Source organism: Anabas testudineus, chromosome 21, assembly GCF_900324465.2.
Source record: "Anabas testudineus chromosome 21, fAnaTes1.2, whole genome shotgun sequence".
Taxonomy (NCBI): Eukaryota; Metazoa; Chordata; class Actinopteri; order Anabantiformes; family Anabantidae; genus Anabas; species Anabas testudineus.
The window spans coordinates 10,444,944-10,698,809 of NC_046629.1; the positions used below are offsets into that span (position 1 = coordinate 10,444,944).

Below are 253,866 nucleotides of genomic sequence, written 5' to 3' on the forward strand. Positions count from 1 at the left end.
AGAAACACTTTGTAGATGCAACACTCTGCAACGTTTTGTGTCTAACTATAGAGAAAACGTTGTCAGCACAGTCGGGGCCTCAGGTGTGAGTTAAAGGGGTGTATCCACAGTAGTACAAAGGGACAGTAGAGGGCGCTATGAGGCCAAGACACCACTTGCGGCTCTGCCTGTATTTAGAGCCCCTCTGCATCCAGTGAGGTGAAGTCGTGGACCGCTGCTGTTCATTGTTGGTGCGCAGATTAGAAAACAGTAAAAATAGTTTCTCGCTTTCTGGAGGGATGGAGTGAGGATTATAGGAATGGAGAAGATGTTGCAGAGGTAGAACAGCTTCAACATTTGGCTTTAACCTTTAGTGTCAGGACATAATTAAAGGTGAGTGGCTCAGTTTCTTGGGTGTTTAGTTTATATGACACAATAGAAACGTGACAGATGATTCAGTTCTCCTCAGTTCTCTTGATGAACTACAGATGATCTCAGAAAAAAATGTGAAATAGGCCTTTGGTGTGAAAATAGCTCTAATAGTAGTCTAAGCATTGATCTATTTTGGGGGGTTATTGCAAATTGTTGTATATTTTAAATCACCCTAGATTCAGCAGTGGTGAAAGAAGTAGTCAAATGTTTTGCGTGAGTAAAAGTAAAATCAGAACCAGAGTGTTTTGTGTTAGTAATGAGAAAAACTAAAACATTGTGGAATATAGGTACAAAATGTGTATAGATTTGTTTGTCAGAAATAGGTTCAGGAATGAGTACAACAAAGGAACAGCTTGTTTTAAAGTTAAAGTATTGATAAACAGATGCTGAGGTTGGAGCTGCCAGGCAGGAGGTCTAGAGGAAGACCAGAGAGATTTATGGATGTAGTGAGAGAGGACATTAAGTTAGATATGTGACAGAAGAGGGTGCAGAGGAGAGGGTTAAATGGAAGCAGACGAACAGCCAAAAGGAAAATTCAATTCAATTCAATTCCATTATATTTGTAGAGCGCTTTTTACAATTGACATTGTCACAAAGCAGCTTTACACAACCAAAGAACAGTACATGAACAGTGAATGTGTATGAAAAGAAGAGGTTTGTCAGAAATTGGTACACTGGGTGCTGGTAGATAGATATTTAGCACTGTTTTCTCCACAGTTCAGTGTAATTAATCATAATGGGCATCTAGTGACCACAGTAGATTGGGCTCTGAGATTATGCAAAATGAAGTTAGCTTAGCTTATCAACTTATCTTATTTTCTTTCTGATGGATCACCAGCTGTATAAACTACTGGAGAGTTTGTGTCTATGTTGGATTGACTCATGACAACTGAAGTTTCTCTGTTTTCTGTGTCCTTGTTAAATGAGCAGTGAAGAAAATGATCCATGCCTCCTGTAGCAAAGCTGTGCAGGTGTGTTTACTCCTGCTGATGGTGGGACGGCTACAGGGTGAGTAAGGCAAACTAAGAACACAAAGAAAAACTCGAACTGAGAACTCCTCTCCATCAAATTGTAATTTGGTTTTTAGGCAGAGTAACCGCACCAGAGCATCTGAAAGCTCAGGTGGGGGAGTCCTTCGCTCTGACCTGCATTGTAGTGAGGGAACGAGGTGAATCCCTGAGGCAGGTTCGTTGGCTGGATGTGAAGAACCAAACTCTCCTGACTTACCAACCTGGCAACAGAGACAGCGTGAGCGGACAGCAACATGTGGAGCTCACTGTCTCCCCTAAGGACACATCGGTTATCACTATCCAAAGGGTGAGCTTTCGCGACGAAGGCTGCTACACCTGCATCTTTGATGTGCATCCTTCTGGTTCAAAGCAGGGTCAGACCTGCATCACTGTTACCTGTAAGTAAGACAGTTTGTGACACAAGCTTGATTTTATTTACAAAAAAAAAAAACTTCTGTCAAAAAGAAGAAAAAAACAAATGTTACTTTCAAACCTTTAAGGATGAAAGATGAGTTATCAGCCCTATACCAGACAGGAAATGACAGGAATAAACCAGGTGGGAGACAGGAGATTAGATATTCACAATTTTAAAAAACCCTATCCGTTTTATACAACATGAGGATTCCTTGTGTCAATGTGCTACTGAGCTAGTATTTTAGAGATTTGTTGGAGTAAGCTACCAATATATGTGAGGAATTACGTGTCCTAACATAGATCAGAACTATAAGATTCGTGAAATGAGAGCTGTGACAATAACATTTCTACTGTTTCTGCCCCTGTTGCTGTTTCATATCTCCCTGTGAATTCAACAAAACCAACTCCAGAGACAGTTACTCCTGCTTATGAATTTCGATCAGAGAAAAATAGAAAATATATATGAATATAGATATCCAGCCACCCCTAGCCTCTGAACACACTTTGGAGTGCCTCTTGAGGCTCATGTTGATAAAGAGCTGCGGGTGAAGGAGGGTTTATTCTACTAACTAGAAACAGCTGGGGCAGATTCCAGTGACTGCGTTTTGTTTGGGTGCCTCATATTTCTGATTATTAACATGGTCGTGTCTCCATGTTCTTTCTTTTCTCTGTCTTTCTTTCCTTGGATGGTGATCTTTCTCTTTTTTACTTTCAGCACAAGTAAGTGTTGACAGGAACAAGACAGCAGTGAGTGGCAAAAAGGCATCTCTTTCGTGCTCATATGGTTTGCCTGAAAAGGTGCAGCAAATCACTTGGAGACACACTTCTGCACTAGGAGTCTCCACAGAGGTGGCTTCTTTTGCGAAGCAGAGTGATCCCATGATTGAGCCACCGTACCAGGGAAGGGTCTGGCTCAGTGCCTCCCTGTCTGATAGTCAGCTTACCATCCAGCCTGTGGCTATCCAGGACGAGGGCTGCTATACCTGTCTGTACAGCACACATCCTGAAGGACCAAAGAGCTCCACGGTTTGCCTCTCCACCTATGGTAAACCTCTTTTTTCCCAAAGAGCTATTGAATCATCACAAGTTATTTAGGTACAGTACAATATCCATAAAAGCCAACACCCAGAAATACAGAGGGCGTTTGAGACTCTCTGAGATGCAGAATATGTACAATTTAATGACCATACATTTTTTATACTGTCTTAATACAGCTTGTGTGTATGTGAAATAGTTATTAGTGGTTTTAGAAATAGTTATTTCTTCTTTTCTTACTGGTTGTGAAATTACCTCTTCCTAGAATTGTAAGAGATAAAGGATAAAATTTATACTGTGCAATAGCAGGGGAATAATCTTCTTTGGTTTCTTACCAAGATCAGAGCCAAGATCATTGATACTACTGAATATATGTAGATATGAAGCAGCCTCTGGCAAGTGCTTAGCTTAGCTAGACTGGAAATGCTGGGAAATGCACAGAGGTTTTAGCAGTGACACATGTTTTTTTAGCCTCTGGGCAAAATCCAAACTGATGTCAGTTTATTTGGTACAAGGAGACTTATCCTGGACTATGTGGTTATTGGAAAGGCCGGTACCTGGGATTTAGGGAGAACTGTTCTGTTCTTTTCTTTTACTTTTCATGGTAGCACAGCAAGGCCAAGTTATCGCCTTATTTGTTAACACACAAACACAGAGCAGTGTGTCCATGTGAAGAATGGACCATTTGGAAAAATGATGGAGGCAGGGTGTGAGGTCCTGATGCATGACTGTGTCAGTGTTTGCCTCGCACAGTGATTCCCTCTGTGCTTTGTCTCTCTCTCTCTTTTTGTTCGTTTGCTGGTCCACTTTCCTCCCTCTCCCTTTCTCTCACATTTATCTCAACAAACAAATATGCATTTGTTTCAAACTGAACTGTACAGTACAGTAGGTATTTTCTACTAAGTGAAGCTTAATTAGCATTAATGTTTTTTTTTTATTCTGGCTGCTCATTCCTGCCAGTGGTCTTTCGCCCACACCCCGCTCTGGATGATGTGATGCCCCCCGCCTTTACAGTCCCTCTTATAAATGCAATGCTGTGTTCTGTCCATCGGCTGTGTTAACCAGCACATGCACCAAAGCACATTATTCCTGGCATTTGCTGTAATAGGTTTTTCTTTTTCTTTCTTTTTTATGATATCATCTATCAACTTGGAAAAGTTTTAAGTTATAGTTATAACTAAAAGTTATAAATTCTAAAGTAGGTCATGTAAATCTTCCACTATTTATCCAAATCCACCTCTAAGCCTGGACATGTCTAAGCAGGCTGTCTCCACCACAGCCAGTGCCTTTCCTCCCTAATAGTGGGGAAAGCTAGTGTAAAGTGGATATGAAGGACATTTCTTGGGTGTGAGAATTTCTCATCTTTTTTGGTGCACGAATCAACGTATGTTTGTTACAGTAGTACAGAATATTCTAAATTTGCCCGAGATGTAGGAGAAACAGGGAAGCTGCTATACAGAAAAATGTGAAATTTAAAAACTATAATTTCGAGTTTCATTTTCATTTTGTTTTTGTCATACGTTCATGCTCATTCATGAAGCATTATGGTTTGGATTGTTATCACATTTTTTTTCCTGCTGTGGTTTGACCCGCCCTAAAATCTGATGCTAATCAGACCTATAGTTGCTGACGTTCATCACCTAGAACTCTGAGAAGATGCTCCAACTACTGTACGAGGGCCAAATATCTGTGGCTCAACTTGCTCTTGCCAACAAAAATGTTCATGGTTCACATTCCTTGCTCAGCTCAGAGAACAGAGAATTGAAAACAGCCAGAGATTCGCTTATGGATCCCCAGTGTGCTGGAATCCACATACCTTAGCTGATCCAAACAAGTCAAGGTTTTACCCAGGTATCGTGTTAGCAGTTTATCCAAAGACGTAAGAGCACAGATTTTTAATGTCGTCCAATTTCTTTCTTAGAATGATATGTTTCATATGTCTGTACTCTGACATTATAATTTCCATATTTCACTAAGTGTTTTATTGTTACATTATGATAACACATCCAGAGTTCACATGCTTGTGTATTTTATGCACAGCATAAGAGAACAAAGTAAAACGTATTAATATCACTTTGCATAGTGCATTTCAGAGAACTTGTCATGTTCCATATACTGTACATCCATGTGCAGCATGTCTTCATTTGTGTGCAACTATGGTCGTTGCAGCTGTTTCTGTTTTTTCCCACAGTATTACCCAAACCCCAGGTGAGCTACAAGACCACCTCTCCAGGTGTGATTGAGGCCAACTGCACCTCTGTTTCACGCCCCCCAGCGGAGATTGTGTGGAACGTGGAGGGAGATAACCGCACCATGGGCTCCCCTGTGACCACGCAGCTCCCACAGGGTGACGGCACTACTCTGGTCATCAGTACACTGACTGTCCAATCGGGGCTGCTTAAAGATGTGTCCGTCAAATGCTTGGTGCATCACAAAGGGCTTGAGTCACCAATTGCTGTATCCATGAACACTAAAAGTGGGTTGGAGTCAATGAACCTTCACCTTCATATAGATCTCCACTATAAAACATTTTCATAGCATTGTGTCTTTATTTGTCCAGCCCGGCCACCAGGAGGTATAGTTTTATACCTTTAGCTGAAGAATAGACTTGGTTACAGTAATTCTCATAATTCCACATTCCACATATGAGCCTCTGTTTACTTGCCCTTGTTAGAGCCATTCATAAAAGGTTTGGCTTAAAGCCAGAAAACCAGAAACAGCTAGCCTGGATGTGTCCAGAAACTGATCAGCCAGCATTTCTAGCTTGCAATGGATTAAACATCCATGCAAAAACTCAGACAGTGACTTCCTGGAGTTGCTGCTTGTTGTTTTGCATCTGCTCAGAGCTACAGGAGAATCTTATTTTGTTTCGTGTAACTTTAACCTGGTGTCTAAGGCTAGGATTTAGGTTTATTAAAAATAAACATTTACCCAGAAATGGACTTGATCATTTCTAATCAGCTCTCTGTGTTTCTCTCTCCTAGTTGGGACAGCTCTCACCATCCTGATCTCAGTCACCACTGTAGCAGCTCTTTTAGTCTTGTCCCTCTGCTTCTGCCTTTGGAAGTGTTTTTTGCGCAAAGAAGGTGAGAGTGTGTGTTCCTTACTGAATACTGTGTGTGTGGCTAAGGTATATGTATGAGAGGGATGAAGTCCTTCAGTTCAAAGTGTATTACTAGAAATGATAGACATGGAGACACAGAAATTTTCAGAGCAGTAAACATTAGAGTAGACATACTGAGCTGTGGCTCATTGAGGGGTGATAATTAAACATTTAGTTTAGTAATTGAAAAGTGCATTTATTTTTGTGTGTCTTTAAAGTAGTTTGCAATTTTGTGGCACAGATAAAAATGTACGTGTTTGTAGTCCTGAACCCTGTTCCCATGGCTTACTCAGAACATTTTAAGCAAATATCCATCCACACCACCATCACTGTCTTGCACTTGGGAAAAACAAGGTCATAGTGACAAACCTACAGATTATCAACGGACCCTTGCAGCTTTACAGAATCTTTTAGTTTTTTTGATACCTGCACTCCATCTGCACTTTACTCACACATCCAGTCACAGTTTCCTCTCTGTGCATGAAGGAAATCATGTGCTGTAGTGCTAAAATAAAAGGGTAACATCTAAACATCAGCGAAAAGAAGAACTTCAACAGACGGGATGAGGGTTGATGTGCACCACGCAGTCGTGTTTTTTAAGCTTTTAGATTTAGACAAACAATAAATTAAATAAATACAATAAATTAAGGCTATTAGCTTTTATGCAATTGTGGCAGGAAAGCGAGTGGGTACTATAATCTCCCACTGCCACTGTCTCTTCTTACTCTGATGAAAACAAGCTTCATGTTAAATGTTATTTGCTGCACCATGTTAAAGTGCTGATCCAGACCTCATCACTCCACATCACAATGCACAAGCTAAGACAGTGTAAGTACGATATCCCAGATGTTTGAAGTAACATTTTCCATCAATAAACAGCTAAATGTAAATATCAAATATCATTGAAGGGTCTAAACATTTTACAATGCCTACTGCTATTTTCTATCATTACTTCTCCCGCTCTCTCCATGCATTTCTTCTTAGCGGATTAATTTGGAAGAGACCAGGGCCTAAACAGATGAGGCAGTGCTTCTCAGAGACAACCATGAGAACCAATTCCCTCCATCATCATCATCATCATCATCTCGGTACAAAGAGAAGACACACCTCTCCAGCTGTGTCTAAAACAATCCTATTTATGAGCATCAACAATAGGACACTCAAGTCTGATTTTCTGCTTCTTCAGCTGACTCCTCCATTATCTCCAGGCTGTCCTCATATGGAATATGTGAGGAAATTTGGATTGGATTTTTGTGTCTGTGTCTGTAACTGATGCAGACGATGGCCACAGCACACAGGAGAGCCGCTGTAAGCCGGTTCGCTATAGCATTCTGTGAAATACTAGAGTTTTTCTCTGTCCTTTAACTGGTACATAAAAAAATAAGTCTGTTGATATTTTCTATTTTTCTTACTCAGCAAATCCCATAAAAAGACAAAGTCTTCTTCACAGTGGAAACTGTTGTGCCCTGTTTTTTAAGATTCTTGTCTTATGTTGTCTAAATTAGTTCCACAACTAAACCAGTATTGTAGAGATATGAAGTCTTTCTCGTGGGATTTTTGTCAATAGGGAAAGTATATAATATAATGCAATATCACCAGATTCATCCTTAACACCATGAGCTTCCCTTCACAATTTACCTTCCTCTTGTACCTCAGTTAATGACCTCTATCACTTCTGTTTTGTGAAAGCTCAGTGGGGTCATGGTTTGTCTTTATAAGATCATCTCAAAGGCTGCATACTTGTGTTTTGATTCAATATCAAGTGCAAATGTTTCTGCATGTTTCAAGGACTGTATGTGTCGTGTGCGTGTGTGCATATTTGTTAGAGGTTAAATTCCACAGTCTGAAAGATTTAATCTATTCCCTGAGGAACTGAAACCTCTTCGCTGCCCCATAAAAGGAATGTGTGTCATGTTGCCCGTCTACACCACAGAGCTGGATGTGTTTGTGTGTGAACTCAGCTTGGGCTGCTATGGGTTGGCTTAGTGGTTCAAGAAATTACCCAAGGGCTACAGGTTAAACACCCCAAAGAACTACTCTGCACTTTAAACAAAACCTTTTATTTTGCTATGGATCATTTAAGTGGCACCTACGTACATCCATCTATCCACTATCTCAACGGCTGTCACTGGGCGAAAAGGCAGGGCACAGGCTGGAAAGGTCACCAGTGTATCACAGGGCTGACATACGAAGACAGAAAACATTCACACTCACGGAGTACCCAGAGAAAGCCCACGCAGACATGGGGAGAACACGTAAACTCCCACACAGAAAGGCATCTGGCCGACTTGTGCATTTAAACCCCGGTTCTTCTTGCTGTGAGACGACAGCGTCTTCAGTACTACTACACCACTGTGCTGCCCACCCACATATATACAGGTCCTAAATTTAATACAATAAGGCTGCTGACATATGTTTCACTTGCATCCATCTTTACATGCATTTACAAATGGAAACTTCATGCTATAAGTATTTTGCATGTCAAGTCATAAGATTAGAATTTAATCAGTTACTTTATTAACATTTTGACCTGCAGATTATGAGACTTAAACTCAGTATTGTCCAATCAGGGCTACTGAAAGACGTGTCCACGAAGGGCCTGAGTCACCAATTGCTGTATCCATGAACACTAAAAGTGGGTTTGAGTCAACGAACTCAGTCACATTCCTCACTAATATGATTTTGAGAAGGATTCCTCTGCCTGTGGAGTACCATTACAGGCATGCAACACAGATTAGGAGCTCATCTTACATTGAAATTATTCTGAAGTTGTTTTAGATTATTTTTTAAATGCGGGAATGTTTTGAGAAACTAGCCGAGAAATAAGAAGACAACTGATGAAACTATGTAAACTTGATATAATAATTGCAACAGAATAATAAAACCATGAAATGTATGTGTTTGAATCATTTTAAAATCTTGTCACCCTTTTCAGTTCCTGTTTGTAATTCTTACATTGTTTACAGACAGTATTTTTCTACCACACCTGCCAACCAGATGCTCATTTTTTGGAGCCTTTTTCATCTTAAGCCAGACGGGTTATGGCGGACCCTGCAGAGCAACAACCCACACACATGTTGTGCACACAAATAGAGCTTATTGCATGTCAGTCCTGGTCTGAGTTTAAGCTCTTGAATAACAGTTCTGTTCTACTTATGTTTGTAGGAACTTGTGTAAATACATTGACTGGGTATCGGAGCTGTTGTAACACAGGTCAGGCATTAAAACTCAACCATCTCACTTTATTAGTTATTGTGTTGATGAGAATGGGGCTCACACAAAGTCAGAGAGACCTCTGTCCTCTGACCTTTCACCTCTAAAATCTAATCTATCCTTCATCCAAGTTTTGCCAAATTTGGAGATATCCCCACAAGGCGTTCCTGAGATATTGTATTCACAAGAATGGGGCATGAAAACATCTCTGTTGTCATATTTTCGCCAGATGTGTGATGTATGGACTCATGTCCAACAACGTTTCAGATGTTTGTGTTTAGACTGTGTAGAGTACATTTTAAAGTAACAACATTTGCGCCGTTTACTTCTTACGATTTAAGGTTCTACATCTGCAGAGCTTATGGCCACTAATTCAGACTCAATCAATTCATGCCTGTCTCCATGATTTCTCAAAGTTTCAAAGTCTGTGTTGTGAGAGAAGCATGTGTGTGTCAGATGTCTTAAAAGGTCATGCAGGGCTTTTGAAGTCTAATCCTGACTAAAGCATTTATTCACGTCAAACTATGCTTATTTGGGTTTAGTTACACAGGTTCATTTGAGTGTCAGGCTGTTGTTGGTGTTGAGCTGTGATGGATTAATGGTTTCATATGTGAACATTACAAGCCTACCTAAGACCAAGTCATATATCTGAGCAAATTATCCTACTACTGCCTCAGTTTACTGTGCCAGTACTATGTAAAAGCTGAAATTAAATAAGTTAAATCTCAACCAAATCTGAATTCCCAACAAATTTCTTACATATAAATGCCATAGCTACTCTACTTCACACGTGACCTACTAACTGTCTTAATTATCTTATTATTTACCTTAGATTTTTTTCTTAGCAGTATCACAAGTAGGGTTTATTTTAAATATTTTTCTTTCCACTTTCTGAGTGGCTCCAGACTCAATCTAATCTGGTCTGTCTCAAACACTGCTTTTGCACAAGCCTCCACATTTTACAGTCTGAACCAGGGCTTTGTCCACAAGAGAAACAATACAATTAGTGATGTGTGTGAGAGTGGGGGGGGGGGGGGGGTTATCACAGATGTTGTGTGTGGGCTGTGAGCACTAAACATGAAAAATTTCCAGTCAGAGACATGAAAGAAGTTCCCCGACTCATTTAACATAACGCTTTGGACTCACATACAGTATGTAGGCTACATATCATTGCTTCACCTACCTCACCTACCTGCCAAGTCACAGAAGTCGGGGGCATGTTTCAACATTTTCCATATGCTAGGTTTTGGTCAAAGGAACGTGTGACTGTAAATGGACAAGAGTGTCAGGGTTTCCAACTAAGGAAATGATGTGCTCTACTGAACAACATCAAAGAAAAACTGAATAATCAGCTTGTATGACATATTGTATGTGTCGGTGGTTATGAGTGATTTGTAGACAACATGTCTACTTTCCTAAATCTGAATGATGAACTTACTACAGAAATTATTTAACTTAGTACCTCACTGGCAACATAAAATAAATGTTTTTAAGAAACTCACATGTATTAAGAGCATTAGGTGAATAATAATTAACATTTATCACAAAACAAATCACCAAACCAAGTATATAACAGAAAACAATGTATAATAGAAGTAGTTAGTAGTCTAACTGTTAAACTGTCTTTCTATTTTTTTATTCAGTACAAGCTCCTTAACGTCAGTGTTTCCGTTTTCTTTTTCTACTTTTATCAATACATCTGGCAATGTCAACAGTTTTACCTGAGTCTTACTGAACTACATGGACCACTGTCCAATCAACAGTAGAGTCTTGTCGTATGTAAAACCATATGTGGTGGAGCAGAGGCAGAGCATCTGCCACCACACATGATGCTGATGTCAGGCATCTTTTGATTTTTTTCTTCCTTCCTGTGCATCTGAGCTGAACCACAATTCAGTGCCTGACGGGCCAGGCTTCACATTTCCGCTGGTGGCAGTGAAAAACACAGAGGTCCCCATGGGGGACAGAAAATAAGATGAAATAATAAAATTCTAAATACAATGGGTTTGCTCATAATCTCATCTCTGAGTTAGTTTTTTTTTTTCACAAAGAGTAAAAGTAAATTAGGACACAGCATGTACTACAGGTACAGATCACAGATTTATTTATTTTTATTTAGTTTATCTAGTTTTTCTCCTAAACTTCAGTCTCATACTTCTAAATGAGACATAAACATCCACAGTATTCACTGAGTTTGTACTATACAGACAAAATCCTTTTCACAAAAGCCACCAAATCTTTGGCTGACAGACTTCAATAACTCAAAACATCACCCAAATCTAACGAAACGACTAACATGACAAGAGAGGAACAGCAGAAAAGAGCAACTGACTGTAACAACCACAGAGGTAAGAGAACACATTCAACGCTTCTTCTGCTACAGCTGGGTTAATTTAAGTCATCTGAATGACCACCAGCCTCCTCCTTTCTCGCTTCTGCACTGTGGTTTCTTCTTTAAACCTCTGTGCTTGTTCCACGACACCAACACATAACCTAGTTGTTTACATTTTTCCATCCATGTTTTAACCTCAGGGTGTCTATGACAATTCAGAACTGTTCAAGAAACACAGACGGCGGCATATTCTGGGTTTTTAGCTGAAGGCTGCTGTTTTCTGCCAGGTAACGTCGCCTGTGTGTGGTTGATGACAGCATACACTGAGCAGTCCGACACTTGACTTTTATTTGCTATGTTTGCCAAAGGTTGGTTACCATTGATGATTTGGAAAGGTGGTGACAGAGGTATTCTCGCAGTACTTGGACAGTAGATGTCATTCAGAACAGTGAAGTGGGTTTGCAGGACAGGAGTGGTAGGATCACTTCTCTTCGGAAGGCCAGGTATCATACAGGTCGGCATTTCCTTTGACACGAAGGCACCAGAGCACAGTTAAAAAACTATAACATCCTGCTGCTTGACACTGTTTCGACTTCTGAACATTTCAATTCAAGGACTAGTTCAGTATTTTAAGAAATAAACCTAATCGTACTGGACTGAGATGCAAGAGGAAGAAAAGGATGCTCTCCTGGAAAGAAATATGGAGGAATACAAAGGTAAAATCAGCAGCTGGTCAGAATAGCCCATGATATAGACTGGAAAAAAGGGGGGGATTGCTATTTCGGCAAAGGAAACAAGATTTGTCTGTTGCTTTAGTCTGAATAAATAAACAAGATGCGCTGATTAGTGAGCTTGAGATATTCTAATAGGCATAATGTGTTAGTTTTAGACCCAGATTAGCACTAGGTTAATAACTCTGCATCACATTACCTGTCCATTTGTTGTCTTGTAGTATGTCATTCCTGTGAGGAAGACATTATGATGTGTTTTATTATTTAAGTAGTAAAATTCACAATAGTTACAGTGAATGTAAAATGTGAAAACATCTTACGTTTCTGGCCATGAAAACACAGGTGGGTGAGCACTGTTAATGCAGCGATTACAAAAGCTATGCTAAAACAAATGTACAAGTAGGGCAGCCAGGACGACTCCAGATGAGCAGGAGAGGTCTGTGACTCAGCTATAAAAGAAGAAGAAGAACCACATCAATAATCCAGCCTGTATCTATGAAAATATAATAAATATAATAAAATATATCATTTAACCCATAAAAGTTATTACCTGCAGTGTTGTCTGACTGTTGTCTGTCTGTCCTTTCAACCTCCTTGTTTAAGTCTGTAGTTAATAATAGATAACCATCAGCAACATTAACTCATGATATTTTGACATAAATAAATATTTCAGCACTGATGGAGATTAAAAAGCTTCTTACCTGAAACTGAGATGTTGATGGTGTGACTGATTATGTTATTTTTATATTCCTTTAAACCACATCTGTACAGGCCGTCATCATTAATGGAAATCCGTTTGAAAGTCAAGTATGAAATCAGTTCATTCTTACTGTAGTTCTGTATTATTTCTACATTCTCTGATCCATTAATCCATTCACAGTGGTGCATTTTGAGTACTTTACACCAGGTGACAGTTACTGATTCGCCGCAGTGTTTGACAGGACACCCGACTGTCACAGATCGCTGTGGGGGAGTTTTCCATGTCGTGTGTCGTTGTACCATGAGCACAATTTCACATGATGGAAATAAATCTGAAATATAAAGAAATAAAAATTCATCAACCTTTTTGTATAATTGACAAATTCCTGTAAATAACAAGTAAGGCACAACCTAATAAAAACAGTACTACATACCATTAGTTTTCTATTATTATTATTATGTACTGTGGAAATAGTGTGTGCACCTGGGGTATCAATAAAAGAAAAAGCACAGAGAATTTTGAGATGACCAATTCCCTGTGAGTACACGTGAACTACTTGCTGATAGAAATATAATAATTAGGTTAAAGATGAAGTACCAGCAGGCTTAGCCAATACAGTACGTACTTTGTGTAGTTCAGTTTAAAGCCAGTGCTTTTCCCTGATCAAAGTAAAATTAAAACCAATGACCTTTACTGTGATAAGTGCCTTTCAAGAAAGGTAAAGAGCAAAGAAGTGGGTGACAACACAGGATGTAATGTGGTGAATTATTGAATAGCTCACACCATTCTTTCTAACTTATCTACGTCATCCTATACAATAAAATTAAGTTTATTTGTCAGGGAAAATGAAGGTGTCTTAGTGACCGTGTAACAGGACTTAAAAGCTCGTCTTTGTTCTCTGAAAGGAGTTTTGAAGGTGATAAGACTCAGACGTTAGATCACAGAACTAAGTCTCCTAATACGTTCTCATTTTTAAAACAGGAATATTTTTTGTCAAGCTTTCCAGTCACATCCTTCTTTGTTTTGTTTAACACCAGCAACTAAAAAAAATATTCAAAAGTGTAACAAATGTACATACAAATGTGTTGTGCTGATGAAATAAATTCTTTCAATCCAATGTCAAGACCGGTGTTTTCAAAGTACTTCTCTTGTTATACTATTAGTTCACAGTGGAGTTATTTAAAGGTGCTGTGAAAAAAAACACTTGCTGCCATTTAATTCTCCCTTGTTTTTGTATATTTGTACCCTACACATGTTCTGCCATGACATAAATAATTATATGTTAAGCTCAGTCATTATATTCAACTCTCTTAAATCCAATCCATTTGAAATGCTTCCTCGTATCATGAGATAAAAGACTGTTAAGACTTACCCTTCTCTTTTCCATAGATGGACACTAATGTCAACCAATAAAATATCATCAAACATGTGAATCGTAGTCGATCCATTAGGCTCAACGTTTTCAAGACCTGCTACTTGACAAATGACCTTAAACACTTGTAGCTGCATGGACTCACTTCACTCACATGCTCACCACTTCCTGTCCTCCCACATACATTTTAAGACCCTTCTGCATGTGAGCATTTCAGGACGTCACGAATTACACAATTTCCGATGTGCTACATGTGTGAAAATTGCACATTGTGTTGCAGCTTCTCATTTTGTGATGTTATATGACTTCCTTACAGAAACACTTATTTATACTGATCTACTTCACAGCTGAGACTCATCAGGCTTCAGACAGGGTAGATTATTAACTTTGTCACTTCTTGTCAGGAAACCTGGGATCATCATGGTAAGATGAACAAATTCATCTTGAAGCCATGGGAGCATAGAAGTTCTACCAATAATGTAAGGGATCACATGTACTGTATTCTACCTGAAACGTATTTCCAGTATAGACGGAGATCATACTTGCTCAGCAGAGCACACTAGAGGCCATCTGAATGTTCTCATCATCTTAATTAATTATAGAGTAGATCAGAGCAGAGTAAAATAAAGCTTTAATGACCCCAATTTAACTTACAGACACCAGCCAATAAGAATACACAAAGAATTGATTATTACACTAGTGACTATAATTAATTTATTTTTGTCATAAAAATAAAAAAAGATGTAGCGAGAGGGGATGTTCTACAAGCCATAACATAATACAATCACAATAATCAAATTTACTTTAAATAGTTGAGATTTTTCCCTTTTTCCGATCTGTGCAAACACCTGTAGCTAATGCAAAAACAGTCTGCAAACAGCTTTGGGAATTTATTATTTTATTTAACATTTTAGAGAGTGGACAGAGAAAAGTCTAAAACATTTGTATATAGAACATATCTGCACAAGCGACTGTGAAGTACACTAATGAATAACCGGTCCATCTAGATCACTACTCTAGATCTGCAAATGGCATCATGTGGTCCACCTGCTTATAAGTGGAGCTCAATCAGATAAGACCACTTCACAAACTACATTTCTTCAGCACATGAACCACAGAGTAGAAACAGGATGACGTGAGTGTTAAATCTCTCAGATTTTCTGTCCATTTATACTAAACCACACTGATGTGGTCATGATGACAGGTGATGTGTTTGTGCTAATGGGTGTAAAAGTGTTATTTTAAAAGTTTTATCTCAATTATCACATTTATTACTGGCCTAGTAAAACACTGTGTATGACACACCGTGAATTAAACTTTCAATATATATAAATATGTTTGTATTTCAACACTGCTCTTTGTTACATTATAGAAACCAACAACTTTACTTTAGATTTGTACATATTTATACTCTTTCAAGTCATATAGGAGAAACACATTAAGAAGATAATGACAAAATATCCTGTGTTCACATCTTGATTAGTCACCATATGCTGTGCTGTGGCAGGTATCCCATCATACACTGCGCAGGTTGACACTTGGCTCTCTGTTTTCTCTGCATCTGCTGTGAAGACAGAAAATAAAATTACAATGTGCTTTCTATATTAGGTGATAAGGAAAGAAAAGTGACACTATTAAATAAAGTCTTACATTTACATCCATAAAAAGCGATGAAGACTATCACTGCCAGTGTGGTGACCAGCAGAGCTGAGAAGGGGAAGAGCAGCCAGGACATATCCTTATTGTCAGAGTTCAGTGACTCAGCTACAAGAGAAGAACCACATCAATAATCCAGCCTGTATCCATAAAAATATACATTTTTCAACCCATAAAAGTTATTACCTGCATCATTGTCTGAGTTTTCAACCTCTTGGTTTAAGTCTGCAGTTAATAATAGATAACCATCAGCAACATTTACTCTTGATATTTTGACATGTTACATAAATATTTCAGCACTGATGGAGATTAAAAAGCTTCCTACCTGAAACTGAGATGTTGATGGTGTGACTGATTAGATTATTTTTATATCTCATTAAACCACATCTGTACAGGCCGTCATCATTAATGGAAATCCGTTTGAAAGTCAAGTATGAAATCAGTTCATTCTTAATGTAGTTCTGGGTTTTTTCTGCATTCTCTGATCCATTAATCCATTCACAGTGGTTCATGTTGAGTCTCGACCCTAAGAGATCGCTGTCTATGTCGTGCGACTTACCTTCCTTTTTTTTCATAGATGGAGACTAATGTCAACCAATGAAATATCATCATAGTCGATCCATAAAGCTCAACATGTTCAAGACCTGATACTTCATAAATTACTAAACCCCAGTAACTGCAAATTCACTGTCACGCTCACCACTTCCTGTCCTCTCACATATAAGACCATCTTGTTTGTGTGTTTCTTCAAAAGCCATGAAATACATTTTTGTTTTTTGTAATGAAGGCTCACTGAAAAGCTGAAAATTTTATGAATGGCTTCCTCCATGCCATGCATACTTTGCCTGTCTTCAGCTGTTCCTCACTGGTTCTTTTTACTGAGCATTCTGCGCTGTGTCTTTGGAGTGTTCTTGGCTGGGAGTTCACTTCAGTACAGAGCAACTTATAGACAATTTAACTTTGTACTAATGAATTTCGAATCTGTTTGCGATTACTCTTTAACTCTTTCCAGCCTCATCCAAGTCAGCAACTCAAAGGTAGTTCTCATCAGCTGATGCTGTTTGTGAATAGCACACTGACACTGTTAGGGTGTTTTCCTAAGTCAACTCCAATGTCTGTAGGTTAATTTTAATTTAATTTTAAAATGATTATACTTATTTTTAAAGCACATGTACTCATTTGTCTGGCAGTATTAGTTGTTCCAAAGTGCAGAGAAAAAAGATGTGGTGAAGCAGCAACATTTTTAAGTTCTTCTTTTTCTTTTTCTTCTTCCTCTTCTTCTTCTTCTTCTTCTTCTTCTTCTTCTTTATCACATTCTTCTTAACTCACAATATGTGGATCACAAGTTTTGATGTGTCAACATCAAAGTCAGACTGAGGTTTAAGGTTCATGTAATTCTTGAGAATGGAGAAAAGGAAAACCCCAAACACATTGTACACAAAACCGTAATGTATTTCTACCATAGAGAGGCTACATCCAGTCTTGTAAACAACCCCGATTATTCAGCATGTCCATGTTCTTTCTGCATATCATTAACTATCTGCAGTTCCACCACTACAACCACCAGAGGGTACCACCAGTACGTGAATCTACCGGTATGTGACTCATACAATCAAGACTTTTCCAACAGCGACCCAAGTGTATAACACACAACTCACTAGCGGTTGAGACTGGCATGACTGTCTTTAGAATAGATGAACATATTGCTGATCTTTTTTCAAAACAGCGTTTACTCCTTCGTGTACAGAAATATCATTAACCTAGAAAGGTCTGTTTTTACTCTCAACAAAGATTAGTTTGTAAAGTAAACTGGATTTTCCCCAAGTGATAAAAGGTCAGTGACTTCCTCATGTTGCTAATCAAGAAAATTTGCACCATCATGCAAATTAAGCTGTGTAGCATCAATAGCAAACATAGAGGGTTTGCTGGCCACACCTAGATCTCCACAACACATGCACTAATCTAGTAGTGCAGATAGCTTCGGTTTTATTTGCCAGTTGTTACAGTGGGGGAAACACAATGTCATTTTACAGGGTTCAAAGCATTGACATAGTATTTATTAGAACTCAACAACATGTTCTTTAAAAAGTAAAGTGTGGGCTGCCGAGGATAATCCACAGCCACAACAAGTTAGGGTGATGTTTGTGATTCAGGAGAATTGACCCTTTAAAGGACAACGTCATCACTTTCAGATATGTCTTAAAAGAATAGTGAGGTCCCCCTATGAGCACCGAAACATGTTTTAACCATCAAGGATGCTTCCTTAACTACAGCTACAGTCCTTCATCTCTGCAAAACAGTATTAAAGTGTTGAATATACATTTAACAGGAATAATTAACCTTTAGTATGATGTTTTATTATGCTATGCACTAATGTTATAATACTTACATCGAAAGAGCTTGTGTGCATGTGGTTTGTTGTTTTATACAATTATGTTTTTTTTTATATGTCCCCTTATATCTGATAATGCACCGCAGCAGTAGCCGAGGAAAAACTTTCCCATGGGTACAATATGATTAATTTAATAACCTTTATGAATCCTCATATTAGCTTTAGAGACACACTTGAATGCATTTTTTCAGAGAACAAGGACTGTGTATGCTGGGCCCCATCGTCATCACAGTGAAAGCGCTGTCCAGTTGTCTAATATGAACAGCAGGAATAGTTACAGCATGTAAGACATCTTTAGTGTTCATAATGACACCTGTTTAGTGTTTCATAACAAACTGTGAAACCTATTCTTTAAAACCTATCCTTTAATGTACTTAAGGTTTCTTATACAGTATTAGTATATGCACATGCGTGTGTTTGTTTTTAGAAACGAGGTAATCATTGCTGTGTCCTCTCTCTCTTTCTCGCACTCTCTCTCTCCCCACCTCTCTCTCTCTTTCAGCTCTCCCTCTCTGCTGTGGCCTCTGTATACTCAAACGGCAGCAGTGAGATCGGTGACATTAGTGCCTACTACAGTCTCAGACTCAGGGTTGTGCTCCAGGCACTGGTTCCTGCCACCTGCTGACAGATAGAGCGTGAACATCCAGGTTCTGTTGATACAGCATGGGAAACTGCACATCAGGGTAAGTAATCATCCTTAGGAGCATGCAGTAGCTGTCACTCTCAGATGCTTCAAAATAATAGAGTTTTCACTCTCGTAAGCGTTCCTGCAACTGCTACAGAAGGAGCAGGAAGAATTGCAAAAAAGAAATAATATAAGAAAGCTTTTTGCACTTGTGTAAATTAAATGCATTTTGGCCCTGTCACTCAGCTTTAGCACTTCCTTTAGTAAGGAAATAGTGGTTACAGGCTAAGAATAGACATACAGTAGTTTCGGCCACCGTCTCGATCAAACAAACAAAAAAAAAAAAAAAAGTCAAATGTGAAGAATCAGAAGCTTTGCAGCACAGCACAGTATGTATTTGTGACGTTTTGATCTGACATGTCCTAGAGGCATAAAAGTTCCACGTTCTGTGCTAGGGTTAGTCAGACATAGACAGTTGATCATAGACAGATGTCAGTTGTAGGCGTATGTAAAATGTTTCCTGTTGCAGCACACATTGCTTTGTTAAGCTGTCAAGGAAATACTGCTGGGACAAAAAGCTGCACCTCTAAAAAAGCTGCTGCCCACATTATTTAATTATATTTTTGAATTGAAAGTAATAATCACCAACTGAGTGGAAATGTAATCAACAGTTCCAGCCTTTTAAGTTAATTTACTGGTTTTACTGTTCTGCCTAATGCTATGTTGAACTCCATAACTGTGCCCTTCCTGGGGTCTCATCATTTCATTTTATTTCTACTGTCAGGATAAAGAAGAAAAAGAAAGGTAAAGGAAGATTTACAATGATATTTCTTCATTTGGCATTCATACTGTAAATATTATATAAAAAAATGAATGCATATTGATGTTTTCTCTTTCAGGGGATTCTGCAGTAGATGATAAAAAGGTAAACCTACTAACATCAATGTTGAGTCTAATTTTGTTGGACATGCAACTTCATATTTATCAGATGTAGCTTTTCACGGGCCATGGGTATGTTCCTGTGCTTTTTATGATCAGTCAGAGGTGCTGCCTCGTCCACTTTGCATACTGGGCGAACATTAGTGTGAATCTTCTGTTGTAAAAGAAACTATGAGCCTGTTTGTTTCATCCACAGGAAGTGAATAGTCACTAACCACATCAAAAAAGTTGTACCAACACTGTATGAAAAAAGAATCTGCCGTTATAAATTATTCACTTGATACTGTCTTATAGCAGCCTACCGAGGACGTAATGTATGCCTCAATTGACCATACTTCGAAAGGAGCAAGACCATCCAGAGAGACCAATGATGATGATTGTGACTATGCCATAGTTAATGTCCCAGCAGCACTTGAATCTGAGTGCTCATCTAAAGACGAATGTACAGATGACTATGTACTAATGGGATAAAAATAAGCAAGATCAACTGTGAGGTTCAAGACTGAAAATATCATTTACACAAGAGATGTGTCCAATATTCTGTTGTGGCGTGCAAGATCGTTTACAGTTGAACTGTAGAGTTTCCAGTAGTACTCTTGTCAAATCTTGATCTTCAATCAAGAAACTGTAACAAAATGAAAAAAAAAGAAAAATTCACAGACCCCAGCAGCTGGTTGTGGAAACACCAAGCGTCTCTCCACTTCTGAGGGTACATCAGGCCTGCACACGACTGTGGTGTTCCTTTCTCAAGAACACAAACTTGCGTCACATCTTCCCTCTTTACAGACGAAATTCAACCTTACAATGTTGAAGCTTTGTACTCTGACGTGGCCGAAGTCCTAACATCATCGACATTACCAAAGTTTTCAAGTAATAAATCAAAGGAAATTGAACCTAGTGTTTGGGTTTGAAGACTCGAGGAGGCAAAAAGTTCTGAACATCTGCAAGAACAGCAAATTCACTAGTTTCTGACACACTACTGCTACTGTAGTTACACAATTCCCTGAATGACTGAAATCCAAATGCCACTGTGTTTTAAAATGGCTATTCAACAATAGTTCAATAGTTAATGTAGCCATTGTGTCTATGTGTGTATGTGTGTGCTGGTCACGGTCGCTGCACACTACTGAAATATACAACACAATATGAGATGTTTCAGGGTGAACTATTCACAACACATATATTGTTTTTGTGTTGTGCTTGCCATCATGATGTCAACATATTGCCAGGAAGTAGTAATTTAAAGAAACTGCAACTGTTGACTGGGCTCAAAGCTGTTGTGATATTAATACAAAGAATTTAGTCAGTTCCATAATCTCCAAATCTGGTAGTTTCTTTTGAAAAACTATTGCTACAGTAGTTACATATGCCGGATGACTGACATCTTAAAGTCACAATCTGTTACAGGACGTGTCATAATTATTCTAATATGCTGTAGAAAACACATCTATTAAAAGTGGTGCATCGGATGTGATGCTTTATTTTTAGCTATGTATGTCTTATATAAATATTTTTTCCATCATTAGAGGAAAAGGACAACAGCTCTGTAGCCCTGTAAACTGAAAGTGCAAAGTAGAGGGACTTTCTAGTCAGACTAGCTAATGCAAGTTCATCTGCTGTCACGCTCTGGTGTGATGAAAGTTTGATCTTTATCTTATCTATGTTTGTTAGAACAGAACCCAAGCTCTCTTCCACCCTAAAAAAAAGTTTCAGTTACACACATTAACTCTATGTTAACCTGTATTAATGAGCTTTTACTAATATTTAAATACAAAAACAAAAAATATTGCTATATAGTTGTTCCCATAAAGAAATTGCAAAATTGTGTGTGCAATTTGTGCCATGCTATGAAGTTCATGATGAAAGAATGTATGACATGAATCCAAAACACATATTCTCTGCTCACTTTTACCACAGAATATAGTCAGGACCTAAGGAGAAATAGCTACTGTTCACCAATTAAACATACTACAAATACACATTTAGGGCTTGAAATGTAATAGTTTATGTTTTGTTTGTGCAGGAAATGTGTATATTTTTGTCTGAGCATGTATCCAACTACCATAGATTATTTATCTGTTTGTGTGTGTATAAAATAGTAGTGTAGTGCAATGAATTGCATTTGTTTCACTGTGGTTTTATTCATTCTTTTATTGATTAAACGTTTACTCAGTTTCATTCGTTATTCTTTCACGTTAATCAGTTTCCACTGCGAGAAATACTTGAAAGAAGTCATGCAGCACTCTCCTGGACTTAACTAAGTAAAATATCAGTGTTGAAATCATGTTAATGTGTTTAAGAGGAACAGGTAGCAACAGCAAGTAGAGTCCACAGAACATGAGTGTGTTAAACAGAAATTCTAAAAACTATTCTAGACAACAAATATAATCTATTTGAAGTTAAGCCAGGTAGCAGGAAACAGTCAACACATCTCCTCCCATAAATAAAATATTCATCACATCCAAATAACATGCACACGCGAATGTGCATTTACAGTATTTCTTTCTTCACTTCCTGTTCATATTTGAGATTAAGAAACGTCTTGCAAACATGTTTCCAGTGTTAAAGATGAAGGTGGAAATCTAGGATTTTAACACTTTCCAGTGTTACTGAAACAAAACTCCATAAAAGTCTATCTTATCTTATTTTATCTACATCACTTTGTATATTGGAATGAGGAATGAATTCTGATTTCCACCAGCAGATGGCAGAACAGTCACTTTTCCAGTATCTATTTCCTATCCTCCTCGATCTTCTTCTCAGGAAACCTGTTTGCACTCATTGTGAGAGCTGTGAGCCAAATTTAGAAATGTTCCTTTTGTGTGGACGTCCTTATGCTGACAATCAGTGAGAGGAGGTGGATGTATAACAACGTATCTGTTACCTCTTGGCTGAATGTCTATAACAGATGTGAAAGTCATCTTGACATGTTTTTACCCACAGTATAATATAAAGAAGTGACTGGTCACACTTTGTGTCACAATGTCGTCGTTTTGAACAAATTATCAGCACTGAAAATTTGAAGTTTAACAGGTACTAGTTTTATTCCCTAACTTTAGTGTTTTTATTTATTCTGTAGAGCAGTGCTAAAATTACTGTCTTTAGATGTAACTTGAATATGTGCAATAACATAGTTATACATTAACACATGACCTGAATACTTATCATAACTATCCACATGGCAATTTGTACTTCAGCATTATACCTAATTCCTGCCCATGTATTTCATCAGCAACACCAAGAGTCAGTAGTTCTGTTGGCTTGGCATGCTACGTGTGGCTGAAGTTTTCTTTCGATTCAGCAGTCACATCTGTAGTTAGTAATAACTTTCTCCATGCGACCCACACACAGAGAGTAGTAGGCTGCAAGTATTTTGTCTATGAGCCCGCGTGTGATGTACGGTACATCCCCTGTTCCATCAGTCGAGCGTCTGATAGGACAGAACTGAGAGGCTTCCCTCTCTTATCGGAAGTCTTTCATTTCACTCCTCTTACTTTACTATTTCACCACTTCTCAGTTTCACAGCCTTCAGTTTCTCAGAGCACGCCATGTGCATTTAAGTGTGTGCATGTGATGCATGTGCAGAGCTTTTATGTGAAAAAAAATCTGCAGATGAGTTATAGAGAGAGTTCTCACGTTGAACATAACTGGCATAGGGCTGTACTTCCTCCACATCCTCTGTCTGAAAAAACAAAGAGCTGTGGTGAGCAAAGCTTTAATGATGTGCAGAGAACTATAAAATACAGAATAAGTAACAGAAAATTAACTCACCGAAGAAGATTTTGATGTTGAGTTATTTGGCTGTTGGCATTGTCTGTCAAAATTCAAGATACAAAAACCAGCTCAGTGACTCAACAAACAGCTCAACAGCTTGAAAATATTAATTGCAATTGATTTCTCTCAAATTAAACTTTATACCTCAACATTACTAGTTTCTTTTGTGCAAAAATGAAGAATCCCACCAAAAATACAAAGCCAACTGCAACACCAGGTATCCACAGCCAAGGAAAATAACCTGCATTAGGAGAGAAGATCCAAGGTTTGTTAACAACATAACAGCCATCAACGTTACATAAGGTATTTACAAAAGATAACATCTTCTTAGTGTTTAGTTAAAAACATATTAAACATTAGCTAAAATTCTTCAACACAAGACGTACTGGGTTTGAGTTCCAGAATGACGTCGTCTTTCCAGGTCTGGTGCTTGATGATGCAGCTTAGGTTCTTTGTGTCCGTGCCCTCAGGGAGTGTCAGGCGGCTTTCTACTGTAAAAAATCCATCTGAGGCCTGTGTTGTCACAACTTCACTTCCTTTGCGACTCCAGCTAATCGAGGCAGCAGGTTTTCCTCTGTCAGCTCTGCACACAGCTATCGTGGTGTTGTCTGTATGCTCCAACCAGCCTGTCACTGTGGGAGAAACTTAACAAACGAAAGAAAAAACAGGAGAAACATGGTATAAATGATTAAATTTGCCCCTTGCTCCAGGCTGCTATATTAAAAGTTCAGCCAAGTCACAGAAAAATGACTTTGGGCTTGTAACTACAATATTTACCCACCTGTAAAAGACAAGTTGATCACATAGTTTTCATTTCCTCCGCTGTAAACCGACTCACATTTGTAGATCCCCACGTCGTCAGCTGATAATTTTGGGATGTACAGGTATGAGTGGGAGTCTGATGTGTTTTGAAGTGACTTGTCACCACTGCAGTTATTCTGGCTTTGGCCATCATTACTAAAGGCTATTTTACAGTCTTTGTTGTTTGAATGTATTTTCCAGATAACAAACATCATCTCGTTCCATGTCTTGTTGCCGCATGTCAGATTAACTTCACTTTCCAGGTTATAAGTGAAATTTATGGTAACTGAAAAAAGGAAACAATAGTTGCATTGTGAATTCATTTGTTTATTGTGATGAAAAAAAGATAAAATAATCCTATTAAACCACATGATGTGATTTTAGACTTACTGACACAGGACAAAAACTAACCAAAAAAAGATATAATAAATCATATTTAAGTTTATTTCTCAAAATAACAAGATGAAGGTTTGTCCTGTGAGCAAGCCTTCTCAGTAATTATCCTGGATTATTAACAATCAGTCTAAATATAACAATTATTCACATTAATTTGGATAAAGAGAAACTTTAAAATCAGCATTGCAAGGCTAATATCATTTTTAAAAAGCATTTTAAGACATACCATGGAAAACGCTTTGCAATAATTGTTCAATTAAGGTTAGAAATAAATGGGATGTTATTTCATTTTCTACTCATCCTGCAAAAAAGCTAGAGGAAAAAAAGGGGAAATTAGTTTACCATAAAGTTTAGGTTGTACAGTAGTGCTGAAGTTCAAAGAGATGCTTTGATTAGTTCCTGAGAGAGATGGAAGAGGATGTAAGAAAAAGGTTAGTAAAATGTTGTGATTATTTTCAGTTAAAAGGCAGCAAAAGTGTTCAATCAAACCAGCAATCGGTTAATTATTTGTTATTATGTTTAGTTAGTTAGATAGTTAGTTAATATGTCAATCAATCAGGACTAAATAACATATAGTTGTGATAGAAAGCACATTATTTGCTGTTGTTGGAAAAAAAGTGAAGTTTCTTGAGTTCTTGTAAAACAAGCTGTAAAACCAAACCTTAAAAAAACAAAGCTCATGACATAACCATTATTATCTCAAAGAAATGAAAATGAAATTTCACTGTTCACTGCATGATGTAAACTGAGGGGTGTTGTGGGGGTCTGAGATGTGTTTACTTGTGAATGCAAAACACCAGTGGGATAGTAAAACCACAAATCAGATGTGGGTCCTGCGAGACCCCACAGGGGAGAAAAGCTGCATCATACTGCGAACTCCATCTGACACCATAATTTCCACCGCAGAAACAACTTACAACAACTTACAACACTCATTCAAAAGGCCAACCTTTTTCATACATCTGTTACTGTATAGCACATTTTCCACTTCTGTCAGCCTCAGCATTAACCCCCCTACTCATATGTTCTTCCTACTATCTACACTGTGAGTCACACCACAATACTTTAAAACAAATCTTTTAAAACCACTTAAACGCACAGATTTCTATTTGTTACATCTATTACTTCATCCAGCTATTATGGCAGCATAATATTTTACTTACAGTGCAGAAAATTCATTCACACTAAATACTTACACTACATACAGTGTAAAGTACAACATACATTGTACAGTATAAAGAATTGAAGTTACTGTAACCGATGCTCAGACCTGTTTCCATGCTACATGTTCCAGAAACCCACAGGATGATTGCAGCATAAATCCACATCATGTCCATCGTCTCCGGTTGTCTTCGGATTCCTCTGTAATCTTGCTGCTACAGCGTATCCCGCGCCAATAAGCGAAACATCAAGGCTAGTATTTTAGCAACTTTTAGTATATCTTCAGTCCTGAGTGCTATCTACAGGGGTTCCTTACATATTCATGCCATTTACCCCACTTTTCAATCTCACTTTCTCTAAGAATTCAAAATAAGCTCAGAGTTTGAGTATTGCGGGTTCTCTACCCCAATCCAGACTGAGTGAAAAACTTTGGCACAGCTTGTGATAAAGAAATATGAAGCATGTGACTAACAAAACCCTCCCTCATTTTCTATCTTCCCCCTCTCCAAAGCAGTTTCCACCCCAAAATCTGTCTTGTTCTCCCACACAGGATGACGTCTGTTTTTAGGTCAAAACAGTAGTTTCCTTTTCTTGTTAGTCTCATGATCACCCTCTTTCATAGCATGTATGAACACTCGAAGTCAGAAATGTAACGTTTCAGGTAGATAATGCACACTCAATAAATTTACACTATTACCAGAACCGTATACCGCGATCTTGAATTAAGTACACTCACAGTTAGTATTTATGTATTAATGTATGTATTATGTATTTATGCTTGGCCTCATTTGTCCATTAGTCATTAGTCTCTGTAACAATGTCTTTCTACTTGGACTATCGCTAACTAAAACTTATGCAGTAATTTGTTGAAACCGAGATAGTGATCTTGATTTTTATGGACATTTGGAGGCTATAGTTAGTTGTGTTGAAGCATTGAATTAAATCTCATTTTATTGAACTTATAAACTTTCTCAGTGACATTAATAGAGTGGACAAAATAGCGGAAGCCTCTCTTAGTGCACAGTAAAGTATTACTTGTAAACTAGGCCCAAAAAAACCATACCATATCATAAAGTAAATCAAAAGTAGCACAACCACCTTCATGAAGGTCAGCTTTATTGCAACACTGTTTAAATTGTTAGTATCAGCTGGGTTGTGGCTAATAAACTAGTCACTAAGTAGGCTATACTATATATGTATTATACATTATAGGAAATATTTCAGTTGAATTTGATCTGAGTGGGTGGTTGTGGTCTCATATTTGCTGGTGTAAGAACTTCTTCTGTAAGAGTTGCACAGAACAAAGTTGCTTACACAGCTGCTTATGAAGCGTTAATGTGGGTGCATTCAGTTATTACTGACTCCGTCCCCTGTTTGCAGACGAGAGATTAACTGACAACAACACATTTAGTAGTTATCCTGCATATCTGTGGTTTTAATCTGCAAGCTCTATGCGGCGTTTGTGGCTCACCAGTCTTCAGTGCAATGACACATCTTGATATTAACTGTCCTATATGCAACCAGATAGGGTGGATGAACAATAAAAACTAAGCATTTTCTTGTCTTTTTACTTGTGTTAACGCCAACTCTGCTACAGAACAACTGTAAAAACAGTCAGTGAAGGTTAATAACTTGTGAAAGGCAAGTTAAAGCTTCCATTCGTTTGCAACTCATCATAAAATCTATTATAGCTGATGGTTTTACGATTAAAAAAAAAAACAGTACTGTTGTTGTTAACAAGTATGTCTCCATCTATAACCAGCCACAAGCCTGTTCCCCTTTTCTAAAAATCCATTATTAGATAAAGTTTGTTTAATATAGAGGCAGAAGAAGCTCAGCTGACTTTGAGCTGGCACACTGGCTGTCACAAAGGAGTCAGCTTTTCCACAAAATTGCAAAACGTTCCAGCTGTTAGTGAACTTAGTTCTTCAAATATGGGATAATGTGATAAGGCAGAGGCAATAAGGAGAAGAGAAATACTCTCTTTGACACATTGGGTATGAGTGTTTGTGTGCACTGTTTCCCCTAGATAATGCATACTTCCTGTAGATGTCAAAATGAACCTTTTTAGCTGCCCAAAATATGCTTTGAATTGTAAAAAGACCTAGGTGTGTACAAAAATAAGTATGTGTTCTGAATATTATTAATAGTTTTGGTTTTTTTTTAAAGGCTCATTCACTCTATGCAACATGCTTACCAAGAAGTGACTTAAGTTTTGTGATATCAAAGTACATTTTACTATTAAAATTCAATTTAACCACTTAAAGTACTTCAGTACTTAAAATGTTTTCGTTTGAGATAAACACACCACTCCGCCTCCTGGTTTAGGTGCAAAACCACTGCAGCCAACATGCGCTGCTTTGTATGAATTTGTATGTATTTGAATTGAACGCTATAGACTACAGTTAAAATTACCCTATCTAGCACCTATCTGACTGAACTTCTTGAACTTTCCGTTCAGAGTTTTCTGCATGACTTCGCTGTTTTGTTTGTTTTGTGCCTCACTTTTTAAGTCGCTGTGGAAAAAACCCATCATCCGAACTGTCTGCATGTCATATTCAAAGTACGGCTGCGGAACTGTGGGTCCCGGAAGTATAGTCTACACAGCGTATAACACTATATTTTAAAATCTCTACAAGACGTGTCGTATAATATTTACACACAGTCATATCACAGTCATTATTTTGAATAAAATTGCATTTCTAAGAAATTAGTTTTTTATCTTTATCAGTTTGACATCGACAGTAGCTCTAAGTACTACGATACCCATGAGCCTTAGCTGCTGTTGCTATGGAGATGAAGCTAGTCGGAAGTACGGAGCGCTTTATCCTCACAGTGCACAAAACACACACACCACACTTACTGAAATGGACTTTGGGAGGTGAAGTCGCCTTTTTCTTCGTTGCTTCCCTATAAATTTTTTATTTTAATAAATCACACATTTATTTTTTCGTTTCATATCCATTTCAACTGGAAGCCCCAACTGTCAATCAGTGCAGAGACTGATTAACCCGCCCCCCAGCGGAAGTTTACCGTTTCCATGGTTACATCGTTAAAACTGCAGAAGTCACTTAGCTAACGTTAATTCTACATCGTTGTCGATTGAAAAATACGGCTTTTAATTAAAATACGATATGAGCGTGTCTATCACTCGCACATTTACTAAGAAAAATGATGCGGATAAAGTTGTTAGGCAGCAACGGGTTTATGACCACTTGTATGGTGAGTAAACGAGCTAACTTTGCAAACTTGCTAGCTTACCTGGTAATTACCGAGCTAGCTGTTAGCTGACCTGTTAACCTGTCGCCACAGATCCAGTCTATACGGTGTCCTCGGAGGTAGACCACGCCAGGTCCAGCCTCAAGGCCTATGCGTCTAAGGACCGCATCGTAAGTGTCGTCCTCATTAGTCCCACATTTTAGTGGGTCAACGTTAGTTTAAGCCCAAGCGAGATGCTTTAGCCTCTTATTTAAAAGACTAATTAACATTACATTACTACAAGTAAGTTTAAGACGACAGTTTTTTTGGCTTACTAACGAAATAATAGTTACAAATAACTTCACTAGACAACAGCTATCCTGTATATTATAAGATTAAAAAGTAGAGTAAAGCAGATGAACACTGAACATACCCACTTTCTGTTTACCTCCCCCTCACTAGTCACAAGTTGTTAACTGAATGTCCCTATTGCCAAACAATAAGCAAACCCAATATAGTTTCTTAGTTCTTCCTGTTTACATAAAGAACAACAAAATTAGCTCTCTCAAAAATACTGAGCGTATTTCTCTTACCCTTGCTCAGAGGAGGGTGCCAGAGTTTGGGTCTATGTTCAGTAACCTGTCCCACTACCCACGGTATACTGTTCGGCTGGACCCAGCAGACCCAGTACCAATCTCTATTGATCGTAGCTGGCGAGGCTACACAGAACAGCGCAAGGAGGCATTGCAGCAGTTGGCTGGGTAACACAAATAGACATTATTTTAATGAGCAACTACAGTTACTGCCATGAGTTGTATAATTCAAGATCAACAGTATTAATCACAAAAACAGAAACTCTGTTCCTTTCCTGTTTATCATTTTTGACAGGGTTGTTCCAAATGCTCAGTCATGGCTTACAAGAGAGGAGGGTCAAGTGACGGGAGCTGATCGCTGGAAATACTTTAAACGGTTTGACTAGCTGGTCTACAATTTTGAGTTGTATGGTGCAATATAGTCATATGAATTTAATTTGTAGTTGTTATCTCTTCCTAGCACTATGACAGTTTGTCTATGACTATGACAGTTTGTCATAGTGCCATGCTGCCCACAGTTCTATTTACATTATCTCTGATACAGTGTTCACCTCTTTTTTCTTTAGCCCACTGATTCCTTTTGCACAACAGGTTCCATCGGATGTGATTTTTGCTTTGCCAAAGTAAGTTTAACAGGTCCCTCATATAAATGCATTTTTCAGCTGTTTCTACTTTTCTTTTTTGCTGGAAGATTTGTAACTTCTTTCTTTTCTTTTCCTAAGAGAAAACCTTATCACTGGTGCAAAGAATGCTGAGCTACAACTCACCCACACAGTGGGGGTCCAGACAGACTACCGAGAAAGTGAAACACAGACTGACCCATACAGTCCTGAGTATCTGATACAACCTGGGGCAAGTCCCTCAGAGCTTCTGCAACTGGCAGCTTTGAGTTGGGGTACTGTTTGTATCTTCATCAGTCATAGATAGTAATGTATGATTACTGGTGCTTTCAGCAGAAAAGTCTACATCTACCTTTCAGTTACATAGTATACTTGTACCTCTTCTCACCTCTGCAAGTTGAAATAGTCATTTAAATAGTCTCTGATGACCTATTCCCACAGGTCATGGTCTGCCTGCAGGCCTGGCAGAAGTGGAAATGATTGCGCGGGCACGTGCCAAGCGTGTTTGGGAAGCCAGCCTTCCTCCATTGGATGACCTGAAACAACTCGACAAGAGGAGGCGCATGATGGAGGAGATGGAGGCCGAAGAATGGGCTTTCAGAGAAGGACAAATCCAAAAGTGAGTGGTACTGCACCTCAGCAAATTTTTTTTTTTTTTTTAAGACAAGTCATTCACACATATATAGAATGTTGGGAGAACCAGATCTGGACAATGTGTAGAGTTGTGCATACACACGTGTAGCGCACAGCAGGAGATTGTCTGAGTCAGGTGTACTCTCATGGGGAGAGGGGATCATATTCCGACATTTTGCAGGATAAAGTCCAGGGGATAAAGAGATAACTCACTAATTATCTCAAATGTTTAAACTACCATGTATACCTGTCAAACAAGTAGCAACCCAAAGCTGAACATGTCAAATTTCTAAATCATTACCACAGCTTAATTAATTTTGTATATATTTGCAATGGATGTGTAAACATGAAACTTACAGAGAAGCTATAACCTTCTCACATCTCTCAGCTGTCTTGGTTTCCTGGCTGCAACTTCACTATTTTTGTTTAACCCTTACTGCTCTCAGTGAGTACAGTCAGTGTCATTGTTGTGCTTATTGGTTGTTTTTGCTGCTCCCAAGTGGTCATAAATAGTTAGTGTACATTGAAGCAGAATGAGAACAAGTTGACACAATTCCTCTGTTGTAAAGGCAGTTTTTTAAATCAAATGGCCACAACCATATAATACTTGAGACTAATAGGTATGTGTACCTTGTTATAAACCAAGTATGTAGGACATATCAAGTTTTTGGCTTAGTAAGTAATATTGTTGAACCCTCTCGTCCATGCAAGCCATGTTGTCCTGTAATGATCTTTTTTTCTGTGGTGGTGGACAGGTTGCAAGAGGCTCGTCTTGCTGTGCTGAAGGACCTGCTGCATCAGAGAGATGAGGCACAGAAAGAAGTTACAAATGAAAGACTGAATCAAATATATTCTAAGCATCAAAAAGAAAAGGACACAAAGTTACACAAAATCCACAAAGACTACATCAGGTGTAAGTCAACCGCTGCCTATGCTCTAATACAATACTTAATATAATGACTTCAGTCCCTCTGATCCCTCTCTACTTTTTTATTATTGATTTGTCCATAGCTTTGAGAAAACTGGAAGCTAAGAGGAGAAACGTAGAGAGGAAACCAGAGCGTAGTGGTGTTCTCAAAGAATTTACAGATTCTCAGGTCTGCGCCTCCCAGACACACAGGAACACACTCACCAACAGGAATACCCGGAAGAACAATGAATCTAACAGTCATTATTTAGACACATATGAAGGTCTGCATCTACAGTAAATGTCTGTGGACAAATGGAACTGAGTAGTTAATTTTCATAATATCACCTTAGAGACAACGGTATTTTACTTTTATAGGTTTGTTAGAGCTGGAAGCAGGACTCTCTGCCTCAGCCCTAAGTCCCTGGGTGAAAAGATCCAAACCCAAAGTCTGCAACATCAAAGATGTTATCAAACCCCCTGTAGGTAAAGCAGTAGAACTGATGAAGAAATACAAGGTAAAGAAAAAGGAAATATGTTCACTAAGCATATCAGCAAGTTCTAAGTATACATTGATTAACGATTGTGGCTCCACAGGCCCTGAGGGAGGATGATGATCAAGTGACAAAGACGTCTTTACGTTTTCTTGTAAAGAAGGAGAAGCCTGTTCCACGTCCTGTCACTCCCAGAATCGAGGAGCCACCAGAGGTTAGCCAATGTCTCTGATTGATACCAAACCTGTTCATCCTATATAAAAAATAGGTGCTGTTTCTTAACTAACTTAAATGTGCTTCATTAGAGGGATGAAGAAACAGATCTTGCAGTTATCCACCTTCAAAAACTCCTGAGAGGAAGAAGTATCCAGTACAAGGTCTGAACATATTGTATCTGCTTGTATACAACATGCAAGTGTGTGTGTTTACCTACAGGAGATGCTTTCCTGTGTTTCAAATTGTAAGGACATCTTAATTAATTACTTTCTGTTGTTGTTTTACAGATGTTTAAGGGCAAGGAGAACCATTTGGAACTGATCCATGAACTGAGGACTGTCCATGCATTGCAGAGGGAAGAGCAGGAGCTACAGAAAGCTGACAAAGGGCTTTTAACCACCCTGAAAAATCAGAGAGACAAACGTGAAATCAAGGTGAAACACAAAGACTCATTCACATGATCATTTTCAGTTTCTACAGTTTTTACAAACTTCAAACAACCTGTTTACTCCTTTCCTCTCCCCTCCCAGACCTCTCAAGAGGAGGCATTTCAGGCCAGAGTAGTAGGTGCAGAGCTTGAATACCTGTTTGACACCTTTTCCAAGGAGCTGATTCGTCTCCAGGAGGAGCGAAGGATCCATGCCTTTATACTGCTGGCTGAGAGGGACCGTCGCCTACGAGAAGCTGAGGAGAGTGGAAGGAGACAGGTGGAGGAGCGCAGACGTAAAGAGGAAGATGAGGTCTTCAGACAAGTGAGTGTATACAGTATGTGTTTTGAGCATAAGTGTGCTAAGAATACTGAAAATAATATGTGTGTGCAAGTAATACATGTATATTTATACCTAACATGTGCAGCCATATCAATGTGTTACAGGTTGTGCAGGTACACCAGGAAACTGTGGATTTGTATTTAGAGGACATAATCTTGGAAACCTTGGAGCAGACGGCTGACCAGCAGGCCAGAGAGGAAATCCACATGAGGGCAAAGGAGGTCAATGACATTGCTTATGCGATGGAGGAAAGGTAATGGAGACCTAAAGGTGTACAGTAGTCAGAATCAAATCCAAGTATGGTAAACAAAAATCTTTTACATCTGTTTGTGTGTAGCCGGAACAGTCTTCAGTCAGAGGAGATTGTGTCAGAGCTGGTGTACAGTTTTCTTATCCCAGAGGTCCAGAAGATCAGTGTCAGGCAAAGAGGTTTGGGAGATTTTATGATTTCACTATATTCACACAATGTCACTGAATCAAATATCAAATGAATTAAAGTTAATACAGATGTAGTGAGAATGAACTTTGTGATTTCCTTTGTGTTGTGTCCCAGTTCACCAGAAGCAGCACAGACACTTGCAGGCAGCTCGGAGTATCATTCAGGAGGCTGCAGAGCATTCTGGGACCCTTTCTAGCACCGTGGAGGCTTCACAGTTTACCGGTCCTTCTGACAGGCGCTCCAGTCAGGTGGACCAGGAACAGAGAAAGGAAACTGAGAAACATGGCACTGTTTAAAGTCTAAAAAAAAAAAAAAGCAATATAATATAAGTGTAGTTAGAAGCAGCCAAGTCTTAATTTTAATTTATTGTACATTTCTAATAATCAGTACTGAAGTATAAGGTTCATTATTTATAATATAATATACAGTGCAGTGTATAAAGTATAAATTATTGTATATACTGAAGACCCAAGTTCAAGCTACATTGCTGTCTGGGAACTTCACTAACCTGGACTACAATGAGGGTTATAATGTAGATATCTGCGAGCTCAGTGTTGGTGTTTTCTATTCTATTCATCAGCCAATGTGAAGCATTTGTCATTTTGATTTGAGAGAGAAAACCTCTTGGGTTGTCTTTGGTTTATGGAAGTGACCGACTCGTTTAATTGGTGATTTGTTGAAACAAGAAAATATACTCCAGAATTATAAGACATTGTCCAGTCCTCATTCATCAGTTCTTTCCTTTTTTATTTTACACCATGAACTAACCAGGAAAACTACTCCCAGCTACAATTTTATTATGTACATACAAGTTAAACCTAAGTCAGTTTAATACAACAATCACATAATAAATGATGTTAAGTCAAGTTCATGCTAAGTCTTTGGTGAAATTGATTTAACGGTGTGGTTATTTTAGAAGATGTACTTTGTGGTACTTCATTTCATTGTACAGTGAGCTACAAGCCCACCTTATCTTCATTAAAATAAGTAGAAACACCTGACACCACCATCTACACCACTAGTGTGTATCAGTAGAAAACAAACTCGTGGCTGATTTAAGTCCATCAGAATGAAATGAAGTTTGAAACACTAGAAGACAAGGACGTCAAATCAAAATGTCACTGGTGAAGTAAAAGGTAAATTCACACAATAATAATAATAATGATAATGAATACTGAATACACAGCTGCAGTCTGAAAATCCACGAGGAGAACTGTTAACTATGACAAATGACAAAATGTCAGATCGGCAGCACAGCACACCCAGCCCCGTATGACTTCAGCACGGCCGGCGTGACGTCACCTTTCACAGTGATGAGGTCACGGTTGGTGCCAAGGTGATAGAAATGAGGTGGGTGGTGCTGGACGTCTAACCCCGCCCTCCCCGTGAGCTGCAGCCAGGAGTGTTTGCAGCGACCTGCCCGCCCGGTATCAAACCTCTGACAACGCGTCCACCTGTTGAGCTGAAGAGTAAATCCACGGGGATTAATCGCTGAGAGACGACAACCTGCGGACTGTCTGCAGCTGTTTGGACATCTGGATTCACCGAGTCAGTGAGTGGAGTGATCTCGATCACTGTTTGATCAAAACTCGACCTTTAACCAGGTAAAGGAGAGGAGAGAGAAAGTGTCTGTTTCAGGTCCTGTCAACATCAGCACAGCGTTTTTATGTCTGTTGTCGATGTTACAAAGTTACAGGATCACTGCAAAGTGAGATCCGTGACGATAAAGATGCACAAACAAAAACGGTTTTACCTCTGGGGTCCGGACATACAGCAAGCTGCTGGGTCTGACGTGGTGCGAGTGCAGGTCAAAGACGCACAATGTGCAACCAGGAGTGCACATTACATCAAGCTTGTGGTTTAAGAATAATAATATATTAATAATATAACATAAATGAATTGAGCTATAGTGGTTTATAGATGAGTTTTAAAATGCATCACCAGGGTTTGTTAAAGATTCAAAAAATATAAATGTCACTAAATGATCAGCCTTGATTTATCCCTTTGACACAGTTCATGTTGCCATATTTAGGTCTACGTGATTTTACTGTTTGAGGTTAAATCACTGTCACCTAAAATGACAAGTGACACACGGGCCTGACATCTGCAGGCCAAGAGTAGCCAGCCTTTATGACCACAGAAAATATCACTTGTTGTTGTTTGTCTGGGTCGTGTTTGTCCTTTAGTAATATATGAGCTCTGTGATTCTTACTATATCTCTCCTCAGACACTAAACAGATTCCAATATGTACATATTTAGCACAAATCAACATGCCAGCAGCCGTAGTCCTGATGAAGTGCACTACTGCATGTAAATTTAACCCCCAGGAATATATTTCCATATGATGAATAGTGTCCTACAGGCGCTATTCACCCTACATGCGAACTAGAATAGCCTGTTCTGAAGTGTTAGATAAAATGTGATATCAGTGGCAGACTCTCTTCGTGCCTTCTCTGAAAGAGAACTGACTAAATCTAACCACAATATCCCACCAGATGTCCCCGGTGCCCACCCACCACACGATCTCTGGCTCTGCTACTGCCTGGCATCATTGCAAAACATCATAGTTAAGTCTAATTGTTGGTATTAACAGTCCCTGCAGAGTCCTGAAATTGTGCACTATTCACTGTACTGCTGCAACACTTCAGAGCACTTGACATTATTTAATACCCACTGATAGACTGTGAGCATTTAGTCAAGGTGTCACTGCAACTTTATTCAAATTATAACAGAAGAAAATGATTTGAGCACAGTTTAGTTTTCTTACTTTTATTTTTAAAGGCAGGGACGGAACGGCTTCTCTAAATGCAGAATGATAAAAACAAAGAAAACAACCAACTTGTTTTGCAGGAACTGGTTGACCTTGAAACTCGATGTCACACTGCTGTGTGTGCTTGTGTTTGTCAACACTGAAAACCTCACTGCTGCCACTTTTCACACTAAACTAAGCAACATGAAGCTACGATGTTGTCTTATCGTCCGTCAGGTGAGGATGAGCAGGGACGCCGCGGGAGTGGAGGGCGTGCATGATGTTCTCACCGGCCAAAACGAGGAGGACGAGGACGAGGAGGGGAAGGTGACTGAAGATGAGGAGCCCAGAGCTTGTGGTGTGTGCGGAGACTTGGCCAAGGGTTACCACTTCAACGCCTTGACATGTGAAGGCTGCAAGGGCTTCTTCAGGTGAGGAGGTTTCACTGGCCCTCTTCACGCGTCTCTCCCTTCACCTGTCGCAGACTCTGTTCTTTATTTCTACTTTGTCGTTGTGGCTTTAAGTATGATAATCAACATGAATGCTGTGTAGTAGAGAGCTGACAGTGATTCTTCTCACGGTTTTTTTCTCTTTATTGTTGCTTAAATGAAAAATGTTAATGAAAGACTCCAGGAAAAGTGTTTTTATTTCAGTTCTCATTTAGACATAAGAAACTCGAAAACAAGTGTCCTTGCATCAGACAAATGTAACGTCATCAGACCCTTCAGACATGACCCCTATTCATTAACGATAATGAAGAATACGTCAAATTAAAGCTTTTAGTATTGTGCACTAAAACCACATTACTGTGGAAATGATACTTAACTGTAAAAAAAATAATACATACTCAATGAAATATGTCTGAACAATATACATTAATATATATATATATTGTTCAGACATATTTCTTTCAGTATGTAGTATTTTATATATATATATACATATATATATATATATATATATAGTGTTCAGCTTTCACATATCCATAGCGCTCTCTGTGTTCCATATCTAGGAGCATGAACTGTTTTCCCCCACAGAAACTGTGGCCCCCAGTTGCCAAACCGCAAATGCTGTTGATGAGTGTTAAGACGATGTCGTGCTCTCAAGGCTTTTCATATAATCAATAAAATCACATAATGGTGTAATGATCGGAAAGTAGAAAGACGGCCGACATCAAACATCTTTTCTGACACAGTGCATCAAATGAAAGCTCTTGTAGTCGCTCATTGGTGATAAACAAAACTGAGAATAAAATGACCAAAATGGGTTTATGTTTATGTTTTCGTGCTCCATTATGTTTGTCTGCTATTTACATCAGGATATAGATTTTTATTCATAATCACAAACCTTGAAAAACCCTGTACACACACCTCTACCTATATACACTTAAGATGCATTGTACATGGATCAAGAGTAAACAAGTGGAAGGTAAACACTTAAACATCTCTCCTAAAACATCAAGGCAACGAAGCAAGAACTAAATGAGAAACTGTTGAGAAAGAAAAAAAAGAAAATACATTTTCTAGTCCACTCGTTCAACTATAGTTCAGATGAGTTACAAATAAAGGAGTTGAGGAGGAAAAACATTTATAAATATACATATATAAGGTTATTATTGATCTGTGGCTACTAATGTAGGCACATTATTGGAACATTAACATTAAGACTGTTACCAGATTCACCTTTGACTCACTTATTCAGATGTGCTGGAGTTACGTTGGACCTGTGTGGTCAGCTGACATGATACCTCTGAGATAAATAGTGTGATGTTATCATCTGGTTCCACCCGTGCAGTTAGTTTTCCTGTATCCTTGTTTTTCTCAAGAGATCTGAGGAATGCTGTACGTATGTGTTTTCATGCCTGTGATTTCTAACTTCAGATTGATGTTTGTAAGCTGTTACTAAGCGGATTTTTGAATAACTTCAGACGGGCCATAAAGAGGACAACAGAGCTTCGCTGTCTGTTCCTGAATAAATGCATTGTAACCAAAAGCAATCGCCGGGCGTGTCAAGCCTGCCGCTTCCGTAAATGCCAGGCCATAGGCATGCGCAGAGAAAGTAGGTAACATTTACCTGTTACAGGTAATCTGCTGTTTTTAAAGCCGATGTGTGTGATTTAATAATGTCTGTTTCGCTGTGCATAAAATAATACTAACATTACTGAATGTGGTGCGAGGAGTTCACCATTCAACCATTATTATAATCTTCACATCACAGTACATGCAGGTGTCTTTGTTTCCCTGTAGTGGTCATGTCTGAGCAGGAGGTGCTGGAGAGGAGGATCCGAATCAAGAAGAAAAAGATGAGAAAGATCCCCCCCCAGCTTTCGTCCCAGCAGGAGGACATTATTCAGGAGCTGCTCTGTGGCCACCGCAGAACATTTGACTCAGCATTTTCCCGCATTAGTGGCTTTCGGGTGTGTGAACGGCTGCATGCTTGTTTAAGGTGTTCATCATCCTCTCGTCTTAACTTCTTGTCTGACTGACGGATTCTTTCTGCAGCCGATGGACAGAGTCATCTTTTCTGAGAGCGAGTGCAGCCGGTCTGCAGCAGAGCCCTTTAACCCACTGACCGACTGCCCAACAAACAGTTGCACAACAGCCAGGAAATCTGCCACTGACCCCAGAACATGGCTGCGCGCCTGCTCCCTGTCCTCCTCCTCCTCTTCCTCTTCGTCTTCATCCTCCAGTCTGTGTGGTTTGTTTGAAAAACAAGAAACACAAGAAGGAGAAGAAGTTGGAAAAAGCAGTGTGTTCACCGCCCTTCCACACGTGATGGACCTCACCACGTACATGATCCAGGACATCATTAGTTTCTCCAAAGGTCTTCAGGACTTCAGGTAAATGTGTACCTCTGTGCGATTCCAACATGTCACAGTTGATTTCTTGCTTAAGTAATGTTTATTTAGAGGAACATCTTGCTGGTCTATTACAGGTCTTTAACGATAGGGGACCAAATTTCTCTGTTGAAAGGAGCCACGTTTGAAATTATGCAGATTCGCTTCAACATGGTGTTCAACACCAAGACGAGCATCTGGGAATGTGGCCACGTGGCGTACTGCATAGATGACGCAGTACGAGGTGAGACTATCAATGCAAACACTTACGTTAAGAGGATAAGTTTTAAAAATTTAAAAAACATCCAGCGGAGGAGGGACGAAACAGTAAAACTGCAATCTTTAAAATGTTTAACATATTTAGCCTCATGTGCTTATGTGAATGATAATGTCATAACTGTAAAGCGTCTGCAGAACATAGGTATTAAAATAAACCTTTTGTTGATTATTGCAATGTAGACTAAAGAAGCAACAGAACAAACGTAGCCTACATGTATGTATCAAGGTTGTGTATGAATGTAATCAAATCAGAAGCAGCTTCACTCAAATCAAGTCCCTGCTATTTTTACTGTAGATCCACAACATTTGATTAAAAAGTCAACAACTGCAGGTTGACATTTACACTGCCGCATGATCTTTGCTCACGTCGTTTGAGCCGAAGAAAGGGTCAAAGTGGAGGTGTTTCCACCTCACTTGAGTTGTTTTCCATTAACTTTGCACCTTTTGAGTCATATGCTGTAAGTCCTATGCTGTGCTCGTTATTTGTAACCTGTCAGACATGTGATGGCTTGTTTGTGCTCAGGCCTATTATCACATCCTCAGACGTGTGACGTGGAGGAACAGAATGCTGTCAAACTGGTGTTTTCTGCTCCTTATTCCACAGATGAAACAAAAAGCGGCTGGTTTTCAGTCATTGTCTTCCAGCTGTGTGCTCACTGTTTGCAGCTTGTGTGTTTTTTTTTTTGACTGGCTGAATTTTCACACGTTAAATATAACTCTGGTTGGTAATTTTTCCATCGGCCTGGATCAATAAACAAGGTTTATTACTGCACATAACCATAGCAACAAAGCTTGTTCCTCATGCGACATTACCATTAAATCACTGGCCACACACCGTGAATCAAACATAGATCAGATAAATCAATTAATTAATAATACAGATTTTCTATTTGTACAATTTGCACAAAAGAGTTGTAATAAATCTTTTATTCTCAAATACATACTCACACACACAGTGCACAGGTTGTACACAGGTTGGTCCAATTAATTATTAAACATAATTAATATTACATATTATCAGTACAACAACACAGTCACTAATTAATTAACAGAACATTTCCTCCCATCCAGTGACTGGTCACATTATTATTAGGAGGTATTCTTTCACTCATCCTGCTTCCTGTCCTTTCATTGACTCCTGCTGTTTTGTGTGTTGTAGCGGGATTTCAGCAGCTCCTGCTGGAGCCTCTCTTCAAATTTCACCACACTCTGCGTAAACTGGGCCTGCAGGAGGAAGAATATGTTCTCATTCAGGCCATGTCCCTGTTTTCTCCAGGTAGCAGCGAATCTTTGTCAGTTTATTGCTAATCAGTCGTTTCTGGAGTCCACACATTTAAAAAACGATTTCATACAAATATCTTTTTTAATGTTGCCACGTTTGTGTTGTCTTGAATTAGTAAAGCTTTGGTTTTTATTTGATCCATCAGATCGTCCAGGTTTGCAGCAACGCGGTGTGATTGATGAACTTCAGGAGAACTTGGCGTTGACACTACAAACCTGGATCGACTGTAAAAGAACAGCCCCAGACAAGCAGTGAGTGGGAAGCGCCACTTTGAGCCCATTAGGTCTGAAACCTTTGACTTATCAATCTGTGTTTCCTCTGTGCTTCCTATGTGTCTCCAGCTTGCTGTTCCCCAGACTGATAGCCTGTCTTACGGAGATGAGAACGATGACGGAGGAGTACAGTAAACAGGTTCTGCAGATCCAGGACATCCAGCCCGACGATATCTCTCCTCTCATAATGGAGGTGGTCAGTAAAAGCCCCTGTAGTGACCTGTGACACGGACATTTCCTGTACATAGACTTCTGAAGCACTCTGGGACCTCTGTTATATAATAATGGAGACCCAGAACAGCTCAGTGTTCTCATGGATTTTAATTTAATGGACAATATTCAGTTGTGGTGGTTACAGTTCTGCTGGACTTGTCGTTTGTGTTATTTGTTTAGTAGATATATTGCGTGTCTATGAATCTTTCTTTCAGGGACTGAATTGTTGTACGTTTTCGTACTGGCAATCTTTTCTTTTTACACGTTACCTCAGGTTGTGTTTGGTTTTGTGTGTCGACGCCGAAATGAAAAACGAAAAAGCCTCAAACATATTTTATATGAAACTTCACTGAAGGTGTCGTCTGAATGAAAATGTTTAAGTAGTTCCTCAATAGCAAGTCAAGCGACGCCACCGTGTGGTTATTTATTTGTGATGTATAAGTGGTTGTGACTTTCCAAAGACAGTTTCATGTACTTAAATCATACATGCTGTACAATTTTCTGTTGGTTCCATATTTTTGTATAATAACTGATTAAATATTGTTCTTCGATGCAGGTAACGGGCACTAAATAAGTATGTAGTGTGAATTTGGGGCAGCAGTAACACCAGGTCAGAGGTTTGATTCCTGTTCACTTCATGTTGAGAGGTGATGTGCCATAGATAAACAGATGTGAACATCTGACTGTATTTTCCAGTGTTTGAATGAACTACTCACAGTGTCTTCATACACACCAGCCTTGACATCAATTTTGCTTGAGAAAGTTAATTTAATTTGACTTATAAAGAGACAAACTCACGAAAATAAAACAGAACAGACAAAGAGACTTTGATCATTTCCAGGCTATCCTACTCTTTATTTAATGCAAATTACAGTACCAGGGAACTATTCCTCAGAGCACGCAGAGAGAATATTTACAAAGGCGCACATTTAGCATACCTTCACAAAACAAAAGAAAAAAAACAAAAGAAAACAAACAAAAAATAAAATAAAAAATAAAAGTTCAGTCACAAACATAGGCATTCAAGTAGTAGTACTGTAATACAGGATGTTTGTAGTATTTTCTGTAATTTTTTTTTTCTTCTCTTCTTTAACCCCAGGTAAAGTATTAGCATATTAAACTAGTATATATGCTAGTATAATATACTAGCACATGTACTCACTTGTATTCTTTTTTGGTAATTTTATGGTGTTTTTATTGTACTGGAGTTGGGGGTGGGGTGACGTGGTCTGTCTTTCTGATGGAGGGTAACAACATGTTCATGAATGCAAAACTACAGCAAGCAGGAGACAGGAGAAAGGCTACATGACTCAGCCCCTTTAGGTGCTACTGAATTCCCCCCCATATAGACGGGGAGAAGAAACAAGCAAGAGGACAGAGGAACGACAAAATATTCAGAGAGAAGAAGAGTCAGAATACATTATTGCCTCTGAGGATGGCTCATCACAACCACATTATTGTTTGGCTTTGGTAACAGAACCAACACTGTGAGTAATACAGAATCTGTACTGTACTGTATATATATATACATACAGTATATGAGGCTTTGTTTTTTTAACCCCTGCTGCCATCCACAACACCCCCCACACCCACTTCATGCGCCAGGTCTGTGATTTATGTGTTTGTGTCTCCGTCCAAGATAAAAACATCTATTAAAATAAACACTTGTCTACTTTATCTTCAGTTAAGGAAAATCCTTACAATTCACAACGTCTGTATATTACAGTAAGTGTGCAATGGGGGAAGAGGTGCAAGTGGAGGGAAATCGAGTGGAAGAGCGTGTGTGTGTGTGTGTGTGTGTGTGAGCGTGTTGCAGGATAGCAGGACATTCAACAGCACCAAAGGGAGAGTCACAATATCTGAAAGAGGGGAGAAGGGCAGGGTGAGAGGGGTGAACAAGGTGAAGGTGTATGAAAGCAAAGGCACTCCAAACTATAGTTACACTATACATGACTAGTTCTTGTTACAATAATACAGCTGTCATCTACTGTACTGTACAGGTAAGATTGAACATATGGCTGGATAAAGCTGATCATTATCATCATCATCATCTACAATATCCATAAACAACATCAGTTTTGTCCTGATTCTGTTTTTTTAATCTTTTTTATTTCCTTCCCTACCCTTCGTCATCTTTGTTTTTGCTCATAAACAGTACATGGGTCTGCATATATACACATACCTTGAACACAACATGGAAAAAAAAAAATTAACGTAACAACATAAAAAAACAACATACAAGTCATACAAGTCAGAATTTTGGTAAGGAGCATTTATACTGTATATACAAATTCAGCTTTTTTCGTTTCCTTTTTCTTTTTCTTTTTTGTTTTTTTAATGTAGTGAGAATTCTCTGTAAATAAGACGCTTCAACAGACTGTACCAAGTGGCTCTATGTGCGACAGGTGGAGGAGAAAGAACGCTAGGCTAACACTTCAGTCAGTGGTCACAACACATGAGAAAGTCAGCGGCGGACCAAAAATCACCGCCAGCGCTTCTCAAAGAGTTGAAGAAAGAAAAGTGTTAAGAAACATCTCGAGTCTTTTTTTTTCTTTTTTCTTCACAGAGACAGAGAGAGAGGAAGATTTAGACAGGGGAAGAGGTTTGTCTAGACACTGCACTGTCACAGAAACACTGTTACAGACAGAGTCGGTACGAAGACAGGGAATAGAGCAATGCCCTAAATCCATCTACAGCCTTAATACAGACAACACAGGAGAACGGAGAAGTGGCTGCTGGAATATTAACTCACTCCAGCAAAAAAAAAAACAAAACAAACAAAACAAACAAAAAAACAAATAAAGACAAAAACAAAAACACCACCTTATCTAAATCTATTGTCTTTAGGCAGCAGCAAATATTGCCACTGCTCTGCCAGATATGAGCTCACCATAAATGATTTCTGAACCATTGTAGTTAATATACATATATCTATATATACTTTTTATACATAATGAAAAGTAATATATAAACTGTGTATGTATGCATGTTTGTTTTGTATTGTATGTATATATTATACAAGCACACAGGACCAGATACATGTCACATCCATCGCACATGGCAATCCAAAGACATCTGCCCAGGAGTACAAAACAAAACTTAAAAACAAAGTCGAGTAAAACAGCTTGCTAACCATTTAAAAACAACCCCAGGCAAAGGAAAAAAACAACAAAAAAAAAAAACAACAACAACCTGTCCGGACATTACCCCCCCCCCACCCGCGAGTAGACTGTGTCTTTCCACATACATCAGGATCATCATGCATCCACGTGTGTGAGGATGTGTGTGTGTTTCAGTGTGTGTGTGTGTGTGTGTGTGTGTATACGCGTGAGCCTCATGCCTTGTCTGCTGAAGTGGAGGTGAGAAGTGAGAGGGCGTGGTGACCCCCAGGTGATCCTAACCATACTCAGGCCATGCACTACAAGAGGAACCAAAGGGATGGGGGAGTGGCCAGGGGACACAGAGGTCAGAGGTCAAGGGATGAGGATGCAGAAAAATGGAACAATGCAGGGGAGAGGGCCGAGGGGAACAGCTTAGGACTTTTTCTACAGATTGTCCTCTTACAAACATTAGCAGGCTAGCATTGTTTATACATGTACAGTGTATTTTTATTAACAGTACAGTCAACAACACCTCTGGACCTGCACTTTGCTTCCCCGTTGAAAGAGCATGGACAGACATCTTTGACAGACGGAGGAGTAGAGTTCAAACAGCTGGATGAGGGCCAGTCGAAGGTACAATAAGGCAGATCGGGGATGCTTGGTTTGTGGTCGTGGCATGGGGCTGTTGGCTAGCTGCTAAACCCGGACTGCGTCAGCATCGCTCCGCTGCTGTGAGGGAGGAGAGCAGGGCAAAGCAGAGCTCACCCCCTGGCCGGGGCAATGGAGAGGCCGTGGGCTGGGGCTGAGACCGGGACGGGGAGGGTGTACTGTTGGCTCAGGAAGTGGAGTTGGAGGCCGAAGCAGAGGCGGTGGTGGTGCTAGGACCTCGCTCTGTGCTGCTGCCATCTAAGGGCAAAGAGAAGACAATGTTTTTGTTAGGTAGAGAAAGAGAGAGCATAGGAGAAGTTCTGTGTGTTCATTAGAAGAGAAGCTTTATAGCACCCTCAAAGTGCAGACTGAGAGGTAACAGTCCTCCCTTTCTCTACCAACCACTGCTGTGAGTTCAGGCTTGTATTAACAGTAATGTCGTCAACACATACATGTGAGGCCCTTTACACCCAACTGGAGCTGCTCAGTCAGCAGTTACAGGCTGTACCGAGCTTCTCCCAGGTGTTATTGTAGGAAACTGAATTCGTTAGGTAGGTTAACTCTCTCTGCTCAAAGCAAAAACTTGCAGCATTTAGTGCTCACAGTGCTTTGCAGCGTGATGTTAAGATATTAAACCTTTTAGCACAAGTAGAGTCTGCTCAGTTTTAATTTAAATACATTAGGGGATGAAATGTGTTGTCATGTAAGCAGCAGCAGATGTCACCACCAGCCTATTAAACTAATAAATGCAGCCAGCCACAGAAAACAAAAGTCTGGTGGCGGAGCTACAGTTCTAACCTGTGGTGGCAGAGGTGTTAGTTGGGGTAGAGGCGGCAGCCTGGCTGCGGGCGTGGGCAGGGATGAGTATGGAGGCCAAAGAGGGATTACTGGACAACTCTGAAAGAGAAAATAATGACATATGTTGATGTGTCGTATCGTATGGAGACAGGAGAGGTTGCAAGATGCAAAACAAAGATGGCGCAATAATAAAACTGACAGAAAATTAACACCGTTAATGTCCATGGAAAATGGTATCAGTAAATGTTGATCAGGGATTTTTTTTTATTGTCTAGGTGTTAGTGACACATTTTTCTGAGGTTTGTATCTGATTAAGGCAGAGCAAGGCAGTGTTCTGATTACCATTTTCTGAAAGACTGCACAATAGTGAAATTTACAGTGCCAAACACTGACACTACAAGCTCTGGTTTCCCTCTGACTACAAGTTAATGACACTCGCGTGTGCATACCCTGGGTGGTGAAGTTGAAGAGGGAGGGCTTCTCTCTCCCGTTGGGCAGTTTGACGTTGGGGTCACGCAGCTCATCAAAGAAGGAGTGCGCGCAGGCCTCTAGAGGAGTGAGGCGGGCTGTGGGTGTGTACTCCAGCAGGCGAGAGCAGAGGGCGATGGCCTCTGGAGGCGTACGCGGCCGGAACACCTGAACACCAATTACATACAAAGTCAGATGTTGACAGAGATCATATGAAGTCTTTTTCCACACACACACACACTGACAAAACACACACAAGATTAACATGTTTTCTCCATGAAGAGCTCACGTTTAGTAGCATGGGAATGTTTAGTAGTGACTACTGCAGTTTGTATGACAGGGCATGAATGAATTAATGAATGCGTCTGATTGTTGCAGCAGTAAACAGCAGTTGACCCTAAAAACAGCTGCAGAGAGCGACCACAGCAGGGCGCCTGAAGACCAACAGAAGGTCCTGCTACTGTGCGCTGATTGGATGACTCAGGAAAGATGATGTCCTTTTTATCTATTTCATACATCATATGTGTTTAACATGCACCAATGTAGCAGCATGCAGTGGAAATCTAATTTAAGAGTTTATCCCACACATGCAGAGAGAGTTACAAGCACGATATAGCCCAGTATATTCACCAAATTTGTGTTATCAAATGTTATCAAGTTTAGAGTGTTCATAGGAACTAAAGGTTTTATGATGTAACACTGAGTCTTTGGCATGGAAATTGGCTTCTTTGTACTAGTCCCTCTTCATGGGCCTAAAAATCAGATTCATTCAGGGGTTACATGCAGCGCTGGTGGGTGGAGGTGATGAGGTTGGATGGCTGCAGAGCAGCAAGCAGGCATGTTGGCATATTAAGCATAATGAGATGCTGCAGCCATGGATCTTAAAGAAGTAAAAGGGCTCCTGTACCTGTTGACTCACCTTAGTCCATGGGTGCGCCTTGATCTGGGGAAATTTGAACTCAGTGTAGTTGGGGTTCATTTCGCGGATCTGCTCCCGGGTTGGGGTGCCGAGAACCTGGAAGGAACACAACAGATGGGACCCAACGTTATGTCTTTAAGTTAAATTGCTTTACTTGTTAAAACTAAATCATTTATGAAGTCTATACACCCCCAGGGTCACTCCAGTCATTACCTTGATGATTTCAACCAACTGATCCACTCCACTGTCACCAGGGAAGATCGGTTGCCCTAGCAACAGCTCTGCCAGTACGCAGCCAGCTGACCACACGTCTAAAGGAAAAGACAGGTCACCAAAAGGAAAAGGAAGTGAGACATCACCCTACTAATGCACCGATGCACAGAATATCTGCTAATTCTCTGTTCCCTTTATCAATGTGTGTTTATCCTTCACCACTAAAATTAATAAGAGTAATATGTAATAATAAAGTATAACTTGAGGTTATGATAATAGAGTGGCTCAGGGGTTAAATTAAGATTACCTATGCTTGAAGTGTAATCGGTGGCACCAAAGATGAGTTCAGGGGCTCGGTAATAGCGAGAGCAGATGTAGGACACATTTGGTTCTCCACGGACCAGCTGTTTAGCACTGCACACAAAATGAAAGCACATTATCAGCATCATCACCATCACTATACTCTGCCGCAAAAGTGGAATGTGAACCTGAAGAAGAACCTCGTCATATAAATATATAAAAATTATTCCTGCTTGCTTGTTCCAAATTGTGCTGGATAACTGTATAAATTAACTGGTCAAACTGCAGCAGACCAGCATAGTTTAGCATTACGTTATCCAAAGGTAAAAAAAATCCACGCAGCATCCCCTTTATAGCTTCTTAATTTACACATTATATCTTTACAATTTAATCCGTATGAAAACTGAAGTATAAATGTGTTTGGGAGAAGGATGTGGGGGAGAACAGCACATACACAGTAATTCCCGAAGCCCTGTCATCATATTTCACAATGATGTTGCCAAGCAACCAGCAAACACTTCAGGCAGAAAGAGGAAACTGGATAATGTACTAATTAGTGATCTTTGGTGGGGCTCACAGTTGGATTTTGTTAGCTTTGGACAGAGCTAGGTTAGCCATTTCCCCGTTTCCACTTTTTAAACTAAGCCAAACTAACAGGCTTCCACTGCTGCTAGCTTTGTATTCGTCTCTTCACATGAAAGTCTCACCAAGAAAGCAAAGAAGCCTGTTTTCCAACCCATCAAACCACTTCTTTAAATACTAAGAAACACAGGAGTGCTGTTGATTAAACCAGACAAACTGTGGCTAACGTGTGAGTCTCACCTGCCAAAGTCACAGAGCTTGAGCACGGCAGTCTCTGGATCGAGCAGCAGATTCTGGGGTTTGATGTCCCGATGGCAGATCCCAAAAGAGTGGATGTAGGCCAGGCTCCTGAACAGCTGGTACATGTAGAGCTACACAAAGAAATGAACACACTCAGGTTATAACAACACAAACAGCAAACTCAGTTTCCATTACAGGGTTTAAGTTTGGAACCAACCACTGAAGAATTCATTTCAAGCCCAGTCAGCAAATGTTTAGATGACAGTATCACAAATAACTGTCTGAACTTTGTTAATCGGGCCTTGTAGAGAGAAAATGAAGCATGGTGCATGGGATATAGTGTAGTTTTCAACAGTGGAGAATTTAAAATATTCCATTTATTCTTTTAAACGTTGCATCTCAGTATCAATCATTACATTTGTACAAGATGATGAAAATTGCTCCTCTGTGTTACTGTGGTGATCTACAGTAATACTTTCAAGGTCTTTTCATCCCACAGTTCCTGCGCTGAATGATGAATATTTATATTGGTGTGTGTAGTTACAAAGGTCACTGTGAGTGCTTCCTCCGCTCTGTGAAACTGATTAACTGTAGGTGTTTTTTTAATTATTTCACTGACATAGAAAAGATTTTTATTCTAAAAGACGGCCAATGTGTAATGAGGTTTTTATTTCGCCTTCACAGATCATTCACACATTTGTTTCATCTGTCACGGCCGCAGGTATACCACTAAGTACCAACTCATCTGTGTGCACCAAATGCAAACACACTAAACTGAAAACCCATTAGAGTTCTGGACGTTTTTCACCTGAGATCTTTCTTTAACAGGAAAGCAATACAGATTAGTTTGTGTTCATGAAGTTAATTGAACTGAAACAAATGTAAAATTGTGCGAGCAAAAGTCAAGCTGCCCTTTTGTAACCAGAAGCAGTAGTGATACAAAGTGGATTAACGCAGCAAAGTCAAGTAAAGTGAATTTAAATGGATTTAAACGTGTCTGCAGAGGTTAATTTGTTACATGGCTTTTAATTCACTCAGGTGTTGAACTGAGTTTCACACACAGAATATTATTTTTCATCTTTAAAGATGATAACAGACCGTAGTAGAATTTCTATGGATTCATATTCATAAAACACAATAATAATATTAAACAAGTGGTCTTTACACCCGATTCAAAAACATACACGGAGAATATTTAGGTGTCTTTGTGAGAGTCTCTGAGAAAATAACCTCAGTGACACAATATCATGTGTAATGTTGGATGTTAATTTATTTTATATCTACAATTACCATCGAAAAGTGAACCCCACATTACAAACTACCAGATTCCATAAGACTCATTTGTTGTGTGTTGAGAAATAGTGTGTGAGAAATTCGATAAATTCTCTCCCTGCTCCTGAAAATATATCACACCATTACTTGTTATGATGGTTTCAGACACACAAAAAAAACAACCACACGCTTGTATGTACCTTGACATAAACCATGGGCAGAGTCTGTTTGGCTCGGCTGTAGTGTCTGGCCACTCTGTAGACCGTCTCAGGAACGTAGTCCAGAACCAAATTCAGATACACTTCATCCTTCTGTTAGAAAGACAGAAAAAAAAACCCAGAGGTCACACATGCAAATTGAGAGAATATACCACGTAGTAAGAAAATCAGTTACTAAAAGACACAGAACAGACTCTTCAAGTGCCAACGATAAGAATTCTATATAAGTAAAAATAAAAATCCCATTCATGACCAATGAACACACTACACATGCACATATTCACACATATACCAGCTGACTTCTATATCAATTTATAATTTTGCACATCATCATCTTCCCATCCCTCCCTCTTTGCGCTCTCTGTTTGTGGCATCTCTTTTTAGCTGTCAATCTCTTTCCCCGATAAAAGACGCTGTTTTCAATCTTCCCTTTCATAGCACTTGTTTCCATGTCTCACTATGGGATACGCCACCTCACACATTCTTCTTCACAGTCTAACTGGGGATCTATTGTGTAGGACTCTTCCCCGAGGGCAGGAAACACACAAGTATGCGTCATAAAGGCCGACGTTTAATAGTGGCCACAGACAATGATATCATTTCCTCATTTCCTAGTTGGACAAGGCCTGTGTCAGAGGGTGGGGTTGTGCACGGTCTATTCTGGAGAACACCGACCCCGAAGGAAGCAGTATGTGAGGCTTCTCAAACCAATTATTCTAGGACTTCCTTTTTCCTTTGATTCTGACCACAGTCTGACCAGCACTGAGTCACAGAGTGCGCCTTGTGAAAGCATTCTTTTAGACCTTTAACTCCTCACTGCAAACTGATAACTTGTACTTCTCAAGTACTTTTAGTTACAATTTACCTCAGAGATGCACATTACATAATCCTCATCACAGTATGTGTTCACTGTCTCAGCATATAGAGGATTGTTCTAACATCATATGTCAAATAAAGACCGACATCAACCATTAAGCAAGCGTGTCACACAACCCTTCGGTGTGTGACACGCAGTGAACCATTATGCCGTAATGGCTCAATGGTTCACATCAGTGATTTTGTAAAACAGCTGGGCACTGTAGGTCTTAATAAATGTTACTTAAAGAGGAGTAAATACTGCATTTTTAGAGTCCACTGTCACTGAAGCAGCATCTTGTACAACAAGATCACCCTTTAATATTGTTTGATCATTTCTGAACAATAGTGTTTGGCACAGAAATAAGTTTTAATAGGATTTTGAACAGATTATACTTGTTAATAGGATCCATTACCTGTTGATTCTGATTGTAAAACTAAACTGTACTGCTGTACATGCCACACAGCACATGTTGCACATCTGCTATCAGCAACTGAAGGTGTAGGTGGCCGCCTAGATACTGTGGCTCTATCATGCAATCTTATCATCCTGCAAAATTCTTTATAACCACAAGTGTTAGTTTAGAGTCATTCTGGCCTGCAAGATCATAAAGGGTTTAATGGACCCTAAATCTTTGAGCTGGTATTGCCAGAGAGCTGGACGGCACCAGTGACACGTGGACATTAGCGCTGCATGTCATTGTGTAAATGACCAACAAACACACACTTGTTAGTCATAACGCTTTGGGATAATAAAGTAGGGCTTCCAAATTAAATTTCTCTCTGTGGTTTCTCTTTCTTTTCCTTCAGTTTAATGAGGGAATCAGTGTCTGTATCCATTTGCCTCCTCTCCCCCATCTGTGGTGTTAACAGTCTGTCCAACATGCAGCTTAGGTGGTGAACAGAGCCGACTCCCAGCAGGTCTGCAAAGCACAATGAGAGAGATGAGCCCGTGAAGAGCTCCCAAACAGACTGTGTGGTACACTTCTGTCAGCTCAATGCCCTGCTTTGTAGTAACCGCTCTCTCCCACTCACACTCAGACAATAGCGTAGATCGCTGCCCTCCATGTGGCTGCAGTCTACCTCCAGTAGGGGTCCTAAGGCAGGACCTCCTTATGGTTACCCTGCCTTTGGCTTGTACCTCACTTGTAAGTCACTAATGTCTGCCAAGTGACGTAATGTGAATTAGATACATACTATATAGGGTGAGCAAGTGGTAAAAGAGTCATGGTTAGACTGGGAGACAGTCACATACAGTTATGTTGGTGACGAAGAGCAGCGTTTTCTAAACAGGTACACTCTCATCTGTCAACCCATTACACTCTTTCTCTAGATCTCTCTTCTCTGGCTGTGTGTGTGTGTTCCCATTCCTCCCTCACCAGCAAAAGTCCCATTGATAACATTTGTGACGGCTAAAGAGCCCGCTCCGCCTCCTGCTAGCGCCACTAACGCTATATTTAGCCTAGCAACAGGGATGACTCACTTCCTGCATCACTACAAAGCCACTTCCTTGGCTTGTTCCCAGATGGTTAGCTTGGTGGGAATCTGATTGGCTCCTCGTTCGCTCCTGTTCACTCAGTCTCTTGCTTTCACCGGAACAACTGGCTCAGCTGTGTATCAGCAACAATCACTGTGCTATGGTGTGTGTAAAGATGGGGATTGATGGAATCTGTGCCGTAGTAATGTGCGGTATCCATGTCAGTATCCACAAGTGTGAGTGTGTGACAGTGATTGAATTAACCTCATTTTGACACACACTAATGAAGGCACTTGCAACATCACACTATGCATCTGTGTCTATTAAGATGTTCAGGGACCACAGCCAGATTCACTACGTGTGAGGCACTGCCATACACACTCACTTGTCTCTCACTGTTTCTTGGCAAAGCTTGTGGCAGCTCTACCGACTACTTCATTACCCAGAAGCAACATTGCTCAAGCACAGCCACTCTATTAAGATCTGTGCATATGCTTATATTCTGAACTACACTTCCTATATGTGGTGTTTAACAGTAAAGGCTGTCTGACAGCTCTGGTCAAAAAGCTACAGAGGGATGTTCATAGCCCATGTGCACTGTGTTTTATGTGTTCACAAAGACCTGGGAGCGCAGACTGATCCTCCCGCCACACAAGACTTATTTACCATATGGACGACTAACCTCTAGGGGCCACAGAAGCTCCAGGGTCACTGTCGCTTTAGTTTGAGGGGGGCTGCATTTGTACCTTATCTTGTGATCCTGTGTTTACAGAGCTCGACTCTGTATCAGCTGAATGTTTTACATGCGTTCTCTTTGCGACTAGTTATTTAGAGGTAAAGTCAACCGGGTATTTGCTGACCTGCCTACGCTGTTTGTACCTGCGGCCAGTATTATACAAGTGGTTAAAGGGTAAAAGCAAAGAGTACACTGTGTATGTGTCAACCACGCCACATGCCAGCAGTTAGATAAGACCTGTGCAAATGCTGGAAGCTACAGTAGCAGTAGTCCCAGTCTGTCTCCCAGCTGTAGTCGGCAACTTTACATCAGGACACAAACAGCGCCTACACACACCTGTCCTCATCTCGTCTCTTCGTCACATTCTCCTTATTTACCCATCTGCCATCTATCCATTAACTTGTTTGTACCAATGTGATATTACCTTTTGCCTAGTTCACAAGCCCCCCTTTAGCATGCCATGGGTGGTAAAACCTCATACCATCAATACAATGCCAGTCTCCATAATTAGCTTGAGTGATACGGTCAGAGGGAAGAAGAGGAGGGAGAAGAAATGGATACCTGAAAGGGAAACTGAGAAACTGAGAGGAATGTAAAAGGATGTAAAAGTGAAAACATTAGAAGACATAGCAAAATGTTACGATTCATCAAAATAAGTTGCAAAAGTCAGGTTGTGAAGGCGTAGGGCCATTCCAACGTCAGTGTGTCAGTACACCAAGAATTAGCAGTGATTCCCAGAGGTCACTGATCACATGGTGTGAGACAAGGGGTGGGAACAGGATGGCGCTTACAGAATGAAGGGGAGGGCTCGGGTGAATCTATAATTAACTGACACCCGCTAGTCTGGCAAATAAATGCCCCATATCCATCCCCCAGTCTTCTCTCCTCCATCATCTCTCCCCTAAAATCCCTAACAGCCTTTATTGGCTTCGGTAAGTGTGCAAGATTCCTAACTGCAGTGTCATGGGCATAGGGCCGACAGCATGTGTGCCAGGTCTATGTGTGTCTATATTTGACACATGGACCTCTGCCTGTTTGTCAGCTAGTCGAATGACATAGTGCAGCCTGGTAGTCTCCAGGGGACCTCCATCGGTCAACAGAGCCAGACAGCAAGGCAGAGAAAGGGGGCTTCCCTGTCACAATGTAGTCAATGTACTGTGCTTATGAAGGACAGAGAAACCAAGAGGCAGACTCATGATCAAACATGATAGAGCTGACTATTTAAAAGAACATAAGTATAATACAAATTACAATAAAATAAGTCTCAGGAAAACCTAGTGTAACTATTCCTAATCATGCCCCATGAGAGAAAGCTGAATTATTTAAGTACTCCAGGGAATCGTAACGCACTTTAGAAGATGACCAAACTAGCACTAAAAGAAAATGTTGTTCAAGGTCTTACGCAGATGTACAGAGAAGGTAATATGCATCAAGCAGCTATTTAAAGAGCAGGGACTAAAATAAGCCAGAGACACAGAAAAGGAACAAGGTCCACTACGCTTCGTACTGTAAAAACATTCACCACAATTATGTCATGACTCATTTTACCCATGCTTTTAAAAATGATACAATAAAGTTGATTTAATTGTTTTAAAAGCCAATAAGATCTTAATGAAATATTGTCAGAGGTTTCTTTCTTTCTGAGATTTCAAAGCTTGTCATTATTATCAAGGACAAGTTAATGCACAGGTACAATCAACCTGAAAGGAGAAAATAAATGGATAATGAATAAATAATGTTTGCTTCCACTGTAATGTCTGTATGGTGCCGCGTGTAATCAATTTCATATCTGTTCATCAGTGCGGGTGAACCCTCTGAACTGTTCTTAACTATTTATACACATTTAAACATGCACTTTCTTTCTTTCACAAAGTTCTCAAACTCTACACAAACTTCTTATTTGAAAAATCGCAATATGGAGTCATTCACTACTAATTATACTCAAACAAGCAGATGAAGATTAAGATGAACAAACTCAGCCAACTGACCTTGTCTCCACTGGAGTAGAAGAAGTAGCGCAGGCGGACTATGTTGCAGTGGTCCAACTTCCTCATAATCTGCAGCTCGCGGTTCTGAAGAAAACAAAACATGAAAGACATGTTAGATTTGAGCTTCAGATATATCTGTCATGCTTGAGTTTCTCTAAGGAAGCTTGTGGACGTGGAAAGTTTTCAACTGGACCCTCTGCACAAAGACAAATTTTTACTTTCATTGTTTATTACCTGACAGGAAAGTGGAAGTGCTATCAGCGTCAGTACATCAGGGTCCAGCCATAAAAGTTTCAGTATGACCATAACAAACCCTGATTAAAATACATCATTGTCTTAGTGCCCAAAGAAACAACAACAACACACACACACACACACACAGACACACAGTCGTCTTGTTTTCAGCCCCATCATCGTCACAAGCTCAATGTGCCAGTTTGTTAAGAATCAGGGTTAGGGAAAATTGGATGTGGTAGCAACACAAGAATGCTAATAAACAAAAAAATGGACATCCATTCTTCTATAGAAGGATGGATCCCACGAGATAAAACATGACGACACTATTATGTGCTATGTGGCACATTGTCTGTTCCCAGAAAATTCAGCATTCCTGTGCCCAAAAGGCACCTACAGAAATAAAAGTCCCCAGAAAACAAAAAGATCGTTTGCAACACACACACAGAGTACAGCAGAAACTGTTCTGAGAAGAAAGTGAAAATAAATTTGTTAAAGTTAATTATCTTGGGGCCTGTAGTGTGATGAGCCTTCACAGGGCCACAAGAACAAAATGTTAGCATTGAACCCTGGTGAAGAGCACTCCATCTATACTCATATACAGTCCATGCAGAAAATGGCTGTGTATACAGACTTCAAGGTGGGCAAGAATTCAAACATTACATAAAGCTTTAACAGCTCCATTATAGCTCGTATTCTCTCCCCTTCTCTGTTCTGCTTCCCTCCCCCCTCCTCTTTATCACCGTGCTTTGTGTTGACTTGATCTAAAGTGCTTGTGTAACATTTGGAGAGTGTTGACTCCACTGTGGCGACTGAATGGAGGATGGTCAGAACACAGAGAACAGCAAAGGGAAGCACAATGCAGGGACATGAGTGGAACGAAAAACACAGAATCTGTAGCAGAGCACATAGAAATCGGATTTTTAAATAGTCATGTACAAAACTGAATGTTACCGTGAGGATTCATCCGATTTATCGCAATGTTCACAATAATAAAATAGGACATGTAGAATGAATTTATATACTGTATAGTTAAATTTAAAAATAAATATTTCTGCCATATTTGCATAAATGAGAATAACTTTCTTCCTAAATTAATATGGAACTTTCATTTGGGTACTTTACTTAATATGTTTTTTGATTAAACGCTTATTAAACATGTTTATTCACTGTACGTCTATTGACTGTTTCGGTCGCACAGACACACGATTGAACCGACTGAGCTATTTGAATGGGTTGGCAAAATAGCAGGAGGGGAAAAAATTGGCTGGGTGACTAATTAGATCCTCCATTATGTGGGTCAGAACCATGCTGGCTGGCACAAGGAGATATGCTGCTGTTGTTCCACACTTTTCTGTCACCTTAAGAGAATTTAATCCCCAGACATTCATTGTCAACAGAGCAGACTGAGCTGTCTGTCCGCTAAACAGGACCTCATCATCTCAGCAGCAGCATCTTGCAGGTCAATAACCTGGTATAGATATCCCCTCCCCCCAGCCTAATTCACTTATAGGCAGGCACAAATGGGTAACCACAGTCCTCCCTTGTTTTTGACCAGTGTACAGAGCGACTACCACTACATACACCATACTTCATAAGGTCACATTATAGCTTGTGGGTCACAGACCTGCCATCGAACTATTGTGTACTCCAGGCAACGCCCTTGTCATCTTGCAGTGGCTTAGTGGGAGTATTTGAGTGCAAGTGTATGAGTGCGTTGTTATGTGAGAGGAATATTGTACCATATGGAGGAGGAGCAGCCGACAGGCTGTTCGCTGTAGCCCTGCCCAGCTCCAATTATACTACACTGCAGTCACTCCTGCTGACCTGTCATGCTACAGTGTGTCAGCAGACCGGGCAGCAGAGACAGAAAGAGACAGATGGAGTGCAAACGAAAAAGATGGGATGCCTCAGTTGCAGGCTGCTAGAAGTGCAACACCTGAACACTTCATTCTGCTGATGTACACTCTCAAACGAAACCACATCCACTTTCCAAAATGGTTATCAGCACACAGCAATTGTGCACCACCCACATACACTTTTACTGTAACAGCTTATAGATCTGTCTACTGAATATAGACAGTGGACCAACGCTGTGTAAGTACTTAAAGCCTTATTATATATATTTTATTGTCATTTCTTCAGCCTGTCTCTCACTACTGAGACTTCACTACACTGTCTGCAATCGAGCTTTGATTTCTAATAAAGACCAATTTTCTCCAATTTGTAGAAATTACATCTGAATATGTGTCCATTGTCATTGTAACATAGAAACACTTGACCCAGTGAAATGGTGTGGCTCAGCAGTATTTTGATTTCATTCTGACTAACATCTGTTAGTTGGTTTTTTTGTCCTCACTCAATGGGATTTGTTGACAATGTATAAAATCATCAGACTTCATCCCAAATACTTCAACAATGTTGCAGAGAGACAACCAGCAGACAGCCTCTCACATTATTTGAGAGTGTGTGTGTGTGTGTGTGTGTGTGTGTGTGTGTATGAGCGATTGTTGATTCTACAGTGAGCATCCATTTTCCAATAGGCTGATATGCGATCCCTCACATGGGAGTGGAGAAGGACATATCCCACAATGCACCAGGAGCAGACTGTGAACCCACTAAGACTGTTTTACACATTCATCAGCTACACCCTGAAAGACACAGTCTACACTTTATGGAACATTATTCCATTGAGAAAAGAAAAAACAAACTGGTCCAAATCATTCATCTACTGGTAAAAAACTGTGCTTGGGTCAGAAAAGATGTGCGTGGGATTAAACTTAAATGATTAGCCCACACACAGAACACATACTGATAGAATTGTGATGTTCGTGACAAAAATCCCACCAAAGGGCAACAGTAATAGTAACAATGATTCTGTTCGTCCAAGCTCAATCCAGTTGAACCCAAGTTATCTTTTAGCACCTGTAGCAAGCTTCTCACTACTAAGTTTACCATCATGCAAGCATTGCTGAAATGCCAATATAATCTTAACCTTTAATCTCACCTGTTCTTTGCTTTACGTAGATTAATAGATTAAAGTGGTTCTTTTGACTGGTGCTGTGAAGCCTGTGATCCAAATGGCAACTACAAACTATTGGCAGCATCCATGTGATTCTTTTACGACAGCCGGCCTACAAAACCTGACCAAGCATTCAACATGTCAAAAGTCCGTGAGCAGGCGCATACAGGCCCACACCTGCAGAAACCTACATATACAAGTGTAAAACTAACTGAAAGATACAAAATGTGGTGTCAAGCGCAGCTTTAGAATCCGATCATTTAAATGATTAGCCTGTTTGCTTGTGCATCTGTGTGTGTGTGTGCGTATAAGGAAAAGTAAAGCAGCACAAAACATTTGCATGGGTCTGCTCACACAGGCTCACTTCACAGATGAGCACTAAAGCAGACAGAAAAGGCTTTAGAAGACGACAAGAAAAAAAATAACAAGAAAGTAGAACGCAGGTGTTTGGGTATGCGTTTGTGTGAAATGGGGCACACACACATACACACACACACACACACACAATGGCGTATGCTTGGCAGTCATGTGAGGAGTGTTAGCATTCATTTGTCTTCTTTCAGGCCAAGCATGTGGAAGACAGAAAACGAGACACAGTGAGAGAAACACTTCTGAGGATGGGGATCTGCTTTAAAGTGGAAACTAAACCATGAAAGAAAAGAAAAAAGACTTCTCCAGCTGACCACAGAGCTGTTTAAAGACGCAACCTGCCATCGCGCTCACCATAGGCTAACCACACACAACAGGAAGAGCAGGATGTGACTTCATCATGTCCAGCACGCACATTACAAAATAACATATGGCGGACCCCCAGACTGTTAAATAACATCATTTATCTTGTCGGGATTGAGTTAGCAAAGGACTAGCACCTGCTGAAAAACTGTGTTGAACCTCCAAAAGGTTAAATCCAGGGCACTGAGCTGCTCAAGTATTTAGCTGAACCGGTTGGCTCAGCACAACATTCCCAAGGCGAAAACCCGACAGGCAAATACTTGTGTCTAAACTCTCACAGGAGATGGAACTGGAGGCTGGGAGTCGAGAAGACAACGGGAGACACCTAAGCTCGTCTTTCCATCATTCTTGTCGTCACTCGCTGACACTCCCTGACTCTACTGAGTGGACACAAAATAATGAACAAAAAGACAATGACTGCCCTCAGAGCTGAGGTCTAGTGAATCTAGTGAATCAAGAGTCGTGTGGTGTGTGTGGGTTTTTCAGTGCACATGTGGAAAACATTATAGTAACACGCTGGATTGCATCATCTTAAGTGTGCACTTGTTCTGTAAAACATGCAATATGAAAAAAAAAAAAGCAGACACTAATGTGTAGCGTGTGTGTGTAGGAGAGGTTAATATACCCTCAGCAGGGTAACATTTTTTTTTATAAGCATTGATAAATTCATTAATGGAATCCATGCAGAGGTGATTTTTATGTTTAGATGAGGGTCACATCAGATGCTTAGTTTGTAATGTACTAGGTGTGTGTATCTAAAACAAATGCTCAACTGTGACACTTATAAAACTTAATGAGAATCTAAGCAGCTGTCCTACAGGCTTGATAACCTCAGGTCTTTTATCTGCGAGTTGTGAGCAAACAGCAGGGACGCTCAGGCCTCTGGACCCAGGGAGTAGAGACAACGTCGCCCCAGTGGAGCAACAACAAGCCATCAGTCAAATCTATTCAAATCTCAGAAGGAGGATTCCAGCAGAGCTTTGCTCGGCAGGAAATATGACATTTTCACAGTGACAACTCAACTTGACAGATGACTGTGTATTAAGGGTTCAAGTGTGTTTGTGTGAGAAACCACACACACGCACTTCCTGCAAGAAAACACTCACATTAAAGCATGGATATGTCAGCATTTCTCCTTTGTTTTATCTTGTTTCGCAGATTTTCTGATCTCACTTTTCTTGTGAAAGATCACTACATTCATGTCTCTACACACAGCTACTCATTAATACAACAGCTCACTCTAGTTTGGTTACATTGTTGGAGAGAGCTGAGTAATTGAAAGGTGCCTTTTGGGTGTTTTACCTTAAACCTCTTGTCTTGTAGGACTTTCTTTATGGCCACCAGCTCTCCAGAGTCGCAGAGTTTAGCCTGGTAGACGACGCCGAACGAGCCGTTGCCGATGACTTTAGTGTCCGTGTAGCTCACCTCCTGTGGCCGGTCAGGGCCTTGGCCTGGAGTGGCCACAACTGTTGTTACCTTGCTGCCATCTTTGTCCCCTAAAAAAAGAGAAATGCAAGATAGTGAAGACAAAGCAGTGGCAATGTACAGTACAGATGTCAAGGGGTTTACAGGTTTGGGGAGAGAGAACTGGCACAAGAGAAAACATGACAGTGAAGCATTAAAATGTCGAACAAAAGCGAAAAATGTTGAGAGTCTCAAAGCCCAGGGCGGCATTTTCAAATAGCATTAAGGATCTAAAACGCAAAGGTATTCAGTTTCAGAAAGAGTAAAGGAAAAACATCTTCACAACAACTGAGGCTGGTCCAGCTTTATACCTTCCTTTCTAATCAGTTAGGAGCTGGCTCTGCTCCCCTGAGATCAAGCTGTGAAGACTTTTTTCTGTTTACTCAGGGTCTCTCCCTTTCCCTCACACTTCTCCTCCCTATAGAACTGTAGTGTCAAGGTTCAAAGTTCACATTAGCTGGTAGTTAAAGGACAGCCAGGCTAGGATGTGTGTTGCACAAATGTGTGCTGCATCTTTACATCCTCCAAACTTCTGCATATCCCCTGCGACAAATTCTCTACACAACACCTGCAACCCCCACTAAATCAAGTCTTATTAGCATATGCCTTTTTCACACAAATTGCGGCAGAAAAAACGATCGTACATGAGCCAAACCCCCCCCCCCACCCCCACGCGCCTAACACAGTCAAAATATCTTTGATATAAAATATGTCTAATTTTAGTCGAGTTGCTGAGACAGTCTGCCACCAACACATTTGTCAGCAGCTCAGTGTGGGTACAGAAATCATGCTGATGGATGGATGGGTTAGTGGTGCTTAATAACCGTGGTGTGGTTATTTCACAGACACTTTATGCAGCATGTGGGAGCAGACCACCTCCACGAGGAGGAAACTGACAGGCCACAGCATCCTTTCCAATAGAGGCTGATGTGACCATCTGACACTGACCTCTAGAAGTCTGAGACTAGTCTGCATGTGTGTTTTCAATTTTAAAAGAACAAACTCTACGCCTAATTAACCCGGCATGGCTTGAATTATTTTAACACGTGAACGTCAGGGTTTTGACGCAGACTGTAACATTAAAGAGGTCCACTGGTGCTAGCATTGTCATACTCACTGGCCTGCTGGGTTTATTTTCAACCACAGCTGTTAATTTCGACAAAAATAGTGCCTGCAGCAGCACACACACACACACACACACGAGTTAAAGGAGAAATAAATCTTTTCACCGTCCAACCCAGACATAAAATAATGATTTTATGTGTGTGTTCCTGTTAGTGTATGTCCTGTGTTACTGAAGATGTAATTACGATCAAAGAATGAGGAAAGCGAGGCTGGGGGGAAAGGTGAGGGGTTTGAGAGACCAACAGGATTTCACTCTCCAGGAAGGAGTCTAGAAAGAGAAACCGAGCACAGATTCAGTAGCGACAGAAATAGACCTTCCAAAAGAGAGAGTCTGTGTGAGAGACAGAGAGAGAGAGAGAGAGAGGAATAGAAGTCTGCCTACATATTCCAGCAGGGCCATTTCTATGACGCCTCTGCACTTCCTCAAACCGTGAGAAAAGACTGTGCGCACACACACAGTCACACACGCATACACGAGTCTCACTGAGATCTCATCCTTGTGCAAATAAAGAATTAGCAAACAGTCGGAAATGGCATTTCTGACACTGACTGGAAGTCTGTGTGAATCATGACCTTTCACAAAAATCTGCCAAAATTTCATCTGTCATTCTTCGTGCAGATTCACTTCAATTTGCCGGTACATGGCACAATCGCACCCATCGATGAGAGCAGGATTATCCTCACTTCACATGTGAAATGTATATTTTCATTAAAGTAAATGACCTCCAACAGAAACACCTGAAAATGAAATATTGAAAATGTTAAAATGGCCTCTCCTGACTTATGATGTTATGAAAGAAACACTATCAGAGAAAGTAGTCGAAGAGCAAACACCTTGCCACATGTGCCTGCAGAGTTGCCATGGTAACTTTGTCAATTAGCCACAATATCACTGACATAATAAATCAAAAAGCATGATTTCATGGACATTTGCTGCATTACTGAGCAACAAAGTGAGACATGAGAGAGAGAGAGCGAGAGCGGGTGGAACTTTTAGCCAGAGGCATCAATAGTGTATCCAGGTCACCAAGCTAGTTCAGGCCACAACTGAATATGGGTAAAACTACACTATTGTTGGGCAGTTGGAGGACACATGTTCGCTAGCTAGACTTAAAAGCTTGCAAAAGCATGCAAAATGCATGAAAATCTATTTCTTCTTAAGCTGTACCGGACAAAATGAGGACAATCGATCATGCAAAATTGGATGGTGTTGATTGCCTGGATCCATGTATGAGTAAACAAAACTAGATGCTGCATCAATTAGTTAATGAAAACAAGACAAGACAAGAGGTTAATGAACACAGTCATTAGTTTCGGCCTTAAACGAGACCAGAGCTTTGCACAATATTGTTGCTACTCAAAAGTGGGAGTATTTTCCTGAGCTAAATTTATGACTTTAATCAAATGCACTGATGATGGCACAATATTAATAAGACAAACAACACTAACACACCACAAATCAAAGAAACGTGCAGTGCATTTGTTGGTGATGTTACAAGTTTTTACATAAGAATTTAAGCTTCTTCAATGAGGATCTGAAATTCTAATTCTTGTTCACTGAAAAGGTCACGGTCATATGTATAAATTCAGTCTTGCACAAAGCGTGGGAGGTTTGAAGTTCTGCAGCTGTACTGCTGTTTGCTTTGTGTCGGTAATCAGAAATAAATCAGATATGATGGTTTTTTCTGTAACTACAAATATGCACATTCACAAAACTGAATTGTGCAGCATTTCTACAGAAGGTGTACAAAGGGGACATAAGGAACAATCACAGGCTTTAAACTTGTTTAATAAGCTCAGAATCTTACAGACCTTTATTTGAGTCCATAAATCTTGGGATTCTGTCATGCATATGACAACACTTCAAAACCTCGACTAAAATGACCTAAAATTAATAGTACTGCTGAGGAAATGATGTTAACATACAACTCTCCTGTTGAAATGTCAATAAGATTTAAAAATCACATTAGGGTTCAGGCAGGGTTCTGTCACATAAGGCAAACTTCAGCTCAACTGCGGCCAATTGATGCTCTACCCTACAGTTAAAAGGTTCTGAACAAGAAATCACTTTTAGTTTAGTAACATAAATCCTCGGGCTACATTTGAACTCTCTGGAGCTTAAACACATGTATTTTCTCTGATAGAGTCTAAACAGAAAAATAAATGGCTCAAGTCAAGCGATTTTAAACCATATTTTATTGATACTTTAGGGGTAAAAATATGAAATGTTACTAATCGCGACAGTACCAGGTTGTAGAGCTGAAATTATTCATTTAATTACTGCATGATGAGGGATAATTTTCACACTATTCATGTATCACTATGTGTAAATGTCACAGAAGCGGCAACTGCCAAATTGTCCATGTGTTCACTGATCCTTGAATTTGGCAAACAAATGGCTACAATCACAGGGACATATAGTGTATTTATTATCTGTGTGGCTGTCACAGTTAAATCATAATATGACACACAGCGTGAATTCAAACACAGAAACTAACTACCATGATATTACAAAAAAAAAGAAAGAAAAAATACACCTACGTTCTTGAGTGATGTGTTACCACAGTGTTAGTATGCTAGACATGTTAATAGGTCTCAAATACAAAATGTGCAGAACATTAATGGGTTTTGGAACATGGCACCTGTGCACTGCAGGTGAAAGTGACATTCGAGAGGAATGGTTTAAGAGGTTTGCTACACTGCTCATGGATAAAACATGCTGTACCACCAACAAAAGCATGTGTGCATTTTGTTCCACTGCTGCAAGGCTGATGAGATAATTCACTACACTGGAACATCCGGCCACAGTAATGCTACAGCTGAAATGCATATTTCCAGGAAAGCACGGACACCTCACAAAACACACTGAGGTATCAGTGAGTTTTCTGACCAGGCACCGCACAGACTCTTAAATATCCGAGTGGTGTTTAGCCTGCAGAGTGGTGGCTGCCCAGTCCTGCCACTGCACTCACTAGATGCACTGGACTGAGCGCAGATTGATCATCCTCACGTCCTTTTCCCTTAAAAAACAGCTCTATTTGAAATACTGAGGGATTCAAATGGTTGTCTTGTCTGCAAGTACTGCTGTTTCATTTGAAATCAAAGAGTGTAATTAGTTCATTTTGTTCCCATCATCACTTGCTAAATGTGTGAGAGGCACAGAAAGGATAGGGGAGAAAGGGGGGGGGGGAGAGAGAGAGAGAGACAGAGAGAGAGAGAGAGAGAGAGAGAGAGAGAGAGAGAGCTGCAGCTTTGAAATGCTAAACAAGCCGCTCATTGTTCTTGGCCAGCTGCCTCACCCCAAATCACAAAACCTAAGAGTGCTCACGTGGGTGTGTCAATGTACAGTATGTATGCATGGTGTGTGTGTGTGTGTGTGTGTGTGTGTGTGTGTTTCACTCTGCCTGTGTAGGAGCATTGGGTGCATTCACTCAAGGATCACGCACACCGGCTACAGCTGCTTGAGATCATCAGCCAAGTTATTCACACTGTGTGTGTGGGGACAAATGTGTGTATTGGGATGGTTAACACTAGGTGACATACGGGAGAAGAAAAAAGAACAAACGAGTGAGGTTAAATATTATAACACAGCTAACACTGTAGAACATCTACCTCTTAATTACAAACGTGATATTAGAGATGAGATACCACAAAGGTGTAGTGAAAAGATGGAAAATTAGTCTTTACTTTACATTTAAATGAGATTGTTTTCATTCATTTAATTAATTGTAATTTAACCAGACAAAATAAATGAAGACACAACTTCTGTGTCACACTTCTCATATTTGGTCTCTATGAATTTACGATGAGAAGATGGTAGTACCTGAAGAATCCTTTGTGGAACAAAATTAAATCAGCATAAAGGCAAAAGAAAATCTGAAGACTTTGACATTTTATCACTTAGTAATCAACAGCTCTCCATTTCTCCATGGGGATGAACAGCACACATAATTAATTAGGCAATTCCAGCCTCAGTCTTTAATACCAGAAGAGTCTCTTGGAGACGACTATTTTCAAGTTGAGAAATCACAGTTAAACTCATAACAACACTGACCACAGTGTCAGCCTCACATTTTCTGCTAATTCAATAATTTATGTCTCCACAACATTCAGATCCCAAAGACTCATCATTTTCCTCTGTTCATAGCCAGGATGCACTGACAGAAACACACTTCAACACTCATATCTAGGGTAAGACTAGTATTGGGCTTTATGGGAGTGTGTCTTTGTGTCCGTGGGTGAGTATCCCAGTCCACTCAGTGGCGTCTAGTGTGAAGGCTCGAAGGAAGGCTTCAGCCTCGGGCCTCACCCTACTAACACACATCATGGCCACGGCACAACCCAGAAGCATCACCAGGAACCTTAGCATCGTCACAGCCTCTGTTTTCACTCACACGCCCAAATGTGTGTCTACATGTAAGATAAGAAAGGAGTGTACAGTTGCCAGACAGTTAACACAGTAATGAGTCATTAATAATGTATTTCAATAAGCTAAAACAGTCTAACATGTTCTGTGCATGTGCGAAGCAGACTATTAGATAGAAAGTGTGCATTTCATGTGTTATTGTAATACATGTACTGCTATAGCACCACACCTCATATGCTTCATCTCCTATAGGAACACCTGGACCAGCAGTCTATTGGACCTGTATGTTTCCAAAGAAAATGATTGGCATAAAACACACACTGAGAGGTGAACTGCTGTAATATATGACTTGAAATGGCAGCAGAGGTGATATAAAGCAGCAAGTAACAGATAGGTGTGTATGGACCAAGCGGGCTCCCTTGTTCTGCAGCTAGGCCTAGTCAGTGGCATGTCTGTAATCTCTGCGGCTAGCCTGTAATCAGCCTTCTTGAATCGGATACGTGAACAGGGTCACACTCCCTCCAGCCGTCGCGATGTGTGATTTCGACACGGCTCACAGAAATCGGGATCAGTGAAGCAGCCCTCTCCCGCATCACCTCAGTTTCGACCGAGTCAACTATGGGCGCACCTTCCGCTTTGACAGTTGCGTAATAGACCGACCTATCGCTTCGGCTCTAATCCGTATACACGTTGCTGCTGTGTGGTGACACAGCTGTGAGCTCTAATCTACACCCAAAGAGCTAATAATCGAGCTGGATCATAGGTAGAAGTTGTTTTTTAACCTGGGCCGGTGCCAGCACCACCTTCTCCTGGCCCAGCCCTGCCCGGCGCGGCCTGCTAACCCAGGCTGGCCGGCCCCGGGACGCATCGTGTGTGTGTGTGTGTGTGTGTGTGTGCATGTGTGTGTGTGCATGTGTGTGTGTGTGTGCCACACAGCACCAGTGAATCTCAGTCAGTGACACAGATACATGACAGGGCTAAGCTATCCGGAGCTAACGTCATGTACTCGCTTGACACATTTTCAGCCTGGTCATCGAGGAGACATTTAGTGGGGTATGTAACGTTAGCCCCCGGTTAGCCCCCCGCCCGGTGCATGCAGAAAAGGTAAGCTACTCTAGTATTACAGGGCTGTACTTACTGCTGACTTTCATGCTGCCGAAAGCAGAGGGCTGCGGCACTGGTTTGCAGCTCTCCGCGAAGGATGTGGTCCTGGGCCGACCCGACATGATCCAAATCCCTTTGATTCTCTCGACTCGGGAGATTGTGACTTGCTAAACGGCAGGGCCGAACCTTCTCATCCAAAACAGGATGACAGTAAATGAATAATGGTGTAATTCACAGGGAAGACTGGCAGGTAGAGCCCCCCTTTTATCCCACGATCCTTCACGCTAGTTCGTATCTCCTAATAAGCTAGCCTTTCTGTCCCAGCAGCGGTCGATCACAGCATCGTTTCCTCCTTATAATCCAGGTTTTCTTTCAGCGGGCCTTTGAAGACACGTCTCCGACTAAAATAGTCATGAATCTGGCCTCTCCCTGTGGCCCCCCCCTGTTAAAACCAATCGCGATTTCTTTCTGGAGGCTAAATCAATTTCACAACGATGAAGAGGGCTGAGTTCAGGTCTTCGATGTGCAAGGAAATGCAGCGTTTTCTCGACGATTCGGGACACATGCAGTGGCTCTTCATATCCCGATGTGGAGGCTCAATGATCCGACTGCCATGGCGGCTCCCTCGCTATACCCTAGCCTACAGAGCGTCCAACGGAAAATCTGCCAGTTGCCACGGTCTTCTTCTACGACCTGAACGGCGTTACGGTGCCTCGGAACCCGGACTCGCCTCTGTCAAATTTCGGTATCTTTACCGAGGCCCCAGGGACGGCGAGCTATTCACAAAATGAGGGTCTTTAAGTAGAAGAGTGCGACGGTACTGAATTTCTTTTTTTATTCCTTCCCCATAGGTTTCGGGCTCGCCGTCTTTGTCACTGCGCACGTCAGCTACGTCATTACCGCAAAGGGTACAGGGAGAGCTGCGCTGTCGCGGCAGGACGTTCACGCTGCTGACGTAATTGGCGACGGAGAATGGGAAACTGTGAACGCGCAAACCGTGAATCTGGGGTGGCCGATTGAGCCAATCGGAGAGCGGATCCTTCAGGAATGGGCGTTTCCCGTGTTCCGGTCGTCCAATAAGAACGCCGCTCCTGAGCACCACATGGCATAATTTGCTTGGCCCCGCCCCCGCGACTTCAAAGACTTTTTCCCATGCCGAGACAGGATCAGTGGGCGGGTCTTCTCCCGGGATTGATGGGTCTGTCGACCAATGGAGCTGCAAAACGAGCCTGTCAGTTCAAATGGACCCAGCTGTCACAGAGTACCTGTGGTCATGCAGCACTGTTGCTATGTTAGATACTAAATCCTCTCCCCCTATGTCTCTCCTCGACTGTTTTAAATTCATACGGCCCTTTGGCACATTCATTGATTTGTATTTATAATAGTGTGTGTGTGTGTGTGTGTGTGTGTGTGTGCATATGTGCACAGTTGTTACTGCAACTCTATCCAGGTGAATTCCACCTTCACAAGTATGAATCTTGTTTAAATTGTCTATTCCTCTCAATATGGGTAGCGTTTTATGTAGGAAAGAAAGCTGTATTATTATTCATATGTTTCTTGCATGGACAATGTTGTAGCTGCATTTAACTGTGCATCCCCATATTAATGAAGATGAATAAAATTAAGGTGAACCTTTATAAATCAGTTTAATGTGAGTTTAATAAAAGCAACTGAAAATGTTTTTCATTTTAGCTGCTGCTTTTCAATTCTGCTTGGTAGTAATGGTGTTATAAATAGTGGTACGCCATTAATAAATGCTTAACAAGTTGTTAATACTACTGACCTTTTTGTACTAATTACGTAGCTAGAGGGTCCACTGAGTTACAGGGATTTTCACAATCTGGAAGCACAAAAAATATTCTTTAATAGATTTTAGCTGATAAACAAAGCATTAAGTAAGTAAGTAAATAATTATTAACCATTAATAAAACCATTAGTTACAACTTGAAAATGGTAGTTGCATTTCTTTGTTGATTGACTTGATGATCTATTAAAACTAATCTTTTTTCATTGTGTAATATATGTTGAATGATGCATTGGACTGAGGTGTATTTGGAGAAAGAAATGTCTTTGTATTATTTTTATTCCACAACTCCTCAATATGCCTCATCCTTATCTTAGACTGAATGCAGGTCACTTATCTTGGCTTAGAAGGAAAGTATTTCCTCCTGCTCAGCGATGCTAGGAGTCAGTCTTTTATGTGGTTTATTTATACTCTCTTATTCTCTGTAACAAAGGGAATTTCTCCCAGGCTGCCCTTCAATTGTTCGTCTGCAGAGCAGAGAGCAGCAACATCTCAAAAACAGGCAGCTGAGCAAGAGTAATGCAGGTCGCTGTTTTCCCTTCATAGCAACACCTCCCCCGGCAAACACACATTTTCCAATTAGAAGAAGAAAAAACAGAAGGACTGAGCAGAGATAGTGACACAGAAAAGGGTATGTCGGGACAGAGAAATATAAAGTAAAAGGGGAGCAGAGTAATGTTTTATCTGTGTTGCAGGGATGTTATAAAAAAGTCAAATCTGTCTTAAGGAGCTATTTTAGTCATGATTAAAGTCACATCACATGGAGGGTGGCAGTTATTCGTGGGAAGGCATGGAGAGGCACATAAAGGTCAGGTTTAGTAATGTGTTTAAAGTCGAGTCAAGGCTGAATTAAAAGCTGGGCAAAGTGGGCAACTGCTGCAGGGCAGCACACAAAAGTGCAATAAAAAGAAAAACTGGGGGAGACTTTTTTTTTTACCAAAATGTCCTGTGTAATTGTCTTTACATGTTACAACAATAACAGATACACTGACATACATCAGACCTACAGCAGGGTGGTATTCAACAGTTTAGAAATACTGGTTGGTTCTGGTATGTCATTTGTTCCTGCTGGAGGAATGTGAGAGAGTGGGGTGGAGTTATTAGGAGATCCTTTTTGCTCCCTTGGTCGCCTTACAGGTTAATCTATACTTGCATCAAGCTCTTGCATAGCTTTAAAAAAAAAGGAGAAGATTAAGAATGAGCATGGTGGTTTGAGCTTCTTATGAAAAACAAAACGAAACAGGGGAAGATTTGAAGATCAAAGGGCAACAGTCTGCTTTCTCTTTCACACACCTGCATTCAGATCCAGACACTTCAGTCAGCTGTGACCTTTGCATACTCTGAATGAATCACAACAATAATACTGAGAAAATAATGAAGTGTATAAAAGTAATAGCTGTGACCTGTTTTCACTAGTTGCTCTGACAGGGTCTCATAAACCAGCTATAGATGGGGAGCATGTGACAACAAATGTGGAGCAATGTACAGACCATTTAGGACATGATTGACAGGATTAAAGCAAAACTCAGGACAACCAAATGCACTTCTGTACACCAACACATGTACTAATAAATAATGGAATAAATATAGCATATGTATAAATGTTAATACTGTGCACATTTGAAGTGGTCTACAAAAAAAAAAAGTTTTCGTTAATCTACTATAAATGCAAGATTTATGTTCAGGTTTGACAGCAGAAACATACAAACAAGGTAATAAGTAATATTAAAAGGAACACAATGTTGTGTGAGCTACAAATGTTTTCACAAATCAAACTACTTAATCATAACTAGTCTTATACGTAAAAGAACCACTCAGTCCAACATGGCAAGATTCAAGAATACCAACCCTCTCTTCATACAGGATGCAAACATGTTGAAAGCTACAGTCAAACATCTCCCATTACATGTGCACGTGAGTTTTATGCACACTTTGAACTTTGTTTAACTTCAAATCAAATTTTCTAAAAACATGAATTCAAGTGGTGGAAACGGATGAACCCGTTAAAGTGCAGTGAAGCTGTGCTCATACAAAGGTGGGTTTGAGGTCTTCTTTAAATACCACAGGATGTGGGGAGCGGTAGAGGCTGCCAAAGCTTTCATACTCGCTGTCTGAGGAGTCTGAGGAGCTGTCTGAGGACAAGAGTGAGCCCCGCTGCAGGCAGGAGTCACAGTAAGGACGATGGTAGTAGCAATAATCCGTTGAGCTGCTAGAGTCTGAGTCCCAGTATCCACAGGAGTCTCGAATGTGTCTCCGGGGCTGCTTCTCATCACCGCCTGCTTTCATGTCAGGTGGAGTTGCGTGATCGTGGTCTGCACAACATTTGTAAGACCTGGAAACACAGCTCTGATATTTTCTAATCACTTTATGCCCTTTTACTTCCTCCTCCTTGTCCTCCTCTAGCTCAAGGCCACTGCTGTGAATCTGGGGGAGGGTACCATCCACAGTGGCCCTATCAGGATGCTCACATGGATTCTGCTGTTCGCAGTTTTCCCTCATTCTTCTACAACCAGTGTAGAAGCAGGGAGGGGTCAAACCTCTTCTAGATGAGTGGAAGGGCGGCCGACGTTTCCTCATTGCATATGGGGAGATGCTAGGGTGGAGAACAGGTGGATGAGGGGTGTGTGGTTTCCTCAGGGACAGGGGGGAGATTGTGGAGTTTTTTAGCTGAGAGGGCGTCCTGGCTGTCTGACCAGGAGATCGAAGTGTGGTCTCTGTGACTGCATCCACACACAGCTCTTGGAGAATCTCCTGCAACTGCTCATTGCTAACAAAACCAGTCAGTCTGGCATTTGGTCCCAGGTGAGATGTTAGTGCACCGTGATTGCCAAATGCATCAACCTGAAATGGGTTTAATCCTTTATGGCATTGTAGGGACGTGACAAAGTTAACTGTCTCCTCTGTTGTCCTGAGTAGTCCAGAGGATGGGAGGGACACACTCTGTTTGAGATCGTCTCCTGCTCTGGACTCAGCTGTGTCTTTGTCTAATAGGGAAGAGACACTGTTCTGATTTTCAGCCGCATACATGTCATCAGCTACAGCAGTGGGGTTTGAGGAGTCTAGAACAGTGGGATGCCCCGAACATGATGTGACAGCAGCAGCAGTGAGATGGGAGGGCGAGAACTGGGATTTAGAGTCTCTCTGAGGTAGAGAAAAATCTGACTGAATCTCTGTGGTCTGAGTGCAGGAGGAGTCGAGGTTGTTGGTAGAAGAGTCCATGTCCAGGTCCTCAGGGGACTGGCTGGTTGACATGAGTCGCAGGAGTTTATCCTTGGCATTGTTCACCTGCTCCTGCAGACTGTCAATCACAGCATTTTTCTAGAAAATTGTACAGAACCACACAAGAAAAAACATGATTTGAGATGCAGAGGAAATAATTTACATCTAAAAATAATTTATACACAGTTTCCTGGATGAAGGGAAAAACAGCGGCGTCACGCATAAAAAGAAAACGGTCAAGATATTGTTAAACAGCCAGAGTCATTTAGATTTATGTTTGCGTTCATTAGGATTATTCAGCCAGGTTCCAGTGCATGTTGTTGTAGATTGATCCCAGACTATTGTGGTCCACCTCCTTGGGTAAGATACTGAAACCCAAACTGCTTCTGTATGTGTGTGTATGTGTGTGTGTGTGGTGTGTGTGTGTGTGCATCACTTGTAAGATGCTTTGGATAAAAGCATGTTCCAAATGATTGAATATAATCCAATGCCTTAATCTACAGTAAATGCTACTGTCAGCATCACAATGTCAATGCCAAACTTGTTTTTGTTAAGTAGGTGATGTAATTAGCTTTTCACAGTATTGTGTTAAAGATAATCTAAATCAGTGAAAACAAATCAAATTGTAAAAAATCTGTATTTCTGCATTGTGATATAATTCAAACCTATCTTCCTAAGATGCAGTACCTCATTAAGGAGTTTTTTCATGGAGCTGTTCTCCCCCACCAGGTAGTGGATCTCGTCCTGGCTGTACACAGACGGCTGGCTCTTACTGGGGCTGCTGAAATACTTGGCCATCTGATTTGGGTTGTTCTGATCCTCTTCAAACTGGCGCCACTGGGTGAGCTGCATGGTGGTGAGTGTGATATGTTTGGGTGTAAAACGTCACACTTAACTGAAACTTGCAGCTATTGATGCCACACACACATCACTTGACATGGAGCCTTTTAACCAGGTGTGATCGTGCACATTGCTCATTATTAAAAAATGTCCTTCCTCTCCTCAGGAGATCATTCCTTCATTGTAACATAAACCCACTGCCAGACGCATGGAGAGTCATCAACCTGTTTTCAACAGCCTACGTAGTTTTGACTCATAAACACCTTCTGTGTGAGTCACACTCCATTCATTGATAGACATGGCGTCCTGACACGCATATGGAAAAGAAAGATAATTTACTAGTTGTGTCAAACCAGAAAGAGAAAGTCATAAACACGTTTGTCATTGAGCTGTCTGTTTATCGTAAAGTGTCAGCTCGAATGTTTTTAATGTTTGTTTCCAGGCGTAGTATCGCTTGATTAGATGACAGCTCTGGCTATAATAAAATCTCCTTCCCTAGTGATTTCTGCATTAAAGGAACTAGTGTCATCACAAGCAACAAGGAGAAGACTGAGTTGTCTTTCCAAGAATAAAAGTATCTTGAACCTTTTTTTTTTATATAGTAGCAGCAGTTTTGTGGATCTTGTACTGTATGTGCATATTGTGGTGTTTTTTCTAACCTGAGGCACAAACAACATGCAGTTAGTAACCAGTGTGCAGATGAAGATGGCTCCAGCCACTGTGCTGTAGACCAGGTTGGGCCAGGATTTAAGGAATATAGACACAGGGACAGCTACAGCCGAGGAGATGGTGACCAAAGTGACAGCGGTTATTATGGTGGGAGACTGGTTGACTGGAGGGTGGCTAACGTTGCTGGTCAGTCCAGCTAGATATGTGCCGTAGAGGAGAAGACCACCCTAAAAAAAAGATGTAGGACAAAGAACAAAGACAAGTTAAAGCAACGCACTGAAATCCATCATTCTGTTGACACTGTGTTTTTTAGTAACAGTCCTCTGATTCAATAAAACCTTATTTGCTGAGGGACTTTAAACAATGACCCTGCTTCAAACATGAAATATTCATACATTGTAATGTCCTACACATTCTTCTGACAAGACATTTATGTTATTTAATGCTGGATTTAAGTCACAGATTTTATTTTACATATTGATTACATTTGAGGAAACCTCTCTTACTAGGACATTCTTTAAGGTTACATACCTTCTGAACAGCAATAACAATAACCCACAGATATGAGTATACAGAGGAACAGGACTCTAGCTGAGACAAAGAGTAGGAGACATCCTTCTCCACCACCTGCATCAGAGGAAATTATTATTACTCTATTTGTTAAAACCTGATTAAATTCAGATGTGACGCTAAAGATGAGGGAGGCTGCCGTGTTGTCAAAGTCTTAAAATCTAGTTTTCTTACAATTTCACGGTTAGTTTTACACTACACCAAGAATTACTCATTAGAACAATACCTTGACAACAGCTCCCACAGATCTCGAACACCTGATGGGATCAGTGAGATTCCACGCAGTGAGAACCAGCATGTCCACCAGGATCAACAGAGCCACCATGCACACCAGCTGGATGTCTCTGATGATCTGAAACACAACATAAAGTCATCAGCAACATCGAAATAAGAGTTTCACCCATACAGTATCTTTCATCACTTTTTTACATTTAATTATTAAAATGTTCCATCTTTATAATTCTTTGTAGAAAATTAAACGGATTGAATTCACACTAAAAGCAAATGACTTTGTCTGTAGCCTCAAATTACTGCTGAAAATGTTACAAAACATTATTTGGCAAATATCCTGATAACTATTAAAGAGAGACATCCTATATGAATGTAATATGTAGTTAATAAGAACATTTTATTTAGGAATTACTGTACATAATACATGTAAACTAAGGTAGATATAAAAGTCAGCAACAAAAAATAAGATGAGTTCAGTGCAGTTTGGCACCAATTAAAACTAAACACAAAATAAACACATCTAAATTAAATATTTAGAACTTAACAAGAATGAACATTTATTATATCTTAATGTGTCCTGGATTGACTCAAATAGTGTGTAGAGCCTACCACTCTCTTGTCAGGCACTCTCTGCGTGAACACTCTGTATAGCCTCCAAGTCTTCCCCAAAATTGGGCCAAACACCAGAGTACTGCCGACACAAAGAGTCCACATCCGAGCCTGAGGAAGTGGGCAGAGCATCATTATCTAGCAATCATTATTCCAACTTTGCATCGGATCATTGATGGTGATGAAGGTGCTTACTTGTAGTACAGCTGTGGATGGTCCACCTTGTGTGTGTGCTCGTTCATCAATGGCAAATAGGAAGGCGCTGCTATATGTTAGAAGGCTTCCAATGAGGGTCAGGACGTTCAGGTTCGGACTAGACATCTTCACTATCCTGATAATGTAACATACACAAAATGACTCTATTCACTTGTGCAAATATATCTACGAGGTTATGTGTGTGGTGATGTATTCACTTTGCACATTACCTGTTGTTTTTGAAGCGCAGGGTGAAGAGGAGGAAGCACAAAGCTAACAGGATGCCACAGGAGAGCAGTGTCCACACCACAGCACTTAGCACAGGGGAAAGTGGTCGCTTTGGGACTGCCGTCTGCCAAACACATACACATACACATACACTTAAAATCACATCTATCTAGTGCTTATTGTTCGCATTTAAACTTAACTTTGATGTAAAAGCAAAAACACTTCATAGGTTTTATCTGAGTAAACAACTTTATTTAGGGCAAACAGAGCACAACACATTACAGCTAACTTTTATATGAAAAGGATAAACAATAAATATAGTTAAAAACATTCAAGCAGATTTCTTGACGGGCAGGATGATGAGAGGGTCAGAGTTCACCCCTCCATGATTACGATGGGGGTTAAAGTAGGGGAAAAGTCTTTCCCCGAATGAGAATCCAGTGAATGAGTAGATATGAGAGGCAGAGTCCGCGTCGTAAAAGGAAACCTGCCCCCACTCCAGATCCACATACACCCCGACCCTCTGGGGTTTCTCGACCAGCGGCACATGGACAGGAGTGCTGGTGAGGGCCCAGTAGCGCTTGTCCTGTCTCATCCCCAGGGTCCAATAGCCTCTTTCAGGGTTTAGCACGCTCCCTCCTTTTCTGTTTACGGATTCAAGCCCAACTCCAACATCCCACTCTGTCTTCCCTTTGACCTGGACCTCAAAGTAGAACCTGCCTGAGGAGAAGCCCTCCCTTCCCAACACGCTAATGCCAGGATAAAACCTCTTGGGGTTGTCAGGGAGGCTCAGCGCTACATCACCATGGAACACCTGTTTCTTGTTTTCAGACAGCACCAGTTTGGGGTGGGCTGTGTCAGGATCCAGAGTTATATCCACAGCACACTGCCGAGCCCTCTGAAATTCAGTCTCACACAGCCTCTTCACCTCAGCCTTTACTGTCTCCTCTAGCTGACATGCTACTTTCCTGACTGCTCTCCTCAGCAGGCCCACATATACGGCAGCTACACAGGTGTCAGGCCAGTCTTTAGTGGCTGGCAGTGTGGAGATTGTTGGAAAGCTCTTGACAAGGTAGAGATCATCTTCGGCACGTAAGAGATGCTCCAGCTCTGAGCGCCTGTGCCTCAGCTTGTCGATGTCCTGTTCTGCCTCCATGATTAGTCCTCTGGCATTGACTTCAACTTGCGTCTGATTTGCACCAATCACATCTAATAACTCAGCCTGGCCTCTCTGTACAAGGCGCATAAGTTTAGTGAAGACTTGCAAACTCTCCTCAGTCTCAATTTCAGTGTTTCCTCTGCTGAGCTCAACGGTTCTATTGATTTTGCTGATATTCTGCTGTCGGCTGTCAATTATTTTTCCCACCTCTTCATTTATCTTTCTAAGCTGGGCTCTCCTGTATCTGCTCTCATCCTCTATAGGTACAGTGTGATGGGCCTTGTGGTCGTTCTTGATGCACATCTGGCAAACGCATGTCTGGTCAGTGCTACAGAACAGATCCAGGAGCTTTACGTGTTTCTGGCACACTCTGTCTTGAATGTTCATCACCGGATTAATCAGATGGTGTTTCTTAAAGGTGCCTAAGACATGATGGGGCTCCAGGTGAGCCTCACAGTAAGAGGCATAACAGTCCAAGCAGGATTTTAGAGCCGTGACTCTTTTTCCAATGCACACATCACATGAAATGTCCCCTTTATGGCCGATAGAGTCGTCCCCAGTACTGGTTTCATCATTTTCATCAACATCTTCAACCATCTTCCTGAACTGAGAAGCAACCTCTGATATAAATGTGTTAACTTTGAGTTCAGGCCTCCTGTAGAACTTCTGCTTACACAAGGGGCACTGAGACACATTTGAATTCTGCCAGTATGTGTTAATGCAGTCTCTGCAAAAGTTGTGCCCACAAGGAGTGGAGACTGGTTGGTTGAACAAATCCAAACAGATGGGACACTGAAGCTGCTCCTTAGACAGCACACTGCCAGCAGAGGCCATATCTGGGAACACATCCAAAGTGAAAAGTAGGTGAGAGTTTATTTACCCCCTGCCCCTTTTATTTTTTTACTTTCCACTATACTATCAGGTTTAGATATGGTTGGGCATGGTGCGCGGTCTACATCCACAAATAGAAACAAATGCATGGTGTTACATTTCAACATAAATATAATATTTTAGCCGACAGTTTTCATCTGATTTGAGTTCAACCAGCTATAGAAAAAATGGATTGTTAAAATAAATAATAAATTAAAGCTGTAAGTTCAATTACAGTCTTGTCGCATAAGCAAACAACAACAAAGCAAACATGTTGCAGCTCACTGTTGTCTTCCCCCTTGGGTGAAGATCATATCTGTACGTTCAGACTGATGCAGGCATAAATTTACATCATAAATTATGAAAGAAATCAAAGAGATAACTCACCTTTTCTATAGCACAGAGGGAAAGGGAGCGTGTTTGTGTTGCCTGACACAGTGTCTCTGCTGCTGTAGTTTCTATTTACAAAGTCGCATTACGTTTTCAAATGCCCACCTCATGTTGCTGGTCTCCATTCGCTCTTCTCTTAAAGGCAAGATGGTACTAAACATAGTTTCACTAGTCCTTCCCCTTTACCTTTTTGGATCTCTACTACTGAACAGACTTCTTATAACGGAATAATCCCACATATCTCTAATGTCCATTTGAAAACATGTAACTATGACTTCATTTACCAAAATTCCCCAACAGCACCAGTAGAGAAATATAATTTGTGCTTATGTATGTAAACAATATGTGTGTGTGTGTGTGTGTGTGTGTGTGTGTGTGTGTGTGTGTGTGTGTGTGTGTGTGTGTGTGTGTGTGTGTGTGTGTGTGTGTGTGCATGCACTGCATTTTTACACCTCAGATATAGCTTGAGCACTATATTTATGTTACATGTGTTTATGTGGATGTGAGGTTACCGTGCTGAGACTGCATAGTCTCTGCAGAACGTCCAGACCCTCCCGCCTGTTGACTCCTGAGTGGATGAAGCAAAGTGGTGAATCACAGTGGGAGCTGCAGTTCAGCTCAGGCTCCATGACTGACCCCAGTCGGTCCACTTTTAGACACACATCCTGAGGTGTAAACAGATAATATGACATGCATGATGAAATTAAACATGTAAACACAGCAATTGAGAAAGCCTCTTAAAAGCTTTTAATCCAGTCTGCTTATAACACTGCACCTATATATCTCAATAATGAGAATACCCACTAAACTGTAAACACAAGGCACTGGAGACCAGCAAAACACACTTTCTGTAAAGTCCTGGTTCTGTCTCCAGGCCTATAATTCACTGTACAGCTGTAAAACTCTTTGCCACCACAGTGTGGTGCTCTCCCAGAAACCTCTGAGAGAATAAAGACTCACAGATGCAATTTTGTACTGCAATGACCAATAAAGGATGACGCCAGAGGCACAATTAAACCCAACTGAGGTTAAAATGAAATTAAGGTCACATTAAGAATGCAGCAATGAAGTTAAAGTTAATTATTTCCCACCACAAAACAAATTGAGAAGCCAGTTCTCAGCGTGTGTAAGAGGAAACTTTCCAACAAGCTCTACACAATCACGCAGGCGAGCCAGCCAACACAGGATCACACTGTACCGCAACACAACACAAAGGGCCGAGAAGGACGAGGAGTAACACTGCAAGAGTTGTCATTTACAGTTTCAGTGAAGATCGCACAATCCGTTAACAGCCTGGTTCTCTAAGACACCAGAGACTGATGTAAACTTTGGCAAGTCTCACAAAACAACTGTTTGTCACTCTTTGCACAGACGTTTTTATGAGGCTACCTGTGCTGCACTGACATGTTGTAGATTTAATTAGGCAGCATGGAATCACCCGATACCATGATTTGAGCTGTAACTAGTGCAGACTGAGAGTGTGATCACTGTAAACACTGAAATGACTCAGCTGCATGTTGTTGAGACTATGGTGGACCACTTGTATTGATACATAAAGCAGACAGGTGAGTGTTAATGTGAGTATCATTGCGTGTCTCATCATTGTCTGTAGAATGACTAAGATAACCTGAAGGAGTCTGGTATAGTGGATCATAGGATCCATCTGAAACTTATATTTAGCGACAGTGAAGTCTTCTAACCGAAAATTATTAAATGAAACTCATGGTAACCTATTTCCAAAAACGTCTGGCGTTAACAGAACAATGAAACCCGGAGCAGCATATCTGGGAAATGTCTGGGTTCCTGTTCATGTCCTTTTGTCACTTTCCAAGTTTAGATACAGCTCTGCTGCTTCCTGCAGGAAAAGCTGAGGCATTTCCGCCAGGATTTGAAAGTTCTGCCTTCATCAGGTCTCAACGTCGCCCTGTAGAGGTCCACAACAAAGGGTCAACAAAGGCTGGCCAGCATCCAGTGCGGGGGTCACCGTGTGAGCAGAAAGACGCGGCCTCATCCCCTGGCTGAGTTAGGTTTTATAGACATGTTTTGACAGTTCAGAATAGGAGTGTCTTTTGAAGTCCTGAAGGCTAAACCGCAACTAATACCTGAGCTACCTGTGGCCTTGAACGTTTTACTTAAATGTAGGGCGGGCCGTGGATGGTGTGCAGCTTAGCTTTCACTTGTTCCTTTACCTCTCTTAGCAGTTTTTCTTTCATTTACTCAACTTTCAGGACTATTTTAAGGATTTCTGACTCGCTCAGAGAGACAGGAGAGAGTTTTAGATCACTATAACCATGAAAACCTTTAATTAAAACGGAGTTAAACCCATTTATTGTCCTGTCAATCTCTCGGTTTCTCCTTTAAGATTAGAGTGTGACCACAGGCGATGCCACATATAAAGAGGTTCAGAGGCCAAAACTGAAACATTCCTCCTCCAGCAGTAATCCGTTTATAGGTTTATTCTTTGATCTGAGTTTGAATTCAATTACTGGCACTGAAAACTCGCCTGGGGCCTGACACACGTCATTTCTGGGCGCACGGTGCATTTTACAGCCAGGTTAAACTAATTTCTCACCTACATATCAACATTTCACCAAGATATGTTTCTGAGTTCAGGTGAGCAGCCCTGCCACTCTTTTATCCACTTGAAGCAAAATAAATAAATATAACTTATCAGAAAAACAGACACATATACATATCTGTATAGAAGAATAGTTTATTTGTGAATAACCAGTGTTATGGAGGTTTAAAATAGTTAATTTAAACGATTGTATTTGGCTTAAGAGCTGCGTAAAAACGTGCTCAGTCACTTCAGCTGCAATTAGCTCAAGGCGAAGTATCCCAGTTGCCATTACAACAACAATCATTATTATTATAATTAGCTAAATACACCCCAAAGGAAGTGTTTAAAGAGCAAACCTCGGTCTCCAAAGCGCACGGATCCCATCACCTCGTCCCACTCCAGGCTCCATCGCGCAAGACTCGCTTTGATATAAATAGAAAATAAATGACTCAGTAATATGCTGTGTATCATAGCTGCAGAGGTCCCATGGATGCACACTGGAAATGAATGTCACACATCGATATATCCATCAAACTGTGCGTCCACAGCGCGATAAGATCCTGTCACTCGGAGGAATAAGTTCCCCAGACTGCGAGAGTTGTCATTTGAGCGCGGAAGGAAGGAGGCGTGAGTCAGTGAGGGGAGGTGTGTGTGTGTGTGTGTGTGTGTGCTCTCTCTCTTTCTTTTTTATGCTTTCCAGCTCCAATTGCCCCACTAAGTGGGTTTCAGAGTGTGATGTGACCCATGTGGAGCAGGAGAATCGTAACCGGGGGATGTGTGCGCAGCGTGTTGCGCGGCTCCCCGGGGACTGGGTGGCACATGGGACAGGGCGGTACACTCGGTGTTCACAGAGCAAATAAATACGCTGAATAACAGCACTTGTTTGAATGGAAATACACATACACATCATCTCTGTGTTGTTTTTTCAACAGCAAAGCTTCAGTTTCAGCACGGAAACAGATCATAGGAAAAAAAAAAAAAGCTTCTATCTCTCAGTGTAATGTCTGAGTGCAGAGAGCGACCAGAGATATGTCTGCATTTGTTCCGCCAGCCATCAGAGGCATGAAGGTGTTATTAAGATGTCACAGAGATTTACAGTGTGAGCCTACACACAGGGTCATTCCTGATGAGGGAGTGTCACCACTGCTGGGAAACAGAGACACATGCACAGATACTTGTTGCAGAGATGATCACTGGATTTTCAATTTACAGTATTTTAAAGTGAATTGTGTGAAAATCGAAAGTGGTACATGTTGATTTCATAAACAGGAAAGTTGCCTTGCTGTCACTATTGGAAAAGTGAAACCAGCACAAAGTGGTGTAGTGATGAAGTGACTTTATTTTGCAGGATCTCGCCGTGTTTTTTAAAATGATGTTATTAGAATAGAAGAATAGAAACTAAAGCATTTAGGCTGGTTTTGTCACCAGGTCAAGTCTTAACATTGAATATTTAATTTTCTATTTAAAATCGAGTTACTTGCACATTTATATGTTTTCATGTAGGCAAACTGCTGTGACACTGCTAAAGTCCAGAGAGTTGGCTGTAAATTTACAAGATACTTGGGCAAACACGTCCCTACAATTTAACACTGACATGTCAGAAAGGACAATTGGGTGTTCATTAATAGCATGACAATATGATTTATTTGTTAGCTTTGCTAAGGAAACTCTGACTATTCCAATAATGTTTTAGGTCAAAAGTCACCAGAAACAACCATACTGAATAAATCATATATCAACATATCAAAGATGAAAAATTCTGAGACACAGAAATAGTCAACTCTAGCAGAAAGCGGGACACGAAGCTGTAAAGTTACCATTTTTACTTGTGACTTAACATCAACTAACATTACATTAGCGCCACACTGGACTCTGTTACATCTAAAGTGTGGCAATCACTCTCAGGTTTCCCTCAAGATCAAGTTCAACACAGACTGCACCGGTGGCAGGTGGACTGCACTGACGCTCACATTACTGTGTGCCTGAATATTTCATAAAGGGACACGAGGCTGTTACTCAAAAAGCAGGAGTCAAAGCGGAAAAGCACACAGGGAGGGTGAGCTGGATGAAACGGGACACCCGCCGTTCTACTGAGGTTACCAGGGATCAATTCTAACATTAAGCCGTTATAATTACAAAATACAGGTGTCACTTACAGTCTGTTTTTCTGCACCACCATATTGTGTGCATGCACCAGTTGGAAGTCCACCAAACAAAACAAATAACAAGCAAGGTTTTAAAGCCAGCGACACGCAATTTCCTGTTGAACCACTCCTGACAGGCAGCACCACTGTTTCCTGACATGGAAGCATCTGCGGCTGTGATCCACAGCGCCAGAGAGTCCCACCATTCTCTGCTGATTGAGACTATGTGGGTGGAAATACATTGTTCTGTGTGTGAAACATCACCAACCCCTTCCAGCCCTGCGCTATCATTGCCAGAGCCTGGACGCTCCCCTGTGACATGCCCAGGTTTGCCCACTAACATACCCACAGACTAATCCCTGTGTGGAACACTGCAGCTCCTGCTGGCTGTGTTGCCATGGACCTGGATTAGCAGAACTGGATCAAAGCTCCCCAGCAGGTTCCAGTCTTGGTTTAACTACTGACTGACAGACCTATGATAAATGTAGGGGCAAAGCATGCTTCTCTGTGTGTATGTATCATACAGTTTTTAGTTTATAGCATATAAACACAAGATTTATTTCAACTAATTTAGGTTGTCATAGCAATTATTACTAATAATGTGACAGTAGTATAATGATGACTTCATTTATTAATTACATTTCAATCACATCTTACCAAAATTACACCTAGTTGAAGGCAAATAAGTCCAAATACTAGTTAATCTGATATTTTGATGCCATAAAGCTGTTAGTTTGTGGTTTCCTTCTCTTTGTAGGCGGGCTGTGCAGATGAATGAGAAAGTGAATAATGTGGGAGCAAGTTTGAGACGGTAGAAGTAGAAAAAAACAAAAACATTTCAAGTTATTCACCATAGCAGGTAAACGTGGTTAAGGAACAGCAGATAAATATTTAAATACTTTTTACTTTACTTTTCTTTGCCGTCTCACCACTCACCTCAACTTTCTACTTGGAAGATTAACGGTGTAATTTTGGAGACAAGGTTTGATTGTTGCGGAGGTACAGTATCTGCAGTGTGTGGCTGGCGTGTGTAGCAGCTCAGCTGAGTGTAAATTTGAAACTTGTCATGTGTTATGTCTGGCATGTATATGCACACTGGCTATACTGTGAGCTGATTTGGGCTGGTATGCCTCTGACTGAAGGCAATAAGAGGATTAGAGGATCAAACAACCTTTATGTCAAAGCACCTTGCTCTTTGATCCACTGATCACCTAGGACACTGTTATGTATTGTTAACAGTTACTGGAGAATGTGACCAATCCAATAAAGCAACTAAAAGATAATAGTGTATGGATTTAAACCTCAAATACAGAAACAGCTAATCATAGAAATAGGACCTTGATTAACCACAGACAGTATCTCCCTTTTCTGAGACTAGACCAAATTCAGAATTCACCATTTCTTTTCTGACTTTGAGTCTAACCTCAACTAAAGATGATTTGTCTCTCGAGTGTTGGTAACAGCTGCTCTACAGTTGCCAGTCACAACCCGTTGCATTCAGTTTATCGTGGTAGCATCTCAGGTTGCATTGGTTCCAGCATCTTTGTGTCTAACACGTGTCCACGCGCATCTGCACATAAACCTTGGATGTAACATTATTCCATGCAACGTGCTGGAGTGTTTCCTAGGTGACTGCTGCTGGTACAAGGGTCCCGTGGGCACATGTTTGATAGAGTGGTAAAAAAAAAGACAATAAGGGAGAAAAGATACACTGCAAAAACACAGGACCCCAGCTGAGACTTGGTCAAAGACCATTCACAACAAACAAAATATGTGAAACTCATCATTGAAAGCATCATTCTTTCCAGCCAGACTGAATAAAAACAGCGAGGTGAAAAGAAATTGAATGAGACACTTAGAGAGGAACAGAAACTGTGAAAGGAGGCGAGAGAAGAGAAACAAAGTAGTTGGTGGCTCTTGGCGGTTGACGTTGAGGGATTAGCAGACTGTGTGAGGCAGAATGCGCTCGCCTTGGCATCTCTTGGTTCAGTGTTAAAGAAAAGATCACTCAGTATTCAGCATCGAGAATGAACTCACCTTCATATGCAAATGAAACCTGGACACATTCAAACTTTATAATGGTTGGATTGGTTCATGTAAACACACACACACACACCTACATACACACACGCTTCAAACTCTCCAGCAGCAGTACAGTATTCACATCAGTCATTTCAGCAGAACAGAATAAGAACAATATTTCTTCTATGTATACATATACACTCACAACATAATCAAACAACAATGAAAACAAAGATATTACAATCAGTCTTTATTGTAAGATATATTATACAATCTAAGTATGCTATCTGAATGGGGTTAAAAGAGCATACAATTAATAATATCTTAATATTACTTATATCGCTCACCTCATTTGCTACTCTGGGGACAATGCATCCAGCCTCCTCTTCTCAAACCATCCTACAATCTTTTCCTCTTGATTCCACCCCCTCTACTCTCCTTAAAAACAACTGCATCTTTACTAACCCCAGATATTAACACATCACAACAGGCACCTTTCCCACCTCATTTAAACAGGCCCAAATCACCCCACTCCGTACAAAAACAACTCCTGACCTCTCCCTTCTGGAGAATTACAGGCCTGTCTCTCTTCTTCCATTCCTGACCAAGACCCTTGACGAGCGGTCTTCAATCCACTGACTGACTTCCTTTCTAAGAACGACCTCCTTGAAGTCAACCATTCCATCTTCAAGAGTGGTCACTCCACAGAAACTGCACACCTGAAGATCCGGAGCTTCGGCTCAATCTTCTGTCTTAATTCTACTTTATCCATCTGCAGCCTTTGAGACAGTCAACCACCAGATCCTCCTTTCTACACTTTCTAATTTGGGCATCACTGGAACAGCTCTGGCCTGGCCTAAGTCTTAATTGTCGTACCATCAAGGTATCTCGGCAGGGGCAGGTTTCTTACTCTCACTGCCTTTCCACTGGTGTGCTACAGGGCTCAGTTCTTGGTCCACTACTTTTTTCCATCTATACTACATCTCTAGGTTTCATCATCCAGCAAGCCTCGCCGGCATCACTGCCTGGATAAGAGAAGCATCTTCAGCTCAACCTCTCCAAGACAGAAGTTCTTGTCTTTCCAGAAACCTGGAGGTGATCATTGATAATCAACTTTTACTGACCACATCTCCTCTGTTTTGTCTCCTGCCGATTTGTCCTTTTCAACATCAGAAAAATCAGATCCTACCGTTCTGACTATACAACACAATTAATTGTGTCATATCTCGACTTGACTACTGAAATGTCATACTGATGGGGTTACCATCCTGCACCATCAAACCCCTCCAGATGATCCGAAATGCAGCAGCACCTCTCATTTTTGATCAGCCAAAAAGGACACACATTACACCACTCTGCAAACAAATTATTACAGGCAAAACTTTTCAGCTCTGTGGTTCCAAGATGGTGGAAAGACTTATCCATCTTTTCACGCTCAGCTGCCTCACTCTCAACTTTCAAAAACTTGCCGAAAACAGTATCGGATCTTTTTTTGCAATTAAATTTTTCTCTACACTAAAAAGTAAATCTTGCACTTATTCCCCATTAAACTGAAACATCATTCCAGAGCACTTTACAGTCCATCTCCTTATCTTAGATATTTGCTTGCTTTGTATCTCACTTGTAAGTTGTTTTGGATAAAAGCATCTGCCAAATAACTAAATGTAAATGTAATATTTTTTCAGATTTCTGTGCCATCTATTCTACAGCTCATTTAAATATATATAGTGTTTAACATCAATAAAAGGATTTATATAAAAGCTGTTCCTTTTGTTATATAAAGGTCACTTATTCTCTTTAGTGTGGTTAAACTGGTGAGTGCAAAAATTATTTAAATTGTTTCACTGTTAAAAGTCACATTTAGAAAGGCACTTAGTAAATGTTCTAGTGTACAGGCCACTGTAGCACAGAGGAGCGCGCTTCTATTTTCTAAACATTAAGCTCTAATGTGAAACCAGGAGGAGCCTCTCCTCCTCACTAATTGCCACAAAAATAATAAAGTCCCCAGTTCTGCATAGGCAGGTCAAAGCAGAGATGTAACCAAGAGCAGAAACACTATCATCTCTGTAAAGAAATGAAAGAAATTCTGTCTCAGAATCAAACAATTCAGAAAATAACTATCTCTATACCCATACACATCTATACTACATACTTATGCTCAGAGAAAGTCATTGAACATAAACGGGTTGCCACTGTGTTTTGTTGAATAGCTATTGTTTCTGTGCTAACACTGTGAATGGTTTTCCCTGGTCCACCCCACATCCACTTCCTGTGAGTGAGCCTGGACAAGCATTCTTCCACATACACACGTAACTCTTGTTCTGGTTTCATTAAAAAAAAACAAACAAAAAAAAAAAAACAAAAAACAAACTGTGCCACCATGGCAGTTTTCATGGCTGGTGTGCAATAAAGTGTTGATGAAAAATAAAACAACAACAGATATACCTTGATCTTTTAACAATGTGCCGGTTAGCCTAGCTCCACCACACACGGTGTAAATAAAGGCATCTCACACATTATACTTATTGAGTACAGAGTAAAACTAGTTTCAGTTTCTGATGACATACTTAAAAAACCCTTTTATCAAAGCGGCTTTGATGCTCACTTGTTTAAAGAACTAGAAATGAATGAATGAGCTTGGTATGCATTTTCAGTAGTTGGACAAAAAAAACAAAATTTATATCCAACTTTTTAGAAAATACGGAGTAATGAAGTGCAGCTACTAAAAAGCACCAAGTTTTGTATCAAAGATAAACTGTGCCATCCTAGAATGTAGAAGTATTCTGTTGCTTTTCAGTCTTTAGTCCAAAAGAAGAGTTTTACTGCCCTCCTATGCTCGACCATGAGACCAGCAGTTTTATAGAGTCATGACTCACAGGCTGGATTTGCAGATTCGCATGGCTACATGGGAAATAAGAGGTTCCCTTTACTCATTATGTAAACTAACATATGATAAGATGGAACAAATTCCTTAAAATCCATAAAGTGTGAGTTGACATGTTTTAAGGGCCACTCTCTCACAGTGTGTGTTTTTGAGTGGCTTGTGTAAAACAGTATTTTTGTGTGTTTTGCGTTAGAGAGTGAGATAAGTCTGACAGCCAAGTTTATGTCAGCATGACATGGCTGGGCTTGGCCAGTGGATTAGAGATTCCTTGATGTCGCACTACCCCAGCAGCACCCTCTGCAGTCGGTCGGCGGGCACACTGCTCTCGTCCTCTGACTCTGCATCACTCTGGGGGTTGGAGTTGCAGGGTGAGGTGCACTCTGGGGAGCACAGGTAGTGCATGAGGGGCAGCCGGTACTTCCCACAGAAGTCCACAAATTTGATCTGACGCACACACGAATCAAAGTAGACACCTAGATAATGTTCAGAGCGACAAGAACAACAAAGGAGTGTTCAGGTGGCAGACCAGGGTGTGCGTATTCAATAACAATCATTAGCTCACATTTATGCTACAATTCTTTATTTTATTTTATTTTTTTATTTAAACACAATGTTCACTAATATTTGTCTTGCTTGTAAATCTCTAGACATAATAGTGTCTTACCAGCACACTTAGGGTTAGGGCATTTGCTGGCGAGATCCAGGTAACGCAGCAGATTTGAGGGCAGGTCACTGGGGAAGTATGGGATATTTCGGCTTTTAATTGTACGTCCTGCCAACTCTAGCAGTGAGGGGGGGTCATAGGTCATCTCCTTAACGAAGCGCACAACCAGTGGGTTACCTCGGAGACTGAGCTCCTGCAGGTGCACCAAACTAAGGATCTCCCTTGGTAGGTAGGTGAGCAAATTGTTGTGAAGACTTAAAGATCGGAGTGAGTGAAGCCTGAAAAACACAGAGACAGGAACTGTGTTAATATACAGAATAAGACTACAAGAATGAGCACGAGTCAATTGTGATCACAATCCAAGTTTTTGTATGATGTGAGGATACAACAGGTAAAGCCAGTAAAAGAGTTGTGAAGAGCTGCAGTTACCTGGTGAGTTGAGGTGGGACACTTTGGATGCGGTTGTCACACAGGACCAGGTAGGTGAGGTAGGGCAGGTTAGCCACTTCAGGAGGAATGGCTGAGATGAGGTTTCCACCCAGATACAATAGCTCCAAACTAACAATAAAATACAGTGAGGGGGTTAAATCTAATAAACACATACGTTTAGAAAGTACTGAATAATATTCACATTACATTTAGGTTTGTTTTAATTCTAAATTATGTTTGTTCAGGGCTTCACAGACTATTTGTGTCTAATGTTCTAATAATTTTGCATCCAAGCAGGTTCTTTTTTACTCCCAGTAAAAATGCATGCTACCACTAGAGGGACCTAGTGTCATGCTCAAGAGTTTGTGTGGGTATGCTTGCCTTTCCATGTGTCTACATTTTTTTCATTTAACAAACCTCATAAAGACAAGACAAAAATAAACCAACAAGAAACAAGAAATCTAAAATAACGTCAGTTCATCACATTTTTGTTCTGCACACACATTTATACATCACCCAATCTCAGTAAAGTGCAAACTAGACTGTATGTGTAATGACCTGAAATCACTGCATTTCATTTTTGCAGACAACAAAACAGATTTTCATGATTACTCCATTAAAAAGGACCCTGGTAGGTTAAATGGAGGCATGCATTACATTTGGGTTGAGTGGCTGGGGGTTAGTAATTGGGAGTGAAACACAGGGAAAGAGCAATGGATGGCTGGTCAGTGAAAGTGAGCTGTCAGGCCATCTGCCGGCTAGAACTGATGACACAGCAACTATGGGACAGGAAGCCATTATACTGTCCTTGGTGGCTGAGCACTGAGCAAACCCCCAGTGTGATGGGACTGGAGACATTCAGGGTCCCCTCACTGCCCTCACCAACACAGTGACACAAATCAGCAACCTTTTTTTTTTTTTTTTAAATTGATATCATATATTAACACCAGCTCATGGATTCTATGTACACTTAACTTTACCACTTACCAATTAAAAAAAAAACTACTGAATGACATGACGACGCCTGTGGAACCGCAGACTTATGTAACTGACGTGGGAATCACTGTGCACACAACATCTGTTTTCTCATGTTATTCAACAGCTACAGTTTTAAAAGGAATTAAGGGAAAGCAACTGTTAATAAAGAGCGTAATTATGGCTCTTTCATAAAGTAAGCTTCACTTCCTGCTTCTTCAGTGTTTCAGCATACTAGAGGGATTAAAATTAGTAACCGTCTTTCATAGCTCCTCCCAGCAGTCCCACATAAATGTAGTATTCTGAACAGATGTTGGAGTCGAACTACAATTTTATCACAATTTGAGGTGGCACTTTCTGTCTACACAACATCATCATTACATATTACCATGTGCAGAGCCAGTAGGTAGTCTAACCCATCACTGTAGCATCCTAATGAAAGACTTTCATTTAGTCTCACTTTCAACATCATGCAAGTAAAGTCCAAAGTTCCTTTAAGACATGCACTGGAACCCTGAACATATCTAGACATTACCCAGGTGTGCTGCGTGTGAGAATGCAAATATCTGAGTCAGATGGCCTGTAGATTACCCAGACTTTATTCTGCAAGTCCTCAGTACAAAGTCCAGGTAATGTTGGAATGTGATCTCCACTGTGTCATGTCATGCCTCATGCACGGTCTTCACAAGATACTCAATAAGCAAAAAATTCTATTACTCTTATTTGACTTACATCCAATATACAGCAGTGCTGAGATTATCTTTACTCATCTAGGACTTGTGTCTAAAGCGAACTTTTCATACAGTCCATTTATCTTAATCTGTTTTATAAACACCCCTCTGGAACACCAAGGTCAGAGTCCAAATGTAAATCTATTTCAGAATTTGGAAAATCAACATAGTATTAGTTGCCATGCAACTTAACATAACCTTTATAGTTTGCAAATAGGAACAGATAAACCCTACTGTGTCCAGACAGTTGTTACTAACTTAACATGCTGATTAAGAATGAGTCAATATGTATGCCATCAATTACTTTATGACCTTTAATCATAATTAAATTTGTTTGTCAAATGTTTTTGTGCCAATACCTGACCATGCCCAAAAAGAAAATATGTGAGCTCTGCAACAACTCAAGATGTCATCAGGTTTATGAGCTTGGCGACGTCTGATTAAAGGTTAAGTGGCCCTATTCATCCTTTAACTCTCATCATCTAATCAGACACACTGTGTGTTTGGATGTATGCGTTATAAAATGAAGAGGGTTAGACGTTTGATCTTTGGCCTAACACTGAGCCATTGAGACGTCTACTGTTAAACTCATGTCTCATAGCTGGCCTCAATTCTTTACAGAGGATAGCTGCAATCTTATCTTTAAAACCACTCCAAGTTAGTCATTGAAACAGCTTAAGACAATTATCTAGCACATTCTAGGAATCATTATGTTTACAGGATTAAAGCTGAAACGAATATTATGCATTTTTGTTGGCTGGATAAATAAAAGAGCCAAAGTCCTCAGACCCCTGGTAAACATCAGGTTAATTGGGACTACAGTACTACTACAGTACCTTTTTTGACACAAATGATAAAAAAAGAGACTAAAGGTAGATGCAGCATACAGATAAGGCAACACAAAGGTTCACTGTGGCAAATGCAAACCAAGAAAGCACAAATCATTTTGAAATGTCAGGATGAACTTGTTTCTGTTGAGGTTTGGCTGCAGGCCCGCACGCTCACTGAGATAACACAGAATAAATCCATGCTTAGTAAGGGCACTTTTACTTAGACTTGTTACAGTTCCAACTACATCACTGTTAGTGTATTTGCTGTTGGCTGCGGCACATAATTATTTTTGTTGTGCAGATTACTTTCTCAATGATTTGATTAATCACTTGGTACAGTATCAAAAACCTGAAGGGTTGTCAGGGTCGTCAGCCAGTCCAAAAACCAATATATATTAAATTCAACAGGTCTGCAACTAACAATTGCTTTAGGGAAGCAGCTAAATTTATTATATCACTGATAAATCTTTTGATTACTGTATTGATTTATTGCTTGCTCTATAAAGTTAAAAAAAATAAAATCCATATGCTTCTTAGTGTCCTACATAACATCTTCAGATTTCTTGTTTTAAATGTCCCAAACCTAAAGATATTAAATTTACAATTACATAAAACACTGAAAGAAAGCTAATAAACACATTCGTCATAGTGGAATTAGAAAACATCTTACATTTGCCGTGCCAAAAGGTGACTGATGGCATACCACTTCTGTTTCAGTGGTATATGGTAATTCTCTAGTGGTGTAGGGGTATTTCCCACCAAAGTATATTATTTTCTATGGTTAGATACTGCCTAAAGGTGATATGCCACCCCTGTGGCTCAACAGAAATGAATAACAGAACTGAGCTTAGCTAAAATGTTTGCCTAGCCATCATAGAAATATTAAGCTTCCAGGCCAAACTGTTATATTACCAGTGTTTTGGCATGTCCAATGTATTTGTGCAATGGGGTCATACACTGAATAGCATGGCACCACATGACCTGACCAGTCATTAGTTTGCAGTGTGTCACCTTTTGGTATCATGCCTCGGATTATACACTGTCCATCCAAAACAAAAAGTCACCATCTGGATTTAACTAAGCAAATAGGTAAGTGCTTCCAATCGGATAAGTACTGCATGGATGATTCTTTTTCAGCTTTTTTCAGCTATTTAACCCTAACTGATGCAGTGAGAAGCCTCTCCATTCTTAAACTACCATGTCGGAAGACACATCCTGTGGTTGTGAAGAAGATGTTGATCTGGGTCAACTTATTGGCATGCACCAAGCAAAGAAAACATCTAAAGAGACTGCACCAGAGCAATGGAATTGATGCATTCATCATGCCTACTGCCTACTGTACAAACATGTGGGGGCAATGCAATGATCTGGGGCTGCTGTAGTTGGTCAGGTCTAGGTTCAGCCATGTTATGTGTCCAAAGAATGAGGTCAGCTGACTACCTGAACATACTGAATGACCTGGTTTTTCATCAATGAGTTTTTTTCCCCTGATGTCACGGGCATATTCCAAGATGATAATGGCAGGATTCATCAGGCTTAAATTGTGAAAGAGCGGTTCAGGGAGCATGACACATCATTTTTACACATGGATTGGCCACTACAGAGTCCAGACCTTAACCCCATTGAGAACCTTTGGGATGTGCTGATGAGGAGTTCGCACAGCAGTCGGACTCTCTCATCAATACAAGATCTTGAATAACTTTTTGTCAGTATCAATACATATTTACTTAATTTACAGATTTAGTTTTTGCCATGTCAGAAAGTTCACTTCCCTCTGATCGGGTCTGTTCAAAGTAACCATAGCAACACCAAACTGATTATCGTTATGACGGTAAATGTTATTATTATTATTATTAACATAAACTAATAATTAAATAAACCGAGGAAAGGCAGGAGACACGTCGTCTATTAACTTTACTGTGCTTCCTCGGTACATGTGGTTGTGGAACACCATTAACGCTGAATTGGACTGCACACATGCTAATGTTAGCTAAAAAGAGTTCACTTCATTGGAGCGTTAGCAAGGCTAACGCTGCTGCTACTTTATCTGATGGTGCTAACAGTGTTATTAGCTAAATGTTGTCGTTATACCAACCTGACTAGACTTTCTATCTCCGCAGGTATACTTTTCAGTCTGTTTCCTCCGAGTGAAAGCGACTGCAGCCGCAGCAGTTTCATACACTGAAGCGGAATCTCCTGAAATCGGTTCCCACTAAAGTTCAACACCTCCAGCTGCAGAGAGCCAAACTCCTTGGGCAGGGAGAACTCATCCAGGCGGTTGTTCTTGGCTATCAGCGTCCTCAGCCTGGTCAGACGCGTTATGCCCTCACAGATGGTCGTCAGTCCGTTGTTGCTGATGTCCAGAAACTCGAGGTTGTAGAAGAGGCTTACCGACGAGGACAGCGAGGCGAGTCGGTTGTAGTTCAGGTAGAGCTGTTTGGTGTCCCTTTTCCTCTCGTTGCTGATACTGTCAACGTTGAAAGTGCTCAAACTCAAACGCGAGTAGTCGAGCACGCCGTCGCCCACCGCCGCTGCTCCTTCGTGAGTCTCCATTTTGGCAATTTTAGCGTCAATTTAAACTCCTTGCAAAAGTTTTGGCAGGAGCCAGGATGAGCCGCGGGTTAACTCCAGTATCTCTCTACTTTCAGCATGGACGACAGAAATATTGCTTTACACTCGCCTGCAGCATCAAATCGCATCTCCAGTGAAAATCTAGGTCACTGATTTAAAGAAGATGCTGTTCGTAACCATGCTGAAGTCCTCTGAATGCTGTGCAGCTGACCTGCACACGATCCTTCTTTACAGGCAATGTCTGCTCAGGCAGTCCCCGATTGGCTAATTCTTGTGATAACCCCGCCCACCACTGCGCTCATTGGCTACTCGACCTCTCTGTCACATTACAACATTTTAATTAAAGCATGTTACCACGTTTATTGTCCAGTTTATTGTCGTTTTTACAGCGGAACACGTCCACGTCACGACGCGCAGTTGCAGCGATTAAGTTTTTAAGTGTTGCAGAAGTGAATTAATAGCGCCCAGCCGCCTCACTCCGTATTTGCGCTATCGTAAAACAGCGTTATGCAACGGCCCCCCTCTGTTACATTGTGTAATGCTCTGCTGACTGCGTTCAATGTGAGCGTGCATTGCATTAGAAAAAGTTACAGGATAATTGGGTTCCCCTCGCTGAATTCAGGCCTGTCCATCGTACTGTCACAGCTCTTTTCTTTTTTTGTGCTGTTGTTGCATAATTTAGTAGTGATGTATTTTAACCATGTAAAAGTTTATTCATGTGGCATTGTTCTTAATAATATGTCAAAGTTATTCAAAATACAAAGCACTTTTCAAACATTATGGGTGCTAATGTATTCAAAAGCATCACAAGATAATTATATACACTTGTTATGGCGATAAAGAAATGAGCCAAACACGGGAACATGATTTTAAATTACTGTAATACTGTAACACTACTTCTTAATCCATACTAAGAAGGCATTCAAGCCAAAACATCTAGTTCTGTGTAAATAAAAGAAAGAACGCTTAGATATTCCTCAGTGCAAATGCCTCTATTTTCAATTTTATTGGTTTTCACTCACTATTTTAAATTTAATTTTGGAAGATGGAAGCACACACACTCACAAACAAACAACAAGCAAAGTGACAAAGCTGTGTTGTGGTGTATGGACTTTATTGACATACATACGTATTTCATACAGAATCTGCACCTTTAGTGGAATATAAAGATTTAGCTTGATCCTAGTAATGCAACTTTCACACAGACACTTATCAGGGACAGAATCACAAAGCACTACATTACTGCTAAACTTCAGCAAAGCACACTCATTCTTGCTTTGCCCCATGGCACAAAAGTCTATGTGCGGTCAAAGGTAGAGACCTATACTGTTTGCAGGTCTAAGGCACTGATTTTTGTCAAACCTCCCAGATTTGATTCAGGATTTTAACAAATAAACTCATTTCACAAACCTAACTACTCTCAGCATCACACACACACACACACACACAATCACGCACATACACACACGCATATGCATCTGGTTATCGATGCATCTAAGCTACTTAAGCTGACAGTGAGGCTAGTCCTTCTGTTAGAGTGATTTTGAAAGCACAGGTATAGTGTTGTTGCTGGGTCCAGAGTAATGTTTTACCTGGAGAATTCAGTACATCATTCAAACACTTTATTAAGACTTTGGTTTCATTTTCCCCATGCTATATTCAGATCAGGTCTCACCGGGTGCAGCTGTGCTGCTTCACACTGAAAGCTGGACCATTATGTCACAGATAATGTCAGCAACAGACGAAGAAAAGCACCAGAGAGACTTGTATGAGCATAACATGGGAACAAGATGAGATCCGACTCAGTCCCATAACATATTGTACATAGAAGCTTTTTTGCAGAACTTTTTTTTTGCAAATCTATTACTTTAGCACTAAAATACAAACAAATTTCAAGCCTGTGATAAACTAAAGTCTAAGGAAGCTAGAAAGAAAGAAAGAAAGAAAGAAAGAAAAGTGCATTGGTCAAGTGGCCTACTGTGGCAGTTCTAAATGGCAACATAAATCAAAATCACTAGTAGCTTTACCCTCTTATCCTTGTTCTGCAACCAACCTGACTGACTGTAAAATCAATGAGGGCTGAGGAGAAACATGCTGCACCAGGTGTCAAGAAGCCAGCTTTCACTGTGCCTCAACAGTTTCCTCATTTCAACAGGCGGATTTTCCAACTTTCTAACCTAACGGTCACCTACTTATTCCAAGACAGTGTCAGCTTGACAGTTTGTTTCATAATAATTGTAAAAATAGGATTGTAGTAAAAATAGCCCTGGAGCTAGTGTAGAGGTGCAGTAATACAATCAAATATGACAGTACTGAACACAGGAGAATCCTATAATACTCGTTGCTAGCCCCTGAATCTAACAAACATCAACACAAACACTTAAACAATGTAAAAAATGTATAATAATTAACATAGCAGAGAAACGTGAACAAGTCAGTTCAATAACAACACATGGCTGTAAGGTAAATCAAGTATGGAGGAAGGGTTGATGGTGTGCATCCTCTCCTTCATTGCATCTTTATTTAGGCCTCCTTTGTGCTGGTCTTCATCTTTTCAACTGTTTCCTGTATAAAGATAATGAAAAAAGTGAGATATAGTGCGTCGTATAACATCAACGGTAGCAGCACACAAACCACTTGAGTGATTTATCCACTAGGAGGAATTTTGTATTTTGGAGCAAGGTCTTCATGACTGAATTCGTGTACACCTGGTCCCACCAAGCTCACAGAGCTACATTTGTTTACAGCTGCAGTATAAGCTGCCTATCTGGAGTATAGAGTACATGACCTTGCTGATTCAGCCATGGCTTCAAGCCAGAGCTCTGGTGCTACCTTATGAGCTTCGTGCAGTCATGCATACAGTAAATATTAGCAGGCATAGGTACAACAAAAATAATAAACTACTCTTTATGTAGGTCAGTAAGACGAGATATTGGGATAGAAATCTGTCTCTTACTCTGTGAATGCAGAGGTTTACTTAGAAAAACCTGTTTGGATAGGATAGGATGTTATGCTGACAGACGTTCAAGGTCTTACTGTTTATACTATACTATTCAAGCTCTAGTTAGTCTGTCTGTCAGTCTAGTAGCCTTTTACAAATATAATTTAATTCTACAACATTTAGGTTTTGAATAATTTATCTGAATTTTTTTATGACTCTGTACTTTTGGTCATTGCTTTTGCTTGTTTGCACAACACTAGCATGATTATTCCATTATGTTGTGAACAGGCGAGCATTTTCTAGGCATTTTTAGGCTTGTGTTTCTTTCTTTGCTGTACCACATAACATGCTGCATAATGTATTGTACTGTAATGAGTACCTATTTAGCATCGCAATCATGTAGAAAAACATTGCTCCTACATTAACCACAGTGCAACCTGACATGACATTTCAGTCTGCAGTTACAGGGTGTTGTGCCAGTAGTTAATGTAGCCTTATGTAGTTGAGATGAAACACAGAGATCTGCTAAGCTTACTTCTTTCTGACACCAAATAACTGATTATTTACTGCACAGTAACTTGAAATATCAAAATCATTCACAGCAACTCCTTGACTGGGGACATCCCTACCCTTTAACAGTGTACAATAAAGAGGAAAATGCTGATAATAGTTTGGTAATTTTCTCTCCTGCTCTCTTACCATATTGGTCATTGCCATTTTATAGTTTTATTGATCTAATTCAGAAAGGATTTCTTTATTTCATAGTTTTTCATTCAGCGTTTTAACTTTCATGCCAGCTGTTATACGGTTGCTGATACCCTGGCTGTGTCCATTTGGTTCACAGTCACATAAAAATGCACACCTACCAATTCCTCTGTGGTTTGTATTGTGCCTGCTGTGCAGTTCGATTCGAACGCACTTTGTCCAGAAACACAAAACTGCAAGTAATCACTGTTATATCCTGAAGGAATCTAAAAGTAGACACTTGGGTTATGGCTCATGTCAGTGATATTTCATGGACCTTATAATCAAGTGGAATCCTATGAGCGGCGGGGAGTGAGGACGTTTTAAAACACACTTTTAAAGTCGGGGACGGATCATTTGTCATTTTGGGACGCACATCTGATTGATGTTGATATTACTTATGGATTATATAACATTTTTATTGTCTCCACAGGTTTCAGGTTGCAAAGACAAACCTGGTGCTTATTGAGCTCGGCCACACGCAGGTTCCACTCCTCCTCAGTCATCTCAGCCCCAACATCTGCTGACTCATCCACAGTTGCTGTTTTGTCTGGACAGATAACAGAATAGTCAAGGGCGCAGTGGGCTCTTACTTGAATGTGTGTGTTATCAAAACAACAAATAGTAGAAAGATCTTTTCCAATATTTTAACTCACCAGCACAGGTCATGGCGGTGCAGACCCAGTTGCCACATGCACAAACGCAGCGGTTACACTCCACCTGGGTCTCTGCTCCATCTTCATATGTCTCATCCTCCAAGGCACATTCTGCAGAGAGTCACATGACAGAGCATGAAGCCAAAACCACAGATGATAGATTGTAGCATGGTTATAACAGGAACAGTGTTACAGAGGTATCAGTTTCTATGACCATGACTTATCAAAATGCCACATCTTTCATCCAGTACTGCACGTTCATTTCAAAGTCACATACCTTACTATTGGCTGTTGGTTTTGCTTACTAATGAAAAACCAGAAGAACCTACAACAACTTCAGCTGAGCAGAACTTAAGCATGTGTGTCAGAGAAAACAAGGAGCTTGACTGTGATTTGTGATTTCTATTATCAAACCGGCATGTGTGTTTGCGCACGTCATTCTATAATGATGTTAAAGAAAATTATGTTATAAATAACCGTTGAGGTTCTCACAACTTCAAAGGCTAGTTTGTGGGTTCAGATCTGGTTTTCAGATTAAGGTTATGAGGAGTGCATTATGTCAGCAAGTGTCCTCACAGTTCTCGTAAGACCGGCGTGTGTGTGCGTCCTTGACTGTGGTGAAGCTCCGAGGTTCAGTGCTCCGCAGTGAATGTTTTCTCTGTGACAAAGCAATACTTCTGCTTCCTGTGAACTTTATCCCAGATATACAGACGGATGACTGAGCACACTGAAGCGGTTACCACAGAACTCTAAGTATGTCTCAAACTATTCACAAAGAGTAGCAATTTGTACAGTTCTCTGGGAGTCAGGCCTGTCTTACTAAACTTATGCCAGTGCATCCACACAGCCTGCTACGTTTCTGGTCAGTGTAATGCTGTTAAGTAATGTTAAATAATGGCAATGTGCCAACTAAAGCTCACTCTTCTCTGGGGGATTGAAGCCAGGCTTCAGGCAGTTGAGAAACTCTGCGAAGCTCAGTTTCCAATCGGCGTTTTCATCAGAGAGCTCAATGAGGGCATCAATGCACAGGCTCCTGTAAAGCACACACACAAAGTTACACTGAACAGTACAGATAAAAAGCATACTGTGGAAACAATAATTACTTTTGAATGTGTTATGCCACCTAGCACAGGTGTTCATGTCAGTGTGGGCTCCCACCAGAGGCCTTGAGTAAAGTTTGCACAGGCCCAGATAGGGCCAGAGACTGCATAATTAAAAATAGCACCACAGCACACAGATATGGGTCTACACTGTACTGTATGTACAAGCCTTACTACAGATGAAAATGTTCACATAGTTTGAAAAGAAATGCCGACAAAAAAGAACACAAACAATAACTGTTTTCTTTCCATCCTGCCCTTTCATACCCTCTTCGAAGCATGCAAACCCACAAACAAACACACCAACCTGAGCAACTTGTTGCTCTCCTGGTCTGCATAAGACTGCAACTCAACAACCGACTCATTGTGTTGGATGAATTTGAGGAGCTCTGCAGAGTCCAGCTGAGAATCACCATTGTCATATGACTACAAAAACATGGACAGACATAAGAAAAGACAAATTTCACAATGAAGTTTTAGCCTGGCAGAAACAAACATTATATAATCATGAGTGGCAGTGTTTGTGTATTCTGCAAACATTACTCTGAAAGAAATCATTGATATTTCTGTAGAACAGGTCACTCCAGGCTGCCAGGAAACTAGAATGCTAATACACGAATACTACACCTCAAGTATAGACCTATATAGTCTGCGATATTCTAAAATGGGCTGGAGAAAAAATTATTACATGATTGAAAATTAATGTAGTAGTTCTTAGCATCTTTATTTGAATTCATATACATTGCTCACATTGAATTTACATCTGAGCTACTTTGTGACTATTAATGTACTGAAGACTTTATAGGGAAACCTAAAGTTGTTTTAAACAAAAGTAAAGGCAGTGGATGTTTCAGATACAGACTCATTATGTGACCACATGGTTTGTTTCAGACAGAGCAAAGACATGTTTTTATAATGGCAAAGCCAAGAAATACCACTTTTTAAAAATAAACTATTCAAAGAGCAACTTTCTCTTTTGAATAAAAATCAATCATGTCAGTCTATAGAATGGCAGTGGTCCCTGATCACAGGAAAGAGATATCCTAATGTATTATAACCTTCATCTTTGAAATGTCACATGAATAATTAGACACAGTTTAAGGAAGATCAGAGTGGTTGGAAGAGGCCCACACAGATACATAACTTGGGGAATTCTGTGTATAGATCTGACAGTGAAAAGAAGCCCACCTTAAAGTATTTGAGCAGGATGTCAGAGAAATTGGATCCTTTGACAAACCAACCGTCTGGAACAATTTCAGTCTGCAGCCATTGGATCACACGGCTTCTCAGCTCATTGCGATCAGCAGCATAACATACGACTGCAATGGGTGGGAGCAATTCCATAGGTCAGCAGCATCAATATATAATCCAAAGGATAAAAAACATCATGCAAGCATTTTATCACTGACCCCTGTCCTTATGTCCACTCACTATGTCCCCTCTATTAGACTATAAACTACTTAGTCTACAGACTTAGTGGCCAAATCTTCATATCCAAGAAATCACTAAAAAATATCTAAAAATAACCCTGAAATTGTAAATTCATATATAACTAAACATTTATGAAACATGAGCAAATATGCACACACACTAAAACTTACCTGGGCTGGCAGCTGCCTGCTCTGTTTTCTTTTCTGAATTTGATTAAAAAGAGGAAAAAAAAGAGGAAATTCACATTACTAACTTGTACTTGCATTGTAACTTGGTGTCTCTGTAAAGAGGACAGTGTGATATAACTTTTTTCCTTGACTACGTTTACTGCCGCAGCTCTGATCATGACCAGGTCAGTGAGGACAAGTGTGTCATCACCAGGTGTGAGCTGTGAAAGGTGACTTGAGATAAGGCACTGAAATGATCTGTAATAACAGATAAGTAAAAACCATGTGTCTGATATTAACAGTAAGCTGACTCAGTGTCGTGATGAATCGGTGGCCTTATATGGTTGACTATCAACCCGGTCACCTCAGATATCAGTTACATGAATATGGGCTAGTTCGGAGATCCCTTCTGTTAACTCTATTCATATTATCAGCACTTTTTGTCAGGTGAGTCAAATGCCACCCTACGTAAAAGGTGCTAAAGTGGCATTCTGCCTCTCTAACATGATGTATTTTAAATTTGGAAAAAAGAAATCGTTGGTGTCAGTACTCGGTATCAGCAGATTTCAGGTGGGATGGGTCTGAGAATCAGTATCTCTCAAATCATGTATAGATAACACTGTAAGATTGTAGGGACATGGTTCTCTGTGGAGGCCCAGAACTGGGCCTTTGCACTCACTTCAGATTTGGCACGTTCTCTCTAGTCAAAGTGTTCCCAACTATCTCTATTTACTGCCCTTGATAAGAAAGTCTGTGTAATTGGCTATGATATCATTTCTGTTACATTACACGTTACTGGGACTGTAAAAGGGACCTTGGAATAGTACTGCCATTTTTAGCTCGACTTTTAAACCAGCATCGATCACAAATCCTTAAATTCTCCAAAAAAGAACATTTTAACATCCACAATCACATGGAAAGTAGGCAAAGTTAATTTACTAAGACATATTTTTGTCAACAGGTGTTTTGTGTACCTGTGCAGTGTCCATCATGAGCTACTTGAATCTTCAAACCAGTCAGACAAGCATCTCTGTGGAGCTCGCAGTGATTTCTGTAGGTCTTCCCATTGCTGCCACACACTGACCTCTTGTGGGGCTTACAGCTCTGGAAAGAGAGAGGAGAATGAGAAAAGACTATTCCTTTTTTCAAGGAAATGATTTCACCCTCAATGCTAAGTGAATCAGACAAATGTCCCCAGGAGCCTCAAAAGCCCCAGGTTCACTTATTTTGTGGCCATTTGATTAACTATAATTTAGAAGAGTAGTCTTGGGAATGTTGGCTACTAAAGCAATCGACCCTGATATAGTAATGGTCCTGTTTTAAAAGGGTTGCTATCTCAAAACCTAGTTTTAAAAATATATTGATTCTTTACTTAAACTGTGCATATTACAATTGTGCATATGTTTATGTTACCACAGAGCAAATCTGAGGGTGCACAATATTCCAGTATAGGAATCCACATATAGTGGTTGCTTTTGAGCTGCAGTCATGCACCAAGCCCTCACCTCTATACAGAGACAGCTGGGCTCCCCCTTCTCATTAACAGCACACTCTCTGCCGGCTCCACAGAACACATTGGCACACACTTTGCTCTTGCTCTGCAGCTCCTGAAAGAAAAGAAAGCACAGTGTTGGCACTTTAGGAATAGCATTCTCCTTGTTAAACACATAGGGCACTGTTTCATTTATAACAGGTCCTTTTTAAAGCAGCATGAAAACAAATTTGCATGTAGGGCACAAAATTGGAATATTGGACAGTGACATTAACCCATTTGTGACCATCTCTCACAGATATAGGACGTTTTCCCTTTCACTGTACTGACAGCGAGTTTCTTCTGGTGACATGAATGAGCTCACTGATTTTAACAGCCCACTTCCCTTTTAAACTAACAAAGAGTTTATGTTCTTGTGTGTTTTTGTGTTAAAAAAAAACAGCTTAACAGACTTTAAAGATGTTTATGCCAAGATCAAGGAACAAATAATGAGAAAAGATTTTGATAGCTATTTATATAAACATATTTTCGATCATTGTTTATGAATGTTTGGTTTGGTTTGGTTAAACACATACTTCAGTAGATATCGTCTCTATTTTGATTTTATTTATGTATTTATTGCAAGACACCATTTTCCTCACTTGTTCAAATTCCAGCTAAACAGTTTGATCTCTTATGTCCTCCAGGTGGCGCTATGTCACCAGCACGATGCATAGAATTAACTTTGTGGTGATTATTCTGACTCATTGGCAATTTTGCTCAGGAGACAGGATTTAGTCTCTAAAACACTGGGCTGCAGTTTCTCAGTCTCTGACCACAGGTATTTTAATTTCTCTGGAACAAAACGTTCGTACAAAACATATTTTTTTTAAAGCTAAACACTTCTGTAATGAAAATCTTAAAATGTTAAAAGTCGCTTTTTCTATATGCTTCCTTGTTGGTGCTATGTTCCTGTTCTTTAGCATCTTAATGTTTTTTGAGTCTGTACTTACACTGAAGTAGTGGTTGCCATGTCAACAGACTCAGCTCAAGAAGTGACAGCTGACCATACTCCACTTCAAAACGAAATGACATAGCGAAGCGGATGTCTGAGATCTGTGTGTGAGTGCTACTGGCAGGCAGGATCGGTCCTCTCTATATCACCACCAATGTGTCAACGTAAAAATCCTCCTTTTCTAGTTTTTCTGTCTCATTTAATTATCTTTTCTAGTACATTCAGTTAGGCTCATTTCCTCTCATTGGTGTTCTCCTGTCTGTGTTTCTTTATCTTCTCTTCTATCTTTGTTGTGGAAAATCTCCAGTGGAGTTCACTGGAGCTGCAAACTAACCAATCTAAAGTCGCCAAGCGGAGCTCCGAGAGCTCTTTTATGACCCTCATTACCCCCTCCTTTCCCTATCTGTGTTTCTTTGTATATGTGTGTGTTTAAATGTCTGTATTTGAGTTTGCATGTGTATACAGGGTGTTTCCACATCTGGAGTCTGAGCTGTGTTTTCCTTTGGGCCCATTCCCATGCTTTGTGAAATCTTTTCTCCTCCCAGTTTCTCTCGTCTCCCCTCCTCCTTCCCTAAGCTGCTGTTTCCTGTAAGAGCGAGACAGAAAGTTGGTCTTCTGCGTATGACTGCACGTGAGTTGGCTTGCAAACTGCTGTGTGTTTGTGACTGCACGGTCTGGTATGTAGGTTAAAATTAAGGTGGAGGGGGGGTGATGAAAAAAATTGTAGAAGCCTTAACTCAAAACCGATGAGAGGACTGTAGGTTTCAGTTCACTCCTATGCATGATTTAAATACACAAACACACTTGGACTCCAAAGCTTAGGTCATGGAAAATCTTCAAAGTTATCCCTGTGGCCTTGAGCACGCTGAACAATTCAGTTTGTTAGACACAGATGGGAAAGAAGCCTGTTGAAACCTGTAGAAACCTCCAATGAGAACATGAATAATGTAAGGGCTCCTCAGATGAATCTGGTATAAATGTAAAACTCTGTCTGTCCATCTCTCTCTAAGTAGAACCAGCAGAGGATCCCTGACATTTAACTAATGAATACAGATACACAAGGTCCTTTATTCAGCTGATTTAAGTGGATTGTTGCTATGGTGAGAGCATGTACAAGCTCCTGTTGTGTCAAGATCACAGAGGTGCCAATCAAACAAGACAAATGAATCCAAGTGGCATAATGAGATCACAGCAGAGCGTGTTGTTCGGATTTTATGATTGACACAGACTGTAGAAAACAATGGGAAAAGTGACTGTGATGTCACCTAGCCTCAGCTAACCAGGGAAGTGAAGCTGAATTTTTGGAGCTGCAGCCTATCAGCAATTTGCGGTCGTAAATCATGTGTCTGTGTTTAGCCTGGAGCAGCCACTGTTGCCATGAAAAGGAGTGAGAGCACCGTGTTCCAGTACATCTACATGATTTTGATCCTGACTGGGGAAACGTGCAGTTTCCAGGAGCATTATGATTTTTGATCATCCATGACTGAGACTGTGACAACCCCGAGTCCTTGTCACACCCTGGTGTCATTTTTGTACCAACAACCAGTTACATTTCTGACTGTGCGGTCTTGCTGCATCTCTCATGCTCTGCCGGGTTTGACTGGGTTTGATTCTCACCAGTGTGACATAAGAGCAAAATGCATAAAACATAAACTTAGGGAATGAATTTGACATTTTCAGAGAACACTGCTTTGCCTTCTTGGCAACAAATTCAATAGCGCTGTCAGACCTGCACAGTAAATTAAAAGCCGAAGCCAGTTAGCTTATCTTAGCATAAAGACTAGAAACAGGTAGCATGTCAAACAATAATAAAATCCACCTACACTACTAGTACTACACAATATGTAATATCTCATCATTCCTATTTAATTGGTTACCACTGTGTCTTTTGGTTGCATTGATTCATTTAGAAAAGAAAAACACACCTTCGTGGCAAGTAACCAGAAATGTAAAATAATAAACATAGTCAAATTTAAATTTCAAACACATCAGACCTCTCTTTTTGCATTCACAAACTCCACCATAAATAAGAAAATACTTTGTATGTAAAGACACCAGGAACAATTGTCAAGTATATTACTGATAAACACAGCTCACATCTGATTTTCCTCTACTTCTTCTTTCTTTGTCTCTTTTTTGTCAAGAGGTTAGAATCACTGAAAGTTTTAAGAAGACCAAAAGGTTCTTTTCCCCTACAACGCCCATTTTCATCACCCTATGTGTGTGTGGTGCCGCTCCATTCCAGCCTAGTGTACTTTAATTTCTGCTGTGCTGTAATTTTCTCTATCTTGTCATCTTATTCCCAGTGCCATGCCCTTTTACGGCTGAAAGAGACGTGCCAGTAAGCCCCGACCAGCCTCGCACAGCTAGATGGAAGCTGGAGGAGGAAACTAAGTGAGCAGAGAGAGGAAGAATAAAGGGAAGAAGCTGTGAAGAGTCTATGACTTTTAAGAAACAGGTAGATGGTGAAGAAACAAGCAGCGGCAGAGCTGTGTGCACTCTGAAGTCAATTTTTCACCTGCCACATGTTGAATGGTTCATGCTGAGGCAGACTGGAGTGAAAGGCCAATGCATTTGTGCATTGCCAGGTATAAAAAAATATTAAAAAGCTTAGTGCTTTTACTTTCTATAACTGATAAAGATATAATCAGTGTGACAGCAGCGAGGCTAGGTCTGTACACCAACACGTGAACAACAAAAGAAAAACATCAGGACATCTATTTGCGGGTCTTTCTGTGTCCTTGTCCTTTCACACACATTCACTTACAACAGTATGAGTAATGAAGCCTACCTGCCTTTATGTGCATGCTTTGTGTTTTGCAGATGCATGCGTTAGTGTGTGTGCGTATCTCAGTGATGCACCATTGGTCTTGCAGAGCAATCAATGCTTCTCTCCGTGAGCGTCACTTTACAGCCACAGTGGATCCATTCCCACAATGAACCCTGCCCCTCATTAGCACAGAAAACATTGATTTATGGATTGTAAACACCCTGCCATGGATATGGCAACAGTGAGAAAGAGTATAAAGGAAGCTATTAAATACTGAATTCAACTTTTCTGTTCTGAATTATCCCACAATATGTGTTTCTTTCTGTAGTGATTACGATCAGTTTAATCAGCTTGATTGGTTTATTTGGCACACCAAGCTTCATTTAACACAATCCAATAAAAAATCTCTGCAGTAAATCCTTTTTTAAATTGAGAATGTGTTGGAGAGGTGTTGATTCAGCCTGTACTTTCCATTGTTGTTGAATTGTGTTGCAGTGTAAAAAGGTGAAAGGTGGTTCAGCATGAGTTGCATCAGCATCTCCATGACACGGTTTTAAAAATAAAAGAATGCTGTAATGTCAGGATTTGTTGCAGGGTTGTTGTGTTAGATTCAGTGGATACATCACAGCCAGCTGGTTCCTCACTGTGAAAAAACAAACGTCTGGCAGAAACATGCTTTGCTTTCCCCGGAGCTACAGTACATCCGATGTGTGTTTTCATGAATAAAATTAAATTGTGATATTTTATGCTTGAAATATTAAAACAAATGTATTCCCTCGGGGTCAAAAGAAATAGACAATGAATGCTTTAATTTAGTCTAAATTATTCTTCATGCCACCAAAGGACAAAAAAAGGATTTTAGTAAAACTCAGTAAACAAATATAAAAAGACAAATCTTTACAGAAAAACAATCATCTAAATGGACGCATTTTGATGATGAGGAACTATTGTTAAAATAATACTTAATTAAATTGAGTTTTCTGCTCACAATTAATTTGGAAACAAAAATTCACAGTTATTCATAAAATAAGTTATGTTTTAGAACTCATTAATGGCATTAAAGGAATAATTTGGCATTTTGGGAACAATCATTGCCACTCTTATGTCCCTATACTAAATGTTAAATGACACACAATAGCACGTTAGCTTAGCATGGACTCAGGAACAAGCTGTAACTTTAAATACACATCCAAGGTAGATCCGGTTTCCTTTTGACAAAAGCTGTTTTAAATAGTTTATAGGATCTTTTTGAAAAGATTTTTCTGCTACATCATCTACATTATGTACTGTCACCATCACCACAGTGATGACAGATGGATGGACAAATGCAGGCGCAGCCAGGCATTGTCACACCCTTCACCTCGAAATTCAACCCAGACATGTTTTAATTAAAACAAGGTGAAATAATGGGGAAAGAAAAAGGTGATATAAAGGCGAAGAATGTAGACAGAAGATCAGACAGAATCAAAAGAAAGAGAAAGTCGGGGAGGGGAGTGCATTCCTGAAATATGTTGTGCCTCAAATGGGGTCTGACAGAGTTCATCTTGAGCCAAAATTTCCAGTATCTAGGTCAGATAGGTGCCCCGGTTCTCCCCCTTTCTCTCATTTCCTGCGTTTCCCATGTTGTCTCTCCAGCTCAACATCGTCCAACACTCTTCAGCTTCACGAGATACGGGCTCATGCCAGCGGTGAACAGGCAGGGCTCAAGCTGAACAGCATGTCTCCTTTTGGCCAACGCAACAACCTCTTTTTTTTACTTCCTTTTCGCTCTAACCAGGCCTTACCAGAAGAGAGTGGAGCACAGCCAAAGAAGAATGAGCCCCACTATGACTCTACACCCCACCCAACATTAACTGTGATCCAGGAACCCATGCAAACATTACAGTCACTGTCATCAACTCTGGCTTCGAGTCATTACAGAAAGCTGTAATAATAATAATTCAAGTCGTGGCCTCCGCAAATTCTTCTCACCGCTTTTTCCGTTATGAAACCATCTTATCAAAGTGGAGACATTACAGTAAAGTCTTCACGAAGAAACACAAATATCCACACATGACACAATCTATAGATGTGTTCCCTGAACTGAAATCGATATGACAAACAATTGACAGTGGCATGATGTGGCCTTGTGCATGGTCCTAAATGGTCTCTGTGAGGCTAGATATTAAGTCTGCACAAGCTAAGGGATGCTGGGTAACGACCAGTGTACTTTACACTGCCCTGCCTGTTATTCTTCTCAGTGTTTCTTGTTCAATGTGAAAGGAATGCACCAACGGACAGGATGATGTCACCCCAGTCTGCAGCCTCTTAGTTTACACCCATAAGACTCGTTGTTTAAGAGCTGAAATGTAGCAGCTACACCATGAAACAAGTGACAAGAGGGAGAAAACAAAAACAAGAAAGAAAGACAGAAAAAGTGGGAGAAATGAAAGAAAGGAAGGATGGATGGAAGATAATTAAAGGCGAAAAACTAAGAATGTGAGAGAGAGAAAAAGAGAGAGAAGAAAAGCAGGAAACAAGTCACAATCTGGGCAGAGCCCCATCTGCTAGCAGTTAAAACGTCACAAGAGAAAATAAATGCTATGAACACAGCACCAGCCCCGGCCTCCCCTCCCCCATGTTCACCCTGTTGTCCCCCTGCTGGGACAACAATGTCCCCTGTCCCCACCACCTGACCCATGTCAGTCTCAGACCAACCGCACAATCCACATCCACATTTGTCATCCCATCTCAAACCCTGTCGTCTCATTTCACATTCTCCTAATCCTTCACTTACTTTCTGTCTTTTGCCCGCTTCGTCACATTTCTCCCCCCTGTCTCCTGCCCCTGCTCTGTTATGGGCATGTTTCCACAACCGGGAAAGGAGGGAGGAAGGGAGAGAAAGAGGGAGGGCTCGTGTTAGGCTCAGGCCAAGGGAGTGAACAGATTCCATGCCCTCTGCTTTGCTCTGTTTGAGGCCAGTATTGGGGCTAATGTCTGGAGCATGTTGGAAGAAGGAAAAAGCCCTGTTACAGACTGCAGGATATGTTATTTTGTGTGCAGCCACTTAAAATCCGTTTAATTGTAAACAGGCATGCTTCCACAACCTTTATCATCTCAGATATGGGACTGTGACTTCAGCTGACACAAACCAGATCCAATAAGCTCTAACGAAGCACGACGATCTTATTTTATCTCATGGTTCATAGTTTCATGTTTCAAACAGGACATGTTTCAGTCACAGTCGAACGGAAGTCCACAGGAAAATTTATCAGCAAATATGCTACGGTTCAAACTTTTGAGTATCGTGTTGCTGTGTTTGGGTAACTAACTTGATGATCAAATAGAACAAGCAACATGAAGAAGTTCTCCTGAACATATTAAACAATGATGATCTGCAAAATCTTAGGTAGGTATCACACACACAGTGTCTAATGCCTCACATTTACTGAGAGTGCTGTCTACCTGAGACACGGTTTTACTTATGGACACAGTCTGGTCCTGGTCCTGGACGAGTAGCCTAAATCTAAATATATTCAGTTTAGCGCCACAGATAAAAACTGTACTTCTGGCTGCGTAATACTGTACAACTCACTAACAGACTCAACAAGCTTTGGCTAATGGTAAACAAATAAACACATTCTTCCTGTATTTTACCAAACATCTCAGCTCTCATGCATCACAAGAAAATAAAAATGTGTTTCATAAACCACTTTAACATCGTAAAAAAATAAAAACATAGTTCTTGTCAAGTTGTCCTGCTCAGAACAGAAAGATTTAAAAAACAAACTGCATTCACAACTTAAAGTGCATCCTGTGCACATGCCGCTGGGCAGAGGTTGATCTCTGGTGGAAGTAAAGGGTCCGTTTGAGTTTTCCTTGTCAGTTTATGTTGGGTTTGGGTAATTTTGGACTGTGGTGAATTGACCTACCCTTGGAATGCAAACAATTTTTTAACACATCTCTCTAATGATGTTGATTTGTTGCCTCTGGCTGTGAGCAGCAAAAAACCAAACAATGGAAAATAGTCGCCCTTTATAACCTGCACTCGGGAGGCAGCGTTCCAGGCTGCATATACGTCGTCAACTCCCTAACCTCTTGTGTGCACGTTCGTATTAATTATGGCTTCATCACAAAACCTTTGAGTAGACTTTAGTGCTGATCTTTGTGATTTGTGTGTGCACACATTAATTTATGTGTGTAGTGCCTCCGAGTGCAGAGTGCTGGTAATGATAAGATACCAGTGCAGCTGGTAAGCTAAATGAGGACTCCTTTTAAGCCTAGCCAAGAGTGAAGAGAACACACTGCAGGGACATGAAACACAGTACACCCCCTCCTTTATTTTCTATCTACCCCCTCACTACACAGCCAAGTCTTACCTCACCCCTGGTCTCTCCTGCTATAATTGCATGATTGTGGCTTCATCTCCTCACTATTTTACATCACTCTATCTCACCACCCTCCACCGTCCCTGCGCAGTATCCATGACTGGATGTTGAGCTACAGTAATTAGAGCAGGCTGATACAGACAGAGGACACAGCGTCCCCTCATGTTCTCTCCACCTGGGCAGATATTTTTAGCCCACCTTGAATGAGAGAGAACAGGCATCAACATGGCAACATGGCAGAGTGCCTGAGAGGCTGTGGTTCAATCAGAGCCTGCTACAGATACAAGGACCCAAGAAGGGAATCAGCTTTTTCTTTCTGTTTCTCTTCTTCTTTATCTTCTCAACTCTTGGACTGTCCGACAGAAGACGAGGGGGGCTGCTTTTCTCTTGACGCCTGTATTTTTTTTAAGATCTAGAGTCATCGCAGATAATTTAATTAACCACTGTGTCATTCTACCCTCACCGCAAATTATTCATAATAATAAAATAACACATACCATTAGAAAAAAAACACTCTTCCCTCTCTCTGACAGGCTATTTGTGCACTTCCTTTGACACTAAAAACTCTTGTGACTTGCACCCATATCAACCTCCTTTGCATATCAAGCTCCGGATGCACAGTCTTTCAGTAACATAAACATTTTTTTCACAAGATGAATATCTGGTTTCCAGCCTGCTCACAACACACTCAGAGTCTAGACCCCGGCCACCCTGCCACACTACATTTCTAAGCCACTTATCTTCAAACTCTGCAATTTTTCACCTCAGGAAGCACACAGCCATTCTCCTTCACAGTAACCTATACCAGAAAGTAAAGACATCACATTCACACACAAACAATCCTGTTTTCAACAACTGTGTCCAGCTCTTTAATGCCGGGCAGACAGCAGAAACATGAGCTAAAAACACACCCTGAAGCCTCATCAGATCCACTCCTGTGAGCGCTTTGCTCCAACTTGTTGACCTCCTTTAGACAGCACACTGGTATGCCAGTACAGGCCCTTCCCACAGCCAGTCAACAGGCCATATATTATCAGGGTAATTACCACTGGAGGAATAAATGCCTTTCTAATGCATCCCCATTAACTTCTTGGATACTCTCAACAATCTCCGCTGTGTGCTTTGTCTTCACAGAGCCATACCTCACAGATCATGGTCATGAACCCAGTAAAGAAGCACACAATGGCACTTTTTTTCCCAGTAAACACTAGGTAGGTAGGGACAGCAGTGGAAGGACAGCTGGAAGGGCCTGCGTGTCAACCTGTGAGTGATGTTGATGCTGATGGTCATCTGCATGAAGCTATAAAAATACACTAGGCAGCAGACAATTGGTTTATCTTGTGTTTCCCATTCAGTTCAGCAGTTAAGTGCTTTTCAAATCGGATCTGTAATTAGACTGCAGCTTCTCTCTCATGTCAGTTCCCCTTTGTTTTCTTGCAACGCAACACAAAGCCAGGTGTTCAACAGCTGTGTCCGGTGATGTAAGGCCACCAAACACCACCTGGTGTGTTTATGTGTGTTTCTTAAAGGAGCAGTCCGGGGAAATGTAGTCACTTGTTGATGAGAAGATGATTATGAAGCCGCAGAGAGCAGCCAGTTAGTTTAGTTTAGTTTAGTACACAGGCCGGAAACAAGGAAGCAGCTAATAACGTGGGCAATTCACCGTTTTACGGCAGGTTATGTGCCAGACTATTTCTTGGCTGAAATCTGTTGCCAAGCAACCCGTGGAGACCCCAGGAAGTAATTGGTCATCCTGAACATGTCTCCTAATAACAAGGCAAATTATTGTTGTTACACAGATCAAACTAACAACCTGCTGATTAGTGAGCGGAGTTCGAGGTGTCACAGTTTGATTTAGATACAGTTGGACAGAACCAGGTTGTCTCCAGCTAATCTGCTGACTCTAGCTTTTGTAATTAACACAGAGACATGACCGCAGTTTCCATTTTCTCTTATAACTCTTGGTAATAAAGCAAATATTACAGGTCATTATGCTCACATCTATTTTTTATACTGTACAAAGGAAGAAACTAATAATTCTGTGCTGTTTGAATCGGCCCTCTGAGACCATCTAGTCTAACAGCACATCAAGTCTGTGTTTACTCAGAGGTTGGACTACTTAGCGCTGCAGTGTGATAGCCATAAGGTGAGTATTCTCACAACCCTTGAGCACACTCACCACCCCTGAGCACACAGACAAACACACATGGTCTCCAAGTGACCACCCAAACATTATGTTTGTACGCTGCAAGGGCAGCTGCCAGTTGGCGGAGCATTTTGCACTGAAGCATCCTACAAAATTGATGCTGAGGGCCATCAAACCACAAGCCGAGCAAGGGCATGTGAGACAAACACAAACAGTGGCCCTCCCTTCTTTTCTTTTCACAGCTGTCTGTCACTCCTGTGTCCCTCTTGTTTTCTTATGGCAGCTTTTGTAGTGTTTAAAACAACAAAAACAAAAAGCTTGTGTGTGTGCATGTGTGGTCCAGTGGAATTTGAAATATGAGGGTTTATTTCCTTATGTGTGTAACGATGTGTGGGAATAAGAGCGGCTTCCCTGGTTAAAAAAGATTAACAATAACTCTAGTTGTAATTTAGCCCAAGTGTGAGTCTCATTGTCTCCATAATGAACCCCATAATTGCGCAGAGTGCCAACAATAGCTCCATGGCTGTTCTCAACAAGCTGCAGACTCAGTACAGTCCTGAAAACCCAGCTGTAAATGACTCGTATTACCACAGCACCGTGATGTCTCAGATAACTGAGCGACTGAGATCTTTTCCAGATGTGTTGCAGCTGCTTCAGCTTGGTGAACAAAGCTGCTGTTTGTTAATCGATCAGATTAACAAACAGCGTTTAATATAAGTACAAGTCAACATTTAGTAACATTTAGGACGGATCTGACGCTATGTCAAACAGTATTTGAAGTTCACAGAGAAATTAAAGCCACATTTACCTGCGCGCTACAGAGAGCCACGGCCAGCACGAGCAGCGCAGCGACACCTCGCAACATCTGGACATGAAAAAAGAGAAAGTGAGGTTAAAGAGCGCAGGAGTTTCTCATCTCCACATCTCGAAAGCCCGAGAAAACTTCAACTTTACCACGTACCACGTTAGCGTTTTCTCTCAAAGCTGCTGCGCTCGGAAACCTGCGGGTCTGGATGGAGGTCGGGACGGAGTCGAGCTGGAGGTCCGCGGTTCCCAGAAATGTGAGGAGCGCTGAGGAATCCGAGCCAGTCCGACAGTTTCTCCTCCTCCTCTCTCTGCGCCGCGGCCAATGGAAACGTCTGGAGTCCGGAGGACGTTTACAGAGGAGTCGAGGAGGGGGAGGAAACTGGGAAAGTGTGTGTGTGTGTGTGTGTGTGTGTCCCAGTCCCTTCAAATTATGTGTTTACCTAAATAGTTGTAGAGACCTGTGTGTGTGTGTGGGCCACATCAGCATCAACCCTAACCCTAAAGCTTTTGGGTTCAGCGCGCAGCAAACAGCTCCGTACGCATTGTGGATTGTGTCGTTAAATAGAGATTCTTAATCAACAATACGTTATGCAAACAGTATAAATAAATCTGCAGTATCAGGAGGATCATATTTGTGCTATGCAGGTTTTTGGTTGTGTGCCCTTCATCTTATTCTCATCATTTCTGTGTAAAACCCTGTGCCAGCAATAAGTAAGTTGTCACTCAACTGATTTACAACTACACTGTGTCCATCTCCTGCAGCAGTGTCCTTCAGCTGTGTGTAGAAATGCCCTTTTCCCATGTATGGAAAGATTAGGATTCAAGAGTTCTTATGATTTCAGTATTTCACAATTACACACATGACCACTGACGTGCTTGTTCCAGCAAGGAGTAATTAAAGAGTGATTAGGAAGGACAGTGTGCGACATTGAACAGCACAGCTCAGTGCATTTGGAACAGAAAGAAGAGGGAGAATGGTTTTCTTCCTACTGCAAACCATCAATTATAAATGTCTTCTTCCCGTCTGAGGAAAGCTACCTGTTTAAATAGATGTTGTGATTATTTGACACCCCAGGGCTCTTTGTATGAGTGCGTATGTTATTTGTGAGTGCTGCATGCATGTCAGTGTTTCTCATTCTACTTGTATAATAAGCAGAGAAACGTAGTCTTACAGTCTGAGATGGCCTCACGCTTATTATTGTTCACAGATCTTTGGACTATTTTTTCCATATTGTCTCACTTATTCAGTAACCTTTGTTTGCCTCCCTGTTTTTGCTGGAATGGAGGAAGCAGTATGAAAGGAGACACACACAATGTTTGCGCCTCCCACTGCGAGATACAAAACAAAATTGTGAGTGAGAATCAACAGAGCAGTGCAGCAGATATGTTGGGGATATGACTAACCTGTTGACACTAAATGTTATAGCATCATCATCGTCCTGCTCTAAGCTCATTACTGCAGAAGCCACATGATGTTCTGTTGACAAAGAGTGTGTTTTTAGGCTTTAGTCAGAAACACTGATACAAATGTCAGTGGGAATGTGACATTTTATTTCCTCCTCTACAGAACTGGGGTGTTCTGGTTTCATTCTGGTTCTGTATACAAGGCGTAAAAAGACAATATTACCACATCTGCTGCAGTGTTTGATCACTTTGTGAAGTTGCTCATTGTGAGTCTGACGATGTTCTGTTAAGAAGTGCGATTCTGTATTCCCAAAGATTCACCGGCACACAATCTTGCTTACGCCTAACCAGATGGATAAGAGCCTCAATCTTCTGTTTTGTATGATTTCACTTTGACATCCTGTCATCTGCTTTTTCAGTTTTTCTTCCTATTAAGCTTTCTCCTGTGCATATATACGGGCATACACACACACACACACACACACACACACACACACACACCACCCAAGCGTGTGTAAAATCTTAAACAGCAACTCAGAAAAGGACGCACATTTACAGCAGATTTGTTTTCACCGTGTTCTGCAAGCGGTTGGGAGAAGATAAATACTTAATCAAACGATTTAATCTCTCTCCTTGCTACAGCATCCAACAAACAATACATCCTCCCTTTCCGAGCCGTCACTCTAAAGCTATATTCTGCTACCACTGATTTAAATTCATGTACTGCGCACGTACATGTGAGCAAATCATGCAGTATTCAGTACGGAGAACAGAGGTATTAGCTTGTCTGATGTCTTTCTGTGTTCTGCCAGGGGCTTTCTGAGCAGCAGCTCAAATATTCACAAACATCCATCAATGCCTGAAAGGGTCAGAGACTAGCCACAGACACATAGAACCGTACACCCATCCTCCCTCTCAGTCTCTCTCTTACACACACACACACACACACACACACACACTGCATAAAAACACACATAGCATCCACATTCAATTAGTTCCTTTTTTTGCTTCTTTAATCACATTTTTTCTCTTATGACTGAAAGGTGACCTGTGTGTGTCCCTCCAGGTGTGTGTGTATGTATGTACACTTCAAGGGTACAAAAAAAAATATATGTATCTAATTATATTTCTGGTATAGATTATTGTATGCTGCTCTAGGTGTGAAAGTGTGTGGTTGGGGTTGAGGGTTGAGGCTTCCTGTAGTAGCTGCATCTCTGTGTGGGAGGTCCCTGCAGAATCTGTTAACATGACCGTGCTTGATGGCTCTTGTTTTACTATTGTGCATGACATTTCTTTACCCCCATAATTTCACAGTTATACATATTGAAGGAGGGGGAGGAGGGATGATGATTAGAATCAAAACAGCTAATCAATGCTACTCATCATGAATGTGTTAAGACAGATGGCGTGGAGAGGTTTTTGTTTCCATAATGGAAACAAATGAGATGATGCTTAAATGATTCACATGAAGTCAGTGAATAGCAGCGTCTTTGTTTCTTCCTTGTTAGCTCAGCATCTTCTCACTCAGTCTCTAGTGAATATGGCCACGGGCGCCTGCTGACTGCCATTACCGAAGACCTCATTCATTAACCTGGCATTTGAAAAATAGCCCTTTAGTTCGGCACAGACACACATTTGCACAAACGAACACATACAGTAACAACAAACAAATGCTGTGACGGCTGGGAGGGACCATGTGTGACAACATGTGAGCATCACATCAGACATATGGTGTCTGTAAAGTACTGATGGGGCATCACACACACTAATGGATGAGTCAGAATCTTCCCCAACTATGAAATAGGTTAAAGAAGCTTGTTCTTCTCTCTTGTGGCTGTCTCAGCTCTCTGCAGACCTTTTGTCATCTTGAACCTCCTAATTAGATCTTCAGCCTATAATCAAATTCTGCCCCATCAGACCTGTGAGAGAGACCTGGACAGTGAAGAAGCTCCTACAGTGATACATCCCACTATTTCTAATGTAATTTTGTATGTACGACTCATTTTATGTTGTTACCTAAATGAGCTGCAGTGTTAAAAACAAGTCTCTGTAGCCAAATAGGAGTAAATGTAGGATTTTGTCTTTCTTCCTAAAGTATTGGGACCATTTTGTTTGTACACAGTGACCCCCTGCTTGGCCTGCTTTGCTATTGTGAGAAGACAGGAGTAGGAAGATGGTGGTCACAGCATCCCCTGCTGGTACACAGCACAAACTAAGAGCTTTTCCAGCTTTTTACTCTTTATCGACCTGCTTTTGTCTCATCGTGCATAATTGACTCTTATTTTGAAAAGCCTATAAAATGCACATATTGTTTATTGTCCATGTCATGATAGATACTGTGATATTGGGATTGCCACTTGACATTTTCGACTTAAACCTCATTTTTATTTTGTTTCAGTTTTTCAAGTTGTATGACTACTACTGATAATGAATGTTTTATTGATCCCCTTGGGGAAATTGCAGTTATACAGCTGCCAGACTGTACAGGAATTGAACCACTCACACTTGGGTTTGTAGACAACTGCACTGCCACCTGAGCTACTGCCACCTCGATCTGTTTGCCCTGACACCTTTGAAAAGTTTCTGTTTCCTGTTACACTTCTGGTTTGGAAGATAAGACTTAGGGCCCATGCATTCTGCTTCAAATCAGCATGTGTGTTGGACACTGACACACTAAAAACTAAAAAAAAAAACTTCACGCATGAAAGATCTTTGCTCCAGCAGGACCATTTTCCTACCGTGATATGTCCATGGTTGAAATGTAGTTTTTAAATTGTGCTTCGAAAAACAAAAGACAGAAGAAGTAACACCGAATACGTGCCTTGTGGCTACATATCTGTCACATCCGGGAAAACCACATTATAGTTATCTAATTACAATGAATATAATTATAATACAAGAAACACCAGTGCGATCAGCAGCCTGATGACACAGAGACTTTGTTTGTTGTGTTACATGTTACAGCCAACAAAAGAAGCAATAATTTATTTCAGTAATAAAAACTAAGCAGACAATGAGTACGCTCTGAGGAAAAGTCTCCACAGACTCTCAAAGTGTCACTGTATCATCCCAGAGATGACAAATAGTGAGTGCCATTGACCAACAGTAGCATTTCTTTGTAATGTCACTTTATTGAAGTTACTTTTATCATTTAAAACCTTGTCACGCCTCTGAACTATGTTTTCTTCATTCAGAGTTCAGTTTATTCACATTTCAAAACTACAGGTTTTGTTTCCAGCTATTAGACGGTTGACATTTGATCATTCTGACCTTTTGCAAAAGATAAAAAGATAAAAACAAATATGCGTGGCATGTGCTTTAACCACCAATGTGTGAAGATCCAAGAAGAAATGAAACTTCTGCCACGAATGAGCAAAGACTATTGACTATTTTGATAACTGGCTTATCAGTAATGCTGCCTATAATTATCTTTTTGATTGTGCAATGAGATATATAGAAGAATTGTTTGCTAGATGTGGTCAAAACAGGCTCTTCTAAGCTTCAAAGCATAGTTATAATGTTCAACAGCTGTCTCACATTGTGTGGGTTTGTAGCTCTATACAAAGGTGTTTTTCCTGTGAACGGTTTAATCTTGCACATCTCATACAAGCATTTTACATTTACGTTTCATTTTATTACATGATTGATTAAAACGTACTGGAAAATAACTTTGAACATGATAATTCCCATTTATGTTCAAGACATAGAGCTATTTTATTTGTATTCTTTACATTCACATTATCTAACTTTATGTTCCATGGAGGATGAATCACACACCATAACTGTAAGCTTAGCTAAAGCGCAACTAACCACTTCCTGCATGCCGACGCATCCTCCACAAATACGTTTAAAAGCTTATGGTTGGGTGCCACTCTGTCTCTTAAGTTCATGGTCATCATGTTTAGTAGAAAACAAGCAGCTCTGCTCTCCGTTCAGCTCATGGTGATATGCCATGTCCATGCAGGTACTGGGAGATTTGTATCTGTGATAAAAGCTTCTTTTTATAGTTAATGACAGTTTTCTTTTTCATAATATTTTGTTTTTTTTAGCGCCAGTTCAAGTTGATCACAGGAATACAGAAGCATCCAGAGGAGACTCCGTCATGCTCAAGTGCAACATATCGATAAACAATGCAGCACAAATCAACTGGAACAATGACAGATTTTATTTCACTTATTTAGTCTCAAAGAATCTGATTTTTTCCAATTTCACCTCTGACAGATTCAGAATAGATGTCAATTTAACCACAACGCTGAATATATTTAATGTTCAGTATGAAGACGCTGGACTTTATACATGTACTGTAACTGGTAAAGGTGATGGTCTAAAGACCATAACATGGAATGTAACAGTTTCTGAGAGCTCCAAAGGTGGGTACAGAAAGAAGCAGCACTGATCATTTCTCTACATGTTACAGAACATTTCAGAGCTCAAACTGCCTCTAATGTAAAATAATTCCTATCTGATTAGATCCAGGAATTGGCCAATTGTTGTATGTTCTCTACATAATGACACCTATACTTGGATTTATTCTATGTGGCTTCATATTAGCTGTTTACATCTGCAGGTGAGTAATGTTATTATTATTATTTCTTTGCCTTTCATTTGTAAATTTATACTATAAACAAATGAACTCACTTTTCACTTGTGGTGTAGTCGTCATTAAATCTCGGTCTTCATAACAAAAAATAATTTCTGAGTCACACCTGGTAGTATCTTATGTATTTTGCCATTTTTTGCAGTAAATGCAGTTTCCACTGTGGAGCTCGTAGTGACTTTCCAGAATTTCCACCAAAAGTTTGTTTCTAGTCTAAATGTCAGACGAAAATCCAAAAATATATCCTGTCCGAAACAATTATAAATCAATCAAAGCGTTCAATCACAGGAAGGGAATGCAAAAGACGTCAGGTTCAAGGTTGTCAATGAGGACACTGGGAAGTCAAACAGAGTTACAGTAAATACGTGTGTTTATGTAATGGGCTTAGTTTATTTCATCACTAATCTGCAGGGTAAAAACAATACTATGCAAGGCCCACGGCGCTCAACTCTTCCAAATTGTTTCACAAGTTAAGATAATACTGTCCAAAATTACTACCCAGTGGTAAATATAAAACTTGGAAAAGAAACACATTCTCACAACGGCAAAACTGTAACAACAGCTGCCTAAAGGTTTCTGATTTATTGAGGTACTTCTCTATACAGAGATAGTGTAACTGGTCATGTTTATCTCCGTAGAAAACTTGGGGCCAGGACTCAAACTCAGAATGAGTTTCAGCATCAATCAGAAGGAAGGGTGAGGAGATCTTTGTGTCTTAATCATCATCGTGTTTCTGTGCTTCAGTCTGTTATCGCCCTTAATTTGGGATTTCTGTATCTCTGCAGGTGGATCGTTCTCAAACACAAGGTGACATGAATCATAGGTCTAACAGGAGGAGTCAGTACATGGAGAGATTCAATTCAATATATGATTTCAACTAAAATGAAAAATCACTGAAACACAAGCTCCGGGTGGCTGAGACTCAGGACACCGGCTGCCCCCGTTGCAGAGTAGAGCGTTTCATGGCAGCTCTGCCACCGTTGGTCTGTATGTGAAAGTTGAATGAGAAGCAACATTCAAAGGTCTTTGGCTACAGATAAGGTAGAAAATGTTATATGAATGCACACGTTTCCATTTTAAACCAGGTGCACGAAGGGAAGATCAGCAGAGGGACGACAACAGCTCCAGTGGGCTCATCAGTAATTAACACAATAACACCTTCACTAGATTTGTGGACATGTTTTTCTATTCATATTGTTTTGTATTAATTCACTGTGTGATTAATGTTGTAGATATCTTCGTATGTTTTACTGATTGTATGTTTTGTTGAATGCTGTTCTGATGGCATCGAGGTCATAATAGGGTTTGTTCTGAAACAAAATAAAAGTAACTTCAAACTGGTGTTTTGTGCCCTCTATGGTTCAGTAAAGGAACTTTATGTTTCATGGAGTTGACAGTTTATTTTGAATCATTTCATCAACATTATAACATTTACTACTCATTATAAGATCACTCATATTTTTAGCCTAATTATGCAGACATATAAAAAAAGCTTTAGAACAAGCTGGTTATCATGTCATCCTTATGAAGGTCCTTAGTTTCAGGCATTAAAAGCAACCTTGAGATTCATGTAAAGGACCTTGTAGACAGACAAACCATTTTAATAAAATACTTCAAAGTGCTGTCTGCTCTTTAATTCACTTTGCAGGATGAGAACATATTTAACAGGATTTGGTTTTTAAGCTTCTTATAAGCATTAGAAAAAGGATTTGATAGGCTGTGAACAGTGTGTGAACCTGTCCATTGTGTGCATCTTATATTTCAGCTTATTACATGTTTTGTAGTGTACAGTTAATAACTGTATCAATTAGTTTTAAAAAGAACCAAATTATTAATTTCTCATTTGGAAAAATTCAGGGAGAGTAGTGGTCACAGCTGGAACTTCACCTTTATGTTTGTGATGCTGTTTATTTATCAGCATAAATTGCTTTAATAAAGTTCATATGTTCATAAAGATGGACAGACATGGAAACATTTGTAATTTCAGACAAAGGTGCAAAAGGAAACCACTGCATGATCTGTGATGACAGTTTAGGAATCAGTACTCAGGTCCAGCCGCCACATGTGTTCAAAAACCAGTTAAAAGGACGTTTGCATCTGATGGCCCCTTCAAGCATTAAAAGGTGTGAAAGACGTGTGAAAACATGTTGAGCAGTAGGATGACGCAATGAGGGTGTGTTCAGCACAATAAAGAGGTTGTTTTCCTGTAGATGAACGTGTCCATTACGTCCATTATATTTCAGTTTGTCATAGTTTTATGATGAACTTTCAAAATGGACCAAGCTTGAATTTTCAATTCAATTTGAATTCAGTTACTGTATATTAGATTTACCTGTGACTCAAATGTATGGTCCACGACAGGTGTAACACATATCTTAGTTAGTGAGCAGCCAGACAACAACTAACCACTTCCTCTTCTGTTGTACCTCCTCCACAAATACATGTAAAAGATGATGGTAAAGTTTCTCTCTGTCTTTATTTGATGGTCATCATGTTCTGTTTAAACCAAGCAGCTCTGCTCTCTGTTCAACTCTTACTCATTGTCCATGTTCATGCAGGTACAGTGGAGATTTGTGTTTGTGATACAAGATTTTGTCAACATTTGTTTACTGATTTAATTTTATATTATTTATTTCTTTGTTGTTAGGGACAGTTCCAGTTGATCACAGGAATACACTGGTGTCCAGAGGAGACTCAGTCATGCTCACCTGCAACATATCGATAAATAATGGAACACAAACCAACTGGAACAAAGACAGATTTTATTTACTTTATTCATTCACATATAATCTGAATTCTTCCAATTTTACCTCTGACAGATTCAGAATAGACGTTAATTTAACCACAACGCTGAATATATTTAATGTTCAGCATGAAGACGCTGGACTTTATACATGTACTGTAACTGATATAGATGGTGTAAAGACCATAAGGTGGAATTTAACAGTTTCTGAGAGTTTCAAAGGTGGGTACAGAAAGAAGCAGCACTGATCATTTCTCCACCTGTTACAGAACATTTCAGAGCTGAAACTGCTGCTGATGTAAAATAATTCCTATCTGATTTGATCCAGGAATTGGACAATTATGGTATGTTCTCTACATACTGACACCTATCACTGGAATTATTCTGTGTGGCTTCATATTAGCTGTTTACATCTGCAGGTGAGTAACGTTTTCTTTTTTTTTTACCTTTCAGATTTGTATACTAAAAACTAATGAACTCACTTTTCACTTGTGGTGCTGTTGTCATTGAATCTCAGTCTTCATAACAAAAAATAATTTCTGAGTCACACCTGGTAGTATCTTATGTATTTTGCCATTCTTTGCAGTAAATGCAGTTTCCACTGTGGAGCTCGTAGCGATTTTCCAGAATTTCCACCAAAAGTTGGTTTCTAGTCCAAATGGCAGATGAAAATCCAAAAATATATCCTATTTAAAAAAAATATAATTAAATCAATCAAAGCATTCAATCACAGGAAGGGAATGAAAAAGACGTCAGGTTCAAGGTTGTGAGGACACTGTGAAGTCAAACAGAGTTACAGTAAATAAGTGTTTATGTAATGAACTTAGTTTACTTCATCACTAATCTGCAGGGTAAAAACAATAATATGTAAGGCTCACGGCTTTATCTCCGTAGAAAACTTGGGACCAGGACTCAAAATCAGAACCAGTTTCAGCATCAATCAGGAGGAAGGGTCAGGAGATCTTTGTGTCTTAATCATCATCGTGTTTCTGTGCTTCAGTCTGTTATCACCCTTGATTTGGGATTTCTGTATCTCTGCAGGTGGATCGTTCTCAAAAACAAGGTGACATGGATCATAGGTCCAACAGGAGGAGTCAGTACATGGAGAGATTCAATTCAATATATGATTTCAACTAAAGTGAAAAATCACTGACACACAAGCTCCGGGTGGCTGAGACTCAGGACACCGGCTGCCGTTGCAGAGTAGTGCCTTTCATGGCAGCTCTGCCACCGTTGGTCTGTATGTGAAAGTTGAATGAGAAGCAACATTCAAAGGTCTTTGGCTACAGATAAGGTAGAAAATGTTATATGAATGCACACGTTTCCATTTTAAACCAGATGCACGAAGGGAAGATCAGCAGAGGGACGACAACAGCTCCAGTGGCCTCATCAGCAATTAACACAATAAAACCTTCACTAACTTTGTGGACATGTTTTTCTATTCATATTGTTTTGTATTAATTCACTGTGTGATTTATGTTGTAGATATGTTAGTATGTTTTACTGATTGTGTGTTTTGTTGAATGCTGTTCTGATGGCATCGAGGTCATAATTAGGGTTTGTTCTGATACAAAATAAAAGTAACTTCAAACTGGTGTTTTGCGCCCTCTATGGTTCTGTGAAGGAACTTTTAAAAAATAATTTATGTTTCAAGGAGTTTACAGTTTGTTTTGAATCATTTCATCAACAACTCATCATAAGATCACTCATAATTTTAGCCTAATTATGCAGACATATAAAAAAAGCTTTAGAACAAGCTGGTTATCATGTCATCCTTATGAAGGTCCTTAGTCTCAGGCATTAAATGCAACCTTGAGATTCACGTAAAGGACCCTGTAGACAGACAGACTATTTTAATAAAATATTCTTTGCAGGATTTGGTTTTTAAGCTTCTTATAAGTATTATAAAAAGTATTTGATATGCTGTGAACAGTGTGTGAACTTGTCCATTGTGTGCATCTTATATTTCAGCTTATTACATGTTTGTAAGTTAATAACTGTATCAATTAGTTTTAAAAAGAACCAAATTATTAATTTCTCATTTGAATTCAATAATTGTACTTTGAATTCTCACTTGACTTAATTGTATGCTCCATGAAAAATGTAACACAGGTCAAGTTCAGGTTTTGAGCAGCCAAACCACATCTAACCACTTCCTTTTCTCTGTGTCTACTCAACGAACATACTTAACAGCTGAGGATGTTTCACTGAGTCTTTATCTGGTTATATTGTCGTCATGTTTTGTCTAAATGCAGCAGCTCTTCTCTCTGTTCAGCTCTTACAGATGTTCCATGTCGTGGGATTTGTGTTTGTGACACATGCTTTAATAACTAACTTTGAACTAGTCACTGCTTTCTTCAATGCTGGGGAACGAATCAGTCGACCACAGAAATCTGCTGCTGTTCAGAGGAGGCTCCATCGTGCTAATGTGTAAAATACAACTTGAAAAACCTGCACAGACCCTCAGAAAAGCTAGGCTTAGCATTACATGGAGTCTTGTAAAAAAATATGTTTCATAAGTCACAATCAAGATTTATTTATTTATTTTATTCAAAATTATGCAATGAACTAATAATATTAATAGTGTAATTCTGCTGTCAGGGAACTTATATGAAGAAACACATTTTTTTTAATGCAAACATAACAGATGTGATTTTGTTAACAGCCAACAGCATGATTAAAACTGTGAAATATTTATGTATAAATTAAAAACTGGTTATTATATGATATCACAGCGTTCATATAAAGGGTGTTGTTAAGTTAAGTGATTTGGTTTTGTTAATAAAATCACTAAAATGAAAACAGGTGAAAAGGTGTTGACTCTTCTTTAACTGACTGAGCATCACAGAGGAACTTTTTCTCAGCACCTGGTTATAAAGTTTTTTAGAAGGGTCAAAGACTGTGTGAGATGCTCTGCAATGTGTGACAACATGTTGTGCAGTGTTTTCAAACCAAGTAACCAAAGTGTGTTCAAAGGTGAGATTCCTGCAGCTGAACATGTCTGTTATGTGCATTTCATATTTCAGTTTATCAATTTGCTAATTTATCATCTTTAATGCATGTTGTCTGAGAACTAAGCTTGAATTTTCAGCTTTCTTACTTTATTCAATAACTATCTAGTTGTCATGTCACTTAATGTTATATTAAATTAAAGGTGTAACACGTTATTAGCAGCCAGAAAATAACGACTAACCACTTCCTCTTCTAATGCAACTCTTCCACAAATGCATGTGAGAGATGAACATTAAGTTTCACTTTAATAGAGTTGTGGTACATTTACAAAATAGAATAATCTTCAATTTGAATTTACTGTCTATCTGTTTCTGAACTTTGCATTTTCTTTCTTGCCACTGAATTAGACACTGGAAACAGGATAAAGATTTTCTTACACCTTCATCCATCCAGCAAACACCAGAATAAAGTATGTTTTAAACATTGAACGTTGTTATTTTCTATAGTATTATGTTATCAGATACATGTAGTTGTGTGAAGTAACCAGCAGATGGTGATGAAGCTTTTGGTCACAACATGTTTATTGGCCTTTATTGCACATATGGAATTAAGGTGGTATATAAAGGCAGGTGACTGAAGAGAAGCTAAACTCTCCACAGGATTCCCAAACTGTTGCCAATCATAAATCCCTGTCAGCTCTAATAATTTGAGTGTAGTTTATGTTCTTTTGTTCTTGAAACCCACAAAACACTGTACTTACAAATTCTATGTACAAAGACATAAATGCATTGGAAAAATTCAGGGACAGTAGTGGTCACAGCTGGAACTTCACCTTTATGTTTGTGATGCTGTTTATTTATCAGCATAAGTTGCTTTAATAAAGTTCATATGTTCATAGAGATGGACAGACATGGAAACATTTGTAATTTCAGACAAAGTAGGTGCAAAAGAAAATCACTGCACGATCTGTCATGACAGTTTAGGAATCAGTACTCAGGTCCAGCTGTCACATGTGTTAAAAAACCAGTTAAAAAGGACGTTTGCATCTGATGGTACGTTCAAGCACCAAAAGGTTTTTGACGTGTGAAAACATGTTGAGCAGTAGGATGACAAAATGAGGGTGTGTTCAGCACAATAAAGAGGTTGTTTTCCTGTAGATGAACGTTTCCATTATGTCCATTTTATATTTTAGTTTGTCACATTTTTATGATGAACTTTAAAAACGGACCAAGGCCAAGAGTTTTCAATTCAATTTAAATTCAGTTACTGTTTATTAGATTTACATGTGACTCAAATCTATGGTCCACGACAGGTGTAACACATATCTTAGTCAGTGAGCAGCCAGTCAACAACTAACCACTTCCTCTTCTGTTGTACCTCCTCCACAAATACATGTAAAAGATGATGGTAAAGTTTCACTCTGTCTTTATTTGATGGTCATCATGTTCTGTTTAAACCAAGCAGCTCTGCTCTCTGTTCAACTCTTACTCATTGTCCATGTTCATGCAGGTACAGTGGAGATTTGTGTTTATGATACAAGCTTTTGTCAACATTTGTTTACTGATTTAATTTTATATTATTTATTTCTTCAGTGTTGGGGAAAGGTCCAGAGGATCTCAGGAATACACTGGTGTCCAGAGGAGACTCCGTCATACTCACCTGCAACATATCGATAAATAATGGAACACAAATCAGCTGGAACAAAGACAGATTTTATTTCTCTTATTTAGTCTCAACAAATCAAAATGTTTCCAATTTCACCTCAGACAGATTCAGAATAGACGTTAATTTAACCACAACACTGAATATATTTAATGTTCAGCATGAAGACGCTGGACTTTATACATGTAATGTAACTGATATAGATGGTGTAAAGACCATGGGGTGGAATTTAACAGTTTCTGGGAGCTCCAAAGGTGGGTACAGAAAGAAGCAGCACTGATCATTTCTCCACATGTTACAGAACATTTCAGATCTGAAACTGCTGCTAATGTAAAATTATTCCTATCTGATTTGATCCAGAAATCAGACCATCATGGTATGTTCTCTACATACTCAGACCTGTAATTGGATTTATTCTATTTTGCTTCGTGTTAGCTGTCTACATGTGCAGGTGAGTAATAATTTTCAGTTACATATATCTGTGATTTATTTAAAAATGTTTAAATTATATACATTATATATATTGTTTCCATTGCACCATGGAAATGATGTCAATAAATTACGAGTCTTTTCACAGCAGACATTTTGGTTAGTTAATAATGCACAGCTTTGGAGTAATTAATAAACATATTGATGACTCTATTCCATTAAATGACACAGTGATTGAATTTGCACAGTATCAGAACCATGAATCTGGTTCCTCTAAATGGTTTCAAACCTTTACTTATCTTACTTGTTCCACTAATGCTGTTCCTGCTGAGACGAGTCAAAATGTCTGCTGTGAATTTTCAAGTTTTCATTTCAACAAGATCCTTTGCAAAATTGCGAGTTAAAAATAAAATACCAAATATTTTATTATTATTTCATTATTTATCATTATAATATTATTATGTTTGTTATAACAACATATTTACCACAATAACTACAGTTAACGCTTTCTTAACTGAACCCTGAACTACCCCTCCCAAGTCAAATGTGTTGTTTCTTTTATGTTTCTGAATTTTTAAAACACTTTTACATTGTTGGTCGCAATTTTATCTCTGCAGAAAATACTGGAACACGACCTCAAACCAGGATTCAAATGATAGCAGGACCCTGACTTCTATCTAGTTTGTCCACTTGAAATGAGACGTAAGAATTAACCATAATTTAAACCATCATGTTCTCATGGTCTCTGCTATTTACTGTGCATCTGTTTCTTTTCTTTGCTTTTTTCTTTCTTGGCACTAAAGTTAAGTTATTTCTGTTTTCTGTCTCTACAGGTTGCTCCTCAACTCCAGAGTTGTGTCGTATACAGCGGGAAACACAAGCGGAGTCAGTCAGTACTCTGAGCAGCTTTACTCTGTGGTTTCAACTGAGCTGAAGAGCATGAAGTTCACATTCAGACTGAATTAGACACTTTGAATATAGACATTTTATTTATCAAACAAAAACCAGAATAAAGTGTGTTTAGCATTGAACTTTGTATGTGATTTTTTAATGTGCTTTTTAGTCTTATTCTATCAGATATATTAGTTAGTTAGTTATTGCTCATTATTTCATGAGCATGTCGGGCATCAACAAAAGTCCTCCACTCATTTCTGTTCTGAGCCAGTTTCTGAATAATACCTTAAATCAGATACATGTAGTTGTGTGAAGTAGCCAGCAGATGGTGATGAAGCTTTTTGTCACAAAATGTTTTTTGGCCTTTATTGCACACATGGAAATGAGGTGGTATTTAAAGGCAGGTGACTGAAGAGAAGCTAAACTATCCACAGGATTCCTAAACTGTGATCTGAGTTTAAAAGAGTAACAGTAACAGTTAATTGAAAATGAAAATCAGTTTACTTTCTGTGTGGTTATCAGCATGAGTTGCATTAATAAAGTTCATATTTTCATAGACATGAACAGACCTGAAAACATTTGTAATTCTGGGGACCAATCAAATATGAGGCTCCATCGTGCTAATGTGTGAAATACAACATGGAAAACCTGCACAGACCCTCAGAAAAGCTACACTTAGCATCACATGCGATGTTGTGTTGTTTTGAAGTTTTGTTAGTGCTATTTGTTTGTAGTTACTGTGTGTGTCAAATGGTCTGATCAGCCATTATATATGTTCTCTTGTGTCTTCATTTCGGTAGGTCAGTTGGTTTTGTTAGTTGGTCTATTCAGTTGAAGTTAAGTTTGTCTAGTCTACCTTGTTAAGTGTGGTTTCTTTTGTTGACCTCTTTTATGGGCCCTAAAAGTTCTTAAATATGTTGTGTAATTTTACTTCCATATTTTTGGATAAATAAACCCTTTTTTTTTTTGAAAATCCACCTGTGCTTCCTCTTGCCTGTGTGCTTGGGCTCTTACAAGTGTTTTCATACCAAGTAAGTAGTAGTAAGTGTGTTCAAAGGTGAGATTCCTGCAGTTGAACATGTATGTTATGTGCATTTCAAACTTCAGTTTATCAAGTTGCTAATTTATCATCTTTAATGCATGTTGTCTGAGAACTAAGTTTGAATTTTCAGCTTTCTTACTTCAATAACTATCTAGTTGTCATGTCACTTATTGTTATGTTAAATTAAAGGTGTATCACATGTTATTAGGAGCCAGAAAATAACAACTAACCACTTCCTTTTCTAATGCACCTCGTCCACAAATACATGTGAGAGATGAACATTAAGTTTCACTTTAATAGAGTTGTGGTACATTTACAAAATAGAATAATCTTCAATTTGAATTTACTGTCCATCTGTTTCTGTACTTTGCATTTTCTTTCTTGACACTGAATTAAAGTTATTTCTGCTTTCTGTCTCTACAGGTTTCTCCTCCTCAACTCCAACGTTGTGCAACTCTAGCGGAGTTAGTCGGTACTCTGAGCAGCCACTGAATTAGACATTGTTAGCAGGATAAAGATTTTCTTACACCTTCATCCATCCAGCAAACACCAGAATAAAGTATGTTTTAAACACTGAACTTTGTTATTTTTTATAGTATCAGATACATGTAGTTGTGTGAAGTAACCAGCAGATGGTGATGAAGCTTTTGGTCACAACATGTTTATTGGCCTTTATTGCACATATGTAAATGAGGTCATATTTAAAGGCAGGTGACTGAAGAGAAGCTAAACTCTCCACAGGATTCCTAAACTGTTGCCAATCATAAATCTCTGTCAGCTCTAATAATTTGAGTGTAGTTTATGTTCTTTTGATCTTAAAAAACACAAAACACTGCACTCACAAATTCTATGTACAAAGACATAAATACATTGAAAAATTCAGGGACAGTAGTGGTCACAGCTGGACCTTCACCTTTATGTTGTTGATGCTGTTTATTTATCAACATAAGTTACATTATTAAAGTTCATATGTTCATAGAGATGGACAGACCTGGAAACATTTGTAATTCTGGGGACCAATCAATTATGAGGCGAAAGACCACTGAATGATCTGTGATGACAGTTTAGGAATCAGTACTTAGGTCCAGTCCCCACATGTGTTCAAAAACCAGTTAAAAGGACGTTTGCATCTGATGGCCCCTTAAAGCACCAAAATGTTTTTGATGTGTGAAAACATGTTGAGCAGTAGGATGACACAATGTGGGTGTGTTCAGCACAATAAAGAGTTTTTTTTCCTGTAGATGAACGTGTCCATTATGTCCATTTTATATTTCAGTTTGTCATAGTTTGATGATGAACTTTCAAAATGGACCAAGCTTGAATTTTCAGTTCAGCTACTGTATATTAGATTTACATGTGACTCAAATGTGTGGTCCACGACAGATATAACACATATCGTAGTTAGTGAGCAGCCAGACAACAACTCACCACTTCCTCTGCTGTTGTACCTCCTCCACAAATACATGTAAAAGATGATGGTAAAGTTTCACTCTGTCTTTATTTGATGGTCATCATGTTCTGTTTAAACCAAGCAGCTCTGCTCTCTGTTCAACTCTTACTCATTGTCCATGTTCATGCAGGTACAGTGGAGATTTGTGTTTGTGATACAAGCTTTTGTCAACATTTGTTTACTGATTTAATTTTATATTATTTATTTCTTCAGTGTTGGGGAAAGGTCCAGATGATCTCAGGAATACACTGGTGTCCAGAGGAGACTCCGTCATGCTCACCTGCAACATATCGATAAATAATGGAACACAAACCAACTGGAACAAAGACAGATTTTATTTCACTTATTCATTCACATATAATCTCAATTCTTCCAATTTCCCCTCTGACAGACTCAGAATAGACGTTAATTTAACCACAACGCTGAATATATTTAATGTTCAGCATGAAGACGCTGGACTTTATACATGTAATGTAACTGATATAGATGGTGTAAAGACCATAAGGTGGAATCTAACAGTTTCTGAGAGCTCCAAAGGTGGGTACAGAAAGAAGCAGCACTGATCATTTCTCCACCTGTTACAGAACATTTCAGATCTGAAACTGCTGCTAATGTAAAATAATTCCTATCTGATTTGATCCAGGAATCAGACCATCATGGTATGTTCTCTACATAATCACACCTGTAATTGGATTTATTCTGTATGGCTTCATGTTAGCTGTCTACATCTGCAGGTGAGTAATAATTTTCAGTTAGATATATGTGTGATTTATTGAGAAAATTAAAAATGTTAACAAAAAACAAAACAATCAGATTTCTTTAGTTTTTGTTGACAGTAACTTTCTCTATCATCATTTGTCATTGAAGATTAACTGTGGTATAAGCCCAACATATATTGTTTCCATTGGACCATGGAAACTTGAAATGATGTCAGTAAATTTCTTTTCACAGCAGACGTTGTGGTTAGTTAATAATATACAGTTTATGAGCAATTAACAAAAATTTGATGACTCTATTCTATTAAAAAACCCAGTTATTGAATATGCACAGTATCATTAAACTGGTTCCTCTAAATGGTTTCAAACCTTTACTTCTCTTACTTGTTCCACTAATGATGTTCCTGCTGAGACGAGTCAAAATGTCTGCTGTGAATTTTAAAGTTTTAATTTCAACAAGATTCTTTGCAACTTTGCGAGTTAACACAAAATACCAAATAATTTTATTATTGTTTCAATATTTATCAATAAAATATTGTTATGTTTGTTATAACAACATATTTACCACAATAACTACGGTTAACTCTTTCTTAACTGAACCCGGAACTACCCCTCCCAAGTCAAATGTGTTGTTTCGTTTATGTTTCTGAATTTTTAAAACACTTTTACATTGTTGGTCACAATTTTATCTGTGCAGAAAATACTTGAGCACGACCCCAAAAAAGAATTCAAATGATAGCAGGACCCTGACTTCTGTCCAGTTTGTCCACTTGAAAGGAGAAGTAAGAAAGGTATCATCATTTAAACCATCTTGTTCTCATGGTCTCTGCTGTTTATTGTGCATCTGTTTCTTTACTTTCCTTTTTCTTTCTTGTTACTAAACTTAAGTTATTTCTGTTTTCTGTCTCTACAGGTTGCTCCTCCTCAACTCCAAAGTTGTGTCGTATACAGTGTGAGACACAAGCGGAGTCAATCAGTACTCTGAGCAGCTTTACTCTGTGGTTTCAACTGAGCTGAAGAGCATGAAGTTCACATTCAGACTGAATCGGACACTGTAAGCAGGAGGAAGAATTTCTAACCATTTTATTCATCAAACAAAAACCAGTTTAAAGTGTTTTTATCATTGAACTTTGTATGTGATTTTTTAATGTGATTTTTTGTCTTACTCTATCAGATATATTGGTTAGTTAGTTATTGCTCGTTATGCCACCAGCATGTCGGGCAGCAACAAAAGTCCTCCACTCATTTCTGTTCCTGGCCAATTTCTGAATAATACCTTAAATCAGATACATGTAGTTGTTTGAAGTAGCCAGCAGATGGTGATGAAGCTTTTTGTGACAACATGTTTATTGTATCGTTGTTTAATTAGATATGAGGCTCCATCGTGCTAATGTGTGAAATACAACATGGAAAACCTGCGCAGACCCTCATAAAAGCTAGAATTAGCATTACATGGAGTCTTGTAAAAAAACATGTCATAAGTCACAATCAACATTTATTCCCCTTACTCCAAAATTATGCAATGAACTCATAATATTTATAGTTTAATTCTGCTGTCAGGGAACTTATATGAAGAAACCCTGCAGACAGAGAATCTATTTTTTGAATGCAACATATCAGATGTGGTTTTGTTAACAGTCAATATGATCAAAACAGTTAAATATTTCAAAATAAAAGTTGGTGACTCCTCTTTAAGTCACTGAGAAATGATAGTGGTAACTTCAATTGATCACAGGAATACACCACTGCCCAGAGAAGATTCTGTTTTTGTGATTAATCTATTTTGTTTTTGTTGTTGTTTTAGATTTAACAGGTTTGTCTCAACCACAACAACAGTCAGTACACTCAGAGACTCATTGCAATACTTGGTCTTAGCTCAACTGACAAACCACTCAAGACCCATGGACAGAAGGGTCAAATGTGAAGGTCAAATGTGAAGATCATTATACTTCACATTATGACAGTAGGTAATTAAAGGGAAGGTCGTCAGAGTGGAGACAGTGATAGTAACTCAACAAAACCAGGATCTTCATGGTTATTGTGATATTGTTTTAACATTATCCTTCTGAATGTGTGATTTGTGTATTTAATGTTTATGTCTAAATTAAAAACTGGTTATTATACGATATCACTGCGTTCATATAAAGGGTGTTGTTAAGTTAAGTGATTTGGTTTTGTTACTAAAATCACTAAAATGAAAACAGATGAAAAGTTGTTGACTCTTCTTTTATTGACTGAGCATCACAGAAGAACTTTTTCTCAGCACCTGGTTATTAAGCTTTTTAGAAGAGTCAAAGACTCTGTGAGACGCTCTGCAATGTGTGACAACATGTTGTGCAGTGTTTTCAAACCACGTAACCAAAGTGTGTTCAAAGGTGAGATTCCTGCAGCTGAACATGTCTGTTAGGTGCATTTCATAGAGTATTTCACTTTATCAAAATGCTAATTTATCATCTTTAATGCATGTTGAACTGAACTAAGCTTGAACTTTCATCTTTCTTACTTTATTCAATAATAACTATCTAGTTGTCATGTCACCTAATGGTATGTTAAATTAAAGGTGTATCACATGTTATTAGCAGCTAGAAAATAACAACTAACCACTTCCTCTTCTAATGCACCTCTTCCACAAATACATGTGAGAGATGAACATAAAGTTCACTTTAATTAAGTTGTGGTACATTTGTAAAATAGAATAATCTTCAGTTTGAATTTACTGTCTATCTGTTTCTGTACTTAGCATTTTCTTTCTTGGCACTAAAGTAAAGTTATTTCTGCTTTCTGTCTCTACAGGTTTTTCCTCCTCAACTCCAACCTTGTGCAGAGTCAAGCAGAGTTAGTCAGTACTCTGAGCAGCCACCGAATTAGACACTGTTAGCAGGATAAAGATTTTTCTTACACCTTCATTCATCCAGCAAACACCAGAATAAAGTATGTTTTGAACATTGAACTTTGTTATTTTTTATAGTATTATGTTATCAGATACGTGTAGTTGTGTGAAGTAGTCAGCAGATGGTGATGAAGCTTTTGGTCACAACATGTTTAATGGTCTTTATTGCACATATGGAATTAAGGTGGTATTTAAAGGCAGGTGACTGAAGAGAAGCTAAACTCTCCACAGGATTCCCAAACTGTTACCAATCATAAATCTTTGTCAGCTCTAATAATTTGAGTGTAGTTTATAGTCTTTTGTTCTTGAAACCCACAAAACACTGTACTTACAAATTCTATGTACAAAGACATAAATGCATGGGAAAAATTCAGGGACAGTAGTGGTCACAGCTGGAACTTCATCTTTATGTTTTTGATGCTGTTTATTTATCAGCATAAGTTGTATTATTAAAGTTCATATGCTCATAGAGATGGGCAGACATGGAAACATTTCTAATTTCAGACAAAGTAGGTGCAAAAGGAAACCACTGCATGATCTGTGATGACAGTTTAGGAATCAGTACTCAGGTCCAGCTGCCACATGTGTTCAAAAACCAGTTAAAAAAGACGTTTGCAGCTGATGGTACGTTCAAGCACCAAAAATTTTTGATGTGTGAAAACATGTTGAGCAGTAGGAAGTTGTTTTCCTGTAGATGAACGTGTCAATTATGTCCATTTTATATTTCAATTTGTCATAAATTTATGATGAACTTTCAAAATGGACCAAGCTTGAATTTTCAATTCAATTTGAATTCAGTTACTGTATATTAGATTTACATGTGACTCAAATCTATGGTCCACGACAGATATAACACATATCTTAGTCAGTGAGCAGCCAGTCAACAACTAACCACTTCCTCTGCTGTTGTACCTCCTCCACAAATACATGTAAAAGATGATGATAAAGTTTCACTCTGTCTTTATTTGATGGTCATCATGTTCTGTTTAAACCAAGCAGCTCTGCTCTCTGTTCAACTCTTACTCATTGTCCATGTTCATGCAGGTACAGTGGAGATTTGTGTTTGTTATACAAGATTTTGTCAGCATTTGTTTACTGATTTAATTTTATATTATTTATTTCTTTGTTGTTAGGGATAGTTCCAGTTGATCACAGGAATACACTGGTGTCCAGAGGAGACTCCGTCATGCTCACCTGCAACATATCGATAAATAATAGAATACAACTCAACTGGAACAAAGACAGATTTTATTTCTTTTATTCATTCACATATAATCTGAATTCTTCCAATTTCACCTCTGACAGATTCAGAATAGACGTTAATTTAACCACAACGCTGAATATATTTAACGTTCAGCATGAAGACGCTGGACTTTATACATGTACTGTAACTGATATAGATGGTGTAAAGACCATGAGGTGGAATCTAACAGTTTCTGAGAGCTCCAAAGGTGGGTACAGAAAGAAGCAGCACTGATCATTTCTCCACCTGTTACAGAACATTTCAGATCTGAAACTGCCGCTAATGTAAAATAATTCCTATCTGATTAGATCCAGGAATTGGACAATTATGGTATGTTCTCTACATGATCCCACCTGTAATTGGATTTATTCTGTGTGGCTTCATGTTAGCTGTCTACATCTGCAGGTGAGTAATAATTTTCAGTTAGATATATGGGGATTTATTTAGAAAATTAAAAATGTTAACAAAAAACAAAACAAACAGATTTCTTTAGTTTTTGTTGACAGTAGCTTTCTCTATCATCACTTCTCATTCAAGATTAACTGTGGTATAAGCCCAACATATATTGTTTACATTGGACCATGAAAACTTGAAATGATGTCAGTAAATTTCTTTTCACAGCAGACGTTATGCTTAGTTAATAATATACAGTTTATGAGCAATTAACAAAAATTTGATGACTCTATTCTATTAAAAAACCCAGTTATTGAATATGCACAGTATCATTAAACTGGTTCCTCTAAATGGTTTCAAACCTTTACTTCTCTTACTTGTTCCACTAATGATGTTCCTGCTGAGACGAGTCAAAATGTCTGCTGTGAATTTTAAAGTTTTAATTTCAACAAGATTCTTTGCAACTTTGCGAGTTAACACAAAATACCAAATAATTTTATTATTGTTTCAATATTTATCAATAAAATATTGTTATGTTTGTTATAACAACATATTTACCACAATAACTACGGTTAACTCTTTCTTAACTGAACCCGGAACTACTCCTCCCAAGTCAAATGTGTTGTTTCGTTTATGTTTCTGAATTTTTAAAACACTTTTACATTGTTGGTCACAATTTTATCTGTGCAGAAAATACTTGAGCACGACCCCAAAAAAGGATTCAAATGATAGCAGGACCCTGACTTCTGTCCAGTTTGTCCACTTGAAAGGAGAAGTAAGAAAGGTATCATCATTTAAACCATCTTGTTCTCATGGTCTCATGGTCTCTGCTATTTACTGTGCATCTGTTTCTTTACTTTCCTTTTTCTTTCTTGTTACTAAACTTAAGTTATTTCTGTTTTCTGTCTCTACAGGTTGCTCCTCCTCAACTCCAAAGTTGTGTCGTATACAGTGTGAAACACAAGCGGAGTCAGTCAGTACTCTGAGAGGCTTTACTCTGTGGTTTCAACTGAGCTGAAGAGCATGAAGTTCACATTCAGACTGAATCAGACACTGTAAGCAGGAGGAAGAATTTCTAACCATTTTATTCATCAAACAAAAACCAGATTAAAGTGTGTTTATCATTGAACTTTGTATGTGATTTTTTAATGTGATTTTTTGTCTTACTCTATCAGATATATTGGTTAGTTAGTTATTGCTCGTTATGCCACCAGCATGTCGGGCAGCAACAAAAGTCCTCCACTCATTTCTGTTCCTGGCCAATTTCTGAATAATACCTTAAATCAGATACATGTAGTTGTTTGAAGTAGCCAGCAGATGGTGATGAAGCTTTTTGTCACAACATGTTTATTGTATCGTTGTTTAATTAGATATGAGGCTCCATCATGCTAATGTGTGAAATACAACGTGGAAAACCTGCGCAGACCCTCATAAAAGCTAGAATTAGCATTACATGGAGTCTTGTAAAAAAACATGTGTCATAAGTCACAAACAACATTTATTCCCCTTACTCCAAAATTATGCAATGAACTAATAATATTTATAGTTTAATTCTGCTGTCAGGGAACTTATATGAAGAAACCCTGCAGAGAGAGAATCTATTTTTTGAATGCAACATAACAGATGTGGTTTTGTTAACAGTCAATATGATCAAAACTGTGAAATATTTCAAAATAAAAGTTGGTGACTCCTCTTTAATTCACTGAGCAATGATAGTGCAAACTTCAATTGATTGCAGGAGTACACCAGTGTCCAGAGAAGATTCTGTTTTTGTGATTAATCTATTTTGTTTTTGTTGTTGTTTTAGATTTAACAGGTTTGTCTCAACCACAACAACAGTCAGTACACTGAGAGACTCATTTCAATACATGGTCTTAGCTGAACGGACAAACCACTCAAGACCCATGGACAGAAGGGTCAAATGTGAAGGTCAAATGTGTAGATCATTATACTTCACATTATCACAGTAGGTGATTAAAGGGAAGGTCGTCAGAGTGGAGACAGTGATAGTAACTCAACAAAACCAGGATCTTCATGGTTATTGTGATATTGTTTTAACATTATTATTCTGAATGTGTGATTTGTGTATTTAATGTTAATTTATAAATTAAAAATTGGTTATTATATGATGTCACAGGGTTCATATAAAGGATGTTGTTAAGTTAAGTGATTTGGTTCTGTTAATAAAATCACTAAAATGAAAACAGGTGAAAAGGTGTTGACTCTTCTTTTATTGACTGAGCATCACAGAGGAACTTTTTCTCAGCACCTGGTTATTAAGTTCTTAGAAGAGTCAAAGACTCTGTGAGATGCTCTGCAATGTGTGACAACATGTTGTGCAGTGTTTTCAAACCAAGTAACCAAAGTGTGTTCAAAGGTGAGATTCCTGCAGTTGAACATGTCTGTTAGGTGCATTTCATAGAGTATTTCACTTTATCAATTTGCTAATTTATCATCTTTAATGCATGTTGAACTGAACTAAGCTTGAACTTTCAGCTTTCTTACTTTATTCAATAATAACTGTCTAGTTGTCATGTCACTTAATGGTATGTTAAATTAAAGGTGTATCACATGTTATTAGCAGCTAGAAAATAACAACTAACCACTTCCTCTTCTAATGCACCTCTTCCACAAATACATGTGAGAGATGAACATAAAGTTCACTTTAATAGAGTTGTGGTACATTTGTAAAATAGAATAATCTTCAATTTGAATTTACTGTCCATCTGTTTCTGTACTTAGCATTTTCTTTCTTGGCACTAAAGTAAAGTTATTTCTGCTTTCTGTCTCTACAGGTTTCTCCTCCTCAACTCCAACATTGTGCAGAGTCAAGCAGAGTTAGTCAGTACTCTGAGCAGCCACCGAATTAGACATTGTTAGCAGGATAAAGATTTTCTTACACCTTCATTCATCCAGCAAACACCAGAATAAAGTATGTTTTAAACATTGAACTTTGTTATTTTTTATAGTATTATGCTATCAGATACATGTAGTTGTTTGAAGCAGCCAGCAGATGGCGATGAAGCTTTTGGTCACAACATGTTTATTGGCCTTTATTGCACATATGGAATTAAGGTGGTATTTAAAGGCAGGTGACTGAAGAGAAGCTAAACTCTCCACAGGATTCACAAACTGTTACCAATCATAAATCTCTGTCAGCTCTAATAATTTGAGTGTAGTTTATAGTCTTTTGATCTTAAAATCCACAAAACACTGTACTCACAAATTCTATGTACAAAGACATAAATGCATTGGAAAAATTCAGGGAGTGGTCACAGCTGGAACTTCACCTTTATGTTAGTGATGCTGTTTATTTATCAGCATAAGTTGCTTTAATAAAGTTCATATGTTCATAGAGATGGACAGACATGGAAACATTTGTAATTCTGGGGACCAATCAAATATGAGGCGATAGACCACAGGGTTTCAGATAAAGTAGGTGCAAAAGGAAACCACTGCATGATCTGTGATGAAGGTTTAGGAATCAGGTCAGGTCCAGTCGCCGCCATGTGTGTTCAAAAAAACAGTTTAAAAAGACATTTGCATCTGATGGCCCCTTCAAGCATCAAAAGGTTTTTGATGTGTGAAAACATGTTCAGCAGTAGGATGACACAATGAGGGTATGTTCAGCACAATAAAGAGGTTGACAAAGCTTTTTGTTACAACATTTTTATTGGCCTTTGATGCATATGTGTAAATAAGGTGGTATTTAAAGGCAGGTGACTATGAATGAAAAAGATAACTCCAAGGAAAACTCTTCACAGGATTCCCAAAGTGTTCTCTCAGTTAAAAAGGGCTGTACATAAAAATGAAAACCTGTTTACTGTTGTAAGATCACAATGATATATACAGTAAATGTGGCTAAAATATAGCACAAATACAAATTTTACACTCCCTATGCAATATAGTTAGAAGTTAATGAAATAAACAAAGAGTTTCTCGGTACAAATTAATGTAATTGCTACTTAAAGTTATTACATCTAAATTCCATATAAATGTGTTGGTTCTTTCAACACATTAAAAGCTCTCCAAGAAGCAAAACTATCAAACATGCTCGACCTGGTCATCATAGTTATTATTATCATCATGCATCATGTAGTGCTAACTGTGGTGTTACGCAGCTGTATGAATGGACATTCACATTGTCACTGTTCTAATTTGAATTCTCACTTTACTTCAGAAGGAACTTAGCTGTGAGCAGCCTCACAACTAACCACTTCCTCTTCTCTATACCTCCCCCAGAACTATAATAAAAACTTGACTTGACTTACTGCAAGTAAATCTACACGTCACTGTTCTGTTGCAGAGAAAAATTAAGTCACTGCTTAATTCACTATAGTTTCACTATAGTCACAATACAAAAAGTCTAAAATGTCTGTTACAAAACGGACGGACGGGGACCAAGCAGGTAAGAACAAAAAGAGATTTTATCATCAAAGCAAACAAAAACACTGCGGAACGCAGGCTGAACAGGAACAGACATACTAAGCAAACAAGACAAAGTAACAACGAAATTACTCTGCAAAAGGCAGGCAACTACAAACTCAAAAACAAAACTCACAGACGAAACCAAAGTCCAACAAACAGAAGTGAAGACCGGGGTGATCCAAAATGGCAGTGGAGTGACAAACTGACAAACAGACGAACTGAGACACTGACGTGGATCCAATGGAAGTGAGCAGCATGAATGAACAATAAAAGTGAACGGCAATGAGCATCAAACCAGCAAAATGCAGAGAACAGCGTGTATAATGTCAACAAACCAGCAATTCAACTGAGGACTGAGGAGTGCTTATAAACCAGAGGGATGACCGGGTGAAATGATGAGTCAGTAATTAGTCCAGAGTGTGGAGAGTGGGGGAAGAGGAAGTCCATATATGGGTGTGTGGCAGGAGAGTGAGACAGAACAAAACAAAACCAAACCAAAAGACAGGGGCAGAGAGAGGAACTGTAACAATGTCTATCTAGGTTCTCAGTACAAGGTTATAGGTATTTTATTATATCATAGACTGTGAGTCCATTAAGTAAATATAAGATAACAGATTTGGTTCCAATAATAATGTAAAACAGTAAACTATTAATTAAAACAAAAAAAACCTAATCAGGACCTGTTTAAAGGTTCTATGCAATGCACCTTTATAGCTGTTAAATCATGGTCCCTCTGTTATGCACATGCATTTTTGTAGAAATCGGCTTAGAACCCTGGTCACATGTTTACATAGCAGAGTATTCTGAGTTCTCCAGGAGAAGTTTGCCTCAAGTAATCAGGTTCCTCTAATCTCCAACCCTGATTACTGTAACCAGGTTTCCCGTTTACATGACAGTTAAGAAATCAGCTTTCTTAAATAAGCCGACTGTAACCAAGTTACTCAAGTGCATGTAAACACACTGTCGCCACCAACGGGGTTTGACCCAGAGTCAGACCACAAGTTTACCAATGAACAGCTGTTTTTTTATGCATGTGTTTTGCTATTTTTCACAGGTTGTTGAAGCTGTCGGTTGTAAAGTGGTTTCACCCACAAATGTGTATTTGCCCGCATTATCTGGAATTTTTACATCATAAATAAAACTCAACCATTGAGTCCTTACTTCACTTGAGTTTTGCTGTAGATAGGTGTGTTCTTTAGCACAGCTAATAACACCACATTTCCTGTGTTTTTTGTCCAGTAGCTTTAGTCTCCATGCTCGTTCTGCATGACAGTAGGCCTACAGCTTATGAAACTCTCCTCCACTCACTCCTGTGTTGTAGGTGGATCTCAGGGAAGAGGGTCATGATGATATTATGATGACACAATGTGGCTGTGTTCAGCTCAATAAAGAGGTTGTTTTGTATTTTATATTTTACTTTAACGTATGAAAAATTTAATAGTTTTTTTTTTTTGAAAACCACCTTTTATTGTATTCAGTTACTGTACGTTTGATTCTCATGTGACTTGACAATACGTTCCACATATCTTAGTGAGCAGCCAGACAACAACTAACCACTTCCTCTTCTGTTGTACCTCCTCCACAAATACATGTAAAAGATGATGGTAAAGTTTTACTCTGTCTTTATTTGATGCTCATCATGTTCTGTTTAAACCAAGCAGCTCTGCTCTCTGTTCAACTCTTACTCATTGTCCATGTTCATGCAGGTACAGTGGAGATTTGTGTTTGTTATACAAGATTTTGTCAGCATTTGTTTACTGATTTAATTTTATATTATTTATTTCTTCAGTGTTGGGGAAAGGTCCAGATGATCACAGGAATACACTGGCGTCCAGAGGAGACTCCGTCATGCTCACCTGCAACATATCGATAAATAATGGAACACAAATCAACTGGAACAAAGACAGATTTTATTTCACTTATGCATTCACATATAATCGGAATGTTTCCAATTTCCCCTCTGACAGATTCAGAATAGACGTTAATTTAACCACAACGCTGAATATATTTAATGTTCAGCATGAAGACGCTGGACTTTATACATGTAATGTAACTGATATAGATGGTGTAAAGACCATAAGGTGGAATTTAACAGTTTCTGAGAGCTCCAAAGGTGGGTACAGAAAGAAGCAGCACTGATCATTTCTCCACCTGTTACAGAACATTTCAGATCTGAAACTGCTGCTAATGTAAAATAATTCCTATCTGACTTGATACAGGAACCAGACCATCATGGTATGTTCTCTACATAATCAGACCTGTAATTGGATTTATTCTATGTGGCTTCATGTTAGCTGTCTACATCTGCAGGTGAGTAACTTTTTTTTGGTCCTCAGAACAAATTTGTTGGTTTTCAGCTTTTGAAAAACAATATCTGCATCTTAGTAAAAGAGGATTAAATGTAATCCCCTTTGTAGTGTTTATAGCATTGATTACATATAGCTGTAAAATGTCATTATGACATGGGATAAAACATATATAATAATAATATTAAAGATGTTTAAGTGATCACTTTACATGTGAGATGTAATTACAGCTACTGATGAGATTAAATGTAAAGTAATATACTGTAATCTTGAGTAAAGTGAAGAGACAGAATAATCAAATAAACAGTCTTAATACATCTAAACTTTTCTAGCATCAGTCGCTTTAATCAACGTTCAGACTGTGGTGGTTTCAAAGCACTTGAGCGGTTTCTCAAGTGCACTGAAACCACTAAACTGTTCATTGTTTTAACTTTTCACTTCTAAGATAATTTACTTAATTTTTGCAAAGCTGCATTTTCTCACTAAGAATTTAATTGAAGCTCCGGAACGACATAATGCTTCTGTGAGTGTTTTGTCAAATTAAATATAAATATGTCAAATATATATTTTGTATTTTCCCACACAGTGAAAAATAAAATTTAAAGTATAGTAATAAATGTATCGGAAATGGTCTAGGGTGGAAACTGGAATCTGTAAATGTGTAGTGTAGGTGAATTGACCCTGTTTGACTTTGTAGAAGCAAAGATATTTTACTGAGCTTGATGTTTACAGTGTCTCTATGCATGGTTGGAAAATTTCTTTGCACAGTGAATGTGTTGCAAAAAAGTAGAGGGCTATAACTGTAATTAAAAACATTAAAGCGATGTTCTGGTACTTGGGGGGGAAAATAAGCATTTAATACATTTTTTGGTTATTTTTGTGATGACTTTCTTTTAAGGTATAAAATGTCAGACAGTTACTTATAACCCTTCAATTTTTTGGTGATGTTTTCAGACAACTTGTTTGGTCTGACAACAAATATTATTTACACTTGAGCAAATCTATCTATTACTATTTTTCACATTAAAAATTCATATTAATTATTAGAATGTTTCTGGTTGACAACATGTGTTTATTGGAGTATTCACTTCTTAACAACAATCAATCATAGCTCCTCGACACATTTTAATATTTCAGCTACCGTTCATTCGACCATCTGTTAATTCGGCCCTAAACTATTTCAGACTAATTAAGACATTGAAATTGGTGAGAAGGAGGTGTAATCACTGGTAATGACTTTATCTCTGCAGAAAATGTGGGAACAGGACCCAGAACCAAGATCTAGTCCAGGTCCAGTTTCACCTTCAGTCACAAAGAGAGGTCAGAAGAACTTCATCATCATAGAAACTGTCACATTTCTCTGTCTTATTTTTTCTAGAGGCTGCATTAAACTTGATTTTCATTTCGATATCTATGGTTCTTTCTCAACCACAGGGTGACATGGATGATACGCACATGGAGAGAATCAATTCAATATATGGTCTGGAATAGAACTGACAGACTGACAGACAAAAACACTGATGCCTTTGTCTCATGTTGATATTATTTTATAACATATATATTTTATATGTGTTATGTTCTGGTTACGTTATCTTGTCCTGTCTTTCCTGCAAATATGAAAATAAAAAGTAACTTTAATGAACTTGACTCAAAAGACTTCAAAGTGGAATATGGTGTCCTCTATGGTTGTGTGAAGGAATTGGATTTTTTAAAAATAATTTATGTTGTATGCTGTGATACGACCTGTCTGAGTCCTTCCTTCACTCTAATTCCCAACAAATTGTCCAACAACTGCTTTATCACAAACTTCATTATAACTAGAATAATTGTGTTCTCATGTCTGACAAATCGTGTTTCAGTAATCTCTGTTATTTCTTGTGCATCTGTTTATTTTCTTTTCTTCTTTTTCACTGTAATGAAGTTAGTTCTACTGTCTGTTTCTGCAGGTTGCTCCTCTTTAACTTCCAAGTTGCACAGTTTACAGGATGAATCACAGGCACAGTTGATCAGTTAAGTCTGTGATGTTGACTGAGCTGACAAACAAGAGTCAAACTCAGAAAGAAGCAGGAGATGTAAACAGAATGAATCTAATCAATCAGGTTTATAGTTTTTAGAGAAACAAGTGAATGAATGAAGTAATATTTCGGTGAAGATTCTCAGTCGTCCAGGTGAAGTTATCTGGAAGTTGAGTCATGGCAACTGGACTTCCTTTAGTTAGTTGAAACGTTTCGCTACTCATCCAAGTAGCTTCTTCAGTCTTATGACTTTATCTCTGCAGAAAATGTGGGAACAGGACCCAGAACCAAGACACAGCTGGCTAAAAGTTTCTGATTTATTGAGGTACTTCGCTATACAGAGAAAGTGTGACTGGTCATGTTTATCTCAGTAAAAAAACTTGGGACCAGGACTCAAAATCAGAACCAGTTTCAGCATCAATCAGAAGGAAGGGTCAGGAGATCTTTGTGTCTTAATCATCATCGTGTTTCTGTGCTTCAGTCTGTTATCACCCTTGATTTGGGATTTCTGTATCTCTGCAGGTGGATCGTTCTCAAACACAAGGTGACATGGATCATAGGCCTAACAGGAGGAGTCAGTACATGGAGAGATTCAATTCAATATATGATTTAAACTAAAATGAAAAATCACTGACACACAAGCTCCGGGTGGCTGAGACTCAGGACACCGGCTCCCGTTGCAGAGTAGTGCCTTTCATGGCAGCTCTGCCACCGTTGGTCTGTATGTGAAAGTTGAATGAGAAGCAACATTCAAAGGTCTTTGGCTACAGATAAGGTAGAAAATGTTATATGAATGCACACGTTTCCATTTTAAACCAGGTGCACGAAGGGAAGATCAGCAGAGGGACGACAACAGCTCCAGTGGCCTCATCAGCAATTAACACAATAAAACCTTCACTAACTTTGTGGACATGTTTTTCTATTCATATTGTTTTGTATTAATTCACTGTGTGATTAATTTTGTAGATATTTTAGTATGTTTTACTGATTGTATGTTTTGTTGAATGCTGTTCTGATGGCATCGAGGTCATAACAGTGTTTGTTCTGATACAAAATAAAAGTAACTTCAAACTGGTGTTTTGTGCCCTCTATGGTTCTGTGAAGGAACTTTTAAAAAATAATTTATGTTTCAAGGAGTTTACAGTTTGTTTTGAATCATTTCATCAACGTTATAACATAAACAACTCATCATAAGATCACTCATATTTTTAGCCTAATTATGCAGGCATATAAAAAAAGCTTTAGAACAAGCTGGTTATCATGTCATCCTTATGAAGGTCCTTAGTTTCAGGCATTAAATGCAACCTTGAGAATCATGTAAAGGACCCTGTAGACAGAAAAAACATTTTAATAAAATATTTCAAAGTGCTGTCTGCTCTTTAATTTACTTTGCAGGATTTTTAACAGAATTTGGTTTTTAAGCTTCTTATAAGTATTATAAAAAGTATTTGATATGCTGTGAACAGTGTGTGAACCTGTCCATTGTGTGCATCTTATATTTCAGCTTATTACATGTTTGTAAGTTAATAACTGTCTCAATTAGTTTTAAAAAGAACCAAATTATTAATTTCTCATTTGAATTCAATAATTGTACTTTGAATTCTCACTTGACTTAATTGTATGCTCCATGAAAAATGTAACACAGGTCAAGTTCAGGTTTTGAGCAGCTAAACCATATCTAACCACTTCCTTTTCTCTGTGTCTACTCAACAAACATACTTAACAGCTGAGGATGTTTCACTGAGTCTTTATCTGGTTATATTGTCGTCATGTTTTGTCTAAATGCAGCAGCTCTTCTCTCTGTTCAGCTCTTACAGATGTTCCATGTTGTGGGATTTGTGTTTGTGAAACATGCTTTAATAACAGAGCATAACTTTATTTCGTAGTCACTAATTTCTTCAATGCTGGGGAACGAATCAGTCAACCACAGAAATATGCTGCTGTTCAGAGGAGGCTCCATCGTGCTAATGTGTGAAATACAACTTGAAAAACCTGTGCAGACCCTAAGAAAAGCAAGGCTTAGCATTACATAGAGTCTTGTAAAAAATTATGTTTCATAGGTTACAATCAAAAATTTATTATTTATTTATTTCAAAATTATGCAATGAACTAATAATATTTATGGTTTAATTCTCCTGTCAGGGAACTTATATGAAGAAAACCTGCAGAGAGAGAATCTATTTTTTGAATGCAACATAACAGATGTGGTTTAGTTAACAGCCAACATCATAATTAAAACTGTGAAATATTTCAAAATAAAAGTTGGTGATTCCTCTTTAATTCACTGAGTAATGACAGTGCAAAAATGAATTGATCACAGGAATACACCAGTGTCCAGAGAAGATTTTGTCATGCTCTGGTGTTTTTACCAGTTGTGATAAATCTACTTTGTTTTTATTGCTGGTTTAGATTCAACAGGTTTGTCTCAACCACAACAGTAGTCAGTACATTGAGAGACTCATTTCAGTACATGGTCTTAGCTGAAGTGACAAACCACTCAAGACCCATGGACAGAAAGGTCAAATGTAAAGGTCAAATGGTCATTATACTTCACATTATCACAGTAGGTGATTAAAGGGAAGGTCGTCAGAGTGGAGACGATGATAATAACACAACAAAACCAGGATCTTCATGGTTACTCTGATATTGTTTTTAATATTATCCTTCTGAATTTGTGATTTGTGTATATAATGTTCATCTATAAATTAAAAACTGGTTATTATATGATATCACAGCGTTCATATAAAGGGTGTTGTTAAGTTAAGTGATTTGGTTCTGTTAATAAAATCACTAAAATGAAAACAGGTGAAAAGGTGTTGACTCTTCTTTTATTGACTGAGCATCACAGAGGAACTTTTTCTCTGTGAGATGCTCTGCAATGTGTGACAACATGTTGTGCAGTGTTTTCAAACCAAGTAACCCAAGTGTGTGCAAAGGTGAGAATCCTGCAGTTGAACATGTTCATTATGTGCATTTCATATTTTAGTTTACCAGTAATTGCTAATGATCAACTTTAATACATGTTGTCTGAGAAATAAGTTTGAATTTTCAGTTTTCTTACTTTATTCAATAACTATCTAGTTGTCATGTCACTTAATGTTATGTTAAATTAAAGGTGTAACACGTGTTATTAGCAGCCAGAAAACAACAACTAACCACTTCCTCTTCTAATGCAACTCTTACACAAATAAATGTGAGAGATGAACATTAAGTTTCACTATAATAGAGATGTGGTACATTTACAAAATAGAATGAGCTTCAATTTGAATTTACTGTCCATCTGTTTCTGTACATTGCATTTTCTTTCTTGCCACTGAATTAGACACTGGAAACAAGATAAAGATTTTCTTACACCTTCATCCATCCAGCAAACACCAGAATAAAGTATGTTTTAAACATTGAACGTTGTTATTTTTTATAGTATTATGCTATCAGATACATGTAGTTGTGTGAAGTAACCAGCAGATGGTGATGAAGCTTTTGGTCACAACATGTTTATTGGCCTTTATTGCACAATTAAGGTGGTATATAAAGGCAGGTGACTGAAGAGAAGCTAAACTCTCCACAGGATTCCTAAACTGTTGCCAATCATAAATCTCTGTCAGCTCTAATAATTTGAGTGTAATTTATGTTCTTTTGTTCTTGAAACCCACAAAACACTGCACTCATGTCCTACTCACAAATTATATGTACAGAGACATTATGCATTTGAAAAATTCAGGGACAGTAGTGGTCACAGCTGGAACTTCACCTTTATGTTAGTGATGCTGTTTATTTATCAGCATAAGTTGCTTTAATAAAGTTCATATGCTCATAGAGATGGACAGACCTGGAAACATTTGTAATTCTGGGGACCAATCAAATATGAGGCGAAAGACCACTGAATGATCTGTGATGACAGTTTAGGAATCAGTACTCAGGTCCAGTCCCCAGTGTTCAAAAACCAGTTAAAAAGGACGTTTGCATCTGATGGCCCCTTCAAGTATCAAAAGGTTTTTGATGTGTGAAAACATGTTGAGCAGTAGGAGGTTGTTTTCCTGTAGATGAACGTGTCCATTATGTCCATTTTTTATTTCAGTTTGTCATAGTTTTATGATGAACTTTCAAAATGGACCAAGCTTGAATTTTCAATTCAATTTAAATTCAGTTACTGTATATTAGATTTACATGTGACTCAAATGTGTGGTCCATGACAACATAAACACATATCTTAGTTAGTGAGCAGCCAGACAACAACTCACCACTTCCTCTTCTGTTGTACCTCCTCCACAAATACATGTAAAAGATGATGGTAAAGTTTCACTCTGTCTTTATTTGATGGTCATCATGTTCTGTTTAAACCAAGCAGCTCTGCTCTCTGTTCAACTCTTACTCATTTACCATGTTCATGCAGGTACAGTGGAGATTTGTGTTTGTGATACAAGCTTTTGTCAACATTTATTTACTGATTTAATTTTATATTATTTATTTCTTTGTTGTTAGGGAAAGGTCCAGATGATCACAGGAATACACTGGTGTCCAGAGGAGACTATGTCATGCTCACCTGCAACATATCAGTAAATAATGGAACACAAATCAACTGGAACAAAGACAGATTTTATTTCACTTATTTATTCTCAATGAATCAAAATGTTTCCAATTTCACCTCAGACAGATTCAGAATAGACGTTAATTTAACCACAACGCTGAATATATTTAATGTTCAGCATGAAGACGCTGGACTTTATACATGTACTGTAACTGATATAGGTGGTGTAAAGACCATGAGGTGGAATTTAAAAGTATCTGAGAGCTCCAAAGGTGGGTACAGAAAGAAGCAGCACTGATCATTTCTCCACCTGTTACAGAACATTTCAGATCTGAAACTGCTGCTAATGTAAAATAATTCCTATCTGACTTGATACAGGAACCAGACCATCATGGTATGTTCTCTACATAATCACACCTGTAATTGGATTTATTCTATGTGGCTTCATGTTAGCTGTCTACATCTGCAGGTGAGTAATAATTTTCAGTTAGATATATGGGGATTTATTTAGAAAATTAAAAATGTTAACAAAAAACAAAACAAACAGATTTCTTTAGTTTTTGTTGACAGTAGCTTTCTCTATCATCACTTGTCATCCAAGATTAACTGTGGTATAAGCCCAACATATATTGTTTCCATTGCACCATGAAAACTTGAAATGATGTCAGTAAATTTCTTTTCACAGCAGACGTAATGCTTAGTTAATAATATATAGTTTATGAGCAATTAACAAAAATTTGATGACTCTATTCTATTAAAAAACCCAGTTATTGAATATGCACAGTATCATTAAACTGGTTCCTCTAAATGGTTTCAAACCTTTACTTCTCTTACTTGTTCCACTAATCCTGTTCCTGCTGAGACGAGTCAAAATGTCTGCTGTGAATTTTGAAGTTTTAATTTCAACAAGATTCTTTGCAACTTTGTGAGTTAACACAAAATACCAAATTATTGTATTATTATTTCATTATTTATCAATATAATATTATTATGTTTGTTATATCAACATATTTACCACAATAACTACAGTCTACTCTTTCTAAACTGAACCCTGATGTACCCCTCCCAAACTAAATGTGTTGCTTTCTTTATTTTGCTGAATTTTCTGAACACTTTTACATTGTTGGTCATAATTTTATCTGTGCAGAAAATACTTGAGCACGACCCCAAAAAAGGATTCAAATGATAGTAGGACCCTGACTTCTGTCCAGTTTGTCCATTTGAAAGGAGAAGTAAGAAATGTATCATCATTTAAACCATCTTGTTCTCATGTTCTCATGGTCTCTGCTATTTACTGTGCATCTGTTTCTTTACTTTGCTTTTTCTTTCTTGTTACTAAACTTAAGTTATTTCTGTTTTCTATCTCTACAGGTTGCTCCTCCTCAACTCCAAAGTTGTGTCGTATACAGCGTGAGACACAAGCGGAGTCAGTCAGTACTCTGAGCAGCTTTACTCTGTGGTTTCAACTGAGCTGAAGAGCATGAAGTTCACATTCAGACTGAATTAGACACTGTAAGAAGGAGGAAGAATTTCTAACCATTTTATTCAACAAACAAAAACCAGATTAAAGTGTGTTATCATTGAACTTTGTATGTGATTTTTTAGTGTGATTTTCAGTCTTATACTATCAGATTTATTAGTTAGTTAGTTATTGCTCGTTATGTCACCAGCATGTCTTGCAGTAACAAAAGTCCTCCACTCATTTCTCTTCCGGGCCAGTAACTGAATAATACCTTAAATCAGATATATGTAGTTGTTTGAAGTAGCCAGCAGATGGTGATGAAGCTTTTTGTCACAACATGTTTATTGTATTGTTGTTTAATCAGGTATGAGGCTCCATTGTGCTAATGTGTGCAATACAACATGGAAAACCTGCACAGACCCTCAGAAAAGCTAGAATTAGCATTACATGGAGTCTTGTAAAAAAATATGTGTCATAAGTCACAATCAACATTTATTCTCCTTACTCCAAAATTATGCAATGAACTAATATTATTTATAGTTTAATTCTGCTGTCAGGGAACTTACATGAAGAAACCCTGCACAGAGAGAGAATCAATTTTTTGAATGCAACATATCAGATGTGGTTTTGTTAACAGTCAATATGATCAAAACAGTTAAATATTTCAAAATAAAAGTTGGTGACTCCTCTTTAAGTCACTGAGAAATGATAGTGGTAACTTCAATTTATCACAGGATTACACCACTGACCAGAGAAGATTCTGTTTTTGTGATTAATCTATTTTGTTTTTGTTGTTTTAGATTTAACAGGTTTGTCTCAACCACAACAGCAGTCAGTACACTGAGAGACTCATTGCAATACATGGTCTTAGCTGAACTGACAAACCACTCAAGACCCATGGACAGAAGGGTCAAATGTGAAGGTCAAATGTGAAGGTCATTATACTTCACATTGTCACAGTAGATGATTAAAGGGAAGGTCGTCAGAGTGGAGACAGTGATAGTAACTCAACAAAACCAGGATCTTCATGGTTATTGTGATATTGTTTTAACATTATACTTCTGAATGTGTGATTTGTGTATTATATGTTAATTTATAAATTAAAAATTGGTTATTATATGATATCACAGGGTTCATATAAAGGTTGTTAAGTTAAGTGCTTTGGTTCTGTTAATAAAATCACTAAAATGAAAACAGATGAAAAGTTGTTGACTCATCTTTTATTGACTGAGCATCACAGAGGAAATTTTTCTCAGCACCTGTTTATTAAGTTTCTTAGAAGAGTCATAGACTCCGTGAGATGCTCTGCAATGCGTGACAACATGTTGTGCAGTGTTTTCAAACCAAGTAACCAAAGTGTGTTCAAAGGTGAGATTCCTGTAGTTGAACATGTCTGTTATGTGCATTTCATATTTCAGTTTATCAAGTTGCTAATTTAACTATTAACAATAACTATCTAGTTGTCATGTCACTTAATGTTATGGTAAATTAAAGGTGTATCACATGTTATTGGCAGCTAGAAAATAACAACTAACCACTTCCTTTTCTAATGCACCTCTTCCACAAATACATGTGAGAGATGAACATAAAGTTTCACTTTAATAGAGTTGTGGTACATTTACAAAATAGAATAAGCTTCAATTAGAATTTACTGTCTATCTGTTTCTGTACTTTGCCTTTTCTTTCTTGGCACTAAAGTAAAGTTATTTCTGCTTTCTGTCTCTACAGGTTTCTCCTCCTCAACTCCAACCTTGTGCGGAGTCAAGCGGAGTTAGTCAGTACTCTGAGCAGCCACCGAATCAGACACTGGAAACAGGATAAAGATTTTCTTACACATTCATTCATCCAGCAAACACCAGAATAAAGTATGTTTTAAACATTGAACTTTGTTATTTTCTGTAGTATTATGTTATCAGATACATGTAGTTGTGTGAAGTAACCAGCAGATGGTGATGAAGCTTTTAGTCGCAACATGTTTATTGGCCTTTATCACACATATGGAATTAAGGTGGTATTTAAAGGCAGGTGACTGAAGAGAAGCTAAACTCTCCACAGGATTCCCAAACTGTTGCCAATCATAAATCTCTGTCAGCTCTAATAATTTGAGTGTAGTTTATAGTCTTTTGTTCTTGAAACCCACAAAACACTGTACTCACAAGTTCTATGTACAAAGACATGAATACATTGGAAAAATTCAGGGACAGTAGTGGTCACAGCTGGAACTTCACCTTTATGTTTGTGATGCTGTTTATTTATCAGCATAAGTTGCATTAATAAAGTTCATATGCTCATAGAGATGGACAGACATGGAAACATTTGTAATTTCAGACAGAGTAGGTGCAAAAGGAAACCACTGCATGATCTGTGATGACAGTTTAGGAATCAGTACTCAGGTCCAGCTGCCACATGTGTTCAAAAACCAGTTAAAAGGACGTTTGCATCTGATGGTACGTTCAAGCAACAAAAGGTGTGAAAGACGTGTGAAAACATGTTGAGCAGTAGGATGACGCAATGAGGGTGTGTTCAGCACAATAAAGAGGTTGTTTTCCTGTAGATGAACGTTTCCATTATTTTCATTTCATATTTCAGTTTTTCATAGTTTCATGATGAACTTTCAAAATGGACCAAGCTTGAATTTTCAATTCAATTTGAATTCAGTTACTGTTTATTAGATTCACATGTGACTCAAATGTGTGGTCCATGACAGGTGTTCCACATATCTTAGTCAGTGAGCAGCCAGACAACAACTAACCACTTCCTGTTGTACCTCCTCCACAAATACATGTAAAAGATGATGGTAAAGTTTCACTCTGTCTTTATTTGATGGTCATCATGTTCTGTTTAAACCAAGCAGCTCTGCTCTCTGTTCAACTCTTACTCATTGTCCATGTTCATGCAGGTACAGTGGAGATTTGTGTTTGTTATACAAGATTTTGTCAACATTTGTTTACTGATTTAATTTTATATTATTTTTTTCTTCACTGTTGGGGAAAGGTCCAGATGATCACAGGAATACACTGGCGTCCAGAGGAGACTCAGTCATGCTCACCTGCAACATATCAATAAATAATGGAACACAAATCAACTGGAACAAAGACAGATTTTATTTCTATTATTTGTTGTCAACGAATCAAAATGTTTCCAAGTTCACCTCAGACAGATTCAGAATAGACGTTAATTTAACCACAACGCTGAATATATTTAATGTCCAGCATGAAGACGCTGGACTTTATACATGTACTGTAACTGATATAGATGGTGTAAAGACCATGAGGTGGAATCTAACAGTTTCTGAGAGCTCCAAAGGTGGGTACAGAAAGAAGCAGCACTGATCATTTCTCCACCTGTTACAGAACATTTCAGATCTGAAACTGCTGCTGATGTAAAATAATTCCTATCTGATTAGATCCAGGAACCAGACCATCATCGAATGTTCTCTACATACTCAGACCTGTAATTGGATTTATTCTATTTTGCTTCGTGTTAGCTGTCTACATCTGCAGGTGAGTAATAATTTTCAGTTACATATATGTGTGATTTATTTTAAAAACTTCAAATTATATATATTATATATATTGTTTCCATTGCACCATGGAAACTTGAAATGATGTCAGAAAATTACAGAGTCTTTTCACAGCAGACATTTTGGTTAGTTAATAATGCACAGCTTTGGGGTAATTAATAAACATATTGATGACTCTATTCTATTAAAAAACCCAGTTATTGAATATGCACAGTATCATTAAACTGGTTCCTCTAAATGGTTTCAAACCTTTACTTATCTTACTTGTTCCACTAATGCTGTTCCTGCTGAGACGAGTCAAAATGTCTGCTGTGAATTTTGAAGTTTTAATTTCAACAAGATTCTTTGCAAAGTTGCGAGTTAACAATAAAATACCAAATATTTTATTATTATTTCATTATTTATCATTATAATATTATTATATTTGTTAAATCAACATATTTACCACAATAACTACAGTCAACTCTTTCTTAACTGAACTCTGAACTACCCCTCCCAAGTCAAATGTATTGTTTTCGAAACACTTTTACATTGTTGGTCACAATTTTATGTCTGCAGAAAATACTGGAACACGACCCCAAACGAGGATTCAAATGACAGCAGGACCCTGACTTCTGTCTAGTTTGTCCACTTGAAATGAGACGTAAGAAATGTATCATCATTTAAACCATCATGGTCTCATGGTCTCATGGTCTCTGATATTTACTGTTCATCTGTTTCTTTACTTTGTTTTTTCTTTCTTGGCACTGAAGTAAAGTTATTTCTGTTTTCTGTCTCTACAGGTTGCTCCTCCTCAACTCCAGAGTTGTGTCGTATACAGCGGGAAACACAAGCGGAGTCAGTCAGTACTCTGAGCAGCTTTACTCTGTGGTTTCAACTGAGCTGAAGAGCATGAAGTTCACATTCAGACTGAATTAGACACTTTCAATATAGACATTTTATTTATCAACGAAAACCAGAATAAAGTGTGTTTATCATTGAAATTTGCATGTGATTTTTTAATGTGTTTTTTAGTCTTAGTCTATCAGATATATTAGTTAGTTAGTTATTGCTCATTATTTCATGAGCTTGTCGGGCAGTAACAAAAGTCCTCCACTCATTTCTGTTCCGGGCCAATTTCTGAATAATACCTTAAATCAGATACATGTAGTTGTGTGAAGTAGCCAGCAGATGGTGATGAAGCTTTTTGTCACAACATGTTTATTGTATCGTTGTTTAATCAGATATGAGGCTCCATCGTGCTAATGTGTGAAATACAACATGGAAAACCTGCGCAGACCCTCATAAAAGCTAGAATTAGCATTACATGGAGTCTTGTAAAAAAATATGTGTCATAAGTCACAATCAACATTTATTCTCCTTACTCCAAAATTATGCAATGAACTAATATTATTTATAGTTTAATTCTGCTGTCAGGGAACTTACATGAAGAAACCCTGCACAGAGAGAGAATCAATTTTTTGAATGCAACATATCAGATGTGGTTTTGTTAACAGTCAATATGATCAAAACAGTTAAATATTTCAAAATAAAAGTTGGTGACTCCTCTTTAAGTCACTGAGAAATGATAGTGGTAACTTCAATTTATCACAGGATTACACCACTGACCAGAGAAGATTCTGTTTTTGTGATTAATCTATTTTGTTTTTGTTGTTTTAGATTTAACAGGTTTGTCTCAACCACAACAGCAGTCAGTACACTGAGAGACTCATTGCAATACTTGGTCTTAGCTGAACTGACAAACCACTCAAGACCCATGGACAGAAGGGTCAAATGTGAAGGTCAAATGTGAAGGTCATTATACTTCACATTGTCACAGTAGATGATTAAAGGGAAGGTCGTCAGAGTGGAGACAGTGATAGTAACTCAACAAAACCAGGATCTTCATGGTTATTGTGATATTGTTTTAACATTATACTTCTGAATGTGTGATTTGTGTATTTTATGTTTATGTATAAATTAAAAACTGGTTATTATATGATGTCACAGCGTTCAAATAAAGGGTGTTGTTAAGTGATTTGGTTTTGTTAATAAAATCACTAAAATGAAAACAGGTGAAAAGGTGTTGACTCTTCTTTTATTGACTGAGCATCACAGAGGAACGTTTTGTCAGCACCTGGTTATTAAGTTTCTTAGAAGAGTCAAAGACTCTGTGAGATGCTCTGCAATGTGTGACAACATGTTGTGTAGTGTTTTCAAACCAAGTAACCAAAGTGTGTTCAAAGGTGAGATTCCTGCAGCTGAACATGTCTGTTATGTGCATTTCATATTTCAGTTTATCAAGTTGCTAATTTATCATCTTTAATGCATGTTGTCTGAGAACTAAGCTTGAATTTTCAGCTTTCTTACTTTATTCAATAACTATCTAGTTGTCATGTCACTTAATGTTATATTATAATTAAAGGTGTATCACATGTTATTAGCAGCCAGAAAATAACAACTAACCACTTCCTTTTCTAATGCACCTCGTCCACAAATAAATGTGAGAGATGAACATTAAGTTTCGCTTTAATAGAGTTGTGGTACATTTACAAAATAGAATAAGCTTCAATTAGAATTAACTGTCCATCTGTTTCTGTACTTTGCATTTTCTTTCTTGCCATTGAATTAGACACTGTTAGCAGGATAAAGATTTTCTTACACCGTCATTCATCCAGCAAACACCAGAATAAAGTATGTTTTAAACATTAAACTTTGTTATTTTCTATGGTATCATGCGATCAGATACATGTAGTTGTGTGAAGTAACCAGCAAATGGCGATGAAGCTTTTGTCATAACATGTTTATTGGCCTTTAGTGCACATATGGAATTAAGGTGGTATTTAAAGGCAGGTGACTTTAGAGAAGCTAAACTCTTCACAGGATTCCCAAACTGTTGCCAATCATAAATCTCTGTCAGCTCTAATAATTTGAGTGTAGTTTATGTTCTTTTGTTCTTGAAACCCACAAAACACTGCACTCATGTCCTACTCACAAATTATATGTACAGAGACATTATGCATTTGAAAAATTCAGGGACAGTAGTGGTCACAGCTGGAACTTCACCTTTATGTTAGTGATGCTGTTGATTTATCAGCATAAGTTGCTTTAATAAAGTTCATATGTTCATAGAGATGGACAGACATGGAAACATTTGTAATTCTGGGGACCAATCAAATATGAGGCGAAAGACCACTGAATGATCTGTGATGACAGTTTAGGAATCAGTGCTCAGGTCCAGTCCCCAGTGTTCAAAAACCAGTTAAAAAGGACGTTTGCATCTGATGGCCCCTTCAAGCATCAAAAGGTTTTTGATGTGTGAAAACATGTTGAGCAGTAGGAGGTTGTTTTCCTGTAGATCAACGTGTCCATTATGTCCATTTTTTATTTCAGTTTGTCATAGTTTTATGATGAACTTTCAAAATGGACCAAGCTTGAATTTTCAATTCAATTTGAATTCAGTTACTGTATATTAGATTTACATGTGACTCAAATGTGTGGTCCAAGACAGGTGTAACACGTATCTTAGTTAGTGAGCAGCCAGACAACAACTCACCACTTCCTCTTCAGTTGTACCTCCTCCACAAATACATGTAAAAGATGATGGTAAAGTTTCACTCTGTCTTTATTTGATGATCATCATGTTCTGTTTAAACCAAGCAGCTCTGCTCTCTGTTCTACTCTTACTCATTTACCATGTTCATGCAGGTACAGTGGAGATTTGTGTTTGTGATAAAAGCTTTTGTCAACATTTGTTTACTGATTTAATTTTTATATTATTTATCTCTTCTGTGTTGGGGAAAGGTCCAGATGATCTCAGAAATACACTGGTGTCCAGAGGAGACTCCGTCATTCTCACCTGCAACATATCAGTAAATAATGGAACACACATCAACTGGAACAAAGACAGATTTTATTTCTCTTATTTAGTCTCAACGAATCAAAATGTTTCCAATTTCACCTCGGACAGATTCAGAATAGACGTTAATTTAACTACAAAGCTGAATATATTTAATGTTCAGCATGAAGACGCTGGACTTTATTCATGTAATGTAACTGGTATAGATGGTGTAAAGACCATAAGGTGGAATCTAACAGTTTCTGAGAGCTCCAAAGGTGGGTACAGAAAGAAGCAGCACTCATCATTTCTCCACCTGTTACAGAACATTTCAGATCTGAAACTGCTGCTAATGTAAAATAATTCCTATCTGATTAGATCCAGGAATCAGACTATCATGGTATGTTCTCTACATAATCACACCTGTAATTGGATTTATTCTATGTGGCTTAATGTTAGCTGTCTACATCTGCAGGTGAGTAATAATTTCAGTTACATATATCTGTGATTTATTTAAAAAACTTTAAATTATATATATTATATATATTGTTTCCATTGCACCATGGAAACTTGAAATGATGTCAATAAATTACGAGTCTTTTCACAGCAGACATTTTGGTTAGTTAATAATGCACAGCTTTGGGGTAATTAATAAACATATTGATGACTCTATTCCATTAAATGACCCAGTGATTGAATTTGCACAGTATCAGAACCATGAATCTGGTTCCTCTAAATTGTTTCAAACCTTTACTTATCTTAATTGTTCCACTAATGATGTTCCTGCTGAGACGAGTCAAAATGTCTGCTGTGAATGTTCAAGTTTTCATTTCAACAAGATCCTTTGCAAAGTTGCGAGTTAACAATAAAATACCAAATATTTTATTATTATTTCATTATTTATCATTATAATATTATTATGTTTGTTATAACTAACATATTTACCACAATAACTACAGTCAACTCTTTCTTAACTGAACTCTGAACTACCCGTCCCAAGTCAAATGTGTTGTTTCGTTTATGTTTCTGAATTTTTAAAACACTTTTACATTGTTGGTCACAATTTTATCTCTGCAGAAAATACTGGAACACAACCCCAAACCAGGATTCAAATGATAGCAGGACCTTGACTTCTGTCCAGTTTGTCCACTTGAAATGAGAAGTAAGAAATGTATCATCATTTAAACCATCATGGTCTCATGGTCTCTGCTATTTACTGTGCATCTGTTTCTTTACTTTGCTTTTTCTTTCTTGGCACTGAAGTAAATTTATTTCTGTTTTCTGTTCTACACGTTGCTCCTCCTCAACTCCAAAGTTGTGTCGTATACAGCGTGAGACACAAGCGGAGTCAGTCAGTACTCTGAGCAGCTTTACTCTGTGGTTTCAACTGAGCTGAAGAGCATGAAGTTCACATTCAGACCGAATTAGACACTGTAAAAAGGAGAAAGAATCTCTAATCATTTCATTCATCATGTAAAAACCAGAATAAAGTGTGTTTAACATTGAACTTTGCATGTGATTTTTTAATGTGATTTTTTTAATGCGATTTCTAGTCTTATGCTATCAGATTTATTAGTTAGTTAGTTATTGGTCGTTATGTCACAACAAAAGTCCTCCACTCATTTCTGTTCTGAGCCAGTTTCTGAATAATACCCCAAATCAGATACATGTAGTTGTGTGAAGTAGCCAGCAGATGGTGATGAAGCTTTTTGGTCACAAAATGTTTATTGGCCTTTATTGCGCACATGTAAATAAGGTGGTATTTAAAGGCAGGTGACTAAAGAGAAGCTAAACTCTCCACAGGATTCCCAAACTGTGATCTGAGTTTAAAGAGAAGTAACTGAAAATGAAAATCAGTTTACTTTCTGTGTGGTTATCAGCATAAGTTTTATTAATAAAGTTCATATGTTCACAGAGATGAACAGACCTGGAAACATTTGTAATTCTGGGGACCAATCAAATATGAGGCTCCATCGTGCTAATGTGTGAAATACAACATGGAAATCATGTTTGTGTAATTTTCCTTCCCTATTTTTGGAATAAATAAACCCTTTTATTGAAAATCCACCTGTGCTTCCTCTTGCCCACCTGCTTGGTCCCTTACTAGTGTTTTCATGCCAAGTAACCAAAGTGTGTTCAAAGGTGAGATTCCTGCAGTTGAACATGTCTGTTATGTGCATTTCATATTTCAGTTTATCAAGTTGCTAATTTAACTATTAACAATAACTATCTAGTTGTCATGTGACTTAATGGTATGTTAAATTAAAGGTGTATCACATGTTATTAGCAGCTAGAAAATAACAACTAACCACTTCCTCTTCTAATGCACCTAGTCTACAAATACATGTGAGAGATGAACATAAAGTTTCACTTTAATAGAGTTGTGGTACATTTACAAAATAAAATAAGCTTCAATTAGAATTTACTTTCCATCTGTTTCTGTACTTTGCATTTTCTTTCTTGACACTAAAGTAAAGTTATTTCTGCTTTCTGTCTTTACAGGTTTCTCCTCCTCAACCCCAACGTTGTGCAGCTCTAGCGGAGTTAGTCAGTACTCTGAGCAGCCACCGAATTAGACACTGGAAACAGGATAAAGATTTTCTTACACCTTCATTCATCCAGCAAACACCAGAATAAAGTATGTTTTAAACATTAAACTTTGTTATTTTCTATAGTATTATGCGATCAGATACATGTAGTTGTGTGAAGTAGCCAGCAGATGGTGATGAAGCTTTTGGTCACAACATGTTTATTGGCCTTCATCACACATATGGAATTAAGGTGGTATTTAAAGGCAGGTGACTGAAGAGAAGCTAAACTCTCCACAGGATTCCCAAACTGTTGCCAATCATAAATCTCTGTCAGCTCTAATAATTTGAGTGTAGTTTATAGTCTTTTGTTCTTGAAACCCACAAAACACCGTATTTACAAATTATATGTACAAAGACATAAATGCATGGGTAAAATTCAGGGACAGTAGTGGTCACAGCTGGAACTTCACCTTTATGTTTGTGATGCAGTACTCAGGTTAGTACTCTGTCTTTGTTTGATGGTCATCATGTTCTGTTTAAACCAAGCAGCTCTGCTCTCTGTTCAACTCTTACTCATTTACCATGTTCATGCAGGTACAGTGGAGATTTGCGTTTGTGATACAAGATTTTCTTAACATTTGTTTACTGATTTAATTTTATATTATTTATCTATTTGTTGTTAGCGAAAGTTCCAGTTGATCACAGGAAGATAGATAGATAGATAGATAGATAGATAGATAGATAGATAGATAGATAGATAGATAGATAGATAGATAGATAGATAGATAGATAGATAGATAGATAGATAGATAGATAGATAGATAGATAGCTGTTGGCACAAATGACTTCCTGAACCTTTTCTTGTCACAGCGGAGCTGAAGAAGTCTCTGACTAAAAATGCTCTGCTGTTTGACAAGTGTGCAGTGGAGAGGATGTGAGCTGATCTCCATGATGCTCAGCAGTTTGTGCAGCATCCTCCTCTCCACCACTTGCTCTAAAGGTTCCAGAGGAGCCCCCAGCACAGAGCCAGCTTTCCTGATCCGTTTATTCAGTTTCTTAGTGTTGCTGGCTCTGATGCTGCTGCCCCAGCAGACGACAGCAAAGAATATTGCACTGGCTACAACAGACTGGTAAAAGATCTGCAGCATCTTGTTGCACACATTAAAGGACCTGAGCTTCCTCAGGAAGTAGAGTCTACTCTGTCCCTTTTTGTATACAGCCTCTGTGTTGAACTTCCAGTCCAATCTGTTGCCCAGGTGAATAACTAGGTATTTGTACCTCTCCACCACCTCCACCTTCTCACCCAAAATGGACACAGTGTCAATGCCAGTTTTCTTCCTCCTGAAGTCCACAACCATCACCTCTGTACTCTGTCTCCTCCCCACCACTGATACATCCAACCACTGCAGAGTCATCTGAGAACTTCTGCAGATGGCAGGACTCGGTGTTGTACTGAAAGTCTGAGGTGTACAGGGTGAAGAGGAAAGGTGAGAGGACAGTCCCCTGAGGTGCTCCTGTGCTGCTGACCACCCGCTCAGACTCACATCCCTGCAGTCGTACAAACTGTGGTCTGTCTGTCAGGGAGTCAGTGATACAGGAGGCTGTGGAGGAGTCTACCTGCATCTTCAGGAGCTTCTCTCTCAGCAGGACAGGCTGGATGGTATTAAATGCACTGGAGAAATCAAAGAACATGATCCTCACAGTGCTGTTTGCCTTGTCCAGGTGTGAGAGAGCTCGCTGAAGCCGGTAGACAAAAGCACCATCTACCCAATACTGGCGTCCAGAGGAGACTCCGTCATGCTCACCTGCAACATATCGATAAATAATGGAACACAAATCAACTGGAACAAAGACAGATTTTATTTCTCTTATTCAGTCACATATAATCTGAATGTTTCCAATTTCACATCTGACAGATAGACACTAATTTAACTACAACGCTGAATATATTTAACGTTCAGCACAAAGATGCTGAACTTTATACATGTAATGTAACTGGTAGAGGTGATGGTCCAAAGACCATAGGGTGGAATCTAACAGTTTCTGAGAGCTCTAAAGGTGGGTACAGAAAGAAGCAGCACTGATCATTTCTCCACCTGTTACAGAACATTTCAGAGCTCAAACTGTCGCACAACATTTTTATTGACATCTGGAAGTTTAGTCATGGCAACTGGACTTCCTTTAGTTAGTTGAAACGTTTCGCTACTCATCCAAGTAGCTTCTTCAGTCTGAAGATAGTTGGTTAGAGGCCGCAAATTTATGCTCCAAGGCTGGTTTCACTCCACCCCTTGCCCTGAATAGGCTCGTTAGGTGAAACAAAGGATGGGGGGGATGTGAAGGATGTAATGATCACAGCTCAGCCCACCCCTTCGTAACACCTAAATGGGTCGTTAAGTGTGTCCAACCTGGTGCAGGTGTGAACTGGTTCTGGCCTTTTTGGGGATAGATGAAAGGGCAGCATGATAAATAGAAGACAGGTTGTGTCTAAGTCCTCCACCTCTGTTGAGAGAGGGAGTGTTGATTTGCACATGCAGGGCTTCCCTCACCCCTCTCTCAAACCACTTGTCCTCTTTGTCCAATATTTTAACGTCACAGTCCTCAAATGAGTGTCCTTTATCCTTAAGATGAAGGTACACAGCTGATTCAGGACCTGAGGTGTTACTCCTCCTGTGCTGTGCCATCCTCCTGTGTAGCGGCTGTTTGGTTTCTCCAATGTACAGTTCAGGGCATTCCTCACTGCATTGGACCGCATACACTATATTGCTCATCTTGTGTTTTGGAGTCCGATCTTTGGGATGTACAAGTTTCTGTCTAAGTGTGTTAGTGGGTTTGAAATAGACAGGGATGTTGTGTTTTCTGAAAATCCTCTTCAGCTTATCTGAAACCCCAGCCATGTAAGGTATGACCAGACTTCCAGATAACTTCACCTGGACGACTGAGAATCTTCACCGACATTTTTATTGACCTTTGTTGCACATATGGAAATAAGGTGGTATTTAAAGGCAGGTGTCTGTAGATGAAAAAGATTACTCCAAGGAAAACTCTCCACAGGATTCCCAAAGTGTTCTCTGAGTTTAAAAGGGCTGTACTTAAAAATGAAAACCAGTTTACTGTTGTAAGATTACAATGATATATATGGTAAATGTGGCTAAAATATAGTAGAAATACAAATTTTATACTCCCTATGCAATATAGTTAGAAGTTAATGAAATAAACAAAGAGTTTCTTGGTACATTAAATGAATGTAATTGCTACTTAATTAAAGTTATTACATCTAAATTCCTTATAAATGTGTTGGTTCTTTCAACCCATTAAAAGCTATCCAAAAAGCAAAACTAGCAAACATGCTCGACCTGATCATCATAGTTATTATTACCATCATGCATCATGTAGTGCTAACTGTGGTGTTACGCAGCTGCATGAATGGACATTCACACTGTCACTGTTCTAATTTGAATTCTCACTTTACTTCACAAGGAACTGTGAGCAGCCTCACAACTAACCACTTCCTCTTTTCTATACCTCCCCCAGAACTATAATAAAAACTTGACTTGACTTACTGCAAGTAAATCTACACGTCACTGTTCTGTTTTGGTGCAGAGAAAGATTAAGTCACTGTTTAATTCACTATAGTTTCATTATAGTCACAATACAAAAAGTCTAAAATATCTTTATAATCTAGGTTCTCAGTACAAGGTTATAGGTCTTATATTACATCATAGACTGTGAGTCCATTAAGTAAATATAAGAAAGCACATGTGGTTCCAATAACGTAAAACATTAAAATATTAATTAAAACTAAAAAACCTAATCAGGACCTGTTTAAAGGTTCTATGAAATGCACCTTTTCAGCTGTTAAATCATGGTCCCTCTGTTATGCACATGCATTCTTGTAGAAAGCTGCTTAGAAACCTGGTCACGCGTTAATGTAAAAGAGTATTCTGAGTTCTCCAGGAGAAGTTTGCCTCAGGTAATCAGGTTCCTCTAATCTCCAACCCTGATTACTGTAACCACGTTTACAGAAACATTAAGAAATCAGCTTTTCTAAAGTAAGCCGACTGTAACCACGTTACTCAAGTGCATGTAAACACACTGTCGCAACCAACAGGGTTTGACCCAGAGTCACACCACAAGTTTACCAATGAACAGCTGTTTTTTTATGCATGTGTTTCGGTAATTTTAACTCAGTCACTAAATTGTTATTCAGGTTTCACCCACAAATGTGTATTTGCCCACTTTTAAAAATAAAATAAATAAAACTCAACCACTGAGTCCTTACTTGGCTTGAGTTTTGCTGTAGATAGGTAGTGATGTGTGTTCCCCAGCACAGATAATAACACCACTCTTCCTGCGCTTTTTTTTTCCAGTAGCTTTAGTCTCCATGCTCGTTCAGCAAAAGAGAGTACAGCTTATGAAACTCTCCTCCACTCACTCCTGTGCTGTATGTGGATCTCAGGGAAGAGGTTCATGATGATAGTATGATGACACAATGTGGCTGTGTTCAGCACAATAAAGAGAATGTTTTAAATTTTATATTTTACTTTATTGTATGATTTAATTTTAATTTAATTTATTATTTATTATTACTTTATTGTATGATTTAATTCAATAGTTTTATTTTCAAAATAACCTTTCAATGTATTAAGTTACTTTACATTTGATTCTCCTGTGACTTGAAAGCACGTCCACATATCTTAGTCAGTGAGCAGCCAGACAACAACTAACCACTTCCTCTTCTGTTGTACCTCCTCCACAAATACATGTAAAAGATGATGGTAAAGTTTTACTCTGTCTTTATTTGATGGTCATCATGTTCTGTTTAAACCAAGCAGCTCTGCTCTCTGTTCAACTCTTACTCATTGTCCATGCTCATGCAGGTACAGTGAAGATTTGTGTTTGTGATAAAAGCTTTCAACAACATTTGTTTACTGATTTAATTTTTATATTATTTATTTATTCAGTGTTGGGGAAAGGTCCAGATAATCTCAGGAATACACTGGTGTCCAGAGGAGACTCCGTCATGCTCACCTGCAACATATCAATAAATAATGGAACACAAATCAACTGGAACAAAGACAGATTTTATTTCACTTATTCATTCACATTTAATCTCAATTCTTCCAATTTCACTTCAGACAGATTCAGAATAGACGCTAATTTAACCACAAAGCTGAATATATTTAATGTTCAGCATGAAGACGCTGGACTTTATACATGTAATGTAACTGATATAGATGGTGTAAAGACCATAACGTGGAATCTAACAGTTTCTGAGAGCTCCAAAGGTGGGTACAGAAAGAAGCAGCACTGATCATTTCTCCACCTGTTACAGAACATTTCAAATCTGAAACTGCTGCTAATGTAAAATAATTCCTATCTGATTAGATCCAGAAACGAGACTATCATCATATGTTGTCTACATAATCACACCTGTAATTGGATTTATTCTGTGTGGCTTCATGTTAGCTGTCTACATCTGCAGGTGAGTAACTTTTCTCTTTGATCCTAAGAACAAATAAAAAATGTGTTGGTGTTGTGTTCAGATTTTGAAATACAATATCTGCATCTTAGTAAAAGAGGATTAAATGTAATTAAGCTGTAAAGTAGATTTTGACCTGGGTCAAAACATTAATAACAATAATATTAAAGATGTGCTGTGCATTTAAGAAATTATTTGGATATTTTTGTGATGACTTTCTTTTAAGGTGTAAAATGTCAGCAACTTATAACTGTTCAATTTTGTGGTGATGTTTTCAGACAACTTGTTTGGTCTGACTAAAAAATATTATTTACACTTGAGCAAATCTTTCTATTACTATTTTTAACATTAAAAATAAATTATTGGGATGTTGCTGGTTGACAACATGTGCATATTGGAGTATTCACTTCTTAACTTGGACGTAAACTATTTCAGACTATTCAAGGAGGTGTAATCACTGGTATTAACTTTATCTCTGCAGAAAACGTGGGAACAGGACCCAGAAACAAGATCTAGTCCAGGATCAGTTTTACATTCGGTCACAAAGAGAGGTCAGAAGAACTTCATCATCATAGGAACTGTCACATTTCTCTGCCTTATTTTTCCTAAAGGCTAAATTGAACTTGATATTTATTTCGATATCTATGGTTCTTTCTCAACCACAGGGTGACATGGATGATACGCACATGGAGACAATCAATTCAATATATGGTCTGGAACAGAACTGACAGACAGACTGAGGATGATCACATGTGAAGGTCATCCTACTTTTCATTTTCAAACCAGCTGCTTAAAGGCAAAAACACTGATGCCTTTGTCTCATGTTGATATTATTTTATATATTAATCTTCTGCGTAGGTTATGTTATGGTTACGTTTTGTTGTCCTGTCTTTCCTGCAAATAAAAAAATTAAAGTAATTTAAAAGGACTCCAATCAAAAGACTTTAAAGTGGAGTATGGTGCCCTCTATGGTTGTGTGAGGGAATTGGATTTTTGCTTAATTCTGGACACCTTACTGTGATACGAATTCAAACAAGTACTTCCTGAACTCTTATTCCCAATAAATCGCCAATCAATCAAAAACTTTATTATCAATTGAATAATTGTGTTCTCATGTCTGAGTTCTTGTGCATCTGTTTCTTTTCTTTTCTTCTTCTTCACTACAATTAAGTTAGTTCTACTGTCTGTTTCCGCAGGTTGCTCCGCTTTAACTTCCAAGTTGCACAGTTTACAGGATGAATCACAGGAACCGGTGATCAATTAAGTCTTTGACGTTGACTGAGCTGATAAACCAGGAGATATAAACAGAATGAATATCAAGAATCAGGTTTATAGTTTTTAGAGAAACAAGTGAATGAATGAAGTAATATTGTGATTAAAAAATGTGTAAAACTGGAAATCTTATGCCAACATACCTGGTTGGCCATGTGAGCACAATAAACATGAAACAATTAATATGAAAATTTAAATTTTAAAATGTCAGAATTATCTTAGTTGTTCTTTTGATTTGCTGTTTGTGCAGGCAGAACATCTGCCTATACATACAACTATGCCAAATGTCCAACAGATGGAGCTAAAGATCTGGACAAGTTCTGAATCAACTGTCTATTATTGGTTATTGGTTCGTTCCTATTATTAATGTAATGAGGATTTTTATTAGTTAACTAACCACTAACTAAGACAGAGTAAGTCATACACTTTCTCTAGATCTATGAAGACACACTGATGTATGATATATATGATATATGATCCCCTTCATCCCTGGATGCTCAGTCTCACCTCTACTAACTTGTCTTTTTATTCATTGCTTGTGTTACACTTTATTTTTACCATCTCTACTGAGTACCAAGTCTGTCTGTTCTCATTCTGGCCTCTTAAAGAATCTACTGACATATTCTCTCCTACTCCTCAGCTGCTTATTAATAATATTGAGCCTTGTTATTCTACAACTTCTCTCTCGCAACTTTTCCAGAGTCAGAATCCGTTATTATTATTATGAGTTGGTCACATTGTTCATTTTTAACAGAGTTCTTGTTCAATGTTTTCTTAATTCTCCAAAACCTTTAAAATCCACTGGATATACCGGAAACTTGGAGTGAAACGAATTCCTGGACGCGAACAATCCTGTTTTTGTGTCTCCTCTGAGGAACGTTTGCCTTAAACATCTGTATGTTAATAGTCCAAATTACTCTGAATGGAAATCTACTGAAATATTAAACATCATTGTTCTGTATTATTAACATTATTAATAATGACTTAATAAACTTGACTCTAAACTACAGTAAAAATTTCAGCAAAGCTTTTAGTGATAACTTTCACTGTCATCCAAGTAGATTCATCAGTGACTGAAGAAGCGAAACGTTTCAGCCTAACAAAATAAAGTCTACCTATGTCACAATTCCTACCTCGTCCCTTAAATATATTTCACAGCAAATTTAATGGACACATTTACGTTTGTTTTTTTAAAGTACATAATGCACATGAAGGACTGGTTTTATGTCAGCATTAGTGTTTAGTCTTAAAATAAAAGTTTTATAATATTTTCTGCAGTTAATGTTCATAATTCACAAATTAACTTGATAATGAGAAATCTAGTAATTGTGCTTTGAGTTCAGATGTAATGGTAACAAAAGGAAAGAAGTGATTGTACTTAAAGTGGTTAAAATACAACTAGAATCATTCTGAAATAGCTTAGTAGCAAAGTTTTAATGCTTTCCCCTGTTTCTTTGTCATTATCGTCAATATGTATTTTCTCCTTAGATGAGGTTAATTGAGACACATTATTATTAGTGATCACAGATCTACATGCTCTTGTTTCACATCAAAACTTGTGTGTGTGTCTGACCTTTTAGTGGTTGATCTGATCACGCTGTCCCGTCACCATCACCTTTGTCATCCACTTTCTGAACCTGCAATTTCTTGCTTGGTGGCCAGTTTTCCCACATGCATAACATGGTGTCCCTTTGAGGCAGTCTTCCTCGCCCACAACTCCATCCTCTGCCCCTTCCTCCTCTTTGACCAGCTCTGTCTCTGTCGGACTGACAAGGCCACTTAGGGTTCCCAACCTTAAGTAGAAGTTCAAAACTTTATAAGTTTTCTCTCAATCTTATCTCTGTGTATCCTGTCACTTCTCAGATGTCCAGAGGAACCTGGTCTCTTTAAAGGGCAAGAACACTCATGTAGGAGAAGTGCGCCAGAGGACTTTCTTAGGAGTCCCGAGCTCCCCCGTGTACTGTCTCCAGTCCTGTAATCTAGACATCGTAGAAGATAATGGGCTCTAGCACGAAGGACCAACTTGATAGGAAAAGTTCTGGACCAAACTTCTCAAGACCAGAGATTAATAAGGCAGTAGTTTATTTAATTTAGCTCAAAGGAGCATGAATACATCAATACAGCAGCTGACAGAATCTAACATACAGTTCTTTTTATGAATCTCAGATGGGAGAGAGATGTTTTGTGTTTGTAAGTAAAGACATAACAACGGCAGTTGTGACGTTGCAATTGGTTCTCGTCTTGAGGTGAATTTCATGCCGGAGCATCCTGTCTGACTCCTTAGAATAAAAGTCTGTTGCACCATCTCACAAGGGAAAAGTTTCACAAGGGTCACTTTAAGTTAGAACAAATTCGTTTCACGATAAAAAACTAATGTAAAAGGATAACTCTTAATTTTTCTAACACTTTGATTCCATTTCTCTTTGATCTGATGTTTTTTACTCTTCACCTCTGTCTCCTCTCACAGGGAGATGATGGTCTTCAGGATCCTGCTGCTCATCAACCTGATCTCATGTGTCTCTCGTTAGTTCACATCTTCACTTTATTCTCCACCAACTCAGCAATTATTAATAGTTCAATAATACAACTTCTCACTTTATGTCTGTGTCTCCTTCACAGGAACATTTGTAGTGAATGTGACACAGACCTCTTATCATGCAGAGGAGAACCACAACATCACACTGGAGTGGACGTTCACTATCAGACCTCACAGATCCTCTAACTCAGTTAACAACTTCTGTGACATGTCTACTGACCACAGTTGCTTAGTCCTGTTTCCTCTCCATGATGGTGTTGAGGTCTCAAAGTCTCAGGTGGATGAACAGTTTTCAGGAAGAGTCCAGTTTGACAAAGACGTCCTCAGAAAAGGACGAACAGATGTCGACTTGACGTCACTGGTGAGTTGATTCAGTAGCTCAGTAGTTCACTTTCTAATTTGTGCTAAACACAAATTTTATTTGAGGTGAATTAAGTTAAAGTGTCACTAGACAATAATAATAAATATTTCCACTTCAGACAAATCACCAACATTTAATGTTCTGTGTTTTTTACAGCAGCTGCTGATCAGCCTGAAGCTCAGAGACTGACTGCAAGTTCACAACCAGCGAGTCGAGGAAGAATCGGCCTCTATGCTGCTCTGGGACTAACAGCAGAAGCTCTACTGATCAAACTCTGTGTAGCTTTGAGTTATAGTTGGAGTAAATCTACTGACAGGAAACCTCTGTTTAACTGTGTAATAGTAAAGACGTCTCTCTGTCCCTGAATCTTTTTAGACTGCTCTTTTTGTCTGCAGTCTGACCTCTGACCTTTTCACCTTTCTCATCATCGTTATGCACTCTGAGAAAGAACCAGGATAAGAGAGAGAAGAGACCAACATCCCACTACCTCCATCCAGGCCAACAGGACTCAGGACCCCGTTCTATCAGACTGAGTCATCACATCGCTTCAGAAAACCATGAAACTGAATCCAAAACTCTGTCTGAGAAAAATATTTTTACAGCAATAAAACTTTTCTGCAGCATCAGGACTATTTGTCACTTCAGTGTTGATCTGGATGAAAGATGCTGTTATCAGTTATTCTCTTTGACAGACATCTCCCCAGCTAACAGAAATAATTTTCACGTATTGAGCAAACCAGGCAAAGTAACCTCTTTCTAAAATGTCTCGCTACAAATAAAAGAGACTTCAAACTGAGATTTATGTGTTTGACTTGTTTGTCACACACACTCATGTAAACACTGTGTGCACAGTAAGTGTTTATAATGTGTATGAATGTATGTGAATTATTCTCCACCTGAATCCTAGCTGTGTTTACCATGTTCTCTGTTCATTAAATCGCTGAATGTCCCACACGCACCTGAACACACCATGAACAGTCCTCTTTTGAGCTTAGTTGATGTGTCCTGACATTGCAAAATAATAATAAAAAACATTCTCTTTAAAGCTCATTTAAACTGTGTGTGTGTGTTTGTTTGAGTCCACATGATGGAGCTAAAACAACCTGATAGTTGAACTAAAGGGAAGCAGCTGTGTTCAACTCTCTCTGTATCAGAATGATGCTCTTCATCGTGCTGCTTTGAATATGTTTGTCTTGTGTATATTTTTACTTCTTTTTACTTTTTACTGCAATTCTACTTTGTAATTTATATAGTTTAATGTGTAACTGGGTAAATATACTGGTAAAAACTTTGAACCTCTGGTGCAGGTTTGTTATCAGAACTACAATACTGCAGATTGATGTTAACTACCACCTTGACTGTATTTGTTTTAGTGTTTGATTCTAGTTTGAAGGTTTAATTTTAGGTTTTAGTTTGAATTTAGAGGATGTTTTTATTCTCTCTCTCTCTCACCAGTTGGTGACGTCCTTCACACACTCAGGTGAGGTCTGTGTACTGGGAGTTCTCTGCTGACTGTAAAACCAAGCGGTTTGTCTTTGGACAGTATTTTACCACTCTGGATGAGGTTAAATACCTGGAGCTAAAACTTTGATTCGCTACATTTTTCCTTTTTCTCCACTCTGAGCTGCAGAGTCAATTTCATCCCATCTTTAACAAACAAGGTGAGAGGCAGAGGTTTCTGGACGTCTCCTTTCAACAATGTCATAGTTTATAAGTGAACCATACAGCAACAATATGACACCGGAAAACCTTAAGTAAAGCAGAAATACCTATAAATAATTATAACTTTACTGAAGTACATGATACACCTTAAATTTGATGTGGAGGGTGTAACTGCATAGTGTGGAGAGACTCAATTCAGTACATGGTCTTAGCTGAACTGACAAACCACTCAAAGCCTATTAGAAGAATAGTTAAATGTGAAGATATTATTATACTTCACATCTTCACAGCAGGTGCTTAAAGGGAAGGTCATCAGAGGGAGGACAGTGCTGTATTTGGCTTATCAGACATTAATAAAATAAAACCAGGATCCATGTGCCATGTTTTAACATTATCCTTCTGAATTTGTGATGTGTGTATTTATTTGTGCTCTACAATGTGTGACAACATGTTGTGCAGAGTTTTCACTTTAATCAAAGTGTGTTCAAATGTGGCATTCCTGCAGTTAAACATGTCTGTTATGTGCATTTCATTTTTCAGAATATCAAATTGCTAATTAATTAGCTTCAATGCATATTGTCTATGAGCTAAGCTTGAATTTTCAGCTTTCTAATTTGAATTTAATAACTATCTTTCTTGGCACTAAAGTTAAGTTATTTCTGTTTTCTGTCTATACAGGTTGCTCCTCCTCAACTCCAGAGTTGTGTCGTATGCAGCGTGAGACACAAACGGAGTCAGTCAGTACTCTGAGCAGCTTTACTCTGTGGGTTCAACTGAGCCGTGTAAGGATAAGACTGATGGGGACAAAATGGGTAAGCAAAAAACTTCATTTATTCAACCAGGTCCAAATTACAGGAGACAAAGGGAACCAACAAGATGAGAGAAAACAAAACAAGCACAAATACAGCCAAACAAAGTATCAACGTAAAAGATATAAAACCATTAACCAGACACACAAAAAAACAACTGAAAATACTGCAGTAATGCAGACAAAAATACAAACTAAACAAACTAAAACATGCAGATCATCAACTAACAATCAATGCACAAAAATACAAATTATTAACCAACAAACTATCACAAACATAATGTTACGGGTCCCAAGAATGGCACCACAGCAACAATAGTTGAGACACAATCTGGAAAACACAGGAAAGTTGTAGCAGCAATGAAGACATGGAGCGCACAGTTCATCCTCCAGACTGCATCTTTATCAAATAATTAGAATAGTTACATTCTCCACAGTGCATACAATATCTGTCTTTTTCAATCTTTATAACTGACATTTGTGCTCACACTGTCCATAACCTCAATTCTTGACATTTTCCATACATCACATTCACATTTTCTTGTATAACACTATTGTATAGTAAGAAATATTCTTCTTCAGTTAAACAAAAGTGCACACCATCACCAGTACTTAATGGTTGAGGACATACTATCATCACGTAGTATAATTCACAGTGTTACTCGACTGTACTTAAGCATACTACCTACACATGCTTGACTTTACTGGACTTAAGCACTTATTTTTGGACACATGCATCACTGATGGAAATGTAAAACCTCTCAGTACATTCATAGAAACTAAACTCTTAATTGTAATAAACTATACAGTTATATACTTACATACATTCTCAAAAAGTGGAGCAGAGTAACTTTATAAGACTTTTTCCATGTCAGTAAGTGAACAGGAGCTGAATCTTTACACAGTGCAAGATTAACCTGCCTGCAAGACAACGCTCAGGTACACAATACACTGTAATGCCACACCTGTCGGCAATTACCTTTCCAAACTCTAAAACTTGGCATAACTCTCCAAAAGAAACCTTAAAGCAACGTAATTACACTTGACTCACAAAATAAAGGCTTGAGAGGTAGTTTCTGGCTGTTTTCATGCGAATACTAACCTGGAAAACAGAGGAAAGTTGTAGCAGCAATGAAACACGGAGCGCTCAGTTCATTCTCCAGACTGCATCTGAGGGGTCCCCCCCAAAAACAACCGAGGTGCAACTGCTCCGGTTTACAAAGGTTCCTACCTAAAGTGCTGCTCATGCTTATTGTTTTAATAGACAATAAATTTGAAAACCCTGTGTGACATAATTATCACTACTCTTTTTAAAGTGACCAAATCATTTAGTTTAAAAAAATAAATTACCACAAAAGTGGACACACAATTTTGGGTGTATCACAATAACACTAGGCACAAACGAACTCACTGATAATACAAAGTAACAAACACAATTCACTGCCAAAGGCAGACAAAACACGATCAAACAAACAAAACCAAACAATGTAAAGTGACAAAGGGCACTGCAATGGCAGGCAAGACACAGACTTATAAACGGGAAAGAAATCCAACAAACAGAAGCAGAGTCCATAAAACGATCCAAGACGTTTCTGGACAGACGAATAAACAAACTGTTGTGATGGAGGATGAAGTGCTGCATGTGGTGGATCATGGGCATGTGATGAACAACAAACCAGAAATGAACAAAAGACTGAGGGGAACTTATAAAACAAAAGGAACACACAGGTGAGTGTGAGTCAGTCAATTAGTCCAGGAGAGTGGAGAATAAATTGTGTTTAACATTGGACTTTGTATGTGATTTTTTAATGTGATTTTCAGTCTTATACTATCAGATATATTAGTTAGTTAGTTATTGCTCTTTATGTCACCAGCATGTCGGGCAGCAACAAAAGCCTTTTTATGGATAATACCCCAAACCAGAGATATGTAGTTGTGTGAAGTAACCAGCAGATGGTGATGAAGCTTTTTGCCACAACATGTTTATCGGCCTTTGGTGCATATATGTTAATAAGGTGGTATTTAAAGGTAGGTGTCTGTAGATGAAAAAGATTACTCCAAGCAAAACTCTCCACTGGATTTCCAAAGTGATCTTTTCATTTAAAAGGGCTGTAATTGAAAATGAAATCTGTTTACTTTATGTTTGTGATACTGTTTATTTATCAGCATAAGTTACATTAATAAAGTTCATATGCTCATAGAGATGGGCAGACCTGGAAACATTTGTAATTTCAGACAGAGTAGGTGCAAAAGGAATGACAGTGTGATGTGATGACAGTTTAGGGATCAGTACTCAGGTCCAGTCCCCACGTGTATTCAAAAACCAGCTAAAAAGGACTTTTGCATCTGATGGCCCCGTTAAGCATCAAAAGGTGTGAAAGACGTGTGAAAACATGTTGAGCAGTAGGATGACGCAATGAGGGTGTGTTCAGCACAATAAAGAGTTTTTTTTCCTGTAGATGAACGTGTCCATTATGTCCATTTTATATTTCAGTTTGTCATAGTTTGATGATGAACTTTCAAAATGGACCAAGCTTGAATTTGCAGTTCAATTTGAATTCAGTTACTGTATATTAGACTCAAATTAGTGACTCAAATGTGTGGTCCATGACAGATTTAACACATATCTTAGTTAGTGATTAGCCAGTCAACAACTAACCACTTCCTCTTCTGTTGTACCTCCTCCACAAATACACGTAAAAGATGATGGTAAAGTTTCACTCTGTCTTTATTTGATGGTCATCATGTTCTGTTTAAACCAAGCAGCTCTGCTCTCTGTTCAACTCTTACTCATTGTCCATGTTCATGCAGGTACAGTGGAGATTTGTGTTTGTTATACAAGCTTTTTTCAATATTTATTTACTAATTAAATTTAATTATTTCTTCTGTGTTGGGGAAAGGTCCAGATGATTACAGGAATACACTGGTGTCCAGAGGAGACTCCGTCATGCTCACCTGCAACATATCAATAAATAATGGAACACAAATCAGCTGGAACAAAGACAGATTTTATTTCTCTTATTTATTCTCAATGAATCAAAATGTTTCCAATTTCACCTTGGACAGATTCAGAATAGACGTTAATTCAACTACAACGCTGAATATATTTAATTTTCAGCATGAAGACGCTGGACTTTATACATGTACTATAACTGATATAGATGGTGTAAAGACCATAAGGTGGAATTTAACAGTTTCTGAGAGCTCCAAAGGTGGGTACAGAAAGAAGCAGCACTGATCATTTCCCCACCTGTTACAGAACATTTCAGATCTGAAACTGCTGCTAATGTAAAATAATTCCTATCTGATTAGATCCAGGAACCAGACCATCATGGTATGTTCTCTACATAATCACACCTGTAATAGGATTTATTCTGTGTGGCTTCATGTTAGCTGTCTACATCTGCAGGTGAGTACATTTGCTTTTGGTCCTAAGAACAAATAAACATTTTTATGTTCAGCTTTTGAAATACAATATCTGCATCTTGGTAAAAGACGATTAAATGTAATTTCCTTGTAGTGCTTGTAGCATTGATTAAACATAGCTGTAAATGTCATTTTGAAATGGGATAAAACATTTATAACAATAATATTAAAGATGTTCAAGAGATCCCATGAAATGCGAGATGTAATTACAGCTACTGATGAGATTAAATGTAAAGTAATATACTGTTATCTTAAGTAAAATGAACAGACAGAATAATCAGGTAAACACTCTTATACATCTAAACTTTTCTTGCATCAGTCGCTGTAATTTACTTTCAGACTGTGGTGGTTTCAAAGCACTTGAGCGTTTTTTAAGTGCACTGAAACCACTAAACTGTTCATTGTTTTAACTTTTCACTTCTAAGACACACGAGTTACTTCATTTTTACAAAGCTGCATCTTCTCACAGAAGGTAAGAATTTAATTGAAGCTCCAGAAAGACATAATGCTTTTGTCAAATTAAATATAAATATGTCAAATACATATTTAGTATTTTCCCACACAGTGAAAAAATAAAATAAAAATATAGTAATGCATGTATTTGAAATGTTCTAGGTTGGAAGCTGGAATCTGTAAATGTGTAGTGTAGGTGAGCTGATCCTGTTTGACTTTGTAGTAGCAAAGATATTTTACTGAGCTTGATGTTTACAGTGTCTGTATGTATGGTTGGAAAATTTCTTTACACAGTGAATGTGTCGCAAAAAAGCTGAGGGCCTTAACTGTAATTAAAAACACTGAAGAGATGTTCTGGTTCTTGGGGCAAAAAAAGCACTTAATTAATTTTTGGTTATTTTTGTGATGACTTTCTTTTAAGGTTTAAAATGTCAGACAGTTACTTATATCCATTAAATTCTGTGGTGACGTTTTCAGACAACTTGTTTGGTCTGACAACAAATATTGTTTACACTTGAGCAAATCTATCTATTACTATTTTTCAAATTAATAAATTTTTTCATATTAATTATTAGGGTGTTGCTGGTTGACAACATGTGCATATTGAAGTATTCACTTCTTAACAACAATCAATCATAGCTCCTCGAATCATTTTAATATTTCAGCTACCGTCCATTCGACCATCTGTTAATTCGGCCCTAAACTATTTCAGACTATTTAAGACATTGAAATTGGTGAGAAGGAGGTGTAATCACTGGTAATAACTTTATCTCTGCAGAAAATGTAGGAACCGGACCCAAAACCAAGATCTAGTCCAGGTCCAGTTTCACCTTCAGTCACAAAGAGAGGTCAGAAGAACTTCATCATCATAGAAACTGTCACATTTCTCTGCCTTATTCTTCCTAGAGGCCGCATTGAACTTGATTTTCATTTCGATATCTATGGTTCTTTTCAACTACAGGGTGACATGGATGATACACACATAGAGAGAATCAATTCAATATATGGTCTCAAACAAAACTGACAGACAGACTGAGGATGATCACATGTGGAGGTCATCCTACTTTTCATTTTCAAACCAGCTGCTTAAAGGCAAAAACACTGATGCCTTTTTCTCATGTTGATATTTTTTTATGTTATGCATCTGTGTATGTTATGTTATGTTATGTTATGTTATGTTATGGTTACGTTATCTTGTCCTGTCTTTCCTGCAAATATGAAAATAAAAGTATCTTAAATCGACTCTACTCAAAATATTTCAAAGTGGAGTATGGTGCCCTCTATGGTTGTGTGAGGGAATTAAAATAATAATTTATGTTGTATGCTGTAATACGACCTGTCTGAGTACTTCCTTCACTCTCAATCCCAACAATCGCTTCATCAAACACTTTATTGTCTCTTGAATAATTTTGTTTTCATGTCTGACAAATCTTGTTTCAGTAATCTCTGTTATTTCTTGTGCATCTGTTTCTATTTCTTTTCTTTTTCACTAAAATGAAGTTAGTTCTACTGTCTGTTTCTGCAGGTTGCTCCGCTTTAACTCCAAAGTTGCACAGTTTACAGGATGAATCACAGGCACAGTTGATCAGTTAAGTCTGTGACGTTGACTGAGCTGACAAACAAGAGTCAAACTCAGAAAGAAGCAGGAGATGTAAACAGAATGAATCTGGTTTATAGTTTTTAGAGAAACAAGTGAATGAATGAAGTAATATTGTGATTAAAAATGTGTACAACTGGAAATCTTATGCCAACATATCTGGTTACCCATGTGAGCACAACAAACGTGAAATAATTAATATGAAAATTGTAATTTTAAAATGTCAGAAGTATCTTAGTTGTTTATTTGATTTGTTGTTTGTGCCGGCAGAACATCTACATAAAACTCTGCTAATTGTCCAACAGATGGAGCTAAAGACAAGTTCTGTATCAACTGTCTATTATTGGTTATTCTCCTAAACTGTAATAAAGATTTTTTGTTTATTATTAGACGATCAACTAAGACTGAACTGTTAACCAGCTCTTTACAGTGAGATACATAGTAATTAACATGTACTGGAACTTATCCCAGCTATTCTCATGATGTTGTAAAGCTTAATGAGAAATGAGAAAAAGCAGTATCAAGTAAAACACCATCATCCACACTGTCAGAGTTAAGTGTTTTTAATATCATCATCCTGAACCTTCACAATGGAGGATATTATTTCCTGTCACAGGCAAAACTGAAAAAGTGTCTCATGTGTTTCTGCTCTGGCTTGCAGGGCTGGAAGTGAGCAAGAGAGGAAAAGAAAAACACCTCTGTGAGGCCAGAACACCTCCACAATGTAATCCAAACAGCAGAATGGAAAAATATAACGACTGCACACAACCATAAGTTACCTTACAGAGAATGGGGATAACAAAGGGGTCATATTATGCATTTCATGGCTTGTTTCATTTGTACTTTAGTTGGGTGCTTCGCTATATTGAAGTCAGAGGCCCAGTTTGGTTTCATGGTATGAGATCATTTGGACAAAGATACTTCTAACGGAAGAGTTGTTTTTTTCTCTGTTTTAAAAAATAGCACTAGGAAGGAACTTCTTAGTGTTACTAGGAACTATTAGTTTACATAATACTATTTGCATGCAAAGCATGTTTATGATTAAACAGGATGTATTTCATAGATACCATGTCAGTATAAGAAATAAGGTTTACAATTTAGAAACACTGAGGTCTAAATTCTTCCAGAGCAGCCCACTAACCTAATGTGTGATGTTTAACCATGTTCAGTCAAAGTAAAGTGTAAAGTAACATTACAAAAACCTAAAAACAGATTGTATGTGATGATTTTGGTTTGCTGGTCCAAGGTTAAACTCCCAGGCTATTTATTTTATTGTAATAGTCTGAGTCTCAAAGTTTCAGGTGGACTTGTGTTTGAATAGTTTCAGTTTTGCCAGTTTTAAGAGTTTTTCAAAATGTTACACCACTAACGGCAAAGGATGTGGAAGTCTATAAGTTCAAGGAGTGAAGGAGTGTGTACAGCCCACCCACCGTCTCAGGTTACACAGTAACACTTATTTATCAGAACTGTGTCCTACGCCATCTCCCACCAAACTATGCTACACTCCCTTCATATCTTCATACTCACAGTTACTGTCTGAATTATAAGAACACAATTATTCCATCCATAACAACATTTGACTCACTGTAGTACCTTGACTCACTGTAGTGGCTGAATGCGAACACATCCTGTTTTCTTGTCTCCTCTGAGGAACGTTTTCTTTACTATGTCTCGGTCTTTGTCTCGGTTTTTGTCTCGGTTTTTGTCTCTGATGCTGCTGAATTTTTCTCTGAACCTGCACAGATCATCAATAGGTAGGTAGAACAAGACTTCTATGAGTTAACGACGTCTGTTCATCTCTGCGGTAAAGAGCTTTGCTGTGCATGATTTTCTTGCAGATACTTTACTGCTGCTGGATTTAAAACCTATACATGTATTCAGGAACCATCCAAAAAGATCAATTTTAGATATTTGTAATATGACAAAGGTCACTTTTCTAATCTTTATTATTATATATTGTTATTATCACTATGAATGTATTGTTTTCCTAATCTTTATTATTATTATTATTATTAATATTATTATTATTATTATTATTATTATTATTATTATTATTATTATTATTCATTCCGTACTTTTTTCAGCGCTTAACTACTTCAGCGTACTTTAAGCTACAGAAATCATTCAGGTATCAAAATGTTAAGCTTTTTAAGCTTCCATTCAACATTTTCTAATATTTATTTATGATATTAGGGTTTTTTCAAAAACTTTAATAATAGATTTCTATGGGAGAGTCTCTTCAGATCCTCTTTCATCTTTAACTACTTCAACAAGCTACAGAAATCATTCATGTATCAACATGTTCAGCTTTTTAAAGCTGTTTTAAGCTTCCATTCCGTTTTTTAATATCTTTTATAGTTTTGGCTGATTTTGGACTTTATAATGGGAGTGAATGAGGGAATGTTGGCGCAGCTAGAGTCGGTCTCAAGTTATCGGTTTATTTAACAATCAATTAATAAAGAAAATGAATATTAGAAGCAAAATGAATAAAGCATACAGAGCTCTGGGTCTAGATCTTCCCTGATAAACAACACGATGTTTCAGTTCACGAAGTCAGACGATCTCTCCCTGACCCAGAAATTTGCGCAATCTTTATCCCAGTTTATCCGCAGATCTGACTCCCTCGACTCCCACATCCACCTGTAGCATTATCTGGCTCCTTGACCTTCACCATCATCCGTCATCTGTCCAGCTGCTGCTCTCCTATCCGTTGTTATCGGATTCCATGTAGCCTTTCGTCACCCTCATATTTTGTAGCTCAATACTGTGGTTGCCAGAATTTCACCGTAAAATATAAAGTGAAAATGTATGACACATTACATTATCTTTAATAAGAAACTGTAAATTATATACGGTACGGCAACTTTTTTGGTTTACATTAAATTACTCTAAGAATAAAAAGTTTACGGTAATAAATAGCCTAAATAATAATTGAAAATAACAGCTATAATTAAATCTATTTACAGGTAAACTATGTAAAATAACAGATTTCCTGGAAACCTAGATACACTCTGTTTCAGTTATAAACACAGTACAACTGTATAACACATTACTGCATTTTATTGCAAAGTTCAAATTTATGGTACAATACCGGCAGCTGGGGTTGCCAGAATTTCACCGTAAAAATAATAGTGAAAATGTATGTATGACACATTACAGAATATTTAATAAGAAACCGTTTAATAAACATTTAATACTCGGCAACGTTTTTGGTTTATATTAAATTACTATAAAAAAAATACAGGTTTACTGTGACCCTGTTATACAGTACAACTGTACAACTTTATACAGTACAACTGTATAGAACTGTATAACACATGACTGGATTTTATTGCAAAGTTCAAAGTTACGGTAAAATACCGGCAGCTGGGGTTGCCAGAATTTCACAGTAAAAAATACGGTAAATCAAATAAGGCTTTACAGTTGATTGGCATGGAGTTTACAGTCAACAATTACTTATGATTAATTCCAAATTGAACAGATAAATCCATTGTAAATCAAGGTCCAAACTATCAAATCACAAGTAAAGATTGTGCCTTTAAGCATTGTGTGTTGATCTGATCCAATAAACTGTAGGTTTAAGAGCTTGCATAAACAGCATGTATGTTTAGGATAATGTACAGTGGAACTAACACCATAAACATGGTAAAAAAAAATTGGCCACTTGACTTCTTATTATTCTTCAAGAATAATAAGTCAGACATGACTGAAGACGGTGCTCAATATGGTTTAGACTCTCTCAAGAACGTGATATTCCATTAACTAGAACCTAAGATTTGTGTTGTCACCATTTCTTCTAGAAACTATAGAACATCCCAAGATGTCCATAAGGAGCACACTGTGGACTGGCATGATTCTCTCTGCAGCCAGAAAACAGAAACAAAGCAAATGTTACATTGATGCAGCATTTAAGCATAACACCTAAACACAGATGTTTGATACATAGTTTTACAGGTCATATTTTTTATCAACAGTTTCGAGTGAAACACAGACACTAACATATTTATCACTAAGCCATCAACAGTTGCTTGGAAGACAGACATGGAACGATGTTCTGAAACTGGAACAGTTAGCAGGTGTTGGCACCAGTTCTGCTTCAAGACTCAAGTTGCCCATCATGTTTACGTTTTGGACTGTCATGATCCTCTCTGTAGCCAGTAAACAATTTGTTATGAAGACAAGGTACTATGTACAGATAATTAAGACTCAACTAAAGAAACAAAATGAAAAAAATGTTAACTGTAAATGCAGCTTACCTTAAAAGAAATTGTTAGAGAAATTCCACCACCCTTTAAGCTACTCTCAAGCGTCACAAAAGAATTATAAGAAAGCCCTTAAATTCAGTTTCTCAGACAATGTTTTATTAAATAAAACATATAGAAGGCCAAAAAAGCTGTGCAAACTCTTCCTGCTTATAGAATGTTTTTTTCATAAGCTTTTTCAGGATCATAAAATCAAAGTCATTGCGTCAAATCATTTGGCCTAAATGAAAAAACAGCATGGAAACAAAAATTACACAAAGTAAAAAAAACAAAAAAAAAAAGAAAGAAGCTGGTATCCTGACCTTCTTGTTTCAGTAATCATATGGCATTCCATCGATGCATCCCGTCTGCCATGCTCAACAATGCTCTGCAAACTCATTTAGGTATCAGTTATTTTCTAATTAAAACAAAGAAAAAGCTACAACTGAGCCTCATTAAAAAACATATACAAGCGACTTAATGGGAGGTGTCATCTCCAGAATTGGTTTTACAATTTGTTGCTACATAAAAAAACATAATAATAACACTCCTGTGTAGGATTTTAGTTCAGGTCAGTCTGTTAAGTCCATCTTTAATATGTCTCTCTACACTCATGATCAGAGCGATCTGCGATGAGGGTGAGGACTCTTGGATTCACTGACAGCTGCTTCTTGTTTTTCTTTGTTTCCACCTTTCTCTGGATTGATGTTGAAGAAACACCTTTGTGAACACAAGAATTTATAATCAACTACTATATACAGTGATTTGTTCTTAAGGAAGAAATAAAACTATGAGTATTTACCTCTGAAGGAACTCAAGTGTAGAGGCCAGTTCCACAGGATAGTGGATATTGAGGCAGTAATAGCTTCCAAACATCAAACAGATGGCAGAGATGAAGGTGGGGATCTGGTCATTCACAATCTTGCAGTCAATACTCAGCATAAACTGCCTTGATGCATAGCAGGAGTTTCCTGGAAAAAATGCATTTGGTCCTAAAAGGTGCTAGTTGTGGTTTTGCCTCTATCCAGTGGTAAATCTTCCTCTAAGAGTGTAATAGAGTATTGCGTTTTTGTTATGCATGTCTCAAACTGTGTTTTTATCTCAAAATGGTGTTGTTTGCTAGTTCACTAACTTCATTAATTTTAGAGAAAACAAAATGGCCACTTCAGACCCTTTATCACATGCCAAGAGATGACAGATGAAAGATCTATTACACTCATGCTAAGGAAAAACAAACACTGGATGAAGGAACCATATTGAGCACTCTATAACATGACACTGATTACATGTAATAAATTCATAAATTTTCCTAGGTTTCCTAAGTAAAATCAAACATCAGCTTACCACATAAAATGATGCATGGTGTTACAGACAGGCTTTCTACTTGTACTTCTTTGGCCATTCATGTTTCTTCTACGTAGTAAAAGAGGTTCTCCTCTTCTCAAAATAGCAAAGAAGAAGGAGAACCATATCCTTGACATCTTCTGAGCAACCATCCAACTTTCCCCTCAGAATTTCCAGCTTTGTGACTGCCTGCAAAACTCGTTTGCTCTTGTCCACACAAGTGGTTCTCATGAAGTCCAGAAGACGTCTTCCCTTTTTTTCTACACTGGTGAGGAAAGTCTCTTTTAGTGGCACCCCGGTGAGCTCTTGGAAATGAACATTACAATCATCTGAAACAAAAATGGCCACTCTTCCATAAGGTAATTCAGATCTGTTCCCTTGTTTATCTTTTTACGTTGGGAGTAGTAGGTGCACTTCATTAAAGTTTTCATCTCGTCTGGACTGAAGTTAGTCGTTTTGCTAAGCACCTTCATTCTATCCTTCTTCGCCTATTGTCCCACTTTATGCGGCTGTTCTTGAACAGCTGCCCTCTTTTCGGCTGGGACCTCGTCTGTGTCATGCTCTTCTGACTCCCGTTTGCGCTTCATTATCCTTGATGCTGAAGACCGCTTCACATTTTCAATTCGAGCTTGTAAATCCAGGGAGTGATACCTGATCCTACCACATCACCTTTAATGACATCTTGCAGTAATTTTGGATACTTGCTAACCAATGTTTGGCAACTTCTGTGGAAGCTTGTTTACCAGGAGCAGCACAGGCATTCATCATCTCGGAAACAACAATCCGTATCATTTCTCTCCGTAACCTTGGGCTTGGCCTCTTCTCTCTCTCCAAACACTGCATCAAGGCTTCAGGAAACTTCTCCCATGGAATCTGGAAGCTGTCAACCCAATCTGCAACAGTAATTGAGAGGCTGGGCGAATTGAAAGGAGAAAGTGAGGAGCGCGTTGAGGAAGCTGAAGAGGGTAATGCTGATGGGCTGTGAATTTCAGTGCTCTGTGCTGTAAAACAACAAAACGTTGTTAGGTGAGGTTTAATCCCTAGTTATTCATAAACATAAATTGTGTTACTTTCCAGGACACCACCAGTTTTCTTGCTTGGCTTGGTCTCAGTACTGAAAGCAGATCTGTTTCCTAAACAAACTGAAAATCCTCATTGGTCTCCACCCCCAATGACTGAAGCGTCTCCTCTACAATATTTAAAACTGGGGCTGGGAGGTCTGGCAATACATTAGTAATGGCACTACTTATGTCGCACTGCTCAGCAGATGCCATGTCTGAGTATGAAGGAGAGAATAAAGCTCTGCTAACACCAGAATGTTTAAGAAATAAATTAGCATGACAACACACTGTGTTTTAATGGAACCATTTGGTATCTATCCTTTAGGTAAGATGGCAATGGATAGAAATCAGTCACTTCACCGATGGTCAGACAATGCATCACCTCATTGTCTTTCCTTAGTACAGGTGGTACTGAGGAAGAAATTCCGTTATGTACCCTGACACAAGAAAATGAACAGTGTCACTTTTTAACAAGATAAGCACTAGTTCACTAAACTCTACAGAGTCAGTGTTCCCTGTGACAAGGAATTGTCCTTTCTTGTATAATGTTCCTTTAAACAGCATTTCTACCGTGACCTTTGTGTTGGTCTCATTGAAATCAAATGGTCTGACTGCATCTTGAATGGCTTTACTGTAAAGTTCTCTGTAAAAGGGAGAACCACCTTTTAACTTGCAAGACAGCTTGACCCATTGATCCTGCTGAAAGGTAAGCAACATCTGATGTCTTTTAGACAAAGTAAGGCAAAGGTTTTAAAAATTCTTCAAACTCCTTGCACATCTCTTGAAATAATCTGTATGGTCGAAGCAGGTAGTGGAAACTGCCCCTGCAATTTCAAGTTGAATAAACATTCTACAGACATTTCTAAGAAACTGATCACTGAAATCTTCTGATATTTTCACATCACCACATTCTGTACCTTGCCCTGTGCCTGATTCATGGCCAAAGTCATCATATTCAGAGGGAACAAGTGATGATTGACGAACAGATTCTACAATGTTTTGTGCAAAATCTCTATGTTTTCTTGAAATGTGGGCAGTAAAGGAAGATTTGACCTTGAAAACATTAGTACATCCTGTTACTGGACAACTCACGACATGTCCTTCTATAGTCTTTCACATTTTGACAATGGCGGTCACACAATGCTACTGCGCACTTGAAATCAACAGCCGTCCCAACAGTAACTGTAACACAGAGCAGATACATTGGGCCTCCGATAAAAATGAGCTTTAAACGCTCCATATCTGCAAAAAAGCTACAAGGCACTTAAATAAACAATGTGGTTCGTTGCGATGAAGTCTGCAGTGAAGGACATAGGCCCTCAATGTTGAAAGCAACAGAAACGACAACTAAACATTTTGTCTCCACTTAGCTGGCTAAACACATTAATGTTTAACACAAAAATATCTAATAGAACGAATTTTAGCTAGCAAGTTAACTTGTATGTTTAGTATTAAATAAAGTTACCTGGATGATGTTTTAGGGAACAAGGCCTTGACCTCAACTTTAATTAATTAATTACAAAAAACGTAACCTTTTAAGGTCTTAAAATATGAAGATGGCTGACAATGGTTTCTCCCATGTACTTGGGTTCAGATGCTTTACAGCCCAACACTGAAGTGATTGTTAGATCCCTCAAAAACTAGGAGTTCCTTTAGAAAAGCTTTATTCCAGCATTCCTCACTACAATCATATTCACGTGTGTGGTTTCTGAAAGAAATACAAAATACAAAATCAACGATAAGCAGAACAATTACAACTTGTTATCAAGACGTTTTCCTATAACATTGGGCATGACTGAATTTACTGTTTACGTTATTCATATCGCTGCCACAAGGTGGAGCTCTTACATCACAACAACTCTTTCTATTAAATCCTCTTAGCTAAAGCAAATGCAAGTCAAACTAGTAAATCAAACATATTAATAACAAACAGTACTTAGCATTAGCACAAATGACAACTCAACAATAAATACAGAATATATGTATCAAATTAAAGCGCTGTACAATACAGTCTCGAAAATGTGCAGGCTATCAATTATCAATCACCCTTAATTGGTCCCTATGTAGCAGAAACAGCGAGCTAACAACGAAAAGCCATAATATCAGGAACAGAAACATAAATATACATAATAAACTATAATAACTGACTCACAGTTCAATGGACGCACACACTGTCTCAAAAATAACACTTACAATGAACTTAATTAACTTGCTGGAACTCAGGGAAACTGTCCTCCATGACCTCCTCATGCACAGAGCTGGTCTGATACCATTCCTAGAAAAAAATCTTATTTATTTTATTTCCACTTTGTGCTGTAGCTACAGTCAGAGACCAACAGCAAGACCAATAGCAACACAATTACAGAAAACCTTTCCAGAAACTTGATACATGAGATATTTGGCATTTTCTCCCACATACATTGACTTATTCATGTTGTAGTTTTCCATTACACATTAAAGCCTTACATGTGCATAACATAAAACAAATAATAACTGTATATGTAAACATATATTTTATTTCAAAGTCAACATAAATTTTTTTAACATCTCCTTTCTGTAGAAAAGAAGGAATGTTTTGTTAAATAGTAAAAGGTTTAAAACCATAGATTTCAATTTATACATCAATAAAATCTGTAATTTAAACAAAATAATATGATAAATGTTATGGTATTTACTTGATTGTGGCCTTACGGTATTTTCCCATTAATTTTAGCTAAATTTTATGTTTAAACAGTAAAACTGTGTAGTTTCCACATGCTATCACAGTAAAAAAGTTAAGTTCCATACTGTTTCTTAATAAACAGTAATAAAGTGCATTTAACATGGTGATATACTGTTTTGCATTTAACAGTAACATACTGTTGCAGTATTACAGTTATTTACCATAATTTCTACAAACATTTCTTACAGTGTAATTGCAACCATCCCTCTTGTAACAAATAATAGTAAACAGCAAATCATATTATGTGTCTACTATTCTTGTCTTTTTAAAACATTCAACTACTACTGTTAATGAGAGCAAATTAAAGCATTGGTTGGTACATGTGATCACGGCTGTTTATAAGTCAGCGTCAACTCGTGCACACACGTGTAATTAGCCTGTTCATGCTAGCATCTCTTTGCTAACCTGCTTCAGTTTCTTCTACATACTCTCAGCTCTTTTTATCAAGACATCTTAACTTTACCTTTAACTGTACTATTTTACTGTTTAGATAAATCCTGCTATGTTTTATTAAATTTAGTAAAATCTATTTAAACTTTTTTGAAGTTGAGATTCAGCTGTTTTAGCTTCTTCTTCATACTTTTAGCTCTGTTCAGCTATTTTCAGCAGGGTTTTTAAACGTTTCAGCAACTTTCAGCTGTTCTTTAAGAATCAGTTCAGCTTTACACAATTCAGTACACAATACAGTGCACTTTCTTCCAGAAATGCTTTATCTAGTTTTAATTGATTTTGGAAAACTAGGTTTAGATCTGAGCTGATATGAACCTTTTATGTACCAAATAATACATCAACTTTAATTTGTTGGGTAGGGCTCTATGTGATGTATGCCCCTTTCCAAAAGTGCATTTTAGTTCTAGTTAAATAGTCTCCAAATGTACTAAGATGTCAAATGTATTTTTGCAAATGTTTCATGTGTACATACCCAAGTGTTTAATGACCTATGCCAGTGTTTTATTTTAACTGTTAGTCAGTAAAATGACTTTATAGCTGCTATGTTCAGGGAAACATTGAAGTGGTTAGATCTGTTTTTCCACTTCAGGCCCAGTCTCTGTTGTTTTCTCCTCACTTAGAGAAACAGACAGACGCACATAGTTTGTCGGCCCCGCCTACATGTGTCTATCTTTAGTCACAAGCTACACTCATGCAGCTTTACTAAACTGTAAAAACGCCTTCACACTCATTTTTTTTTATCATACTATGCATCAATGTAAACAAGAATCCATTAAATGTTTTAACTAACTACTAAAGAAAAGGTGTTTATTAAAGTCCAAGAAGACAATGTTGTTACAATTTAAAATACTAATAAGTAATTAATAAATAATCATTTTATTTTATATGGTTACAGTATATATCAATCTAAACAAGAATATATTCTACATGTCTGGTGACAGAAAAAAGAAAAACTTTTCATAAATGTACAAACATGAGGACATTGATAATTACTATGAAAGTTTTCACAAATTTCTCCTAAGTTTTCTTAAAAACTATTCAGTAAAATTACTTCATCATATGTGTGTTAATAGTCCAAATTACTCTGAATAGGAATGTACTGAAATACTAAAAAGGTTTCTTAAATTTATCATTGTTCTGTGTTATATAACATAATTACTTGACTCTGAACAGTTTAAGTCTTCAGATGTTGCTGCAGTAAGATAATCAGAAAACAGTGTTTTATTTTAGATCTGTTTGCTTTGGCTCCCTCTCTTCCTTCATTGATAAGCTCGCTTGACCACCACTCTCAAAAAGAGCAGTGAGAAGTGATAATCTGGTTAGATCATGGTTAACTTTAAGTTAGATGATGGTGCACACAACATGCAACTTGGATTTTTTAAAGTAAGATTAAAAAAACTAGATAAGTGAAGAAGTTTAGGGGAACTCCAAATATTGTGTTATTATTATTATATTGTCTTTGAATGATGAGATAAACAGAGACTGTTTGGAGCCAGATGTATCTCCGCCTGCTTAACGTATTTATTCAAATAATGTACACAGCTGTTCGCTTTCATAGTAGCTTTCTATTCCCTTTACAATCAGCTTTACCACAGTTATAAATTAACAGCTGCAGGAACAACAACCCACAGCTTCCGTGCACTGAAGATTTGTGTGATCTTGATGGTTGATAATTAATATCCTTTAAAGTAAAATACCTGGTATGTTTATGAATATACAGTTGAGAGTCATTATTTTACATCTCAATTAATATTTTTCCCTTCAATGTGTTTGGTCTGTAAAATGTTGCACTAGTCAATTTTTCCAATAGAGTCTGTACTGAGCTAAAGTTAGTTTTAAGTTTGTGTTCATCAGCTGGTCTTGGCTGAAGTTGTTCTTCCCTCTCTGGACAGAGTCTGCTGTTTAATGTGGTTAAATGTCTGCTTTTATTCACATTTGGGTCTGATGAGTTTTTATGTGCTTTACAGCTCTCCAGGTGATTGGAGGAAATGCCACAGTTGTCCAAGGAGAAACTGCTATCTTACCCTGCAAACTCACTGATACCAAGGAGCCACTTGGCCAGATTTCATGGCAGAGGAAGACCAGAGGGAAACCAGTCAATGACAATTTCTTTACAGTCACGTCCAGTGGACCAAACTATGTCAATGGAGTCGATAAGCGATTTAGGTTCATTGGGAACTTTAGTGCTCACAATGGATCCCTCCAGTTATCTGACGTCACATTGTTGGATGAAGGCAGCTATTCCTGCATATTCACTTTGTTCCCCAGTGGAAATCACAGGACAGAGATACCTCTAAATGTGTTGGGTAAAGTGCAAAACATTGTTGTAGAAAGTAGTTGAGTTTTTACAAGATTAAAACAAGATACTTGCACGTTAACCTTTTTGTGTTTGGTAATTCTTGTAGTGCCTCCGGACACAAGCGTAAACGATCACCATCTATTAATGGGTAATGAAGAAGTTTTACTCGCTACCTGTACCGCTGCTGGTTCCAGACCTCCTGTAGAAGTGAAGTGGACCTATAGTACTCTGTCAGAAAAAGTGAAGGCAATCACCAACACCACCCAACATGCTAATGGTACAACTACCACAGAGAGCTCTCTGTTTGGGGTACCTACCAGAGATATCAACCAACAACCGGTGACTTGTGTTGTCACCAGTTCAGCTCTGTCCAAACCAAAAACCCTGCCCCTCACCTTACAGGTGCACTGTGAGTACAAATATTTCCATCATTTTTATTTGCATCAATTTATTGAATTATTGTTCATAATTGTAACTTGCTCTCGCCTACATCATCTCAGTTGTGTGTGTTTTATGCTTATAGCAGCATAGAATAACAACAATAGGACTGTATGCCATAATAATGCGAGAAATATCTTGTTGTAATGAGAAACAGAAAAAGTTTCGTAACGATGGCAGAAAAAGGCCATGGTACAAACAATCTTTATTTCTTTATTAATAGTATCGTTTATTTTCAGGTAAAACCTTTTTCTGAATGTAGCATGTTTGTTTAGACAACACCCCAAAGTATCCAAGATCCATTTGTTAAAAGCAATGCCATTAGAATATGACATTTGTCTGTCTCTTAGTGTCTGCTCTGGATTTATCATCCATCTGTAATGCCCTTTCTGTTGCAGGGTGGTGTTTCATCTGAACAGTGCCCCTAAGTTCACCACAGTCATATTTTTTTACTCACTTTAGAGAAAAAGGTCACTGAAATATGCATGTTTTTGTAAAAATGTAGAAATTCATTCACTTTGAGAAATGATTCCATCCATAAACATATTCCATCTGTAGTGAAGTGCTTTTGTTTGCAGTGTGATGTGGAATATTCACTTGCTGCATGATGAAGTTTTTCCCAATTAGTTTGAAAGCATTTCAATTCAGAGGTGTACAGTTACATCACCAGTGAAGATTACCTGTTAGCCGGAATTACATCACATCTACGATGCTTCACAGACGTCCTTGTGTGGTTTAGATCATCAGCATATTCTTTCTTCCTCCATGTTTTAGCATTTCTGTCGCTTTTGTAGAGAATATTGTGGCTAATCTCTGTACTTTTTGTTAGACCGTTCTCTGACCTTTGTGTTTCCATGTTACTCTTTTTGCCAACAAATGGAAACAGGGAAAACTCAAAGCTAAAACCAAGAGTCATTCAGTTGTGTCCTGGGTAACAAGAAACACCTGTCAGTCACATCTTTTGGCAAATATCTTGTTGTCTAACTTTGTCTAACTTTCTAAAGTGGCCTTGAAACTAATTGAAAGCGCTTATTATTGTAACATGCTGTAGCTCATTGTGATGCCCACTAATGTGTGATCACATTTATGTGAATATTAATGGATGATGATGATGCTGTTTTTCTGTAAAGAGCTATTTTCTTACAAAGGGATATATGGTATAATGTCAAGACAGTGTTATTTTAGGTGGCAGTGTTTTTTTTTTTTTACGACAGTAGGGGGGCAGTGTTTTTTTTTACGAAAGTAGGGGGGCAGTGTTTTTTTTTACGACAGTAGGTGGCAGTGTTATTTTTTACGACAGTAGGTGGCAGTGTTATTTTTTACGACAGTAGGGGGGCAGTGTTTTTTTTTACGACAGTAGGTGACAGTGTTATTTTTTACGACAGTAGGTGGCAGTGTTATTTTTTACGACAGTAGGGGGGCAGTGTTTTTTTTTACGACAGTAGGTGACAGTGTTTTTTTTTTTACGACAGTAGGTGGCAGTGTTATTTTTTACGACAGTAGGTGGCAGTGTTATTTTTTACGACAGTAGGTGGCAGTGTTATTTTTTACGACAGTAGGTGACAGTGTTTTTTTTTACGACAGTAGGTGGCAGTGTTATTTTTTACGACAGTAGGTGGCAGTGTTATTTTTTACGACAGTAGGTGACAGTGTTTTTTTTTTTACGACAGTAGGTGGCAGTGTTATTTTTTACGACAGTAGGTGGCAGTGTTATTTTTTACGACAGTAGGTGGCAGTGTTTTTTTTTTTACGACAGTAGGTGGCAGTGTTTTTTTTTTACGACAGTAGGTGGCAGTGTTATTTTTTACGACAGTAGGTGGCAGTGTGAGATTGTGGTTGAGGTCAAAGGTCGTAACCTCTAGCGTGTCTCGCGCCGTTTTTCTCATAATGGCGGAGAGCTCAGCAAAGGAAATCCTCGTCTCCCTGTCTCATCAATTCTTTCCTGTATTTCAGGTTAGTTACGTGTATAAACTTTGCAAAAGTTCTGTTAACAAAGAACGAGAGATGATTTGCATTTGTGAGAACGGTATCTGCCGCGAGTAGTGGCAATAGCGGCCGTACATTGGTTTAATTGCTAGCTAGCATGCTATTCGGGGATAAAGGTTTAGCTTGGCCTTCATGTCTGCTAATAGTTGCATCTACACAGTGACTCCGACTCCTTATATACATTCATTCTCATGTTTGAATTTAGTTGTGTAAAGTGTAAATTTAAGAGTTTGAACATGGTTAAGTTTTGTTTATTAATGCTGTGTACATGTCCAAGTAATACTGACTAGTATATTTGTTGTAGTGCCTGTAAAAGGTAAATAGAGGCAAAACCTTATTTGGATAGCTGAGAAAAGAGAAGTGGGATAAGATGAGATGAGTTCCACATGGAGTTAATATTCAATTGTGTTTGTTTTGTGAAGATGGAAAGTGTGTAAAAACACATAATGTGCAGTGATAACACTGAAACCGTCAAAATGTACAGTATTAAGAGACAAAGTTGTATGAATAAATGTGTGTAAATAAAGATAATGGCGGAGAGCTCAGCAAAGGAAAGCCACGTCTCCCTGTCTCATCAATTCTTTCATGTATTTCAGGATATGTATAGCTGCTTACAGGTGCTGCAACCTGGTACTTGTAACATCATCAGTGCTGATGAGTTATATCATTTGTATTTTCTCTACTGCAAGATTAACAGCTCATTTTCTCTCTTTGTTTTTTGCAGTTTCACCAACCGAAGTGAACATTAGTGAAATATCTAAAGACTCATTTGAGTGTTTGACTGAAGCCAACCCAAATGCTAACTTTACATGGAGCAGGTACAGTACTTTGAACCAGTTTCAGTGGAAACGTACTTCACAAACAATATTATTGTCAGTTACTCTGAACTGTTGTTTGCTTTGTATTTGTACGATGATGAAAGAGTTTTGCTGTAATCCAAATTAATTTTAATGAGTTTGAATTGTAGATTCTAAAATTGAATTGTGAATAGTTTAAATGAAGTAGGCCTATTTAGTATTTAGTTAATTATGTTCTCCAAGGTTGTTCTGATGATAAAATGATATGATGATGTAGCTGTCAGGATTTCATAAAATAATATATGCTGAGAACATGTTACAATAAAATTTATTGCTGAGAGATTATTTTAAATTCCCATCATCAGTTGTTGAGGGTTAAACTAGTTTGAAAAAGTACAAACAGTGTATTTAAAATTGAATTAAATTCTACATATGTAAGCACAACTAACATCAGTCAGCCTTACGATCTTGTTATGCAAGTTATATATTTTTTTTATTCTGCATCTGATTATTCTGCTTTAGTTGAGTTGTCTCATATTTGAATGCATTAAGCAGGTTCTCTGTTTTTTTACAAACGGTATTAAAATATCATCATTTATTTAATTCCTTCTAATAAGTGGAAGACTGGAATTCACAATCAGGAGGTTTTGAGTTGTATTCATATTAACGTCTGTTGGGAAAAACTAAATTTGTGAAGACTGGAGTTAATATGTGAATAACGTAGTGCTGTGGACATGTACATAATACAGAATTAATAAAATCAACAGCTAAATGTACCTCTGTTACCCTGGGTAGGTTTGTAAAGAACTATTGTGTAAAAGAGAAAATAGTTTAGTTGCATCCAATAGAGAGGTCTGACAGGGTTGTTAGGTGGCCAGCACAATATTAATATTAATGCTTACCCTTATTAAAACTTAATGACTTGCACTACTGATGTGGACCTAAACAATACAATGAAACCAACCAAAACAGAAACATGATCTGTCATCTATTGACTGTTTAACATTTAAACACATTTTAAATCCAAAGACAACACGTAAGTTAGTGAGGTTATAACTGAAACTATATTCGGTTGTAGTGGTTTTCCAGTTGACTTTGTATTTAAAGTATCGTTGTCATATCATCAACGTCAGCCTGCTGCCTGCGGTTTCATAGTCTCATTTTGTTTTAATTCTCAGTAAATGTTATAAATGTATATAGAGATATAACATGTTAGTGTTGCAAGTTTAAATCAGGAAAACACTTGTTGAACACTTGTTCAACTTGTTGGCAACATTTATTTTCTGTCCTTTACCTCCTGCTGTTTATTTTACATATTTCATGTGTCTTATCTGTTTCAGACCTGGACAGTCATGGCCTCAGTCTGCCGTCAGAGTGGACGGTGCAAAGCTGCAGTTACTGAGCATTACCTCTGATCTGAATGGCCTCTATAAGTGTGAAGCATCAAACCTATATGGAAGGAAACATGGTCAGCTCTATGTGTATGTCACTTCAGGTGAGCTCCGGTTTCTTTTGATTATGGAGGTTTAGGTATACTACATTTACTGATTGGCTAAAATAATAAATTACTCATTTAGCCCAATTCAACTTACACAAATAGGATATAATGAATGCACAATTCATCAGTCACAGTGCATCTGGTCATATGAATACAGCTTTTAGCTGGTCATGGTAGTTTCCTGTCAGGTATCCTTTTGTATATCAGGCCCTGTAAGGACAAGAAACCTCCTAAGATTTCACAGAAACTAGGAAACAACAAAAATACTTATCAGCACAGTATTTTATTACCAGTTTTCAAAGTCTATGTTATTTGTTTGTTTTAATTCACATTCTGTGTTTAAGGCTTCAGTTAGATGTTTGACTCTGTTGCTCTTACAGAGAATAATGTTAACTTGTTCCTAAAGAAACAATGAGTAGAATTGCTGTAAGGTTACATATATTTGGACTCTGCACAAGTGTACAAGTTAGCACAGCATTTTATTACATAGAGTTTAAAGACAGAATGCACACAGATGAGAAACCTGTTTTTCTCACATTTAAGAACTTTTCACAGCAGAAATGTTTTCATGTCGAAGCAGAAAACGCTTCAGTGCAATTTATAACACAGATCAAGAGCGCATGACAGTTTATTTTTAAGGTCATGGTGCAGTGTAATCTCACTCTCTGGTTTTGAACTGAACCATTTTTAACAAAATGTGTTTAACTTCTGCTTTTCCTTTAAATAACAATGAAAAACGTTTGTTAGTAAAGTAAGAATAAGCAACTGTTTTGTTATTATGTTCTTTTGTAGTAAAAATCAAAAATCAAACCAATAAACCTAAAATAACATGGAAATAACTCAACCTTTTAAGTTGCTTGGGTAATTATTTGGCAGACTTCTTTACACATCAGGTCTTATAATGATCATTTGCAGTCGTGTTTCTGGCCACGAGGACAGTGTACAGTTTAGCTTCAACTCAAAGGTGTGGTTGATGATATTTGTCCTGTTATTATTTGTTCCTGCTTATTAAGATGTTCTTCGCTCTTTGCTAGGAGTAGTCTTCCTATCTTTAAGCCGGCCTCAGAGTAAATGAACTGATTCCTCCAGGTGACACTGTAATTCCATTATAAATACGGGCCTAGATGCGAACATGGGGTTCATTTCATCACTGTGCATTAGATTTAAGTACATTAAATAGCTGTTTAAATCAATATTTCATCTTAAAAATAATAATTAATAATTCAACTCTACAGGAACCTGCACTGCTTGCTGGGTCTTATTCTCTCTGTTGCTTTTACTGATTCCCATTGGTGTTGGAGCATGGTGGTACTTCAAGAAACATTCAAGGTACCAACTACAGTATTGCTGCACATTTAATGTAAGTGTTTAGTTAGATATTAATTGATGGGTTCGGACATCTTCCAGCTCACCTCATGAGGATAAAGGAAAACGAAACACAGAGGTTGCTTCAGAACTAGAAGTGCTACACCTGTGATGAAGGTATTATTAAGTGGGTGTAACAACACAAAAATCCATGGCCTCACGACTGTGACAGCCTACTCGGCGGGACCATGGCTCAGCTGGCAGGGCAGGAGTCTACAAACCCCAGGATTGGTAGTTTGGTTCTTGGTTCCCCTGATTCCTGTACCACATGTCAAAGAGGCATGACACAAGGTTATAACCTTACAAACCCCTGGACAAGACAAGACACTGAAAGACTTATTTAGCAGCACTAAATTACTAATATGTCCTGTGATCTGTCAGTGAACAGCATTATAAACATTATTTGCAACCAGTTTCAGTTTTTTTTTTTTTTTGTCTTTGATCATGAGTCACACACACACACACACACCTGCACAAGAGCAGACAGAAGGATGAAACCTAAAATCCTTAATGCAACTTTGTACAGAGCTGTAATCATGTTTATTTGAGCTTTAATAATTGTTGCTCTCTCGCTTCATTCACTGTTTATCTCTCTCGACCACCACAAGTTTGGAGAATGTGAGTGAAAGAGTGAAATTTGGGGACAGTATTAAAAGGAACGGCAAATAACTACGAATCAGATCCCTTATCTCCAAGTAAAGTAGTAATTCAATATTTCAATACAGTGAAACAATTAAATTCCTAATCTTTTTTTTTTTTTTTTTTACATTGCAATGGTGCTTTTTTTTTTTTTTTTCAGGGTTTAAAAAATTCACCGTTACCCTCAAACCTATAGCAGACTCAGAAACTTTTGTTTTAATCTGATCTTTTGTTAAGGTGTTGTATAACAGTATAGTTCTCATTTTCTTTTAGGGCTGCGTGTCTTGCTGTGATCATAGACCAACATACACTAGAAACCTCATTGATATCTACACTCACGTATTTTGAATGACAGGAGGAAGTTTTGGGTTAACGGACTTCTTCTCAGTGGGTTTTTTGTGACTCGCTTTTTAACGGTTCTAACTATAAAAGATAACGCTAACTGTTTTCCTGCTGTGAGCCTGAACTGTTGATAAAAGCAGAGGATCATGTAGCACACACAGACAAGAAACCAGATCACTCTCTGACATCAGAGCCCATTGAAATCAAACATGGTTAGAGACAACATAGTAAAGGGGTTACACTAAATCAGGAGTCTTTAGAAAATAAACAAAGTGAATGAACATAGTAAGTATGAAAAATTAAAAGAAAATAAACAAAACTCTAAGGAAGGCAGTATCTTTGCTATATGATACATATGCTGTTTAATTTTTTAATTTATTTATTTTAAAGCAAAGAAATGATCTATTATTAATTAAAGTCTGCTTCAGAGACGACTTGTCTCCAGCAAAGATGAGACCAATGTGAGTGATGTCATCTGCAAACTTCAGGAGTTTGACAGACTGGTGTCCAGATGTGCAGCTGGTGGTATACAGGGTGCATAACAGAGGAGAGAGGACGCATCCTAAGGGGGATCATGTGCCGATGGTCTAGGAGTCTGAGACATGCATCCCCAGCCTGAAGAACTGCCGTCAGTCTGTGATCCACCTGCACAGTGAGTTTAGCACGTTCAGCTTGGAGTGATTGGTTGCTTTACATCTCAGGGAGCCCTCATGTCTGAGTTTCCTTCTGGCTCTTCTTTTTACTTAAGCTGTCATAGTTAGTCCTGCCAGAGTTCCTGTTTGCACTCTATATTAAATATACATTCACTTTATACATTATATGATTGTGACCATACCTAACTGTTATCTCTCCTCTTCCCTCTCTTTCCCTCTCCCTCTCTCTCTCAAGTTACCCATATCGTTCCACCCTTTGCCCTCTGGTCCTGTCTGACTCTGTCCCGCCTCTGGTTGGAGATCTTGTTGCATGGAATAACCGATGTGGTCTCTTGGGATGCGTGTGATGACTGGGTTTGGTTCCACTTTACCATAAAGACGATTCTGGCCTCGGCTGATGTTGACAGCTGTTTCTCTGAGGTCTTGACTTACAGAAGTCGCTCGATAGTTCAGGACTGAAATTTTCCAACAAGTCTACCTGCGCCTCCAGTAACTAACTGGACTCCATATTAACTTTAAGACATCAACTGAACTGAACTGCCTGCTGCCTAACACATAGTATGAACGCTCAATTCCTCCTTTCTGTTATCACCCAAATGAGGATGGATTCCACTCAAGGTTTCTTCCTGTTGCCTTCTCAGGGAATTTTTCCTTGCCACTGTCACCCTCGGCTTGCTAATCAGGGACAATCTGATTATTATGATTCATACACATTCACTTTTCATATAAACTTCCATAGTTTCTTTGGTTGTGTAAAGCTGCTTTGCAACAATTGTAAAAAGCGCTTTACAGATAAAATTGAATTGAACTGAATTATTGTGACAACTAGTACTGTAAATGTTCAATAATGAAAGGAGGGGTCTGTATCAGTGTTTCCAGCAGAAACTTTATTACTGTCCTTTCATGGTGCTCTCATCAAATTACAAGCAGGTTTAACATACGGCAGCGCAGTGATGGGACAACTGTTTAGGCGTAGCGTGAGGAGTTGGGACACGGTAACTTGCGGTGAAACGAATGGCTGGATGTGAATACACCCTGTTTTCGTGCCTCCTCTGAGGAACGTTTTCTTTACTATGACTCGGTTTTTGTCTCTGCTTCTATCTCTGATGCTGCTGGATGATTTTCTCAGCCTTCACAGATCAACGACATCTGTCCATCTCTGCGGTACATTGAACAGTTAAGAGCTCTGTTGTGCATGATTTTCTTGCAGTTACTTTACTGCTGCTGGATTTAAAACCCATAGATGGATTCAGGAACCATCCAAAAACATCATCATTAGTGGGCCACCTACTGTTTTGTTCTTAGAGATCCAGACAGCCACAAACATTTTTTGGCCACTCCCAGGCACTAATTTGTCTGCTTTTTGTCTGTCCTCTGTCACAAACCACACTCATGCAGCTTTACTAAACTGTATACACTCCTTCTTCACAATTATTTTTTAAATCGTACTATGAATCACTGTACACAATAATCCATTAAATGTTTCAGGTAACCTCTAAAGAACCAGACATTAATAGAGTGTCTGTTAATCTATCGCATTGTTGTACACCCAGTATTAGCTAAAGTTAATGAAACACACTCCAAAGTTTTTACAGGTACTTATATTATCCTGCTTCTGAGGTCATCCACCAGAGATTTGAAATCAAACTCTACCTTTGTTTTATTCCTATATAAATAAACAGTTCTGGAAGGATATTCATTGCTGGTTATCACTGAAAATCACTAGGCTACCTTATTTTAATATCTATATAACATCCTTTTATTTATGGACAGTTTCGATGCAGTCATCTCTTTGTGAGTGATGGTGGGAAAATGTCAATACAAATGCAGAAATATCACCTATGACCTTTTTGTGTATTTGCCCTCACTTAAAATGACAAACTGCAAAAGCAAAGATTATGCAAAGTTTACTAGTCCAAGTCTCTTTTAATTTTGGAACCTTAGCTTTGTGTCAAGGTTTCTGCCTCATCCCCTTCTCTTGGGGTTTTTTGTCTCCCCCTGGTGTTCACCTGGTCTCACTTCCTCCACTCACCGGACTCATAATGATTCATTTCACCTGTGTTTCCTGTTCCCTTTATAAGCTCCCCTCAGTCTTTTGTTTGTTGCTGGTTTGTTGTTCATTACACGTTACATCCTCCATGACTCCATGTTTGTTTGTTTGTTTAGTCAGTCAGTCAAGTATCTTCATGTTTGTTTGCTGGATCTCCTTGGACTCTTCCTTTGTTTGTTGGACTCTGTTTTCCCTGTTTGTAAGTTTACCTGCTTTTGCTGTGTCTTTTGATGTTACTTTTCATGTTTGATTTGTAGTTGGTTTTCACCTGCATCAGTGCTTTGCATTTTCATTGTCACTTTGTTTTGTCGTTTTGTATATTGGATCGTGTTTTTGTCAGCGTTAGAGCTTTGTTTTTGTTGGTACTCTGTATGTTTTAGTCTTTTGGTTTATATTTCTCGCCTGTGTTACTGCAGTGTTTTTAGTTGGTACTTTGTACGTCAGGTTTAGTTTGTTTTGTTTTATTTGTACTTTTGTATCTACCGTGTTGTTTTGGGCCTCTTCACATTGTTACTTTGTTAGAGTTTGCTAGTTCCTTGTGTCCCCTGCCCTTTTGATAATAAATGATATACTTTGTACTCACCCACTTGTTCCGTCTGTCAAATCCTTACACTGTGCTAGTGTTTTATACTTTTGAGCATGTGAACTCCCCCTTACGAGATTTATTACTGTTATTATTGAGTTTAATTTCTTGCAGTCCCACTGTTAATGAATTGTGAAATGTTAACATTTCCTCTACTTGTGTCGCAGTCTCTGGTCTTCCTTCCTGTTCTCTCCCCTTCACTCTCATCCACTTACTTCTGGTCTGCCTCTGTAACTCTGATATTGGATCATACACAGACTTCAAGACTCCTTGAATGTTTTGGCTGTATATTTGTATCAGTATTTTTACATCTACTACTTGCTACACCTGTATAATTATATATTTAAGATATTTTCAGGAAGCATTACTAATGTGCCTTTTTCTGGGGGGTTTATTTCCAGAAACATTATGTCATTATTAATTAAAGTCTGCTTCAGAGACGACTAGTCTCCAGCAAAGATGAGACCAATGTGAGTGATGTCATCTGCAAACGTCAGGAGTTTGACAGACTGGTGTCCAGATGTGCAGCTGGTGGTATACAGGGTGCATAACAGAGGAGAGAGGATGCATCCTAAGGGGGATCATGTGCTGATGGTCTAGGACAGTGTTGTTTGGAGCACGAGATAAGAAGGGCTCATGTGAACAAAGAGCTTGTAGTGGCCGTGTTTTTTGATGTAGAGAAAGCTTATGACATGATGTGAAAGGATGGGCTGATGATCGAGCTACACAGGTTGGGAGTGGGTGGACAAATGTTTAACTGGATAAGAGACTTTTTGGATGGAAGAAGTATCCAGGTCAATGTGGGCCGGGGATTGTCCAGCAAATTTGATGTGGATAATGGAACCCCCCAAGGAAGTGTGATCAGTCAAACTTTATTTCTAACTATGATTAATGATACATTTGATGAGGTGCCTCTGGACTTAGGGAGATCATTGTTTGCTGTCGATGGAGCATTATGGAAGAGGGGAAGAAATAAACTACATCTAGTAAATAAAATGCAGGAGGGGATAAAACAAGTGGAGGAATGGGGGTTTAAATTTTCAATAGAGAAGTCCAAGGTAATGCTTTTTTGAGGAAAGAGGAAAAAAAAACAGTGTGTGCTAAAGTTATATGGAGCAGTATTAGAAGAAGGTATATTCATTTTGTTTTCTGGGGATGAACTTTGACCACCCCACAAAAGAGGTTTTGGAGGACTGTTGGGAGAGGAGGGGCATGAATAAGGAGAGTTTTTGACAGGTGGGAGATGAAGCAGCTGGAGAGGTGGTTTCCTGGAGTCAAGTCCTGGAGAGGGTTTTTTGTCCAACTGTGATTTGGCCTGTGATTCCACTATTGAGAGTCCAGTTGTAGATTTGGAAGTATTGAGGGATAAACAGGAAAGGGACACTGGGGATCTAATGATCGAGTTTTATGAGCATGTGGAACAGCAATACCCTGGGTTCACCCATGTCTGTACGAATGGATCTAAGGATCCCAGGTCTGACAGAACCTGTGCTGCAGTTACAGTGCCGAGTCATAAAACAGACATATTCAAAAGAACATTGAATGATTTAAGTGTGTATTCAGTGGAAATGTATGGCATTGTATTGGCATTGGAATGGATAAGGCAAATAAAACCAGGTCCGGTGTTGATATGCAGTGATTCTGCTTCTGTTTTGTACAGCATTAGGTCCAGTACATCTGAGAACAGGCAGGACCTGCTGTGAACACTGCTGTCATTATATTCAGAAGCAGTAAGTCTGGGATAAGTTAACCAAGCAAGGTCTTAATGTCAAGAACACGTAGACATCGATATTGTCTATGTGTTCATAAAAGTGCTTTATCATAAAAGTGCTTGTGCAATATATTTTCTCTAAAGTAAATTTAGTTTGTTTCTATTAATATATTTAATTATATTAAAAGACAAACCTATTTTTTGCCTTTTCTAATATTTTATTTGAGTTATTTATTCCTGTAGTTTTCTCACACTGTGGACTGTGGACTGTGGACTGACAAGGCCACTTAGTGTTCCCAACCTTGAGTAGAAGTTCCAAACTTTATAAGTTTTCTCTCAATCTCACCTCTATGGATCCTGTCACTTCTCAGATGTTCAGAGGAACTTGGTCTCTTTAAAGAGCAAAAACAATCCTGTAGGAGAAGTGCGCCAGAGGACTTTCTTAGGAGTCCAGTTTGAGAAAGACGTCCTCAGAGAAGTGAGAACTGTCCAGACTCAGGACTAAAGACTCAGGACTGTACCTGTGTGACGTGAAAACAGATTAAGGTTGGAGCTCTGGCAGATGTCGACTCAACGTCACTGGTGAGTTGATCCTGTAAAGCTCGGTAGTTCACTTTCTAATTTCTAAACACAAACTTTATTTGAGGTGAATTAAGTGTCAATAGAGAAAAATAAATATTTCCACTTCAGACAAATCACCAACATTTAATGTTCTGTGTTTTTTACAGCAGCTGCTGATCAGCCTGAAGCTCAGAGACCAACTGCAAGTTCACAACCAGCGAGTCGGGGAAGGATCGGCCTCTACGCTGCTCTGGGACCAAACTCTGTGAAGCTTTGAGTTATAGTTGGAGTAAATCTACTGATAAGACAGAAAACTTACCTGTGTAACAGTCAAGACGACTCTCTGTCCCTGAATCTTTTTAGACTGCTCTTTTTGTCTGCAGTCTGACCTCTGACCTTTTCACCTTTCTCATCATCGTTATGCACTGAGAGAAAGAACCAGGATGAGAGCGAGAAGAGACCAACATCCCACCACCTCCATCCAGACCAACAGGACCCCGTTCTATCAGACTGAGTCATCACATCGGTTCAGAAAACCATGAAAATGAATCCAAGACTCTGTTTGAGAAAAATATTTTTACAGCAATAAAACTTTTCTGCAGCATCAGGACTATTTGTCACTTCAGTGTTGATCTGGATGAAAGAGGCTGTTATCAGTTATTCTCTTTGACAGACATGTGAGCAGGTTCTCCCCCAGCTAACAGAAATGATTTCAACATATTGAACAAACTTTTCTAAGTAACCTCTTTCTAAAATGTCTCGCTACAAATAAAAAGAGACTTCAAACTGAGATTTATGTGACTTGGTATGTTTGTCAGACACTCATGTAAACACTGTCTGTACAGTAAGTTTGTATAATGTGTATGAATGTATGTGAATTATTCTCCACCTGAAACCTGGCTGTGTTTATCCACTCTGTTCATTAAATCGCTGAATGTCCCATGAGCACCTGAACACACCATGAACAGTTCTCCTTTCAGCTGCATTGATGTGTCCTGACATTGTAAAATAAATGGATAAAACAAAACGTTTTCTTTAAAACTCATTTGAACTGTGTGTGTGTGTGTGTATGTTTGAGTCCACATGATGGAGCTAAAACAACCTGATAGTTGGACTAAAGCAGGGGTGTCAAACTCAATTGCACAGGGGGCCTAAATCCAAAACACACTTTAGGTCGCGGGCCGAACAGGATAAACATTTATTGAACACACTAAAACTTTTAAAACGTAACTTTTTTTAACATAAACCTTAAATAACTTATACTATTTTGCTCTCTATAAAAATATATCCTCTCTAAATTAAACAAGTTAGAAATAAAGTAAACATTAAAAGAACAAACATTCAAATTTCTTTAATCTGTCATTTTATATAAAAAATTAACTAATGATTTTTCTCTCCATAAAAATATATCCTGTCAAAATTATACAAATTCAAAATATGAACATGCTGCATAACAAAACCTGGAAATATAAATAAAATTTGTGCTTTTCAGCAATAACAAATCAAATCATTCAGTCTTTGCTCTTATGTCATTTTATCAGAGCTGCATCTGTTTTTGTCAACAAGTTCGTTTATATTTGGTGTGAGGTTCTGTGTTGTGGAGATTCTCAGGATGGACTGTAGGTTCTCACCTGTGAGACGACTCCTGTGTGCTGTTTTGTTAGTCTTCATCACTGAGAACAGCTTCTCACTAAGATTTGTTCTACCAAACATAAACAAGGTTCGAGCCTCATGTGGACGGAGCTGAGACATTTCTGCGGACAGGAGTGAATAAACTGTGCGGGTCCTGCAGTGTCCTACTTTACCTTCAGTCATTACACTGCAGCTCAATCAGCTCCATCTGAATCTGCACAGGTGCAGTTTACACATAGACGGTAAAATTATTTTCTTGTTCGTCAAAGTCACCAGAGCTCCGTGAGAACTCAGTTGATCAGCAAAGTGCGTATTTGTGAACACCGTTGTAACGATATAGTTCAACATTACTTGGCATCGTGAGGACTAGTTTCATAATAACTAGCAGCATCATAAACTAGACTTGATTAAAGCGGAATGTGTTCAGCAAGGCAGCTGAAGCGCTTCATTATGGGATCTGTAGTTTATTGTGTTACCAGCGCTTCATATCGCCGGACCATTAATAACAATAATATAGAAATGATCTCGCGGGCCGGATGTGGCCCGCGGGCCTTGACTTTGACATATGGGGACTAAAGGGAAGCAGCTGTGTTCAACTCTCTCTGTATCAGACTGATGCTCTTCATCGTCATCATGGTTTGAATATGTTTGTTTTGTGTATCTTTGAAAAACTTTTAATTCTACTTTGTAATTCATATAGTTTAATGTGTAACTGGGTAAAAACTTTGATCACCTAGTGCAGGTTTGTTATCTGAACTAAAATATTGCACATTTATGTTAACTTCCAGCTTAACTGTATTTAGTTTAGTGCTTGATTCTAGTTTGAAGTTTAATTTTAGGTTTTAGTTTGATTTTACAGTCTGATTTTTTTACTCGCCCTTCACACACTCATGTGAGGTCATTGTTTGGACAGTATTTTACCACTCTGGATTAGTATTTTACCACTCTGGATGAGGTTAAATACCTGGAGCTGAAACGTTCTCTTTGATTTGCTAAATTTTTCCTCCTCCACTCTGAGCTGCACTAATACTGAATTGTGCTTTAGACAGTCACAGCTGTGGATCCAACCAGTGACAGTTTAACTCGGTCTAATAATACAGATCAGCTTGTTTCTAAGTAGCAGAGTCTCATTCAGGATTTTAGGTCGACAATAGATTAGTGGTGTTATGAGACAGAAGTTAACATCAAACTGCAGTATTTTAGTTCCAACAACAAACCTGCACAAGGTGATCAACATTTTTACCACTACATTTACTAGTTACCCAAAGATACACAAGACAAACATTTTCAAACCAGCACAATAAAGAGCATCAGTCTGATACAGAGAGAGTTGAACACAGCTGCTTCCCTTTAGTCCAACTATCAGGTTGTTTCCTTGACTGTCTGATCTTTTAGCTCCATCATGTGGACAAACAGTTTATTAAAGAAATTACTTTTCCACAGTTAAATCATGTAAATACAACTGATGATAATAATAATAATAATAACAATAATAATAATAATAATAATAATAATAATAATAATAAGAGTACATATCCAGTTAGTGGTTGTTGTGGTTGGCAGGTAAAAATAAATAACCAGAGGTGTCAAGTTAGCAACATGATGTTATGTCAGGGATTCTTTTCCTAATAGAAATACAACAAGGTTCACAACAATAAGGGTCACGTTTACTGTCGGGTTCATGTGGGAGATGTAATAACAGATTCAGAATAGTGAAAGTAGTGTCATATGAGGTGAATGAACTGGAGTGTAACTGCTGTCAAGTATTAGTTATACTGTTCAAGAGTTGTAATTGTTTAGTTGAATATTTAAATAATGTCTAACTGTAAGAAGGGAAATTCAGAGAAATGTACATGGTTAATAGCAGGTCATTACAACACTTGTGTTACATGGAGTGACCTTAGCTGAGACCACGCTTGTGGAGAAATCACAGTGCATCAAGAATAAAAACTCTGCTGAGCTGCTGTGTTTTCCATGAACAGTAATTCACACATGATTTGTCCTCCTGAAGAGTCAGAAAGAAGAAGTCGTTACAGTTTTCATTCTTCAAGTGTTGGTGAGCTGTATTATTTGAACAAAGTCTGTAAAACTTTGCAGTGCAGCCACATCACCGCAGCACAAAGTTTCTTTCTTAATCTGAACTTCCTTTTTTAATGTTTTTAACATTTTTGTCTTTGTGTTCACTGCTTAGTGTAAGCTGATTTCACAGTCCTGCTCTGTATTGACCCATGTAGCTGATAACTTTCAAATCCCAAACCTTGACCACTGTAGTTGTGGACTCATTGTCTGAGGTTTGAGCTGATCAACAGTTTCTGTAAAGGAAGTTGAAGAAAAACCTTTTATCTCTTTAATTCATAAAAGAAATTGAACATGTCCTCACCTGTAAAACTCACATTAAATGTTCCTGTTGCTATTTTGTTAGGGGAATAACTTTATTCAGCAGCGGCCTGACAACACAGAGAAAAGACCTGGAGGTGAATAAATAAAAAAAATAACACACGTTTTTGATATGATTAAAATATTAGTTAGACCTTTGCAATTCTCAAGTGACAGTGATCAAGTCAATTAAGTGATGAATAGCTTGTGAGTAAGTAACCATCCATCAACTGGCAGTGGAATTAGTTGTTATGGGTCATAGAGTAAACTTTGTAATAAAAGTGAGAAATATATTTGGGCTGTGTTACAATTTGAGTTGATTTCATCCCGTCTTTAACAAACAAGGTTGAGAGGCAGTGGTTTCTGGACGTCACTTTTCAACAGTGTCATATAGTCAGACAAAGATTTAGATTATCACCAGAAGCAGTTTAGTGAAAGCTACATTTTCGAAAGGAAAAATTGTCATTATTGAATCAAAGTTGTACAAACACGGAAGAAATGTATTAGTACTGAAAAATAAATGCTTGTTATTAAAAAATATCCAAACTTTGCACCATACAGCAACAATATGAGACCGGGAAAAAGAAATACCGTATAACAGTACTGAAGTACCTGATAGACCTTAAATGTGCTGTGATGGAGGTGTAACTGCATGTTGTGGAGAGACTCAATTCAATACATGGTCTTAGCTGAACTGACAAACCACTCAAAGCCCATAAGAAGAACGGTCAAATGTGAAGGTCATTATTATACTTCACATCTTTACAGCACGTGATTAAAGGGAAGGTCATCAGAGGGAGGACAGTGATGTCTTTGGCTTATCAGACATAAATTAAATAAATCCAGGATCTTCACAGTTATTGTGATGTGTTTTAACATTATCCTTCTGAATTTGTGATGTGTGTATTTAATGTTCATGTGTATATAGAGGTTTTAGTTTTGACTCGTGCAATGCCCTCTTCACAAAACTACCATCATGGACAATCAAACCTCTCCAGATGATCTTAAATGCAACATTATTTCAGATCATACTATTGTTCAAATGACTAGATGTAAATCTTAGTGTGTTCAGTGTTGTCCTGTCTGCTGCACATTTTCCACAATTTCCACCAAGCATCATAGACTCTGTGACATGCTCTGCAATGTGTGACAACATGTTGTGCAGTGTTTTCACTGTAACCAAAGTGTGTTCAAAAGTGAGATTCCTGCAGTTGAACATGTCTGTTATGTGCATTTCATATTTCAGTTTATCAAATTGCTAATTAATTAGCTTCAGTGCATATTGTCTAAGAGCTAAGCTTTTCAGCTTTCTAATTTGAAATCAATAACTATGAACATAAAGTTCACTTTAATAGTGTTGTGGAACATTTCCAAAATATAATAAGCTTGAATTTTCAATTAAATTTCAATTTACTGTCCATCAGTTTTCTTTCTTGGCACTAAAGTTAAATTATTTCTGTTTTCTGTCTCTACAGGTTGCTCCTCCTCAGTCTATCCACAGAGGTTGCAAGCCAGTGATGTCTGTGCTGGTCCCAAGCCCGGATAAATAGAGAGGGTTCGTGGTCAGAGAGAGAAGGGAAAAGGCAGGAGATAGATCTGAGAATAGGGACTCCTAACGTTGGCACAATGACAGGGAAAGGCAGAGAGCTGGCAGACATGATGGAGAGAAGGAAGGTAGATGTTCTGTGTGTGCAGGAGACAAGGTGGAAGGGCAGCAAAGCACGTAGTATTGGAGGAGGATACAAAATGTTCTACCATGGTGTGGATAGGAAGATAAACGGGGTAGGAGTGATCCTGAAGGGGGAGTTTGTGAACAATGTTCTAGAGGTGAAAAGAGTCTCAGACAGGGTGATGAGCCTAAAGCTAGAAATTGAAGGGGTGATGATGAATGTAGTCAGTGGGTATGCGCCACAGGTTGGCTGTGAGTTAGAAGAGAAGGAGAGATTCTGGAGTGAGTTTGATGAGGTCATAGAGAGTATCCCCAGAGGAGAGAGAGTTGTTGTTGGAGCAGACTTCAATGGGCATGTTGGTGAGGGCAACAGAGGTGATGAGGAGGTGATGGGCAGGTTTGGTGTGAAGGAAAGGAATCTGGAAGGACAGATGGTGGTGGACTTTGCAAAGAGGATGGAAATGGCTGTAGTCAACACTTACTTCCAGAAGAGAGAGGAACACAGAGTGACATACAGGAGTGGAGGTAGGAGTACGCAGGTGGACTACATCCTATGTAGACGAGGTCATTTGAGAGAGGTTAGTGACTGCAAAGTGGTGGTAGGAGAGAGTGTAGCCAGACAGCACCGCATGGTGGTGTGCAAGATGACTCTGGAGGTCAGGAAGAAGAAGAGAGGGAAGACAGAAAAGAAGACCAAGTGGTGGAAGTTAAAGAATGAAGAAACTTGTGAGGAATTCAGGCAGAAGTTGAGACAGGTTCTGGGTGGTCAGGATGAGGAAACTACAGCAGAGATTATCAGGGAAACAGGTAGGAAGGTGCTAGGTGTGTCATCTGGAAAGAGGAAAGAAGGTAAAGAGACTTGGTTGTGGAATGAGGAAGTACAGGAATACATCCAGAGGAAGAAGTTGGCTAAAAGGAAGTGGGATGTAGAAAGGACTGAGGAAAGTAGACAGGAGTACAAGGAAGCACAGCGTAGAGTAAAGAGGGAGGTGGCAAAGGCCAAACAGAAAGCTTACGATGAGCTGTATGTGGTTAGACACAAAGGAAGGAGAGAAGCACTTGTACAGGCTAGCCAGACAGAGAGATAGAGATGGGAAGGATGTGCAACAGGTAAGGGTGATTAAGGACAGAGGTTGGAAAGGATGATATGAGGAAGGCTCTGAAAAGGATGAAGAGTGGAAAGGCTGTTGGTCCTGATGACATACCTGTGGAGGTGTGGAAGTGCTGGGCTCTGAGACTAGTAACTTTCTGTGATCACACTTCAGATTTCAGTGGGTATGTGTGTTCAAAACCTTTGTGTTTTGTCTCATAATGCTGTTTGACATTGGCTCTTTTAATAAGAGCCACAGTTTCTGAACATATCAGACACACTGGTTTAGTGCTCCCAGTAGGTAATATGAAAAGATTTTTCATGATTTTTCACTTTGCCTATCCTCCACCAGGGTGTCGAGTCTGTCTGCTCTCATACTGTCCTCCTAACGGATTTACTGACATATTCTCTCCGCCTACAACTCCTCCTCCTCCTCAGCTGCTTATTTTTACTGGAATCAGACTGTTCTCCGCATGATCCAGCTCTCTTTAATTCAGACTCTTGTTATTCTACAATTTCTCTCTCCCGTCTTTTCACGATAACAGAGTTAAAACCTGTTATCGTGACAATTTGTATTGTTAGTAAGTAAGAAACGAGGAAGTAAACAGTCTGTACAACACAGTAACGTGACATCTGTGCAGCCCATGTCGAGTGTGAGGAGTTGGTCACATCGTGCATTTTTACTGAGTTCTTGGTGAATGTTTCCCTCAATTCTCTAAAACCTTTTAAATTCACTGGATATGTTGGAAACTTGCGGTGAAACGAATAGCTGAACGCAAACAATCCTGTTTTCTTGTCTCCTCTGAGGAACGTTTTCTTTACTATGTCTCGATCTTTGTCTCGGTTTTTGTCTCTGATGCTGCTGAATTTTTCTCTGAACCTGCACAGATCATCAATAGGTAGGTAGAACAAGACTTCTATGAGTTAACGACGTCTGTCCATCAAAAGTGCATTTTAGTTCTAGTTAAATATTTTAGTTCTAGTTAAATATTTTAGTTCTAGTTAAATATTTTAATTATAGTTAAATATTTTAGTTCTAGTTCAATATTTTAGTTCTAGTTAAATATTTTAGTTATATTTAAATACTCTCCACATGTACTAAGATGTCAAATGTATGTTTGCAAGTGTTTCACGTGTATACATCAAAGTGTTTAATGACCTGTTTAGTCAGTGAAATAACTTCACAGCTGCTATGTTCAGGGAAACATTGAAGTGGTTAGATCTGGTTTTCCCCTCAAATCCAGTCTCTGTTGTTTTCTTCTCACTTAGAGAAACAGACAGACGCACATTTTGTTGGCCCCGCCTACATGTGTCTATCTTTAGTCACAGCTACACTCATGCAGCTTTACTGAACTGTATAAACTCCTTCACACTCATTTTTTTTTATCATACTATACATCACTGTAAACAAGAATCCATTACATGTTTCAGGTAACCTCTAAAGAAGAGGTGTTTATTAAAGTCCAAGAAAACAATGTTACAATTTAAAATACTTTTATTAATACTTCTTAAATCTTTTTATTTTATATGGTTATATATACATGTATAGATCAGTCTAAACAAGAAAATGTTCTACGTGTCTGGTGTCAAAAAAAGAAAAACTTTTCATCAAAGTACAAACATGAGGAAATGTATAATTACTATGAATGTTTTGGCAAATTACTCCTAGATTTTCTTAAAAACTGTTCAGTAAAATTACTTCATCATCTGTATGTTTATTGTCCAAATTACTCTGAATAGAAATGTACTGAAATATTAAATATCATTGTTCTGTATTATTAAAATAGTTACTTGACTCTAAACAACAGTAAAAACTCCTGCCTCGTCCCTAAAATATATTTCACAGCAGATTTAATGGACACATGTATGTTTGTTTTTTTAAAGTACATAATGCACATGAAAGACTTAGCAATACTTTTCTGTCAGCATTAGTGTTTAGTTTTGAAATAATTGTTCATAATTCACAACTTAACTTGATAATGAGAAATGTAGTAATAGTGCTTTGAGTTCAAATATAATGGTAACAAAAGAAATAAAGAGATTGTACTTAAAGTGGTTAAAATACAACTAGAATCATTCTGAAATAGAAACTCTAATCTTGATTAAATCCTATTCAACAATAAATCATAATCAATCCGTCTGGTTCCTCCACCAAATGCAAAACAACATGTTAATGCTTTCCAATGTTTCTTTGTCATTATCGTCAATATGTATTTTCTCCTTAGATGAGGTCACAGAGAGATGACAGATCTACATGCTCTTGTGTCCCATCAAAAACCTGTGTGTGTTAAAATAAAAGTCTGGTGCACATCTCACAAATGAATAATACAACTTTTCACTTTCTGTCTGTGTCTCTTCAGCAGGAACATTTGTAGTGAATGTGACACAGACCTCGTATCAGGCAGAGGAGAACCACAACATCACACTGGAGTGGACGCTCACTGTCAGACCTCACACATCCTCTAACTCAGTTAACGTCCTCTGTTCTCTGTTCATTGACCGCAGTCACTTTGTCCTGTTTGATTTAAAAGAAGGTGTTGAGGTCTTAGATTCTCAGGATGAACAGTTTTCAGGAAGAGTCCAGTTTGACAAAGACGTCCTCAGAGAAGGACGAATCAGACTCCAACTGTCCAGACTCAGGACTAAAGACTCAGGACTGTACCTGTGTGAAGTAAAAACAGATCAAGGCTGGAGCTCTGACAGATGTCGACTCAACGTCACTGGTGAGTTGATTCAGTGAAGCTCAGTAGTTCACTTTCTAATTTCCGATTTGTACTAAACACAAACTTTATTTGAGGTGAATTATGTTAAAGTGTCACTAGAGGAAAAATAAATATTTCCACTTCAGACAAATCACCAACATTTAATGTTCTGTGTTTTTTACAGCAGCTGCTGATCAGCTTGAACCTCAGAGACCGACTGCGAGTTCACAACCAGCGAGTCGGGGAAGGATCGGCCTCTACGCTGCTCTGGGACTAACAGCAGCAGCTCTACTGATCAAACTCTGTGTAGCTTTGAGTTATAGTTGGAGTAAATCTACTGATAGGAAACCTCTGTTTAACTGTGTAACAGTTAAGACGACTCTCTGTCCCTGAATCTTTTTAGACTGCTGCTTCTGTCTGCAGTCTGACCTCTGACCTTTTCACCTTTCTAATCATTTTTATGCACTGAGAGAAAGAACCAGGATGAGAGAGAGAAGAGACCAACATCCCACCACCTCCATCCAGACCAACAGGACTCAGGACCCCGTTCTGTTATAATTTATTCTCTTTGACAGACATGTGAGCAGGTTCTCCCCCAGCTAACAGAAATGATTTCAACACATTGAACAAACCTAAGTAACCTCTTTCTAAAATTTCTCGCTACAAATAAAAAGAGACTTCAAACTGAGATTTATGTGACTTGGTATGTTTGTCAGACAAACTCATGTAAACACTGTCTGTACAGTAAGTGTGTATAATGTATATGAATGTATGTGAATTATTCTCCACCTGAAACCTGGCTGTGTTTACCATGTTCTCTGTTCATTAAATCGCTGAATGTCCCATGAGCACCTGAACACACCATGAACAGTCCTCCCTTCAGCTGCATTGATGTGTCCTGACATTGTATAATGAAATAATGAAAAAACGGTTCTTTGTAAAGCTCATTTGAACAGTGTGTGTGTATGTTTGAGTCCACATGATGGAGCTAAAACAACCTGATAGATACACAAGACAAACATTTTCAAACCAGCACAATGAAGAGCATCAGTCTGATACAGAGAGAGTTGAATAATTTTATGTGGATAAATTACAGTGCATCAAGAATAAAAACTCTGCTGAGCTGCTGTGTTTTCCATGAACAGTAAGTCACACATGATTTGTCCTCCTGAAGAGTCAGAAATAAGAAATTGTTACAGTTTTCATTCTTCAATTGTTGGTGAGCTGCATTATTTGAACAAAGTCTTTACACTTTGCAGTGCAGCCAAATCACCGCAGCACAAAGTTTCTCTCTTCTTTCTTGATCTGAACTTCCTTTTTTATGTTTTTAAAATTTTTGTCTTTGTGTTCACTGCTCAATATGAGCTTATTTCTGTGGTTAAGATCACAGTCCTTTTATTCCCTTAATTCATAAGAAATTATTCAACATGTCCTCACCTGTAAAACTCACATTAAATGTTCCTGTTGTTGTACTGATAATAACTTTATTTAGCAGCAGCATGACAACACAGAGAAGGACCTGCAGGTGAACACTGGTATCACACTGAAAGACTGTGTCACAAATTCAGAGGCTGAAAAAAAATAACATGAGTTTGTGATATGATTAAAATATTAGTTTGAACTTTGCTCTAGCTCTGTAATTCTCAAGTGACAGTAATTAAATCAATAAAGTGAAGAATAGCTTGTGAGTAACAAGCTATTCCATTAACTGGCAGTGGAATTAGTTGTTATGGGTCATAGAGTAAACTTTGAGAGGCAGTGGTTTCTGGACGTCACCTTTCAACAGTGTCATAGTTTATATCATACAAAGATTTAGATTATCACCAGAAGCAGTTTAGTGAAAGCTACATTTTCTAAAGGAAAGAAAATTCATTATTAAATCAAAGTTGTACAGTTGGACACTGAAGAAATGTATTAGTACTGAAAAAAAAAGCTGCACTAAAAAATAAAATGTTATAAAAAAAAATCCAAACTTTGAAGTGAACCATACAGCAACAATATGACACTGGAAAACCTTAAGTAAAGCAGAAAAACTTTATAACTGTACTGAAGTACCTGATAGACCTTAAATGTGCTGTGATGGAGGTGTAACTGCATAGTGTTGAGAGACTCAATTTAGTACATGGTCTTAGCTGAACTGACAAATCACTCAAAGCCCATAAGCAGAATGGTCAAATGTGAAGGTCATTATACTTCACATCTTCACAGCAGGTGCTTAAAGGGAAGGTCATCAGAGGGAGGACAGTGCTGTATTTGGCTTATCAGACATTAATAAAATAAAACCAGGATCTTTACAGTTATTGTGCCATGTTTTAACATTATCCTTCTGAATTTGTGATGTGTGTATTTATTTGTGCTCTACAATGTGTGACAACATGTTGTGCAGAGTTTTCACTTTAATCAAAGTGTGTTCAAATGTGGGATTCCTGCAGTTGAACATGTCTGTTATGTGCATTTCATTTTTCAGTTTATCAAATTGCTAATTTATCATCTTTAATGCATATTGTCTATGAGCTAAGCTTGAATTTTCAGCTTTCTAATTTCTAATAACTATGAACATCTTTCTTGGCACTAAACTTAAGTTATTTCTGTTTTCTGTCTCTACAGGTTGCTCCTCCTCAACTCCAGAGTTGTGTCGTATGCAGCGTGAAACACAAGCGGAGTCAGTCAGTACTCTGAGCAGCTTTACTCTGTGGGTTCAACCGAGCTGTGTAAGGATTTGACTGATAGAAACAAAATGGGTAAACAAAAAACTTAATTTATTCAACCAGGTCCAAATTACAGGAGACACAAGGAACCAACAAGATGAGGGAAAACAAAACAAGCACAAATACAGCCAAACAAAGTATCAACATAAAGATACAAAACCATTAACCAGACATACAAAAAAACAACTGAAAATACTGCAGTAATGCAGACAAAAATACAAACTAAACAAACTAAAACATGCAGATCATCAACTAACAATCAATGCACAAAAATACACACTATTAACCAACAAACTATCACAAAACAAAACAAAACAAGAACTCATTGATAATACAAAGTAACAAACAAAATTCACTGCCAAAGGAAGGCAAAATGCGATCAAAGATACAAAACCAAACAATGGTGACAAACAAAGAGGCACTGCAATGGGCATGTGATGAACAACAAACCAGCAACCTCAGCTTATAAAACAAAAGGACAGCACAGCACACAGGTCACATAAATCAGTCAATTAGTCCAGAAGAGTGGAGGAAGGGAGACCAGGGAAACACCAGGGGGAGACAAAAAAACCCCAACAGGACGGGGATGAGGCAGAAACCCTGACAAGCTGAAAAGCATGAAGTTCACATTCAGACTGAATTAGACACTGTAAGCAGGAGGAAGAATTTCTAACCATTTTATTCATCAAACAAAAAACAGAATAAAGTGTGTTTATCATTGAACTTTGCATGTGATTTTTTAATGTGATTTTTAGTCTTATGCTGTCAGATATATTAGTTAGTTAGTTATTGTTCATTATGTCACCAGCATTTCTGTTCTGAGCCAGTTTCTGAATAATACCTTAAATCAGATACATGTAGTTGTTTGAAGTAGCCAGCAGATGGTGATGAAGCTTTTGGTCACAACATGTTTATTGTATCGTTGTTTAATCAGATATGAGGCTCCATGGTGCAAATGTGTGAAATACAACATGGAAAACCTGCGCAGACCCTCATAAAAGCTAGAATTAGCATTACATGGAGTCTTGTAAAAAAATATGTGTCATAAGTCACAATCAACATTTATTCCCCTTACTCCAAAATTATGCAATGAACTAATAATATTTATAGTTTAATTCTTCTCTCAGGGAACTTATATGAAGAAACTCTGCAGAGAGAGAGAATCAATTTTTTGAATGCAACATAACAGATGTGGTTTTGTTAACAGTCAATATGATCAAAACAGTTAAATATTTCAAAATAAAAGTTGGTGACTCCTCTTTAAGTCACTGAGAAATGATAGTGGTAACTTCAATTTATCACAGGAATACACCACTGCCCAGAGAAGATTCTGTTTTTGTGATGAATCTACTTTGTTTTTGTTGTTGTTGTAGATTCAACAGGTTTGTCTCAACCACAACAGCAGTCAGTACATTGAGATACTCATTTCAATACATGGTCTTACCTAAACGAACAAACCACTCAAGACCCATGGACAGAAGGGTCAAATGTGAAGGTCAAATGTGAAGGTCATTATACTTCACATTATCACAGTAGGTGATTAAAGGGAAGGTCGTCAGAGTGGAGACAGTGATAGTAACTCAACAAAACCAGGATCTTCATGGTTATTGTGATATTGTTTTAACATTATCCTTCTGAATGTGTGATTTGTGTATTTAATGTTTATGTATAAATTAAAAACTGGTTATTATACGATATCACAGCGTTCATATAAAGGGTGTTGTTAAGTTAAGTGATTTGGTTTTGTTAATAAAATCACTAAAATGAAAACAGATGAAAAGTTGTTGACTCATCTTTTATTGACTGAGCATCACAGAAGAACTTTTTCTCAGCACCTGGTTATTAAGTTCTTAGAAGAGTCAAAGACTCTGTGAGATGCTCTGCAATGTGTGACAACATGTTGTGTAGTGTTTTCAAACCAAGTAACCAAAGTGTGTTCAAAGGTGAGATTCCTGCAGCTGAACATGTCTGTTATGTGCATTTTATGTTTCAGTTTATCAAATTGCTAATTCATCATCTTTAATGCATGTTGACTGAGAACTAAGCTTGAATTTTCAGTTTTCTTACTTTATTCAATAACTGTTTAGTTGTCATGTCACTTAATGTTATGTTAAATTAAAGGTGTAACACATGTTATTAGCAGCCAGAAAATAACAATATCTAACCACTTCCTTTTCTAATGCACCTCGTCCACAAATAAATGTGAGAGATGAACATTAAGTTCCACTTTAATAGAGTTGTGGTACATTTACAAAATAGAATAATCTTCAATTTGAATTTACTGTATATCTGTTTCTGTACTTAGCATTTTCTTTCTTGGCACTAAAGTAAAGTTATTTCTGCTTTCTGTCTCTACAGGTTTCTCCTCCTCAACTCCAACGTTGTGCAGCTCTAGCGGAGTTAGTCAGTACTCTGAGCAGCCACCGAATTAGACACTGGAAACAGGATAAAGATTTTCTTACACCTTCATTCATCCAGCAAACACCAGAATAAAGTATGTTTTAAACATTAAACTTTGTATAGTATTATGTTATCAGATACATGTAGTTGTGTGAAGTAACCAGCAGATGGGATGAAGCTTTTGGTCACAACATGTTTATTGACCTTTGTCGCACATATGGAATTAAGGTGGTATTTAAAGGCAGGTGACTGAAGAGAAGCTAAACTCTCCACAGGATTCCCAAACTGTTGCCAATCATAAATCTCTGTCAGCTCTAATAATTTGAGTGTAGTTTATAGTCTTTTGTTCTTGAAACCCACAAAACACTGTACTCACAAATTCTATGTACAAAGACATAAATGCATGGGAAAAATTCAGGGACAGTAGTGGTCACAGCTGGAACTTCACCTTTATGTTTGTGATGCTGTTTATTTATCAGTACAAGTTGTATTACAGTTTTTCTCAGTCGCTTTAGTACAATTCTCAGATCAGAATTGAAGTTTGCAAATATGTGTGTGCATTTCTCAAAACAATTTGTACAAACAGCAAAACACTATGGATTTCTTGCAAAAGCCTGTAACTTGCTCAAAATCTTTATTTCATCTCTCAAAACTAAGTCTTTATGTCATTGAACATGTCAGTGGCATCAGAATGTCAAGTCCTTGTGTCATTGTCTACGAACAAGACAGTCAAATTACTTAGTCATGTTGTCAATAACTGTGTACTTTAGAGGGAGGTTCTGATGTAAACTATGGCTAAAGTTTTGATGACAATTATTGTAAAATGTAAGTTTGTCACAGATGGCAGCACCCATGGTTATGTTCCCGCCCCGTTGGCCTGGCACATCAACTGTAGCCCTGTGGCCAATGATATTTCGGCCACGCCTTCTGCATTTTGTTAGGTTGAAGCCAGGCTCATCCATTTAGATGAAGCTGTGTGGCTGTTCACTTGCTTCCAGTTCCATCATACGCTATAGACTGAAGACACAAAATGTGTTTTATGAATTACAAGAATTTTCATTTTGGCCAAGATAGAGTTACATCAAATGTATAAATCACATATTGCATTACTTTTCTACAGCCATAGCAAATGTGTAAAGATTTGTGTAATGTGTAAAAACACGCTTACTGTAATGTATATTGCTGTATGATATACATAGTGTTTACTGTGCAGTACAGTTGCTGCATGTCCATGCATGTTTTACCTGTACATACTGGTAGCGTAGTTCCTTCACTCTTTCACCATTTCTTTCAAATGGAACAGTGTAAAGCTGCTTCATTTTCATCTGGTGTCCTTTCAGCACTCTGTCAGTGGTTGAGATGCTGACTGTTTGGATATTTGCAAATATGTTGTTGTCCTCTATAATGGCACTCTTTATCTCCCTTAGTCTTATCGCATTGTTTTCTACAACTATGGTGCAAATAACCTCCTCCTGTTGAGCAGTGAAAAGGGGCCCTCTGACGCCCCTGTGAAGTTGTCTTGCAGTCCTATGTGGAAAGAATACAGTAATGCAAAATACAAAATTCAGGAAGATAAAATGTAACTGTATTTCTGTTTTCTGTCTCTACAGGTTTCTCTTCCTCAACTCCAAAGTTGTGTCGTATACAGCGTGAAACACAAGCGGAGTCAGTCAGTACTCTGAGCAGCTTTACTCTGTGGTTTAAACTGAGCTGAAGAGCATGAAGTTCACATTCAGACCGACTTAGACACTGTAAGCAAGAGGAAGAATCTCTAATCATTTCATCAATCAAACAAAAACCAGAATAAAGTGTGTTTAGCATTGAACTTTGTATGTGATGTTTTAATGTGATTTTTTTGTCTTATGCTATCAGATATATTAATTAGTTAGTTATTGCTTAATATTTCACAAGCATGTCGTGCAGCAACAAAAGTCCTCCACTCATTTCTGTTCTGGGCCAGTTTCTGAATAATACCTTAAATCAGATACATGTAGTTGTGTGAAGTAGCCAGCAGATGGTGATGAAGCTTTTTGTCACAACATGTTTATTGGCCTTTGTTGCGTATATGTAAGTAAGGTGGTATTTAAAGGCAGGTGTCTGTAGATGAAAAAGATTACTCCAAGGAAAACTCTCCACAGGATTCCCAAAGTGTTCTCTGAGTTTAAAAGGGCTGTACTTAAAAATGAAAACCAGTTTACTGTTATAAAATTACAATGATATATACAGTAAATGTGGCTAAAATATAGCACAAATACAAATTTTAGACTCCCTATGCAATATACTTAGAAGTTAATGAGATAAACAAAGAGTTTCTTGGTACATTAAATTAATGTAATTGCCACTTAATTAAAGTTATTATGTCTTAAATTCCATGTAAATGTGTTAGTTCTTTCAACACATTAAAGCTGTCCAAGAAGCACAACTAGCAAACATGCTTGACCTGGTCATCATAGTTATTCTTATCATCATGCAGTGACAATGTTGTAGTGCTAACTGTGGTGTTACGCAGCTGTATGAATGGACATTCACATTGTCATTGTTCTAATTTCAATTCTCACTTTACTTCAGAAGGAACTTAACTGTGAGCAGCCTCACAACTAACCACTTCCTCTTCTCTATACCTCCCCCAGAAATATAATAAAAACTTGACTTGACTTATTGCAAGTAAATCTACACGTCACTGTTCTGTCCTGTTGCAGAGAAAGATTAAGTCACTGCTTAATTCACTATAGTTTCACTATAGTCACAATACAAAAAGTCTAAAATGTCTTTATAATCTAGGTCCTCAGTGCAAGGTTATAGACATTATATTATATCATAGACTGTGAGTCCATTAAGTAAATATAAGATAACAGATTTGGGTCCAATAATAATGTAAAACAGTAAAATAAAATTAATTAAAACAAAAAAACCTAATCAGGACCTGTTTAAAGGTTCTATGAAATGCACCTTTTCAGCTGTTAAATCACGGTCCCTTTTGTTATGCACATGCACTCCTGTAGAAAGCCGCTTAGAAACCTGGTCACACGTTTACATAGCAGAGTATTTTGAGTTCTCCAGGAGAAGTCTGCCTCAGGTAATCAGGTTCCTCTAATCTCCAACCCTGATTACTGTAACCAGGTTTCCCGTTAACAGAAACATTAAGAAATCAACTTTCTTAAATAAGTTGACTGTAACCAAGTTACTCAAGTGCATGTAAACACACTGTCGCAACCAACAGGGTTTGACCCAGAGTCACACCACAAGTTTACCAATGAACAGCTGTTTTTTTATGCATGTGTTTTAGTCATTTTAACTCAGTCACTAACCTTAACCCTCAGCCACTGAATTATTATTCAGGTTTCAGGTTTCACCCACAAATGTGTATTTGCCCACTTTTCCATCATAAATAAAACTCAACCACTGAGTCCTTACTTCACGTGAGTTCTGCTGTAGACAGGTAGTGATGTGTGTTCTTTAGCACAGCGAATAACCCCACATTTCAACACTCTCCCCCAACTAATCCTCCAGGTGGATCTCAGGGAAGAGAGACATGATGATAGTAGGATGACACAATGTGGTTGTGTTCAGCACAATAAAGAGGTTGCTTTCTATTTTGTATTTTACTTTATTGTATGATTGTTAATTCAATAGTTTTATTTTCAAAATAACCTTTAGTTGTGATAAGTTACTGTACGTTTGATTCTCATGTGACTTGACTGTACGTTCCACATATCTTAGTTAGTGAGCAGCCAGACAACAACTAACCACTTCCTCTTCTGTTGTACCTCCTCCACAAATACATGTAAAAGATGATGGTAAAGTTTCACTCTGTCTTTATTTGATGATCATCATGTTCTGTTTAAACCAAGCAGCTCTGCTCTCTGTTCAACTCTTACTCATTGTCATGTTCATGCAGGTACAGTGGAGATTTGTGTTTGTGATACAAGCTTTTGTCAACATTTATTTACTAATTTCATTTTATATTATTTATTTCTTCAGTGTTGGGGAAAGGTCCAGATGATCACAGGAATACACTGGCGTCCAGAGGAGACTCCGTCATGCTCACCTGCAACATATCAATAAATAATGGAACACAAATCAACTGGAGCAAAGACAGATTTTATTTCACTTATTTGTTCTCAACGAATCAAAATGTTTCCAATTTCACCTCTAACAGAGTCAGAATAGACGTTGATTTAACCACAACACTTAATATATTTAATGTTCAGCATGAAGATGCTGGACTTTATACATGTAATGTAACTGGTAGAGGTGATGGTGTAAAGACCATAAGGTGGAATCTAACAGTTTCTGAGAGCTCCAAAGGTGGGTACAGAAAGAAGCAGCACTGATCATTTCTCCACCTGTTACAGAACATTTCAGATCTGAAACTGCTGCTAATGTAAAATAATTCCTATCTGACTTGATACAGGAACCAGACCATCGTGGTATGTTCTCTACATAATCACACCTGTAATTGGATTTATTCTGTGTGGCTTCATGTTAGCTGTCTACATCTGCAGGTGAGTAACTTTTCTTTTGGTCCTCAGAACAAATAAACACTTTGTTGGTTTTATGTTCAGCTTTTGAAATACAATATCTGCATCTTAGTAAAAGGGGATTAAAGCACTAAAATTTCCTTTTAGTGCTTGTAGCATTGATTAAATGTAGCTGTAAAATGTCATTTTTACATTAGATAAAACATTTATAACAATAATATTAAAGATGTTCAAGTGATCACTTTAAATGTGAGATGTAACTACAGCTACTGATGGAATTAAATGTAAAGTAATATACTGTAATCTTAAGTAAAGTGAACAGACAGAATAATCAGGTAAACACTCTTATACATCTAAACTTTTCTAGCATCAGTCGCTGTAATCTGCTTTCAGACTGTGGTGGTTTCAAAGCACGTGAGCGGTTTTTCAAGTTCACTGAAACCACTAAACTGTTCATTGTTTTAACTTTTTACTTCTAAGACACACAAGTTACTTCATTTTTGCAAAACTGCATCTTCTCACAGAAGGTAAGAATTTAATTGAAGCTCCAGAACGACATAATGCTTCTGTGAGTGTTTTGTCAAATTCAATATAAATATGTCAAATACATATTTAGTATTTTCCCACACAGTGAAAAATAAAATTAATAATATAGTAATAAATGTATTTGAAATGTTCTAGGGTGGAAGCTGGAATCTGTAAATCTGTAGTGTAGGTGAGCTGATCCTGTTTGACTTTGTAGAAGCAAAGATATTTTACTGAGCTTGATGTTTACAGTGTCTGTATGTATGGTTGGAAAATTTCTTTGCACAGTGAATTTGTCATAGTTCATGAAGTGAAACATATGCAAAAACGCTGAGGGCCATAACTGTAATTAAAAACACTAAAGAGATGTTCTGGCACTTGGGGGGAAAAAAGCATTTAGTACATTTTGTGATGACTTTCTTTTAAGATGTAAAATGTCAGTTACTTATAACTGTTCAATTCTGTGGTGATGTTTTCAGACAACTTGTTTGGTCTGACAACAAATATTATTTGTTGATGTGAAAATTACTATTTTTCACATTAAAAATTCATATTAATTATTAGGATGTTGCTGGTTGACAACATGTGCATATTGGAATATTCACTTCATAACAACAATCAATCATAGCTCCTCGAATCATTTTAATATTTCAGCTACTGTTCATTCGTCCATCTGTTAACTCGGCCCTAAATTATTTCAGACTATTTAAGACATTGAAATTGGTGAGAAGGAGGTGTAATCACTGGTAATGGCTTTATCTCTGCAGAAAATGTGGGAACAGGACCCAGAACCAAGATCTAGTCCAGGTCCAGTTTCACCTTCAGTCACAACGAGAGGTCAGAAGAACTTTATCATCATAGAAACTGTCACATTTCTCTGCCTTATTTTTCCTTGAGGCTGCATTGAAATTGATTTTTATTTCGATATCTATGGTTCTTTCTCAACCACAGGGTGACATGGATGATACGCACATGGAGAGAATCAATTCAATATATGGTCTGGAACAGAACTGACAGACAGACTGAGGATGATCACATGTGAAGGTCATCCTACTTTTATTTTCAAACCAGCTGCTTAAAGGCAAAAACACTGATGCCTTTGTCTCATGTTGATATTATTTCATATTAATCATCTGCATATGCTATTTTATGCTTACGTTTTGTTGTCCTGTCTTTCCTGCAAATATAAAAATAAAAGTAATTTAAAAGGACTCCACTCAAAAGACTTTAAAGTGGAGGATGGTGCCCTCCACGGTTGTGTGAGGGAATTGGATTTTTGCTTAATTCTGGACACCTTACTGTGATACGAATTGTCTGAGTACTGCCTGAACTCTTATTCTCAACAAATCACCAATCTATCAAAAACTTTATTATCAATTAAATAATTGTGTTTGCATGTCTGACCAATTTTGTTTCAGTAATCTCTGTTATTTCTTGTACATCTGTTTCTTTTCTTTTCTTCTTCTTCACTATAATGAAGTTAGTTCTACTGTCTGTTTTTGCAGATAGCTCCGCTTTAACTTTCAAGTTGCACAGTTTACAGGATGAATCACAGGCACAGGTGATCAGTTAAGTCTGTGACGTTTACTGAGCTGATGAACCAGGAGATATAAACAGAATGAATCTTATGAATCACGTGAGAATAATAAACATGAAATAATTAATATGAAAATTGTAATTTTAAAATGTCAGAAGTATCTTAGTTGTTCTTTTGATTTGTTGTTTATGCAGGCAAAACATCTACCTATACATACAACTATGCTAATTGTCCAACAGATCTGAAGTTCTGAATCAACTGTCTATTATTGGTTATTGGTTCGTTCCTATTATTAATGTAATGAGGATTTTTATTAGTTAACTAACCACTAACTAAGACAGAGTAAGTCATACACTTTCTCTAGATGTATGAAGACACACTGATATATGATATATGTGATATATGATCCCTTCATCCCTGGATGCTCAGTCTCACCTCTACTAACATGTCTTTTTATTCATTGCTTGTGTTAGACTTTATTCTCCTGTTGTAACCATTATTACCATCTCTACTGAGTACCAAGTCTGTCTGTTCTCATTCTAGCCTCTTAAAGAATCTACTGACATATTCCCCCTGCCTACAACTCCTCCTCCTCAGCTGCTTATTAATAATATTGAGCCTTGTTATTCTACAGCTTCTCTCTCCGACTTTTCCAGAGTCAAAATCCGTTATTATTATTATGAGTTGGTCACATTGTTCATTTTTACAGAGTTATTGTTCAATGTTTTCTTAATTCTCCAAAACCTTTAAAATCCACTGGATATACCGGAAACTTGGAGTGAAACAAATTCCTGAACGCGAACAATCCTGTTTTTGTGTCTCCTCTGAGGAACGTTTGCCTTAAACATCTGTATGTTAATAGTCCAAATTACTCTGAATGGAAATGTACTGAAATATTAAACATCATTGTTCTGTATTATTAACATTATTACTTGACTCTAAACAACAGTAAAAACTTCAGCAAACCTTTTAGTGATAACTTTCACTGTCATCCAAGTAGATTCATCAGTGACTGAAGCAGCTACTTGGATGAGTAGCGAAACGTTTCAACCTAACAAAATGAAGTCTACCTGTGTCACAATTCCTGCCTTGTCCCTGAAATATATTTCACAGCAGATTTAATGGACACATGTACGTTTGTTTTTTAAAGTACATAATGCACATGAAGGACTGGTTTTATGTCAGCATTAGTGTTTAGTCTTAAAATAAAAGTTTTATAATATTTTCTGCAGTTAATGTTCATAATTCAGAACTTAACTTTATAATGAGAAATGTAGTAATAGTGCTTTGAGTTCAAATATAATGGTAACAAAAGAAATAAAGAGATTGTAGTTAAAGTGGTTAAAATACAACTAGAATCATTCTGAAATAGCTTAATAGCAAAGTTTTAATGCTTTCCCCTGTTTCTTTGTCATTATCGTCAATATGTATTTTCTCCTTAGATGAGGTTAATTGAGACACATTATCATTAGTGATCACAGATCTACTTCCTCTTGTTTCACATCAAAAACTTGTGTGTGTGTCTGACCTTTTAGTGGTTGATCTGATCACGCTTTCCCGTCACCATCACCTTTGTCATCCACTTTCTGAACCTGCAATTTCAATTTCTGACCAATTTTCCCACATGCATAACATTGTGTCTCCCTCGCCCACAACTCCATCCTCTGCCCCTTCCTCCTCACCCTAAGTGACAAGGCCACTTAGGGTTCCCTACCTTAAGCAGAAGTTCAAAACTTTAGTTTTCTCTCAATCTTATCTCTGTGGATCCTGTCACTTCTCAGATGTCCAGAGGAACCTGGTCTCTTTAAAGGGCAAGAACACTCATGAGAAGTGCGCCAGAGGACTTTCTTAGGAGACCCAGCCTCCCCCATGCACTGTCTCCGGTCCCGTAATCTAGACATCTTAGAAGCTAATGGGCTCTAACACGAAGGATCAAGTTGATAGGAAAAGTTCTGGACCAAACTTCTCAAGACCAGAGATTAATAAGGCAGTAGTTTATTTTCTCTTAGCTCGAAGGAGCATGAATACATCAGCACAGCAGCTGACAGAAACTTACTCAAAGAATCTAACATACAGTTCTTTTTATGCATCTCAGATGGGAGAGAGATGTTTTTGTGTTTGTAAGTAAAGACATAACAACGGCAGTTGTGATGTTGCAATTGATTCTCGTCTTGAGGTGAATTAAATGCTGGAGCGTCCTATCTGACTCCTTAAAATAAAAGTCTGCACCATCTCAAAAGGACAAAATTTTGCAGGGGTCACTTTAAGTTAGAACAAATTAGTGTCACGAGAAAAACTAATGAAACTAATGTAAAAGGATAACTCTTAATTTTTCTAACACTTTGATTCCATTTCTCTTTGATCTGATGTTTTTTTACTCTTCACCTCTGTCTCCTCTCACAGGGAGAAGATGATCTTCAGGATCCTGCTGCTCATCAACTTGATCTCGTTTGTCTCTGGTTAATTCACATCTTCACTTTATTCTCCACAAACTAAAAACAATTATTATTAGTTGAATAATACAACTTCTCACTTTCTGTCTCCTCAACAGGAACATTTGTAGTGAGTGTGACACAGACCTCCTATCAGGCAGAGGAGAACCACAACATCACACTGGAGTGGACGTTCACTATCAGACCTGATAGATCCTCTAACTCAGTTAACGTCTTCTGTGAAATGTCTACTGACCACAGTCGCTTAGTCCTGTTTCATCTCCATGAAGGTGTTGAGGTCTCAAAATCTCACGTGGATGAACAGTTTTCAGGAAGAGTCCAGTTTGACAAAGACGAGAGAAGAAGGATGAATCAGACTCCAATTGTCCAAACTCAGGACTAAAGACTCAGGACTGTACCTGTGTGACGTGAAAACAGATCAAGGTTGGAGCTCTGACAGATGTCGACTCAACATCACCGGTTCACTTTCTATTTTCTAATTTGTACTAAACACAAACTTTATTTGAGGTGAATTATGTTAAAGTGTCACTAGAGAAAAATAAATATTTCCACTTCAGACAAATCACCAACATTTAATGTTCTGTGTTTTTTATAGCAGCTGCTGATCAACCTGAAGCTCAGAGACCGACTGCGAGTTCACAACCAGAGAGTCGAGGAAGGATCGGCCTCTACGCTGCTCTGGGACCAAACTCTCTGAAGCTTTGAGTTATAGTTGGAGTAAATCTACTGATAAGACAGGAGACTTACCTGTGTAACTGTGTAACAGTTAAGACATCTCTCTGTCCATGAATCTTTTTAGACTGCTGCTTTTTGTCTGCAGTCTGACCTCTGACCTTTTCACCTTTCTCATCATCGTTATGCACTGAGAGAAAGAACCAGGATGAGAGAGAGAAGAGACCAACATCCCACTACCTCCATCCAGACCAACAGGACTCAGGACCCCGTTCTGTCAGGCTGAGTCATCACATCGCTTCAGAAAACCATGAAACTGAATCCAAGACTATCTGAGAAAAATATTTTTACAGCAATAAAACTTTTCTGCATCATCAGGACTATTTGTCACTTCAGTGTTGATCTGGTTGAAAGATGCTGTTATAATTTATTCTCCTTGACAGACGTGAGCAGGTTCTCCCCCAGCTAACAGAAATAATTTCAACATATTGAACAAACCTAAGTAACCTCTTTCTAAAATGTCTCGCTACAAACAAAAAGAGACTTCAAACTGAGATTTATGTGACTTGGTATGTTTGTCAGAAACACTCATGTAAAGACTGTGTGTACAGTGAATTATTCTCCACCTGAATCCTGGATGTGTTTACGATCTTCTCTGTTTATTAAATTGCTGAATGTCCCATGAGTACCTGAACACACCATGAACAGTCCTCTTTTGAGCTGCATTGATGTGTCCTGATATTGTAAAATAATAATAATAATAAAAAACGTTCTCTTTAAAGCTCATTTGAACTGTGTGTGTGTTTGTTTGAGTCCACATGATGGAGCTAAAACAACCTGATAGTTGGACTAAAGGGAAGCAGCTGTGTTCAACTGTCTCTGTATCAGACTGATGCTCTTCATCGTCATCATGGTTTGAAAATGTTTGTCTTGTGTATCTTTGAAACACTTTTAATTCTACTTTGTAATTCATATAGTTTAATGTGTAACTGGGTAAATGTACTTTGATCCTCTAGTGCAGGTTTGTTATCGGACTTACAATACTGCAGATTGATGTTAACTTCTACCTTAACTGTATTTGGTTTAGTGTTTGATTCTAGTTTAAAGGTTTAATTTTAGGTTTTAGTTTGATTTTAGAGGTTGTTTTTATCCTCTCTCTCACCAGGTGGTGGCGCCCTTCACACACAAGGGTAAGGCGGTTTGTCTTTGGACAGTATTTTACCACTCTGGATGTGGTAAAATACCTTGAGCTGAAACTTCACTACATTTTTCCTCCATCTCCACCCTGAGCTGCACTAATACTGAATTGTGCTTTAGACAGTCATAGCTGTGGATACAACCAGTGAGAGAGTGTCAGCAGCAGAGAGTCTCATTCTGAACTTTAGGGTGACAATAGATTAGTGGTGTTATGAGACAGAAATTAACATCAATCTGCAGTATTTTAGTTCCAACAATAAACCTGCACGAGGTGATCAAATTTTTACCATTACATGTACTAGTTACCCAAAGATGCACACGACAAACATTTTCAAACCAGCACAATAAAGAGCATCAGTCTGATACAGAGAGAGTTGAACACAGCTGCTTCCTTTTAGTCCAACTATCAGATCGACTGTCTGATCTTTTAGCTCCATCATGTGGACAAACAGTTTATTAAAGAAATTACATTTCCACAGTTAAATCATGTAAATACAAATGATAATACTAATAATAAAACTAATTATAATACTATAATACAATAATATTACTGATAATAGAGTGTATATCCAGTTAGCGGTTGTTGTGGTTGGCAGGTAAAAATAAATAACCAGAGGTGTCAAGCAGGGATTCTTTTCCTAATAGAAATACAACAAGGTCCACAACAATAAGGGTCACATTTACTGTCGGATTCATGTGGGAGATGTAATAACAGACTCAGAATAGTAAAGGTAGTGTCATATGAGGTGAATGAACTGGAGTGTAACTGCTGTCAAGTATCAGTTATACTGTTCAATAGTTGTGAATATTTAACGTTTTTAACATTTAGTTTTTGTGTTCACTGCTCAGTGTGAGCTGATTTCCATGGTTAAGATCACAGTCCTGCTCAGTACTGACCCATGTAGCTGATAACTTGACCAAACCTTGACCACTGTAGCTGTGGACTCATGGTCTGAGGTCTGAGCTGATCAACATCTTCTGTAAAGGAAATTAAAGAAAAACCTTTTACCCCTTTAATTCATATAATAAATTCATTGTGTCCTCACCTGTAAATGTTCCTGTTGTTGTACTGAACTTTATTCAGCAGCAGGCTGGCAACACAGAGAAAAGACCTGCAGGTGAACACTGGTTACACTCTGAAAGACTGTGTCACAATTTCACAGGCTAAATAAAAAAATAACTTGAGTTTCAAACAGAAATTGAAACTTTAAAGTGCACCATACAGCAACAATATGACTGGAAAACCTTAAGTAAAGCAGAAATACTTTATAACTTTACTGAAGTACATGATAGACCTTAAATTTCATGTAGGAGGGAACACAAAGTTCACTTTAATAGTGTTGTGGTACATTTCCAAAATAAAATAAGCTTGAATTTTCACTTCAATTTCAATTCACTGTCCATCAGTTTTCTTTCTTGGCACTTTCTAGGCACACACAAGTTATTTCTGTTTTCTATCTCTACAGGTTGCTCCTCCTCAACTCCAGAGTTGTGTCGTATACAGCGTGAGACACAAACGGAGTCAGTCAGTACTCTGAGCAGCTTTACTCTGTGGTTTCAACTGAGCTGTGGAAGGATTTGACTGATGGGGACAAAATGGGTAAGCAAAAAACTTAATTTATTCAACCCGGTCCAAATTACAGGGGACACAAGGAACCAACAAGATGAGGGAAAACAAAACAAGCACAAATACAGCCAAACAAAGTATCAACGTAAAGATACAAAACCATTAACCAGACATACAAAGAACCAACTGCAAATACTGCAGTAACACAGGCAAAAATACAAACATAAATACAGATTATCAACTAAACAATCAGTGCACAAAAATACAAACTATTAACCAACAAACTATCACAAAACAAAACAAGAACTCACTGATACTACAAAGTAACAAACAAAATTCTCTGCCAAAGGCAGGTGAAACGCGATCAAACATCCAAAACCAAACAATGCAAAGTGACAACAAAAGAGGCACTGCAATGGGCATGTGATAAGCAACAAACCAGCAACCTCAGCTTATAAAACAAAAGGAACACACAGGTGACAGTCAATCAGTCCAGGAGAGTGGAGGAAGGGAGACCAGGGAAACACCAGGGGGAGACAAAAAACCCCAACAGGACGGGGATGAGGCCAGAACCCTGACTGTGAGCATGAAGTTCACATTCAGACTGAATTAGACACTGTAAGCAGGAGGAAGAATTTCTAACCATTTCATCCATCAAACAGAAACCAGAATAAAGTGTGTTTAGCATTGAACTTGAGTCTTTTTATGGATGGTACCCAAAACCAGATACATGTAGTTATGTGAAGTAGCCAGCAGATGGTGAAGAAACTTTTTGTCACAACATGTTTATCGGCCTTTGTAGAATATATGTAAATAAGGTAGTATTTAATGGCAGGTGTCTGACGATTACGCCAAGCAAAACTTTCCACTGGATTTCCAAAGTGATCTTTAATTTAAAAGGGCTGTATTTGAAAATTCAATCCGTTTACTTTATGTTTGTAATGCTGTTTATTTATCAGCATAAGTTCATATGCTCATAGAGATGGACAGACCTGGAAACATTTATAATTTCAGACAGAGTAGGTGCAAAAGGAAACCACTGCATGATCTGTGATGACAGTTTAGAAATCAGTACTCAGGTCCAGTCCCCATGTGTGTTCAAAAACGTTTGCAAAAAAAAGGACGTTTGCATCTGATGGCCCCTTCAAACATCAAAAGGTTTTTGATGTGTGAAAACATGTTGAGCAGTAGGATGACACAATGAGGGTGTGTTCAGCACAATAAAGAGGTTGTCCATTACGTCCATTTTATATTTCAGTTTGTCATAGTTTTATGTTCAAAATGGACCGAGCTTGAATTTTTCATTCAATTTAAATTCAGTTACTGTATATTAGATTTACATGTGACTCAAATGTGTGGTCCACGACAGATGTAACACATATCTTAGTTAGTGAGCAGCCAGACAACAACTAACCACTTCCTCTTCTGTTGTACCTCCTCCACAAATACATGTAAAAGATGATGGTAAAGTTTCACTCTGTCTTTATTTGATGGTCATCATGTTCTGTTTAAACCAAGCAGCTCTGCTCTCTGTTCAACTCTTACTCATTTACCATGTTCATGCAGGTACAGTGGAGATTTGTGTTTGTGATACAAGCTTTTGTCAACATTTATTTACTAATTCAATTTTATATTATTTATTTCTTCAGTGTTGGGGAAAGTTCGAGTTGATCACAGGAATACACTGGTGTCCAGAGGAGACTCAGTCATACTCACCTGCAACATATCGATAAATAATGGAACACAAACCAACTGGAACAAAGACATATTTTATTTCACTTATTTGTTCTCAACGAATCAAAATGTTTCCAATTTCACCTCTGACAGATTCAGAATAGACGTTAATTTAACTACAACACTGAATATATTTAATGTTCAGTATGAAGATGCTGGACTTTATACATGTACTGTAACTGATATAGATGGTGTAAAGACCATAAGGTGGAATCTAACAGTTTCTGAGAGCTCCAAAGGTGGGTACAGAAAGAAGCAGCACTGATCATTTCTCCACCTGTTACAGAACATTTCAGATCTGAAACTGCTGCTAATGTAAAATAATTCCTATCTGATTTGATCCAGGAATCAGACTATCATGGTATGTTCTCTACATAATCACACCTGTAACTGGATTTATTCTATTTTGCTTCATGTTAGCTGTCTACATCTGCAGGTGAGTAATTATTTTCAGTTACATATGTGTGTGATTTATTTAGAAAACTTTAAATTATATATATTATATATATATATATTATGATTTTATTATTATTATATATATTGTTTCCATTGCACCATGAAAACTTGAAATGATGTCAGTAAATTTGTCTTTTAACAGCAGACATTTTGGTTAGTTAATAATGCACAGCTTTGGAGTAATTAATAAACATATTGATGACTCTTTTCCATTAAATAACCAGTGATTGAATTTGCACACCATGAATCTGGTTCCTCTAAATGGTTTCAAACCTTTACTTCTCTTACTTGTTCCACTAATGCTGTTCCTGCTGAGACGAGTCAAAATGTCTGCTGTGAATGTTCAAGTTTTCATTTCAACAAGATCCTTTGCAAAATTGCGAGTTAAAAATAAAATACCAAATATTTTATTATTATTTCATTATTTATCAATATAATATTATTATGTTTGTTATAAATAAATATTTACCACAATAACTACAGTTAACTCTTTCTTAACTGAACCCTGAACTACCCCTTCCAAGTCAAATGTGTTGTTGTGTCTGAATTTTTTAAACACTTTTACATTGTTAGTCACAATTTTATGTCTGCAGAAAATACTGGAACACGACTCCAAACGAGGATTCAAATGATAGCAGGACCCTGACTTCTGTCCAGTTTGTCCATTTGAAATGAGAAGTAAGAATTAACCATAATTTAAACCATCATGTTCCCATGGTCTCATGGTCTCATGGTCTCTGCTATTTACTGTGCATCTGTTTCTTTACTTTGCTTTTTCTTTCTTGGCACTGAAGTAAATTTATTTCTGTTTTCTATCTCTACAGGTTGCTCCTCCTCAACTCCAAAGTTGTGTCGTATACAGTGTGAGACACAAGCGGAGTCAGTCAGTACTCTGAGCAGCTTTACTCTGTGGTTTCAACTGAGCTGAAGAGCATGACGTTCACATTCAGACTGAATTAGACACTGTGAGCAAGAGGAAGAATTTCTAACCATTTCATCCATTATACAAAAACCAGAATAAAGTGTGTTTAGCATTGAACTTTGTATGTGATTTTTTAATGTGCTTTTTAGTATTAGTCTATCAGATATATTAGTTAGTTAGTTATTGCTCATTATTTCACAAGCATGTCGTGCAGCAACAAAAGTCCTCCACTCATTTCTGTTCTGAGCCAGTTTCTGAATAATACCTTAAATCAGATACATGTAGTTGTGTGAAGTAACCAGCAGATGGTGATGAAGCTTTTTGTCACAAAATGTTTTTTGGCCTTTATTGCACACATGGAAATAAGGTGGTATTTAAAGGCAGGTGACTGAAGAGAGCCTAAACTCTCCACAGGATTCCCAAACTGCGATCTGAGTCAATTTGAATTCAGTTACTGTTTATAAGATTTACATGTGACTCAAATGTGTGGTCCATGACAGATTTAACACATATCTTAGTTAGTGAGCAGCCAGTCAACAACTCACCACTTCCTCTTCTGTTGTACCTCCTCCACAAATACATGTAAAAGATGATGGTAAAGTTTCACTCTGTCTTTATTTGATGGTCATCATGTTCTGTTTAAACCAAGCAGCTCTGCTCTCTGTTCTACTCTTACTCATTGTCCATGTTCATGCAGGTACAGTGGAGATTTATGTTTGTGATACAAGCTTTTGTCAACATTTGTTTACTGTTTTAATTTTATATTATTTATTTATTTGTTGTTAGCGAATGTTCCAGTTGATCACAGGAAGATAGATAGATAGATAGATAGATAGATAGATAGATAGATAGATAGACAGATAGATAGATAGATAGATAGATAGATAGATAGATAGATAGATAGATAGATAGATAGATAGATGGCTATTGGCACAAATGACTTCCTGTACCTTTCCTTGTCACAGCGGAGCTGAAGAAGTCTCTGACTAAAACTGCTCCGCTGTTTGACAAGTGGGCTGTGGAGAGGATGTGAGCTGTTCTCCATGATGCTCAGCAGTTTGTGCAGCATACTCCTCTCCACCACTTCCACCTTCTCACCCAAAATGGACACAGTGTCAAAGCCAGTTTTCTTCCTCCTGAAGTCCACCACCATCTCCTTGGTCTTGCTTACATTCAAGGTCAGGTGGTTGTTCCCACACCACTTCAGAAAACTGTCCACCAGACCTCTGTACTCTGTCTCCTCCCCACCGCTGATACACCAAACCACTGCAGAGACATCTGAGAACTTCTGCAGATGGCAGGACTCAGTGTTGTACTGAAAGTCTGAGGTGTACAGGGTGAAGAGGAAAGGTGAGAGGACAGTCCCCTGAGGTGCTCCTGTGCTGCTGACCACCCGCTCAGACTCACATCCTTGCAGTCGTACAAACTGTGGTCTGTCTGTCAGGTAGTCAGTGATCCAGGACGCTGTGGTGGAGTCTACCTGCATCTTCAGGAGCTTCTCTCTCAGCAGGACAGGCTGGATGGTGTTAAAGGCACTGGAGAAATCAAAGAACGTGATCCTCACAGTGCTGTTTGACTTGTCCAGGTGTGAGAGAGCTCGCTGAAGCAGGTAGACAATAGCACCATCTACTCCAACCCAATACTAGCGTCCAGAGGAGACTCCGTCATGCTCACCTGCAACATATCGATAAATAATGGAACACACATCAACTGGAACAAAGACAGATTTTATTTCTCTTATTCAGTCACATATAATCTGAATGTTTCCAATTTCACCTCTGACAGATTCAGAATAGACGTTAATTTAAAAAAGTAAATTAAGTTAAGTTATGTCTGTTTTCTATCTCCTACAGGTTACTCCTCCTCAACTCCAAAGTTGTGTCGTATACAGCGTGAGACACAAGCGGAGTCAGTCAGTACTCTGAGCAGCTTTACTCTGTGGTTTAAACTGAGCTGAAGAGCATGAAGTTCACATTCAGACCGAATTAGACACTGTAAGCAAGAGGAAGAATCTCTAACCATTTCATCAATCAAACAAAAACCAGAATAAAGTGTTTTTAGCATTGACCTTTGTGATTTGTGATGTGATTTTTTAATGTGATTTTTTTGTCTATCAGATATATTAATTAGTTAGTTATTGCTCATTATTTCACGAGCATGTCGTGCAGCAACAAAAGGCCTCCACTCATTTCTGTACTGGGCCAGCTCTTGAATAATACCTTAAATCAGATACATGTAGTTGTTTGAAGTAGCCAGCAGATGGTGATGAAGCTTTTTTTCAAAACATTTTTATTGACCTTTGTTGCGTATATGTAAATAAGGTGATATTTAAAGGCAGAAAAAGATTACTCCAAGAAAACTCTCCACAGGATTTCCAAAGTGTTCTCTGAGTTTAAAATGACTGTACTTAAAAATGAAAACCAGTTTACTGTTGTAAGATTACAATGATATATACAGTAAATGTGGCTAAAATATAGTACAAATACAAATTTTAAACTCCCTATGCAATATAGTTAGAAGTTAATGAAATAAACAAAGAGTTTCTTGGTACATTAAATTAATGTAATTGCTACTTAATTAAAGTTATTATGTCTTAAATTCCATGTAAACGTGTTGGTTCTTTCAACACATTAAAAGCTGTCCAAGAAGCAAAACTAGCAAACATGCACGACCTGGTCATTGTAGTTATTATTACCATCATGCATCATGTAGTTCTAACTGTGGTGTTACGCAGCTGTATGAATGGACATTCACACTGTCACTGTTCTAATTTGAATTCTCACTTTACTTCAGAAGGAACTTAGCTGAGAGCAGCCTCACAACTAACCACTTCCTCTTCTCTATACCTCCCCCAGAAATATAATAAAAACTTGACTTGACTTACTGCAAGTAAATCTACACGTCACTGTTCTGGTGCAGAGAAAGATTAAGTCACTGCTTAATTCACTATAGTTTCACTATAGTCACAATACAAAAAGTCTAAAATGTCTTTATAATCTAGGTCCTCAGTACAAGGTTATAGACATTATATTATATCATAGACTGTGAGTCCATTAAGTAAATATAAGATAACTGATTTGGGTCTAATAATAATGTAAAACAGTAAACTATTAATTAAAACAAAAAAAAAACCTAATCAGGACCTGTTTAAAGGTTCTATGAAATGCACCTTTTCAGCTGTTAAACGGTCCCGGTCCCTTTTGTTATGCACATGCACTCCTGTAGAAAGCCGCTTAGAAACCTGGTCACGCGTTAATGTAAAAGAGTATTCTGAGTTCTCCAGGAGAAATCTGCCTCAAGTAATCAGGTTCCTCTAATCTCCGACCCTGATTACTGTAACCAGGTTTCCCGTTAACAGAAACATTAAGAAATCAACTTTCTTAAATAAGCCGACTGTAACCACGTTACTCAACTGCATGTAAACACACTGTCGCAGCCAACAGTGTTTGACCCAGAGTCAGACCACAAGTTTACCAATGAATAGTGTTTTTTTATGCATGTGTTTTGGTAATTTTAACTCAGTCACTAACCCAATCCCTCAGCCACTGAATTATTATTCAGGTTTCAGGTTTCACCCACAAATGTGTATTTGCCCACTTTTCCTTCATAAATAAAACTCTACCACTGAGTCCTTACTTCACGTGAGTTTTGCTGTAGATAGGTAGTGATGTGTGTTCCTCAACACAGATAATAACACCACATTTCCACACTCTCCCCCAATTACTCCTCCAGGTGGATCTCAGGGAAGAGAGACATGATGATAGTAGGATGACACAATGTGGTTGTGTTCAGCACAATAAAGAGGTTGCTTTCTATTTTGTATTTTACTTTATTGTATGATTGTTAATTCAATAGTTTTATTTTCAAAATAACCTTTACTTGTGGTAAGTTACTGTACGTTTGATTCTCATGTGACTTGACAATACGTTCCACATATCTTAGTGAGCAGCCAGACAACAACTCACCACTTCCTCTTCTGTTGTACCTCCTCCACAAATACATGTAAAAGATGATGGTAAAGTTTCACTCTGTCTTTATTTGATGGTCATCATGTTCTGTTTAAACCAAGCAGCTCTGCTTTCTGTTCAACTCTTACTCATTGTCCATGTTCATGCAGGTACAGTGGAGATTTGTGTTTGTGATACAAGATTTTGTCAACATTTATTTACTAATTTCATTTTATATTAATTATTTCTTCTGTGTTAGGGAAAGGTCCAGATGATCACAGGAATACACTGGCGTCCAGAGGAGACTCCGTCATGCTCACTTGCAACATATCGATAAATAATGAAATACAAATCAACTGGAACAAAGACAGATTTTATTTCACTTATTTGTTCTCAACGAATCAAAATGTTTCCAATTTGACCTCTGACAGATTCAGAATAGACGTTAATTTAACCACAACACTGAATATATTTAATGTTCAGCATGAAGATGCTGGACTTTATACATGTACTGTAACTGATATAGATGGTGTAAAGACCATAACGTGGAATCTAACAGTTTCTGAGAGCTCCAAAGGTGGGTACAGAAAGAAGCAGCACTGATCATTTCTCCACCTGTTACAGAACATATCAGATCTGAAACTGCTGCTGATGTAAAATAATTCCTATCTGATTTGATCCAGGAATCAGACCATCATGGTATGTTCTCTACATAATCACACCTGTAATTGGATTTATTCTGTGTGGCTTCATGTTAGCTGTCTACATCTGCAGGTGAGTAACTTTTCTTTTGGTCCTAAGAACAAATAAAAAATGTGTTTGTTTTGTGTTCAGATTTTGAAATACAATAGGATTAAATGAAATTTCCTTTGTAGTTCTCGTAGCATTGATTGAATTAAGCTGTAAAATGTCATTTTGACATGGGATAAAACATTTATAACAATAATATTAAAGATGTTCAAGTGATCACTTTAAATGTGAGATGTAACTACAGCTGATGAGATTAAATGTAAAGTAATATATTGTAATCTTAAGTAAAGTGAACAGACAGAATAATCAGGTAAACACTCTTATACATCTAAACTTTTCTAGCATCAGTCGCTGTAATCTACTTTCAGACTGTGGTGGTTTCAATGCACTTGAGCGGTTATCAAGTGCACTGAAACCACTAAACTGTTCAGTGTTTTAACTTTTCACTTCTAAGACACACAAGTTACTTCATTTTTGCAAAGCTGCATCTTCTCACAGTAGCTAAGAATTTAATTGAAGCTCCAGAACGACATAATGTTTTTGTGAGTGTTTTGTCAAATGAAATATAAATATGTCAAATACATATTTAGTATTTTCCCACACAGTGAAGAATAAAATTAATAATATAGTAATAAATGTATTTGAAATGTTCTAGGGTGGAAGCTGGAATCTGTAAATCTGTAGTGTAGGTGAGCTGATCCTGTTTGACTTAGAAAAAGTAAAGATATTTTTCTGAGCTTGATATTCACAGTGTCTGTATGTATGGTTGGAAAATTTCTTTACACAGTGAATGTGTCACAATTCATGAAGTGAAGCATATGCAAAAACGCTGAGGGCCATAACTGTAATTAAAAACACTGAAGAAATGTTCTGGTACTTGGGGGTAAAAAGCATTTAGTTAATTTTGTGATGACTTTCTTTTAAGGTGAAAAATGTTGAATAGTTACTTATAACTGTTCAATTCTGTGGTGATGTTTTCAGACAACTTGTTTGGTCTGACCAAAAAATATTCTCTAGACTTGAGCAAATCTATCTATTACTATCTTTCACATTAAAAAGAAATTATTAGGATGTTGCTGGTTGACATGTGCATTCACTTTTTAACAACAATCAATCATAGCTCCTCGAATCATTTTAATATTTCAGCTACCGTTCATTTGTCCGTTAATTTGGCTCTAAACTATTTCAGACTATTTAAGACATTGAAATTGGAGGTGTAATCACTGGTAATGGCTTTATCTCTGCAGAAAATGTGTGGACAGGACCCAGAACCAAGATCTAGTCCAGGTCCAGTTTCACCTTCAGTCACAAAGAGAGGTCAGAAGAACTTCATCATCATAGAAACTGTCACATTTCTCTGCCTTATTTTTCCTAGAGGCTGCATTGAAATCTAGGCTGCATTCGATATCTATGGTTCTTTCTCAACCACAGGGTGACATGGATGATACGCACATGGAAAGAATCAATTCAATATATGGTCTGGAACAGAACTGACAGACAGACTGAGGATGATCACATGTGAAGGTCATCCTACTTTTTATTTTCAACCAGCTGTTTAAAGGTAAAAACACTGATGCCTTTGTCTCATGTTGATATTATTTTATATGTATGTTATACGTATGTTATGTTATGGTTACTTTAAGTTGTCCTGTCTTTCCTATAAATAAAAAAATTGAAGTAATTTAAATCGACTTTACTCAAAAGACTTTAAAGTGGAGGATGGTGCCCTCTACGGTTCTGTAAGGGAATTTGATTTTTTTAAAATAATTTATGTTGTTTGCTTAATTCTGGGCACCTACTGTGATACGAATTGTCTGAGTAATTTCTTCACTCTCATTCCCAACAAATCACCAATCAATCACAAACTTTATTATCAATTGAATAATTGTGTTCTCGTGTCGGACAAATCTTGTTTCAGTAATCTCTGTTATTGTTGTTATTTCTATTGAGCTGACAAACCATAGTCAAAGTCAATAAGAAGCAGGAGATGTAAACAGAATGAATCTAATGAATCAGGTTTATAGTTTTTAGAGAAACTAGTGAATGAATGAAGTAATATTGTGATTAAAAATGTGTAAAACTGGAAATCTTATGCCAGCATACCTGGTTGGTCCTGTGAGCATAATAAACATGTAAAATAATTATTATTATTTTATTAGTATTATAATAATATGAAAATTGTAATTTTAAAATGGCAGAAGTATCTTAGTTGTTCTTTTGATTTGTTGTTTGTGCAGGCAAAACATCGACCTGTACATACAACTCTGCTAATTGTCCAACAGATGGAGCTAAAGACCTGGACAAGTTCTGAATCAACTGTCTATTATTGGTTATTGGTTCGTTCCTATTATTCATGTAATGAGGATTTTTATTAGTTAACTAACTACTAACTAAGACAGAGTAAGTCATACACTTTCTCTAGATCTATGAAGACACACTGATGTATGATATATGTGATATATGATCCCCTTCATCCCTGGATGCTCAGTCTCACCTCTACTAACCTGTCTTTTTATTCATTGTTTGTGTTACACTTTATTCTCCTGTTGTAAGCGTCTAGGGGTGTTACCATCTGTTACCATTGAATGGAAATGTACTTAAATATTAAACATCATTGTTCTGTATTATTAACATTATTACTTGACTCTAAACAACAGTACAAACTTCAGCAAAGCTTTTAGTGATAACTTTCAGTGTCATCTAAGTAGATTCATCAGTGACTGAAGAAGCTACTTGGATGAATAGCGAAATGTTTCAATCTAACAAAATAAAGTCTACCTATGTCATCATTCCTGCCTCGTCCCTGAAATATATTTCACAGCAGATTTAATGGACACATTTACGTTTGTATTTTTAAAGTACATAATGCACATGAAGGACTTAGCAATGGTTTTATGTCAGCATTAGTGTTTAGTCTTAAAATAAAAGTTTTATAATATTTTCTGCAGTTAATGTTCATAAATCACAAATTAACTTGATAATGAGAAATCTAGTAATTGTGCTTTGAGTTCAGATGTAATGGTAACAAAATAAAAAAAATTGATTGTACTTAAAGTGGTTAAAATACAACTAGAATCATTCTGAAATAGCGTAGTAGCAAAGTTTTAATGCTTTCCCCTGTTTCTTTGTCATTATCGTCAATATGTATTTTCTCCTTAGATGAGGTTAATTGAGAGACATTATCATTAGTGATCACAGATCTACTTCCTCTTGTTTCACATCAAAAACTTGTGTGTGTGTCTGACCTTTTAATGGTTGATCTGATTACGCTTTCCCGTCATCATCACCTTTGTCATCCACTTTCTGAACCTGCAATTTCAATTTCTGACCAATTTTCCCACATGCGTGTGACATTGTGTCTCCCTCGCCCACAACTCCATCCTCTGCCCATTCCTCCTCACCCGAAGTGAAGTTTCTCTTTGATCTGATGTTTTTTACTCTTCACCTCTGTCTCCTCTCACAGGGAGAAGATGATCTTCAGGATCCTGCTGCTCATCAACTTGATCCCATGTGTCTCTGGTTTGTTCACATCTTCACTTTATTCTCCAGCAACTGAACAATTATTTGTAGTTAAATAATACAACATTTAACTTTCTGTCTGTGTCTCCTTGACAGGAACATTTGTAGTGAGTGTGACACAGACTTCCTATCAGGCAGAGGTGAACCACAACATTACACTGGAGTGGAAGTTCACTATCAGACCTGATAGATCCTCTAACTCTGTTAACGTCCTCTGTGACACGTCTACTGACCACAGTTGCTTAGTCCTGTTTCCTCTCCATGATGGTGTTGAGGTCTCACAGTCTCAGGTGGATGAACATTTTTAAGGAAGAGTCCAGTTTGACAAAGTCGAGAGAAGAAGGATGAATCAGACTCCAACTGTCCAAACTCAGAACTAAAGACTCAGGACTGTACCTGTGTGACGTGAAAACAGATCAAGGTTGGAGCTCTGACAGATGTCGACTCAACGTCACCGGTTCACTTTCTATTTTCTAATTTGTACTAAACACAAACTTTGTTTGAGATGAATTAAGTTAAAGTGTCACTAGAGAAAAATAAATATTTCCACTTCAGAAAAATCACCAACATTTAATGTTCTGTGTTTTTTACAGCAGCTGCTGATCAGCATGAACCTCAGAGACCAACTGCAAGTTCACAACCAGCAAGTCGAGGAAGGATCAGCCTCTACGCTGCTCTGGGACCAACAGCAGCAGCTCTACTGGTCAAACTCTGTGAAGCTTTGAGTCGTAGTTGGAGGAAATCTACTGATAGGAAACCTCTGTTTAACTGTGTAACAGTTAAAACATCTCTCTGTCCCTGAATCTTTTTAGACTGCTCTTTTTGTCTGCAGTCTGACCTCTGACCTTTTCACCTGTCTCACCAGAAAGAACCAGAATGAGAGACAGAAGAGACCAACATCCCACTACCTCCATTCAGACCAACAGGACTCAGGACCCCGTTCTATCAGACTGAGTCATCACATCGGTTCAGAAAACCATGAAAATGACATTCTGTCTGAGAAAAATATTTTTACAACAATAAAACTTTTCTGCAGCATCAGAACTATTTGTCACTTCAGTGTTGATCTGGATGAAAGATGCTGTTATCAGTTATTCTCTTTGACATGTGACCAGCTAACAGAAATAATTTCAACATATTGAACAAACCTAAGTAACCTCTTTCTAAAATTTCTCGCTACAAATAAAAAGAGACTTCAAACTGAGATTTATGTGAGTTGGTATGGTTGTCAGACACTCATGTAAACACTGTGTGTACAGTAAGTGTGTATAATGTGTATGAATGTATGTGAATTATTCTCCACCTGAAACCTGGATGTGTTTACCATCTTCTCTGTTCATTAAATTGCTAAATGTCGATGCATTAACGTGTCCTGACATTGTAATATAATTATAAAAAAACTCATTGACTCAAACATTCTCTTTAAAGCTCATTTGAACTGTGTGTGTGTTTGTTTGAGTCCACATGATGGAGCTAAAACAACCTGATAGTTGGACTGAAGGGAAGCAGCTGTGTTCATCTCTCTCTGTATCAGACTGATGCTCTTCATCGTGCTGCTTTGAAAATGTTTGTCTTGTGTATCTTTGAAAAACTTTTAATTCTACTTTGTAATTCATATAGTTTAATGTGTAACTGGGTAAATATACTGGTAAAAACTTTGAACCTCTGGTGCAGGTTTGTTATCAGAACTACAATACTGCAGATTGATGTTAACTACCACCTTGACTGTATTTGTTTTAGTGTTTGATTCTAGTTTGAAGGTTTAATTTTAGGTTTTAGTTTGAATTTAGAGGATGTTTTTATTCTCTCTCTCACCAGTTGGTGGGGCCCTCCACACACTCAGGTGAGGTCTGCTTACTGGGAGTTCTCTGCTGACTGTAAAACCATGCGGTTTGTCTTTTGACATTATTTTACCACTCTGGATGAGGTTAAATACCTGGAGCTGAAACGTTTTTTTTTAAACCTTTGATTCACTACATTTTTCCTCCTTCTCCACTCTGAGCTGCACTAATACTGAATTGTGCTTTAGACAGTCACAGCTGTGGATCCAACCAGTGACAGTTTAACTCGGTCTAATAATACAGATCAGCTTGTTTCTAAGCAGCAGAGAGTCTCATTCTGGACTTTAGGTCGACAATAGATTAGTGGTGTTATGAGACAGAAGTTAACATCAATGTGCAGTATTTTAGTTCCAACAATAAACCTGCACAAGGTGATCAAAGTTTTTTCCACTACATTTACCGAGTTACTCAAAGATACACAAGACAAACATTTTCAAACCAGCACAATGAAGAGCATCAGTCTGATACAGAGAGAGTTGAACACAGCTGCTTCCCTTTAGTCCAACTATCAGGTTGTTTCCTCGACTGTCTGATCATTTAGCTCCATCATGTGGACAAATAGTTTATTAAAGAAATTACTTTTCCACAGTCAAATCATGTAAATACAACTGATAGAAATACAACAAGGTCCACAACAATAAGGGTCACATTTACTGTCAGGTTCATGTGGGAGATGTAATAACAGACTCAAAATATATAAGAAGATGTAAGAAGGGAAATTCAGAGAAATGTACATGGTTGATAGCAGGTCATTACAGCACTTAAATGGAGTGACCTTAGCTGAGACCACGCTTGTGGAGCAATTACAGTGTTCCAAGGATAAAAACTCTGCTGAGCTGCTGTGTTTTCCATGAACAGTAATTCACACATGATTTGTCCTCCTGAAGAGTCAGAAAGAAGAAGTCGTTACAGTTTTCATTCTTCAATTGTTGGTGAGCTGCACTATTTAAACAAAGTCTTAACACTTTGCAGTGCAGCCAAATCACCGCAGCACAAAGATTTTTTCTTCTTTCTTAATCTGAACTTCCTTTTTTTATGTTTTTAACATTTTTGTCTTTGTGTTCACTGCTCAATGTGAGCTGATTTCCGTGGTTAAGATCACAGTCCTGCTCAGTACTGACACATGTAGCTGATAACTTGACCAAACCTTGACCATGTGGCTGTGGACTAATTGTCTGAGGTCTGAGCTGATCAACATCTCCTGTAAAGGAAGTTAAAGAAAAACCTTTTATCCCTTTAATTCATAAAATAAATTCAACATATCTTCACCTAAAACTGCCATTAAATGTTCCTGTTGCTATTTTGTACCTGTTGCTATTTTGTATTAATTTATTCAGCAGCAGCCTGGCAACACAAAGAAAGGACCTGCAGGTGAACAGGTGAGGTGGTTTCACACTGAAAGACTGTGTCACAAATTCAGAGGCTAAATAAAAAAATGACATGAGTTTTTAAATGATTAAAATATAGTTTGAACTTTGCAATTCCCAAGTGACAGTGAACAAATCAATAAAAAGGCAGTGGAATTAGTTGTTATGGGTCATGGAGTGAACTTTGTAATAAAAGTGAGAAATATATTTGGGCTGTGTTACAACATGTGCGTCCGCACACATCCTCACACAAAGGTCCTGCAACCCTGTGCAATTTGGGTCGATTTCATTTCAAGCTTGAATTTTCACTTCAATTTCAATTTACTGTCCATCAGTTTTCTCTCTTGGCACTGAAGTTAAGTTATTTCTGTTTTCTGTTTCTACAGGTTGCTCCTCCTCAACTCCAAAGTTGTGTTGTATACAGAGTGAGACACAAGCGGAGTCAGTCAGTACTCTGAGCAGCTTTACTCTGTGGTTTAAACAGAGCTGAAGAGCATGAAGTTCACATTCAGATTGAATTAGACACTGTAAGAAGGAGGAGGAATTTCTTCATCCATCAAACAGAAACCAGAATATAGTGTATTTAGCATTGAACTTTGCATGTGATTTTAGTCTTGTGCTATCAGATATATTAGTTAGTTTTTATGGATAATACCCCAAACCAGAGATATGTAGTTGTGTGAAGTAACCAGCAGATGGTGATGAAGCTTTTTGTCACAACATGTTTGTTGGCCTTTGTTGCACATATGGAAATAAGGTGGTATTTAAAGGCAGGTGTCTGTAGATGAAAAAGATTACTCCAAGGAAAACTCTCCACTGGATTTCCAAAGTGATACTTAATTTAAAAGGGCTGTAATTGAAAATTAAATATGTTTACTTTATGTTTGTGATGCTGTTTATTTATCAGCATAAGTTGCATCAATAAAGTTCATATGCTCATAGAGATGGACAGACCTGGAAACACTTGTAATTTCAGACAAAGTAAGTGAAAAAGGAAACCACTGCATGATCTGTGATGACAGTTTAGGAATCAGTACTCAGGTCCAGCCGCCACATGTGTTCAAAAACCAGTTAAAAAGGACGTTTGCATCTGATGGCTCCTTCAAGCATCAAAAGGGGTTAAAGACGTGTGAAAACATGTTGAGCAGTAGGATGGCACAATGAGGGTGTGTTCAGCACAATAAAGAGGTTGTTTTTTCCTGTAGATCAACGTGTCCATTATGTCCATTTTATATTTCAGTTTGTTATAGTTTTATGTTGAACTTTCAAAATGGACCGAGCTTGAATTTTCGATTCAATTTGAATTCAGTTACTGTTTATTAGATTTACATGTGACTCAAATGTGTGGTCCATGACAGATTTAACACATATCTTAGTCAGTGAGCAGCCAGACAACAACTAACCACTTCCTCTTCTGTTGTACCTCCTCCACAAATACATGTAAAAGATGATGGTAAAGTTTCACTCTGTCTTTATTTGATGGTCATCATGTTCTGTTTAAACCAAGCAGCTCTGCTCTCTGTTCTACTCTTACTCATTGTCCATGTTCATGCAGGTACAGTGGAGATTTGTTTTTGTGATACAAGCTTATGTCAAAATTTATTTACTAATTTAAAATTATATTATTTATTTCTTCAGTGTTTAGGGACAGTTCCAGTTGATCACAGGAATACACTGGTGTCCAGAGGAGACTCCGTCATGCTCACCTGCAACATATCGATAAATAATAGAATACAAATCAGCTGGAACAATGACAGATTTTATTTCTGTTATTCAGTCACATATAATCTGAATTCTTCCAATTTCACCTCTGACAGATTCAGAATAGACGTTAATTTAACTACAACACTGAATATATTTAATGTTCAGCATGAAGACGCTGGACTTTATACTTGTAATGTAACTGGTATAGATGGTCCAAAGACCATAACGTGGAATCTAACAGTTTCTGAGAGCTCCAAAGGTGGGTACAGAAAGACGCAGCACTGATCATTTCTCCACCTGTTACAGAACATTTCAGATCTAAAACTGCTGCTAATGTAAAATAATTCCTATCTGATTAGATCCAGGAACCAGACCATCACGGTATGTTCTATACATAATCACACCTGTAACTGGATTTATTCTATTTTGCTTCGTGTTAGCTGTCTACATCTGCAGGTGAGTAATAATTTTCAGTTACATATACGTGTGATTTAATTAAAAAAACGTATTTATTAAATTATCACATTTAAACAAATAAAATTCTTCAGTTTTGTTGACAGTAACTTTCTCTATCATCATTTGTAATTGAAGATTAACTGTGGTATAAGCTCAACATATATTGTTTCCATTGTGCCATGGAAACTTGAAATGATGTCAGTAAATTACAGAGACATTTTGGTTGGTGAAAGCAAAAAGTGTACAGTTTATGAGTAATTAATAAAAATATAGATGATTCTATTCCATTAAATGACCCAGTGATTGAATATGCACAGTATCAGAACCATGAATCTGGTTCCTCTAAATGGTTTCAAACCTTTACTTATCTTACTTGTTCCACTAATACTGTTTCAGCTGAGACAAGTCAAAATGTCTGCTGTGAATTATGAAGTTTTAATTTCAACAAGATCTTTTGCAAAGTTGTGAGTTAACACTAAATACCAAATTATTTATTTATTCTTTCATTATTTATCAATATAATATTATTATGTTTGTTATAACTAAATATTTACCACAATAACTACAGTCAACTCTTTCTTAACTGAACCCTGAACTACCCCTCCCAAGTCAAATGTGTTGTTTCGTTTATGTTTCTGAATTTTTAAACACTTTTACATTGTTGGTCACAATTTTATGTCTGCAGAAAATACTGGAACACGACCCCAAAAAATGATTCAGATGATAGTAGGACCCTGACTTCTGTCCAGTTTGTCCACTTGAAAGGAGAAGTAAGAAATGTATCATCATTTAAACCATCATCTTCTCATGGTCTCATGGTTTCTGCTGTTTACTGTGCATCTGTTGCTTTACTTTGCTTTTACTTTCTTGGAACTAACGGTAAGTTATATTTCTTTTGTGTCTTCACAGGTTACTCCTCCTCAACTCCAAAGTTGTGTCGTATACAGTGTGAGACACAAGAGGAGACAGTCAGTACTCTGAGAGGCTTTACTCTGTGGTTTCAACTGAGCTGAAGAGCATGAAGTTCACATTCAGACTGAATTAGACACTGTAAGCAAGAGGAAGAATTTCTAATCATTTTATTCATCATACAAAAAGCAGAATAAAGTGTGTTTACCATTGAACTTTGCATGTAATTTTTGAATGTGATTTTTAGTCTTATGCTATCAGATATATTAGTTAGTTAGTTAGTTAGTTAGTTAGTTAGTTAGTTAGTTAGTTAGTTAGTTAGTTATTGCTCGTTATGTCACCAGCATGTCAGGCAGTAACAAAAGTCCTCCACTCATTTCTGGATAATACCTTAAATCAGAGAAATGTAGTTGTGTGAAGTAGCCAGCAGATGGTGATGAAGCTTTTTGTCACAACATGTTTATTGACCTTTGTTGCACATATGTAAATAAGGTGGTATTTAAAGGCAGGTGTCTGTAGATGAAAAAGATTACTCCAAGGGAACTCTCCACAGGATTCCCAAAGTGTTCTCTGAGTTTAAAAGGGCTGTACTTAAAAATGAAAATCTGTTTTCTGTTGTAAGATGACTATGATACGGTATGTATATAGGGTATATACAGTAAATGTGGCTAAAATAAAGTACAAATACACATGATATACTCCCTATGCAATATACTTAGAAGTTAATGAAATAAACAAAGAGTTTCCTGGTACATTAAATGTATGTAATTGTTACTTAATTAAAGTTATTATGTTTAAATTCTATATAAACGTGCTGGTTTCTTCAACCCATTGAAAGCTCTCCAAGAAGCAAAACTAGCAAACATGCACAACCTGATCATCATAGTTATTCTTATCATCATGCAGTGACAATGTTGTAGTTTTAACTGTGGTGTTATGCAGCTGTATGAATGGACATTCACATTGTCACTGTTCTAATTTGAATTCTCACTTTACTTCACAAGGAACTTAGCTGTGAGCAGCCTCACAACCACTGCTTCCTCTTCTCTATACCTCCCCCAGAAATATAATAAAACTTGACTTGACTCACTGCAAGTAAATCTACACGTCACTGTTCTTGTGCAGAAAAAGATTAAGTCATTTATTCATTCATTATATTTTCACTATAGTCACAATACAAACAGTCAAAAATGTCTTTATAATCCAGGTTCTAGGTATTATATTATATCATAGACTGTGAGTCCCTTAAGAAAATATAAGATAACATATTTGGTTCTAATAATAATGTAAAACAGTAAAATATTAATTAAAACAAAAAAACCTAATCAGGACCTGTTTAAAGGTTCTATGAAATGCACCTTTTCAGCTGTTAAATCATGGTCCCCCTGTTATGCACATGCGCTCCTGTAGAAAGCCGCTTAGAAACCTGGTCACACGTTAATGTAAAAGAGTATTCTGAGTTCTCCAGGAGAAGTCTGCCTCAGGTAATCAGGTTCCTCTAATCTCCGACCCTGATTACTGTAACCAGGTTTACAGAAACATTAAGAAATCAGCTTTCTAAAGTAAGCCGACTGTAACCACGTTACTCAAGTGCATGTAAACACACTGTCGCAGCCAACAGTGTTTGACCCAGAGTCAGACCACAAGTTTACCAATGTGTTATTTTATGCATGTGTTTTGGTCATTTTAACTCAGTCACTAACCCAATCCATCAGCCACTAAATAATTATTCAGTGTGTACTTGGTCACCAAAGGTTAGTCTTACATTTTACCGTCCCAGGTTGTTGAAGCTGTCGGTTGTAAAGTGGTTTCACCCACAAATGTGTATTTGCCCACATTGTCAGGAACTTTTCCATCATAAATAAAACTCAACCACTGAGTCCTTACTTCACGTGAGTTTTGCTGTAGATAGGTAGTCATGTGTTCCTCAGCACCGATAATAACACCACATTTCCTGTGCTTTTTTTTACCAGTTGCTTTCACATCTTAATTCTTTTGATTTGGTCCGAATCAGCTGATGACTTTGTAACACTGTATCAGTTTCGGTTCGGTTTCGTTTCACACCGAGTAAAAATCCAAACGAACCAAAACACGTCACTTTAAACTACGTGAGAAAATCTACACACTACCCAAAGTCCTCAAATCATGCGATTTATAGCGTTTGGTCCCGTTTTGGTTCGGTACGCGTTCCCACCAGGAGGACCGCACCAGAGTTCTCGAAGTGATTCGGATCGAGACCACCTCATTTGGGGGGTCTCGGTGCGGTTGTTTTGGTGCGCACTCGAGTGCGATTACCGTGTTCACACCGGACAAAACGAACCGCACTAAAAGGGAAAACGAACTTGAGTCCGATTTAATCGAACTAAATCCTGTAGGTGTGAAAGCAATCCATGCTCGTTCAAAGGTGGGTACAGAAAGAAGTAGCACTGATTATTTCTCCACCTGTTACAGAACATTTCAGAGTTGAAACTGCTGCTAATGTAAAATAATTCCTATCTGATTAGATCCAGAAACGAGACCATCATGGTATGTTCTCTACATAATCACACCTGTAATTGGATTTATTCTATGTGGGTTCATGTTAGCTGTCTACATCTGCAGGTGTGTAATTGTTCTCTTTGGTCCTCAGAACAAATAAACACTTTTATGTTTAGCTTTTGTACAATATCTGCATCATCAGGATTAAATGTAATTTCCTTTGTAGTGCTCATAACATTGATTGAACTAAACTGTAAAATGTCATTTTGACATGGGATAAAAAATTTATGGCAATAATATTAAAGATGTTTAAGTGATCACTTTAACTGCGAGATGTAACTATAGTCACAGATGAGATTAAATGTAAAGTAATATGCTGTAATCTTTAGTAAAGTGAACAGACAGGATAAACATTACATTTAAACTTTTCTAGGATCAATCGCTGTAATCTACTTGTCAGACTGTGGTGGTTTCAGTTCACTTGAGCGGTTTCTCAAGTGAACTGAAACCACTAAACTGTTCATTGTTTTAACTTTTCCCTTCTAAGACAAACAAGTTACTTCATTTTGCAAAACTGCATCTTCTCACAGTAGCTAAGAATTTAATTAAAGCTCCAGAACGACATAATGCTTCTGTGAGTGTTTTGTCAAATTAAATATAAATATGTCAAATACATATTTAGTATTTTTCCACACAGTGAAAAATAAAATCAAAATTATAGTAATACATGTATCTGAAATGTTCTAGGGTGGAAGTTGGAATCTGTAAATCTGTAGTGTAGGTGAGCTGACCCTGTTTGACTTTGTAGAAGCAAAGATATTTTACTGAGCTTGATGTTCACAGTGTCTGTATGTATGGTTGGAAAATTTCTTTTCACAGTGAATATGTTACAGTTCATGAAGTGAAGCATATGCAAAAAAGCTGAGGGCCATAAGTGTAATTAAAAACATTAAAGAGATGTTCTGGTACTTGGGGGGGAAAACCATTTAATTAATTGACTTTCTTTTAAGGTGTAAAACGTCAGACAGTTACTTATATCCATTCAATTCTTTGGTGACATTTTCAGACAACTCGTTTGGTCTGACAACAAATATTATTTACATTTGAGCAAATTACTATATTTATTTATTATTTTTCACATTAAAAATTCATATTAATTATTAGGGTGTTGCTGATTGACAACGTATGCATATTGAAGTATTCACTTCTTAACAAAAATCAATTATAGCTCCTCGAATCATTTTAATATTTCCGCTACCGTCCATTCATCCATCTGTTAACTCGGCCCTAAACAATTTCAGAGTATTTAAGACATTGAAATTGGAGGTGTAATCACTGGTAATGGCTTTATCTCTGCAGAAAATGTGAGAACAGGACCCAGAACCAAGATCTAGTCCAGGTCCAGTTTCACATTCGGTCACAAAGCGAGGTCAGAAGAACTTTATCATCATAGAAACATTTCTCTGCCTTATTTTTGAATGGCTGAATTGAACTTGATATATCTGTGGATCTTTCTCAATCACAGGGGGACATGGATGATAGGCACATAGAGAGAATCAATTCAATATATGGTCTGGAATAGAACTGACAGAAAGACTGAGGATGATCACATGTGAAGGTCATCCTACTTTTATTTTCAAACCAGCTGCTTAAAGGCAAAAACACTGATGCCTTTGTCTCATGTTGATATTATTTTATATTAATCATCTGCGTATGTTATGTTCTGGTTACGTTATCTTGTCCTGTCTTTCCTACAAATATGAAAATAAAAGTAACTTAGATCGACTGGACTCAAAATACTTCAAAATGGAGTATGGTGCCCTCTATGGTTGTGTGAGAGAATTAAAATAATAATTTATGTTGTATGCTGTGATACGATCTGTGTGAGTATCTCCTTCACTCTCATTCCCAACAAATTGCCCAACAATTGCTTCATCACAAACTTAAACTTAAATAATTGTGTTTTCATGTCTGACAAACATTGTTTCAGTAATCTCTGTTATTTCTTGTGCATCTGTTTCTTTTCTTTTCTTCTTTTGCACTATAATGAAGTTAGTTCTACTGTCTGTTTCTGCAGGTTGCTCTGCTTTAACTCCAAAGTTGCACAGTTTACAGGATGAATCACAGGCACAGGTGATCAGTTAAGTCTGTGACGTTGACGTCAAACTCTGAAAGAAGCAGGAGATGTAAACAGATTGAATCTAATGAATCAGGTTTATAGTTTTTAGAGAAACTAGTGAATGAATGAAGTAATGTTGTGATTAAAAATGTGTACAACTGGAAATCTCATGCCAGCATTCCTGGTTGGCCATGTGAACACAACCAACATTAAATAATTAATATTAAAATTTTCATTTTAAAATGTCAGGAGTATCTTAGTTGTTCTTTTGATTTGTTGTTTGTGCAGGCAAAACAAATACCTATACATACAACTATGCTAATTGTCCACCAGCTAAAGACCTGGACAAGTTCTGAATCAGCTGTCTATTATTGGTTATTGTCCTAAACTGTAATGAAGATTTTTTTGTTTATTATTAGACGATCAACTAAGACTGAACTGTTAACTAGCTCTGTACAGTCAGATACATATTAATTAACATGTACTGTAAGTTATCCCAACTATCCGTATAATGTTGTAAAGCTTAATAAATGAGAAATGAGAAAAAGTAGTATCAAGTAAAACACCATCATCCACACTGTCAGAGTAAAGTATTTCTAGCATTCACAAGCTTCACAAAGGAGGATATTATTTCCTTCCACTGGCAAAACGGAAAAAATGTCTCATGTGTTTTTGCTCTGGCTTGCAGGGCTGAAAGTGAGCAAGAGAGGAAAAGGAAAACACCTCTGTGAGGCCAGAACACCCCCACAATGTAATCCCACAGCAGAATGGAAAAAAGAAAATGACTGCACACAACCGTAAGTTACCTTACAGAGAATGGGGATAATAAAGGGGTCATATTATGCATTTCATGGCTTGTTTCATTTGTACTTTAGTTTGGTGCTTCACTTTATTGAAGTCAGAGGCCCAAAGCTTGAGGTGAAAATGTATTTACATACTGGTTTCAGGTTTCAGTCTGGTTTCATGGTATGAGAACATTTGGACAAAAATACATCAAATGGAAGAGTTGGTTTTGTCTCTGTTTAAAAGATTAGCACTAGGAAGGCACTTTCTACTTAATGATATGTTTCAAATTAATAGTTCCTATTTAATTTTCATAAACACATATGCATGGAAAGCATGTTTCACATTAAACAGGATGTATTTTATCGATAACATGTCAGTATAAGAAATTTTATTTTAGAATTTTATAATTTAGAAACACTGAGGTCTAAATTTTTCCAGCCCACTAACCTGATGTATGATGTTTAACCATGTTCAGTCAAAATAAAGTGTAAAATAACGTTACAAAAATCTAAAAGCAGGCTGTATGTGAGGATTTTGGTTTGCTGGTTCAAGGTTAAACTCCCAGGCAATTTTTTATATATATATTTTAATAGTCTGAGTCTCAAAGTTTCAGGTGGACTTGTTTTTGAATGGTTTCAGTCTTTCCAGTTTTCAAGAGTTTTTTTTCAAAATGCTACACCATTAAGTTCAAGGAGTAAAAGAGTGTCTATAGCCCACTCACCGTCTCAGGTTACACAGAAACACAGTTATTTATCAGAACTGTGTCCTTCGCCCTCTCCCACCAAACTATGCTACACCCCCATTCACCTACACTCCCTACTTTTTATTTTTATCTTCATACTCATAATCACAGTTACTGTCTGAATTATAAG

The 253,866-nt window shown here is 38.2% G+C and overlaps 14 protein-coding genes and 6 long non-coding RNA genes across 32 annotated transcripts; 14 read left to right on the forward strand and 6 right to left on the reverse strand.

Moving 5' to 3' along the window:
* The first annotated feature begins 200 nt into the window (after positions 1-200).
* On the forward strand, positions 201-9,920 carry zgc:113337 (Ig1_MRC-OX-2_like and Ig domain-containing protein). Of its 3 annotated transcripts, none has more exons than XM_026377317.1 (7): positions 201-372; positions 597-598; positions 1,342-1,419; positions 1,499-1,819; positions 2,551-2,880; positions 5,062-5,346; positions 5,855-9,920. In XM_026377317.1, the coding sequence occupies exons 3-7, from the start codon at positions 1,350-1,352 to the stop codon at positions 6,010-6,012; spliced, it is 1,164 nt and encodes a 387-aa protein (XP_026233102.1). In that variant the 5' UTR covers positions 201-372; positions 597-598; positions 1,342-1,349; the 3' UTR covers positions 6,013-9,920. The 3 variants fall into 3 exon arrangements, with proteins under 3 accessions (XP_026233102.1, XP_026233103.1, XP_026233101.1); XM_026377318.1 differs by lacking the exon at positions 597-598 and having other exon boundaries at positions 5,855-5,956; positions 6,958-9,920; XM_026377316.1 differs by lacking the exon at positions 597-598.
* Positions 9,921-11,280: 1,360 nt separating this feature from the next.
* Positions 11,281-14,450, reverse strand: si:ch211-214p13.8 (B- and T-lymphocyte attenuator). 2 transcript variants are annotated; one of them, XM_026375794.1, is made up of 6 exons: positions 14,322-14,450; positions 12,951-13,280; positions 12,800-12,853; positions 12,570-12,698; positions 12,449-12,480; positions 11,281-12,043 (listed from the first exon to the last, which is right to left on the reverse strand). In XM_026375794.1, the coding sequence occupies exons 1-6, from the start codon at positions 14,395-14,397 to the stop codon at positions 11,744-11,746; spliced, it is 921 nt and encodes a 306-aa protein (XP_026231579.1). In that variant the 5' UTR covers positions 14,398-14,450; the 3' UTR covers positions 11,281-11,743. The 2 variants fall into 2 exon arrangements, with proteins under 2 accessions (XP_026231579.1, XP_026231580.1); XM_026375795.1 differs by having other exon boundaries at positions 12,038-12,206.
* Positions 14,451-18,876: 4,426 nt separating this feature from the next.
* si:ch211-214p13.7 lies at positions 18,877-22,108 on the forward strand. 2 transcript variants are annotated; one of them, XM_033325816.1, is made up of 4 exons: positions 18,877-19,052; positions 19,779-19,798; positions 19,894-19,919; positions 20,231-22,108. In XM_033325816.1, the coding sequence occupies exons 1-4, from the start codon at positions 19,033-19,035 to the stop codon at positions 20,402-20,404; spliced, it is 240 nt and encodes a 79-aa protein (XP_033181707.1). In that variant the 5' UTR covers positions 18,877-19,032; the 3' UTR covers positions 20,405-22,108. The 2 variants fall into 2 exon arrangements, with proteins under 2 accessions (XP_033181707.1, XP_033181706.1); XM_033325815.1 differs by having other exon boundaries at positions 18,881-19,052; positions 20,228-22,108.
* Positions 21,959-26,490, reverse strand: si:ch211-214p13.9 (cell surface glycoprotein CD200 receptor 1-A). 2 transcript variants are annotated; one of them, XM_026376910.1, is made up of 7 exons: positions 26,175-26,490; positions 25,247-25,303; positions 24,489-24,794; positions 24,094-24,351; positions 23,852-23,948; positions 23,705-23,747; positions 21,959-23,615 (listed from the first exon to the last, which is right to left on the reverse strand). In XM_026376910.1, exons 1-7 carry the CDS (start codon positions 26,239-26,241, stop codon positions 23,490-23,492), a joined length of 954 nt encoding a protein of 317 aa, XP_026232695.1. In that variant the 5' UTR covers positions 26,242-26,490; the 3' UTR covers positions 21,959-23,489. The 2 variants fall into 2 exon arrangements, with proteins under 2 accessions (XP_026232695.1, XP_026232696.1); XM_026376911.1 differs by lacking the exon at positions 25,247-25,303.
* A 2,614-nt stretch (positions 26,491-29,104) lies between these two features.
* cfap91 (cilia and flagella associated protein 91) lies at positions 29,105-34,727 on the forward strand. The gene is made up of 17 exons (XM_026375679.1): positions 29,105-29,287; positions 29,378-29,454; positions 29,867-30,024; positions 30,152-30,232; positions 30,423-30,479; positions 30,579-30,751; positions 30,918-31,095; positions 31,865-32,022; positions 32,121-32,300; positions 32,395-32,534; positions 32,614-32,724; positions 32,816-32,887; positions 33,014-33,160; positions 33,257-33,478; positions 33,601-33,749; positions 33,834-33,925; positions 34,050-34,727. The coding sequence occupies exons 1-17, from the start codon at positions 29,200-29,202 to the stop codon at positions 34,229-34,231; spliced, it is 2,265 nt and encodes a 754-aa protein (XP_026231464.1). The 5' UTR covers positions 29,105-29,199; the 3' UTR covers positions 34,232-34,727.
* A 619-nt stretch (positions 34,728-35,346) lies between these two features.
* nr1i2 (nuclear receptor subfamily 1, group I, member 2) lies at positions 35,347-42,390 on the forward strand. Of its 3 annotated transcripts, none has more exons than XM_026375681.1 (9): positions 35,347-35,539; positions 36,923-37,116; positions 38,613-38,743; positions 38,932-39,101; positions 39,187-39,524; positions 39,620-39,765; positions 40,960-41,076; positions 41,228-41,333; positions 41,424-42,390. In XM_026375681.1, the coding sequence occupies exons 2-9, from the start codon at positions 36,929-36,931 to the stop codon at positions 41,578-41,580; spliced, it is 1,353 nt and encodes a 450-aa protein (XP_026231466.1). In that variant the 5' UTR covers positions 35,347-35,539; positions 36,923-36,928; the 3' UTR covers positions 41,581-42,390. The 3 variants fall into 3 exon arrangements, with proteins under 3 accessions (XP_026231466.1, XP_026231467.1, XP_026231465.1); XM_026375682.1 differs by having other exon boundaries at positions 35,347-35,487; XM_026375680.1 differs by having other exon boundaries at positions 35,347-37,116.
* Positions 42,391-43,654: 1,264 nt separating this feature from the next.
* Positions 43,655-68,301, reverse strand: gsk3ba (glycogen synthase kinase 3 beta, genome duplicate a). Of its 2 annotated transcripts, none has more exons than XM_026375684.1 (11): positions 67,464-68,301; positions 60,673-60,866; positions 55,383-55,466; positions 50,309-50,419; positions 48,837-48,967; positions 48,022-48,128; positions 47,715-47,812; positions 47,490-47,597; positions 46,564-46,750; positions 46,115-46,213; positions 43,655-45,574 (listed from the first exon to the last, which is right to left on the reverse strand). In XM_026375684.1, exons 1-11 carry the CDS (start codon positions 67,549-67,551, stop codon positions 45,504-45,506), a joined length of 1,278 nt encoding a protein of 425 aa, XP_026231469.1. In that variant the 5' UTR covers positions 67,552-68,301; the 3' UTR covers positions 43,655-45,503. The 2 variants fall into 2 exon arrangements, with proteins under 2 accessions (XP_026231469.1, XP_026231470.1); XM_026375685.1 differs by having other exon boundaries at positions 47,502-47,597; positions 67,464-68,299.
* Positions 68,302-69,520: 1,219 nt separating this feature from the next.
* On the reverse strand, positions 69,521-81,353 carry gpr156 (G protein-coupled receptor 156). Of its 2 annotated transcripts, none has more exons than XM_026375752.1 (10): positions 81,130-81,353; positions 78,726-78,878; positions 75,797-75,918; positions 75,567-75,702; positions 75,372-75,482; positions 74,758-74,883; positions 74,493-74,588; positions 73,952-74,188; positions 73,140-73,298; positions 69,521-72,551 (listed from the first exon to the last, which is right to left on the reverse strand). In XM_026375752.1, the coding sequence occupies exons 2-10, from the start codon at positions 78,840-78,842 to the stop codon at positions 71,259-71,261; spliced, it is 2,397 nt and encodes a 798-aa protein (XP_026231537.1). In that variant the 5' UTR covers positions 78,843-78,878; positions 81,130-81,353; the 3' UTR covers positions 69,521-71,258. The 2 variants fall into 2 exon arrangements, with proteins under 2 accessions (XP_026231537.1, XP_026231538.1); XM_026375753.1 differs by lacking the exons at positions 78,726-78,878; positions 81,130-81,353 and adding exons at positions 76,557-77,789; positions 78,211-78,573 and having other exon boundaries at positions 75,797-75,899.
* Positions 81,354-85,060: 3,707 nt separating this feature from the next.
* lrrc58b (leucine rich repeat containing 58b) lies at positions 85,061-94,244 on the reverse strand. The gene is made up of 4 exons (XM_026375754.1): positions 93,548-94,244; positions 88,917-89,045; positions 88,488-88,765; positions 85,061-88,296 (listed from the first exon to the last, which is right to left on the reverse strand). The coding sequence occupies exons 1-4, from the start codon at positions 94,003-94,005 to the stop codon at positions 88,103-88,105; spliced, it is 1,059 nt and encodes a 352-aa protein (XP_026231539.1). The 5' UTR covers positions 94,006-94,244; the 3' UTR covers positions 85,061-88,102.
* An 874-nt stretch (positions 94,245-95,118) lies between these two features.
* fstl1b (follistatin-like 1b) lies at positions 95,119-113,950 on the reverse strand. The gene is made up of 11 exons (XM_026375756.1): positions 113,793-113,950; positions 113,640-113,696; positions 102,568-102,669; positions 102,037-102,166; positions 101,066-101,098; positions 100,653-100,783; positions 99,772-99,890; positions 99,285-99,397; positions 98,365-98,475; positions 98,164-98,258; positions 95,119-96,588 (listed from the first exon to the last, which is right to left on the reverse strand). The coding sequence occupies exons 2-11, from the start codon at positions 113,694-113,696 to the stop codon at positions 96,547-96,549; spliced, it is 933 nt and encodes a 310-aa protein (XP_026231541.1). The 5' UTR covers positions 113,793-113,950; the 3' UTR covers positions 95,119-96,546.
* A 5,566-nt stretch (positions 113,951-119,516) lies between these two features.
* LOC113172716 lies at positions 119,517-120,957 on the forward strand. 2 transcript variants are annotated; one of them, XR_003299781.1, is made up of 4 exons: positions 119,517-119,609; positions 120,278-120,335; positions 120,425-120,626; positions 120,725-120,957. It is a non-coding gene; the product is annotated as an uncharacterized LOC113172716 (long non-coding RNA). The 2 variants fall into 2 exon arrangements; XR_003299780.1 differs by having other exon boundaries at positions 120,425-120,957.
* Positions 120,958-122,128: 1,171 nt separating this feature from the next.
* On the forward strand, positions 122,129-123,977 carry LOC113172715. 3 transcript variants are annotated; one of them, XM_026375732.1, is made up of 5 exons: positions 122,129-122,197; positions 122,287-122,604; positions 122,711-122,801; positions 123,277-123,334; positions 123,424-123,977. In XM_026375732.1, the coding sequence occupies exons 1-5, from the start codon at positions 122,131-122,133 to the stop codon at positions 123,517-123,519; spliced, it is 630 nt and encodes a 209-aa protein (XP_026231517.1). In that variant the 5' UTR covers positions 122,129-122,130; the 3' UTR covers positions 123,520-123,977. The 3 variants fall into 3 exon arrangements, with proteins under 3 accessions (XP_026231517.1, XP_026231516.1, XP_026231518.1); XM_026375731.1 differs by having other exon boundaries at positions 123,277-123,977; XM_026375733.1 differs by lacking the exon at positions 123,277-123,334.
* Positions 123,978-135,394: 11,417 nt separating this feature from the next.
* Positions 135,395-137,039, forward strand: LOC113172806. The gene is made up of 5 exons (XM_026375834.1): positions 135,395-135,461; positions 135,551-135,868; positions 135,969-136,065; positions 136,744-136,837; positions 136,968-137,039. Exons 1-5 carry the CDS (start codon positions 135,395-135,397, stop codon positions 137,037-137,039), a joined length of 648 nt encoding a protein of 215 aa, XP_026231619.1.
* An 8,140-nt stretch (positions 137,040-145,179) lies between these two features.
* Positions 145,180-145,831, forward strand: LOC113172717. The gene is made up of 3 exons (XR_003299782.1): positions 145,180-145,235; positions 145,325-145,523; positions 145,622-145,831. It is a non-coding gene; the product is annotated as an uncharacterized LOC113172717 (long non-coding RNA).
* A 7,956-nt stretch (positions 145,832-153,787) lies between these two features.
* On the forward strand, positions 153,788-154,960 carry LOC113172720. The gene is made up of 3 exons (XR_003299784.1): positions 153,788-154,098; positions 154,199-154,295; positions 154,874-154,960. It is a non-coding gene; the product is annotated as an uncharacterized LOC113172720 (long non-coding RNA).
* A 3,362-nt stretch (positions 154,961-158,322) lies between these two features.
* Positions 158,323-159,556, forward strand: LOC113172718. The gene is made up of 4 exons (XR_003299783.1): positions 158,323-158,410; positions 158,511-158,607; positions 159,210-159,294; positions 159,448-159,556. It is a non-coding gene; the product is annotated as an uncharacterized LOC113172718 (long non-coding RNA).
* Positions 159,557-160,195: 639 nt separating this feature from the next.
* Positions 160,196-165,744, forward strand: LOC117153127. The gene is made up of 3 exons (XR_004463547.1): positions 160,196-160,274; positions 160,635-160,770; positions 165,625-165,744. It is a non-coding gene; the product is annotated as an uncharacterized LOC117153127 (long non-coding RNA).
* A 14,130-nt stretch (positions 165,745-179,874) lies between these two features.
* si:ch211-214p13.3 (poliovirus receptor) lies at positions 179,875-197,635 on the forward strand. Its single transcript, XM_026375915.1, has 7 exons — positions 179,875-180,011; positions 190,043-190,381; positions 190,481-190,783; positions 193,523-193,616; positions 194,936-195,090; positions 196,329-196,422; positions 196,501-197,635. The coding sequence occupies exons 1-7, from the start codon at positions 179,924-179,926 to the stop codon at positions 196,568-196,570; spliced, it is 1,143 nt and encodes a 380-aa protein (XP_026231700.1). The 5' UTR covers positions 179,875-179,923; the 3' UTR covers positions 196,571-197,635.
* Positions 197,636-231,514: 33,879 nt separating this feature from the next.
* Positions 231,515-233,120, forward strand: LOC113172875. The gene is made up of 4 exons (XR_003299792.1): positions 231,515-231,979; positions 232,086-232,176; positions 232,790-232,874; positions 233,021-233,120. It is a non-coding gene; the product is annotated as an uncharacterized LOC113172875 (long non-coding RNA).
* A 4,048-nt stretch (positions 233,121-237,168) lies between these two features.
* LOC113172807 lies at positions 237,169-247,683 on the forward strand. Its single transcript, XM_026375836.1, has 5 exons — positions 237,169-237,235; positions 237,325-237,642; positions 237,749-237,839; positions 247,388-247,472; positions 247,612-247,683. Exons 1-5 carry the CDS (start codon positions 237,169-237,171, stop codon positions 247,681-247,683), a joined length of 633 nt encoding a protein of 210 aa, XP_026231621.1.
* The last annotated feature ends 6,183 nt before the right edge of the window (positions 247,684-253,866 follow it).

Excerpts from the sequence above, each read along its gene's own strand:
- si:ch211-214p13.9 (XM_026376910.1), bottom strand. The coding sequence starts at position 26,241 with ATGGACATGATGTGGATTTATGCTGCAATCATCCTGTGGGTTTCTGGA. Across the intron at positions 24,352-24,488 it reads GATCAACTTGTCTTTTACAG|TTTCTCCCACAGTGACAGGC; the intron begins GTGGGTAAATAT and ends TCGTTTGTTAAG. Across the intron at positions 23,616-23,704 it reads CAACATCAAAATCTTCTTCG|ACAGAGGATGTGGAGGAAGT; the intron begins GTGAGTTAATTT and ends TTGTTTTTTCAG.
- si:ch211-214p13.7 (XM_033325815.1), top strand. The coding sequence starts at position 19,033 with ATGGGAAACTGCACATCAGG. Across the intron at positions 19,799-19,893 it reads GATAAAGAAGAAAAAGAAAG|GGGATTCTGCAGTAGATGAT; the intron begins GTAAAGGAAGAT and ends TTTCTCTTTCAG. Across the intron at positions 19,920-20,227 it reads CTGCAGTAGATGATAAAAAG|CAGCCTACCGAGGACGTAAT; the intron begins GTAAACCTACTA and ends ACTGTCTTATAG.
- lrrc58b (XM_026375754.1), bottom strand. The coding sequence starts at position 94,005 with ATGGAGACTCACGAAGGAGCAGCGGCGGTGGGCGACGGCGTGCTCGAC. Across the intron at positions 89,046-93,547 it reads GAGATAGAAAGTCTAGTCAG|TTTGGAGCTATTGTATCTGG; the intron begins GTTGGTATAACG and ends TTTTATTGTTAG. Across the intron at positions 88,297-88,487 it reads CCCTAACCCTAAGTGTGCTG|GTGTCTACTTTGATTCGTGT; the intron begins GTAAGACACTAT and ends AACATTATCTAG.
- nr1i2 (XM_026375680.1), top strand. The coding sequence starts at position 36,749 with ATGATAAAAACAAAGAAAACAACCAACTTGTTTTGCAGGAACTGGTTG. Across the intron at positions 37,117-38,612 it reads GGCTGCAAGGGCTTCTTCAG|ACGGGCCATAAAGAGGACAA; the intron begins GTGAGGAGGTTT and ends GAATAACTTCAG. Across the intron at positions 39,525-39,619 it reads AAAGGTCTTCAGGACTTCAG|GTCTTTAACGATAGGGGACC; the intron begins GTAAATGTGTAC and ends GGTCTATTACAG.
- LOC113172715 (XM_026375731.1), top strand. The coding sequence starts at position 122,131 with ATGTTCTGTTTAAACCAAGCAGCTCTGCTCTCTGTTCAACTCTTACTC. Across the intron at positions 122,198-122,286 it reads CATTGTCCATGTTCATGCAG|GGACAGTTCCAGTTGATCAC; the intron begins GTACAGTGGAGA and ends CTTTGTTGTTAG. Across the intron at positions 122,802-123,276 it reads TTAGCTGTTTACATCTGCAG|AAAACTTGGGACCAGGACTC; the intron begins GTGAGTAACGTT and ends TTATCTCCGTAG.
- si:ch211-214p13.3 (XM_026375915.1), top strand. The coding sequence starts at position 179,924 with ATGTCTCGGTCTTTGTCTCGGTTTTTGTCTCGGTTTTTGTCTCTGATG. Across the intron at positions 180,012-190,042 it reads CCTGCACAGATCATCAATAG|CTCTCCAGGTGATTGGAGGA; the intron begins GTAGGTAGAACA and ends TGTGCTTTACAG. Across the intron at positions 190,382-190,480 it reads GATACCTCTAAATGTGTTGG|TGCCTCCGGACACAAGCGTA; the intron begins GTAAAGTGCAAA and ends TAATTCTTGTAG.
- cfap91 (XM_026375679.1), top strand. The coding sequence starts at position 29,200 with ATGAGCGTGTCTATCACTCGCACATTTACTAAGAAAAATGATGCGGAT. Across the intron at positions 29,455-29,866 it reads ATGCGTCTAAGGACCGCATC|AGGAGGGTGCCAGAGTTTGG; the intron begins GTAAGTGTCGTC and ends ACCCTTGCTCAG. Across the intron at positions 30,752-30,917 it reads ACTGGCAGCTTTGAGTTGGG|GTCATGGTCTGCCTGCAGGC; the intron begins GTACTGTTTGTA and ends CTATTCCCACAG.
- gsk3ba (XM_026375684.1), bottom strand. The coding sequence starts at position 67,551 with ATGTCGGGTCGGCCCAGGACCACATCCTTCGCGGAGAGCTGCAAACCA. Across the intron at positions 50,420-55,382 it reads TCTACTCCAGTGGAGACAAG|AAGGATGAAGTGTATCTGAA; the intron begins GTCAGTTGGCTG and ends TCTTTCTAACAG. Across the intron at positions 47,813-48,021 it reads CGATTACACTTCAAGCATAG|ACGTGTGGTCAGCTGGCTGC; the intron begins GTAATCTTAATT and ends CTTTTCCTTTAG.
- si:ch211-214p13.8 (XM_026375794.1), bottom strand. The coding sequence starts at position 14,397 with ATGGATCGACTACGATTCACATGTTTGATGATATTTTATTGGTTGACA. Across the intron at positions 13,281-14,321 it reads CATCTATGGAAAAGAGAAGG|ATTTATTTCCATCATGTGAA; the intron begins GTAAGTCTTAAC and ends TTTATATTTCAG. Across the intron at positions 12,854-12,950 it reads CATCAACATCTCAGTTTCAG|ACTTAAACAAGGAGGTTGAA; the intron begins GTAAGAAGCTTT and ends TATTAACTACAG.
- LOC113172806 (XM_026375834.1), top strand. The coding sequence starts at position 135,395 with ATGTTCTGTTTAAACCAAGCAGCTCTGCTCTCTGTTCAACTCTTACTC. Across the intron at positions 135,869-135,968 it reads AGTTTCTGAGAGCTCCAAAG|ATCCAGGAATTGGACAATTA; the intron begins GTGGGTACAGAA and ends CTATCTGATTAG. Across the intron at positions 136,066-136,743 it reads TTAGCTGTCTACATCTGCAG|AAAATACTTGAGCACGACCC; the intron begins GTGAGTAATAAT and ends TTATCTGTGCAG.
- zgc:113337 (XM_026377317.1), top strand. The coding sequence starts at position 1,350 with ATGATCCATGCCTCCTGTAGCAAAGCTGTGCAGGTGTGTTTACTCCTG. Across the intron at positions 1,820-2,550 it reads GACCTGCATCACTGTTACCT|CACAAGTAAGTGTTGACAGG; the intron begins GTAAGTAAGACA and ends TTTTACTTTCAG. Across the intron at positions 2,881-5,061 it reads GGTTTGCCTCTCCACCTATG|TATTACCCAAACCCCAGGTG; the intron begins GTAAACCTCTTT and ends TTTTTCCCACAG.
- fstl1b (XM_026375756.1), bottom strand. The coding sequence starts at position 113,696 with ATGTTGCGAGGTGTCGCTGCGCTGCTCGTGCTGGCCGTGGCTCTCTGT. Across the intron at positions 102,670-113,639 it reads TGGCTCTCTGTAGCGCGCAG|GAGCTGCAGAGCAAGAGCAA; the intron begins GTAAATGTGGCT and ends CTTTTCTTTCAG. Across the intron at positions 101,099-102,036 it reads TCATGATGGACACTGCACAG|AAAAGAAAACAGAGCAGGCA; the intron begins GTACACAAAACA and ends AATCAAATTCAG.
- gpr156 (XM_026375753.1), bottom strand. The coding sequence starts at position 77,787 with ATGGCCTCTGCTGGCAGTGTGCTGTCTAAGGAGCAGCTTCAGTGTCCC. Across the intron at positions 75,703-75,796 it reads CTGCGCTTCAAAAACAACAG|GATAGTGAAGATGTCTAGTC; the intron begins GTAATGTGCAAA and ends TTACATTATCAG. Across the intron at positions 73,299-73,951 it reads GCATGTTGTTTGTGCCTCAG|CTCACCCAGTGGCGCCAGTT; the intron begins GTTAGAAAAAAC and ends ACCACCATGCAG.
- LOC113172807 (XM_026375836.1), top strand. The coding sequence starts at position 237,169 with ATGTTCTGTTTAAACCAAGCAGCTCTGCTTTCTGTTCAACTCTTACTC. Across the intron at positions 237,236-237,324 it reads CATTGTCCATGTTCATGCAG|GGAAAGGTCCAGATGATCAC; the intron begins GTACAGTGGAGA and ends CTTCTGTGTTAG. Across the intron at positions 237,840-247,387 it reads TTAGCTGTCTACATCTGCAG|AAAATACTGGAACACGACCC; the intron begins GTGAGTAACTTT and ends TTATGTCTGCAG.